Below are 258,359 nucleotides of genomic sequence, written 5' to 3' on the forward strand. Positions count from 1 at the left end.
GCGCCTTGCGAAATAACAACATCCACTATCATGGAGCGTTTCGTCCTATTCAATTCATTGCCCGTTGTATCAGCGCTGTTTTCCTGAGGATACACCACCGAGCGTAACACTGCGTTATATTGGTTTTCTGCCTCATCCTGCTCAGGTTGCGCTTCTTTATCTTGCGCAAGACTCCCCACCGACCTTCTCCGTGACCCCTACACCACGCCGCGCGCGCAAGCGTAAGGCGTCACTAAAGGTTGGCACCACCGTGAGAGGATGGGCCGCTCCGCGAAAGAAGCGGCGCGCGAGAATAAAAGCAGAAAAAGAAGCAAAGCGGGTGCGCTAGCTCCTGTAAAGCTGGCTCGGCCGCAATGTGACTCGCCGCGTGGCGGAGCAGCCTCTGCAGGCACGGGAACGGAGGCGGTGTGGTGGGGAGAGGAGGACGATGGGAGAACGGCGCATCGACCGGCGGCGCAGCGAGGCCTAGCTAGCCGAGCGCAGCAGCAGCAGCAGCACGAAGGAGGCGCCCGCCATGGCGCGTCGACGCCCGCCTCGCCGAAGAAGAAGGACGCTAGCAGACCGGCCATCCTCCCGACACCACCACTGAGTGCGCCCGCACAAGGTATGTGTCCCCTACTCTTGCTGAAGGACTCTACCGGATGGCCTCGGGTTGGGGTGGTGGCCGTTGCGGACCGACAGGGATCCCGGGGAGGCCGCCTATTTGGGCCGCTACTACGGCACATAGCTTTGACCCTCGCGCTACGGGTGGCACTGCACTCGTATTGTCCTGCCGTCTCTTCCAAACATGTGGGGACGCACAGTTTACACGATATTTGGGTCACTCCTAAGCTGCTGCTTTACGAAGTCGGCAACTCTCTCTCACTGGAGCCACTTGCAGTGTCTCCATCTTTGCTCTGTTGCCTCTCTACGCTAGACGCGCTGGCTCCCCCCGTGTCTTTGTTTTGGGGCGGTCCTTCGCGCGCGCGCTCGTTGCAGCAAAGCGCGGCTTATGGCTAATTGTCCGTGCGACGCCAAGTGTCGCTCTGGGGACAGCAGATGAAGGGTGTGACTGTTTAGTCACTGGCTCTTTGAAGGCACTTGTTCCACCAGGAAATTCATTCCATCTGAGCGTTGTGTGTGTTAGGTGCGAGCATTCTGAATACCAATGAGGAAACATGCACGAAGTGTCCAGCGCGCCAATGTCTTTTTTTTTACTTTTATTATTATTGTGTTGCCACTACATCGAAACACGACTTATTCATTACAACTTAGAGCCGTAGCTTCCATCGACAGAAACCTTGGGCGTTTTAATTAATTTTGAGTGGTGCTATTATCTTTATTACTATAGTCCAAAAAATGAAAAAGGATTTCTTTCAATAAGAAGGAGAGGTCGGTGCGTCATCTCCTTAGTGACGACTCGCTTTTATGCATATTTAGTACACAGCACACTTAATAAATAATGACAGCTACAGCGTCTGAGCGGAACGACCGGAAAGGTCCGCCATGGAAGAGCAACTTAAGCTGTATAATCGCTTGTTGTCTTTTATCATTTCGTAGGGTCTAGAGATCTCCATTCCTTATTTTGTTGCTTTTTTCAATGAACTGAAAATTAAAGTGCCTCAACCTCATTATTCCAGTACACACTCTCTTCGAAACAAAGCAGATGTGGTTCCCTCATCTAAGGTTGCCATGCGTTTTTTTTTTTTTTCATTCTGTAAAGTAGGGACAAACAATTAAGAGTTATTAAAATGATTGCGCGTGGTCATAAGCCGAGTACTATTATCGCCTCTCTTTGCTTTAAAAAAATCCACGGGAAATAAAAGAAATTAGGACTGTATCTATAAATTCAAGCACCAATTCAAATAACTATACCATTACGTAATCCATACTCATAATAGATAGCTTAGGTTCCGATAATAACTAATAGTGATCACGCAATTCTAAAACCACATGTATGATTAAATAAGCAGCTTATTTTATCGAAATACTCTAAAGGCCCAAGCGAGCATTACAGGAGGGAGAGGGGGGCAACAGTAAAAACAATGCAACAAAATTTGCGATAAGTACATAAGTCGTTAGCCAGGAACACAATGCTGAAAAGCTGGTGCTTCAAACAAAATATAAAGGCAGATGGTACCAAATATTCAAGTTTTTCGGAGAGGAGCGTTTCAGCGAACGCGGATACAAAAAAAGAAATGCAAGAATAAAGATTACAGCTCGAAGTGACTTTTTAGACCGGTTACAAACGTTTCGTATTCATTGCGAAGTCGAATAAGGTATAACTGCAACCCTGCATAAATGTATAACTGTATAACTGCACTAGGTTAAACTCGAGCCTACCATTCAAATAATCATAAATACAAATTTCACCTTGGCAGAGCTCCATCTATTGCCTGGCACCCAAGAGTTCCTATTAACCTACTGAGACATTCATTGCCTTAATTTTGTAAATTTTGTGAGCGAATCAGTATATACAAGTGCTTGCTGCCGTCATGTAAATCCAACTTCACTAACAGTTTTAAGCGATCTTTCTGACGAAATAATGATTCGCAAAATATCGAGCACGAACGCACGAACTGCAGATAAACAGGCCGGTTAGGGAGAAGGAGAGGGGATGGGTGGAGGTGAAGAAAGGAGGACGAGAGTAAACAGATCTGCATTCCGATTGGCTACCTGCTGCGGATGGAAATAAATGACACGGAGGTGGAAAGGAAGGAAACGAAATGTAGACCCTGTATTTTGACGTTACCGAAAGTTTGCTACAAAAGGGACCTCTTAAGCACGTTTGCACGAAGCAAAAAATGGCAAGCACCCATTTGTAGTGACCGAGAAAACCAAAAAGCAGAATAAGATAACTAACAAGTAACCAATTCCCACGACCCATCTGCTTCCATTGTTCATAGCAGTATTCCGACAAAAGGCAAGCTTAGCTTTGTGTGTGTAGTAGAAGTAATCAAGAGTTTGCGTGCTTGCAACAGATGAGACCATGAGCTTAAGCCTGGATGAAAACTGAGACTAAAACACAGACAGTTTTTGAAATGCAGGCGCACCACACGTTTTGGGTAGAAATCAAGAAGTAATGAAGATTTTTCAATGCGTTTTCTTTGAACAGTCGACCATGCCATGTAACTGCTTGCACGAAAACAGTCCGAGTACTGCTGATAAAGAGAGCTAAGTCACGTCAGTCACCTCGCAGTTATGGCACAAACTACTGTGCAACGCATGTGCATACAATTGCACCACCGGCCCCGGTCCGAATAAGTCACGGGGGCATTGGAAATTGTTGCCGCAGTTCCCAAATTCCCCAACCTGTGCGATCGCCAGAGATGGCGTGACTCGCCCACCATCGCGTGCTTGCGCTCATTACCAGCGCGGTTCTTTACCGCCTCGTGCCCTTGCTCTCTTTTCTATGGCACGAGGTAGAAAGCAGTACGCAGCCCCCAGGCAGCACCCCCCCCCCCCCTACTTTTCTCTTATCCCGCTCTATATCACGCTCAAAACATCACATCGAGCAGAGCATCGCTCGAGCTATTTTCTCACGGAGTTCATTCACAACCGCCCGCTTTGAGATATGTTTATTGCAAAGAAAATGTTAAGATTTTGACGCAAGTGCGGTGTGGAAACGTAGTGGAGCTCTCTTTGTCGGAGTCACCGGCACCTTCCTTCTTACAATCGCAAGAGTGATATTTCAATTTCAGAGCCACTCCTTAGTACGAGATTGAAAATGTGACGCTCGAGAGTGCGACAACCTAAAATGTATGTGCTTGCACCTGCACAAGCCATGCTTACAAGAATTATTCATTGCGAAGAAAAACTTTCAAAACGTCAGTCGTCTTTAAGGAGGTTAGCTGTAATAAAAGGGTAGGGCAAGTTAGTTTAATACCAAGCGGCGGCACTTCCTTCTTCAAAAAGATTATTCACATGAGTGCTCACTTCTTTTTTTTTTTTTTTTTTTTAGGGGGGGGGGGGGGGGGGATTTTGACAAGATAGTGCTAAGCACTTGCCTTTTTTCTGATTGAGATTCCCGTAAGAAAGAGCGAACGTTCGTTTAGCACGGATAATAGTCAAGTGGAGATTTGCTTACAACCTTTAGACTGATACAGAGCTGCTGCAGATAGTAACGTTATAGCAGTCGGAAAATTGTACAATATTTGGACTGATGCGGATTTACAACGAAAGATGCTTATAGCTTTTCGAGCCGGGTGCAACCTTTTACTGATTACGGGTTAGGATTAGGGATTAGGGGTAGTCCCTGCCGTCAACCATGGCAAGATTTAACAACATGCACTAAACGTCATGTTGAGCATCAGTGAGGACATTTATGATCAACGCTGCTGTAAAATTGAGAATGGCAGTGCGGATCGACGAAGCAACCACTTTTAAGACAAACCCAGTAATTTTGGACAAATTTTAAGAAGGAGTTTTTGAACGAATATTTTCACGCACTGTATAACTGCACCATAACAATCAATACATGCACAGATCCTCCTTCAGCAGGCTTGTAGTTTCTTGGTTCTTTTTTTTTTTTTTTTTTGGTTCCAAAATGTACTCCATTTGTTTTTTTTCTAAGGCAATCTTAATTACTCGTGAGATCGGGACAACCTTCAGAGAAAAAAAATTGCTCCTCTTTGGACTTACATCATTCCCATCAACATAGCAGATCAGTTATCGTACAATATCTCAAAACTTTCTCACGCTTAAAGGACGTCCAGGATGGCCGGACTGGAATACTGCATGCCTTCCTATGTGACTTTCTCAAAAGAGCTCCCGTTCTCTTCGTCCCTTGCCCAGGCTCACAATGGCCACGCCCACACTGGTCACTGGACCGTAGCGGGCACATTTCTAAAGGCGCTCGCTACAATGGTAAACAACCTGTGCGACTGACAAAAGAAGTAAGCAAGAATATGTAATTAAACCGTACATTCCGAAGCAACATTATCAGCGAGCTCAGTATTCTAGAACAGTAAACAGGAACACAGAACGCTAGCTACAGCACGGCGGCAATCAGGAGAGCTGGACTTGTGTTTACATCGGCAAAATATGCCGGTTGAACCGAGTGTAAAGGATAAAGAGAATACGAAAAGGAGAATGAAGATAATGAATAATAAAGAGCAATAAACAGAAGAAGAAAGGTAAAGGACAGCTCGACAACTTGACGAGGAGCTGTTATGTATACCAGCTGATTTTGTGTAGATTGATAAAACTAAATCAGGTAAAATATGACGTCTGCACTTCAAAGATGCAGCTGGTTTACCTCGCGAGTTCAATCGTTTTTCTGCTAGCTTCTTAATCAAAACATCCGAGACCTCCAATACTCTGTAGAAAAAAAAAGAAAAAGAAATGTCGCCCATCCGTCGCATTCATAAATGAGTGCCCTTCTCACCAATCCGCGGACAGAAGAGGTCGTGGCCTGGTTCAACTGCGCTTGCTTGTCACTGCAGGGGAGAAACGCAAACTTTTTTTTTTTTTAATGAAAGCATAGGGAGCGTGTCAAACGCATAAAAACGACGAAACCAACAAGAGTCCTCCCTACTAGTAGAACCACTGATACACAGGGCTGTAACAGGGCCACATGCGCAACAGGATAACACACACGCCAAGACGACTATGTAAATGCAGCGAACAATGCAGAAGCGATTCTAGAAGCAAATATCTTTCATTTAGTGAATATATCCTGGCATGCTCGTGACAGGGGAACAGTCAAGCTGTCCAGCGCGTTCTCATAAACGGCTCAATTCCGATCCCTAACAAGATCATTTTGCAACATTGGAAGGCCCGGTGGCATCTGCCACAGCGGCATATGTTGATCCCTTGATTTTCTGATAAAACGACCCCCCCCCCCCTTCTACAAACAGAGTAAGGCAGGTATATTGCACATTCTTAAAGGTTTTAGGATGGTAACTTACCCGACAGAACGATGACAGCAAATGAAAAAAATAGACAGCAAATATCTGAGCAGTTTTTTTTTTTTTTTTAGTGAATCTTGTCATTTGAATCAAAAACTAATGAAAAAAAATGAGACCATCATATGCCCTATGCGAAAGCAACCACTTGTAGTAAGTCGCCCTATGATGCAAAAAGTCCACCCCCCCCCCCCCCCCCCCCCCAAAGAAAAAAAAGTGCATAGGAGAACTTTTTTCTTGCATAATCCCATCTATATTGAATTCGAGCTAGAAAAATATCGACCAATTTTTACCCCCTGAATTGTGAAAAAAATAAAACCTGGCATTGAAGGTTTAAGAGTTGTATATGAGAGTCATTACCAGCTACAATATGTGGAAAACCCAGCATTTTATAACTTAAGTGAGACCAAAAGTACTGAGCTCAACACGCTCCGTATCATCACGCTCCAACTGCTCAAGATCGCGCACAACGATTTCTGCTGCAGAAGCTTGGTCGATGCACGCATCTCCTCCTTAGTCGATATATATAAAAAGCTTCAACGATTTCTTGCACGAGTTCACATTTGTCGTGATATAGCAAAGTACGTTATAAGAAAAGGAAAAAAAAAAAAGAAAAGATAGTGCATGTTTTGCAATGTGCAGCTATTTGTGAAACAAAGGAGCTTTTCAGCGACGTTTAATGCACCCTTAGGCGTTCGTTGACTCACTCCTCGTTTGTGAAGCTGTGGGTAAGTGAGGCTTCAGCGGCGTTGACTATGCGCGAGGCTGGGCTGTTGGAGCAAGTAGCACGGATTTAACAGAATCAGCGTGCTTTTTCCCAGTAAGACTTGTAGCGTATTTAAGTGCTGTCTTTCAAGCGCGTGACAGTCCCCGCAGCGACAGTATATAAATGGGAAGTTTACAATAAATCACTAGCTTTAAGTTCAGTGCACATTTATCGCCTTCTTTGTTTAATCAATCGGTGAGGCAATCAATCAACTAATTTATTTATTTATCAACCAATATTATTTGTTATTATGTACCTATTGGAGAAATGCTTTGTTGTTATTCATCAAAAACCCGCCTCCACCTCCCTCCCTCCATTAAAAGAAAATGCATGGTCTCTTAAGATATCTCTAAGGGGTGAATAGGGAAAGCCTAGTATCAATAGCAGCAGTCATTAGCAGTCGTTTTAATTATTACTACTTATTACTAAACATATTTAGTCCTTTATAATCAATTGTAGTCGTTACAAGTCGTTAGAAATAATAGTCATTAACAAGTCATTAGTACTCATTTAGTCATTACTGCTAATTACTAAGCATCTTTAGTCATTTCTAATCAACTGTAATCATTACAAGTTGTCGTTAGACAAATAGGTCATTACAAGCCATTAGTAGTCATTTAGTCACTACTACTCATTCCTAAGAATATTAGTAACTTCTAATCAACTGTAGTCGCTATAAGTCATCATTAGACATATTGGTCATTACAAGTTATTAGCAGTCATTACAAGTCAAGAGTAGTCATTACAAATCATTAGTAGATTATATTAGTTGCTACTACTCATTACTGAGCATTTTAAGTCATTTCTAATCAAATGCAGTCGTTACAAGTCATTTATGCACAGTGGTCATAACAAGTCATTAGCAGTCATTAAAAATCATTAGTAGGTCATTTTAGTCATGACTACTCATCACTAAGCATTTTTCGTCATTTCAAATCAATTGTAGTCGTTACAAGTCGTCATTAAACATATGGGTCATTCCAAGTCATTAGTGGTCATTATTAGTCACCATAACCTCTACCAATCTCTATTATAACCTGTAATTATCATTAACTTTTTATGTCTTTAATCTGTCTTCATACGGCGGACATTTCCTGATGAGGCGTACGGCGGTCACGAGTCGACCCACGACCGGCGGACACTTTCTGCCGACCTATGAAATTGAACCTAGAAAGGTTTTCGCCTTAAAAAAAGAAAAATGGTGCGGGGACCGGGTAAATAAAACAGTGGCTTTATTATGCCTGCACACGCAATAGAAGAAGCATTCGAGTTTTCCGCCAGACTACAATACGACAATAACCTGCTGTAATCAAGAGCAGAAAAAAACATAAATAAGTAAGATAGATTAGTTCACTGACTGAAAAACTTATTGCTGTTGTGTGCTTGCAAAAAAAAAAAAAGTAGCGTTTCCTTTCCATATTATGTTTTAACTGCAAGATAAAGGGAAAACGTTGCAAGAACGCTTAACCAACTCTGACTGAATGGCTGCCGTCCGCGGCTCCCCTTGCGGAAACAAGCATGCACTTTGCCACTTGTTTAATCAATAACGCTTTAAGAATACATCTGTTATCTCACACGTACTGTGCATCATACATTCTAATTGCCGCCACATGATATGAAGTATCATGCGACATAGATCCGCTAAACCAAGCCATACGAACGTGCCTGCGTGACTTAGGGGTGTCTGACTCGGAATCAAGGCGACCCAGTGGGTACTATTCCTCTCGCCTTCCAGCCTCAAAAGGGAAACCCAAATTGGCAGCTCTGAAAAAGGCGGCCATGGGCCATGTCATGGGATCTCGCGCTGTCACGTAACCCGACGACCAATCAGTGCCGGGCAATGTCAGCTGCCAGCTACCAACTGCCAGCTACCAACTGCCAGAGCCATGTTAGTCATTTTTCGCTCACAACGCCAACGCCGGATTTTCTGAACAAATGAGCTTCCTTCACGCGATAGCGTTAAGAGCCCCGTGTCGTAGGAAAGCCGGTGTCGTCGTTGCAGTTGTAACTCGAAAATCAGAAGAAAGTAAAGAAACAATAAAGGTTTTGCGGAAACCCGCTAAGTCGAACACGGTTCCTTCGCAGTGCGACGCGAGCACGCAACCACTCCGCCACAGAGCCGCACTGCTTCTCTCCGAATAAATGTGGGCCTAATGTATGCATTGCTTTATGACTTTCAACTAATGCTTAGGTGCGTCATTAGAAAGAAACTAATTTCTGAAGTAATAGTTGAGCGAGTAGCAAAGAACATTTCCGGTTTGCTTATCTGCGATGCGGCGCTCACTGAAAAATTCCTTGGATCGTACGTCGCTGCCGCAACAGATGGCGCTCATCGCCCGATTCAAAGCCTTATACATCCATCCATCGTATTCAAAGCATTTGCGTCTAAACGCTATTGCGTTTAACCCTTAAAGGCGAAGCTTAAGCGTCCTCCAATTTTGTTTTTTATTTATTGCTTGGCTTTGGCACGAATCACATCAGCACAATAATCAGTATAAAACTGAGGACACAAGGTGCAATGAATACGCAGTGTACACATTGCGGCGACGGAATCAACCGGCCTAGTCCTGGCTTCGTCTTACTAAAATTCGTTGCCATTATTGCCAGTATAGAACCTGCTGGTTGGTTGGTTTGGTTTGTGGGGTTTAACGTCCCAATGCGACTCGAGCTATGAGAGACGCCAGGAGTACAAGAAACTCGAGTTTTTAGCACGCTCTTGACTTGTTGGAGTGTCAAAACACGGAATCATGCGGCTACAAGCCCAGAAAACGAGTAAACCCAACTAAGCACTACGACACATCGCCGACAAAACATAAACGGTACGCAGACACAAATTTACCTAAGGACGAAATTATTTGATTTGCATTGGCTGCGAGGGAAAATTGTACAGCTTTCTCAAATAAGCTCTGTCCCAGTCCAAAGCTCGGACATAGACCTATTGGTTCATCGAAGTTTTGATTGCATTGGATGAGCTAAAAGTAAGCGGATGCCCGGGCAAGGTCGAATTATTGAGCTATTATTGATCAACAAAATTTCCTTATCTGCGTTTTTATATTTTTCCTCTTGCTGTCTCTCTTCAGCGTACAATATTTAAAGGAAAACAATTCTGACCACGTTGCATTTCAATCGCACCCTACATTAACAGCGCTGGCAAAGTGAATAAATTGAAACAGAAAACAAACTGAATTAGTACTGATAAGAACCATATCTCAAGTCTTTAAGTAATATGAATATAAATGCACACGTTTGTAGAAAATAATCGTTACTTAATAGAGCTGTGCCGCTTTTGATGACCACCACGCGCTCGAAACAAGATGACCTTCGCTGGACGCAGAGACCTGACTCAAAGACGATAACGACCAACCGACTCGGTAGCGACTGTTCCCAGCCAACAGTGTATGAGGCGGCGCATCTTGAGGCATTTCTGCCAGGGCTGCTAAGATGCTGCTCAAAATGGAGGAATGAAACAATCCAGACGAAGCGAACACCATGCAGTTACGATCACGTTTACGTTTAGAAACGGCGTAGCGTATGCTGCAGTGGATTTGCGGTTTCTGGGGCGTTCATTTTATCGGGCGCGAGTTTATTTGAAGGTCACTAAAGTAGGTTTGCAAAGTCCTCCTCCATCTATGCGAGGAGGACTCTTATTGCTGTTACGACTGCAAAAGCGATTCCTGATTGTCCAACCTCTTGCCGCTGTAGCAACTTTGGCTGTCACCATTGGTCATCACAAAATTAGAATCAGTCAATCGCGAGCAGCGCTTAAGTACAAACGTCTTTATACCCATGGCATCTGATTCATAATCATCATCGTCACTACCATCGTTAGGAGCCCAACTACGTCCATCCCCATCATACTAAGCCTCTAGATAACTAGGCTCAATAAAGAAAAAACTTCCCGTCTGCCAACTTCATACCTATCATTTTGCTTTTTATAATTCGCTGCGTTGAATTCAACTTCAATTATTTTCGTTAGGCTCCACACGTTTTGCCCCACATGTGAGTTCCGATGAGGTGCAGTTGTAATTCACATATTTTTTTTTTTCTCGCGGGATGTTGATAGACTACCACTCATCACCTGAGAATACCTGTCAAATGCAGTCCATGCGATTCTTTTCCTCCTATTAATTTTACTCTCGCTGTCCTGATCCGCAGCCACTGATCCGCTGCCCTTGTAGACGTACTCCCTCAATGATTTCAGACTTTCGCTGCCTATTGTAAACTGTTGTTCCTTTCTGAAAGTGTTGGACATTATACTAGCTCTCTGCGTATTAATTTTAGCTCCATGCCTCTTCTTTACCTGTCTACGTCATTGATCACGGTTCGCGATTCGTCCCCCAATTACTTAGCAATGCAATGCCATATCAGCGCCAATATCGAAGCAGGTTCTCGCACAGCTGTCGCGCACTCAGTGTTCGATCACGTTCCACGTAGCACTGGCGATAATAAAGGCCCTTCTATGTCCGCTGCTATGGGAGACGTTGGCGCTGGCGAGTGAGGTCTCTCAACTAAGTTTGCACGTATCATAACTATTTCCTAAAATAAACGTTTGGACAGCCGCTGCCATAGCTTAAAAGAGCACCGTACGGTTAATACAGAGGTCTTGGATTCCGATCCCAGTAGCGGCTGTGGTTGTTTTCTTTTCTAATATTTAAATCAGTTATATTTCAACATAGAATTATTGCTCTAGTAATTTGCTACTGATCAACATCAGAAAGAGAGAAGCATTCCTCCTGCCTGCATGCCTTGGTTTCGTGACTGCCGGGTCCCTTAATGCACATATACTAAGTTGTAACTCGTGTCCTTATTTCTTCCCGCATGGGACTTCTGAATTATCGCATAAATAAGCGATCGATAAGAAAGATTGTGCTTCTCTGCCTGACAGTATTTCTTATTATTATAGTGTCTATGCAACCCCTATCTTTTTTCAGTACTTTTACTAATTTCTTCTTTTCAGCCAGGCTCCGTAATACCTACACAACTGCTAAAGCTTTGACTGAATCAGATGTGACACATAATTTTCGTAATATATGAAGACTGTGTATTACTGGCGCTTTTCATGAAATCGGCACTACACTGCGGCGGCGTCATGCGCGATCTAGCCAAAGAAAGTTCGACGCGCAAAACCCGATTTTTGCTCCGTTGCGTTCTTGGTTCGCCGGCACACCAAGACAGTGTTGTCATATTTTATTTCTGTATACATATATCTTAGTAGCCCTGTTGAGTATAGGCGAGATATAAGTCACCACGCGACTTTGCTTGTGCCAGCAAGAAAGCTCACGGGAACAGGAAATGTGCCGGATATATATAGCGGAACACCTATAACGTGGAAACTGTTTTACCGTTCTATCCAGAGGTTTTATTTTTATGCAGATGATTTGTGTAGACCAATGTAAACACGAGGAGCAATTTGTAAGCAGCTACCGCTGAACGTCACACGAGTGACAAAAACGCGATGTGTTTTATGCATGAATGACCCACAATGAGAGACAATACCCACTACGGCTAGCGAGTTTGGTGACCTGTTATCCAGGGAAAGAAGAGGGATGAGGGAAATAGAAATATTTTCTCGAATTACTTCTCGCTGCAGTGCTTTTTTCGCTTCGTTATTTCCCCATACCTCCGATCTGAATGGAAACATGCACTCAGATAGCTAGTAGGTAAGAACCAAGTAGGACCGGACAAAATATTTGATCAAGGTAGCTTTATACAGATTATGTGCCTTCCAGCCACTTCCTTACGAACAGCAAGGCTCGGTTGCTCTGAAAAATGGAGCGCGAGGAAGGTGGTGTTAATTGTTCCCGCTTTAAACCTAGAAGAAAGCAATCATTGTTCTTATATTATTTCTTTATTTAAATTCTGCGAACTGTACTGTTAATGCTATTCCTAGAAGTTTATAGTCACGCACTGCCCGATTTCTTGCAGCCATATTACCTAGATTTCATAGCACTGAAGCACAATGCACTGCTTCTTAATTTACTGTCGATTTTGCGTTCACGGACGCCTTCGACTATCTGATCATCATGACTTGATGTAGGCGCGTAGGCGCATGCCTGTGCCATTTTCATATTTATATCTTGTTAAACTTGATTACGGTAACCATCACTCTCTCATTAATGCTACAGAATTCCTCTTGTTGTCAGCGGTATTTTTACTGATCAGTAATCTCGCAACAAATCTACTGCAACCAAAATAACTCTCCCATTGTCCTCCAACTAACCAGACCCTGAGCAAGCTGCGGCCCCCTTATATCCGCAAACCTCCTAACCTCACCTGCCTAAATGAACCTCTCTCGCCTCCTACTAATTTTGCTTACTCTTGGAACTAACTCTAGCACAGTACACTTCCGGTGCAATATACTACGCTATACGTAGCATAGATCTAAGAAAGAAATAAGGCCAGCCATTTCTGTATCCCGACCCTCACGTCCACTGCACAGCCCGGTACCCGCATAGATCCGCCGACGCAGCGTCTTAACTAGATGTGCCCGGTCAGAGCTTCGATCGACCGAGGCTCCAAGAAAACGCGGAGTTTGGATGAATGCAAGGGCACGACCGCCGGCGGTATCGATCCACGCACTTTCGCGCTGCAGCCCGGAAAGCTCTGGCTCTTCTTCTTGGCCTACAGGTGACGCTATCCAGGCATCGGGCACGCCTAGATGTTGCAGAGCGTGATATCGGGACGCGTCTGGATGCTGCGATGCGGCGCCTCACGCACCTTGCTCGTAAGGGATGGTGTAGCACTCGAGAGGAATTCGCCTCTATTCTGCGTCAAATCCTAGAGCATTGCTGCAGCTTCTTGCGATTGGATATGGCTGCCCTCTCAGCGTTCGATAAAGCGCTCAGAGCCGCACACTCGCCTGTGTGCGCCGGTTCACACTATATTGCTGTCTCTATATTTATCTTCTTCTCTCCTTCAAGCTGGTGACTGTGAAGTGTCTCTGTAGACACAGTTGATAGCCTTTTTTGTTGCCTTTTTGTAGTCGGTTGAGCTGGTATGCTTCTCGTCATACCAATAATCGTAAGGCGAACATTGAGTCATAGATATATGATTTGGAAAGGGCGAATCAAGTCTGCTTGACTTTGAAGTAGACGCCAGACATTATTCAGTCGGGACTGAAAGCTTCTTCCGTGAAAAACTATCGAGCTGAGCTGTCGTAGACGAATGTGTAAAAGAAGTATGCAGCAGTGTTCATTGTGATGCGTAGGCAGAGCGGAATGCAACGAGAACACGCATGTGAAGTACTGTCTACTTCGCAATCAATTTGTGAGTATGGTTTGGTTTCGTTTATGAGGTTTAACGTCCCAAAGCGACTCAGGCTATGAGAGACGCCGTAGTGGAGGGCCCCAGAAATTTCGACCACTTGGGGTTCTTTATAATGTGCACTGACATCGTACAGCACACGGGCGCCTTGCTTTTCGCATCCATGGAAAAGCGGCCGCCGCGGCCGGTATTCATCACGTATCTTTGGTCACAGTAGTCACCACGGCGGGGCCAATTTGTGAGTATGCACTTACGTGCATCCGTGGACCCTTTGCGTGGAAACATGAATCAGGCTAGCTGTACACTGCAGATGGAAGCGCGCAAATGAAATACTTCGTTTTGTTCAGAGGCGCTGTTCTCGTCTCATTCTGGCCTGACTGTTGCAGTGACTAGATCATCTAATCATCCGCTGTCCCGCGTAATAAAAAACCAGGTTTCTTTTAATCTGTCATGCGTGTCGCAATACTATAGCTCGCGAGTTGAAAAAAATTCGCAGATAACTGCATTATGCCGGCGTGAGCAGCTGCATGGCCATGCATTGTACGAAGTGTGGTTTAGATTCATACTTTTTTTTTTATTAAATACATCTGTTCTGCACCTGTGCTGTGTGTCTACCACTTGACGACTAGACGATTATTGCTTTTGCCTTTTGTAGCCATCAACAAAGACTTCCGGGAAGCAACAAAAAAAAAAAAAAAAGAAGCGTATTGAAACAATAACAACACTCTAATTCGGTGAGCTGTGAAACGAGTAATCTGATAAACTGGTCACCGCTACGGCCCAGATAACCACGTTATCGCATCCCCGTGGTGGCCTGACAGCCACTTCCAATTGACGAAATCTATCCGCAATTTCAGGCTCCTTGCAGACAATGGGCTACTGCAGTTGCGGGTCTATGGCCACAATTCTGGCGCCCATTTATGAAGCCTCTGAAGGGAATGCCAGAGAGTTCAATTCTTTAGACTTCAGGTCGTAAACTCCATTTATGACCTGCTGCTGACGGCGGAATTGATAGAGATGCCCACAACTACTGAGAAAACATAGGAGTTCTCATGTGTGTGTCGACGGCAGATAACTTTAAGGCGCAAAGCCCTAATAAATTACGACAGTACAATATTTCACACGTTGCAGAAACAAAAAATCGACTGCAATTACAGTTATCTCATCAGAAATGTAACTAATATGAGCGGCCATTAGAGTCCGCCAAGAGAAACTGAGCAATTGAAGAGATGTAATTGATTCCAACCATGTTATTTCCTTCCATGTTCATTAGCCCGGAGCAAAATTACACAGACAAAAACGAGATCCTACGACCTTGGCAATTCGACCTGTTTTATAAGTTTTTCTTTCTTTGTTATTTTTTTCCTTTTCCTTGTGAACACATAAGTAGCGATACTGAAGAGTATCTCAGTATATGAGCCGAAGGGAAGTGCGGCCTTCTAATCTTGCGCACCGCTTCAAAGTTACGCTTGACGAAAAAAAAGAAAACAGTTCGACTGCCGCAGGCGTATACGATTAAGGGCGTTAGTTAGAGTTTTAGGTAGTTTAATCCTAGGTCATCGATCGCTTGACTTTGGGGAATCATGACGTCACACACGGTGTACCAGGTGATGGACTCCATTGTATGGGTGGTCACGTGGTAGCTAAGAAATTATTTGCAATGATGTAGCTATGACCACGTGACTTGGCCGCCATCTTGAATCTGAGAGCGATGGAGAAACGGACGAGAAACCCGCAAATGTAAGTAGTAAGACCTAACGCTCTTAAAAAAAAGCTCAACGAAGACAACAGTTCGTTACGCCGTCGTGATAGAGTGCGAAATACAAAGAGTAGAGATCAGATTAGTGCAGGTTGCTCGGGCTTGTATGTGCATTAGTAAAAAAAATAAAAAAAAATGTAACATTTAAGTTTTTCGACAGTAGCTTCTTTAACCCACTAAAATTTGAGCATGAGCCCAATGGGAGGAGAAAGTCACAGTTTTTACAGAACATACATCTGAATTTATTACCGTACTAAATCACAGTTTGTTTCCCCAAAAAAATTTAGTGACGAACTAGTTTTTGCATGCGTGGAGGTATCGGCGATAACCAGTATTGTCGTTCCTAATTTGGCAATAATAAAAAAGTGACTTGTTCCACACTAATTTACCCCCATCAGTACTTCGCATGCTAGCCTTCTGTGCCGATCGCTGCTTGACAAAGCCGAGGCATAAAGTGCAGAAAGCTGTCAATGACCGTCTAGTCCTTGTTTTCACACTTTAACAGCAGCTGATCAGAATTTTCCTCGGCTCTGACCGCTTTTTTGTCCTTCAAACGACGAGCGAAGTCTATGCGGAAATATTTTATTTGAATAAATTCAGCAGACTGGCTTGACCTTCTCATAAGGTCAACTCTCCTCTTCTTTCAATTTCTAACAACTTAAAAGAGTTCGTCGTGTCGCCGTTCTATTTATACTCATATTTAAAACCTATGGGTCAACTCTCCTATTCTTTCAATTTCTAACAACTTAAAAGAGTTTGTCGTGTCGCCGTTCTGTTTATATTCATATTTAAGACCTAGGTTCTACTATCCGTATATGTAACCGAAAATTCCTTACAATTTTCTGATAAATCTCCTTGCTGACTGCAGTTAGCGTTCTGGCACGGTGATGCTGATGACTGCATGCTGAGACGAGGGGGATAGGAGTGTTATGAGGGTGTTTTCTAGGTGAAATGAAAAAAAAATGGAGAGTTAGGATGGTATATGGGAAAGCGGGAGGAGCTCACACGGCACTAGATAAAAATGAGACAAGATCGAGGGCGCGTTGCAGATTTGCCTCCATCTTCCCTGACGCCCCGTGGATGTCGTCAGCGTAGTATAATATGTAAATGAGGAGGCCTGCTTGAATGTGTTGACAGGTCGAGCCATGCTAGCGTTGAAAAAGGTGCGAAGCAGTACGGCCTTGTAGGATGTGCCGCGGGTCAGTAGAATGGGTGGGGTGACTGTGTCGTTCAGACAGAACCAAAGGCTGGGCTCCCTTCAGAGAATTTAATAAGTGAGTGTAGGTGTTTTGCCTAAAATATGTGATATGTGTGGCACCGGTAATGTGGTTCAGGGAATTGTTGCCAAAGGCGTTGCGCACGTTCACTGTGTTAAGGGTGTGCACTGGCGAGGACAGCGGGTTTATGATTGTATATTGGACAAGGAGAAAGGTCCCGGGGCGAGGCATACCTGCGTAAACCACTTAGAGTGGGTGAAAGACAATGATGACATTGCCTTGCTAAGTAATTCAGGAGATACATTGCAAAGAATTATTGATGACCTAGGCAGGAAAAGCCGAAAAGTAGGCTTAAAAATCAATATGAAGAAGACTAGGATAATGTTCAACAGCCTACGGAAAGAAAAGCAGTTTGCAGTAGGTAGCGAGGCGCTGGAAATGGTAGGCGAATATGTCTACTTAGGACAGGTAGTAACCGAAGATCCGGATTATGAAAGAGAAATAACTAGGAGAATGAGATTGGGATGAAACTCATTTGGCAAATACTTGCATATTATGGCTAGCAATAAAAAGCTGCGCTAACGAGACAAGGACTAAACAAAGGCTGAAAGCACAGAAACGCAGCTGACTGGCAGCTTACCGGTATCACTCAAGACGAAACTATACAACAGTTGCATCTTACCTGTACTCACATATGGGGCTGAAACGTGGAGGCTAACCAAGAGAGTTCTACTTAAGTTCAGTAAAACTCAGAGGGCTATGGAGCGCAAAATGGTAGGGGTAACATTAGGAGATAGGAAGCGTGCAGAGTGGGTTAGAGAAATAACTCGAGTTAATGACGCAGGAGTCAAGTGGATGCAGCTAGCACAGGGCCGGGATATTTGGATAAATAGGGGAGAGACCTTCGCTCTGCACTGGGTATAGTCAGGCTGATGACGACGACGATGATGATGATGATGATGAAAACCAATGGTTACAACCTTAGGTAACCCTACAAATGATTAATTATCCTTTCTTACACCGTCTTCCCCATGAACAAGGTGAAGGATATAGGGCGTATGTTTTGAAAGGCAGGGGGTTTTTCAGGTTTACAAATCGTCATCGGTGCTAAGAAGCCCTTAGGACACTCCGAAAGGACGGTACTGACTTGCCAGTGGTGATGGATGTCGAAAAAGGCTTTTTCTTTTTTTTTTTTTTTTTCCCCTGTTAAGGGAGAGTCCAGAAAAGTGGATATGTGATGACATCTTCCTGCCCCGCCGGGGTGGTGCAGTGGTAAGACGCCCGACTACTGTGCCGGAGTTCCCGGGATCGAATCCCGGCCTCGGCGGCTGCGTTTCGATGGAGGCGAAACGAAGTGGCGTCCGTGTGCTGTGCGATGTCAGCGCACGTTAAAGATCCCCAGGTGGTCGAAATTACTCCGTAGCCCTCCACTACGGCCCCCCTTTCTCTCTATCCACTTTCACTCCCACCTTCATCCCTTCCCTTACGGCGCGGTTCAGGTGTCCACAGAGCAAGTGTGACAGATACTGCGCCTTTCCCTTCCTATGAACCAACCAACCAACCAACCAACCAACCATCTTCCCCGGGAGCAGATTTGCTGGAGTTTTTTATCGACAGCCAAGTCGAGCTCGGCTAGGTTGAAGGATAATCGAGGAAAGTACTGGGTTACTGTAATAAGGAGGACGGAAAAAGGGGAGGGATGTGCCGGTCCTGCAAGGTCTGCGACAGCTGCGCTGGGAGAAGGCTTGGGACTGATGCGGGAGCGGAGAAGCATCCAAAAGAATTTTTGATCAAAAGTATCGTTGGCCTGATCACACACCCGGCTAAACTAGTTATAGGACCAAGCAGCGGGCCACGGCGATTACCCGGGGTGTGGCGAGCTGCTTGCACAGTTACGCTTGTTGATTTATCCCCTGGAAGAATTTTTTGCGGCACTTAAGAGGATGAGATGCCTCTCGAAGACGTTAGCCTGGGTTGTGATGGCTTCAATTTGCGTGGCCTCTTTCTATGCGGTAAGAAGGGAATTGGTTCAGTTTAATTAATAGGATGTGGGTACGGGATTCAGGAATTTGGGAGAATTTTTTTTTTTCATATTTGATGCGTTTGACGGTGTGCGGGAAGATTGGTTGTGAGAGGCTGTGAGGTGAGGAGAATACTGCGGTGGTCTCTGAAGGGTCAGGGGCTATAGTATTGGTGTGTCTCACGTGGCATGGGTGCGGCCGAACAGGAGAGTGGGGTCGAGGATTGTTGCCTGCCGTTGCTTGCTCGAGTGAGAGTGCCAGAGGTGTTCAAGGTGGTGAAGTGGTGGCATCTGGTGTAGGTTTGAAGTGTCCGTTCTGGTCTCAGCGTCGCCGAAAGAACACGAGGGACATTAAGTGCCTTCATATTATAAAGGGCCTCAAAGTCTGAGGCGAGCTCGACAGCATACTGAAATATGGATTTGAAAACGATTTGCTCGGCTGATGGTAGTAAAAATTTAGGACAACCACAGTTTTCGAAAGCGGGAAGGGTGATAGGTGAAATAAAGATGTGGTTGCAGGCAAGAAGGGAAAGGGGTTTGCAGTGTAGGTCCCGTCATATGATACCGAAGAAAAGAGGGATAACGGTTGGAGTCGTCTTGTACAAAGGAGGTGACGGCTAAGCTAGAGATGCAGAGGCCGGGGAGGACACGGATAAAGACCGGGTAGTCGTTTGCGGTACTGGTCTTTTTTATTTTTTTAGTTTGAAAGTGGGATGCTCACCGCTGCAGATAAAGCACCAAGACCCTCAAAATCTCACGTTTGTAAGATTTTGCGAGCGAAAAATGATGCGGTGTAAGCAAGCCCAGAATAAGGCAACTGGGATATTATAAACGCTTTTATGCACAGATTGATTGGAATTGTCTAAACGTCCGATGCGCGGAAATTGTTTTTTTTTTTTAATTTTCTTGCGGTCACAGAGAGCTGATCAATATATCTTTAAAAACCAATAGGCTACGTTTTTGAAATACTTGTGGAGTAACTGTGAAATAACTGTGAAATAATTGTCAATATACTGTTTGTGAACACATTGATAGAAATGGTTTAAGCTTCCGATGCATTGAGAAACTGTGTTTCTGAAGTATTGCCTGCTCTTACAAAGAGTAATTAATACTTTCCATTGAACACCAATACAGTGCGTTTTTAAATCATTCGGGGGCAACCTTGGTATATCTTAAGATACCTTTGTGACCACATTGAAAGATGTTGCCTAAGCTTTCGATGCGCTCCAAAATTTTGCTTCTGGAGCTTGTATCATGCTCAGACACAAAAGTATTAAACCTCCATAGAAAACCAATGGGATACGTTCTTTTTTTTTTAATTAATATTAAGTAGCTATAGAAGCCTGCGAAGAGAAGATCTCTGAATTTATTAATTTTTGTCATGGTGTTAACTAATATTCGAAAATATTACTTTCAGAAACTCTTCCCCAGAAAATGTCCAAAATTTCTGGGCACGGAAGTTTTGATCTGAAGTGTTATATACATAAGATGTCTTCTAAAGTTTTTCTGCTTTGGCAGTGAGGCAGGGCGCTAACTTAGCGATCCCGATTATAATTTAGGTGAGGTCGTTGTCTTCCACCTAGATGTCAGACGTGTAAAAACGTTAGTGATGGCAAGGCTAGGAGGCTAGGAGACATGACGTAGTCGTCGGCATCGCTAACGCTGCGCGGTGTCACCGTATCAGATCGAGGCCACAGAAATTCGTGGAGCCACCCCAGCGGCCGGGAAAACGGGGCTCACTCTACTGGCGTGTGGAATCACAGGATGCCTGATTACGGGGTAGTGCATTCGAAGGATCGCGTTGAAGTTACGTCCGGCTGCTGGCATGGTGGATACTCTGAATGAAAGTAAGGAAAAATCTGTGTAAAAAGATGTACAAAACAGTTGGTTGCATCTTGATTGATTAAAGGACGGACTCATTGAAAAATTTAGTAATTTGTCAGTTCATCGAGCGCTTGGTGATTATTTATTTACTACTGCTTCCCCGATTGATCGACTGCATAGTTGATTTAGGGTCTTGATTGATTAAGTCATTCATTTCGCCCCCACCCTGTGCCTTAGGGCGCCTCCGTGTCCGCAGGCGCTGATGGACTCCCTGCACCGGCGGCCGTACGCGGCTCCCGAGCCGACTTGGCCCGAGAGCCCTCCGGAGCCGGCGCCGGCGGTGCCGCCGCGCAACGCATATGCCGAGCCGCCGAGTTACAGCGAGACTACGGGGCCCATGGTGCCCCCAGCCGCAAGCCGCGTCAACCCGCAGCTCATCATCGAGGCGCCGCCCGCGGCCACCACATCTTCGCTTGCGGCCGCGCTCACCCAGAGGCTGAGGCCCCGCAGCGGCTGGCAATGGGCCTGCCTGGCGCTGGCAGCCCTCGCCGCGACGCTGGCCGCCGCACTCGCCTACGTGGCGGCCGCGGGGCCCGCCGCAAAGCCATGTGTGCTGCTTGACGTGGCGGCCGAGAGCCTGTCGGCCTCGGCACCGCCGCCGCCTCCCCCGCACCACAGGCACAGCGGCGGTAACCAGCAGCCGCAGCAACCGCACCGTAGCCAAAATCACCAGAACCAGCAGCACCAGCAACAGCAAAACCCGCCGCAGCATCATCAGCCCGTTCGCGAGCCGTGTCGTCCACCCGCGCATGCGGACGCGTACGCCGAAGTGGAGCTGGGCGCCCGGCTCACCCACCACCTGGAGCCTCACGGCGCGTGGAACGTTCGCTTCGAGCAGCCCGAGGCAGCCTTCGTACGCTTCAACGTTACCGCGCCACAGGGAGCGCGGCTCGCCCTCCTGGCCAGGCGCAATGAGCCGCCTTCGCTGACCGCTCGCGACGTGGCCGAGGTGGTGGCCACCGCCGGGGGACATCGGTCGGCAGTCGTGAGTTGTGCGCCATCCTCCACGCGTTTCTGTCGCGCGGCGAGGCTCTGGGTCAGCCTTGCTCCAGCAGCCCGCTGATAGATCTTATCTGCGACTGATGGGCAGTGGCCAGTTTTGGCCGAGCAAATGCACGACTTAAGGCTGCATTAATGAACTGAAGAGCAAAATAGGACCGTGCAGAGATGACATCTGACGGAAAAAGAGGTTTTACTACAGACAAGAAAAGTACAAATGTCACACTTATATTACTAGGATTACTGCTACTCCGCAGTGGGGAAAGGCGAATAGTGAAGAATGTGCATTTCATCAGCAAGGAATGGCGCGAATAAATGGGCCAATGACAACGAACAAGCGCATGCTTATTGTTTCCTCGTTTTTCTGTATTTTTATATCTTTCGTGTCATTCCTTTTTCCCAAAGTTCATGCACCAACCCGCCAAAATGGCCACACTACCTACGAAAATATGCAATTGCAATGCATGCCAGCTACAAACAATAAAATGGGTTCAACAAGGGGCCTGCTGAGAGCTGAAATTAACGTACCCCACTCTTACAAAGTTAAAAGAAACAAGAACAATTCATCAAGCAAAAGCAAACGTAAATCAGAAAATAGACAATGCTGCCCTATGGAACATAATGCAAGAAAGTGGCGTTTCTTTCGAAATGGTACCAACCTAACACTGATAGTATATTGACCAAATGAAGTGCCCACTAATATCAGTTCATGATTAAATCTAAACGAGCATATTTCTGGCTCCTTCAAATGCGAAAACACCTCCAGGAGATTTTTCAGTTAGCAGGTCAGTTTTCAGTTAGCAACCTGCGAACTGAGGCGTCCCCCCTTTACCCTTGTTCAGTGCTCCTTCATACCGTGTAAACCGTGTCCATCTTCATCTCGTTCTACATGGATCCAAGAGATTTTGTACGATTAAAAGCTTCTCTGCCTCACAGCTAAAAATGCCATTACTACATGCATCGAGGTAAGTGAAACTCAAAATGATGGCAGGTTATGCGGATTTGCTGAACTCAGTAGAACCTAACCGCAATGAAAGAAACGTGCTGGTTTGTGAAGCGATCATTATGCGGATCAACACAGTGTGTCCCCAAAAATTTGTGTCTAGAGATTAAAATTACTGACATTCATTCGCTCAATGAAATTGTCAGTGGCAGCCTAGCGCAATTAAACAGGAGCAATGTTTATCGAATGTTGAGTGATTCATTCGAATCATGTAAGTCTTAAACTGCTGAAAATACGCGACTTGTCATTTTCAGTCAGTTTCGAAAGCAGTGCTTATCCGCGAAGGCTGTTGACGCAGTGCACGCGGGTTTGCGTAGCCATCGTCACTGTATCAACACGCACATGCGGCCATAATCGGGTTCTTCGCTCCGGTTACATGCCGTCCCTCAGAGAGAGAGAACTGGGAGATAACCTTCAGACTGGAGCCTTCCTTCCAGATGTTAAGATATTAATGGTTCCTTTGAAAACTGTAGACCTTTCTGCGCCCAGCTTGCGTGGTTTTAAAAGTTCAATCATATTTTTGAACAAGTCTTTAATGCAGGTGTCGAGTCCTTTTTCTAATGCTTTGGGTGCCCACAAGCAGCATTACAGCCAGGGTTGTAGAAGACCATTGCACGTTTAATCATAATGCGACAGTTCAAACACGCGCCATGTGTTGGTGACAAGTAGTGTTACATGCGTAAAGGCACTAAGGCACTAGAGCATGTTTGGCAACATCGTGCTTGCTAGGAAAAAAAAAATGGATTTTACGGTTGCGCATGCACAGGCCTGTAGGTTATATGCTGCGGTTTAAACCTCAATAAACTAGTTGTGAGTAGCGGCCGTGTTAACCTTCTTCTTTCTCTTTGTCCTGTCCTTTGAACTAAATGGGATTAACGTTATGTCACCTCCTTTGTGGTGAGTTCCGTGTCTCCCTCTTATGTGCTTTCTTGCGATGGTTCATGTCGCGCAACAGTATTACAATGTCACACTCCTGTGATATCGTAAATGCCTTCACGAAGCCAGCTTGGGCCGTTGTGGCATCATTTAACATGAATGATCTGTCTGAAAGGTAAAAAAAGATGCACATAAGGAATATGGCATGGTTAAATTACTCTTTTATATTTTGTATTCTCCAATGGAGAAACTTCTTGGCAGGCCCGCATTTGTACTGGAAAGAGAAATAATTTATTATTATTATTATTATTATTATTATTATTATTATTATTATTATTATTATTATTATTATTATTATTATTATTATTATTATTATTATTATTATTATTATTAGAAATCTCTCGCGGGGCTAGTTGCTAAAGGACTCATATGACCGAATATTTGTGCATCAATGGCTCGTTTGTCATCTGCCTCCTAGGCTCATTAGGTGCCGGAGTGTTACGAGCGCAGCCCGCGAGAGCTAGGGCCGCTGTCGGCGTTCAGAATGCATGTGGAACTACGTTGCGGAGCAGCATTAAGCACGTCTTTCGTTCTAAATTTCAACCCTTAACCCCCCCCCCCCCCACTAAAAAAAAGGGGGGGGGGGGAAGAAAAAAAACGTCATCGGTCTGACTTTCACCCACCGCAGGGCAAAGTTCTCCCTATACCGGGTGGAAGCCGGCCACTACTTTTTTTTATAGGTTTTTTGAAACAAGATGGCTTCAGCGGCGCAATAATTCCAGTGTTGGCAGGCATCAGACAATAGGGAAGTAATATTAACTAGCAGGCTTGTTCACCAATTTTTGATAATGAACTTTACAACTCATTACATTTAGGCGCCTAGTTCTAATTAGAGATTTCTAGCGCGCCATTAGCAATAACCATGCCCGTTTTTAGAACATCGAAAACGCCACTACCCTCGGAGCTGTGCTTCTCAACAAATTTTGGCTGCTTCGCACCAGAACGGCGCTTTCGAAAAACCCGCGCTCAGATGACCGCCGGCAGCGCCGTCGATATATGGCGCAAGGCCACATCACCTCTGTCCTGTCTGCGCTGCGATCCTCGCCGCTGCTTGCTGCTCCAGCTTACGCGGAACAAAGAAGGTCACGTGTACTTGTGCCAGTTATTGATGGCCCCATGGGCGGTGCTTTGAGCGCGAGTTTTTCGAAACCACGCGTATTTTGGTTCGATACAGCCAAAATTTGTTCAGCCACAGCGCCGACAGTAATGGCGTTTCCGGAATTGAACTGATATGGCTATTACTAATGGCGGGGTGCATAAAACTACATGCCTTACATTGTGTAATTTCTCGCTATAAGTGATCCATCGACAGGGTGTGACGTCGCTGATGCAGGCTTTTTTTCTCGAACGAGGCTCTCACGCTATTGCATAAAATAGGATATGGTGTTGCCTCAGATACCGGCGTCGGTATGACGTCTAGCCAGTGTTCACATGATGAGTGCTTTTGTCTCCATTTATTGGACCGCGGCCGCGCACCTTCCTTCGCAGCTGGAAGAAGTGGACCTAATTCACTTTCTGGAGCCCGGCACGTGGTTCCTGTCGGTGATCAACGACGACCCTCTGCCGGTGTCGCTGGCGCTGCAGCCGGCCGTGGCGCGGGACGTGCCCACCAGCTGCCCGAGCCAGTGTCACGGCCACGGCAGCTGCCGGCTGGGCCAGTGCCACTGCTTCCCCGGTTACATCGGGCTGGACTGCGCCGACAGCGTCTGCCCCGTGCTGTGCAGCGGACATGGGCGACTGGTGCAGGGCCGCTGCCGCTGCGAGCCCGGCTGGAAGGGCGCCGAGTGCGCCGTGCGTGACGACCTCTGCGAGTTGCCCGACTGCTCAGGCCACGGCCGATGCGTCCGCGGCCGTTGCGTCTGCGAGCCGGGCTTCGGAGGCGAGCATTGCGAGCGTCCCGACTGCCCGGATCCCGAGTGCGGCTCCCGTGGCGCCTGCGTGCAGGGACGCTGTTGGTGCCGGCCTGGGTGGCGCGGTGCGAACTGCAGCGACGCCGATGAGCGGCTCAGCCGCTGCCTGCCGGACTGCTCGGCGCACGGCGTGTACGACTTGGAGCGGGAGACGTGCGTCTGCTTCGAGCAGTGGACCGGCGATGACTGCAGCCGAGGTGCGCATCGCTGTCGTCGTGGGCGCGCGCACGGGCGGGACAACAAATGCTGCTTGAAGAAATCGTAGTCGCAGTAAATTTGCACTCTGAATATGCCTGAGCGGCACCCCCGGGGAAGCGATGAAAAAGATATTGAGAGTAGGTAGAAAGAAAAATAGGCGTCGTAGTGGAGGGCCCCACAGTAGTTTCGACTCCCTGGAGCCCTCTAACGTTCTATAGAACCCGGTGCTACCGCTGACTACGGATCGAGGCCATAAGTGTAGAATGTAAAGAATACAAATATTGAGGATCGGCACTCCAAGATCCTAGAGAGCTTAGCGGTATCACCAAAAGTAATACGCATATTAGTTTTACTTTGCCAACACTCATACATACATTTGGAGTGCCTTTAGGAGTAACCTGAATAAATAAATAAACAAATAAATAAATAAAATTGGGTAATTGATGACTGCAAAGTAAGAACAACGAAAAATATAGATGTAGCATTATGAGACTGGAAGGGAGGATTATGGGGAGTATGGGAGCTTACCCGAATTAATAACAGTTTAGCTGAAATCAAGAAAAAGAAGAAATGGGTATCGGTGGAGCATGCATTGTGAAGGCAAGATAACCGGCGGCGACAGAAAGTTTGGTGATTGGATGAGATTATGAAGTTCACGAGGAAAAGATGGTGGCTGTAACCACGTGGCTAATCGAATAGATATGAGAGAGGCCTCTGTCTCGTATCGGGCGTGTATAGTAACGCTGATGATGACGGTTTTTTGCGGGTACCATGCACTCTGAACAAGAATTACCCTATAAGTAAAAACAGAGAACATGCACTCCCTGATAGGAGTGGGGTATACCCCTCAAGTCCTGAGGCATATTTTAATCACTAAATATAACGTTCTAATAGTAATGATGTACGTAATGTTACACTGTTTGCAACAGAAGCACATTACCGCCTCGAATCATATTCACTTCGTGTGATTAGCAATGGAAGTAGACTATTAACTGGGGCACGTGAGGTTTAATGTTAGCAACTAAAGTTCATTTAAACCTCATCTAAAACTAGGAACTTCTAGAGTTTCCACATGCTTGGAAGTCAGAATCTGATATCGCTGCCGATCACAGGTATTGTGTAACTTTAGTGGGAAAAAACTACCGCAGAGCATTGTCAGCATTCAGCCAACTAAATCCCGGCTTAAAGATCTAACCCCTAAACCATTTTCCTTGCATAAATGTTTTATACTACTACTACTAATGCTACATGCGCTACTTTTTTGTAATAGGGAATAAGCTAGAGAGCATGTTACTCTCTTTTTACTCCTGTATAGATTTACTGGGATGCAGGGTTGCCACAGCTGACGCAGCACTTGTCTATTTGAAAGTCAGTGGCAAAGTGCTGCAGTGGCCGCAGCTGTGGTGGTGATGATGACGACAACGATGACATCGCACACCGAATGGTGATGTCGACATTTCGCCTCCACCGACTGCAAGTCCCGGCGTCAACACTCGCTCATGTGCCCACTTGTCTAAGAGTCAAACGCTGATTCCTCTGAGCACCGCGGTACGTGGTTGCTAGGTTGGGAGGCCGAATGAGGAGCTAGTGTGCGATAGAGGGCGTTTAGTCTGCCTATAATGAGAGCCCTTATTTTGTTAATCATGACAACACTGCCTCTACTACCGTCCGCCACAAGCACTGATGGAGGGTGAGAAAAACATTAGAGGGCTCTTAATTACATTGCGTATTGATGATGTGATAGCAACAATGTCTGAAGTCTATTCGGTTTGCTTCTGCACCCACATTGCTGCTGGCGGCATACGCCTGTGCAGCCACCGATGTAGCGACATTCCGCCGTAGCCGCCCTCTCCACCTGCCGGATTTTCCCCTCACTAGACACATATGTGGACGCTTGTGGCGTTGATTCCGGCTCCATTCGTGCAACAGCTAACTACTAACAGTATATGGCAGGTGGCGGTTCTTCTGGGAAGCCAACACTGGGTCGGCTGATGACGTCACCATTCTGTCATAACGTCGTAACCTATCTCAGCCAGCCAGAATTAAGTGACGGCTGAAACAATAAAGTGGTGTGATCTGCATATATGACAAGCTTCGTTTCGTTGTCTACAAGTGTCATGTCATTCATGTTTGTGCTGAAAAGAAAAAAGCTTCATTGCGGAACGCCTGACAAAAAAGTTTTGAGTGATACCGAGAATCATATCATTCAATGTACTGTTGCAAGCAGCACCTAAGGTATATGAAAGCGTGAAGAATTCCGCACGAAAACCATATACTTATAAATTTTTCGCTACTAACGTACGACTTGATCTATACGTGGGAGAACGGAAAACAGCGGAGTAGAGAGGAAAGACTTTCGCCAGTAATAAAAAGCCTCGAGCTCATCTACGGCGAACGCAGCCCATTAAAAAGAGATAGATATAAATGTGCGAATTTTTGAGCATGTCTACTTTTGCTTATGGCATCATTTATGTTGGGAAGGAGAACGGGGAAGATAGGGACTGGGAATGGAAGAGAAGGCCCATTTAGATATGGAATCCTGCAGTAGCGCCTCATGGACGTAACTCCGTGCACGCGCAGCCAAGTGCGAGCTCGACTGTGGGCCCCGGGGTCGCTGCGAGGAGGGCCGCTGCACTTGCGAGCCGGGCTGGACGGGTGGCCGGTGCGAGCTGCGCGAGTGTGACCAGCGCTGCCTGCAGCATGGCCAGTGCAACAACGGCACCTGCGTCTGCATCCAGGGATGGATGGGCCAGCACTGCACGCTAGGTACTGCGTTGTTCTAACTGTAGTGTGGGCTGCGGCGCTGAGGTCTGCCGCTCCCTCGCAGACGGCTGCCCCGAAGGGTGCCACAGCCACGGCCAGTGCGTGCGGGAGGGCGCCGAGCGCTGGCACTGCGCATGCCTGGCTGGTTGGGCGGGCCGCGATTGCAGCGTGCCCCAGGAAACGCAGTGTAGCGACAAGGCTGACAATGACAAGGACGGCCTGGTCGACTGCGCGGACAGCGAGTGCTGTTACCGGCCCGAGTGCGCAGAGAGCCTGCTCTGCCTGTCATCGCCGGAGCCGCAGGACATCCTGCTGCGCAAACAGCCGCCCGCAGTGACGGCCTCCTTCTACCAGCGCATGAAGTTCCTCATCGAGGAGGACAGCGTGCAGAGCTACTCGCACCGAGACGAGTACTCCGAGAGGTCAGTGCGCGGCGCCCGTCTGTCTGTCTCGTCCCTGTGGTGGTCACACGGAGTCTCTATGTCTGTCCTGTGTGTGTGTGCGGCGGCGCGCCGCCAGCGTGCCGCGCCCTGACTGTTGGCTTGTCCCCTCCCCCCTCGCAGCCAGTTCTGGAGCGCCTTCGCCAAGAGGTGAGTGCGCGCCCGCGGGGCTGCCGTCTGGCTGGTGTCCTGTCCTGTCTCTGTCTCGCTCCGTGTTGACCCCATAGGCCCCCAGGTCGCCTGCCGCTGGGGGCGCGTGTGTCTATTGTCCTCCCGTCCCTAAATACCCTGTCCCGGCATCAGCCAGGGCCCGCGGGCGTCTCACACTGGCGCGCCCTTTCCAGCCGAGTGTCAGTGATTCGCGGAAGAGTCACCGGCAAGGAAGGCAACGGCATCGTCGGCATCCGAGTCAGCGTCGCCACGGACCCGCAGTTCGGCTTCACATTGACCCGCAACGACGGCTGGTGAGCAGCGACGCGCGCGACGTGGCCCGCGCACCGATGACGCCGCGCCCTCCGACCGCGCAGGTTCGACATCCTGGTCAACGGAGGAGGCGCGGTAACGCTCCAGTTTCAGCGCAACCCGTTCCACCCTATCAAGCGCACAGTACTTGTGCCCTGGAACAGCATCGTGGTCATGGGCCATGTGGAGATGGCTGTGCTGGGGGGCGAACCGGCCGACGAGGGCGGTCGGCGGTTGCAGCAGGCCGCCTGCGAGGCCCACTCGTACCAGCGCATGCGGCCTGTCCTCTACCAGAGCGCGCGGCCGTCCGGAGGCTGCGGTGGCTCCGCTGTACTGGCGGAGAGCCGCGAGCTGCAGGAGACGCTTCAGGTGCCGGGATCGGGACTCCAACTCGTGTACCGGAGTGGCCAGGTGCAGGGGTACCTGGCGACACTGCATCTACGCTTGACGCCGTCCACCATTCCACCGGAACTTCGCCTGGTGCACCTGCGCATCGTGGTCGAGGGAATCCTGTTCGAGAGGACCTTCGAGGCGGATCCAGACATCGAGTACTCATTCGCATGGAACAAGCGAAACGTCTACAAGCAGAAGGTGTACGGGCTGGCACGCGTACTTGTCTCACTGGGCTACGAGTACAGCTCTTGTGAGCAGCCCATCTGGACAACGCAGTCGACCACGTTGCCGGGCCACGACATGGATGTGTCTGAACTTGGAGGCTGGAACCTCGACGTTCACCATCGCTACAATTTCCAGCAAGGCGTGCTGCAGAAGGGTGATGGGTCAGCATTGTACCTGGCACAGGCGCCGCGCGTCATGGCCCTGTTGGCCGGCACGGGCGAGCCACGACCGGTACTCTGCAGTGCAGCCGAGTGCAACGGAGGCCCCGCGCGCCTCCAACGGCTGCTGGCACCCTCGGCTCTGGCTGCGGGGCCCGACGGAAGCGTCTACTTGGCCGACCTGAACCTGGTACGTCGTGTGACTCCTGAAGGCCAGCTGTACACCGTGCTGCGGCTGCGTGGCGCTGGCGACGCGTCGTGCCAGCTCACGCTCAGCCCCACCGACGGCCACCTGTACGTGTCCGATCCTGAACGACACCAAGTGCTACGAGTCCACTCGCTTGACAAGGTCGATGACCCGGACTCCAACTTTGATGTGGTCGTGGGAAGTGGGGAGCGCTGCTTACCCCGTGACAATTGCGGAGACGGCAGGCCTGCCCTAGAAGCCAAGCTCGCCTATCCGAAAGGTATGTAAGTGCATGCAGGTTTGATCCCTCGGGAAGTTAATCATTCCATTTTGTGCACATAGGACTGGCCGTGGCAGTGGACAACAGCTTGTACGTGGCCGACGGCAGCAGCATCCGCGTCGTTGACAGCCGTGGCATTATCGACACTCTGCTTGGCGATCCACGAGGCCGAAGGCGCTGGCGACCTTTCCCTTGCGCCGGTGCGTTGCCTGTTTCAGAAGCCAAACTGCGCTGGCCCACCGAGTTGGCCATCAACCCTCTCGACAACTCTCTGCACTTCATTGACGACCACATGGTACTTCGGCTGACAGTCGACCAGCGTCTATTGGTGGTCGCGGGCCAACCCGTCTACTGTCCCACTGGCGAACAAGACCAAGGCAGCCAGCTAGGGGCATTAGTGAGCTTTGCTTTCGGTCCCACTGGTGAGCTGTATGTGGCAGAAGTGGACGAGGCCGACCGGCAGACCGTGCGTGTCCTCTCTCCCGATGGCACACTCACTCTCTTCGCCGGCTGCCAGCAACGAGAGGGCTGCCGCGCGCCAGGCAACGCCACACTGGCCGTGGAGAGCGATCTGCGCGCCGTAGCTGCGCTGGCAGTCACCAGCGACGGCGTGGTGCACGTCGCCGACCTCGGTCGCCGGCAGGTGTTCTCGGCGCTGCCCTACCTTCCGGAACCTGACGAACAGCAGGAGTACCAGATTGCCCAGCCTGACAGCCACGAGTTGTTCGTGTTCAACAAATACGGCCAGCACGTGGTTACTCGCAGCCTTCTCACAGGGAAGGCCAAGTACACTTTCCTGTACAACGTGAATACCAGCTTCGGCAAGCTGAGCGCCGTCACGGACACGTCCGGAAACAAGGTGCGTAGAGCTTGCTTGCGTATATAAGCGCACATTTGAACGCTGCTAAGTGAACACTGCTTCGTATTGCAGGTGGCGTTCCTGCGTGACTCGGCCAACAGCCTGCACACAATCGAAACAGCCCGGGGCCACAAATGTCGTGTGCACGTGGCACAGGACAAGCTCCTCGAGTCGTTCGTTGACCCCGATGGCCTGCAGACACATTTCCTGTACGGTTCCGGTGGCCTGCTGGCCAGTCGATACGACGCCACCGGTGCCACCTTCCACTATGCCTATGACGAGGCCGGCCGGTTAAGCCAGCTGGTGACGCCCAGTGGATTGGTGCGCCGATTGCTGTTCACACTGGCACCGTCCGGCGCAGCCTCGGTGAGCGTCGAGGACTTGCTCGAGGTAACCACCGTGCGGCCAGGCAGCGTGGTGTGCAGCCGTGGAAGCCTGGCTACGGAGACGACGACGGTGCGGCCCTATGGCGGCCTGCTCCTCTCCACCCCATGGAAGACGGTCGCGCTTGTTTGGGAGGCCGGACCTCATCGCGTCCTCGAGCACATGCTGCCTGTGCAAGCCGGTATGTTCCCGGTGCCTCTGCGCCAGACACTGCTTTGGGATGGCAAACCAAGCGACCGCCGCCTGGAGTGGCGCTATGAGCTCAAGCTGGCCAAAGGTGCCATCTCAGCAGTGGAGCGTGCGCTGCTGGTCAACGGCAGTCAGTACCTGACGGCCGAGTACGATTGGGTGGCCGCGCGAGAGATCATCTACAACGGATCACGACGCCCGCTGCTCGTCGTACAGTACGACAGCTTCGCTCGTCCAGTACAGTGGCTCCCCACTGGCGGTGCCCGGCTGCCGTTGAACGCCGCTTACGACAGGTTGGGCCGACCTAGCGGCTGGCAGCGCGGACCGCTCTCGCAAACACTTGCTTACGATCGGCTCGGCCGCATGGTCGAGGTGCGTGCAGCCGACAACAGTGCACTGCGCTATGCCTACGAGTCCGGCGCCAGCCAGCCCAGCCGTGTGCTGCTGCCTAGCGGCCGCGCGTTCGCATTTGGTTACGACGAGCATGGCGGCCTGGAGCACGTCCGAACACCACGCGACGGTGCGCGCCATGCCTTCCTGCTGCTAGCATCGATCGGCTTCTATCGGCTCAGCTACACGGCACCGGGAGGCGCAGGGGCCTACGTGCTGCACCTCGACGACAGGGGTCTGCCCCTGCTGCGAATATTCCCGGGAGACAGGGGCCGCGTACTGTACCGCTACAACGCACTCGCACAGCCTACCGAAGTCGTCTTTGGGGGCGGCAAGGTACAACGCAACTACTCATCGTCAGGCCTGGTGCGTGCCGAAAGCTGGAGTGAAGAAGACGTGCAAGTGCGCCACGAGTACTTTTACGATGGGCCTCTGCTGAGCCAGTGCGTGGCACGCTTCTACAGCCAGTTCCAGCTGACCACGGCGCACTTCCAGTACCGCTACGACGCGCGGCTACGGCTGCGCGCGCTGGGAGTGCGTGTCGGGACGCTCCAGTTCCCCGAGACCGAGCTTCAGTTCTCAGAGGGCGGCCGCCTGGTGCAGCTGGACGCATTTCGGCTCACGCGCGACGGTCCGGCCGGTAATGAAACGCTTTCGGATGGCACCGCCGCATTCGGCCGCCAGTTGGATCCTCTTGGCCGACTCCAACAGTCCACGCTGCGCGTCGGCGACAAGGAGCTTTTCCGCATGGAGCTGCAGTACGACTCGCGCGGCGGTGTGGCCCAGACGAGGACGCTGATGCGGCTCGCCGGGGGCGTCCAGCTTCGCACTCACAACTTCTCGTACGACGCCGACGGCCAGCTGACCGAGATGCTGGGCAAGGACCACTGGCGTTTCAGCTACGACGCCGGGGGGAACATCGTCACCATGCAGTACATGGGTAACAAGATAGAGATTCTGCATGACGCAGGTGACCATGTGCTGCGGTTTGGTGAAACGCCGTTTGTAGTCGACGGCCGCGGATTCGTGGTGCAGCGTGGTGAAGAACGCTTCGCGTACAACACTCGCGGCCAACTGGTGCGCGCCCAGCGGGCCCGGCGCGGCCGCTACGAAGTACGTTACTTCTATGACGCGCGTGGTCGCCTTGCCATGCGTAAGGACCATCTGGGCAACCTGACGCAATTTTTCTACGCCGACCCGGCTCGGCCGACGCTCGTCACGCACGTGTACAACAACGCGGACGGGCGCGGCATGACGCTGCTGTACGACGAGCGCGGCTTCCTGGTGCAGCTGCGCGTCAATAGAGACTCATTCTACGTGGCCTGCGACCAGGCGGGTAGCCCGACGCTCGTCTTCGACCGCCATGGGGACGCTCTCAAGGAGGTGTACCGAGGTCCTTACGGACACATCATTTACGACTCTGCGCCCCTTCTTTACGTGCCAGTGGACTTTCGTGGCGGCATCCTGGACCCGCTCACGGGACTGGTGCACTTCGGCGAGCGTATCTACGATTCACTCATGGGTCGTTGGATGACGCCACAGTGGGAGCGCGCGCTGCGCCTGCATGACGTGCGAGACCTGCATCTCTACCAATTCAACCGCAACGACCCAGTTAACCTTCATCCCGACCGGCCAGCCGGAGACGCCGCCCAGGGTAAGTTGTGCATGCGCGTGACCGCAAGGTGTAACATTCTACATTATTTACAGTTCTACATTATTTACAGTTCTACATTATTTTAACAGTTCTTCACAGTTCTACATTATTTCTGAGTATCCCCTTTAGCCATTGGCTAACGACACATCACACCCCGCGTTCGCTCTTCGCTATTCGCTGAAGGCCACGGTGCAGCATCGTTTCATGCAATGGCGGATAATTCAAAAGTGAAATCATTTGGGGAAATGATAATAGATGGAACAAGCTGGTTCCGAAAGATTTGCGTTATGTTGCGTATTTCGCTTTCTATGAATGAGCTATAGCGAAGAAGGTATTGGTTTGGTTGTTTGGGTGGCAAGACATTGATTATAAATAAACTACAGGGAACACATTCCCCTTTTGGGGCTGCCCACATACGCTAACATAAGACCGAATAACTCTGCTGTAACCTTAATCGCATTTTATGAGGAAGAAATCGAATGCATGCGTACACAAGACCCGTAACGTGTTTAGCCGAAATCGATACTGTGTACCAGTGATTGCCTCTGATAGCGTCAAGATAGGGAGTGACACAGTACCGAAACAGTTCCAAACATCACCAGAAGGACCTTCGGTGTCTGGGAGCATGTGGTATCGTCCGCTCAGTAGCTCTTTTAATTGATTAATATCTGATGGTGAAGGTTTATGCATGAAGCGCATACCGTGCGGTAACCGACATATACCAGCAAGGAAGAGTTTAAGCTAGTGATTTATACATTATATTTGTGTACTCTTGCGATTCGAATTCTATTCCCCAATTCGGCCAGTTGCCTCCTAGCCACCAATGGTGGCTAGCCACAGCCCTAGCCACCATTCGTAACCAGCTCGAGTGTATCTAGGAACCCAAGAACGTCAAAAGCCTTCTGCAGTAATTAAGTGATCATCCACGAAACTCATCCATTAGCGTTATCTTGAAGGACATGATGAAAAGTTCTGAGATAGTACGTGGTCATCGTGTAGAGGCGACAACTTGCTCGGGTATTCGCATAACGGTGGTATACCAGGTCTGGTCACAAAATTTCCGCTACGGTAATGAATATACAGGGCATAGACAAGCGGGGCGAATGTCACAATATTTAAAGTGGGACGCTTCATGTGGGTGCCACATAGGAGCGGTTATTCCGCGTTCACATCTGAGCGTCGTACGACACCAGTCGTCTTGCTCGTGAGTTTATTCTTTACTCGTACTTCGAGAAAACAGAGTAAAAGGTGCGTGAACTTCCGCCATTTCTTCTTTCTTTGTTTGTAAATTTTCGTTTCAAATAATGAAGAAATTAAAATTCAGGTCTTTTTGAAAAACGTTTCGCTTGCCGTGATTTTTTTTTGGGGGGGGGGCGGGTGCAGCCGTGCATTTCGCCGCAGAACATGACGTGACATCGCTAGCATGCTTTGGACGTTCGCAGAGCTTCCCGACTGGGTGGAAAGCCAGGGCCTGGGGCTTTCCGGCCTGGGCCTGTCCGGCTGGCCGCCGTGGGACGAGCAGCAGCGCCACCAGTACCACGACACCGAGACATCGGCGCTGCCGTGGCGGCTGCCGGCCGTGTCCGGTGAAGCTTGCGCAGCCCGGCGGCGGCTGCGCGGCTTTGCGCAACTCTCCAGCGTCGAGCCTTCGGCACTAGGAAGGCGCAGACCCCAGGAGGGGCTGCTTCCACGCCGCCTGAGCCGCGCCGCGGCGCCGTTCGGTCGCGGCCTCAGTGTGTCTCGTGTCGAGGGGCGCGCAGTGGTGCGCTCGGCAGAGCGCGCCGACCCAATCCGGCGCGACGTGTTCACATCGGTGTTCAACAACTCGCACCTGGTAGACCTGCACCCGGTGCTGCAGGGCCGCGACGCCTTCTACTTCGTCAAGGACAGTGCGTGGCGCTTCCACGAGGACGTGACGCAGCTGCAGAGGCTGGGCGCCGCCGTCAACACTACTGTTCACCAGGGCGACGTGTCCGACGTGCGGCTGCACACGCCGCACGCCGTGCTCAACCTGCGCTACGGGGCTCCGCCCGACCGCGAGCGCCAGCGCATCCTGTGGCACGCCAAGAAGCACGCGCTCAGCCAGCGCTGGGCGCACGAACGACAGCTGCTGCTCGCCGACCCGCACGGCGCTGCCGCCTGGAGCGACCAGGACAAGGAGCACATTTTGCGGGCCGGGTCGGCGCCCGGCTACCGCGCCGACTACTTCCATCCCGTGGACGCGTACCCGGAACTGGCCGACGACCCGTCCAACCTGGTGTTTCGCAAACTGAGCTGATACGCCGCCGTGCGCACAGCAGATCACCACTACTCGCAACGAAGGCCGCCGCGTGTGGTACGACAGTGCGCGGGACGCGGAATCAGTGTTGTTGTAATAAAGACAAATGCTTGCCTCTCCGTGCCTGGCGCCGACCCGCGAGCCGCTGTTTTCCCAGAGCTTGAATGCGTTGATGAAGCGAAGAAGCCGCGCGCCAGACTGTGTCCCGCGGACGATGCGTGTCGCCGCCTTACGAGCTATACCGCGGGGCACCGCTCCTCATCGTGCTTGTGTACATCCCGCGCGTCGCAATAATGCCCGTTTCTTAACTCAGAGCTATAGGGAGGGAGAGGGGACCGGGAATAAAAGTTGTAATCCGCACGACGTCCTCAGCCTTTGCTACATCTGGTGCACGACGCTGTTAACGCCACGCTGTCTTCCCTGCACTTCCGATGGGAAAATGATCAACGCTGATATTTCACTCGGCGTTCTCAAAATCTTCCGCAGCAGTCACGGTGGCCTCTTTCTCGTCTCTACTAGAAGTCCCAGCTAAAACGAACAGAAATTAAAAACAAACGCAAAGTTTCCTTGTGAACTGAAGGAAGTAAATCAGTTTAAGAATTGTGTAAAGTATCGATTAGTGTTTTTTTTTTTTTTTTTTTTAACTGTTCGCCCACTTGAATAATACGTATCGAACATCACGATACCGGTCCGACTAAGATGCTCCTGACGACGTAGCTTTAGCGTAGCACTTGTTATTCAGCAAAAATGAACGCCCGCAGAGTTAAAAAATTACAGCGCAACAGGAATTTCTGTGAGATTACTTCAGATGAGGTATAAAATGAATAAATCAAGCTGTTTTTTCAGTGTCCCTTTACTTCATTCATTTGTTCTTTCCTGTCTCCGGAAGCCACGCCTTCGTACAAAATGCATGAAAGGTACCTGCCGTGCTATGGTCTTTTTAATGTATACCCCCCGCCAGGGGTGGCTCAAATGGCAGCCACTCTCCTGTTTCGCAGTTATCCACTCTTCTCTTCCAGCTTCATGATAACCACTTCTTGGAATATTTCCCATGCTAGCCACCCTCAGGCGAAACCGAGCTATGACGCCCTATGAAGGCCGCTCAAATTCTTTTGTGCATAACTTGGGAATGGGGTTGAAGATGTTCGGGGCCATACTTTTGAAACAAGATATGGCACATTGGCCAGGGAGAAAAAGAAGAGAGGACGTAATAAGAATGAACGGCTTGAAAATGGGAGAATTAGAATGAAAGGTGCCTCGATGCGCGCGCGTGCCTCTATGTTAGAAGCGGTTTAATTGTGGTTGAACCGAGTTAAGCGAGCGATAACTCAGTTTTGCATGGTGTTGCGAGGTAGTTTGTTTTCGGATTCTACTAGTACGTACGTTGTAGTGTTAAGTTCAATTTTAATCACAATTAAGGAATTAACAGTGATTAATGAAAGCCTAGTATAATGCTATCGCACTCGATATAAGATAACCAGCGATTTATTACCTGATATTGTCGCGTAAAGTTCAAATTCTAATCACCATTATTAATCAATGGTAATTAAGAGCTACAGTGAGTCCAGTGTTATTATGCTCGACATTACCTATCCAACGATATTTGGCTCAATGCTGTAGTGTAAGGTACAATTTTTAATCACATTTAACTATAGTAGGGCAGAACCGGTAACCAGAAAGGCTTCAGCAGTGGTCTACTTTTTTTCACGGAGAAATTGCGTATGGTGGTTACTGCAGACGAATTGTATCCGACTATAATTAATGGTGATTGCATAAAACCTACAATTAAACCAGTGCATTTATACTCTACATAAGACAGATATATATGGCGATGTTTAGCGTAAAGTTGAATTTTTATCACAATTAACCGATTAACTGTGATTAGTTACGAAACGTAATAATAAAACTCAATTAAACATGACATTATAGCTACCCAACGATATAACACTTGTGTTTCTATGGCTTGACTCGAAGGTATGACACTGAGACTGAGCTGAAGGTCAAACGACGCAGTCCGCCGGTACTCGACTTTTGCACTGAGTAGAGCTTTCGCTCTAAAACCAATCAAGCTAAATATTTTGGTGACGCGTAACAGGCAGCAGGGTCAATCGCAGCTCGCGTTTGGGACGTTCTCGAAACGGTGTGACGCGAAATGCTAATATAAGAGCAAATTTTCAGGCTAGAAGAGCTTCCTTACATAAAAGAGTAGGCATCAGTGAGAAGCATAGGAGTGCGACAGAACTAAAAAATTAGTTGTGGTTTAGCTCTGGTTAACTTTAGTTGAATTGCGAAAGCAACGGCCGAGGCTTCTTTTGTCTGCTACATTATTCCCCTATCACGCCCTATCAGTGTAAAGAGCTACATTATTGGGGACACTTAAGCTCATCCTTTAAGGGTATGATGAGAGAGCGTAAGCTACCAGCCCACATATAAAGTCACTCTTCAACCAAGCCGCATGGACGTGTCTGCGTTTAGTAATGGTAACGAGAATGCAAACAGTGGCAAGCTGATTCTGGTATCATCCTTCCATATGGAAGGAGCGACTAGAGTTGGCAGCACCTGCGAGTGGCTTAGGGTTAACGTAAATTCAAATGTCATGGCAGGCTGATTTTTCTATGAGGAGACCGTAACTACGCCTCTTCACGGCGTAGCTGCGGCCACCCGAGGTCTCGCTTATTTGGCTGTCGTAGTATTGCTTTCACAGCAAAAAATAAAACCATGGGGCACCCGGCTCCTTCAATGGCTCCCGTCTGCGGCTTCCCATGCAGTTCGTTGTTCGCTAATTACTAGCATACAGTTATAAGCTAGAATATGATGAAGCTACCGGTTGTAAGCGACCATCCGACATAGGTACAAAGTCCCGCTTTAACCAAGCCGCATGAACGTCTCTGCATGCGTGGCCTAAGAGCAGCGTGCCGGACTTGGAACCCTAAAAAGTTGAATCTACAATTCCACTCTTCCACCTCAAATGAGCAACCCATGTTGGCAGCTCCCTCCAACTTTGTGACAGCATAGTCCGTGGAGACATGCTGTAGTGGATTTAAAAGAAAAATTACAGGGTTTCAACGAAGGTTAAACTGAGTTAGACGTGCGAATGCACGGTTTAATTCGGTTAGGGTCCCTAGAAATATTGCTAGTCTGTCGTCCGCAGGCCGCGGCGGGGGCTGCCGCTGAATGATCGCCGCGGTGGCGCTGCGGTGAACCGGAGTGCGCCACTGCTGACGGAGCAGACGACGCGCGCGCCCGTGCGCATCGAAATGCATTCGCTGCATGCTCATTGTCAGGTGCCTTGTATGTACATGCGATGCCGCTCTTAAGTCTTTGATTTCAGTTTAGTCGTAATATTGAATTCGCAGCCGAGTTGTTGGCATAACTACGGATGCGACTTTTTTTTTTTCGTGAGCGAAGTTTTGCGCGCATGCCCCTGAGCCGATGTAGAAACGAAGCTGCTTTTTATACCCTATTATCCTGCTGAAGCTACCGACGTGCCGTATTGTAATGAAGACTTCTGAGGATTTTGTGCAAACAATTGCGCTTGCATGGAGAACTATACTAGACGCACATTCTAGGCTCCAAGGACCATGTGTGCGAGCAACAGAGCGCTGTCGCGGGCGTTTTCATTCACGCTATAGTTTCATCTTAACTTCTTCGGACGTTTAGCTAAGTTATAACACGTATGTAGAACTAGAAACTTTCGGATGCATGCACAATTAAAGCACGCAAGATGGGAACCCGAGCCCTTCAAATCGCACCGCGCTTCAGGCAAACTGCTGATAGGCATTCTTTGGTACTTAGGAAGCCTAGTAGCCACTCATCAGAATATGCCATCAGTGTAGTTGACTTCCGTTTTGCAACCTCTAAAACATATTTTAACAGCCAGCTGTTAGTTGAGAGGAAGGGCACTAACACTTCTTTCAAACTCTGTCCTTGAAGGTGTTCATTTTCATTTTTCATTTCACCGAGAGCTTTTACCAGCTTTGCCACCTTGTCCTTCGTACGACAAACTGCTTGAGACATAGAAGTCTGTTTCTTAATTTTTTCTTCTTCTTGACAGGGTGTTCTGAGTTAACTTTCGCAAGTATTTGCAGGCTATATGCATGTTGCATCAGAAATAATGGTACAGTTCGTCGCAAATTAAGCAACGCCCATTGTAGGTGGGAAAGGTCTTGGTAATAGGCTTCAATCCGCTGCCAGGACACAAGCTGAATTTCGCAATGTCCTGAATAAGATTAATTACCTCTTCTGTCGACTTTACAACTATCTCCTTGACTTTGTTTCCTCGAATGCACACAGCAGCATTCATGGCAGCTTCACCACTGCGATGGAACAGAACTCGCCGATGGCAATTGCCTCCGGAGATTCGTCCTCGCTTGAGTGGCACTATGCGAATGTTCACTGTTCAACATCAGAAAGATCGACATTTGTCCCCAGTGGCGGTGGCATGCAGCTTTCTGCATTCCTGGAGCAGGCTCACGTCACACGATCCACCACCGCTGTATTCTTCAACTGGCTCCACTGATGCTTCAGGATCAGTGCACTTTTTTTCTTTCTCTGCAGGTCTACCTGCTGACTGTTTTTGCTCGTACAAGTTGCGCTCCTTTCTCTTGAGAGGCAGGGGTTTCAACAAGTATTTTGGAGTGTCAGGAAACAGCGTTGAGATAGCATCCTTCGTGAGTTGCGTAACATCCCGTGGAATCTCAATTATCTTTACCTGTCTTAAAACTTCGCTCAATAAAGCAGGGTTTAAAAGTGTCGCTCACAAACGTCGACACTAGCTTATTCGTGTTACAACAAGGGCAACCCCGATCCGGATCACCCGATATTTATATATACCGATATTTATATCAACGTCCAGGATTTCCTGTCTGCAACTCACAAAATAATGAGGAAGATATTCACCACTTGTGGGTTTGCCCGCCCCTGAAGCCGACAATATCGGCACCTGACGGCAGTGGGCCTTTCACCGAGCAACCCATCTTCGTACATTGCTTGCACGCAAGGGCCGTATCATCGTTCTCTCTTGAATTTTATTAGAACACAGCCAGCCTATTTTCTTTCATTTATTACGCCTTTTAATTTTCGTTTTGCATATTCCTTTATGCCCTAGCTGAGACAATAAACAATGTTATTGCCTTTGCCGCCGCGCTTGATGTTGCGCTCCCACTCTTGCCTCTTCCCTGCGTCTTTCGGTGTCCTGAAGAGAGAACATTTCACCTTGAACGAGCGCTACCCGGTCTTGCACCCGGGCAAGAAACACGTGCTATCACGCTTACCCCGTTTTCTAAACATGACGCGATCACATATCCATAAAAAAGGCACACTTGCACACATGCTAGCTAATTTGCGCGCATTCCGGCTCGCGAGCGAAAAAAGTGCACGTGGTGCACGAGCCTTGTCACGGCACCAACGGATCAGCGCGGCGCAGATTCGCAGTACGGCACAACCGCCACAGCACCACGTACACAACGCGACCACGCTCCGAATGCGTACAGCGCCCCCTGCGCTTTCATCCGGGAAGCGGCCAACCGGTTCCATAGGGAACCCCGCTCGGACGGCAGACTAGCAAATACTTCTAGGGACTCTAATTCGGTTTAGCTGTTGTGTATGTTTTTTTTTTTCTTTAAGTTTCGATTTAGCTACGCTCTAGGATATACACACATTAAGCAACGTGTTCACATTTACGGCGTCTTCTCTGCCATTCTAACGCAGCCCGCCGGACACGGCGCGCTTCTCGGGCAGAGACAGTAAAAGGACCTGGCTCACTCACCATCCTGGCGTGGTCTGACGTGCCGCAGTAGCGCGGTGCGCCTATGCAGGCAACAATGGCGCGCAGCAAGATATGCCAGTCGCATCGCGTTGGGAAAGAGTCATTGTCGGTGCTACACGAGCGAGGCGATGCTGTTGTCCGGCTAATCCGATAATGTCCGCTGTCCCGAGGCTTGACGGAGGGGACTTTTGTGAGCGTCCATTGACCCACCTATTAAAGACATTGGGTGTGCGGCCCCATCCCCATCTCCCTTTGTGCAGCCTCTTTTGGGCTCGCGATGCATCTTTCAGATGGCGCTTGACTATGGAGGAGCTGTTGCTGTTTAGTTCGGCAAAATCATAATCAGTCAAGCCACGCACATCCTGACGTCCCGGGTAGGCCTCTTCCATTTGCCCTAAAATTTAGAGGTCACTGCAGAAACCGCACTGGGAAAGAATGCGAAAGCATTAGCGCTACCGCGACATTTTTGTAATTTTTACAGTACTTTTTAGTGCTTTTATTTTTATTTTCCTTTTTATTGTTCTATTTTAAACTTTTTATTTTATTCATTTATCCCACTAATTATCATGGATGATTATTTTACTAGTGTTTCATATTAATTTTTATCATTTTTACATACTCTATGCTTTCATTAGAAATTGGTTACTGGGAAGTAAGGGCGCAGTACCTGTGGCGCACATCCTGTGTATGTGTTCCACATGCCTTACACGTGCGTTCGGTCATGTTCAAGTCACATTGAGTGCTGAATGTGCTCAAGTCACGAAAATCTGGAATCTGTAAATAAAGATTCAATTTCGCTAGAAAAGTAATGAACCATATTGCAGGCGAGCATGAAAACTGAACAACAGACACCACAGCGCTTGTGGTATCTGCTCAGCGCTCATAAACTAACAATCCAGCCAATCTTTTTCGAAGTGAGACGTAAGCATTCTAAAACATTGAATGCGCATACTATCCTCATAATCTGAGTCTCTTTGGGACGTTAAACCCTACAAACCAAAACAAACAAAACCAGTCCTCCTCCTTCCTCGTATCGTAGCCACAACGAAGGATTGTCCATGGTTCAGTGAAGACAGCTATAATAATCCCGGATTAGTTTACTAAATAAATGATGGACTAAAACAAGTCTAAGGTTCAAGATCGTAGGTGGCGGCGGTAACAACATTTATAGCCACATAGTTGAGGCTGGGGCGAGTTCAGGATGGCCTCCAGTCGGGGGCGACCTCTTGAGCACGCGTGATGATAGTCAGTTGTGTTGTTCTTCTTGCCAACAACATATCCCATTCCTCCGCCGAGGGAGCTGGAAAGAGTGTCTTTGAAGAGGGATAGAGCATTAACGTAGGGTCTTGGTTGGCGTGCGTCCCGTCACCGCAATGTCGGCATGCAGGGTTGTATATTCACTGTTTGTAATTAAACAATCGGTAGGGGGCTAAGAATGGCCTTTGTATGCGTCTGGGTGTCGTGGCCTGCTCCCGGTCCTGGTCGGGGTGAGGGGCGGGGTACCTGTATCTTAGCATCTTAGCTCGCAATAAAAGTTTATAATCTCCGCGTATGAGCGCGACGCCTCGGCGGGCGTGTTCGTTCCTTATAGAAGTGCTCAAGAAGGGCGGGATCAGTTGCTTCCCCAGGCGAAAATTTTGCAAGTGGGACCATTAAATGAGAGTTAGTAGTCAGGGACCACTTGCAAGTGGTACCACTTGGCAAGTGATACCATTTGGTAAGAGGGACTATCTCTCAGTTGAAAAAAAGCAAACTAGAATTAAGGCATAATTGCTTATGCTTTTATGGAGGTCAAGACAAGCACAGAATAAGCATTATACAACACACAAGACACGATTAGTACCATCAATATATGTATGCATCCACTGAGGACACTTGCTCCCGTTTATATATCCTCTTCGTGACACTCCCATACTGGCACCCGTGCAGCTTGCCTATAGACCGTTTACAGCGAGTAGTTCCACTCTTCCCTAACAGGTGGCGCCACTAGGACGGCCGTCATTGCTGGCCTTCGGAACGCATCGGCGCGCAGTGCTAAATGCTGCTGTGTATCTTGTGTAAGAATACCAGCTGACTTTTAAACAGCACTGCTTTGATGCAGGTGTCATCTGTATTATCGAAGTATTCTGCGAGGAAGTAGAGCTAATGACCCTGTTGTTTATTGGCGGAAGAACAGACGATACTTTCTACATAAGGTGCACATCATGGCCTAGGCAACCGTTTTTCTGGGAGATGTATCTCGAGTTCATGTTCCTTTCTAGGACAAGAAAGCGCCTGTGAATTGAAGAGAATGGCTATATCTCACGCCCCAGCTCGTTTTAGCACCGGCAGTAGCCATGGCAATGCGAGAACGACTCTGAAGTTTTCTCAGGAATTGGATATTGAGTCTTTGCACTGCTGCCGAGTTTTTTTCGCAGGGCGTTAAGAGGTACCTTGACGTTGCTATTGATGTCTATGCAGTTATACGAATTGATTGCGCAGAGAAGGAAAGTTAGTGTGGGCATGTAAGTGAATCTGCTTACTTTAATTAGGTACTATTCCCTAGGATATGGGATCGAATCTCGGCCTCGGCGACTGCTTTTCGCTGGAGCCAAAAACCCAGGCGCCCGTGTTTTGTGCGATATCAGTGCACATTAAAGAACCTCAAGGGGATGGGAATTTCCGCAGTCCTCCACTCATAGCCTGAGTCGCTTTGGGACGTAACACCGCACAAACAAAACCAAACTTTAATTAGACAAGTACTGCTGAAATACATGTAATAACTGCTGCTTTTATGAAACTAATGCACGGGCCAATGATGAAATTTACCATGATAAGATTTTTTTATATCCCCGCTTGCTTGGGCTGCGTACTGTGCGTTCTGAATTCCGGATGCAGTTTCCAGTCACCTTCGCCCGAGCGCAGGTTGAACGCCGCTGAGCGCCTGATGCGGCCTTCAAGCAGCGTAATAGTCTTTTGAAGCCAGGACGTTTACAGGAGATAAAATTATATCTTATCAATTGTCGGGAATTACACGCGCGTCCATATTGAGCAGTAAGTATTGTGCACAATGTTAAATGAACATTCATAATGCGTCTCAGCCAGCATAATCTGAGCATGCGTCGCCCTTTGCGCAAGAAAATTAAAAAAAAAAAATAAGTTTGAGGGAATAATCAGTTTGTAATCTATTCAGTTTTAGAGAAAGTCAAGTTTTCCAACAAAGATCACTAGAGAGGGAATTGATAAAAAAAAGCAAAACAAAAAACCGAGTCGACGGCTGATGGGTTTGTCGAAACATTCTAGCCAATGCAGACATTTAGGACGCAATAAATGAACTACGTTGGTTAAATGAAACATTTTTTTAGCACCTACACATACTATAGGCATTCACATGAAGTTTATTGCCTGTCTACAAGCTCGTTGTCCCCAGCGATAGCTGGTACGCCGCACCACCTGAACTTGCAGAGAGCCGGCTCCGTGAACTGCGCATGCGCGCCCAGGACCAAAGTGGAAAGGAGGATATGTTGCTCTTCTGGACGGATGTGACGTCAAATAGCTTTTAGTGCTTGTTTTTTTCTAGAAGTAAGCCTCAAACCCAGATGCTCACTGAGTCGCCCAAAGTATGGCCCAAAGAAGGAAGACTGGCGCGCTTTTCAGACAACGAGCATTTGCGCTTTGCGAGCCCTAGGCACCCTAGGTTGTCTTTCATGCGTCGGTGTGCTGCAGTTGGCGGGCCATCATCCCGGTAAATGCAAACTCGGTGATATGCGAATTCAGTTCGTGAATTCGTTAAATTCAGTTCGTTAAATTCAAGGGCGCAGCCTTCGGTGCAGTCCTATTTGCAGCCTTCTGACTGCGGTGAGTCGTACATACATGCCCGCGAACTCTAAGTAAAGCATTTGTAGTCTTTCTGCCATCGCCTTCCTTGCAGCTTCTTTAACGAGTTTTTGCACGGCAGCGCAAGCATGCGTTAGCCTCAGTTATTGACGCGGCGTAATCGCGCGACGGTCTCCGGGCGAAGGCGTGAGGAGACTGCGTAATGGCGTCCACGATCTCGTTTCATTGCGCTTGGAACAGCTTCCATACCTGCTGCTGTGCACCGATCAGTCGCCGGTTGCTGTTGTCTTCCGGATGCACTGGAGTATTGGGACATATGAGGCGACTAAAAGATAACGTAAAACTGTTTCTGAGTTCGCTTATATTTGTTTGGGCAGTATAAGGCATTTTTGCGTGCGCCAGCGTGAACGCGCTGGTTTATAATCAGGAGGTTTTATTGCCTTCCTCGCAGCTTCAACCGATGGAGCGGCTCAGCCCATAGAAAATGTCGGGCTTCTTTCGGAAAACTGTTGGAAGGTAAGTGGCAGTCATCTGTACAGACCATACGTGGTAGTGCTGCAATACATGAGTATATCTGCGGACTGATAAAGGGGGGTTGCTGGCCAGCTGAGAGATGGTTTAAACGTGAGTTGGCCCTGTGCGGAATGAGCCTCGAAGTGCAACAAGCCTACTGCACAGCATGAAATGGCTACAAAAGTATGGTTATATACATGACCGAATTCCTGTGCTTATTTGCTCAGACCTTCCACTGTCAAGTACTCACTTATTTCGGTGTATGCAGCAATGAGGGTGACCTCAATACTCCTCAGCTAGCATAGGTTCATGCCTGTGACAATATCTCTCTTTTTACTGCCGAAATAACTGCATTGGTGGAACTCACTGAGCTTGTTTATATAGATTTAACACTTTGGATGCATGTTGCTACCGCAGAGTTCCCTAATATATATATATCTTTTGCCTGCTCCAACATAAATAGTTGGCAGTGCTTGGCTTCAAGCTGCTGCCAAGGCCATTGACAGCTTATTTGAAAACAGAGCAATGATTAATCTGAGCTAGCATGTTTTGTGGGAGAGTGAGGCACCATTGCGAGTACCTCGTAATCCTGTCAAAGAGCTTGGCAGTTGCTGCTATAAGCACTCTCCATTGCAGTTCCATGCAAGCCGCAGCATATTGGGCACTTACTGCACAAGTGATTTAACTTAGATTCTCTTTGTTGCTATTTCAGTGTTTTGTAAGTGTTCTAAATATTTGTATTTGTGCTAGCATTGACAGCCAGTCTCATTACTACCTTTTTCCTTCTGCAGCAGGCACTCTCACTTGCTTTACTCGAACCAAATTCTATTGTGAGTGAGTTTGCTGAATTTATGCAAACTAAATGTAATTGCAGTATTACTCTCATTTATTTACATTTGCAGAGGCAACGAATTCTTGGTGCCGACGAACGAGTTCCCTCCGCCAGTTCGATTACACCGCCACCTCAGTAGTGCAGTGAGCTGCGACTGGCGTGACAAAATGGATACTCTCACTGCTTCCACAGGTTTAGAGCGTGCTCCCAGTTAAGTTTAAAACACCTTGCTTGCAATGTATTTAATCTTGTGTAATATTGTCATCCTTGAATTTGCTGATATGCTATTATTTGAAAATCATTCTGGGTGGTTTGGAACACATGATTTGCAGTGGGGGGAGGTGGGAAGCACAAATGTGTGACTGCAATTTTTTGCCAGTCTAGCTTCTAGCCTTGTGAATTAAAGTAACAGATTAATACCTGAACAGGCCTGACATTTATTGGAGAGATGTCATATAGAAGAAAACTTGATCCCTTGTGGAGGTAACACAGCTGTGGTTCTCCGAGAAAAAGTTATCCGTGTGTGATGGTGTCTAAAACATGGCATTGTCTTAGGTAACTTGGCATGGAATCAGCCACTTGTACTCTCTTGACAGCATCTATTGTACTATGTGCTAGGTGACATGCCTTCAGGGATGAGGGTAGATGGAGAATACCTCAGTAATCTGCAATTTGCTGATGACATTGCCCTGAAGCAGTCACAGCAGCAGCTGAAGCAGTCAGGATGACGGGCAGTAATGTGAGCAGGTTGTACGTCATGCTGGTCATGGAGGAAGTAAAAAAGCCTTAGAAGCAATGCAAAGGGGGAAATCGGCTGGTATGGATAGGCAACTGCAGATCTTTGAAGAGTGGTAGGGAGATTGTGCTAGAAAAACTGCTTGCTTTGTGTGTGTAGTGCCTCACGACCTCAAGTGTATTGAAATCTTGGAAGGATCCTAACAGTACCATAACCTATAAGAAAGGGGCTGTCAAGCACTTGCAAACTTAAACTGATCGGGTTATTGTCCATTGCCTACAAGATAATAGAATTGGGAAAATCTTGGACTTTCTATCAGCTGAAGGAGCAGCTGGCTTTCGTAAGGGCTGCCATGTTTTTTAATGTGTCTGCCCTGCCGCTGTTGTGTGCTGGATTGTAGCCTACATCCACATCGGATAGGAGGCTGTGCAAACAAACTGCTCTTTACAGAAGGGACATAATTTGAACTGCCCATATCATACAATGCAGCAGCAGTAGTGAAAAGTGCTCCACAAGAAGTGACTTATTTTAGAATAGTTGCTTTATTGCGGTAGCGTAAAAGGCGTCACCCTTGAGAAAAATCACAACCATGCCTTTGGCAGGTGACATGGCCATGCACTGATTGGTTGTCTGGTTCTGCGATGTCATGAGGCCACATGATATGGCCGAACTGGCTGGAGCTCATATTGTGGAAAAGCGAAAAAGAGACAAAGGATCGAGAAAAGAGAGGACGACGCTATCTGGAGCTGCTAACTCAGGCAGCTCCTTTGAGGTGAGAGGTTGAGGTGGAATAGAACCATCCGAGACCCTTGGATCTAGTATCAGACATGCTACTCCATGTTCATACAGCTTTGTTAAAACAGAGCTTTATACCCATGTTGGGTGGTCTTAGGCACAATGTGGTAGATTATGGTTGTATGCTAATGATTGTGTGTGAGATAATACCGGCACAAATTAAGGGATTAGGGCTTATACCTTTCAGGACTGCTTTAAGCCAATCGTTCATATATGAATGATCGTTCTCACACACTGGCAGACGTAAATTTATGTATTTGGAACATGTAGCCCCATTTAGGCAGATAGTATGACAAAAGTAATTATAGTAATTAGTTCACAGGAATGGAAAAGGCACAGAATCTGTCACTTGTTTCTGTGGGCACCTGAACTGTGCCGTAAGGGAAGGGAGGAGGAAGTCAAAGTGGAAAGACAGAAATGGGTGCCGTAGTGGAGGTCTATGGAGTAATTTTGACCACCTAGGGATCTTTAACGCACGCTGACATCACAAAGCACACGGGTGCCACTTCGTTTGCATCGAAAGCAGCCGCCAGCGATCGGGTTTGGACATGGGTACTCCGGCACAGTAATCTAGCATCTTAACCACTGCACTACCGCAGTGGGGCTATTGTGACAACCATAGTTTCTGTTTGTGTGCAGCTTGTTTATTTTTTTATTTATTTATTTTTTTTGTTCTTTCTGGCACAGTGTGACATTTAAAAAATTATTTGAAATAAAGAGGTCTTCGGCGCCATTCACACGATTCTGCTGCTTCTACTATAGTTTTCTTTTTATGAGAGCAGTAGCGAAGTCTCTTGAAGACAATTTTACTAGCTCTCAGTTCAGCTCAGATGATGAATCAGTCAAATGTCAGCCTCGGACTTCAGCTAGTGGCCAAGAAAAGCTTAGTTTCAATCTCTGATCACACTTGGTCAGTTACACATGCTCATTTTGTGTTCCCACTGTTCTGTTTCCATTCGCTGGGTTTCAGCAGTAATGAAAGCTTGGTACTACTTGATATGGCTTCTCCAGAACTTCAAGTGTGGAACTTCTTCAAGAAAATTCAGTGGAGTTTGAACACCAAGCTTCTATTGCAGATTTTCAAATTTAATGGCAAACTCTCCCACCTTCTGGAAAACATGTCACCAAATAATTCAGTCATAAATCCTGAAAGGTTTGGAAATGCCAATACTATAAACTGTAAAATGAGTAGAACAAGGCCGAGCATAAAAATGGGTGTTTTCAGCAACTTAGCTATATTTCTGAGAGAACAGCACACCTTCAAAATGAACTTCAGAACCTAAACTAGTAATAAAAGAGGCAGTGTAGCATATTTTTGGTATTCTGAATTATTTTTCTTGCTGTCTTATTTTGATATTCATGCCCCCTTTTCTTTCACTTTTTGGATTTTTTCTGCAAATTTCGGAGAAAAAGTTTTTTATGCTATGTATAAAGCCAAAACAAAAACATGGGCATTTATTTAATTGAGCATCTAAATACCTGCATTTTAGTATTATCTAATAGCAAGATTGTGTAAATATTTCATTTAATAAAATTACATGGTGCTGAAGGAGTTGAGGCAAAAAAAAAGCTTTATTTGCAAGCTGTAGTTTAAGAAATGACCATTTTTCTGCCTTTTGTATATCCTCAAGATTTTATTACAATTTCTTGATTTTATATTCATGTTTGACAATACTTTGTGAATATTTTACCCAGTGCTGAGAATTTATCTTATGTATTATGCTTATATTCATAATATTCACGTGTCTAGAGGGCATTTAAATAGCTGTATTTTAATTGGCTCATGTGCGTCATGTACAGAAAGTGTGATCAGAAATTGTCATCAAGAAACGTCCTTCATACTGGAACTTGCGTGTGAAGAGCTCTGGCAGGTGCGTGCTCTGTTGCCGCGTTGCAGAGAGGAGGAAAGGAAGCATCCTGGCTGTGCAAACCGCTGCAGAGAGGTGACAAAGAGGGTAATGGCAACCCCATGCATACGCGGGCCACTTATGCGCTTATTCACAGGACCTCGGAGGATGGGCGTGTGGTATTCGGTCTGTCATTTGACGTGCGTAACTATAAGGCTGCATTCCCTGCACCATACTTATTAGTCACATATTCTAATTCTGGTGCCGGGTTGTGTTCGCCTTAGCGATCTTAGAGCTCTTAAGCACTTCCTACATTTTTTTTTTTTTTGTAGGTTGCAGCAAAGTTCTTTAAAGACTTCATTTATAAAATAGCAAGGTGCATGTATGCGATCAAGGATCTTTGAGGGAAGCTGCAGATGGGAGCTGTTGACGCTACCATGCTATACTCTTAAAGACAGATCTCAAGTGTCTCCTAAATTTTTATAACAAAACGAACATCCGCACAGTGTTTGCTGGAGATGCTTACAACCCTGCTGTCCTGTCCGAAGACAGGGGTACATGCATTACTGCCCGCCATATGCAAGGCCAGCCACAATTAAACATTCGTTACCAGAGTAACATGATTGCCTGGCTTTTTTGTGTGTTCACTTCCTTAGCATACTGTAGCATAGTCATAGTAGTGTGCACCTTTCCAATAAGTGGTCACGGGGTGTCACCATATTACCTGCTGGACTGCTTTGTGCATTTGGTGCTAGCACAGTGGAAGCAGAGCCGGTTTGCAGCAGTCCAGAGAGGACGAGCGAACAATATGGTGGCACCGAGTAACTTATTGGAAAGGTGTATATAGATTGCTTGTTCCTGCAAGATGCGAGTTAAACTGCTCTCATACGAACAGTTTCGATCCTCATTGAACTGGATCTACATTCAACTCATTGTAGATCGAGGTTGTCACACGGCAACTGTCAAGTGCAGTTGAGCTCGAGCCTGCTTGACTCAAGGTTGCTTCCTCAATCGCTCTCGAGATTTCAAGCACACTCAAAAGCGGTCATTGACACCCTCGTCATCAACGAGCTCTAAAACTTGAAAAACGAATAAATGCAATAGAACTGCACATAATAACACATAAATGTATTAAAAGGCATGATAGAACATTCGTAGAACGGCTAATTTTATAATATTGACACCGTAGTCTACTGCCAGTGGAAGCTAAGGTGGCGTTCACTTCGACTGCGTCAGTGTGGAAACTGTGGAGTGGAAGAGAAACTGCACTGTAGCACTTGACCGCTGGGAAGATAGGTTAGATGACCTGAGGCGCCAAAAGCGGAATGCTGCTGTGTACACTGAAATCGTGCAATCATTACCCCAATCTTAAATTTCCTTTTGAGACTCATTGCGACTGACAGCAGACGACGGACCACGTAGGAAATTTCTCAATGCTGACTGAAAACGCTCGTGTAGCACCGGATGCTTCAATCCTTCTTGAAAGCCTGAATGCAGATTGAGTTCAATGAGGATCGGAAGTGTTTGTGTGACAGAGGGATTAGTGTAGCGCTGCTAAAGCTTTGTGTTAGCTGGTGTGCACAAGTTGGGTGGCCAAGCTGTGTTAAATGGTCTTACAATGCATATTTAGAAAACAAAACAGGGCACCCCAAACGGTTTATTCAACTTCTCAGATTATTTGGCATTACACACATTGTCTTGAAAGCAGTCCACAATATGGCCAGCACAACTTATGTCCTTGCTTATTTCAGATTGTTCATTTAAGAGAGCTAACATATTCAAGGGCTACTGACCAGGCTGACATTTTAACCAAGCCCGATAAGGCGTTGGACATGGTCTCTGCGAAATACTGCAGCGATGCATACACTGGAAAGCAACAAAATGCAAACCAAAGCTCTCATGGTCCTTTTAAAACAGCCAAACCTTCTCATCCTTTGCGCTGGCCATCGAACTTTGTCGATGAGGTACCCACAGATACTGCATCCATTGGTTTCTCTCTGACTGATGGGCGAGGGGTGTCACTTGGTCTGCTGATGTCACGCACTTTTTTGTCTTGCATTTCGTTTTCACTCATGCATACACTCACACAAGAAAGAAGGCTTTTAGTTTCTTGCCCTTGTCTATGCATGCTTCAGCGTGTTCTGTGACTGTGCTATTCATACACCAACGGCTGGACTCAAGTGGCAGCGGCGCGCACTTTCATACAGCCTGCGCTTTCGCCGCAGATATAATGGCAGCTCTTCTAAGCAAGCAGTGCTCTCTTCCCCGTGAAGTTAGTGCAGGATTTACCCAACCCTGGCCACTCGCTTCTGTGGCGGCGCCCGGTGCGCACCTGCGTTCGCGCCTTCAAGCGTTCAAGTGTTCAGTTTGCGGAGTGAGCGAAATACTTAGAGAAATTATGTAGTCTCAATTTTGTGTGCGCAAAAGCGGTGCAGTGTAGGCTCAGGCAACAGTATTATTTTGATCGTAGTAATACTTACTTTGTCTTATTTCTTACAGTGCGCAACATGTGCTAATTACCGTCTGAATACAACAGTGATTTGGGTTATCAGTCTGCAGTAAGGCAAGTAGCAGCATACTATTGTAAGGTCAGTCCCATTATGCTGCACAAAAGCTGATTTTTTTCTTCCTGCTGTAACTTTGTTTCCTTCATGATATGAGGGGAACTGTCAAAAATGCATTGACATGGCTACAGAAGCACAGAATTTATCACATGAACATTTTCGGCCTCTCGGGCCTGTTCTGCCAGGCCTGTTACAATTAGTGGCCGAGCAAGGAGGAGTACCTGTTTTGCCTACATGCATTATTTCAAATGATATGCCAGTGTGACGGCATATTTTCGCTTTTGGGCACATTTCTGTCTGCTTCTGCACATGTACCAAAATTTCGGGCACCTTCACGTGTCTGCAAGTCAGGCTGGTCGTTGACCTGTTTTAAGTTGTTAGTGCAAATTAAAAAAAAAGGTAACCTGCTCTTATTGCACTTTTTGTGCACTTTGAACAGCGCATTCACTGTAACTGCTTTTCCTGTTCTGAGGCGTGCGCAGCATCACCTCGAAATAACAGGAGACATTCATCACCATCCTCATATAAGGATAGGATAGTAGGAAAGCCTTCCGACCCTTGTCTTTGCCTGCCACCTATGTTGCTAAACTCTGCGGCTAGTTTGTAACGAAGCTAACTTCATGACAATAGTTGAGCTTCTCGGCCGCAGTGTGCTTTTGGTATTTCCTTCGGTCCGGACCCATACGTATGTTTTCTGCCACGCATTTGAACTTTATTTCCTCTGAACGACGTGCCCACGCCTGCAAGTTTGAAAAACTTGCAGTGTTTCCTTTCATCAATTTCCGAGTGATGGAGAACTCTGTTCCAATAATTTAGCTATATTTTATGCGAGTTTTTCCCTGGTTTTGGCTCTTCGGCAAGATGCTGATACACAGCCAGAGCCTGTAAGGATGGCTCACGGCCGGCACACCTATCATATATAACTCTCAGTACAGCGGCAAAAATCACTGCAGGTCGCTCTGAACGCTCAAGTTCATGACATCTCGTTGGCAAGAATCACAACCGGGTGAAAGTGCAGGCTTGGCCAGCCTCCGCTTTTTTTTTTTTTTTCCAGCTTGTTGCACACCAAATGACGGCATCACTGAGTAGACGCGTCAATGCCACACAGTGCCACGATTTCGCAGCTGTAGCAGACAGGAAGCACCCTCCATGCATAGGTCATAAAGAGCGCACCGTCGCCACTCGAATCCAGCCATGGTACACCGTGCATAACCATGTATACAGAAAACACAGAACATCCATACATGCACGGGCTTGGTTTCCTAAGAAAGGCCAGAGGCCTCGCACCTATGCTTCGGCCACCCATTGAGCTCAGCCTCTCCCTCTCCTCCTCCTTATTGGCATTGTAGCTGGATGAGCCAAAGCTCACTTCTCAACCTTCAAACAAAGGTCACTGGTGGTGCTTGGGTAGCAGAAAGCAAGAAAAAAAAAAAGCTGAGGCGGTAGCGTTTTGATGGAAGGCAGAAAGCAAGGCACCCATGTTTGTGCAATGTCAGTGCACCTTAAAGAAAGAACTCCAGGTGGTCGGAATTATCGGGGCCCTTCACTATGGCGTCTCTCATACCTGAGTCTCTTTTGGACGTTAAACCTCACAAACCAACCAGCAAGAAAAAAAAGAATGCCTGTAAAAGTCGGGGCCATAATGACTGCATTTGATGCATTCTTGTAGCTGTTTTTACCCAGCACAGGGCAGCGTTTTCATTTTGTTGACCGAACCAACATGGCGGGCATAGTTTCTCAAAGCACTAAGAGATGGCGCTCCACATTTCGCGTATTTAGGGAGCCTACATGTACCAGCCCTACGCGTATTGTCTCTTGTGGAGGCTAGTCAACCAGGGAGGAGGGAGAGACTCTTTGGTGATGGAAGGGAAGGAGAGAAACATACTGGTTTTGATGGTTGTAGCTCTGTTATTAACGAGTCTGCTGCAAAAGTATTTTTGGCTACCGCGCATTCTGAAGGCGCTGCCTCATAGACAGCAGGTTTGAACACATTTTCGAATTTAGGGTGGTTCATAAACAAGTTCAGTTTATGGAATCGCACCTGAAAACTAAAGGAATGATTGGAGCAGGAGAAATGATAGCACCTTAAAATAGAAACAAAAGGTGGATGGTTTAAGATGCTTTGCAGCTGTTTTCCACTTGCCCAAAGGCAGTGCAGAGTTTTGGCCGGTGTGCAATGAGCAGTTGGGCGCATGGTTTTACTGATGGCATGGCAGCTACGTGCTGGTTGGTGACATTTTATACACAAGGTCTTGTAGACTAGTGTGTCTAGTTGGAAAAAAAGAGGATTGTAGCAAATGAGCATTATGCTGAAATAATTTTGTGAGTAGCTTCACAGAGCAGCCTTTTTTAAAAAATGGCTGCTTTCCATGAAAACATGGCATTAGATTTTTGCTTTTCTAGATGGGGTTTTAAATTTTGTTTTGATGGTTTCTTGCAATCTTTTGCTTGTTCTTCACGACAAATGTATTTACTTCATAGCTTGCAATAAAATGCTTTCATTGCAAATAAGCATTCCTTGTGTGTCGTGCTCTTTGGTCTCATTATTTTGAACTGTAATAGCCATGACAATCGGAAAACATTTGGGTGAACAGCATTGCATCATGTCTACATTATATTCCTGTAGAAAAAGAGAACGGGCATTGCAGTTGATGTCGATGAGACTGAAATCGACATTTGTTTCAGCTAAACTGTTTCCTCGATTTCGAATCTGGTTTGGGCTATTGCATGTCTAAGGCCCCAGCCAAATATTGCCCACTGCCTCAATAACAGCACATGCTCAAGGACCTAAAGAAACTACAAGATGAAAGTTTATTTTTCAACCCTTTGTGATGAGAGCAACTTTACAACAGGTAGAGGTATTGACATAGCACACAGGGATCGGGAATGCCAAAACCTAATGCGGTCTATGAAAGACGGCAAGCATGGGAAAGAGCTAATTAATTTTGACTGCTTGGTGTCCTTTTTATATGCACTGACATTGTGTAGCCCACAGGTGTCTTTACATCTTGCCTCTGCCAAAATGTAGCCATGTATTTAATCTTAAAACCTTAGGATTAGCAGTCGAATGCATAGCCACAAAGTCACTGCTGCACATAGGTAAGAAGGTTTCGGACGTAGGAAAGGAGTAATGTTTTTAAGCCAGGTTGAATCTGAACCATGAGAAACATTTCCCCAAGAGCAAAAAGAGGTGAATGTAAATTTGGAAGGTGATGTATATATAATGTAATAAAAGGCAGCTTGCTATCATGTGATCATTTGAAAGGCTGAAAAGTGGATATTAAAGCATTAGTTTAAAATACCTAAGCAAAGGACAGTGCAGCAGGTTATAGAAAGTAAAATAATTTGGAAAACCTTCACAAACACAGATGTGGATTAAAGTACAGTTTCAAGGTAATCATAACAAGGAAGTAGTAATCAGCTATTATTGAAATGAGCAGGCCCTATTTGCCCTGGGCAGGTGGTGTCCTTGGTCCAAAAAGGTGAGGGCATAAGCAGGTCCTCATCTGATGGTTTGTGTGGGTGGTACTTCTATGCTGCCGCAACACCATACCATATGACGCAGAGTGCTGGGCATCTTGCAGTAGAGTACCTGCAGTTGAGATTGCAGCACATGGTGCACATCTTTGAGTATGAAGATGCAGAAAACTGAAAAGAAGCGTTAGAGAGGGACATGTGATCCAGGAAATAGGGCTTTTCAGCTAATCGATTAGGTTTCGAGGGAGTGAAACAAGTAAGGGATACCAGACACTGGGATGAAGAGATAATGTCGGCAAATGAGCCAAGGTTAGCGGCTGCAGCTAACGCATGAAGCAGCGATGATTGCAGACCATTAATTCCCTTCAGCATACCTAATGCAGGCAGCGATGATGAATCAAAACTCTGTTGCCAATTTATGAAATAACTATAGATATGTAACTGCACTGTGGGAAGCCCACTTAGCCTCTTGATTTTTCTTCCAAATTTTTGTTATGAATGGACAGAGTGAAAATGCGCAAAGGAAATAAATGCCAGACTAGGAATAAGTGCAGTCCTTCATTGAATGGCTCTAGTGTCGCATTGCTGAACTGTGGTTTAAAAGTTACTTGTGGCGAGATAAATGAGTCGTACAGCCTCTGGGAGGCTTGCAGAGAGAGCTGAACTGAGAAGAGAGAACTCGAGAGAACAGCAGAGACTTGTGCGAGCACCGTACAACCAGCCGGTTCAAATGGCGCGCCCTTGCAACGGTTGAGTGACAGCGCTGCAGGTGGCGAAAACGTCCAATACCAACAAAAATTAATTCAGTAAAAGGAAACCTTTAGATAATTAAAATTGGCACTTGTAGTTTATGCGTCACCACCTCCTTTGTTTAACTGAAACTGTATAGTTTCATTTGCAACAATCTTAGATACGATGGTGCGTGCCCCATTATCATCATCATCGCCCCCTCCGCTAAATTATTTTGAGTTGCGGCGCGTTACATGAAACGTTTTAAAAAAATGTTTGACGCGTTATTGACTCTAGTTATTCTCCTTCCAGTGCTTTGCGGACCCTGTGTTGCGCTTTATCTATTTGTTGTTAATGCTAACGAACCATAAAATGGCTGTGTTCTGTGTTTATACAGCACAGGCGACGCACTTCGCAGGGTGAGCATCACTTTGGTAAGTCGAATAGAAAGCCAGCTGATTGCTCTTTGGAAGGAAATGAGTTACATAATATATTGATTTGTGGAACATTAACGTACTCGAGTGCCATGTTGGTAAGCATGGTGCCTGCGCTAGAACCGCGATTCTTCCGCGAATCGCTGTTAAATTAGCTGGGAACGATTTGTTTCGGGACGTTTAACTGTGAACATTGCAGCAAGGTTACTTTCTTGCTGCACTTGAGGTTGTCTGAGAGAAGTTCTGAGCTTGCCTGCGCAGAACTAAATAAAGCGCTCCGCTGAAAGTGTTTAGGCATTGTGACTACAGAGACATCGAAGGCTTACGTTTGTGTCAGAAGTGCTTTGAATTAATTTTTAGTGTGAATGTGGGGCATGTAGCTTTCCCTAGCAGTCGTAAGATCACCGAGGCCAACGTCAGTTTTGCACTTGCATCGGACGCGCCTTTTCAGCACATGCTTCATGTATGCGCCTGTTGTTGCTTTTATGTATGATGACTGTAAATGCAGCGGTGGCGTAGCGGTAGAACATCCGCCTCGCATGCAAGAGGACCGGGGTTCAAATCCCGGTGCCGCGCAATTCTCCACCGGATGACAAAAAAAAAAAATCCGCGTGTCGATGGAATTGCATATACAGGTTTGGGGTGCGACCTGATGCCGGTGAACACCTCCGGCAACGCACTCCCTCACCAGAACAGGAGTTGGCCACCCTGGTGCAGTAATTGGCCACAACCTCCTATGATAAGCTTACAGTGTTCTAGAACACTGTAGATAAGCTCCATAAAACCCCGGCCCTCAGTCACCAGCGGCTGCGGAACAACTGACCACTGCGGCGGTCAGACCTGTGACGCAGCAGGGGGTGCTAAGAAAGACTGGCTCCGCTGGACAGGCCGCCATTGGAAACTGACCCTGCAACGTTTCATGCTAGAACCCTAGCTAGTGAAGCTAGTTTAGCAGTGCTGTTAGAGGAACTAGAGGGCATGAAATGGGATGTCATAGGGCTTAGTGAGGTTAGGAGGCCGAATGAGGCATATACTGTACTGAAGGATGGGCATGTACTGTGTTATCGAGGTTTACCAGAGAGGCGACAACTAGGAGTAGGTTTCCTTGTCAATAAGTATATAGCGGGTAATATAGATGAATTCTATAGTATTAATGAGAGGGTTGCAGGCATCGTAATTAGGCTTAATAAGCGGTATAAATTGAAGGTTGTACAGGCCTATGCACCTACATGTAGTTATGATGACCAGGCAGTGGAAAGCTTCTATGAAGATGTAGAATCGGCAATGCGAAAAGTAAAGACGCAGTATACTGTACTAATGGGCGACTTCAATGCCAAAGTAGGGAAAAAACAGGCAGGAGGCAAGGCAGTAGGTGACTATGGCATTGGTTCTAGGAATAGCAGGGGGGAGTTACTAGTTGAGTTTGCAGAGCGCAATAACTTACGAATCATGAATACCTTCTTCAGCAAACGGAAGAACCGAAAATGGACATGGAAAAGTCCTAACGGAGAGACTAAAAATGAAATCGACTTCATAATGTGTTCAACCCCCGCCATTGTGCAGGATGTAGAGGTAATCGGGAAAGTTCGATGTAGTGACCACAGGATGGTGAGGTCCCGAATTAGTCTAAATCTGAAGAAGGAACGCAATAGATTAGTAAGAAAGAAACCCATCAACGAATTAGCGGTGAGGGGGAGGGCAGAAGAGTTCAGGATCTCGCTACAGAATAGGTATTCAGCTCTAACTGAAGATGGCGACATTACCCTAGAGGCAAGGAACAATAATTTCAGAGATATCATTACTGAGTGCGCGGTAGAAGTAGGCGGTAGGATAGTTAGAGAGGATACCGGTAAGCTGTCTAAGGAGACGAAAGATTTGATTAAGAAACGGCAGAGTATGAAAGCTTCCAATCCAACAGACCAGATCGAATTGGCCGACATATCAAAGCTAATCAATAAGCGCAAGGTGGCCGATATAAGGAAGTATAACATGGAGAAAATTGAGCATGCTGTAAAGAACGGGGGAAGCCTCAAAGCGGTAAAGAAGAAATTGGGCATAGGCAAAAACCAGATGTATGCGATAAGGGACAAGGCGGGCAACGTCATCACTAATATGGACAAGATAGTCAAAGTAGCCGAGGAGTTCTATACAGATCTCTACAGTAGCCAAAGTAGTCAGGACCGTAATGAGATTGGCGGTAGGGAAAAACAGTCAGACGTTCCACCAGTGATGAAGGACGAGGTCAAGAAAGCACTAGAAACTATGAAAAGGGGGAAATCAGCTGGAGAGGATCAGATAACTACAGATTTGCTGAAGGACGAGGGGGATATAGTGCTAGAAAAACTGGCCACCCTGTATACGCAGTGCCTGGTGTCATCGACGGTACCGGAAGCATGGAAGAATGCAAACATTATCCTCATTCACAAGAAAGGGGACTCTAAGGACCTTAAAAATTACAGACCAATCAGCTTACTATCTGTTACGTATAAGGTATTTACTAAGGTAATCGCTAATAGAATCAGGACAACCTTAGACTGCAATCAAGCAAAGGATCAAGCAGGGTTTCGGAAACGGTACTCTACTATCGATCATATCCATACCATCAATCAGGTGATAGAAAAATGCTCGGAATATAACCAGCCCTTATACATAGCATTCATTGATTACGAAAAAGCATTTGACTCAGTTGAAACCTCGGCGGTGATGCAGGCATTGCGAAATCAGGGGGTAGACGAGCCGTACGTGAAAGTGCTGGAAGATATATATAGTGGCTGCACAGCAACCATAGTTCTGCATAAAGAAAGTAACAAAATTCCCATAAAGAAAGGTGTTAGGCAAGGAGACACAATCTCCCCAGTACTATTCACAGCTTGTTTAGAGGAAGTATTCAGAGACTTGGAATGGGAGCAGTTAGGGATAAGGGTAGATGGAGAATACCTCAGTAATCTGCGATTTGCTGATGACATTGCCTTGCTAAGCAACTCGGGAGATGAACTGCAAATAATGATTGATGACCTAGACAGGAAAAGTAGAAAGGTAGGCTTGAAAAAGGTAGGCTTCAACAGCCTCGGGAAGGAACAGGAGTTTACATTAGGTAGCGAAATACTGGAAGTAGTAGGCGAATATATCTACTTAGGACAGGTAGTAACCGCAGATCCGGACCATGAAAAGGAAATAACAAGAAGAATAAGATTGGGATGGAGCGCATTTGGCAAGCACTCGCAGATTATGACTAGCAGCTTACCGGTATCGCTCAAGAGGAAAGTATACAACAGTTGCATCTTGCCTGTACTCACCTATGGGGCTGAAACGTGGAGGCTAACCAAGAGAGTTCTGCTTAAGTTGAGGACAACCCAGAGGGCTATGGAACGAAAAATGGTAGGGGTAACATTAAGAGATAGAAAGCGTGCAGAGTGGGTCAGAGAAATAACTCAAGTTATTGACATTCTAGTGGAAATTAAGAAGAAGAAATGGACATGGGCAGGACATGTAGTGCGAAGAGAGGATAACCGATGGTCGCTGAGGGTAACAAACTGGATTCCAAGGGAAGGAAAGCGTAGCAGGGGGCGGCAGAAAGTTAGGTGGGCGGATGAGATTAAGAAGTTCGCAGGGGTCAAGTGGATGCAGCTAGCACGGAACCGGGTTAAGTGGAGAGATATGGGAGAGGCCTTCGCCCTGCAGTGGGTATAATCAGGCTGATGATGATGATGATGACTGTGGTAATAGTTTGCAGACTAGCTAAATATAGAACTGTGTCTCAAGTGTGTTGACCGCTTCTTAATAGTGTGTAATGTTGATTTACTGGAAATTAAGCCTCGCTTTTTTTTTTTTTTTGCAAATGATAAGGGCCTAACACGCTGTCCGTCAGTCCCGAGACGAGTGGTACGCTGTACAGCAAAGTAAATGTACTGCATTACCGAACGGGGTCACGTACTCGTTAGCTATGATTTTTATTTTTATAACTGTAGTGCACAACGTAGATGTAATGTGCGATCGCTTGGTTCTTTCCTAGTGTATTCTTGTAAAACAAACTGGTCAGAACAGCATAGAGATGTGGCTTTAGGGAATGCATCGAAACAGGCTTACCAAATGGCTTGCCTCTGTTCTCATTCTTGCTCAGATCCAAAGGCAGTACATTTCATTTATCAACTTAATTTTTTTGTAATTTCAGTGTTTGACTTTACAGTAGTTGTCTGCATGTTAGGTAATCTTCCCAAGTATAGATGACTTGCAGCACTGTCACATTCTTGGTGGACCAGAGCCATGAACGAACCCTGTTTGCCTGCCTAGCCTGCTACTAGCTACCTGCCCCATGGAAGATACATATACCTGATTTACTATCATGGAGTATGTGCGACAGCCACCTGATAGCTCGCAGCTGCAGCCATGTTTTTATGTTCTACACCTGTGCACTGCAGTGTAACGCTCTATCACGCATTTTAAAAAGGACAGTATTTAATGACTACATTTTCATCTACAATAATCTGTCACGGTTCCATCCACCAAGGCTGCACGACATTCATAGGTGCCCTAGTGAGGCTCAGAGGAGTTTTGAAAATTCTTGTGCAGTATTGTTGAATTATTACTTACAAAATATTGTCCAGTGAACCAGTTTTAACTGTGAATGTATTTATTTTTTCTAAATTACTACCCACGCAATGTTGTTATTACGGCATTGTGAATGCACAAGATTGTTAGTCTGCTAGAGTTTCCAGTTTGTACAACCCATAGCCATTTAAACAAGAATTGCAATGGTGGCGCTGAAGGGCAGCACTTATCTGCGAGATGGCTGATGCATTGTGAGGGCACCAGACATTCCCCTCATCATCTGCGGCGACTGTCATCGATACTACGAAATCACAGTGGTTGCCAGTGTTCACGTGCGAACTGCTCGGGGTCGCAGTCAACAATTTCAAGCCACTACAAAAAGTGTTAATTGCATTGATTACATCTTTGCATGACAGCCGATGTATCCAGCATGAACTATGTCTTACTACAGGTACCATATGCCATTACTTGCTGTACTGTACAACAGCACAGAGCACATGTGTGATTAGTGGGGTAAATAAAATAAATAAATACTGTCTCCACTGGGAATCAAACCTCCATCCCTTGTATTCCTCACATACTGTACTTTGTTTATGGCAATAGAACATGAGTCAGCACAGATGCATTCTTGCAGTGGAATTATCTAGGCATAGCACTGCTAATTTTTGTTCTAATGTGGCACCTTTTATGGAGTTCACCAATTTTTTTTTTTTTTTTTTGCATCGTTCATATAATAAACACATAAAAACCCTGCAGCACTATGAAAATTTGCCCGGAGCATTCAACTCGTGCTACAGTATGTGCAGTAAAGCTACCTTTGTCTTTGCGTGCAAAATGAAATTTTTTACGAAAGATTTACATTTTGCATGTTGATTTGATCAGAATATATTGGTTTTGAACATGATTGGAAGAGGCTTTTCAATACCCGAGCTGTTTCATGTGCATGGTTGTTAACTACCATGCTGAACTTTGTAGTCAAGTACAATATGTGCATAGTGCCTATATGCATACAATATATGCATAGAGGCAGGTAGAGTGATTGTTTAGGTGTACTGTAATTATCAGACTGTGCTAGTATCGTTACAGCTATGATATAAAAATTAGCATCAGGTTTGTAGAACTTGTATTGTGAACAGTGGTTATATGGTGTCTGTGTATTTTATTTTAGCATAGCAGTGATATTGGTGCAAGTTCTGTCAAGTTTGGTTTTGTTTTGATTTTAACTTTGCTTATTGCCACTTATGGACAGCCTTATCACACAGTGCTATTCAGGTTCTACTAGTGTCGAAGATCATTGATTTCACTTTCTTTAATAGACACTGAGGGTTCACTGACACATACGCCACCAAATTTTTTTGTTTCAACTGCTTCAATTGTTTTCCTTCCCAGTGGTGTTGTACATTTTCACAAAAATTTGCTTTCAAAGTGAAGTTGTCGACTTTCTTCCAAGTTGTGTGATATGCTGTGAAAAATGGCATGCGTGTCATGAAACTTGTTCCAGATTTTTTGATCGCATTCTGCATGTACGAGTTTTTTCAACCTTCTATGAATGCTTTGTCTCAAAAATATTAAGTATTCAGGCTAACGTAGGATTAGGTTGCATTCTGGGTTCTGTTGTGCCGGGTAGCAGCTCAGCAGTCAGATTCTTTTACTGGACTTGCCTGAGAGTACGAGTTGTGTGAAGCCTGCACACAGACCCATATCATGCCATTTGACGCAATTTTTACGCTCGACCGCCGTCAGTTTAGAAAAGGACTGTATTGGGTTACTACGACAAACATTACCCCAGCTTGTTTTAGGCGGAAAAAAAAAAGTTTGTGCCATGGTCGCCATCTTGCATGTTCTCATACACTTTAATTTCAAATTTGTAAAATTTGCTGTTCTCATCGTAGTTGTTCCAACAATATCCCAAGTTTTTCAGAAGTAAAGGAACCCAAGAAAATTGTTTTGGAGATTAGAGAATATAAGCCATGCCAGAATAAAATTCTCAAGTTTAGAAAATTTGCTTTTTGCAGCATTTACAGCTGTAAAATACAGAGTGAGGTGGTTCTAGTAAATATATGACGTGTATTAAGAAAAAAGTACCACTCGGTGGCATTTATTTTGGGAAGTTAAATCACAGCACTCAGTTCCTTGCTCGCATACAGCCGCCCAAATCTTCAACTAGACTGCACAATGCCCACTTTCAACAGTGATGCTGTTTAAGCTGGAGGTTGTTTCATCTATTGTGCGCAGCTTAATGTGTTCGCAGTAATGTCACCATGACCAGATGTGACATCATCATGACGTCACATCCAGTCATGTCTAATAACCAGAACTGAGGTCACCACATGACATCATGTCCGGTCATGACCGATGACTTCACCGTGCGATTCACGCATATATGAAGCTAACCTTGCCAGGCATCCAATCCAGGCATCCGTGCTGTGCCTTTCATTTGTCGCTTCCTCAAACGCCGTACCACACAGGAATCAGCAGTGTTTTAAATTGGTTTACAGGAAAGAAAAGGCATAATATCTGTTGCACTTGTCCGCTGACAACAGATAGCCACGATGAGTCTCGAAGTATAATCACGGATAACTTGAGGCAAACAGAAACAGCATCATTGTGTCATCAGTCTTGTACATGACTGCAATCTGCCTTAATTTTTTTCTGTACCCCTGTGCCTTGGCAGGGATCGAACTTGCAGAGAGGTAAAAATAAGGCAAGGCCTTATTTTAGCTTGTATCCTAAGGTCAACATGAATTCCTAGAGGATCACAACTTGTTGAGAAGTGAGGACTGCAGCTTGCCTTTACTACTTTGCACAGATTTACAGTTTCAGAAGTGGTACGAATTATCTTCTACTTGGCTGAAAAGCGGAGCACGCAGCCTGGTTATTTTTGGCAATGGTGGTACTTCCATTATCTTATACATAATCTTTAGCATAGAGTCATGAACTACCACATTATGTGAAAGACTGCCTGACACAAATATAAAGCCTCCCTTAACCTAGCCGTATGAAGTGCCTTTGTGGTCTACGGGTAGCATGTCTGACTTGAAATGCAAGAGTCCTGGAGGGTTCGATTCATTTCACCTACCCATCTGATTCGAGAAGCTTGAGTTGGCAGCTCCTGCCAAATCTGCCATATCATATGATCAAGTGACTTTGCACAACCCTGCCACCAATCAATTCCCGGCTATCACCCACAATTTTTCTTTCACAACCCTGATACCAAATTTTATGGTGAATGGCAGCCTTTAACGCTGTCATATCAACATGTAACCAAAATTTGGTTTCCTTCAAGTGGTGGCTTTAGACAGCTTGTGTTGTTCGTTCCTTTGAGACCTTGATTGGCAGGTGGCAAAGTAGAGACAAGAGGGATGATGAAGAGAAGGTAGGAGGCAGAGGGTGGAGAACGGGTACAATGTGTCGCACTGTGATTTGTAGATTAGGTGGCACAACCCGCATGCATGGTCGTAACCCATCAGCTGCATTGAGAACAGCAATGCTAACTCCTAGCTCTTACTCCCTGCACAGATCGTATTCATTGTCTATACTTTTTCTTGGACAAGTTCTTCTGAATATCTCGTAGGATGTCACTGCTAAGATTTTTGCACGGCCCCTGAAGGCTAGGTATTGCTGCAAAGCACCTTCTCCAGAAAACGGAAACATAGAATGACCAGCTTGTTCAGTTTGTTTCTGCAATGGGCTCAAAACTGGACTCCATTCCACTCGTGAAATATGGAGGAGCCTCTATGACCGGTTATCATTGTACAGTAGAACCCTGCTATAGTAAAGTGAAACTGAAGTCCCATCATAGTAGTGCTTTTGGTAAAACTAGGTTATACTAAACAACGTCTGGCCGTGGCGTCGACTTCTCACGAAATGGCATTGCTGCACACGCATTACATGGAATCGCGACGAAATTTTTTCTTAAAAAAAAATAAGTAGTGCTTTTTTTTTTTTTTATGGTTTTACCGCTAGCCTCATCAGCACTGAGAAGAAGCCAACTTTAAGGCCTTGGAGCCGTGAGGGAAAGCATGCAGCGCGTAGCGGGAAAAATGTAAAGCTGACCAAACACAAAAAGAAGACGGCCGGTCACTTAAAAATAGAGTAAAAGTGCAGCAAGAAAAAGGGAAGCAAAGAAACGGCCGAACATTCACACAACACTGTTCAGCACGAAGGAGTAGTGGCAAGAATTGGAGGCGTGGCTTGTGAGGTTTTGCAGTGCTGGACTGTCGCGCATTTTTCATCTATTGCCTCTTAAAAGATGGAAACAGCGGAAGATGATGCTGCGCTCACGCAATGCTTTGGTTCTCAGCTGGAATCAAGCTCGGCTGTATTTGTATCCATGTTGCATTCATGCTAAACAGGTACTTCTACAAGCTGTAAAAGAAAAAAGAAATGAAAAAGGAAATGATAAGAGAGAGATGGAAGGCATTTTAGAGCGTTCTTTTCATAAAGCAACAAGATGTGCTTAGTAAGCAGACTTTAATTACGAGATAGTATATTCAGGACCGTGTCATCACTAACAACTGATATAGTAAGATTTTGGCCGGTCCCGGTGACTTTACTGTAATGGGGTTCTACTGTACTTATCAGTTCGCAAAGAGCACTTCCTGGCAGAAGGGCAGCTCAACACTGTTAATGTGGAAAAGCACTCACCACTCTGCTTGTGCTCAAACTGAAACCCACATCTGAATTTGATTATGCTTCCTGCAGGAACGACCTTTAGTCTGCATCTCAAGTGAGCATGCGAGGTATCTTGATGCTTATTTTTATTTTTTGTAACCGCAACCTTGAGCAGACTAATTCACCAAAGCTGGCAGCGCTGGTTATGTATACGTTTGCCGCTGGCTCAAGCCTGCACTGCAGTGAAGTGCAGGCACAGAGCAACGCTAGAGAAGAGCACGGGCGTTCAAATTGCGAAACTTTTCTGCCCCAGTCAAAAAGAATTCCATTTAAGCTTCCGGGAAAAAAAAAAAATGCTAGAGTGGCCCTGCGCAATATAATACCAGCTAGTACCACATCACTACTCTCTACAGCGACTTTCTGTTAGCTAGTGCCAAGTTACTGTATATCTGGCAGAACCACATGGAATGGTTTGTGGGGTTTAATGTCCCAAAGCGACTCGGGCTATGAGAGACGCTGTAGTGGAGGAATCCGGAAATTTCGACCGCCTGGGGTTCTTTAACGTACACTGACATTCCACAGCACACGGTCGCCTTGCCTTTCGCCTCCATTCGAAAAGCGGTCGCCGAGGCCAGGATTCGATCCCGCATCCTTAGGAAGCGCCCTAACCACTGCGCCATCCCGGCGGGGTAACACATGAATGTGTCATGACAAACACAAAATAACATAAAAGGAACAGCCAAGGTCGCAATGAGCGACTGCAGGTGACAAATGCATCGGTCCCTGGTACTCGTGCTTTTTTAACATCACACTATGCAGCACTGAACTGAATGCTCATACGAGCAAAAAGTAAAAACTCTAGGGGCACTTTGGACCACTAAAGAGCAATGAGGTGAAAGCCTTTATTGCACGGTGGTCTGATGCCCTCCACTATGGCACCTCCTTCCTCGTTTTCCTTATGGCTCGATTCAGGTGTTCGCGGAGAAGTGTGAGATACGCCTTTTCTTTCCTGTAAACCAATTTGAAATGCTGCTGATGCTTGCTGTACTGCGTCTGCTTTTGTATGCTGTGTCATGTGGCGTTAGAGCAAACGCCAAATGAAAGGCGCTGCACTGACGACTGGATCAGGTTAACTTTCACATGTGCTCGAGTCGCCTGGTAACGTCATGACATCATAGTAATCTCTGTCATTATCATCACTGTCATTATCAATCAGTATCTATCACTAAGTTCTTCACTGACAGATTTAAAGGTAAACAGCACAACCATGCAACTGCTCGCAAGATTCCAATGACAGCTCTCGCATGTTGGAATGGGGACGGAGGAAAGCAGTGGCAAGTATGTATTTCCTGGGGCGGCTGTGCTGGGCAGATATCGTGCTAGAAAAACTGGCTACCCTGTATACGCAGTGCCTGGTGTCATCGATAGTACCGGAACTATGGAAGAACGTAAACATTATCCTCATTCATAAGAAAGGGGATGCTAAGAACCTTAAAAATTAGACCAATCAGCTTACTGTCTGTTACGTATAAGGTGTTTACTAAGGTAATCGCTAATAGAATCAGGGCAACCTTAGACTGCAATCAAGCAAAGGATCAAGCAGGGCTTCAGAAACGGTACTCTACTATCGATCATATCCATACCATCAATCAGGTGATAGAAAAATGCTCGGAATATAACCAGCCCTTATACATAGCATTCATTGATTACGAAAAAGCATTTGACTCAGTTGAAACCTCGGCAGTGATGCAGGCATTGCGAAATCAGGGGGTAGACGAGCCGTACGTTGAAGTGCTGGAAGATATATATCCTGGCTGCACAGCAACCATAGTTCTGCATAAAATAAGTAACAAAATTCCGATAAAGAAAGGTGTTAGGCAAGGAGACACAATCTCCCCAGTACTATTCACAGCTTGCTTAGAGGAAGTATTCAGAGACTTGGAATGGGAGCAGTGAGGGATAAGGGTAAATGGAGAATACCTCAGTAATCTGCGATTTGCTGATGACATTGCCTTGCTAAGCAACTCGGGGGATGAACTGCAAATAATGATTGATGACCTAGACAGGAAAAGTAGAAAGGTAGGCTTGAAAATCAATATGCAGAAGACTAAGGTAATGTTCAACAGCCTCAGAAAGGAACAGCAGTCTACATTAGGTAGCGAAGTACTGGAAGTAGTAGGCGAATATGTCTACTTTGGACAGGCAGTACCCGCAGATCCGGACCATGAAAAGGAAATAAGAACAGGATTGGGATGGAGCGCATTTCGCAAGCACTCGTAGATTATGACTAGCAGCTTATCGTTATCGCTCAAGAGGAAAGTATACAACAGTTGCATCTTACCTGTAGTCACCTATGGGGCTGAAACGTGGAGGCTAACCAAGAGAGTTCTACTTAAGTTGAGGACAACCCAGAGGGCTATGGAACGAAAAATGGTAGAGGTAACATTAAGAGAGAGGAAGCGTGCACAGTGGGTCAGAGAAATAACTCAAGTTACCGACATTCTAGTAGAAATTAAGAAGAAATGGACATGGGCCGGACATGTAGTGCGAAGAGAGGATAACCGATGGTCGCTGAGGGTAACAAACTGGATTCCAAGGGAAGGAAAGCATAGCAGGGGGCGGCAGAAAGTTAGATGGGCGGATTAAGAAGTTCGCAGGGGTGAAGCGGATGCAACCTAGCACAGAACCGGGTTAAGTGGAGAAATATGGGAGAGTGCAATGGGTATAGTCAGGCTGATGATGATGAATCCCACAGACTTTCGGTAGAAGCAATGTTAGGTAACACAAGGGCCGCCTTATACGCCAGCCTAATCATAGCGTCCACCTTGTTTTCCTCCGTCACGTCCATATTCATACAAGGCGTCGCATAAACTGTTCTACTGATCACGAATGCCTGTACCAAATGACTTGACTCCTTTTCCTGCAATCCTCTCTTTAGATTGGCGATTCTTTCAGTGAGCCTCATGGCGGCGTTTACCGTATTCTTTAGCTTTCCTAAGGCCTCCTTATTTTTCCTGTTAGTCTGCAAGTACATGTCCTGTTGTAGCGTATCCTCCTCCTCCAATTGTCTGTCTCTACCCCTGGTGACACAGAGTAACATCGCACCAAGTGGTGACACACAAGCGATCTGTATCTGAAGAATGGTGGCAGCTTAGATGAAGAAATGTTCATGTCAGGCCGCACAACAAAAAACACTGAAATTGTGTGATTCAGGAACTTCAGCTACAGATTTTTTTTATCGCACTAGCAGCAAAGAAGCCAGAAGAGTCTGTCAGAAGAAGCTCCGATTTCAGCTTTTAGCGATTCAGGTACTACAACCACCTGTAATGCCAACTAGTGGCCAAAGGTGCACACAGTTTCCGTACCCACTTGCTTTTGAGTATGTACACATGATCGCTGCATGTCCTCAGTTTTATCTCTGTTTAGGAGGGTTTCCACAATCGTTAGCAACGATCTGCTGACACTGGCACACAAGCGTGTAGTTTTCACGTAGATAGGAACCTAGTGTATACTTGAGTGAAGGCTCTCCAGGTTATACAAACTATTTGTAAAAATAAAAATAAATATGATTGTACAGGGATTTTGGGGAAACCAACAGGTTGCTTGTTTTGACGGATGTTTGGAAGAAATGACTAAGTGAAATGCTCAAGTTCATAGGCCTCTTGTTTGTCCAACACGGGCATTGTGAAACTTCACTGGCTGAAGCTGCACTGGAATGAGGACATCTACAGTGGTTTGCCTCCACCAGGAACAATGCTGTGAATCTGCTTCATAGCAGTGCTGGTGCTCCTCAAAGTGGCAGTCCTGTACAATGTAGACCAGCTGCCACAAGTAATGCACCGGTACATCAATCAAGTGCAAAGCCCTCACAGCCACATTAGGCAGTATTTGCATGTAGCTTCCCGAGAAGAGTTCAATAAACAGATATTTAACCTTTGTGGCACACCAGCTCAAATTTTGTCACCCTCTGCAAAATGTGCCAACCGTAAACCACAAAAAGTTGACAAATGCACGAAATGAGTTGTGCTATGAGCAAAAGAAGACCGGGCTTAAAAATAATGTTTCTAGCAATTTGGCAAAGTTACGAGAATGGCAAGCCTTCACAATGAACCACATAACACATTGGTTCCTGGTATTTGGCTTCACTGCATTTTATTGGTGTAGTCTGGAGAATAGGAATTTCCAACTCGCAACAACCACCCCATCTTGATACATCAAGGCAACTGCTGCAGACAGATCCGAAGGCATGTCGCCTAGCACACATTACAATAGATGCTGTCAAGAGAATGCAAGAAGTGGCCGATTCCATGCCAAGTTACTTAAGACAATGCCGTGTTTCGGACACCATCACATACAGAGAACTTTTGCTCAGATAACCACAGCTGTGTTACCCCCGCAAGGGTCAAGTGTTGTTGTATATGACAAACTCTTTAAACCATGCCTGGCCTGTTCACATATCAATCTGTTGCTTTAATTCTAAAGGCTGAAAACTAGAGAGGCAAAAAATTGCAGTCACACATTTGTGCTTCTCGACCTCCCGCCACTGCAAATCATGCGTCCAAAATCACTCTGAATGCTTTCCAAATAATAACATATCAGCAAATGCAAGGGTGACAATATTCCACAACAAGATTAAATACATTGCAAGCAAGATATTTTAAACTTAACTAGGAGCACGCTCTAAACCAGTAGAAGGAGTGAGAGTGTCCATTTGGTCACACCAGTCACAGCTCACTGCACTACTGAGGTAGCGGCGGAATCCAACTGGTGGAGGAAACTCGTACGTCGGCCCCGAGTATTCCTTGCCTCTGTAAATGTAAATAAATGAGAGTAATACAGCAATTACATTTAGTTTGCATAAATTCAGCAAACTCACTCACAGTAGAATTTGATTTGAGTAAAGCAAGTGAGAGTGCCTGCTGCAGAAGGAAAAAGGCAGTAACGAGACTAGCAGTCAATGCTAGCACAAATACAAATATTTAGCACACTTGCAAAACACTGAAATAGCAACAAAGAGACTAAGGTAAATCATGTGTGCAGTAAGTGCGGAATATGCTGCGGCTTGCATGGAATTGTAATCAAGAGTGCTTATAGCAGCAACAGCCAAGCTCTTTGACAGGATTACGAGGTACAGTCTTTGTCAAAAGTGTAGAGCCCAGGGGTTCTGCTTCTGGGCCAGTTCCTGCGGCTTGTAATGAATTGCCGGTATTCCAACTTTGTTGATGGCAAGAAGATTTTTTGTCCTACCCCCTTCAGTGGGAAAGGCCTCAACCAATTCTACATCAGTGCCACTATTCAGCTCAGAAGCGGACCCCCCTGGGCTCTACACTTTTGACAAAGGCTGTACATGCAACGGTGCCTCACTCCACTCAACAAAACGTACCACCTCAGGTTAATTATTGCTTTGTTTTCAAATAAGCTGTCCATGGCCTTGACAGCAGCTTGAAGCCAAGCACTGCCCACTATTTATGGAGGCATTGTTTCTGCTATCATTCCCAGTTTTCTCAAAGTGATGACGTTGTTGGAGCAAGCAAAAGATATATATTAGGGAACTCTGCGGTAGCGACATGCATCTGAAGTGTTAAATCTATATAAATAAGCTCAGCGGGTTCTACCAATGCAGTTATTTTCGTAGTAAAAGGGCAGATACTCTCATGGGCAAGAACCTATGATAGCCGAAGAGTCACCCTCATTGCTGCATGCACCGATGTGAGTACTCGACAGTGGAACGTGTGAGCATACAAGCACAATAAATTCGTGCGGGTATACGCCCGTATCTTGTAGCAATTTTATGCTGAGCAGTAGGCTCGTTTCACTCCGGGGCTCATTTCGCACTGGGCCAGTTTACATTTATGCTATCTCTCAGCTAGCCAGCAACTTCCCTTCTTTAGCACTTCGTCGACACTGTAAAGAAGCTGACCTCTTGCACTGCAGCACCACGTATGGGCCGCATAGATAAATACCTTACGACAGTTTTTTGACGGAAGCACGACCGTTTCTATGGGCCCAGCCACTCTATCTGCTGAAGCTGCGAGGAAGGCAATAAAACCTCCTGATCATAAACCAGCGCGTTCACGCTGGCGCACCACACCAAAATGCCTGCTACTGCCCAAACAAACTAGACCACAAACGAAGAATCTTAAAAAAAAAAAAAAAAAAAAAAAAAAAAAAGCAAATTACAAACTTTCGTGACTCTCGACTTACAAATAGTTTCACATCATCTGTAAGTCGCCGCGTACGTCCCAATGCCCCAGTGCACCCCGAAGACAACAGCAACCGGCGACTGATCGGTGCACAGCAGCAGGTATGCAACGGTTGTTTGAAGCGCGAAGAAACGGGATCGACGCCATTATGCAGTCTCCACATGCCTTCGCCCGGAGACTGTCGCGTGATTACGCCGCGTCAGTAATTGTGACTACCGCATAGCTGCACTGCCGTGTAAAAACTCGTTAAAAAAGCTGCAAGACGGTAGCAGAACGCCGACAAATTCTTTACCTAGAGCTCGCGGGCATGTACGAAACACCATCATTCGCGTACGACTCACCGTAGTCGGAGGCTGCAGACAGGCCAGGGACAGGACCGAAGGCTACGCTGTTGAATTTAGGGCAACAATCCACAAACTGAATCAGATTTTCACCGAATTTGCATCTATCGGGATGATGCCCCGCAAACTAAAACAAGCCGACGGATGAAAAGCGACCTAGGGCTCGCAAGGCGCGAGCACCCGTTGCCCGAAAAGCGCGCCAGCTTTTGCTCGGGTGCGGTCGTTCGAAACAGGGTAATTGGCATCTGGGTTTGAGGCTTATTTCCAGAAAAAAGCAAATACTAAAAGTTGTTTGACGTCACATCCGTCGAGAGAATCAACGCGTCCTCCTTTCCACTTTGGTTTTGTGCGCGCATGCGCAGTTCACGGAGCCGGCTCTCTGCAAGTTCAGGGGCAGTATTACAGACGGCTCACACTCACAATCACACTCACACTCACAATCTTCCTATTGGCCAGCGGCAAAACGGTGGGAGTGGCCGTCCTTTACATCATCGACGTCTGCTGTTTACGTCATGAACACACTTGAAGTGGTGACGTCGACTACGGGCCAATTGTGAGCGGGGGATGTGAGCGACGCGAGCCGCTCACAACTCGTTTGTGAGCGCGCTCACAAAGGAAAAATGGCGGCGGTCTATGCGGCGGCCGGCGTTCTCGTGAGGCGGTAGCGGCGGCGCCCCGACGCGATCATCGGCAAAGGACGGTGTACGAAGACTGTTTGACGTGCCGGGCGAGATGTTTCGACGCATGTTGCTACTCGAGAAGGATATAGGACAGTGACTGTGCGACGCGACGAACTGAGATAGGTGTGTGCGGCCGAGTGCGCTGTCTGTGTGGCGGCAGATAATGTGTGCACTGCGCTTTTTCCGAGCTCCTAGTGGCTTCCAAACCGCTACTGGCAACGAGGCGAACATCGGCCTCGCGCAGCCGACACTTCGAAAGCGTTTGCGGCATGCAGCAAGGCGGCGGCGAAGAAAGGCTTCCTTCGTCACGGCAGCATACCGGGCGTCGTCGGGTTTGTCGACGGCCCATCGGGCGTCTACTAGTAGCCTTGTGATGTCCCTGTTTTCAGATATGAGATGCCGACATGATTTGGGCCATGAACCTCCCTACGTGGTATCTTGGCATGATGCTTTCTTCTGGCGGCCTTCTCGGCTGCACACAGGCATGACACAGGCCGAGGAAGGCCTTCTGCGAGGCGTCGAATTCACGACAGTGAGCCGTGCTGCTCTTTGCAAGATAAGTTACGGTAGGCTCCACATGCCTCACATGTATTGCCGTTCTTGGGCTTTTATAAAAGCTGAAACGTAAGACACGTCGTACATTTTTGAAATGCCTACGTAAGAAACGAATATGGGAATGCGTGTGTTTGACGCCTGTATTGAGTAGGAATGGGGCACCATTTATACCGATATGAAGTGCAAGGCTGTCCTTACAGCAATGTTGCTGAAACTTTCAATCATTACCCCGCCGGGGTGGCGCAGTGGTTACGGCGCTCGACTACTGTTCCCAAGGACGCGGGATCGAATCCCGGCCTCGGCGGCAGCTTTTCGATGGAGGCGAAAAGCAAGGCGCCCGTGTGCTGTGCGATATCAGTGCACGTTAAAGAACCCCAGGTGGTCGAAATTTCCGGAGTCCTCCACTACGGCGTCTCTCATAGCCTGAGTTGCTTTGGGACGTTAAACCCCACAAACCAAACCAAACCAAACCACTTTCAATCATTCATTGTCTGCACTCCCGTGAATGTCATCGTCAGCAAGACCTGGCAATGAGCTACTTGATGCGACTCTTCCATTGTGTCAGCAAGGCTGTTAAAGTTTATGAGGCTGTTGAGGTCGACAACGACGAAGAATGTGCTTAACAGCGTGCCATTTTCGGTTATGCTGGTGAAAGGGGCACCTGTTGGAGACATGGCTGCCAGTGTCATGGCATCCCGGTCCGGACTCTCCATAACGGCTATAGAACAAGGCATACACCTCCACAAGGTTAATGGTGGATAACTGCGCAGGCGTGCTGAAGAGCCGCTTCCAGTGCTTGCAAAAATACTAGACGCTCCTCTACCAGCCAGAGCGTGTAACATGTGCCGTGTTGCATAACTTCTTTGGATGTCTTCCTGCCTGCAGACGAGGAGGGTGCTGCTGGCTTGGACAAGAAAGGGTCACATCTGTGTACCGGCTACTTGGAAGTGGGATCACTATTGCCATGCATACCTCTAGGGAAAAGCCATACAGAATCATGTTAGCCTGTTCCACAGAACCTGCCACCAGAGCTGGCTGGCACAGCTGCCCATGGTGCGGCAACAGCTGCGGCGTCAATGCCAGCACAACAATCGGCTATGATATACCACACGTAGCTGACCAACTCATCGCAGGCAGCCAAGTGCAGCGCCTTCTCGTTTCATGTCTGTGCCAGAAACCTTTGTGATAATGATGAATCTTCTCGAACCTCATCTGTCAAGTCAAATTTGTCTTCGTACCCCCCCCCCCCCGCCCATTCACTGTTGCTTGCAACCGTGCATGTTGGTGTTTGTGTGTGTGCCTGTGTTTGAGTACATAATTAAAGTGTTTCACAACGAGGCAGCAATTGTGATGCCTATCGGAATGGGAAAGTCTCACAGAAGTTTTTTAGAAGCACGTGTATCAACCGTGCCCCTTTATTTTCCTGCAGCGTTTCACACGCTTGAATATGCAGCAGCGAAACCAACTGCCTGCAATAGCACAGGCAGTTATTTGCACGTGCTGCACGATTGTGCTACACAGAGAAGACATACACGAATAATTTTTTAGAGCCTGTAAGCTGGCACTGTACTCATCGCAGGTCTGACACACTTCAGAAACAAGAAATGAAAGTACTGTGCATAAAACTGCGACTCAAAGGCATGACACAAAATAATAGTTGCTTAATGATTACAGGCTTGCATAGTAGTTGTCATAGGTTTGGCACATTTCAGAAGCAGGAAACAAAGTATGGCTCTTAACAGTGCAGAAACATGACACAAGTAGTGCTATGTACAATGTTTGCATAAGGTAGTCTCCATTAGTGAACCTTCCAGGACTACAGGCCTGCATATACTGTTAGGACGCATAGAAAGCATTTGCTTAATGCTAAACAGTGTAAAGCTGACAAATTGAATGCATAATATTGCGAGTTTTAGTGCTCACAGTGATTGTAGCGTACGCAGAAAAACATCACATATGCATCAAGCAAATGGTGTGTGGGCAGAAGGTATCGCTAAAAAACAAAGCAACTCACTCATGAGAACAAAGAAAAAAAATACAGAGCACACTACAATGAAAGCTACATCGAAAGCCCTGTCACGGTGGCACTGCAGTGAATGAAGGCTTCGGGTTCAGTCACGGCAGGGGTGGAAGCATTCCCATGATCATGTTCTTTCCTAAACTATCCAGCTACATACAAACAGATGATAATGCAAGGACAGAGCTTCATTTTGGCCTACACTACATGCTTCACAGTCGTCTTGCATTTCCTAAAGAGAAACAAATAGAACCACGGAGCCTGCATGTTGCACTTTAAGCACTTTTCTCATCGATACTAGTAGGCGCCGACCGAAAACAACCTTCGCAAGTTGTCTTTGTCCATTTCCGTGTCAAGCGCTCCATGAAATTTTATCGCTGCAGGCCCTGGACTTCGACTGCATTCTATTAGATTTTCAGCATGCTCACGGCACTTGCACGGTACTTCGATTACCGACGACACTAAAAAAAGCAGCACCTTCTCGGGGAATCAGCTGTTTGCTTGCAGGCCGCCATGTGCACGCCATGACGCCGCCGGCGCACCCTCGCGGCAACAAAAGTTACCTAATAGCAAGTATAACTACACAACTAAGAACGCTTCAACTTGAGCTCAATGTTAATCAATACTAAAAATAGTATCTTGCCAAAATAAACCTTTGTTTGTTTTATTTATTGCGTATTAGTTGCGTCGTGTTAGAAAAAGTTAGGAGACGGTCCCTGCTCAGTTTTGTGCCACACTGTGGCATCAACGTTTGCCGAGGATTCGGGACTACTAGGGCGGAGCCACGCTAAAAGTCACTGGTAATTGGACGATTTCGCATACTCGTCACGATTGACGTCTCAAGGCTGCGTCACAGCTTCGTAATTTTGACGTCACGCTCACAAACTTGTGAGCGGAGTCCGTAATTCGGCCCCAGGTCGCCGCACCGTGCAGCCGAGTACCAGCGTGCCGGAAGCCGTCAAACCAGTTTCCAGAAGGCCGGCGATGGCGGAAGGGTCACATGATCAAATATGGCAACGCCCATGCGCTCGCGCTGTAAAGGGTCTATATCGAAGAAAGCAAAGTTATTTTACGCATTTTTGTCAGCAGTGATAACAGATGTAGGCCCATATTCCGAGTTTGTGTCGTTATCGAAAGGGTTGCTATCTCCCCGGACTTGAGTCATCTGATTGGTGGAAACTCCAGAACTGGATGCCACTATCGAAAAAAAAAAAAAAAAAAAAAAAAACAGCGCGAACAAACGGGGACGAAAGGAACAAACCACAGGTACAAGCGCTGACTCTCAACTAAAGTTTAATCACAGGAAACACTTTTATATAACTGAAGATAAAGCGCACGGGAAGACATACACAAGAGAAGAAGACACAGGACACGCGCTGTCTTCTTCTCTTGTGTATGTCTTCCCGTGCGCTTTATCTTCAGTCAAATTACAATGCACCATCTAGCCCAACTTCAAGTTTTGTTAAACTTTTATATAAGGAAACAGAAACAATAAAACACCAAAAACCAGAACGCACGTGTTACTATGTGATATCCAGATATGCAACCTCACAGTCACGCAGGAGCAGGGATGGTTTGCTGACACACAATCTTTCTTTCTTAGCCATATTATACGCCTCGATGATTTCCCTGGTCAACTGGTCAAGATGTTTGTACAAAATGTCAGTAACCCCAAGTAACAGTATTTATTGATGTGTAATTTTTAGCAGCTCAATACCGTTCTCATGTGTTTCATTCTTTCCAAAATTTCCAATTATACATGAAAAATGCTTGAAAAAGAAAAAGCCTTTTCTTCAAGGCAATAAAAATTTCCTAAAATTTTGCATCTCTACGTAACATTTTTTGACAGGCCTGTACATATGTCTAGATTGCAAGGGAGAAAGATGATATGGTATATGTTTGGAATTGACATATAGACTTGAAGTGATCTACTAGATCACTACTAAAAAATATGGTGAAAAGTAGGGCACCCATGTGCTGTGCGATGTTAGCGCACGTTAAAGAACCCCAGGTGGTCGATATCTCCGGAGCCTTCCACTATGGCATCTCTTATAGCTGGCGTTGCTCTGGGACGTTAGACATAAACCAAACTACTGAAAGAAAATTTTTTATGTTCCAAAAGTGCGGCTCGCAGTCATAAAAAGCAGAGTGCTAATACGACAAGAATTTGACATTACGCAACACAACTTGCCTGCTTTACACACAACAACAGTCTGAAACATGCAATGCAGTTGGCACATATACTTTCTGGCTACACCTTACAATTAATATAACTGGCAAACACGTTGAGTGACTACAATGCTTTTAGTGCGAAAGCACTCATACAGCCGTCCTACCCCCAAGGAAAAAAAAAGTCTTGTACGTGCCCCAGCCTAGTTGCCGTAGCAACTGTTTTTCTGGCATGCATGGCTAGCCCCCAGGGGGGAAAAAAAGGAGAGCAGTGAATTCCAGCACAGAAATTCCTCACGAGAAGCGATCGAGTATACATCATAGCTATCACCACACTCGATTACCTTACGTGCCTTATGTGGCAAACTGTAGCACGCTCTCGTGCCGTGCCTTGGACACAGTCCTCTCCGCCAACTTCTATCTGTGCTCAAAAGCTTTCGCATTTTCTACTCTGCCTATCCACCTCCTCCAAGACATTCTGTCCACCTGAAAAGTGCACATCGCTAAATGAAATGCACGTAAGGATCAAGTGCCACTGCCAAAGTTAAATAACTTATTGTTATGAGCTCACAAATTTTGAAGCGAAAGCTTCACTACGCCCTGTAAAACCAAGGTAGCCGTGTGTGGCATAAGGTCACGCTGCGCATCCATGAAGCCATAGCTGTTCAGTTGGCGCACACATTCGCAACGCGCCTCACAGCTCTGCATCGCCGCTGCGCTTGATGCCATCACTTATCTATGCGTCTCGCCACTGCGCATGTCATCGGTTGTGATGGTGGGGGATATAACAGCGGCGCATGCGCTCTTTGGCCAGACACACAATAGACGGTGATGCGACGAGCGAGTGCATACACTCGGTACGTCATCAGTTCAGGCTACGAGAAACCTGGCACATGAATATGCCAGCCAATGGTCCAAGAGGGTGGCCGAAATCCCAGAACAATAGCAGGAACATCTGACCAAACGGCCATATGTTTGACATTGGGTGTAACCATGTGCAATGATGCTTTTGCATACACATTAGGTTTAACCAAAGCCAAACCACCAGCAATTTTTCTCTTCTCCTCATGAGACTTAAATGTCAAAGAAAAGATTGACATAATTAGAAGGTCCTCGCAGTCGCTTCGAGGTCTCCTGGCACAGTGTTTGAAAACACAGATATTGGTACACTTGTCATCACAAACTGGTGTTTTAACTCAGCCAAACAAACGTAATTCGGTGGTGCAAGGGAAGTTTATCAAACTCATGATTGAAGGGTCAGAGGTTAAGTCCCACTATTTCACCACTCATTTTTTAAGCATGAAATGCCTTTACCACTTCATGTAGGTATTGGAGCGGATACGGAGCAGAAATATAATCATTCTGTAGCTGCAAGCGAGTATTTTGGGGCAATTTCGAGTACAAACGTGGAGTAAAGCTTGATTAACGTGAACTCTTAATATCTTGAAATATCATTGAGGTCGACGTCCATACACCATTTAATTATTTATATAGGCTCAATATTTGTCACTGCTTATTATGCTTTCTGTGATGATCACATATGTATATATGAAAATTAAGCCAATACAAATTCGAAAAATATGCCATGAGCCGGAAGGAGATTTGTGGGTCTCTTTTGGACAGGGCAACAGGGGGTAGTCCCATTTGAATTGTGTAATTATTGAATCTTTGTTTGACCGAATATGTAAAATTCTCCCAAAATTTCTTGCTAGAGTGGTAGAGAGGAGAGGGGGGCTACGACCTCATTTTCTGTAAATACACCTCTACTGTCAGCCAGCAATGAGTGCAGTCCACAGGTCGTGTATGCCACAAGCAAATTTCTGCGCTCTCACTCAGCAGAGCAAGCCCCTCGCAGCTGCTGTTTTGAAGCAACTATGTGCCAATGGCATGCCACAGTGATGGCAAAATGCAATTAGGTGCTTCAGAAAAATTCTAGAGGGCATTTCGGACCACTGAAGTGCGATGAGGTAAAAGCCATTATAGCACTGTGGACTGCAGCCCTCCATTATGGCATCTTTTATCTCCCTCTTCTTTCACTCCCACCTTCCTCCTTTCCTGTGCTTTCCTGTGACAGATACTGTGCTTTTTCTATCCAGTAAATCAATTTCAAACGCCACTGATGCCTGCTGTACTAACGCTTCCTAGACATCTGGGTCTGCTTCTGTTTGCTGTGTGGTGCAGCGTTTGAGGAAGCGGCAAATCAAAGGTGCCGCACGGACGCCTGGATCAGACGCCTGGCGGGGTGAATCGCCTGGTGACGTCATGACCTGTCGTGATGGTACATCGAGAGCCTCTTGTCGAAAACAACCAGCATTTCATCGTATGCATCAAAGTTCACCGGCATTATATAATTTGTTTACAGGAAAGGAAAGGTGCAGCATCTGTCATTCACGGAATTCCGCTATCACCCTCACGGTAGACAAAGGGAATTATAATGAACATTTCACAGGCGTGGCACAGTTGGTAAAGCGCTCGGCTGGGGATCCAAGGGATGGAGGTTCGATTCCTGGAGGAGACAAGGTTCATTAATTTATTTTTAACTCTCGCTTTCGAAAGCGTGACACCTCTGCTGACAACCTTCTGTCAACTACAGTTAAGCATTAAAGGCTTTCGCCTTAAAACCCCTCCCGCACAGTCTCTTGACCTGACGCACCAGCGTGATCACCTACATGTTCCTCGTGATGCCTTTGAAGTGCTGTTTCTAATGCGCTGATCTCGACAATAGAGACTGATTAGGCCCTGCGTATCGGTTCCCTCGCACTGCAAACTGTCAGATGGGCCCATATGCTGTTGCAAATCGAAGGAACGAAAACAAAACTACGCTGAGAGTTGCACCATGCAGGTCACTCTGTGCAAGACAGTTTAAAGCGTTGGTTCTGAACCTTTTGTTTGTGTGCAGTCTGCTTTTCCCCCTGAAATTGTGCCTAGGCTAAGAGCACTCACATGCTCCATTTTCACCCGTGCCACTATCCTCCTAAGATCAGTTTCCGTACACCTTGCACGCTAGCATTTGGGCTTGATGACATCCATGGTACTTGCTCGCCTTCTCCACTTGAGCATTAGTTGCCACTCGCACGACGCAATCGCAAGTGATTCTGCCCACAAGTGCAGCTAAGGCACACTGGCTCTCATGAAAGCATTGTGCAAGAAAAAAAAACCCCTCTCAAGACCAGAAGGGAGATATTCTGTCACTACAAAATCTGCCTCTTGGTGCAGCATCGTGCAATTTTGATATGTTTCTCGTTTGGATCAAAATGCCGCATCTGGCACAGGTGATACATCCTTTTAATGTTTTTTCCTCTGTGCTTCAAATGCACATCATTTTCAAATGCATACATTTTCTTCATCATTCTTCCCCCGGACTGCCAACGACTGGAACGGCCTTCCCCGAGAACTTGCTGCTATCACATGTCCATCTTTATTGCTTGAACGAATCACACGTGTACTTGCGCAGTGAAAAGCTTGTATTTGTATAACTTACTTACACATATATGTTACCTATTCTGTTTTTCATTTCTGTGCGCCCCACCCCTTATGTAATACCCTCTAATGAGGGTCTTTAAGGTATTAAAGTGAAGTGAAGTGAAGTGAAGAAAACTTAGCAGCAAGCCCATTACACATCAGTTAAGGTTCTCATAATTACAGCGTTAACATGTTACAATACTCATGTTTGAAAACATTGGCTTCCTTCAGAAACGTACACACACGAGAAAAATACATGAGCATTTGTTCACCTAAAGGCAATGCTGGATGACATGGCATATGTTCTTTGTAAAATAGAGCAAAATATTTTTTCCCACGTTCCTAGAGTGCAAGCATGAGGTAATCAATCACCCAGGTTTAACACAGTTTTATGGGTTTTTTTGTTAGAAGGAAGCTGGTGGGTGGTGTGCGTGAGTTCCATGCGCAGACTATAAAATTACTTCGATAAAACGTTCCTGATGGCAGCATGATTTCCATTCTTCTAAAATGGGTTTTAGAGAATGAAGTTTTGTAGTTTGTTTCTTTTTCCCAAGCAGCTCAGGGGGTCAGGGGGCCCCGAATACCCTTGCGTCAATGTTTTGTCCTCCTCCTCCTCCTACCACTTGCCTCTCAGTTCACAGTGCATTAACCTAAGGCAATCTCTATGTGGAATGTTTGTTTTATTTCCATCGTTCTGGATTGTGTAGCGCATGCATCTGCCCACTCATTACAGTTGATCCCGAAGTGACTGGGGACTCAGCAAACGCTTACGGTATGTCTTTGTGTCATGATGTTTGTTATATTGTGTACGACACTTCCTACTAAAGGGCGATACAGGTCTTTCCAAGTTGTACACGCCACAACAACGAAACTTTCGCAGACATTTTTATTTACAGCAATCTAATCCAATCAGGAGTTTCACTTTCATGCACACAGAAAAGCATCTGCTTTTCACAGTGGAACTGTTAAGTCTCAAACTCTGTTTCACAGGTTAAAGCAAAAAGCAAAAGTAGCAATGTTGACTCTTGCATGGCTCAACAAGAAATGGTAGCAGTTATTGAGAGCAAGTGCCAGGGACTTTATGAATTGCTTAAAAAATTAAAAAAAAAAAGAAAAAACGAAAACAGCCAGAGAAAAGTTCTCTGCGCCAAACACAAAAGTCACTCTGTCATGGGCATGCTCAGAGGAGAGCCCAGCAATTGACAGCAGAAGTCTTGAAAGTGAAACCCGTCTGGAACTACGTTAAAGACATTGCTGGCTGAAACAACTTGCTTTAAACGTCTGGGCTGCAAGTAACCTTGCGCAAAGTTCTGCATGTTTCTTCCTCTGCAGACAGAACTGTACCATGTAACATATGTACAAGCATTGCGAGTGTGAACCTCAGTCGCCTACTCTGCTTTTGGCTCATAAAAATAGTCTTCACAAACGCTGCTGCAGCAAACAAAACAGTAGCACTATGCTTCCCGTGCTCCGCACCCAGACTGGATGGAAGAATGGCAGGGTTTACATGTGCAACATTTTTGTACAGCTCTGTCGTGAAACGTCCACAGTGCTAGTCTTGTTCAACTTAGCACGAGAAAAACGATGCTTGGAAGAAAAAAACAAGCAAAACAAAACAAAAACGATTCTCACCGAGGGGAGATCCACTGCTGGCAGTAGCTCTTAACGTGACAACAGCTTGCAAAAAGGATAAACAAAAGAATGATTCGGCACATTCTGGAAGCTCTGCGTGCTAGGCAGACGTCTCTCTTCATAGCAGTGTATCGCTCACAAAACTTTGCGCATCCTGAGCACATTTGTTATTTCAACGGAACATCAACGTAACGGTGCATTAAAAAGACAGTCTAAACTGCGTCCGTCACAGCCGACGAGTAAATAAGAAACGGGGCAGTAATGCTCGAAACGGAGAACTCTTCTGTGCCTAGAATACCTTCAGAAGAAGGCCTCGAGAAGGTAAAAAAATAAAGGAAATTGCACGAGACACCGAAAACACAAAAGCCAGCACAGAGACTTGTGTAAAAAAAAAGCAGTATAAAATAACCAGTATACGATAAAACAGAACTAAATACATACAAGGCACTTTCCGTGCAAACTGCCAGAACAAAGGAGAGGTATTTGATGGTGCACGATGGGGAATTCCCGCTCCCCAACACAAGGATGAGACCACACCTACCAGTACCGTGCTCGGTTGGCTAGCCGTTATAAAAAAATTAAAAAAAAAGCAGTAAAATTATGTTTTTATACAGAAAGTGACTATGAAAGATCCACATTTGGTTGGTTAGCTATTACAATAGAAGGCTCTTTTATCGAGGGGTAAAAATGATCTATTAAAAATGGTCACACAGCTATTAATTTTTTTTTTTAACACAAGTGGCTCCATTGGCGCTGCAGGTATCAACTGCACAAACTCTTAGAGCTATAGAGCAACCGGTTAACTAAACAACATCTTTTCTGTAATGGGCCTTTGCCTTCCCAGTGAAACCTTTATAAGGCTTGATGGGCAAAACCAGTATTGTAAACAACCAAGCTGACAGAAGCCCCTTTGAAATGAAAATGGCCTCGCATAACGCACAGTGTCGTGTCTCAAAACCCTGCGCTTACTATATGCACGGCATCAAAAAAATAGTCACAGCAGTGCAAAACGTTAAATTAAGGAAATAATACAGACCACCTAGCTCTGAAGTCTTACACGAATGCAACTTGCCATAGTGGGCGACATTATTAACGTTATGTACAGATAGGAAAAAGAAAACCGTTCAGTGTAACATACCCAGAACAACTACCTAGAGAAGAAGAGAGAAAGGGAAGATGGAGTTAAATAAATGCCACTAGCATGCTACCCTTCCAAGCACTGGCCGCACCAGTGGAAAAAGAAGTAGCAATTACGGAAGGCATTGCAATCTACCGGGTGCAGACACGTGACAAACGCACGTGTCACATAAAAATTGCCTCCTGAGGTCGCGGCTACACTGGGAAGAAGAGGACAACATTCGCGAATGTTCGCTCCAGGTTAAGTGCAGATATATATGTATGTACTGCCAAAGCGATCACACACACATGCACGCACGTGCGCGACACCACCACATCTCTGTACAATTACTGGCAGTCCATCTTCCAGTGGTGCCGGCCAGCAACAAAAACATGGCGCACCACCACAGGTGCCACATTTTTCTGGAAGGTCGAAAGGAACGACAAGATGAGGGGCTTGCGAGAGAGAGTGTGGACACGCAACAACACGCATAATCACGCACACAAGCACACACTAGCTATGTCCATGCGGAGCCAGCCACTTGCTTGCATGTGGCATGCCGACATACTGGGAGAAGTGGGAAGGACCAGAGGAGGGGGAATACCACGCATGGCGAACGGTTGCATGCTCGAAAGCCAACAACTTCGAGTTCAATCTCAGTGCAGAAGCGTGGCAGTGGCCGCAGAAGTAGCGGTTGCAGACAGAGTGACAAGCCATCACTTTGCGCACACACCGCCACCCACTGGTGATGCCGGCCACTCCATCTCCTCCTCCTTTCCTGTCCTGGCCAGCAGAGAAGCGACAATGTCTAGGGGGCGATGACTTCCACATAGTTGGCGGGGTAGAGACCAACCCGGCCGTCCTTGCGGCCTTTGCACCAGCCCTGTTCATCCTCGTCCTCTAGCTTCTCAAACTGGTCCCCTGTACGACAAGAAAGAAAAACAGCGCCAGTTTGAATAGCTAGCAGCTTTTGCTATAGCATCGGTGAAAAGAGCTAAGCTAAATATTTGCTAGTGTGGCATCGATTACACTTTGTGATCAGCATAAAATGCAGGAGCAGCAGCTTCATGGGTGAAAAAGCGGATATAGCAAATGAGCTCAACATCGTCATAAACTACTGGGCCAAACATGGCCAAACAAATCCAAGTAGTATCGTTTCTAGTTTAATTATGCCCTGAGACAAAGCTGAAAAATGGAGACAGAGAAATCGCCCTTAGCGAGGCATTAAAATGAGAAAAATGGGTACTATAGCCAACCATCTCTAAGGTAGCAAACATTTCACTAGCCAATAAAGGAGCTTGGGTAAATAAAAGTTCAATGTAAAGTAACTCCAGAGGGCCACCTGCCTTTTCTAATAAGACTGGATGAGGTATTCAATCATTTGCAAGAAAGAATAAAGTCTAGTCTTGCACCCTCTGTTGTGCAGTTTGCCACTATGAAAAATGATTCTATCACATACTGTAATGCCATTTTCAAGCATTTAGTACTATGATCTGAATGACTGATGGATGGTCTGCCAAGTTTAGGGATGGACAAGTGAAATAGTTGCAAATATATATTTGCGACAGCTCAGCCAGCCACTAGCTAGAGGTTAGTGAGGATGCATATGCGTTGAAATTTACGAAACCCAACCGGCAACAAAACTATGAATGCAGATACAGTGCACTCGTGAGAGTTGGTGAGGATCGAAGTGCACAAGGCATTAAAATGGCAATATTGGCCTTGAAGTAGTTTCCAGATGGTCACATTACTAAAGGGAGCATCACTTTCTGTTGACATCTTAACATATCTCGAAACTTTGGCCAAAAGTGGTGCGACTTTTCAATACATTCGAGGCCACAAAAGGTTCCTGTGCAAAGCACAACAGGTATAATAACCACAGCTTGACATCTACCTTGCTTGAACGAGAGCTCGTCCGCTTCGGCACCATCGTAGTCGTACAGTGCCCTTACAGGCACGCCAGGTTCGCCATTGTCGACAAGCGCATCATTCGACTCTTCGTCCCAGTCCTCGTGGTCCTCCTCAAATGGGTTCGATTCGCCGGCACGCCCATTCCTGCAGGCCCCAGACAACCAAAAGGCTTGGCTCAACACTGCTTACCCCTGTTGGCACAATTTATTTAACTTATTAACTATTCATTAAACATTTACTTGCTTTGCACATGGGAAAAGTCGTATTGTAGTGACCGCTGCGTTACATCCAGCAATGACCTCCCCATAGTACTACGTGATACAGAGCTGCAACTAATGTTTAGCAGCCTTCGCATGCAAGGCTAACGAACAGCCAGGTGCTGCTACATACCAAGAGGCAAAAAGCCTATCATATTGAAAATGAAAAATTCTGACGCAGCACACTATGCCTGCTAGATTAAATTAAAGGCGTGAAGGCCTATTTTTATTCTACAGAAATTCAGACTAACAGCAACTACTACAAAACTCATGAACAAAGAAGAGCATAAAAAGTTTGGACTGAATTAAGTTCAAGCACAGGTGCTCGCTTTACATTTATAATACGTGAGAAAGTTTGCAGTGCTTGTAACGAAATTGAGTAACGCTGCAAGAATGAAAAAAAGAAAAGAAAAAAAAAACTTAACACAAAACTAAGCAAGAAAGCTTTTGCCAAGCTGGCTAATAAGCTAATTCAGTAGGTAAAATGAAGAAAACAGAGCTAAGAGCAGTTGAACTAAGTTCGCAAACAAGCGAAGCACACTGCGCTCTTGGAAGTCTACTACGACACAGAAGTCTAACTATATACAAAACTCCACCATGCCACTACATGCTAGAGTAACTACAGAAGCTACATACAGTACACATGAAGTTTGTGCATGCACGGAACTAACCTGAACAAGACTGGGTACCGGGAAAGCCTCTAGTCTACAGCGGTTAAATACTAGTATGAAAATTTTCTACCTCAACAAAAGCCTGAACGCGACATCTTGCAACTAATACTACATATATTGCTTGCCAATTTTTTCGCTTGATGAAGACAAATTTTTGCAGTGACTAGTTATGACAGGTCACCGCTGCACAAATTTGGAAAAACTGGCATGTTCAGCAAATACTGTGGGTTTCATCAAAGTAAGATACACTACCGCCTCCTGTGTATGCTATATCATTACACAAAGTTAATTGTTACAGCAGTTTACAACCAAAAGCCTAAGCTCGCAAGGCACCTTGTTTACAATATCATGTATCCCAGGGAAGCTCACCATTAAATTTTAAACGCGCACTTTTCAAGGCAAAAAGGTGGCTTCTTTCTACCAGAGTAACACCTGTGTTGTTGGTCATCAAAAACAGATGAACCACGTTAACTAGTTTTATGCTAAACTATCTTAATAAGTAATTTCTTTAACTATTACGGAGAGGAACCAGGAATTTGCAGCTGACCGTTAGTGGCAGCCATGTCTGTTTCCCAATTTTGATCACCCTTTGGCTGTGTGGCTTAAATTTTTGCCATTTCTCGTAAAATTTCAAAACCGTGCTCTAGCTGTGTGAACGGCAACATTCATTAGAAATTGCGCCACTAGGCTTCATACACGTGACGTAAGCTCTGCGCCACAACTACCCCAACCCGTGCTGTGCTGCTCATTGCACCCTGCTCCTGCCCAGGCGGGGACGAGAAGATCATGTTGGGTGTGACACAGAGTGACGTTTGTGTACATAATTCTGCAGGATGTGGCTCAAAATCTGATAAGTGCACAGTGTGACTGCATTTTCCAAATACTTAATTTGATATGGCTACCACTATAGTACTGCTACAGATCTCTGACATCCAGTGCCTATCTGCAATAGTTAACTAGAAGTTAACATTACTAGTCCATATAACTTGCCCGTTTTCCAGCGTTCACCTACACTGCTATTAGCACTTCGACAAAAAAAAAGGCCCTGATTTTACCCGAAGAAGCAGATTTTAAAATACCAATGGCATGCTTCCCTGGAACACCAGGTGCACCAAGACTAACTACCTGCACAAATTCTAGAGGCATAGGACAACCTTAAAGTAGCAAAAGTTAAATGTTAATTTCACTCCCTGTGATAATAATCATCATCAGCCAGACTATACCCATTGCAGGGCGAAGGCCTCTCCCATATTCCTCCAATTAACCAGGTCCTGTGCTAGCTGCATTCACTTGACCCCTGCAAACTTCTTAACCTCATCCGCCCGCCTAACTTTCTGTTGCCCCCTGCTGCGCATTCCTTCCCTTGGCATGACACATCCCACACCGCCATTTACACCCTGACCACTGTGTAAAAATATTTAGGTGATGACACTGACTGCCCGCTACTGCGGAAAGTGTGCCCAGATTGTGTTCGCCCTCTAGTACATGTGCTGAACACAGCGAAGCGGGGTGGGCACTGTGTCACTGTCCATTTGCTCGCGGAGCTGCACACGTGACATGGCCAGTTTTCAGTGCCGTGTTGGGCTGTGTTTGTAGGTGTTTTGCGCCAGCGCATCACAAGGTGTGTACGTTAGGTTCCGAGTTTCTACGTTATGGCAGGCACCGTGCAGGAACAAAGTCTGCTACAACTAGTTTTTGCATCGCGGTTTGGGACCAGTCACAGTGATCGTTGTGCAAGCTCATGTGGTGCTGTGGGCCGATGCGACGGGCAGCCTACATATTTGGTGGCTGTGCTGTTTTGGCTGTTGCTGTTGCACACCTTACCAGAGCTGTCCGGATCAAGTGTCACATCTTAAAGCTCCGCTGGATGCTGCTCGCCTAGAATTGTGGCGCAGGGCAATCCCCAAAGCATATACGATATTGCAAACGACTGATCAGGTCTGCGCGAAGCACCTTCCCGAGCATATGATATCAATCGTTCTACGCCGAATTCAATGGCAATGTACTTTTAAAAACACCCAAGAAGAAACCGCGCTGCTGGCGGCGAATGCTGTGACCAGTATTTTTCCCATGTGCCCGAAATATCTGCGTAAACTGACAAGTTCAAGAAAGCCTCCGAGAAATGGCAGTCTGCAGACTGGTGCGTCAAGAGGCTGGGCAAGCGGCCTGCACCCGGCACTGTCATACTGCCCTAGGGGTAGTACCTGTAATAAATATGACTACTGCTAAAAAATAGAAATACATTAGAAATGCAGGGGAATCAGGCAATGATTTGAGTCATAGTGCACTCCATTAGCGACTAAAGCGTCTCGAATTCAAGCCTTGTTTCTTTTCGGTTTTATCACTCACGCGTATCGCAGCGGAGGGGTAACGCCACACAGGACAACAGTGCAGGTTCTATTTCTGGCTAGGGAGACAGTTTTTCTGATACAGGTGAAATGCAGAAATGGCCTTGAAGTTTCTCTGAACATAAGACCTTAGGTGGCCGAAGTTAACCACATTCTCTATATGGCGGACATCTCACAGGCTCGGCGCTTTACACTGCTCAAGCAATATTTGAATGCACACTTAGGCTATTTGACCCAGTTGTGGGAACATGCGCGGTGAGGCCCAGTTTTTATATTGAAGAGGTAGTATAGTCAACTTACACCCTAGCGGTAGTGCGGATGAATGGAAAAAAAAATGTTAACAATGAGTGCATTTCGACAACGAGTTCGGATAGATCACGGGGTCGCGTCCCCGCTGCTGTTGCTGGGACTGCATGAATGGGTGCAAGTAAAGCACGAAAGCAGTTTCGATCCTTCTGAGCCCTTGTCGCGCTGGGGCACCAAACGACCCCGGTACATTTGCATTATGACTGCAGCAGCTCAGCGACTGGTATAGACCCTGTGGCATGGCGCCACCTATCCAGGTTCAAGAGAGGCGCATGGAGCAGAGAACAAGATCTGGTTGTGCCGCCAGGCGCAGTGTCAGCACCTAAATATATTCTTACATCGTGACCCTGACATATATCAAATTACATAAGGCTGCATCGTTCATGTTATTTTTGGTTGCAATGGTCCACACAGGCACGTCTTGCTGGAGCAGTGGTAGAGGGCGAAGAAGCAGCAGGAGCAAACCATAGGTGGAGAGAACAAGAGGCTAAAGCTGTGAGAAAAAGGGCCAAAAACAAGCTTTCTTTGCACAGCATTTGCGGCGGCCACTACATAATGCCACTTTACATGTGACTTGGATGGTCGATCTCATCGTCGTCGTCCTCTTCAAAGGGGTTGTAAGGCTTTTTCTCCCTGCACCAATGGCAAGATGCGTCACCGAAGCAGCCCCCCAGGAACAGATGAACAACCCCTCATTGGAGTGAGGCAACTTGTACAACGGACAATTCGATTCTGAACGGTTCAAGAGGGCTCAACTATTGGCACCTTTGAGGTCAGGACACCTATGGAAACTGCGTTTAGGAAAAGTTCCTACAAATGTTTTTAAGACGATTGCAGGCATGGTCTTCTAGGTGAAGCATTTAAGGTCAAAGAAGAACAAATCCATTTTTCAGGCAAGTACACGCGAGTAGAACACTGAATTTTGTTGCAGCTCCCTGCTAATAAAAGAAAAATAACAGTCTCTACGTTATGGAATGCATTTTAAATGAAATTGCAAACCCAGCAGACTGTCATAATTTAAACACTTCACGCAACTTTTATTCTGACCACACAAACCTGCAGGTAAAAAAGAAAAAAAGGAATGACATCTCAGCTTATATGGCTAAAGCGAAATTTTCAAGCTGTTACCCTGCCAAGGGTGAACGTTGACCTCAACTACCTTAAACGAACTCGCCGGAGCCTACACAACACTGCCTTTATGGTTTCTGCGCTTCAGACATGCAACGGGGGCAGCCCTTACGTGTTTGTGGTGCCTGTTGGTGTAGAGTTGTTAGTTGTAGCCGCTGTGGAATGGTTGGTGCCCGTGGTCTCCTTAGGTCCCTTGTTGGTGCCCTGGTTCTTGGGTGCACTGGGCACCACGCCGTCTGTGCGTGTGCTCACACTTGTCAGCGTGATGCCGCCAGCGTCGAGACCTTTTTTCTCCTTGCGATGAATGTGCTGCACTTCGGGCGTGTACTCCTGGAAGCCACATGCAACCCATCAGGCAAAGTGCCAAGCGCCGCAACTACGCAGTCATACTCAAGACCCAAATATCCCTCGGCAGCCTTTGGCAAAGCCGTCGGTGGACGGCGTAGTAATGCGAGAATTTTACAAATGACTCAGTGACTTGAAATTTTTCTGAAACGAATAGCAATGAATGTAAAGTGTGGAGATAAAAAGTGCACTTTTAATTGGTCAACCATGCTTTGCAAATACAGTATACATGATTTATGCAACCAAAAGCATAGATGGCCGACAAGCAAGGTTATAAGTTTACAAATTGCATTTACTAGCAATTGACTTATTACAATAACACAATGCATTTAGCAAGAATTTGAACATTATTACTCGACGTCCAGTCCCACAATGGGGGTGGCCCAGTAATATGACTCGGAAAGGACGAGAAAGATTGCATATAACAGCACTTATCGCAAGCACAGGATACATGCTAACATGCTAAGATTTGAAAAGAGTAATAGTAGCAGCATTACCATAGATCATTCATTAATGAAAGAACAATGAAAAGTAGGACATGCGTGAAATCTGTTACATTCAAATCCAGAATCAAATGAGGCATTGTCTGAAAGTAGAGAAAAGTTAAACAACAGACAGAAACAGGATGTTATGCGTAGCATGGAGGACTAGTGAAAATGCTCTTGCACGCCACTATGAGTATGATCCTAACCCAATAGCTGAGAAGGATAAACAAATAAGGGCTACCTCATTCACACATGGAACCCCAATTTAAAAGCACAAGCAAATAAAGAACAATACGGTAGCAAGCAGCTGCAGAAGTGATGGCGATAACTCTCAGGAACAGCCCCCTGATGCAGGGAGACTGAGTGCAGTCCAAAAACACCCAACTGCTTAACGCTGCACAGATTTTTTTTGAGACCAATGAAAATGCCTCATTTGAAGTGCCAGATAATGAGAGGGTAATGAGAGTTTTTTTTTTTTATAAAAAGCTGCATTTTACAAAAAATTTTAAGTACATGCAAAAAATTGTGATTCTGAACATTATCAAATATATTTGATATTTGGTTCATATTCAAGTAGAGAATTTTGAGAATTTTGCCAACTCTGATCGTGGCAAAACCACAATATCTAACAAAATGTAGTTGAAACTGCCAAACAGGTCACTAATTGTTGCAACGAGGGTCAAATGCTTATTGCATATCATTCTGTGTAGTTCATATATACAATATTCGAATCCAGCAAAACATAACTGGCCAACAGAAATACGTATGGGGAGACCGTACAGCGATAGTACAGCTGCAAAGGTAGTCTGAGTAGTGAATGCCAGGAAAAAAAAAGGACAATGAAATAAACTCATGAATAATGAATAAGGTGCAGATGACCAATAACTGAATGCTGCACTTGCAGAAACCAGTGTAGTAGCTAAAATACAAATCATTAATCCTGCTTCACACCTATGAAGTAAAAATATGGGTTGGCTCAATCAAATAGGACAACTGTGTATATTATGAAACTACACAAAATAAGAGGCAGAAACATGCATGTGACAAGAGCTTATTCTTCAAATCTTCAAGCCACTTAATTTGATCCTAACGACCTGCTGACATTGGCCAAGACGGCTTTGAAGCAGAAAAACAGTAGTGAATGGTTCTGAAGAACTTCCTTGCCAATTGTACAGTAGGTAATGGCTGCTAGATACTTCGGCTTGCTTCACCTCTCCAATAAGCATACAGGGTTAAAAATCAAATAACATGCCAATTTATGCTGATCACACACAGAGAAACTAATTTGATTCCGAGTAGTGCTGAATCCTTTAAGGAGTGTTGTGCACAATAGTGTATAATGCTGATTACAGGATTTTTTTTTTTTTTTTTTTTCATTTTCAGAACTGCACAAAACTAAAGACAAGGAGCCGAAAATCGCTGCACGATTCTGTTCCCAATGCACTGATATTGCTGTTCTGAAGCACTGCTAATGCTTTCCTTTGTTTACAGCCTTTAATGTAAAGCAATTCCGGTTGCCGTGGTTAGTCAACTGCAAAGACCAAGCACCAAAGCACAGAGGCACAGTGTGGCATGCACGCGCACAGGGGCAGAAAGGCCTCATCCAAGGAATGGCGAGAGCGCAGACAACTGCCGCGGAGAGAGGTAGAAGGAAGGACAGACAGAAGAACAGCTGAAAGAGAAGAAAAATTGAGGTCGCAAAGGCACTTGGAATTTTCTTTACAGGCAGCTCCTCGCCGATCTTGTGCTGGTTGACGAGGGTGATGCCACTCTCGGGGATCGCGGCCTTCTTGCTGCTCTTGCCTACGATGTCCCGGAATTCCTCCGAGTATTCCTACGCAGGGAGGTGCCATGACCCAGGGGAAAGCAGAAAGCCAAAGAGTGCACAACAAGCGACAACAAGCGCACTGGTACATCTCTTCTTGTTCAGGTGAACACGAGTAGCTCAATGCACACGCACACAGATGACGAGGTGAATGAGCGTGGGCGCAAACAGTAAAAGTGCACCAGCATTTCGTGCCTTTAGACAAGGAATGCAAAAGCACCAGAAAAGCCCCTCTACTGCACTGCTGAGGCTAGGAACAACCGTGAAATGTTTACAGCGGGCACTAAACAATTCCGAGAGCACTGCAGAATCTGCAATGGAGAAATGTGAAAGCCTGAGCGTTGCTGCTGCACACGGTACATTATGTGCCCCTCGTCGAACACAACCAGTGCATCATTGAACGCATCAAAGTTCACCGGCATTCTAAAATTGGTTTAAGGGAAAGGAAAGGCGCAGTAGCTGTCACTCTCTGAACCCTGCTACTATCATCCTCACGGTAGGCAAGAATTATGATGTGTGTTTCACAATCCCGGGAGTGGCGCAGTTGGTTAAAGCAATCAGCTGGGGATCCGAGGAATGGAGCTTGGATTCCCGGTCGAGATTCTTTATCATTCTGATCACATCATGATGACTGACAAGTGAAATCCCGCGAAATCTCCCGAGGTGGGACACTTCTCGTGGACGCTCGCTGCTAATGCAGGCACGTACACGGGAGGGTGTTCCACACACCGTGAATCCATCTCGCAATGTCCCCAAGCATCGCTCTCTTCAGATCGTGTGAGGGCTTGCTCACAGAGCCAGTCGCTGTACGCTGCGCGTATGAGATCCTTTATGGGCTTATTTAAGCCATGATACCGTGATTTAAGGGCTTTCACCTTAAAATAACTCAAGCTATGCAAAGATACTAAGCCGCATTACACTTGATGCAACTGTTCTGAAGAGCAATCACTTGAGGTTATGTTCCCCCTGTTCAGCTAAGCAAGGTCTTCAGGCAGTGCTCCGCAGGTCATAAGACTGGACTGGACTACTTGCAGCGATCTTGAAGACTGACAGAAGAAGTTTACTGTGCGGCCCATGGCGAAGCCTAGTCGGACTTCCTTGCCGAGACAAGTGAATCACTGCCTCTGAGCATTTAACGCTTGAAAAGCTACTTTACCGTTCGTGCTGAATTTTACCTGAGAATATTAGCAAATGGTAGCTAGCCAGTGAGTGACAGTTCAAGAAATAAGCAAAGGATAAGCTTCCTAAACGATTGCTGGATACAAAAGTATGCTGGTAGTCTTCGCACATTCATACGCGGCTACGATGACAACCACACTACCAATGCAGTCCATTCGGAAAGCTAAACAGGCTCCAGGATCCCTTGCCCATATCTCTTTGCTCACAACTTAAAACTGCTCAAAGGGAAGGTGAAAGTATCGTACAGATTCATGTCTAGAAACCAAAAATGCGAAGCATAAATCCTGGCACAAAGGGAACCCCCTGTTTCCCAAGTGACACAATGTAGCATTGCTCACATGTGTGAGCGCCATCTGTTTGGCTTTTTCCGAGTGTTCAATTCAATTAATTCATTCTGGCCAAAGACTAAAGCTAGTCCAGACTAAAGTTGGGCTTGCCCTGTGGTCGCAGAGTTTCCTTAGCATAGGTGCGTACAAAAAGAGTAGCAGCGCTCACATCTGTCGCAACGTTCATGGACACATGTCATGTGCCATCTACTGTGCTGCATAACAATGCTAGACAGTTTTGCATGAAGCACTGACTAACAGTACCCTGCCAAGAACTCCGTCCTCGTCCACATTACATGTGTACAGGATTCAATCAGAGAGCAACTTAATGTTTTACAATTCTACAAAAACAGTGGAGACTGCTGATCGACAAAACATGCTTTGTCAGCAGCAAAACTCTTCTGTACCCCCCCCCCCCCCCCCCTCTTTTATTTAAAAAGAAAAGAACTGTGGACACTAACTCTCTTTAGATAAGGAACTATGCCAGCATTAGATGCATACATAAATCTAAACACAGATATCTGGAGCAAAAAATGCAGCTTGACCAAAGCAAGGCTAGCAAATTGACTCTTCACACACTGCTATCCACAGCAAGTTGCATAGATGCAGCCTAAGCGACACTTCATGCAAAACATTGATGAAGCTCATCAGTTTTAAAATAAAAGCACATAGCAGGAAAATAATTTCGGAAAAAATTTGATGCAGTGAAAGTTTCACAATGATAAGCAAGTGAAAGCAAGCGGAAAACAAAGCATTCAACAAGCTAATGCTCCAATGGAAAAGAAAATAGTTTCCAAGCATGCCTACAAAGCAATTCTGAACCTTGATGCACCGCAGCTCACAAGAGAACAACCTACAGAGTCAAAGAGAGAGAAAACAAGAGTTCACCTCAAACTGCGGCCAGTTCATTGCCATCCCAACACCGTGGTTATTAGACCACCACTTGAGATCTTTTGATGCATCAGCGTTCTGTATTGTATGCCGATATTCTTCATAAATTTGGGGAAGCCTGCATACCAAAAAAAAAAGGAAGAGGCAAAAACAGTGTAATTTCAGACTTAATATATATATGTTTCCATAATGAATAACATGTTGCTCACCTGTCGCAAAAATGAACAGAACTGCCTCCAGACTTGTCATGTGAAATTTAGCAATACCGTGCACTCTCATTACTATTTCAAACGTGCCAAATTATTCAAACTAATGCTTTGGTTCTGTCATACCACGCCTATTAAGATGGCCCCCCTTAATTCTGAACCTCGAATGGTTCGATCAAATTGCTGATACCTGAAAAGTTTGAATAATAATATATTCACAGATGATCAACCCGAAACCGAGAGTGAAGCGGAAACTGAAGTGCCAGTGCACCTAATTCACATTTCACCTAATCACGCTAAATCTGCAGTCATTTTAATGAGCTGAGCATGATCTACTAGCACTTGCTAGACTCCACTGCTCTTTCTCTCAGACTGAGTCTTCCGCGGCCAAGGCAACAAACACACTGAATCAGGATATGCAGTTTACACTGGCCTCGTTCCACTCACTCCACAAAAGCCTCGCAACACTGATATGAACACGTCACGTCACTTCAAGTGCTGCTCACTCTGGATCCACGGAGATGTTGAGGCAACCGTGGATGGCGAACAGCATCTCCTTGAAGAACTGCAGACGCCGCTGCTCAAACTCCTGGCACTTTTCAAACACCACGGTCATGTCCTCCATGTATTTGGCATTGTAGTCATTGATTTCCTGCAAGGCCGCTTCGTAGCGCTCCCTCGTGCGCTGCACTTCCTCTTTGCACTTGGCCACCCGGTCTTGAAGCTTTTTGACCTGCAGCATGAAGCGGTGCTATTGTGCCCTCACACAGAAGCGTAAGAATGTGTAGAAAGCTACTGACCATTCCTCTCCATGGCATCAAAAAGAAAATTTCAAATATGTGAAACTCATAACAGTTTTCTTAGTTTTATTTCTTTCCCACACTAGAAAAATCCGTGCCGAGGTCAAAGACTTGTGCGAGCCATAGCGACTTCAACTGCAGAACCTTACTGGAGCAGACAACAATGAGGTCGAAATGAGATACAGTATATATAGCAAAAATTATGCTGTGACTCTCATGGCAGCATGGCGAATCTACCAAAGCCATTTTCTGAAGGCAATCTGGAGCTATTCTGCACCAATCTCGAGATTACTAAGCAATATTTTCCATATGTTCAGTCACGTTCACTACAGCATGACGACTACTGTGCATATAGGCATATATCACGCTTGCCCTACCCTTGTGTATAGAGTGTAAATTTTAATCCGGTTATAAGAGACACAGATGTAACAAACAGTGGACAATATGAGACATTTTTCACTCATTTGGTACATCTGGTAACGAAGGACAAGCAATTGTTGAAATTCATCTCAAGAATCTCACATATAAAAGATTTTCTAACCTAATCTGCGGTGGTTTCTTCCAATATCGTTCATGAACAAGAAAGGAAACAAGGTGTGATCACTTTAGTGATATTTGTTACATCCGAAACTAACACAGAATGAGCCAACCATATGCAAAACATCGATGAGGGCAGATTTGAAAGTGCTGATTTTAGGCATTACAATGTGACAAGATGTGCCAACTCTAGCTGAACATAAATTCATGCCTCTTACACCCTTGAATATGACATTTCAAAAATAGATTTTTAAGGGTATCAAGTTTGGTTTGGTTAAAGGTTTAATGCCCCAAAACGGCTCAGGCTATGAGAAACACTGTAGGGGAGGGCTCCGGAAATTTCGACCACCTGAAGTTCTTTAACATGCACTGACATAGCATAGCATGCGGGTATCTTGCTTTTCGCCTCCACCGACAAGTGGCCACCGCAGCCGGGATTCAATTTCGCGTCCTTGGGTACAGCAGTTGAGTACCCTAACCACTGCGCCACTGCGGCGGGACTTAAGGGTATCAAGGGATGCTATGAACCCTATAAGCTTGAGCAACAACCTACAGGCATCTGTGGTGAACGCTTCAGTACTTGTCTGCTGTAACGAGGTTTAACTGCATGTGCATGTGCATAGCTTCAAAGGTACCACCCACACGCAGTGAGTAACAGTGACAAGAAGACACCTGTGTATGATGTGAATATGCATATGACACTCTCTGTACATAGCTTCTTATAGTTTTCCTCCCATCCTTTCTCATTCTTCCTCTTTTTCCCAGTCCCACTTATTTCTGCCAGTCGCACAATAGCAACTTAAAGCAGGTACTTAAAGGGACAGAACACTGAAATTTAGGTCTCAAATTTTTTTCAGCACAATGGAAAGATTGATGTCTAAAATGTTCGATTCCATAACGGCTTTGTTAGAAACGCTGCAGAAAATGTTTACAGAAAATTTTTAGATCAGTGCGTGCACCCATTTTTATGTAGTCCAAAGCTGGAAACCATGAGCAGCAACCGCAATGAAGACTGGTGGTTGACAAAAAAGACGTACCGAAAACGAATATAACTTTCACTTGCCAGACAGTAATCAGACATTTTTTGCACAAAGTAACGTCCTTTTCAGTTTCACACTCAATGCTGTTACGGCACAATAATGCACGCCCCGTCGACGAAGGTGTTAGAGTGCACTATCATTGCTTCATTCACAGAATTGCAAACACTCTGGCGCCATCTAGTGGTAAAACCTAAAAGCATAGCTCTCGCGGTTCGAAAGGATGGGTAGTTTTATTTAAGGACGCACTGGAGAGAGCGCAAAATATAATAAATTATGACAAGCACTCCTAGAAGAAAAAAGATCAGTGTGCAGTTATGAAAATCATCTATATTTTGCTGACATATAGTTCCGTGGGGTACTACACTGAAAGTAATAGGGTTTCTCAATTAGATAGCGCCTCAGTTGTTTAATGAGATTTTCAATGGCAAATTTAAATTTTAAAGCCTCTTTTCTTTGGTATTGTAGTGCTCGATCTGTACTATATGAGGCAATCATAATCTCATGACATATTTTGGCCAGTGTTCTGCCCCTTTAAAGTAAAGCCATTTGCTGTGGATGACATTCTCCATTGCAACACAACTATACTATTCGTACACTTGTGCTCATCAAGCTCGCAATGAGAAGTACATTAAAATGGCCAATTAATGCACATCTTCGCTGATGCACGACGATTGCACACCTATGCAGCATGTGTCTCATTGCTTTTTATCGCATCTCTCACTTTTTGTTGACTCTCTCCTTTGACTTTGTGCCCCGAATTCTCAAGCACTTTTGTGTGCATTTTTCTTGTATTCTTGACTGCTGTGCTGGAATGAATGCTATTTTAGAAGAAGTACAGCCTTCCAAAGTCATGCTTTTGAAGCTCGTTCCCGCCTGCATGTTGAACAGTACCAGAACGGGCGAGGCCCTGTCCAGCTGCGTATATGGCTTTTCCCCGCCATCCCTATTTAAAAAAAAAAAAAAAAAAAAAAAAAAAAGTGTTGCTGAAACTTAGAGGAGCAGTAGTGCCAGCAGGTGCAGTGTCCCCAGAGGTGTGCAAGAGGTGGTGGAGGTACCTGCTGGCTCACCTGGTCGGGCGAGAGAGAGCTGTCGGCGCTGGCATTGCGCTCCTGGTTGGTGGCGGAGCGCTCCCCTTTGCAGGCAGTGTGATAGTCGCTGCGCGCCTTGTTCACCCGGTCCAGCAACTTTGCCCAGGGCTTCTGGGCCTTTTTGAAGGCCTCGTCCAGCTCCCTTCGCTCTCGCAGTTGCATCATGGACCGGTGGAAGTTCTCTTTCTGCCAGCTCTTGACCTGCGAGAGGAGGCGCAGTCCTCGTTTCTACACCTGGCTACTACGCCAGCTATTGTGACAGATATTGTGACAAAAAAAAAAAAAAAAAGAAAGAAATTGCCACTACAGATGTAACCATAACATAACCAGCTGCTACCGCTGTTTCTGGGATAACTTGCACATACTATACTTACCATTTCCGCTGCCTGTTTGCAGTAACTGGCACAGCTCTAAACCTTTTGGTGGTTTTAAATGCACGGTGAGTGGGTGTGTTAAATAGTAACAGCAGCAAATTTAGTGGTGCTAAGGCAACAGCACAATTTAGCCATTTTAAAGGTAAGGTACACAACGGCCAAGCATTAGCACTGGGTTGAAGTCAAAACGGAAAAAATTAATTTGAGAGAATGTGTTGACATGCATGCAAGCGAGCATGCATAAAAGCATGGACATAAGAGAAATGAAACTATGCACAGTGATATAAAAGCATAAAAAAAAAAAATGCAGGACAAAGAAGGGACCGTGTCACCTATGTCCAATCGAGTTTTCTTACACTTTCTTCTCAATCCCAATGCAGATGCTAGCGTGCGTTGAGTACATTCAGAAGCCAAAAGAAGTCCTCCGCAATGCTAAGTGCAAGAAATTCTCCCTGGCTCAAAAATTATAATAGTAGTCTGCTTGAACAGGTCAAGCTACCAGTGTGCAAAAGGCTCCAAGAACAAGTGCACCTCAACTAACACTTCTGACATGCTCCCATGCGCATGCATGCATGCGCACACACACGCGCGCACACACACACGCACACACGCGCGCACACACACACACGCACACACGCACACACGCACACACACACACACACACACACACACACACACACACACACACACACACACACACACACACACACACACACACACACACACACTTATTTATATGTCTTCAGATATTCAGCCCCCAGTTGTAGTACAAGTCTAAAGTGACAATGTGTGCATGTTTTACAACCGGCCGAGAATCGTTGGGCACAGGTAGACTGCAAAAGCAGGAAGCGAAGGTCACACCGAGCAGAGAGATTTTTTGATGGGAAAAGCAAGAATGATTAGAGAACACCAATTATAAGCACCTCTAACCAAATGACTCAATCTTATACACTACTCCTCATGGCCAGACTCGACCTTGAGAAAACTTTGTTTGGTAAACAGCACAGTCACACCCAGGACAAATGACACGTGCTGCCATTACAGAAAGTTCACTCAGCTTGCTGGCAAACCTGCTGCTTTATATATGTAAAAAAAGAACCAGCTGAATGTTTTGTTCTCATACACTGCAGGTGACAGATGAGAGGAAGCAACAGACCTGTGGGACGACTTCATTGAGCAGCCGGTCACGGACGCGCAGGTGCATCTCGGAGGTGCGGTCAGCCTCAAGCAGGGCACCCTTCCAGGCGGCCTCGGTGGTGCCATACTCGGGGCCCTTGTCAATCTGCTCAGCCCACTTGCGGGACCAGGCGCGCAGGCCTTTGGCATATGCCTTTTCCACTTCCGATCGTTCCTGCACCAGCTGGATCAGCTCACTGCACAGCCGGTGGCCATCTTCGGTGCGCTTGCTGGTGCGCTTGTAGTTGCCGGGCTCCCAGAAGCTGTCACTGCCTGCCACCAGCAGCGCCTCATCACTGTGCTGAGACATGCTGACCACCGTCCCCTGCATGCACACATGTTGGCGCACCACTTATGTGAATGATGAGAATGAGTGTCTGGTCCGTCTATTTGACACCTTTTCCACCGTTCCAAGTGGCGTGCTTAGCTGCCTCCCCAATGGCATCAAATTTCCAGAAGGCAGCACAAAGAACGAGACAAGAAAAGTTTTAATGTACAGCCGCTACATTATTGTCAGTACTTGCATGCTTTACGAGTGTTCCCTCTGTGTCTGTTCTTTAAGCCAACTTCTGGAATTTCCTTAGGTCCAACCAACAAGTCCATAACAAAATTTTTATAAGGTAGGCCAGACAACAAAACAAAACGAAGGCTGCACTTAACACTCGGTCCTGCGCACCAGCAGGGCTATGAATGCAAATTGTACAAAAGAATTAAAAGTGTGGTCAGAGAGAGAAGTTGCCTCTCTGCAGCCAGAACCACATGCATACAAACAGGGGGCAATTGTTCAATGAAGTGAGCAAACCAGAGTGGCTTAAGTAACTAGACTACAGAAAACCGGAACTTCAAGGAAGACCAGTTTTCAGAATCTATAAAAATGGAAATTTCAAGTCGAATTACTATCAAAAATGCTAATCACTGCAAACCTGTGCAGTTGCAGTTACCTAGTAGAACGTCCCTAAGTGACTTAGGCTGTGAGAAACACTTTAGCGGAGGGCTCTGGAGGTTTCAACCACCTGGAGACTTTACGTTTGACTATCAAAGAAGTGGCTGTGTTTGCCTCAGCTCAATTTGACTACTTCAGATTAGGACTGGATTACGAGGTTTAAAGTCCTTAAGTGACTTAGGCTGTGAGAAACACTGGGGCTCCGGAAGTTTCAACCATCTGGAGTTCCTTCATGTGCATTGGCATCACATAGCACACGGGCACCTTGCTTTTCGCCTGCACCAAAAAGCAGATGCGTCTGGGATTTAATACCGCGTCCTTGGGTTCAGCATTCGATCGCTCCAACCACTGCACCACTGCGGCAAGGCAATCTGACTACCTTATCAGCTTATCTACAAGCATCTAAAAATTTTGGCATTGGGTCGCGAACTACCATCACCGAGTGGATGTATGCCAACTGAGAAAACATTTGAACGTGCACTCCCTCATGCACGCAGGCATGTGCACAGAACCAAACACCGAATTCTCAAAATAGCGTTTCTATATGAAGTGAATTCTCAATAGACTTCTAAGTAATATTTTATTAGCATAAATTTTCAGTTTACACACTTGATTGTAACAGAACACAACCACACTTTCAAAATGACAGCAAGACAAAATAGCCTCAATAAAAACTCCATGATCGCAAAAGACGCAGGTGAAAAAGCTTAGAATGAAACTGTAATTCATTGTAAATATGTGATGAGGTCCTGTTCAAACAGCTTGAAAGTGAACAGAGGGACCAGAATTCACGAAAAGCTTTGTACAAACAATGTTTAAAAAAAATTGCTTCAGGTTTTTATTACACAAATTTTCCTTCTAGTCTGTATTTTTTATTAAGCCGAATAAACAAATTTTCTCAGTCAGAAGATCTCTCACACAAAGGCAGTCATTGCTTCACAAGCACAAAACAGGATACGCTTGTGAATGATGTTCTCACCAGTTCTTAGGCTTCACGACAATGACCCAGTAGAAGCACTGCCAACATCTGCTTTGTAAGCCGCCTAACGAAGAGTCAGCTCTGAAAAGGAAAAGAATGATGTGAAGAGCACAGTGTCAAAAAAATGACACTTGAAAATAAAACTCTGAAACAAACAAACAAACAAACATGAAGGCCAATTGAGTAAGTCAAGAAGTTCAAACACACATCTATATTATAGTACCAGACACTTTTTGTTCAGTTTTATTTTAAAACTAATTAATGAGTGCAGAAAGGTACAATATATCTACTTGCAGGGCTACAGGGCAAAACATTCTCATGCTATTACCAGTACACAAACTATATCATGGACATAGAACGGGGTACATGTATGGAAATACTGATTATATAAATTTCCTCTTCAACGGCACCGAACTGCCCCATACACCACTGCAGTAGCATGGGCACCCAAAAGAATGCTCAAAAAAGGCTAGTTGCGCTAATATCCACTAGTGTTAACTTACAGAGATACCACCATGAGAATGGAGGAAGACAAAATCGACCAAAACAGCACAGGTTTGCAACTTTGAAGGCATGCAAGGAATAACGAAGTGCAAGCAAATGAAAATGGGGCTTTGAAGTAGTTAGGTACGCAAAATCATGTTTGCAATAAAAGCTGAAGGGACTCACAACGTAACGATGCATCCATTGGCCGCCCCCTTCTGCACATAGGAAAGCTTACCATTTCAGATAAAGACATCGACACCGTGCCCCGTGACACACCTTACCTCGGAGGTTGCTTATCAGACAAAGCGCAATGCCAAGAATTCTCGAGATAAAGACCACAATGGCTTATCAGAAGCCTAGACCTGCATTTCTTTTCTATCTGATGTGCCACAAAAGAAGACGGATATCCTGCCAAGCTACAGTGTCAACTGACGGCATTGGTAAAGCTCCAAGCACACATATCAGGCAGCATAGTGAAGTGGGTGCATTATGGGCAGACTTGTAGCCAAGAAAAATAAAAATACTCCATTTGTAATGGGGCCATAAATTGTCAAAAGCTTACAAGCTTGTAACGTAACAAGGGCTTGGCAGACCATCCACAGAACTTTGCTTTCTAAGCAACAAGAAATGATGAATCATTCACCAGGGGTTTCAAGCAGCTGAATGCTGCTTTAGTTACACCTTATTAGTAAAATCAAACACGCTAGCCATCGATTCCAGATACTCCTACTGTTATGCTTTTCTATGCTTCGCAAGACCTGAAAGTGCCTCAACGGACACCAGGTATGGAAATTGATTTCGGAAAAATCATGTAATCAGACAAGCTGCATCTCTTCCAGTTCAATGAATAAGATGGACTTCGCTGCAGAGCAAACACATCGAGTAACTCCCTGTTGAGGATCTTTTCCTTTGGAAGGACTTAACAATTCCTTCCAGTACACTTCTGCTTCATTACAGCGGCTCAGAGGTGAGGGTGCTTGACTGGTCCCAAGTATGTGGGTTCGATCCTGGCCGCGGTGGCTGCCTTTCGACTGAGGCAGGATGCAAGGTGCATGTGTACTGTGCGGTGCCAGCGCACATGAAAGAAACCCAGGGGGTCGAAATTACCCATGGCCCTCAACTAGCACACTCCTCACAGTCCGAGTCGCTCTGGGATGTGAAGTTCTATAAGCCGAACCAATCCATTACATTGATACAAGGACATTATGCAACATTTTTTTCAAGGCTACCAGGTTCAAGCACAGCTGATGCCTGAATGAATGCCTTCATGAGCTTCCAGTGAGATCAACCAGTGAGCTATGGAATTGTTTGTGGGGTTTAACGTCCCAAAGCAACTCAGACTATGAGAGACGCCATAGTGGAGGAGTCCGGAAATTTCGAACACCTGGGGTTCTTTAACGTGCACTGACACCGCACAGCACATGGGCGTCTTGCTTTTCACCTCCATTAAAAAGCTGCCGCCGAGGCCAGGATTCGATACCGCAACCCTGGGAACAGTAGTCGAGCGCCGTAACCACTGTGCCACCCCGGCGGGGCGAGCTTTGGAATTGGAGGGGTTGCTCTGCGATTTGGTATTTATGTTCTCATACAGGATATGACAGGCATTTAAACTAGGCCCATTATGCCAGTAACTACACAAACTAGCCTGTATTTTGATGACATTTTTTTCCATAAGGAACTGAGAGACAAGTGAACAGCGGGCTAGATAACCTGTTCATGTGGCTTGGTGTAAGATAATTAGCACTAAACACACCAAAACAAAATATAATTTGGTCCGACCAAACAACCACTGTGTTACTTTCTTTTATATTCTCTTCGGTGATGAACAAATTGAATGCACATGTAAGATAAGCTCTTTGGTGTAGTTTTTCAAGAATGCCCAACTGGTCTGTATGACAGCATAGCAAACTGACAAGCCTATCAAAAGAAGTATTTCAGTCACCTACAAATTAAAGGCTCTGGGGTAAGTTACTCCTGTGTCTAAAAGAACTAAGTTTAACAGCAAGAGATGTGACTAACATGTTAATGGCGCCAATTTTAACTTTGGAATGAAAGAAAACAGAACGCACCGACAGACAGTTCTGTGTGCCTCCTTTTTTATCCCTAAGTTCAAGCTATATCCCACCAATGAAGCACCAACTAGACCGGAGGAATACCGCTCTGTTACATGTCATTCCACTGCTGTTGAGTGATGGGGGTCGACACTATGTCAAGCATTTTTATTGTCTTTTCTACCTCTTAGGCAACAGAAGTCTTCGCTGAATACAGCACTAGTTTTGTTTCTGTAAATAGAAGAAGAAAAAAATACTGCAAAGAGTAGTTATCTAGCAAATATAAACACATAAGAAGTACATCGATATCACAACATGGCCTTGGAACAATGCTACTCAATGCCGAAGCGAGTCGGTGCTCATTTTAGGCACAAAAAGAAAAAAAAAACGCCAGAAAGAGGACGGGAAGGGAGAAGGGGACAAAAAACGGTCGCGAGTGGGAGCCGAAAATATGCCAGCTCCACGATCGCCAGGCGAACGCGAACGCCGGCTGGAATCGTGTGCAACGATCGGGACCAGGCCATCTATCCTCGAAAGCGGGCAGTATGTGAGATATTGGGGGGGGGGCACGTGTGGTGGAGAAGGAACGCGTGCGCCTCCGACAGGCTGGCTCAAGCACTTGGGCGCGCCGTGCACTCATCACGCCATCGGCAGGCGTCTGTATCGAGCAGCCGCGCTCCTCGCCGCTACAGACGCCCATCACAGACAACCAGGGCCCCGGTGAGAGCGCGGCACCTACATCCACGTGCTAGGATGGGTGGCGTGGATTGCGCTCCGCAGAAAGGTGCAGGTGGAGGGGGAGGCTGAGAAGCTTCCTGCGCGGCGTGTCGTGCCGAGCAACGAGCGAAAGTGTCGTGCGCGACTCGATCAAGAATAGGCTCGCCGGGCAAGCGAAAAGCCTTTCCCGCCCCCCTCCGGCGACAGAGCCCATCAGCGGCGACCGTGCACCACCTCCCATACCCTTCGTTCATCCGCTCACTTTCCGTACCTCCGGGAAAACAAAGGCGGCGCAAGAACGCTTGAGCTAGCCACGAGCCGATGGAGTGCAGCAGCCAGCGAAGCGCTGTCGGCGCAGCGGCATCTCTGGGACCAGCCCCACAATACGGCGCTCCCTGCGGGCGGCAGAAGCGCGCCTGTGCAACCTGCCACTCGACGTGCACGGCCAAACGCGCAGGACGATGCAGGGACCTGTCGGGCCCAGCCGTTCGCCGCTTGCGTAAATAGGCAGCGACGGCGAGCAGCATGCGAGAGCAACATGACAGGAGCCACGTTTTTCATTACGCGTGCCATAAACGGAAAGTGAAACGACATGTTCAGCATGGACCACGGTGTAAGAGTGGCATGGACCTCTACAGTGCCGACAACGGGCAACGTCTTTAGACCGTGCGCGAGGAGGTCGGGAAGGTCAACCGATAACGGCGTCGAAGAGCAAAAAGCGCTTTACTCACACAGGATAGCCGCCGAAGAGTGGTTGCCATGAGTGTCCTAGAGCATGACAGCAGGCCAGAGACGAAAGGCAGGTACACTGAAATAAGTCAAAGGTACAGGAGAGAGAGAGAGAAAAAGTTAACAATTGCCACGGGTGAAACAAATGACAACGCTATGCGCAGCAGGTGAGTGCGAATGCGTAAAGGGGCATTTACACAAGAGCGCTCAATCCTCACAGATTCCCGCTACCCTTGCGGAAGCTGGTATCTACCCTCTGGATCTTCTCCTCGCCCAGAGGGGACTGACCCACATTGATCGTCTCAGCCATGCTCCAGATGGTGCCTCACTCCTAGCACGGCTGCACAGCAAATCCCATTCTCGTATGGGTAAGCTGTATACAGTGTACAGAGAAATCATCGGTCCTGTCCCAGGTTTCTCAGTCCTACCCCCTCCACCCAATCGACCCCCAATTCCTGTCTTTTTGGATACGGATGGTCACACCAAACGTCACACCCCTGTAGCTGCCTTCCAGCAGACAACTGCAGCCCTCCTTGAGGAGTGTAGAGAATCTACACTCCTCTTTACGGATGGCTCGGTTCGACCCGCTACCTTCCAAGCAGCTGCTGCTATGACAGCACCGCAGCTAGACCAGTCTAGGTCCTGCCGCCTGTCATTCCCTGCCAGTTCAACAGCTGCTGAGCTGGCCGGTCTACACCTAGCCGCACAGTTCATCGCTTCCAGTGTCCCTCCTGGACCTGTGAATGTTCTGTGCGACTCCAGATCTGCTCTGCAGCTCCTGACTATCTACCACGGCACCAACCTCTCGGTGAACATTCTCCGAGCCCGTCTCCTAGCCCTTCAGGACTCGGGGTATCAACTGGCCCTACATTGGGTTCCAGGACATACTGGAGTCCAGGGCAATGAAGAGGCGGATGCCTTGGCCAAAGCGGCGCATGACAACGGCGCCCCAGTCACTGAGGCTGTCACACCTTTTGACTTTTCAAGACCCCTCTTGAGAAGGTCGATAAGGTCTTTCCATCCTGACCGTCGTATTGCCGCTGGTGAACATCTCCAACGGCTCTCTGACAAACTTTCACGGAAGGACAAATCCCTCCTCCTACGACTTCGAATAGGCTGCACGTGGACTCCGTCCCGCATGTATGCCTGTGGCCGAGCTCCCAGCCCAGCCTGTCCCTCTTGCGGCAATACTGGCACACTGGGACACTTGCTCCTCGTGTGTCCAGCCTCCGCTGGCCATCGCCAGAAACTTCTGAATGGCTATCGGAATCTTGGTCTCCCTGCTGATACCGAAGGGCAATTGCTCTTCCCATCTCGGAACCAACTTTCTGCTCACCGGCTCCTCCTGATTTATCTGGAGGAGTCTGGCCTCAGCTCTGTTCTGTAGGCCTGCATGGGCCCATAGTGCTTCGTGCGGAAATGGCGGCGACATAGGCGGCGTCAACAACCTTCCCCTCCCCAACCTTCCCCTAAACCCAACTTCCCCTTCCCCCTGGTCACCAAGAGTGATGCCACAAAGATGGCCAACATAAGACGTGACCAGTACCCCCTCCCCAAAAATAAACCATAGTCACCACCACCACCACAAGAGCGTGACGTCAAAGACACGGCGGCACGCAGCAACAACACTGCGGTGACTCGAGAGCGATTCTGCCCTACAAATACGACGCCCGGGGTGTGGGAAAAAAACAAACGCGCGATAAGGGCACGCCCGCGCGCATGAAGGCGAATAGCGATCGCGCCAGGGATTCCGAAACGCGTTTTTTATCTTCGCCAGAGTTGAGGCGCGCCAAAGATGGGCGCGCTTCCAAAAGGTGTCGAGCAGCGTCTCCGTGCGGGCGCTTCGCAAATACGCCGGACAAGAGAAGCGCCGGCGCGAAGACTGAGCGCTTTTGTTTTTTACTATTATCCGCAGGAGCCGAGCTGAATGGGTTTCAGTAGCAGCTTAATTAACGGTGCCATCCCCTTCCCCTCCCTTTTTTTTCACAGCCCTCTCGAGCCCTTCTAGTGGGCAATTAGGCCATTGTCGCGGCGCTGTCCCCTTTTAAAGGATATTTAATCTCGCGCCGTCGCGACAGAGGAGCCTTCGTAATAAAAACAAGGAAAGAAACAGACAGAACAGCCCGTCTATGAGAGAGAGAGAAAGAGGGCACGGGGAACGATGACACCGGGCTAATGGATGCGGGCACGCACAAGAGGGCGTTTCCTTCTTGCATACTTTTCGTAGGTAGCGACATCGAGGCTGTTGCGTCTCGGCGAGCGGCGGCAGCCGGAGCTAGCGCGGTAAGGAAAAATAACGTCGGCTACATATAATTCCTCAGAAGCATACACCCCAGGGCAAGCGCTAAACTGACCCCTTCGTTTGGGATCGCAGACATAAAAAAAGAAACGCACAGACGGCACACGGCTATGGGCACATGATTGTCCGCAGCTACTGCACCACCAAATTTGCCAGCAAAGATAATTTACCCACGAACACGCCACATCACCACCAGGAAGACAGTTCGTGGAAAGGAATTAGGCGAATTATTTAGAGAGATTTAGCTTACCGCGATCCGCTACCGTGATCCGCCACCGCGCGTTCCACTGCGCATGCCCAGATCCCTTTGACGCCGATAGATGGCGCCACATACTTGACATCGCTAAAGGATATCGCCACATAGACCTGCGGCGTCGGGACCAATCAGCTTGTGCGCCCCGCCCACGCACGGTAGAGGGTAACGGTGGCGGATCGCGGATTACGGTAAGCTAAATCTCTCTATTAAACGAGGTAGGCGGTAACCGTCGCGCTCCTACCAGCCATGGGGGAGGGGTGAAACGAGGCAGACATGCGCATTGGCCGAAATGCGCCCGCCGCGCGGCAGGGATTGGACCCTGCCACCGACATGACAACGGTGGACCACAAATGAGCGGTGTAGACACCTCGGAGACACTGCGACTCGTTGAGGCACGTGAACGCTACCTGAGCTGATCTGATCGCGATTCAGGAGTGCGGCAAAGTGAAGCCTCTCGGGGCTTTACGGCAAAGCAGAGCCAAGCGACGGATATACCTGGAGCCCGCTTTGTCACAAGTATTAGCAACTTAGCACGCGCACGTATATTTATTGCACGGGAAACAGCCAAACAACTCCTGCTGACTACAGAGGGGGAGGAGTGGCGACTCGATGTAGACGCGCTACCGCTACGTTGAGCAAATTGTTTACGTGAGCACGTCTTGAGGTGGTGCGCTGAACCAACCGACTGTTCCAGGATTATCTCGTGACACACACACTACGCGCTAGGACACAAGACGCATCAAATCAGCAGTCCTGGTACGTGAACGCAGCCCCGAAAGGAGTCATAGCCACCGCTGCAGCTCCCGGCTACGAAAAAGCATAACTGCAGTATGTGCATGGCCCCGCCGGGGTGGTGCAGTGGTAAGACGCCCGACTACTGTGCCGGAGTTCCCGGGTTCGAACCCGACCGCGGCGGCAGCGTTTCGATGGAGGCGAAACGAAGAGGCGTCGTGTGCTGTGCGATGTCAGCGCACGTTAAAGATCCCCAGGTGGTCGAAATTACTCCGTAGCCCTCCACTACGGCTCCTCTTTCTCTCTTTCCACTTTCATTCCCACCTTCCTCCCTTCCCTTACGGCGTGGTTCGGGTGTCCACAGAGCAAGTGTGACAGTTACTGCGCCTTTCCCTTCCTGTGAACCAATTTATTTAGTATGTGCATGCTAATTTGACCGGACTGCACCAAGGATGTTGGCTTCATTCGCGCCTCGCGGCTTTTCCGCACACCGCTTGGCAGCCGCAGCCTCATGTGGCCACAGACACGCAAGTGCGTGCACACATCCGCGAAGCGACACAATCCGCTCCTCCAGACGGCCTCCCGAACAACGGCGGCGCCCAGCAGAACGGCGTGTGTCGTCCGCTAAATGGACAGATTCGGTACGCGACGGCGGCTGTCGTCAAGCAGGACGCGATTTGATGGCCCGACGGCGCCTGACGCTTCCCTCCTTCCTCCCCTGCCGCACCCTCGCGTACCCCGCGATCAAAAAGCGGCGATGCTCATCGCGCGGCCCCATCTCACCGGGCGAACGTCAACAACAAAGCAGCAGTCGAGCACGTCACTTGGCCTCCACTTCCGAGCTGGGCCTACCGTACGAGACTCGTTTTAGAAGGTTTCCATATAGGCTCTGTAGTAGCACTGCTAGCCGCATTCTGAGCAAACCTCAATCTACGTGTGAAGCCTCCGGGCTCCTGCCATTCCACCTCGCTCTTCCGCGGGATGCTTGCATGTTTTCGTGCCTTTTTCGGAGCGATCTCCCTGATCCCCGAACAGACCAATTCGGGAGGCACAGTATACCCTCTCCGAAGAGGAGAAAGCAGCGGGCACTGCTTTGTCCTCCTAGCCGCCTCATCTGTGGTCCTAGGGTGCCTCGATTCTTTCGCCACTGCGGTCGACTCACCGACACCGCTGACGGCTGGTTTCCTAGAACTGCTGCCCAGGAATTTTCGAGGTAGGCGTACACAAGCGGTTAATATCCCTTACAAAAATGGATATTGAATTTCTGTTACCCGCGTAATGTGTTTTTGATGAGTCATCAACCACTCAAAGGAGATTCAAGATTAGATGTGTTTTAACATCATATCCGCAGCAGACTTTCCTTTGAGATCACACATGAAGTTTTGTGTTTGGAAAACGCAACAGTATTTTTGGGTAGGATCTAATGTGGAAATACATTGACTTTATCAAATGAGGAAATGTATACATCACTAAGTGAATATATATTATTTCTTTGTAAACTGCACACTTACAGAGCCCTATGTTTTCATTTCTGATTAGCATATGTAGGATGTTGCCTAAGAAACAATTTTTATGTGTTTTAACATGAGATCCGCAACAGACTTTCATTTGAGATTACGCAAGAAGTTTTGTACTTGGAAAACAAAACAGTATTTTTGTATAGGAGCTAATGTGGAAATACATTGACTTTCTCAAATGAGGGAAATTATACATCACTAAGCGAATGTATATTCTTTACTATGTTTTCATTTCTGTTTAGCATGCACTGTAAAAACAAAAACAACTTTTTGGACATTTGTTTCATTCAAAACACGCTTACACCCTGCGTCTTGGGTGTTTGTGCCATTGCAAATCACTTCTTGCCAAGCGAATGGGTGCTGTGGTTGGACAATATGATTGAGGGTGTTACGGGCAAGGATATTGTGTACGCGAACCGACGCACTGCCACACCGCCTCCAAGCTAACGGACGCAAGGCCGCTCCATTTCCAATGCCTCCTTGCACCTGCGAGCAGGCCGTTTTGGAGAGACCAGCAGGGGTACCCCGGCCTGCGCCGACGACGACGCGCGGACGTAACCCGAGCCGTGCGTTGACTCGGAACTGGACCGTCCTGGGAGCATGTGCGCGACCAGGGCACGAGAAGCAATGCCTTCTTTATAATGCCTGATATTTTGCGTGTTTCTTAAGCTTTAGAGCTCCTTCTTGCTCTGCGTATAGATTAGCCGAGCCCTCAGTCATCGCAACGCTTCCCGAAATGTTTAGATACAAATAAGATTTAGTTACGAGTAAAATAGTGTTGGCGCTGCTGCGCTTGCCGGTATTGAAGCTTGCTCGCACTTTTTTTCCTTAAAGGTTCGTGCTACAGCTCCGTGTTCAGCGAAAATTACGCCCAAGGTAGCAACCACCGAAGAGACAGCGCTGATAAATTTGCCAGCGATGCCAAACTCGACATGTTAAAATGACTGCAGTGGACAAAATAGTGCGCATAGGTATCTAGAACATTAGATGCAAGTTATAATGGTCAAGAAGTTGTAATTGTTAGAGCAGCCGCAATGGCCTGTACACTTCGAAACATGCTTCGAAACATTGTCCCAATCTTATGAATGCAGTCCAGACATAAAAAGCAAATACGTTACCGACGTTACCAGTTCCCCGAGTGGCCAGCGTAGAAAGCTACGGAGTAAGAGGTACCGAGTTCGAATCGCGCCAGAAATGCAGTTTTTTTTTGCTTGGTTTTAATTTTTTTTATATTTTTTAGCTTTTTTTAATGTAGTTGAGGTGCTTCGCTACGTTTTAGCTTTTGCTTTTTATCCAAAAGTGCTCATTGGTCAACACTCATGAATAACACACAAGAAATGCACACATTAGGTACCAACCAGAAACACGGTGGCCAACTTTCTTGTGAAACTCATCAAAAATGCATCAAGAAAATGTATAGAAATGTTTATGTGCATGATGAGGAATGTAATTACCATTTAATCAGAAACTCATTAAGCTTTTTTGTAAGGGATCTCAACACGGGAAACAGCCAAGCAACTCCTGCTGACTACAGAGGGGGAGAAGTGGCGCGGCTCGACGTAGACTTGCTACCGCTGCGACGTGCTGTATATAGCGTTGCAGTCGTTCTCCCAACAACAGGTCACCGCCAGATCAGGCGACTATCGTGCATTAGAATACTAAGACCACGGGACTGCGGTGTTTCACTGCTAATGCTGTCCGCCTCTTTGATGCCACCTCCCTACTGTTTGAACCGTTAATAGTATACAGCTGAGGCAAACGTATCACGGAGCACGCTTCGGCGTTTGTGACGAAGCATTCCGCAGGGAAGACGTGATGCCTCCTTGTCCATGTTCTAGTGCACCAGCGGCGTCCGTTAACACGTACATCTGCAAAGCACTTTCTAACTTCGTTAGTTAAGGCGCGACACGAGCTAAATCACCGAAACCTGCTTGGTAACCTTACGGCCGCGACGTGGATCAGCGAAAGCAAGCAGAAGCGCATTTGCTTGACATTATTTCCCGCTTTTCGGTTACAGTGGCATTGCTCGCGTAGCAGAGCCGTAGTCCAGAAACGAAGCGGTGCCCAAGTCTCAACGGAAGTTTTCGTGGGCTGGGGCGCGGGACGTTGACCGCCTACATTCTCTTGTCGCCCACGCTCGAACCACACACCCTACCACCGGAAAGAACGAAGTAAATGAAGAGAACAGAGGCGGCGCTACGCTGTGTAGCAAAGCTCTACGTCAACATCATGTGACCAAAGGCACGAGATCTCCCACCCCTTCCCCCAGCAAACAAACAAAAACCCGAGTCTGCACACTCTCACAGGCGAGAGGAAGGAATGACATTCGGCGGCGATTGCTCCCTTCTCTCGGGGAACGGGAGCGATGCCGAGGCGGTAGAGCGACGCCGCACGCTTCCGGCGACGACCGGTCGCCTCGAGCGTTACGCCGAGTTAGCGGGTAATCAAGGCGGCCCAGCTTCGGATGTCGCCGCTGCTGGCTGTTGCGCCGGGGAGTCGGGCCGGATAACAAACTGCACTCTCGCAGCGTCGTGGGTTTCGCGTGGTCTTTCACGCCAACTTCTTACAGGCTTGTAACACTACAGAGCTTGAGGACGTGCACACGATGGCTATCGCTGCAGTAAGCTCTACGTACACCCTCTTCAATCGACGTGGCTTCGTTTAACCGATAACATGCGTTGACGGCCAGAGATGGCCACAAAATTGCCCACTAAAGTAACGATCTATAGGAAACACGATGGAGCCCTACTCGCCAGGTCAGACGACCCGCTAACCTTTTCGCGCAAACTTCCAGCTGTGCGTCGGTGACAGCGAGGTCACTCCAGATACTCGTGAGACCCGAGGCACAAAGCTCGAGACAAAGTAAGCGTGCCCAAAATACACAGAACAAAAGGGGGCGACAAACTACTAGAGGCAATCGGCCCATTCAGCGCAGCAGCTGGACATGCACACAGGGAAAGCGTGTCGTATACAGAGTCGGTCATTACACGGTACGTATATTACGTCCAGCGGCGCAGCGGGGCTTCCCCGGACGACCGCTCGAGCAGGGGTCAAGGTACCCCTCCTCCAGGGGGTGATACACGAAAAGCGCGGCGGCCACGAAGATGAAGCGGAGTTGGGTCGTCGCTACCACCGCCGCCGCCACGCGCGCCCAAATGGAGACGCGCAGGGCCAAGTCGCTAGTCACGAACTACGCTCAGCGGCGCGACTCCGTCCCCGCCAGGAACACCATGCACCACTCAATAGGCCGCTGCTGACTGCACTGGCGGAGAACGCCGCTGCGGCTGCCTAGCCTGCACTACGATGAGACAACGCTTGCAAGCTGCGGCAATACGCAGCACGTCACAAAGTGTGCAGAATTTGGCCCTCTCTCTCTCTCCACACATTCACGGCCGCCGCGTAATAATAATTCAACTTCGAAGCGCGCACGCTATCTGGACACAATACGAGTTGCCTTCTCTACCGCGATCACATCAGTACTGCGTCGGGTTCGCGCGTCTGCATGTACTCAGCAAGCCTATACACAGCAATCCATTAAAGACCTTAGACGGCGAGATACGACGGCACTGCAAATTACGTGCACTTGGCTACGGGGTCACGATGCAACGAATGTGTACACAAAGCAAGGAACCGCGAGGCGGCTCTTCCAGCGATTTGTACTCAAAACAGCCTCCTTTCCTTCACCTGGCTTCGGCAATCAAATGCGGTTGCCACAGGGCTCAATAATGGGCTCAGCAAGACCGCCATAACGAAAGCTTGAAAAAAAAAAAAAAAAGAGAGAGAGAGAGAGGGGGGGGGGGGGGGGACGCCCAGCGAATTTCAGCACTCACCATAGCCCAGAGCTGAATTCGATACAAGTGCTGCGGTAAGGCTTACAGAAAAAAAAGCTCGCACCGCATACCGACAGAACAGGACCTCGGCGGGAGATCGGCAAGACCTCGAAAGAGAACGTCACTTCTAAGTCTATGAAGTATGCGAAAGGCACGAAATCGGCACAGTTAGTAGGCAGGCAACGAAGGCTCAAACAGCAGTAACGTAGTAGTTATAGGCGGCGCTATTCAATGCAGGAAAGGACGATGTGCTGGCACCTCTAGTGCATATGTGCATCGCATTTGCCAGCTTCCAGCCATGCATACGCCCCGCAAGACCTCCCTCACGCGGTCAATTATTACTTAGAGCACCTCCTAAAGCAATGTGCGCGCTAGAATTTAGGAACTTAACGGGTTTAGTACGAGTTAGAACTAATTGCATCGTAATCTATAACTAGAGGTTTTAATTTTTTGAATATTCGGCGAACTTTTTTTTTTCGGCCAATAGTTTTGACGAATGCGTTACACTAGCGTTTTTTTCGGTAATTAAATGAGATATTTGTGGTCAAACGCAACTTTGATTATGCGTAAGGAAAATAAAAACCGCAGCAGGCACAGGACGGAGGGAGGAGACAACACAGGGCCTTCCTCCGCCTTGTGCCTGCTGCTGTTTTTATTTTCCTCTTGTCTCGCCAACTGGCCTACACATCCGCCCTCTTAAGTTAGATTACATACCTCGGCGTTTTTACATGTTACATAAGCCTGCAACTGCTGCTGAAATGCACACATGCTTTCGGCAGTATTGTGCACGTGAATCACGCGGCACGTGCAATAAACACAACCGCGTCGGTGTACTGGTCCGGTCACCATGAACAGTGTAGACTGCGGTCGTGCTTAGGGGTGGCATGCGTACGCCTCGCCACGCTCGCACGCTCACAGACCCGGCAATTTCCCCACCAAGTAAAAAAGGGGGGAAGGGGGGGGGGGGGGGGGGTGTACGGAAGGAGTGATTGAGGGGAGGGGGGAAGGGGAACCATCAAGTCGTTCTACGACGCCTTTGCATGCCCTTTCCTCGCTCCACATGCTCAGCCAACGGTAATCACGCATGGCACACAGTTGTTGGTGGTCAAAGTAGGGAGGTTGGCGCGCTGTCCCAAGTGAGACGTGTCGTGGGTGTCTGCAAAAGCGCTTTCTGTCTCTCGTCTCGATTTTGCTCAGTCCAGTTCACTTCCCCCAAAAGTTAACGCACCCGCGACCGGCGACCTTGGCGAACAAACAAACAAAAGAAAAAAAAAAAAGAAAGGAGAAGAGAGAAAGAGAAAGTTGCAAAGCGAGCGCGTTTTAAGAACCGAACACCACCGCCAACGGCCTGCATTGACTCCACTAAGTGCACGCTGTCGAACTGCAACGGTGGGCAGTGCCGCGGCGCGCCTGCTGGTTCGATTCGCATTCCCTGCAAGCGCGCTAGCAACAGAGGAGAAAGAACAGCTTGTGCCGTTGGAATTGACAGCCGCGAAATGCTGCCCCAGAAACCTAAACCATTACGCTGCTCACCTATACATCGCCACCCAGGCTTTTTCTTTTTTTTTTTTTATATACTGAAAGTCACTGCAGTGGGCGCGAGAAAGATACGGTGTACCGTTACTTCGACTTTAGGACATACAAAATTGAAAAACTGTCACCATAACCTCGCGAAACTGACAACAAGCACAGTGAATCGACAATATGAAAACTGAGGATAAGAACATTAACCGACTACCATACATGGTAAAATTACTTTTGAAAAGGAACTAAATTACATTACTAATTACTTTGCTGAAAATTGTAGAAAAGTAATTAAATTACAGTAATTTAAATACTGTAATTCAATTACTGCCATGTCTGCCGACTACTGTATACTATAGAGCCCCGTTACAGTCCCTGCCTGATTACAAAACAGCACTTGCGTGAGCTCAGCATGCGGGCTAACGCAGGTGCCCTATATGAAGATCCTATTGAGAGAGACACCGCCACCTAAGGTTCCCGAATTGATGCTCACCATAGTGTGTATAGGAATAGTTTAGAAATATACTTGGATTCAATTAGTGAGCACGACGGATTCAAGTGCGCTCTATATACCATAATGAACGCCGGAATCCAGTATGCGCGTTCCTTTCACCTGCCATGCGTCCGCCGGTACGAGTCTGATAAAACGAATCAATAGCCCACGGGCTCGGCTCGCGCTGAACTTTAACCGAGGCCACCGCCGGCCAAACGCGCCAGGTTGATCGAGCAGTAGCCCGGCTTATAATAATCCTGCGCAACTCGAGCGCAACGACTCCAGACCGACGACCTGACGCATGCAGATTCGACTCGCCGTAAATTGCACCCGCTCTCTCTGTGCTCGCGCGCAAACGGAGTCGCGAGAGCACCGCTATCCAGCTGACGCTCGCGGCATGACGTGCTAAAAGCGAGCCGTACTGAAGAAAGAAAAGAAAGCGTTTCGGCCACCGCAATGTGGGTAGCCGCGCAATACTTCGTCGGCGCCAATGCATACTCCCGCTATCCCGACTCCAAGCACGAGCGCGTGGCCTCAGATGGATGTTTGTTGGCACAACAAGACACACATATCTGCACAGCTGCCACCCAAGGTCGGTCACGTCAAGAAAAACAGTTGAGACAAACTTTTTTTCTTTTCTTTTTCGGAAGAACGAGTGAAACAAGGAACTGCTCTTCACGTAACGCGGCATCAGCCAACCGGCAAAGACGGATGTATAGTTCATTATCATATTTTTTTTTTTTCGGCGGCAGGGAGCTCTAATGACCCGAAATCAGTCAGCGTAAGTGAGATCAGAGGCAAAGGGCAGCGCGCAATCGCTACACTCCCAATAAAGTCGAGGGGCGCAGAGGGGAGAGGCCAGTGGCTCCATTTTTTAAAAGGCCTGTTCAGCATGCGAACGGCGTACGCCACAGTCGCGAGCCAGAAGGCGCAACCTTGGTGGAAGGCAGTCGCTCACAGCTGAGAGGAGGGAGAAAGGGAGCAACGGCGTGCCGACCGCATTTTCTCGGCCACCGCCCGGAGCCATTGTCCGGCCACGTTCGGCGCAGTAACTCTTGCCTTCGTACTTTGTTATTTTTGAGTCATAAAAAAGAATAAAAAAAGCAGTACTGAAGCAACGCACCCAACGCGTCTCGGCACAAGTCAGTCCCGTTGCAGATGCGAGAGAAATCGAGCGGCTTCTGCGGGAAGTGTATACGCGAGTCAAGAATACAGCCGCGCGATATACATCAAGAGAAGCCCCGCTACTACAGAGCTCGCCTACTGCGCCGCGCCTCGAATCCAACGCGAAAGCGCGCGGCATTGCGGAACCCCTTTTGAGTTGGAGGTCACCCCTGCGGGGTTTATACATGGATATTGCTTTTTCTTTTTTTCAATATAGTGGGAAATTCGCTCGACGCCGCCGAATCACCCGATATACGCGTTTCTCTGCCCAGAACAAAAGTCGCCGCATCCGACGGAGCCGTTAGGGAACTTGCAGCGCACGCGTGCACGTGTGCAGTCATCGGAGAAAGCCGAAACAAGATATGATACGAGGAAAAGAGTCGTAGTGTGGCCGTTCACTTACTGGTACAGCACAACGCAACTAAAAAAAAAAAAATGCTTCCGAAGAAACCGGCTTGGCTTTAGTACCATAACGGTGTTCTTACGGAGACATGGCGTTGACACTTCTCCCACATCGTTAATTCTAACTCACGCTTAACTCAAACACCAGGATTTGTTTTCGCTAGATTCGCTGCACTGCTGGCTACAACTTAATAAATAAATAAATAAATAAATAAATAAATAAATAAATAAATAAATAAATAAATAAATAAATAAAGGAGTAAATAAAAAGAAAAAAAGAAAGAAGTAGAGAGAAGGAAAGAGAGAAACGAACTCCGATCTCTGCAATGTCAGTTAAATTACGTTAAATGAACTCCGATTACTAGTACAGGGTGAGAGGAACGCTGATCAATTTACTCGGGCCTGGCACACTAGGCAACCGACAGTGCGTGTCACTGTGTGCATAATAAGCCAGTACTGCCGAACAGATGCCCCGCGTGTCACCATACCGGTGCATACCTTCCGGGAAGAAGCAAGACGAGCGAACAGTCCTGACGCATACGCGGGCCGAGAGCAGTGTCCCGTAGGCTTCAATGGACGCCCCGAGTGCGCAGAACACGCAGGTTTGCGCTCGCCTGCGCGCCGGGAGAGGGGAAAAAAAATAATAAAGGAAAGGCACGGCGCGCCGGGCGGCTGCTGATGCCGCTGCTTTCTCTATTCCACGTCGCTGCGCGTTGCAGCTATCCTGGAGGGGCAGGCGACCGGGCGATGGACGCGAAGGTTGACATGTGACGTGTGTGTACGACTGCGCATCACCTCTATGCGCGGCGGCCCTGCTTTCTTTTTTTTTTTCATTAAAATTCCGCGCGAATCTCTATCCTCTGAGACATCAAGCAGGCCTGGCAGCCTATACACGGGGAAACCAAGTGCGCAGTAGTACTACGTGCTGCGACGATGACTGCGTACTCTCTATGGAAGGAAGGGAAAGAAGACAAAAAAAGACGCCGAATGATGAGCATATAACACAAATCAAAGGTTTACACATAAGGGTGCGTTCACAGATGAATCTTACAAATTCCAAGAATATAACTCACATCATATGTCTTAGTTCTTCGTATGCATCGAGCCAATATGCGCTTCATACGTTAAATTCCCCTCATTATTAAAAATAAAAAATAATTGTATTTTAGCTGTCCTACATATAAATCCTCTGAACTTCTTTCGCAATTCTACTTTACGAAAACAAAGAACAGCCAGTGTGTAGTTGAGCTCCAAAACGCTTCGGATCTTTTCAGTCACCAGGCTCGCTAATCTACAATGTGTTGGCATTGTGGCTGATGTCTGCGAAAAAAAAAAATACTATGAATGTTGTTAATTCTTTTGCAGTGCAGAGTTCACGAGTGCTTCGAGAGCGACCGCGTCCCTTTCGTCCCGGTGCTTAACTTCGCAGTGGATCTCTATTCCCACGTAGCCGGGACATACAAGGAAACCTGAGTACTGCATGTTGAACGTGCGTGGATAAAGCACGAACATACAAACTATGCAAGACTGAACAGGCCGATGCATGTCTCAAATGGTTAAGTAGGGCATATCCTCAAGGGCGCTACATAAGTCACCTTCTAGCTGGCATTGAACTCTATAAGTCACTGAACTCCGCCTATTTCAATGTTCAAGAACGAAGTGAATGAGCCCGTCGATGATGTTTCTGCGTCGGTTGCCGTAGATACGGGTGCATTTTTTTTAGCAACAAATCTGATTTAAACGCTTGCTGAAAGACAAAGTTACGTCTCAATATGATCCAATCTCCATCGAACTGTGGAGTGACAGGCGAATCGCTGCCATCGTTACGAGTAATGTAGTGTGGAAGTCTAATTTGGTGAAGCCGTTTTCCAAGAGGAATCCATCGTCACTGCCTGCTGCATATACTTATACCGTAATTCCGGGGCATGACTTTATGAAGCTGTGTGCATAGCGCTACAGTTAAAAGTCGAAGTGGAAGCTGCTTCAGTCCACTCCGAGAAATCGACCTTTGTGACGACTGCTGTTGTGGAAAGCTCGTGCGACGAGGAAACCACGTTGCGCGTGCCACTATCGAGACAGTCGCGTCATCGTGGTGCGTCCCGATCTCAAGTGCCTCGCGACTGACATGAGACCTGGCCGACTCTGTTGGATCTCCGCCGTGTATTGAGCTAAAAAGCCAGCTGACAGATGACACTATATAGTGGCGACCTCGATCGGAAATACTGCGCCTTACAAAAACCGGCGAACGATGATTTTCAGGCACGTCAGCGTGCGATGATGTAAATAACGCTCCGGATACATGTTCCGAAGCGATAATACAGTTCTCTTCGCAAGGGAGAACTGCCACAGTGATATAGCTAAGAATCGCATGTATACACAACATGCACATACAAAATAAACACCCAAAATATACAACGATATAGGGAAATTTCATGTAGGGCAGAAAGTTACTCGACTATTGCGAGCGCGGCGTCATAAAGGCCACAATGAAGATTTGGCGCACAGTTCGCTTCGTGTGCATCCGCTTGTACAGGGCTGACAGAAAGTCCGCAGGGTACATTTTCTCCTATATTGAGCCCTTTACAGACAGTGGGGGCGTTTACCCCACATTGTTCGAACCTCGACATCTCTAGAAAACGAGAGAAGTCTCATCCTACGCATTAGGAACTCTGATAGTGGCCGACTACATTTGAACGACCCAGTACGTGCGCGCTTGGGTAAATTCCCCACTAGGAGCTGCATTCGAGCATCAAGCGTGCTATTTTGACGTCATCTGGCTCCTCGCAGGCTCTCAGTAGTTAAGGGCTCGGCTACAGACTGAACCGACAGACCCGGGCTCGAGCCCGACCACGCGGCCGCGGCCGCGTTTCGCGAAAGGCGCCCGTGTACACAGCGACGTCGACGAACTTTAAAAAGACCCAGGTGGCCCAAATTACCCGGCGCCCTCTACGAGGCTGTTCGTGGGTCCTGACGCAACATACAGGCACCAGAAATATCAAGCAGCTGCAGGCTGTTCTCGATAATGGAGATCTTTAATTCAAGCTGTTCCATTACGGACGACCAACACATCCACAAGGCACTTCATTAGGGACGCAAAATCGAATTAATGCGCGACTATGCAGGCGCCCTTCCCGAAGACAAATCCAAAAACTCGCAACTGCAGCAGCGCACGCTGAGGGCCTGTGACCAACCATATACGCGGTCCGATATCACAGGGATGGGTGCCAATGACGGATCGATTAATGAGTCCGAAGCAATGGTTCCGCTCTACACGCCCATCGCAGCACGCGAGATAATAAGCGCGCGCGGCTCCAGCAGCGCTGTTTCCCGCGTGGTGCGGCGGCAGAAGCCGTTCGTTCGGGGGGCACATCCTTTTCCTCGGCGAACTTCGTGAGCGTCGAACGGACTGGGTTGATCACCCCGGCGGCGCAGAGCCACAGCTACACCGCAGAGTGCGGCAGCGGCGTGGAGGAAGAGGTGGAGAAATTAAGGCGACCGGAACAGGCAGTGGCGGCGGCCTCCCTTCGCGCGCATATCCATAATTGTGCCTCACGCGCACTTAGATATGCGCTTCACGCTCACCCACCCTCCCCCTCCGGGCGGCAGTAGCAGGCGCGAGCGAGACAGATACACGCACCACAGACACCGCGGGCACAGTCATTTACATCGCCGATGGGTATCTACGGGACGAGCAAGCTCGCTACACTACGCATATGGCACACACACACACCCACCTTGTTTCGAGGGAGGAATTCAAGTGCGTCGGCAACCTATAAACGGGCGCAGTTCACTCCACGTTTCTAGTCCCACTACAGACGGCAGCGCGGTGCCCGGCTCAAGACGTCTCGGACGAGGCTGCGGCCGCAAGGCCCCACGTTAAAGCATTGAGAGAACCGCACGCTCACCGTGGAGGCGTGCCGCCGAAGTATAGATGCAAAGACGGTGAGGAATTCTCGTTGGGACAAAAGGGGGGATGCGTGTCCTGTTGTCTCGATCGTCCTATACACGCAGATGCTGTGTCAAGTTCACAATGCGGATATTTCATACAGCATAGGTACAGGGCTAGAGCTGCTCCTTCCGCTGTGACGAAAAGCGGTAAGGACGTTGACCACGGCGGTGCACTAACCGCGACCCTCGCGAGATGTATGTATACGGTGCACAAAACAAAGGCGCGAAGAACGCACCCGCGATAAACGAGGAACGTTGAGCGAACAAAGAGGGGTACGCATTGTCGACGCGTCTGTTACAGTGAGGCGTGCTCGACGTCACGTATCCGAAAAATATTTCTAAACATGTGTTAAGACGGATTTTATGCGTGGTCGACTCGCGGAAGAATTATTCGCAAGAAAGGCGACGTTTCTGGACAGCCTGATCTCGCCGTTTCAATAATTAAAAAAAAAAGCTGATTTTGTTCACTGAAACCTAGGTTGAGAGCAGCACAATCGTGGCGCATGAATGCGGCAGTCATGTGATTTTTTTTTTGTATTTCGCGGGCTTTCTTTAGAGCTAGGAAAAACGATACACATGAGGCTTTCTCTATCGGAAATGAATGGAAAAGGGGTTCTGGAAGAGGCTCTCCAACTCTTCAAACCCATTTATTGCCTAAGGGTAATAGTTAGTAAATAGAAAAATATCTTAATAGCTAATTAGGTAATTGCAAAACAAAAGATAACCTGTGGTGCGCCAGATGGCTGGCAGCTGTATCCCTGGCCCATCTCAAATCATCATCATCATCATCAGCCTGATTATACCCACTGCAGGGTGAAGGCCTCTCCCATATTTCTCCACTTAACCCGGTTCTGTGCTAGCTGCATCCACTTGACCCCTGCGAACTTCTTAATCTCATCCGCCCACCCAACTTTCTGCCGCCCCCTGCTATGCTTTCCTTCCCTTGGAATCCAGTTTGTTACCCTCTATTAAACGTATCAAATGTTTCATTCTTAACCCTTGGGTAAAGTTAGCTTGAACACCCTGTATGATGTTTGAACCCACTCCGCGGTCAATGCTACTTTCGGCTGCGCAGCTCTCCGTGCGCATGCGTACACGCGTGTTTGCCTCGGTACCGTGGAAACGAGGGACTCTCAGACGCGCGTATCACTCGTACGTCGCACGAAGAGAATTTCCTCATCGATGAGCGCCCAGAGATCTTGGGCTTGATAGTCGAGTTGGAGTGGGTATAGATTTCCTCTTGTTTGGGGTTACAGGGCTGTAATCGATTGCGACGCCTCTCAACGCTGCGTGCGCAGGCGTAAGCGCGAGTCTGTTACGGTGACGTGAAAACGGGTGACCATTCGCAAACCATTACAACCCTATAAGAGATTTACGCAACTATAAAAGAATTTAGCCATGCCAATTCCACTATCAAGGGTAAGATCTCCGGACGCCCGTCTGATGAGGAAATTCTGTTCGTGAGATAAGCGAGAGATAGGCGCGTCTGTATAAGTACCCCTCGAGGCGAAACGGGCGGTCGTGTGGCTGGCCAACACCACCTAGACGACCAGCACGCACGTGCACGCGTGCTTTCCCACGCACCAGAATTTCGCCACGACGGCCTAGTATAGATTGCGGGAACGAAGACACACGAGTCTTCATGCACAAAGAGCGCCCAATGCCGCAAAACAAGGCAGGCACCAGCTCAGCAACCACATAGTTGCCCGCCGTTCCACAAGCGACTATACATATAGACAGTGTGCTCCAGCAATCTAAAAGCACGGAACGAGTAAATTCACACTCCAGCATCATCCCTTGTCTGCACGCCAAACGCAATGGGGATACCCCTCAGACGCATCCAAAGGTACCCTCATATCTACCGCCTGATTATAACATCGTCCTGATCACAAACCCCACTTTACCCACTCGCATCGGCACAAGTGTCATCCGTGATCTGATCTCACATGGACCACACCGAACTTAACTTTTAAATCTCATATGGTGCTACAAGACAGCCTTGGGAGTGACCACTTCCTAGTCTCCACTACTACTGCTTACGACTCCCAAGATTTTCAGCCCTCGCTCACACTTTCTAACTGACTGGGTTAATAAATTGCGCTCATACTTGGCAGCTGTCTCTATCGAAGTCCGTACGGTCACCTACTGGACAGACCGCCTGGTGGAGGAATACAGCAAACGCATTAAAAATATCCCTACTGCACCGAAAGTTAATCCGCACCTGGCTCATATATGGAAGGGTCGACAGGGACTTCTCAAACGCTGGCGTCACCAGCGACACAATCGTAAATTGAGACTCCGCATAGCCGATCTCACTCGTGAGGCAGAAGAGTATACGCGAACGCCTTAGCCCGCGCAAACTGGGCAACCTTTCGTTACGGTATACATTAAGCACTAAACGCACGTGAGCCCCTCTACGCGCTCTCTTAGATCCAACAACCACTAAATCACAGGCACAAGTAAACACACAACGTCCTATACAACGAGAACTCCAAAAAGGCACCGACGTGATGGCCAACTACGGGACACCTATGCCCACATCCCTTCAGTCAGCAGATCCACCAAGTCCACCTACGCCTAGCTCTGAACTTGATGCCGACATCACCTAATGTGAAGTTCGCCGAGCACTCTTTAGTATTCGCCGCTCTACGGCGCCAGGACCGGACGGCATAACGTACAAGGAACTACTCAATCTGGACGAAGTCTCTCTCCATGCAACTCACGGAACTCTAACAACCACTGGCACGCTGGGACGCTCCCATCAGCCTGGACCCACGCCAGCATGCGATTTATACCCAAACCTCCGCCCTACGTCTTCCGCGGACGGTTAGCACAGAACGTCTGTTGGCCACTGGTACTCACAATACCGTGAACGAATTAAAAGGTCCAACGCACCAACCAATTAGCCCTCCTGAGTCGCACGGAAACAGGACAACGCCTACTGCGACAACTCAGTCTCAATCCACCCATCCCCACCCCAGCAAGTCCTACACCTTTCATGATCTCTCCGCGCACGCAGGATCACATATACCAGAAGCCCCTACGGCGCAATTATGAGCACTAGCCTTTATCTGCAGGGTAGGCGCAAGGTTCGAGCCAGCTATCACACCAAAAGATACAGCAACCGTTCCGATATTCTTTATGTCGACGCGGCAAAGAATTCTAAAGTAGGATTTTTCACGGCAGTCGCAGCCTATACTAAGATGGCAGAGTGGGGGCCGCCGCCACTATCTCAACTAATTCGCCTGCAGAGGCGGAAGGGGCCGCCATCGCACTTGCGCGCTGGCCCACTCCACCATTGATAAAGAGATTACCAATATTTGCACCAATTCTCAGGCTGCATATACCGCCACTACCTAAAAGGCGTGGCGACACCGGCCACCCATCATACTCTTGCCACAGCCACCTCTCGCGACCGAACGGTTAATCGACGTGGATCCATGTCTCGATCCCCGGAGTAATGAGCGCGTTCATGCGCTGGCCCGAGAACTCTCTTCCCGGGCCCCGAATGATCAGGCACCCAACCCCGCGCAAGAGGTCATATCGGTCCTTTCTATACCATATCATCAAATCACCACATTCCACAAACAGCCGCATGACACTGCCACCACCTCATAGCACCTTGCCCTCATAGCACCTTGACGACAGTTGCCGACGGGATGCTTCAGGGAACCTATCATGCTTTCACCCCGGCTTGCCCCCTCACTGTGACACCTGTAGCGTGCCCAAATCCACACTTTTCCACTACCTATGGGAATGTCTTTCCCCCCAGACAGTATATAACCCCCCTTCCCACTCATTCTTCATGGGAGGCTGCCTTGCGGACAGCTCAGCCCGCCGGCTGGAAATGGCTAGTGGATCGGGCTCTATGTGAAGCACGAGCCCGTGGACTCCTGGACTAATGGGAGACCACCCTGGAAGACATTTTGTTTTGTATTTAATAAAGTTGATTCCATCCATCCATCCTTTGTCAGGTATTAATATGAGCAGAATTCAGGGGCAGAAAAATAAGGAAAAGAAGAAAAATTGTCGGAAGGAGAATGAACCTTTGCCGGCGAGGCTACTGATTTATAGCAGGCTGAATTTATAAACGGCAGTATAATTGCTCAGTTTCAACTCTTAAAATTTTATTATTATAATTTATGTTTTGTTATGGTGTCGTTCCTAATTGCCGTTTTAATGGTCGTGTGCCCTTGGATCTGCCGGATGCGAACCCCCGAAGGTATTTTAGTCTGCTGTGGAACTCCGCACATATTTGTGACCGTTCCACAGTGTTTTCCTCCACGACAAGCAAGTAATAATTTCTAGGTGAAAACCTTTCCCTGCAATTTGAAATCGAATCAGACGGCAAAATCGCAAAGGTTCTAATGTTTCTTCATTGTTACATGTTACAAAACAAAACAGATCTACCACTTGCGTATAAGGATAGAAAGGAAACTGTAACACAATAAATTTTCTTTTTTTTTACGTTAACATCTCACGTTCGAATTATCACAAGACGCAGATAGAATAAAATATTGCCATAAGCAGAGACATTTCGTTACGAAGAGGTGAAGCGTGCTTGCTACTTTCCATAGTCGTGACGAGGGTAGTGCAACATGGAGCAAACGCCGCGAAAAATTATTGGGAAGATTGCCCTCCATTCTACTTATCATAATTAATGATGAATTTGCATGCCCCAGAACATTCCTTTTATCATTCATGTAAATTAACGAAATTCGCACATTACACATTGAGATTCGGAGAGAAGCTCGACTGCTGGTTCCCTTGTCCCCACAGCCTCTTGTCGTAGTGAATGCATTCTAAGTTTACAGTGCTTTTCGTTTCTTTTGCGTGGCTAATGTAACGCACATGATCTTAGATGCCTTTGTAAGTTCGATAACTGCGCGCCCACACATCATCGACATATTTATATTTTTTTCGCTATACCTGCCATAACCACACCTAACAGCGTACTGTTACTATACTGTGTTGCGACTATGTAATGCAAACTGGACGCTGAACGCAACAATGCGAGACCTCGAAGAAGGGCGGACCTCAGCTGGAAAGGGGTGGCAACTTCTATTACAAATTACAGCAAGTCGTCGATCACGGCCATGGCCAACGTTACTAGACTGTGCGACTGCAGCGCCACGAACTCGAGGGCGAGTGGCGGTTCCGCGCGGCGCCGCGGAGTTTGACAACTGAAGCTAGTCTAGTAACGTTGGCCATGGCTGCGCGTTTCATTTAAAAAAAAAAAAAAAAAAAATGCGCCCTTTTCTCCTCTCAGAGTTTGAACGCAGGGGGGGAAGGGGGGGCTCGGTAAAAGGCGAAGAACATTGCGTGTCTTTTTAACACTGCCTTTTTTTGCCAATTTCGGGCGGCTCACCGACGCCGTTTGGAGGCGTGAACACTTATCACATGTTACGGGAGTTGTTTCGTTTTTATTCGACTGCAGAACTCTTCCTTGCTCAAGAGAGGAAGGTCAGCGGGTGGTGAGCAGGGTGGTGCCGACGAACGTTGATTGATGTTTGGTGTTCCCCACCCCCCACCTGGTGTTTGGTGTTCCGATAGAGGAAACGCTCAAAATTCTGGCCAGGAACCCAGCCGCCAGTATAATCAGGCATATCATCCTTCATTAACGTTCGCTCTAAAAATCTATATAGATGAGTCCGCTGGGAGTTCGAATAAAGTGTCCCAGATAGGCAGAAAACAACTCCGATGGTTAGAATGACGTCAACGACTGCTCCCCGTTATAGAAGTGCTCGCTCACACGATCAGTATACAGTTCCCAATCGTTTCATCATGGGTATGAACGTCCGCAAAAAATTAAAATGAAAAAAAAAAGAGCAAAAGCGGTTTAATTACGATAACGGGTTACCCTAGAAATCACCGGAAACTTCCGCTCTTTGCTATATCACTGTTCTGCAAACTGGGCTAAAAGTCCGTCGCTAATCCTAATCGCGACCTCAGAAAGCGGTTCAACATTTTCATTTGGCCCCACCGATTTTTCCCATGAAAAAAAAAAAAAAGATTGACATTCGTGGTAGATTATCATACAAACGTCATACATGTACACTGACAGAACTTAGCTGCCACCACCACTTTGACTAATAAATTTGGCAATTCGGTGACACTGTCCACTCCTGAACACGGGGCAGGGAGGCAGCCAAGATACCGCGTCTAAAACTTAACTTGCGATGTCAAATGGCGCGCATCAAACATCCAGACAAGCAAAGCGAAAAGAGAAAATGAAGAGGCCCGGAAGAAATTACGACACGGCAAAACGGTCCGCAGTTGAGAGATGCAGCTAGTTCCCAGTTTGTCCCCGCCAAATGCACGCGCGCCGTCGTTCAGCAGCAGCAACAGCGCATCAGTAAAACCCATAACACACGCGGCTCGTTAAACGCGTTTCCGGTGGCAACAGCCTTCATATATATATATCGCTCCCGTGTTGACAGAGCAAAGACGGGCGAGAAAGAAGGGAGGCTGCCGCCGCAGCAGCGCCCGGTAGCAGCGGGGTCCGCGCGCCCAGGTTCCACAAACAAGAGCCACTCACCGCAAAACGCCACACCGGGGCCACCCACTTGAGGTGGGCCTCCGCCACGTGCGAGCCGTACGGGGTGAGGAAGAAGCGGAGGAGGAAGAGCCGAGCATCCGATAAATAAAAGCGGAGGCCAACAACGTACACGGTGGTTTCTTCCGGAGCGCAGCGCAGCGAGCAGCCAGCGTCGTCGCTCAGCACCGGCGCTGTGGAGAGGAAAGGCTCGGACGGCGTCGGCGACGTCGCGCCGCGGCGCGTGAACCGGTGAAGCCGACGGTCGGAGAGCCCCCACCCGCACCCTCAGTCCGCGCGCGTTTTGAATTTCCAATCAACGCGCGGCAGCACATAGTGCGCGACGGCGCTTTTGCTGCTTTCGTTTAATTTTCTTTCTAGGCGGTGGGAGAGAAATTCGAAATGAAAAAAAGAAAGAAAGAAAAAAAAAAAAAAAGGACCGGAGAATTCCTGTCAGCACCCCGGGGAAATAACCCGGCGCTGGGACCAAAGCCAAACGGCAGGATGCGACCGAGGTAAGCAAATGCACGCCTTTAAGTGGAAAGCTTGAGAAGAGAAGATGTGCGCGCAATCAGTACGTGTGGGAACTATCGGGGACATAAAAGTCTGGATTACGCAAATTGCAACCAAAGCGCATAACTTCCGTATCGGCCTGCAGTCTCAGGCCATGCTTGTCGACGTGAAAGTTGGACTTTGGTTATTTCATTCGTGCTAGAGAAATGTGGTAATTCGTTTACATTACGCTTCTGGTTCAAAATCGCCATACATGCGATCCAGAAACTTGTCCTCAATAAGAGAACATACAGCTGGTCAAAAAAATAAAAAACAAAGTGGCTTAGCCAGCCAGCTCACGGTGTCGAAGAAAAGGAAGTCAATAAAAAGACATTCTGGGCCCTCAGTAACCCGGCGTAACTTCCTTTTTCTAGCGTTACAGGGCCACAGTTCGGCAGAAAACGTGTCGGCTTGTCAGAAAAATCAGGATCGGTCGAGAGGGCGTGACGTAATCCGTGCAATAAAGGCATTATGAGCGATTAAATCAGATATATTGGCTAATTGCAATTAAAGGTCGGTACATGTTTTATGAAAGTATGGCATACAATTATGCTTAGAAGAAAATTTGTTCGCGACACTATACATTACTAATGCACCTTCGTTCGACTTTGTTAAAAAACGGCCTTGAGTAAGACAGCGTCACATCACGTGGTCTACTACGCATGTGGCTTGGTAGTTAAGAGTGGTAATTAGCATGTTTCCTTATGTGCGTCCTCAAGTAGCTCGATGTCTGTCAAACGAGCTCTTGCGACACTCAAAGCGTCTCGCAAGCCAATTGCTTCCAGTAAAGTTTTCTACTTCCCTTTATTTCCATGCAGAGATGCATTAACTGTCATCGCTGCAGCCCTGGGTCTTTAAGCATGAAGTGCTTTTAGCTCCCTGTGCCAGCGCTCCGTCGGTGACCTCAGCACCAGACTGCAAGGAGCACGAGAAAGCGAACCTAAACGAACTTTTGTGGGTCACCATGGTGACCACATGCTGCGCAGGAGCAGCGCATGCAATGTCCCGCAGTGGGCGAAGACCATGCGCGATGCGGAGCCATAGATGTATTTACAGGACGCCCGCGCCGGCCACAGGTCCCGTGGCGCCATCCATCGACACAACGAGCTTCAATTTGGTGACCCTGCGATCGCTCGACCGTGTGCTGGGCCGGTAATATACCCATTTCATGCTCACATCTGCTCTCGATTACAGGAAATTATTTTTATTTTCTCTCTCTTCCCTCGACAGTATTGCCTTTCAAACTTGTACCTGCATTTCTAATTGACGGCGCACGTACTTTCGCCATACAGAACACGGTGACGAGAAATTTAATTCCGTCCTACTGATAATGGTCACAAATAAGCTCACCCCAGCAATAATATATCGCACCCCAACTTAAGGAGCTTTGAAGCCCCACTGTATACGTCCCCTTTCATCCGGCCTGCACGCAAGCGCCCGACGCACGTAAAAAACAAACGCACGCAAGCCATATACGCGCGCGCACATGTATAGGGCAGTGCTACTAACACTGCCGACAAGGTACGAAAGCAACAGCGTGCCGCACAGCAGCGTGGCGCAAACGGAGGACTCTTTACGGGCGCCGTTACCCGTTCGATCAATCCGTGCCGCGTGCGGCCCAACGACACGGCCATCCGTCTTAACCGCCGACGCGCAATTACCGCGTACGCGAGAGTGGCCGGGTGATAAAACGCGTAGCGGCCGCACCCTCGAACAACGTACACGCCAGAAAAAAAAAAAAAAAAAAAAAAATAAAATAAAATAAAATAAACAGTTCCGTCGAGTTATGACCGAGTCTGTAGCGGATGACCGTATCGCGCGCTGGTCCGATATTAACGACTGGTTTCGCAGCGCCTCGGGTTACGAACAGCGCAGAGGAGTGGCTACAGTGTAATCGAAACACCGCTGCTGTGTGGATGCCAGTACGTACGCCAAACGGCCGTGAGTATACTTAGCCCAGAAGACGATCCCATCACATGTATGGAACACACCAGCTTCGGAGGACGTACAGGTGGTCTCCGCGCCTCCGTCTTGAGTTACACGGACGAGACCTAGCTCTCGCTGTTCCCAACCCGCAAGAGGCGCATTTATGATTAATTTCGAGAAGAAAAAAAAAAAGAAAAAAAAAAGAAACCATTGAAAGTGTTTGGCGATACCAAGCACAGTGACAGAGAGAGAGAGAGAATACAGTTTAAATGCGCTGTCACTGAGTGCACGACGTTGTATCCCGCGCAACCTTACTATACAATTTAGCAGTGTGCAATGCTAGGTATTTTTTTTCCTCATAAAATTCAACGCGTCTTTATTATTGCTGCTCTGTCGCTCAAGCATCATTCGCGCGCTCCTTTGGCAGGCTTAATTTAGATTTCTTTTTCAAACTGGAGAATTACTTATTAATCCTCCGCCTATCTTCCTTCAGTTTTTTTTTTTCTTTTTCTTTTCAAGGTGAGTTGGCGCAGCAACCAAGACCGAAACGGCCTGCACGCGCAAAGGACGAAGACCACAGCGCTGCGATCGTGGCCTTCGCTGCAGCGAATTACCCCGATTCGGAAGCGCGCATCGAAGGCGCAAAGCGATGGTAAACTTTCGGGCCGCTGCATATCTATAGCCGCAGAGATACGACAGAAGCTACACATGAGCGGTGGACACTGCGATGACGGCCGACATGAAAAGAAGCCAGTTGCTTCCTTTCTCCTTCACCACAACCGTAAATATTCGCACGACCCCGAAAGAGGTCTACACGCAACGTCCGAGGCAAGTGGCGACCACATAGTAGATACGAGAAAACGTAACGTGCCACCAAGGTCGGCGTCGCACCGCAGACGACGGGCAGGACGAGCAGCCAAGCGAGAAGGGGCCACCGCGCGCCAGACGAGGAAGTCTTCGTGGAGGAAGAGAGCGAAGAAAAAACGAGAGAGGAAGAGGGAGGGGAGATGCAGCAACCGCCGGAGTGCACGCGGACCATATGCGCCAAGTGCATCTGAAACGGCAACGGAAATCCGCGAAAAAAAAAAAAAAAAGCGCCGGTGGAAACGAACTTAGCGCTCACGTGTCCAGCATATACGCTTTGTGTGTTGTTGTGGCTGTAGGAAGAATGAAAAGAAAATGCACGGGCCTGCTACTGGCTCTGTAGCTGAGCCACCTCCGCTGCCTCGTGCGGACAGAAGAGAAAATAGAAAAGGAAGAGGGGAGACGCACGCGCCGCAACAACAGCCGTCGTCCACCACCAAAGCAGTGGCGGGTGCAATGACGGCCTACAACAGATAAAAATCGGTGGCTGTCTAGCCCCCGCCGCAAGCGGCGTTGACCTACCGTCCCAGCCCCGCAGGGCTAAGAACAGCCACCGTTCACCCACCCTCTCTATCCCTTGCTCGCCACGGGTTAACGTAGGCCCCGCTATAACGCGATGGTAACCCCGTTACTCCGTTGCCGTCATTTTTACACTTGCTCTAGGTGTTCAATAGAGAATAATAATAATAATAATAATAATAATAATAATAATAATAATAATAATAATAATAATAATAATAATAATAATAATAATAATAATAATCGGTTAACAAGAAAGGAAAGGCGCAGTATCTGTCACACTTGCTCTGTGGACACCTAACCGCGCCATAGAGGAAGGGAGGAAGGTGGGAGTGAAAGAGAAGAGAAAGGGGAGCCGTAGTGGAGGGTTCCGGAGTAATTTCGACCACCTGGGGATCTTAAACGTGCACCGACATCGCACAGCACACGGACGCCTCCTCGTTTCGCCTCCATAGAAACGAACCCGGGAACTTGCGATACTGGATGAAGCTCGAGCAGACCAGCTCGTGTATCGAGGGTTCGACACACATACATTAAGCCGAGAGGAATGTTTGTCTGCAACCTCAGTCCAACGCCGCGTCACTTGATCCGTGTATACGCATGCGTATAACTACTAAACGCCAAGAGCTGTGTGTATACTGTAGCAAAGCCTGCCGAGAGCAGGGCTCGCTCGCAATTTCCGTTTTATTGCGACGCATAACTTTCTCTCCTCGCGCAGCAAATACAATACACCTCTCCTCTTCGGCTGTCGACGCGTCGAAAGCGATAAAGGCCGGCGCCAGCTGCGGTCGCTAGATTCGCGGCGCTTTAGTGCCGAAAAAATAAAAGTAAATAACGCGGGAAAAGTTTGCAACGCAGGCAACATCGAGTTTAGAGAGCAGCCGATGGAAAAAAAAAAAGAGCAAGTACAACGTTCGAACGCACGACACGGCGGTCGATCTCGCCGCACGCACCAGATGGGCCACCTCTCCACCCTCGTCGTCTACTATACCGAGGCCAGGGAAACGGGTCGAAGCCACAGTTTGCGCGTCGCAGCGCCCTGAGCGGAGCTTTGATCGGCGACCTCCAATGCCACAGGTGCGCTGCAGTGCGGACGGCGACCGCACGCACTAGCTGTAAGGTGCAGCACCGCGGAAGCACCGCACCAGCCAATCAGCACAGCAAGCGTAACTAACGCTTGGTTTGGGTCAGTCGGTTCGAGTTACTGCAAGCACAAAACGACAAAGATGACGAGCATACGGCCAACTTCCTATGCTCTCTTTTCGCCGAAAGGCGGCGTCTGTCTAGTCTAATTCTGCGCCGTCCTCGTTTTTCTCGCGCTCTGCTACAGCCTGCAAGCACAGCAAAATTGACAACGTCGGCCCGGTTCCACGCCCCAGAGCCTGACTGTGCCCCCCCTCCCAAAAGAAAAAAAAAAGTAAAGAAGTCGCCAAGTGGCTTCTCAGGTATGGCGAGCTACTAATGCATTTCCTTGCTTCTAGAACTCCCAAAGGCATGCCAAAAGGGACCAGGTCTTTCGGCACAAACGGACGGACGTCAGAGCGGAAAACGGAGCTTTCCAGCGTGCTGCATCGTTTAGTCAGGCGAGCAGCAGAACCGGGCAAGCGACCACTGAAGGCGCGCGGTGATTGGGTTCGCTCCTGACAATCCACCCGGCGGTTTGGGAGCTTGGCCAGTTGATGAGCACCGAGACTACTCCTTTCAACACCACCGCCACCACCTCCGCTACACAAAAATGGAAGAGGGGAGGACGCGACAGAAAGCAAGAGGAGGAGGCGGCGATTAAAGGGGGCAGAAAAGCGAAAGCAGAAAAAGCGGGCCACTCGAGAGAGAGACATTACGCAGGGGGTCAGAAAAGTGCGCGCAAAAAAGGGGAGGGGGGATGTGGAGAAGACGTGAACGGGCGCTGTGGCAGCTCGACTCGTAAGCACGCCATCCGTTCTGGTGGCACGAACAACCGCGGCAAGACAAACAGCGCGCAGCTCGGAAGCGTCGCGGTATGGATGCCGCAAGCGACGTGCCTTCTTCCCCCTCTATATATCCGCACCATTTTTTTTTTTTATCGGGTACAGACGTGACCCGCGTATCGAGCTCGTCCCGTGAGGATGATGTCGCTGCGACGAAGTCGCGAATGAGAATCATAGGGGTCGGCGGCGACGGCAATCGCTCCCGGGATGGCGATGCTTGAGGGTGTGTGTTCGGCCGTTCGGCAGAGAAAAAAAAAAATGAATAAAGCCGCAGACAGCAATCAGCACGCTTGGCTGCTTATACACTGCACAACGCACGATGTCGCAAAGAGGTCGCCACGTACAATATGGACGCCCCCGACGAAAGCGGCGAAACGTTCGCGCTGCCGAGCGTGCGCCCGAGGGTGTGTGGAGATCGGCAGAGAAAGCAGCATCACCCAGAAAATACGCAATGTTCAGCGAAATTAGGGAGTTTTAGAATAGGGGAACCCAAGGCTTGGGGCCCCCAAGAAAATAGCGTGCCGTGGCGCAACGTTCGAGCCGACCGGCGAGTTTTAGAATAGGGTTTTACCGACGCAGCGGAGCGGGGCTTGCGTTTGTCGATTGCAGCGCCCAGACGGTAAACCGCGAAAAAGCATATATAAATATAGAAAAGCCAACAATGCTACTTTATTAAAAAGAAACTGCTGTCACTGTACAAAGCTATCTTAAAAACACCAGTTATATAAACTTTTTTCTTCAGACATGACGAAATCGGCCATCTTTACCAATCCAGGCTGAGCCGGGAAACCTCATTTGAACCTTCCGCGCTTTCCGACGCCTGGTCCCCATGGCAACCAAACGAGGCGAATTCGCTAAGCCTAGCGGCTCGGTAAATCCGGAAGCAATCAGAAACAATGGGGTGTTTTATCGCTTAAATGTGGTGGTGCGGGAATCATGAGACACAGCACAAGCTTCGTTGGCATTTCGTTTCCCCTGAACGCGTGACATCATGGAGCGGTAACGACGAATGTGCGCCGAGGCGAGCGCCCGCCGCTTGGCCGGACGCCGCCATTTTCCCCGACCCTATGCGGCGATAGGGTCCACGCTATTTCGCCGAAATAGGGCGACCGTCGTCCGCTCACCCAAAAACCCAAGGCCCGCTTGGGTTCTGCGCATGCGCACTCGCGCCCCGCTATTACCCTATCCCCCTAACCGATAGGGTTCCCCTATTCTAAAACTCCCTATTATTGCAGCTCAATGTGGCATGGGACGCTCCGAAGATACTGTTGTTGTGGCTGTAGGAAGAAGGAAAAGAAAATGCAAGGGCCTGCTACTGGCTCTGTAGCTGAGCCACCTCCGCTACCTCGTGCGGACAGTATAGAGAAAATAGAGAAGAAAGAAAAAGAAGAGGGAGAGAAAGACGCGCGCCGCAACAGCCGTCACCCACTACCTAAACGGTGGCGGGTGAATATTTTAGGCTAAACCCCGCCGCAAGCGGTGTTGACCTATCAGTCGCAGCCCCGTAGGGCCAGGAACAGCCACCCTTCACCACCTCCACCCCTCCCCGAAGACACTGACCGGCCGTGAAATAAGGCAGTATTCCAGCTTCGAGCGTTTGCTAAAAAAAAAAAAAAAAAAAAAAAAAAAAAAAAAAAAAAAAAAAAAAAAAAAGAAACGTAACAGATATTTATGCCATATAGGTAACACGAAATCTCCGTAGCATGCGGTAACGTCTAGTGCAGCATAACTGAAATTCTCGTTTCAAAGGAACGCCCCACGAGGACACCCTATTAAAAGCACATGTAGGCCAATGTCGGAATACAATTTAATAAAGTTTTGAAGTACCAACCATTGTGAAACGGTTATACATTACGGGCCTACCACGACGCGTTTACAAGGATAAGCAAAGGCTTCGCTTTACGCGCCGAGCCGACAATGTGCGTCCCGAGACTGCCCATTAATTGAAAGGCATCTTAATTTCTTCCATTCCCAATTCGCCCAACAAGTAACTTTTTGATCGGCTTATTTTGGTCCACGTAGCTGCTGTTGCTCAGCAACCGCGGAGTCACTGCGCCGGATACAGTGTATGCAGAGGAAACGCATCACGCTCCCATCCCGACAAAACTTGTTCCTGAAAGCAGGCCTATACATTAACAAGTGGCGCTCCAAACGAGCAGAAAAAAAGAAAAAAAGAAAAAGAAGAGCACTGCAGAATCCGCATTGGAGTAATGCGAAAGCAAGGATGCTGCTGTTGGTTGCTTGTGGTTGGTTCTAGTTGCTTAATTCCATTGTTTACCCATTTTAGTCATTGGTATTTTCAAATTGCGCGCCAATTCTTTCCTATGCCCTTTTTCGGCTCTGCTTCCAGTTGCGTGCGTCACATCTTTACGTCACATTAATTCACTTCTTGCTTATCCGTTTTAGTCTTTGGTACTTTCAAATTGCGCGCCAATCCCTTGCTATGCTCTTTTTCGGCTCTACTTCCGGTTGCGTGACGTCACATCCTTGACGTCACCCCAATTGACTCTGACTTCATTGTATTGTAGTCTATTGTAGTCTTTGGTACTTTCAAATTGCGGGCCAATACCTTCCTATGCCCTTTTTTGACTGGGCTTAAGGTTGCCTGACGTCAGCTGAATTGACTGACAACTATTTCAGTATTTGATACATTCAAATGTAGCGCCAAGCCATTGGCTCACGGTAGATGAGCAGAATTATGAAGAACGTTTCACGATTTGGGGCGTTGCACAGTGGTAATGCGCCCGGCTCATGATCCAAGGTATGGAAGTTCAATTCCTGGTGGATTTCTTTTTTTTTTTTTTTTAATGAGGGGTCGTACACTTCTTAAGTGTTGCTAGGCAACGCTGGCAGATCTTGGCGAGAGGGCTGCGCAGCTGGCCTTGGCTGTGACGTCACGCGCATGCGCAGAACTAGGCTATGTGGAGCCACGCGAAGCTGCAGTCTGACACGGGTAGTAAAGCTTTCGCTTCAAACACGACACACAAAAGGCGCGCAGTAATGAAGGACGGTGTTTCGTAACGACAGTGCGTGAGTCAACGAACTTAAGTGCGAAGTAACAGTCGTTTAATTGACGCGATTCTGTAACTGTACCACCATCGCATCTGCCTAATAATAACCACTACGCGGCATGACCAAGAACACCAGCTGTGGCCGCTCTTTTGCATCCGCCAAGGCACGTATAAACCGCCGAGAAGAGCTCGCCTCGCACACAGCTGCTGCCGCCCGCTCGCATTCCTGGGACGCCGAATTAAACAGCCGGAAAAGCACTGCGAGGTCTACATTTGTTGTTCGCGGCGAGCTTTAGACGCATACCGCGCTGATGCGTTATTCTTCGGCCGAAACGTATACGCCTGCCAGGGTCGTCTCCTTGCAGCACGGCGCAGTCAACGCGCAGTTTCGACGCAAATTTCCCGTTGTTACACACGCACGGAGACAGAGAGAGAGAGAAGGAAGAAAATGTATTTTGAAAAACAGTAGATGTGCTGCGGCGTCTACGCGGCGGTCCGATGGACAACTGGAAAATGGACACAGCTGTCGCTGAAGTTTATTTTGTGCAGAACGCCACGACATGCGGAGGTCACGAGATCGGAACCCACTCGCGAAGTGCATGGTTGTCTTTTCTTTTGCCTTCTATGTAACATCCTCCCAATGCGCGCCTTACCACGTACTACCATAAAAATAAACGACTCCTTAACGCTTCCTTTAGTTCTATTTCGCTTCTTTCCTAAGCACAGGCGAAAGAAGCACGAGCATTTGTCATTTCTTGATAAGAACACGAACAGTTACGTTTGCGGCATCAATAAGAAAAAACAAAACAAAAAGACTGGCAACCTTAGCTCGTGTTCGGCGAGCGCAGACGCACATACGCAGTCGGTCAGGCTTTCAGAACACAGGAGATATGCTACTAAGGCCTGCAGTTGACCTCCTTTAGCATTCGTGGAAATCCTTCCCGTTGGAGAGTGGAGAACAAAAACTGTTGTCACCTTTTGAAGGTCCGAGAGAAATTGGGAGGGCATAATGACGTGCCTCGGTGGCGTGCCTCAAAAGCGAACCTCTTGGGTTCTAACCTGCCATGCACCCTCGTCGAATGGCATTCAAGAGAACGCGAAAAGGAGCAGAAGTCTTGAGCACAACTCGCGTTTAAATACTGATAGAATTTCGAAGAGAATAGCGGCAAAACACCAAGTCTACTGCACCCTCAGTCCTAAGTCGCTAGAGTAACGTAGAGACAAAACCACCGGCTGCGGTGACTGCCGAAGTTCACGATCGGGTGGGTGAAGCTCTCCAGCCCTGTTAAAACGGCGCACATACAACACGAAGGCGCAGAAAAGAACAACACGAACAGCAGCGCTCCGTGTTGATCTCTTCTGTGCCTTCGTGTTTGTGCGCCGTTTTAACATGGATCTACCGACTGGCCCAGCTTTCTATTTTACCGAACTATCTCGAGCCCTGCAGGGTATCGAGTTGAGCGTCGCAAAACGCACGTACTTACAACAGCCCTCGCTGCAAGAAAGGTCATTCATACTACGGCGCGAAGTATACTCGCCCGATGCGAGCCGAGGAGCCGGGAAACGCGGGCACGCCGGCGATTTGCATTTCAACGAGGCTCAGCGGCGTGGCGTCAATCATCGTCAAGCCTCCGAAGACGCGGCGAGACCAACCCTCGCAATCCATAAGCCAGAACGATGGAGGAGGCGTTTAAATAAATAAATAAAAAAAGGTGGCCGGCACGCGCGCTACTGTGTTACGGGCCGAGCAAAGAGCCCGATGAAGACGACGACGAATGCGGCCAATTCCGTTGAGAATTGGGCAACGGTATATCGCAAGAGCTGCCGCGCGCTGCGAGGCGAAATCGCGCAATCTCTATCCGCCATCAAATTCCGCATTCCACAATTCTCAGCCACACACACGCGCGCGCACATCAAGAGAGGAAGAGATTTAGAGAGACAGAGAGGGAGAGAGAATGCGCGCCGGCAGCGTACGGGGCGAGGGAGGAATCGAACCAGTGGGAGAGAGAATGTATATATGCCGGTCGTTCAGGCGAAATAAGCCCACTGTCTCCCAGGGGAAGAAAAAGGGGGGAACGGGAGAGGGGGTTGGTGGGGGGTGGAACGCCTCGCCTGGTCGATCATCCGTAAAAATAGCCTCCGCCGCCGCGTTATCAGATTGCGTTTACGGCCTTTTTGTATATATTTTTATCAATATATTCTCGGCGACGAGGGCGGTCCTCTCTTGCCCATCGTCGGCAGGACGGCCCGCATAACAAAAGGCAAGAGCCCGAGGAACGCCGACTCGGGCCGCCGCCGGCGTTCGCCTAAGTACCTTCTGTTCAGCCCGCAGTATTGGGTGCAGCAGCATCGGCAGCATCCAACAAACGCAATCAGGGAACGCGAAAGAGGAATGTATCACTCCGCATTGTGCCGAACAAAGCAGGGGGGGCAATCCTCACTATACGCGTGCCTCGGGTACGTACAGGAACAAAAGAACGCGTTCGAAACGACGTTTGCCGACTATCTCGTTACGCGATCGCGCGCATGCGCACTTTACCCTTCCCCGCTGGCATCGTGAAGCCACCGCGGCATGCACGGCTACGCGCTTTCCAGGGGCGACATTGGGCATCTCGGTCACTGCACACAACTGTGGGCGCAGCTCAACGAGGCCAGCCACCGAGCAAGGAGCAGAGTGCGATCGCCCCAAGGGCCGCGGTAGTCCGAGCGGAATAATCGCACGGGCACGCGGAGAGAGAGAATGCACGCGATTCTCGAATTTGCGCAGAGATATTGGTTCCCCTTTCCGAAGCCGACGCAAATAAGAGGCTCTTCGAAAATGAGCAGCAATATGAAAGGGTGGAAAGGGGTGGGGGGTCTGTGATTGCTTCGCGCAGAAAGAACTGACGCGGTGATTCATTTGTGGGGTTATTAGGCAACGGTTTCACTAACATAGACACCACAAACGGGAGCTGGAGGAAGGCTCATCCGCCAAAATTCTACAAAGGAGAGATAAATCCTGCCGATGCACGCGAAGGTGATGAATGACGGGAATGCGGAACAATAAAACCGCGAGTGATGAACTAGCTATATGCGCTGTACACAAGCACGCCACGATGAGCGTCCCGAGAACGTTCCTCCGTAGAGGCCATACAAGTCCAATTTAGAGGAAATACATAATACACGCATGAACAGCCATGTCACAGCATGATGCTGAGAACCGTGCAGGTAAAATCCACTCAAGCAGGTCGAAGATCAGCGGTGATTCCTTTCTGGCTCTCGCAACGTGCAAGAATTAATGACCTGCAAAGCAAAGAGGGCGAGGTAAAATAAATTAGAGCGAACTCAGGTTCCCTAAATGATTAAAAAGAAAAAAGCTACGTTCAGACGAGGACAGGAAAACAACACGGCGGTTGTGCATCCGCCTAATCGCAGCAGCAGTTCCTTCCGGGGAGGAGGAGGAGGGGGGGGGGGCCTCTTCCTATCCTCCAACGACGGTGAAGCACGCGTCCAAGTTTAAAGATCGCACGCACGCCGGTTTACAAGAACGCACGCTCAAGGACGTCTCAAGGTTGGCTTTGTTTTTTGTTTTTTACTTGCAGCGCTTTTTCTTTGTTTACTTGGCGCCAAGTATAGCTATAAAATAAACGAACAATACACGCAGCATGTGGTCCCTTGTCCGATAAGGATCGCAAGGACATCGCGGAAAACTGCGCACGCCTAGCGTTTGCACGAAATGCTGTGGCGTTTTTCGCAGCGGTTGCTCACTGTGAGATAAGGGTTCGAACTGCACTATATAGTTCGAACGATTCTTGGCAGCCGTCCGAATGGAAAGACTGCCTGTATGTAGTTGGTGCGCAAGCCGCGAGAAGTAGTCACTAGCTTAATACTCGACGGGAACCACATAAGTGTGCTCAGCCCTCGCAACCAACTATATTAGGATTGGACACACCATCAAAATCATGGTCGGTAACGAATGGCTCCGCGGTTCTTCCAGTACCGTTGACAGGTCGCATTTCAGTAAACGAAATCACGCAGCGTTTAATCCTTGGCTACGATGGCTACCATACCTTAGCTATACCAGGCGAGCCAGATGCAATACCAAGCTCAGTTTCGTTCAACGGTTAGCTCTTTTAGGTAACCACAAAAGCTTTTAACAAGGGCTAATCTTTGCCGTAAGAATTTTCGATATCCCGGAGCATCGGCATTTTCCGGCAACGAACATTTGTGGAAACTTTCGCCGAATTGCAACCCACTATATTTGGTAACCCGAGGCACGACACTGTGTCCGCGACGAGTCACGAAACTAGTAAGCAGTAGTATCAGCAGCAGAATGGTTCATTACAGCCTCGATGGCGACTGGCCACAAAACTCTCTAAAGAGCTGAAGGCGCCAATCGGAAAATAAAGAAACCAAACAAAACAAATCTACTCTATAGTCAAGGTCGTTCGAATACCGCGTTGCGCGCCCAGCCCGCGGCGGCAATTCGATTTCTTCGAGAAGAGCCGTTTTCCATTGACGTGTATACGCCACTCGGAGGGAAGAAAAAAAAAAAGAAAAACGAAACTCCGCGCGCCGCCACTTCAGCCACGCACCTCCCAGTCGACGGCGACAAGAACGCTGGTCACGCCGGACGAACTGAGACAAACAAGGGCCGAAAACATGCAGTAGGCTCTATACGCCTATTTCACGAACGCCGAGAATTGTTTACGATCCAGCGGCCAGCGACACATTCGACAGCCACGGGGGCGCAGCAGCCCACACACCCCGGTGTTCGCGCTCGAACCGTAAAACGCTGCGTGCGGACAAGTTATTTCTCTCCGCAATAATCCCGATTCTTTCCTCTCGTACAACTGGCGAACGACCTCCACCGGTACGGGAGAAGAGCGAGAGGACGGAAGAGAGAGCAACGTAGAAGTCAGCGAGATTGTGCCCAAAGCAGGAATGGCAGAGCGGAGAGAAGAAAAAAAAAAAAAAATCTAGAGCACACTCACTCGCATACTCCGCGACAGGAGGGAGAGAAACCGCACGCATACTTTCACGCGGTTCGCGCGGCGGCAAACGTCGTCGTTTCCCCTTGACAAGCCGCGAGCGGGCACGCGCGCTTATGGCAGCAGAGCACGACCTTCGTACGGCGCTCGCCCCCCCTGCGCAGCTTTGCGAGCGGGTTATCGAACGGGTTGTCGCCGCTGGCGCACCATGAATGTAGTATCGGGGACAAAAGCCTGTGGAGCACGCAAAGCGCAACCAAATCGCACCAGTTTCGTACAGACCAGTAGTTTCGGATCACATTTGTTCTACGTGAAAGTTCGAGGTTTAGTTCTTTCACGTGTGCTAGAGGTAAATAAGGTGATAATTCGTCTACATCGTGCTTCTACTCCGAAATCACCAGACGTACGGCACAGAGACTTTTGTCCCCGCGATAGTACAAGTGCGAGCAATGTTAAAGAGAACGCTCATCTTCCACCCAGGAACCAACTATTTTTTTATAACTGGGTATCACGTCTATAGTAAACGGCGCGTGACATGTAAGTGATAGTTGGTAAAACGTCCCCAGGTCACATGATGCGCTTTCTTGCGACGGAGCAATCTAAACGCTTAAAGAAAAAAAAAATTGGGAGACGCATCTTTTGCTTGTTCCCGGCCACCTGATTATGCGATTCGCTCAGACAACGACTTGCTTTGGTCTGCCTATTCGTTCCTTTAAATTACCAATAGCATTTGACTTGCTTTCGACATCAGCGCGGTTTTGCGGGTAATTATAGACTAAATTACAATTAGAGTCGCTGCCTTTGAGACACACCATTAAGTAAAGAAAAAAAAAAAAAACCGTCTCCTCCTAACGCGCCTTAACAAGAGTCTTCGTAGCCTATGTGTTGCGAGTTTGTCTGGTACCAAAGGACACGCGTTCGACCACAATATTCACACTGTAATAACTAATACTTTTAGCTGTTCTTGTCTGTCACAGTAGCCTCTTACCATTTTGGCCTTCATTTAGACCTTCCCGCGATTTGTCCAGAATATAGATATTTTCACTTTTTTTTTTCTTTTTTTTCTTTAAATTCCTCGGATTATTCCGCCATGAACGACGCAAAAAAGGCGACGCCAACGACGCCAGGTTTTTGTTTTTTGCGACACGAGGCTTTTCTGATATAGCACAGAATCTCTCAACAGTGAGAAGCGATCATCTTCGACACTTAAGGAACTCCCTGCAGCTGACACTCCCTCCACCCTCTCTCCAGTCCGTTCCACTCGCTGTGTATTCAGAACGGGACAGTTCATTTGACCGTGCCTTTCCTTTCGTCATATTACGTCCGCCATCCTTCCGCTTCTGCATCAAATGTGAAAGGAATCAGAGGGATCGACGGCTGCACAGTAATGAGATGCTCCCCTCCGCCGCGGCGCGACCACATGTGCTGTACAGTTACAACTACTGTAATTCCAACAGCCGCCGCGCGGGTCCGATCCTGCGTTCCCACCCACAGCGACGGTTGGTTTCTGGGGCTGATGGCAGCTCCGCAGTTTACGGCTAGCTTCGCACGCACTGTTGCTTACGAAGAGAAGAAGGCGGGCGCCGAATGGGAACCGATCTGAAAGGACAGCGAGTACGCATCGCATTTCCGCTCACATTCCCGCCACAACAAGTTTTGTATATACATCACAAAAGTAAAACCCGCGTCAAGTAACACAGAAGTAGCGGTGCTACATTCGCAAAACACGAAGCCTAGTGGAAATAAAAATACAGACGAACCGTCAACACGTCGTGGGGAAGCGCCGGCACATCTGCTTCTAATTTGCAAGTTCAGAGTAAGAGGAGCTGAGAGGCAGAGTCGTGGGAGCCAGTACAGGAGGCCGATAGGCGAGTAGGTACTGTAATTTCACCAGCATAAGGTGCGCCCGAACAGGGACGGCTCATTGCATCGACACACACAAAAAAAAAAAAAAAGAAAAAAAAAAGCACTAATCGTGAAATGTACAGCAACGAAACCAATTTTGTGCCTATCAGATGCCAGTGCCCCCCCCCCCACCTCCCACCCCCCTTTTTAAAATTCTCTTTAGCCGTTCTCGCAAGCACTCACTTTTCGACATACACGTACCTTACGGCTCAGTACCTGTACCAACTGCCACTGATTTGCGGCAGGAGGTGGGCAGTACTGTGAGAGCCTGCAGAGTTTACCGCGGCGAAAAATCCCTGCACACCTATGCAGTAAACACACACACACTATAATATAATATATATATATATATATATATATATATTCCCTTTTCCTTGTTTCGACCCCGCTAATTTACATATACAGGTCTACACGTCACATATTCGGATGCATACGCTTTGCACATGAAAACTTCCTGAAATGTGAATTCGGCTAAAAGACAAACCACATCTGACAGCAGCAGACCATGAGTCTATGACATGGGAGGGAAGGGTTCTACAGCAAGCTCTTGACGGCTCAAACAATGAAAGAAAAAAAAAAAGAGGGGGAGTACTGATAGACACCTACAATCTTTCGTTCAGTTTTGACGCTGAAGTGAAGGAGAACAGAATGCGAATCACATAGAAAAGCAAAGTATAAACCTTCGCTGCCTCGAAGAGCAGGAAAAACTGCTGCTTCGGTTTACTTTTCCTCCTGAACGGCGGGGTGTGGGAAAAGACACGCCGCAATGAACTCTCAAGGGAGCCACTGCTGACATCCATACACGTATATCGCGATAAAGTAGCGAACATTAATGAACCACAGATTTCAAGCCAGCGCATCAAAGACGCGACAATAATGGCGCGATTTATCGATGCCTTCGAATCTGCTCGGGAGAAAAGGCCGTCCTCCCGACGCATGTGTACACAAACAACGCCTTTCTACGAGCTCACAGTGCCACGCTCGCTCCGACAGGAAAAAAAATGAAAAAAAGAAAAAAAAAAGAAAAAAAAAAGTAGAAACGAGAAATGGAAAACCTAGAGCCCGAGCGTTCTATATTAGCCCGGCAGCAGGGCAACAGAACGGCCCAAACAACTAGCGCAGCTGCTCATTATCCCAAAGTAGGGGCCAGAATAGAAAGGTGAGAAACGGCACGAGAAGATAGCTTCTCCTCCGGACCAACGGCGACGACGCAGCGTGTTGTACGCCACAACGCTGACGCTCCCGCTATGAATAGGCGAGCCAGCGAGTACGTGGGCGACAACGACAAAATATACCTGCGGGGGCCACAAACGAGCCGGGCGCTGTGGAAAACAGCGTTATCGTCGCGCAAGCTCGGCAGGGGTCCGACAAGGGACGCGCGCGCAAAGCAAGCAGGCGCGCGGTGGCGGTCGCAGTAGCGGCAGCAGAAGCAGCGGGGGAGCACTGGAGTGGTTGCAAACGGCATGCCAGGCGCCTGCGTGTGACGCGCATCGCGTGTACACCTCCGCGAGCCGAAAGGGGGAAAGGGGGACGTCGCACGGTCATTGTCTCGTCGCGAACAATGCCGAGCCAAAGCCGAGGCACGTGCTACAGAAAGCCGCCCACGGGCGAAGCCTTCGTGCTTCGGTACTTCGGCGAGGCAAAGGCATTGTGGTCGCCCGCCGAAGTTTATCAGCCGATATATATACGTACGGCGTATTATACATATTCGGTGGCGACACCGGCGATAAGCATGCAGAGAGGGCGCCGGCTGCTCGCGCAAAGTGGAGTGGCGTAAATGGCCTGTAACTAATATATTACACACTACTAGCCCGCACGGCATCGCACGGAAGGCATCGACCTAACCACAATGCGCTCATTCGGGCGAATTTGCGCGATATCGAACGATCCCCGATGGTCGGAAGCCATCGAGCGACTACAGGACATCGGGTTCAGCACTTGTTTTCAGAAAACGAACATGCGCTATAATGAGGCTCTATAGGCGATATAGGGGGCGAGTTAACCATTAATGTGACTGCGAGGCTAGTGTAACAACCCCGTCGCTTTACGAAGACTGTCCTCGATACTGCAGGGATTCATCGCTTTTTAACAATGGTGTTCGAATATTCTAAAATTACCGAATAATACCCCGAAAACTTTCGAATTCACCGCAGTTTCACCGCACTCTGCGCTTCACCGCAATGGTTGACCGCGTGGACTGTGCAGTGAAGCAACCGCAGAACCCGAGGAGTCTGTGATGAACGACCTTTCATCCCTCTTGAGAAGAGAACAGTCCCTACAGTGCACGCAAAGCGAAGCACGTGACGAAACCAGGAAAAAAAAAAAGGTCGTTCTAACTACGGTTTCATCTCTAAATGCAGGCAAACGTCGTGCAGTTATTAAAACAATGTAAATAATTACTCAGATGTAAACGGCTTCCAGGAGTTTTTTTCAGACCCATTCGATATTTCGAGCTTTCAGTTAATTCAGTTAAAAAAAAATAAATAAACGAGCTGAGTTGTACCTCTGGTTTCCAGGGTCGCGCGGGCCAACTCTTCTGGTGGCTAGCTGCACCACCTAAAAAAAGTGAAACAAACAAAAGAAGTTGAACTAGACGATCTAAGAACACTAATTGCATGGCTTTCGATTCCCACCGCACGACTAAGCAATCACATTCGATCGCCGGCTTTAACTTGCACAGCGCTCAAGGATTGGTTCACTGGTCGCGCGCCGCAGCCTCCTCGAAACCCCGAAGCCTCCCTTCAAGGACGCGGCCTCTACGCATACACTGCAACGCGCGGACATCAGAGTACGGACCGTAAATTACGGGATTACGAACAATTCTTCCGCATAAAACTAGGGGATGGTATGCGGAGCGCAAGGTCTCGCCTGAGAGCTTTTATTTCGGCCCAGAGCGCCTCACTCGAGTGGTATACACCGAATTAGCCACCGGTCATTAAACAAACACTAACCCCACGAAAAGCAGCACCGAGAATTAGCAAATCAAAAACAGATTAAGCGAACCAGCCCCGCAAGGAAGGAAACGATATAAAATGTGCAAGCAGCCTCCATACGAAGCACACTGATCACGACGCATACGCGACCTTGCATTTTGCGCAGATGACCCTGACAAGGACATCACGTGGCAGCCCAGGCGTTCCACGCTGCAGCTGTGCGGCCTGCAGAGAAGCCGGACAGTTGTGCGAACACTGCTACGGATACCACTTCGCTGCACACGCACGAAGGCCCACGACAGGTACAATAAAGATTGAACGCTTGCAAAGAGGAAAATGCGACAACAAGCGCAGCAGGACAATAGGAACCAGCGCGAAAAACAAGACGAGTGACAGTGAAATGTAATGGCGTTCACTAACGGTCTTTGGGGCATATGGACGACTCTCACGCTTATTGGTACAGAATAAAAGTCAGCGCCGCGAAACAATGCTACGGATATCGCGCCTAGCCGAAATTCGCAGTTATATTGTTAGTTCTTTAGAGTTGCGTAAGCCGATGCTCGTCCAGTCTTCTGGCGCTCGTTTCGTCAGATCCCGCCTCAATAGAGAGATTTAGCTTACACCGTGATCCACGATCCGCCCCCGTGACCCTCTACCGCGCGTGGGCGGGGCGCACAAGCTGATTGGTCCCGACGCGGCAGGTCTATGTGCCGACATCGAGTATGTGGCGCCATCTATCGGCGTCAAAGAGGTCTGGGCATGCGCAGTGAAACGCGCGGTGGCGGATCACGGTAGCGGATCGCGGTAAGCTAAATGGTAAGCTAAAGCTCTCTAATAGAGAGATTTAACTTACCGTGATCCGCGATCCGCCATCGTGGCTCTCTACCGCGCGTGGGCGGGGTGGTCAAGCTGATTGGTCCCGACGCGGCAGGTCTGTGTGCCGACATCCAGTATGTGGCGCCATCTGTCGGTGGCAAGGGGGGTCTGGGCATGCGCAGTGGAACGCGCGGTGGCGGATCCCAGTAGCGGATCGCGGATCACGGTAAGCTAAAACTAATGTTTCGTGTGACGGTTCGCGGCACGGAACCAGATACCACAAAGATGGCCGCAGAGGCCGGACATCCACGGAGAGCGTCAAGAAGGCAGTCACATTGGCTACGGCATAGTTAGTAGTATGCATCGCTAAGTTGTGTGTGTTGCGTTATATTTTATGGCGCACAGGCAACTAAGGCCATCATGGGTCAATGTTGTGTGTGTTGCGTTGTATTTTATGGCGCATAGGCAACTAAGGCCATCATGCGCCAATGTTGTGTGTGTTGCGTTGTATTTTAAGGCGCATAGGCAACTAAGGCCATCATGCACCAAACTCAGGATAAAGCAGTTCCTGTTAAAAATAAGTTTGTTTATTAGCTTTACTCCTTTTAAAAAATCGAAGACAAGAAATTTTGACAATGGCATTCCCCCCTAGCAAGAGGCTTGGATGAAATGGAATGTGTTCACTTTAGAAACACATACAATGTTTCCTCCTTATTTCCTCCAGTTTCATGCAGGATATTAAAATGTGGTTTACTGTCAACTGTTCATTACATGCCTCACATGTTTTTCTTTACCGCGAGGAGTATGAAGTTGTGTGCGAGATTTGCATGTCCAATGCGGAGAGCAAAAAAAAAAAGAAAGAAAGAGGGGGGGGGGGGCAGCGGTAACCGCAGTACTCGTTTTACCCATATTAAATGCAGAGCGAAAGCTATAAAACCCGAGACCACAAATGGAATAAAAAAAAAAGAAAGAAAAAGATACAAAGCACTGGGGATCATCGCAAGGCCGAAAAGGAAATAAACCAAAGCTTGAAACCCCTTCCGTAATCATCGTACCGTATAGAGGACGCTACCAATTAGCGCACGCAATATTGAATGACAGGGACTTGTCGAAAAGGAAACAGCAATAAAAAAAGATTGCGGAGTAAGACAAGTTCACGACCGGCCTTACACAACGCCCATAAGATTAAAAGGACGAGCAAGCTAGGTCATCAGGAGAGAGGGAAAAAAGGCGGGCTCATGAAAGCTCGCCACGTTCCACACAAAAAGACATTGGAAGCAGACGTGGACATTTTAGTTAACGCGACGTTCCCACACCGCCGCGCAGCTGCTGCCTGCATGGCGCTGCGGTCTCAAATCCCCTCAGCGCAAGCCATACAGGAGCAGGCAGACAAGGAGGGTGGAGAGACCCGAGCCAAAAAAATGATTATCCCATTGCGCGCCGCGTCAACGCTCCCCGTAAATGCCCGCCGCACAAAGTAGCGAAATCCCCGAGCGCCGCCGCAGGTTCAACAAAGGAGGTCGCCGTTTTCCCTTCCTCGCCTCGGAGCAGCGGCAGAAGAAGCCAAAGGCTGCTGCTTCGAGCAGAACCAGGCGGCCCCTTTCGCCGTTATATACGCTGCCGCCGCCTGGATTCATGTGTACAAATGGCGAGCGCAATTACGGTCCCCGACGGTTGAAGGATTCGCGGTGCCCGCAAACCCTCGCGAGTGCGGCGTATACGCGAGCAAAGTGGGCACAAAGCGAAAGGACAGGATGACGAGGAGGCCCGCGGCAGAGGAACACGAGCCCGGACTCGGATCTCTCGGAGAAAACGGTCGGTGCGATCGGCTTCGCGGAAGACAATCTGGAGAATTATTTCTGGATGGCACAAAGTCGCCTAACGTTTGCGTGCACAGTGCACAGTGTACACACACACACACACACACACACACACACACACACACACACACACACACACACACACACACACACACACACACACACACACACACACACACACACACACACACACACACACACACACACACACACACACACACACACACACACACACACACACACACACACACACACACACACACACAAGGCGCCTGACTACTGTCCGGAATACCCGGGTTCGAACCCGACCTCGGCGGCTGCGTTTCGATGGAGGCGAAACGAAGAAGGTTCCGTGTGCTGTGCGATGTCAGCGCACGTTAAAGATCCCCAGGTGGTTGAAATTTCCGGAGTCCTCCATTACGGCGTCTCTCATAGCCTCAGTCGCTTTGGGACGTTAAACCCCACAAACCAAACCAAACACAAACACACACACACGCACGAAAGAAAGAAAGAAAAAAGAAAGAAAGAAATCGGCTTCCCCAACCGAGGGTCTCGATCACTCAACCATCGCGATGGGTGCTTCCGCTCAGGGGGTTAAACCTGAGCTGTTTTTCAAAATCGTGACATCCATGCGCGGGCGTGTTTGACGACGAGTGTGATCCCCTATCGCTCTGCTTCTCCCCACCGCAAAAAACACAAACCACGATGCGAACTGCTTCGTCGAACCATATTTAGGTGTTTCGTCGAGCTTCTTCCCCCCCCCCCCCTCCCCCCGTGGCAGTGATGCACCAGCCCATTTCTTTCCTTCGGCACGCGAAATCGAGGCGAACACCAGGCGCGCAGCCAAGAAACGCGGGGCTCAGGAACCAGAAACCGCGACGAGCGTCGGCGAAGCCCGGAGTCGACGAGCGGGCACGCTCGCTGGACGTCAATCCAGTTTTGCCTGGCAGCTAATCCGCGAGCACACGTAACCGGACGCGAAAAAACTATGAAAAGAACGCGTACAAGAGCGCACTACGTCACAAAAACCACACGAGAAAAAAAATTATAAGAACACGGGTCCACAGCGTCCACAGCGCCCACCGGGATAATCGAGGAGAGACTGTCAGCGCCGACTTTCGCCGAGCAGCTTAAATCAACCCAGCAGGTGTTGCTTACGCTCCACTAGGTCACTGATTACACGCCCTGTGGACGACGCGCAATAAAGAATGTAAGAGTAAAACAAGCAGAATCGGAATAATGGCATGCAAGAGAGAAGGGGGAGGGACTCACTAAAGTCCAAACGAGCGCCCAGAGCGGATTTTCAAACGGCTCGCACATCGTAAACACCACCGAGAAGGCTGCGCTCGATTGGCGAAGCGGCCCCTCCCCTCCTCCTCCTCCTTGCCCAGACGTGCGTGGATGAAGCCGTCGCCGTAATCAACGCACGGAGACACGATATATATGTGTGTGCGCCGATCTATGTCGCCAATTACCCCAAGGTGATCGGGTTCTCGCCCTCAGCGACTGCAAATCAGGAGGCTTACTGCCTCTTTCTTCTTACATACTCTGTTTTCGACGCGTACGCAGAAAAGGGTCGAAGGGGCCTGGACTAAATATGTATGCGTTTTCCTATTCGAAACCAGCAAGAGTTCCGAAGAGTGAATGTTCTATATATCGCGCGCGCGTGCACGTCGTGCGTGTGTTTCACAGCCTGACTGCTCCGTGCGCGATTCTCGCGCAATCAATTGAACCGTACATATCACGTATGCCGTAAAAAGCAGTCGTGGCACCGAAAGGCAGTCACAAAGGCGCAACACAGCTATAAAGAAAAAAAAGATACGTAGTAACGTGCAGAATAAACTATCACGCTAACGAAGCAAAAGAAGCGGAACGCTGAAGGGTCATGCATATATTGCAAGCTGCAGGACGAAGCACAGCCTAATCACGCGTGAAAGACGAAACACGTGCGCCTTTAAACCAGCCTCGTCTTGAGCTCACCTCTGTGTTGTGTTCTTTGGTTGGTTTTAAGATGAATCAATACCAACACGACCAGTCGTCAACCGTGTTCAACATCCCTTTAGAAAAATGAGCGCCGCCAATTGTCAAGTATACGAGAACAACCGACGCGTACAAATTCCTTCCGGTGCGTTCGCACGCGCTGTCGTAAGAATTCGTCATCTCAATAGTGTAAACACAAAGAAAACAGAGTGCTGATCCCGAGTCCATCGTTTACAGTAGCATCGGCGAATGAAATGTGCACCCGCAACATTACCACTCTAAGCGGTACTATTTACGAATTATTATTATTATTATTATTATTATTATTATTATTATTATTATTATTATTATTATTATTATTATTATTATTCCCGCTTTTTCTGTTCATACCGGTCACAAGCTGCGCGGCCTCCGAGTGCTATACGAGATCCTGGCGGCGATACTGCCTTAACTCCACCTCGGAGCAAATTACTGCGTCGAGGTGCTGCCAAGTTCCCACAAGGCCTGCTACATACCTCGTCTGATTATTGCCAAGTCTCAAACGCGCACGAGAACTTCATCAAAGCTAAATTGAAGCGACACACGCGCCGCCGCCTACTTAGCAGGCGCGACCCTCAAAGGGCAAGGCCGTGGCCAGAATGCAACAAGACAACTCAAGAAACCGCATTCCACGACTCCGCAGAGCGTACATACATTCAAGGCACCCTTGCTTTGAAGCAGGCAAAAGTGATGCACTGGAGAGGAAATAAAGGCGCGTATGTCTTTCGCAGAGGGAAGGGAGGATAAGAAACGCGTAATTCAGCAGAGAGAATCCGATTGCCGTTTAAAAAGGAGGCGACACGACGGTCAAATTATGCTTGCAGGGTGGAGGCAGCGCACATCCAATGGGTAACAAGATGCGCACGCGGGGCCATGCAGCGCGCGCTTCCGCGTCGCACAAGTTGCCCAGGCGATTACGCGAGCACCTATAATATACGTACGGGAAAAAGGCATGCAGAGCACGTGGTTACACAACCCGTCAAGGCCACGTCGGGCGGGCTCTGTCTGCATCGTTAGGGTAATGGAATGAACCCAGCGCTTTTTAGATACCTCCTATTCATGCTCAATAGGGATACGAGGCTTCAAGCTACTCCAAGGTTTCTTTTCAGAACAGCAGTGATTGTATAGCAGTTGCGACTATAGGTTCGCTGCAGTTCTAAAGAGGAAAAGATGAAGGGTTTGCGCGGAATTTTAAAGCCCCGACCGAATAATCTCGAGTATTTCGAGCGACGTTCCTTTCAGAAGCTTCAACGACACGATTCCTCATTTTTATTAAACAAATGAAGTAAGGCATATAACACCGTGGCACAGATCTCAAAGGAGCACAGCCATCCAATGGCTTCTGTTAGTCGCGGTTAATCCCCTAGCGTGAACAGGCAAGTGAACGGCGGGTGCAACCGTGAAATGGGATCAACCCCGACGACTCAGACTGGCCGCCGGACAAAAAAGCACCGTTCCGAGAAACATTTAAAGGGTTGTTTTCAAACCCGCGAGCATCTTACCGGGGCTGAAAACAATCCTTTAAATACCCATTATTCACAACACTTCATCGGTGCAGTGGCAGGTGGGCACCACTGTAAAGCTGCAGATCTGGAAGACCAGACTTGACTGAGGACTAAGGCAGAGCCAGTCTTCGCTGATGCCCCGGAGTGAGGGTCCCAACCACAAAGAAACTCAGCAAGGCCAATCTTGAGTTGTTATTCAAACAATCATGGAAACAAGAGAACCTGCATACAACCGCCTTCAAGAGCGCACAAGGAGCGAGACGCCAGACTACCTTTTCTCTCAAAATCACACACAAGCACTATTCTCAACTATAGCGCGGATGCCTTAACAGCCCAACTCCGCGATCTCTACATTCCTCCTCCCCTACCCAGCCTTTATACTCCGTACACTGGTGCTTCCAATGTTGAACTCGATCAGCCGTTTACCCTCTGGGATCTCGACTGGTCGCTAGAACAGCTAAAGCGGAAGTCAGTCCCAGGTGAAGACCAGATTACATACTCACTCATTCGAAATCTCTCTGACAAGGACAAAGAACATTTTCTGAGCATTATAAACTTACATTGGGAAGAAAGCACACTCCCAGCATCTTGGAAACAATCACTTATAACCTTACTTCCAAAGCCAGGCAAAAAACCTGCGCTTCAAAACCTCCGCCCAGTTTCTTTAACATCACGCCTGGGAAAAACCATGGAGCGGATGGTGCTCAATCGGTTCGAGACTCATCTTGAATCCATAGATTTCTTTCCCCCTCAACAAATTGGCTTCCGAAAAGGTGTGTCTACTCAGGACCTATTTTTTCTCCTCATGCACGAATTTGACCCTCCGCCCACTTCCCAGATCCAAGCCATAGTGGCCCTTGATGTGCGAAAAGCTTTTGATAACCTTGCCCACGATCCTCTATTAAACATCCTTGCCTCTACTGGCTGTGGTCCAAAGATGTATGACTACCTCACAGCATTTCTCCGCGACCGTACGGCCAAGTTCCGTCTCCCCGATTCGATATCTGATCCTTTCCCCCTCACACGTGGTACTCCTCAGGGCGCTATTCTGTCACCCACTCTTTTTAACCTTGCAATGGCTCCCCTATCTCGTACTTTAGCGTCTATCCCAAACCTAAAACACACATTCTATGCAGACGACCTTACTCTTTGGTGCACTTCTGGGTCTCCTGGAGCAGTAGAGGAGACCCTACAGCAAGGTATCGATGCAGTCGTTAGTTACCTTGATAAAGTAGGGCTATCTCCCGCACCTGAAAAATCCGAATTGCTGCTGATTGCAAAAACTCGCTATCAACGCCAACATAACCAGCTGATAAATCTCACAATTCCAGGTCACCCCATCCCTCGTGTATCATCCTGCCGGATCCTCGGACTTCATATCCATGAGTCAACCAATCAGGCCAATGTATCTACAACCGTTAAAGTTTGCAATCAGCTTACGCATCTAGTTCGCCGCATAGTCAATAAGCACGCCGGGCTACGAGAGGGTCAAGTCAGGCAGCTTGTCCACGCATTAGCACTTAGCAAAATTTTATATACGATTCCTTACCTTACACTAACTTGTCGCCAAAGACACCAGATTGAGGTTGCGCTTCACATATTGTACAAGGCCGCCCTTAACGTCCCTGTACATGCGTCCACGGAGCGCCTATAGACCTTTTCACGACCCTTGGAGAAACCGGTTTGACTGAGCTGAGAACCAGGTATGGAGGGAGAATCCGCAGCTTGTTCCTGTGTTATGAGCACAGCCCAGTCTCCAATATGGCAGCGCCCTTTGGCCACTTTTGAAAAGGTCCTGTTCTTGCCCCTGGGAGACCTCATACAACAACATCGCGACCGGCAAATGGCACGTCTTTCTAGCACCAAACAAGGACATTGGATACTACAGCAGGTTGCACTCAAACCTATAGACCTCCCTATAATTACCCTTCCTTCTTCACTCCCGGATAACCTCAGAATAATCCCCATTCCAAAAAACGTTGCACCCGACACTAACACAGGCAGACGTTCCGCTCGCGTTTCCAACCATGTTCACCCGACAGATTCCACTATCATCTACACAGATGCATCACGAACTAACGTCGGAGCGGCTGCTTACTCAATTCAGAGCTGTAGCGATGTAGTGACGCATACCCTCGGTCCTTACATAGATCCTCCTCCTCCTACAGCGACTCTCGAGACCCTACCAATAGTTACCAGTATTCAAGACCTCGCACAAGCACCCCCTAACCCTTCAGGATATACCATATACACTGATTCAATACAAGCTATACGCGCCATTCACACGGGTCGCATTCCTGAAGAACTACACGATGATCTACAGAGAGCTATTACCAAACTACGTCCCCACACTGTAACACTGAGGTGGATTCCTGGTCACGCTGGAATCCCAGGCAATGAGGTATATGCATCGCCTCGCCCGCGAACTTCAACACCGGGCGCCTGGGATTCCCTGGCCTTATCCACCAACGTGGGACACTACTCTTCACTACAAAAAAGAAATCAATGTTCACTACGACAACATTAGAGAAACACTCCGTACACTTCCTCTTCCTGATAAATCTCACTACCACGCAAATCCGCATTCTTAGACGCATGCAACTAAATACACTGCTTACTCCTGCCCGATCTTTTCTATACATAATCATACATTCCCCTGCATGCCCAAATTGCCCAGAAAACTATGCAAACTTGGAGCATTGCATCTTTTCATGCCCTGTCGCCCTCCAATCTCCTCACTTTCCACACCCTCCTCCCCCAACGTGGCGGGCTTGGTTAGCCTCTGACCAGCTGCAAGATCAGTTGGCCTTGGTGACCCTAGCCCAGGACATTCTTAACGCTTAATGCAATGCGTTAAATAAAGTTGTTTCCTCCTCCTCCTCTCTACTTATGAAGAAGCGAGTGCGGTATACACCAATGTACCTTTTCACAAGCTGTCTGCGAGCCATCGTTTTATATGCTTCAACTCGTTCAACAATAGGTATCCATCTTTACTACATATCACTTCAGGCAGCTTCTAGACAGCTGAACGCAGAGCGAGGGAGGAGGAAGGAGTAGAGGTCCTCCGACAGGAACGCGCTCGCTCGACTCTCACCGCTGGCGCGCGCGACCTCTTTCCGTGTCACGTGAAAAGAACGCGTACAGTTGCCGCAATATGACACGACCGATAATTCAGAGTCCCTTTCGAAAGCATGGAAAAGTGGTCTGCCAAGCTCATGCGCAGAATCCCAAACGACTCGGGTATCCCGACAAGTGCGCTGCCGGCTGCTTACATCAGTACGCACGACCCGAGCTAAATAAATGTGAACAAGGCGTAATGTTGATCACAACAACAACGCGCAGCGCACGCCACGCGGCTTGGATTCATGGACGCGGCAGATGAAACGGACAATTATCTTATGCTGGCAAGCGTCCAGCGCGACGACGCGCACGTTCTGCGACCGACCCCGTCGCTCTTTCTCAAAACGACGCGCGCGCGCGAGCCGAGCGGAATTGCGCGCGTTCCAAGCTGCGTTATTTTCCTACTGCTCAAACGGTTCGCTTGTATCCTCGTGGTGACGTCTCTGAACGAATGGAGGAAAGGAAAAATTCGCTTTTAATCCGAAAGCATTATACGGTCAACAAAACTCGGTGTCGTCCAGAGACCCGGTGACGTAACAGCCACACGACGTCGCGCGGGTATTTCAAGCACCCTTCGAGGCTCACTCTGAACGCGATGTCTCGTGTGGAATGTGGGTAATGAAGAAATAAAATGCAATGCGAATTAAAGGCCGCCGCATGTCACAGCTGATGTTGATCTAACTACTTAGCTTCAAGAAAAATTTTGGTTTAAGGTGGGATTGAACCCCTTCAGTTGCGAGCCATACGCATACCAAGTCATGTTAAACACGTTTGTGCGGCTAGGGGATAAGCAAGGTTTATGTGCACGTGGCGTAATCGATTAACCTCGCAACAGAGCTCACGACGAGACATAATGCTTTCGCATTCACAGCACGTACGCAGTTTAGGTGTCCTCGGTATTTCTTTTTCTTATCTTTCGAAAGTTCTCAATTGGCTCTCAAGTGTCAGCGCATGGGAATTTTCTCGTTTTGCACCCATCGAAACGTGGCTGCCGAGACTGTGACAGAATCGGTAAAAGCAAGCTGAACATCCGGGTGCAGCGGAAACTCAGATCCATGGCGGCTAAAGAGGCGCCGAAAAATCCCTTCTAATTGATCATGATGATTTCGGACACGTATTTTGTAGACTATGCTACACACAGCGCAACTGCCAGCTGAGGGCCCCTATGTGTCAGCAAGCCACGATCCGTACGGTGTATACTATATAGCACGCACTCGATACAAAACCGCGTCGGGCGCGCAGCACAACCGAGGAAAACCATTCGCGCCGTTCAGACAGCCTGCCGCTAGGGCTCCGCAGAATCTCCCCTCCCCCTTTTTTTTTCTTTGTTTTTCAAGGCTGCCAAAGTACATTCTAGTACACTGTAGTCAAGGACACTGATGCCTTGCACAGAGTTGCTAACACGGAAAGCTGTCAGACGGCAAGATGCGCCGTTCAAAACGCCAACGATGCCAGTGTCCGCAGTGACGTTCTTCGTTGCCCCGTTATTGCAGCGTTGTTAGGGGATTTCCAGAAGTTCGTCGCCTTCTTCCCATAGCTGACCCCGTTCTTCGCAGATTTTTCTTGATTAATGTTTCCAGCCCTTGCTCCTCTCGGAAGCCTGCGTTCACGAAGCGCAATCGAGACGGTAGTAAATATGTGCTCCCACAATAGCGTCGGTCTCTCTCGCGCACGCACACACGCCCACGCAGATACGTCAGGCAAAAACAAAAGGCCAAATTCAATTCGCTTACTGGCCAGAGCGCCATAAATCTCTACCGAGGCACGCACCCGACGCTGCGAACGTGCGCTATCGGTCCGCCGGCTGCTATCACCGTCGATGTGGCGTATAAATCGCCCCCAAGCTTGTGCTTCTCTCTTCGCGGCCACCAAGCTGCAGAAAGTAGCAGAAAAGCGAACTGCAAGCCACTGTAGCGGAAAGATGAAAAGGGAGGGGTGCTCTTTGGCCGAATGACGTCCTACGGACGTCGTTACAACGTCGTCCCGGGAGAACGGCGGCGGCAGCGCCCCGGAAGAGACAGCGCCCGTCAATCGAGGTCAGCCGTCCGCGCGTCACGTGAGCGAGTCCACAGGACCGACTGCCGTCCCTCCTTTTTTGCTTTCTGCAGGCCTTTTCTTTCTCACGTCGGGCCCCTCTCTCCCCGTCTTTCACCCGGAAGCGGCGGCGAGGAAGAGCCATCGACTGTGGCCCCCCGAGTGCCGCTGCCGCTCCCAATGCCTCTTCCTCGTCTCTCGTTCCGAGAGCTGTCAATCGCAGGTTGGGTGGCTGCCCGCAAGCCGCCGCCGTGACCGAGAACGCGCGCCGTCCCTCAAAAGAGAAAGCCTGTTGCTGTCGACGATGGCCACGACCTTCTCCCCGTAGGTTGGTGGGGGGGGGGGGGGGGGGGGGGGGGTTCACTCATATGGAGGAAGACACCGAAGCTCCCAACCAACGGAAGTGTACCACTCAAATCGCAGCGCGCACGAGACAACGGCAAAAAGGTCCATCTACTTAAAGCGCTACGCGTTCACCGACCCGGAATGACGGCCCGGAATCCGAGGCGAGATAGCTAGGTGGATGTTGAGTATAGGCTACACTCGATAATTAGAGTTAGAAGATCAATTAGGAAAGTTACTCATTGGCACGACGCATTGTATATGTTGGATAAGCGGCGCAGTTGTGCGATTTGAGATGTTTTTTCAAGGCCGCTGGAGACCAGAAAGCACCAACTATTTGCCGCCCGCTAGCCAAGCACTGCTCTTTATCATCACTCCCTTATAGCAGTCGGTTAAGCAGGTTTATCAACTTCATGCAGGGCACTGACAAAAAAAAAAATAAGAGTGGGAGGGGGGGGGGGGGGGGGACGTCACGAAAACGCAATAATTCAGATGCTACAACCACTGAGCGGCAGTTCCATTGCTGCCATGCAAGACGAGGTTCATGTACCAGTCTCTAGCCCAATCCATCGCGACTACCAAATGATAACATGTCAGCCTCAGCAAACTTTCACTTGCGCTTGCTTTACCTACTACTTCAATGAACTTCAGCTATTCTTTAACGGAGATGTCGGTTATTCTACAAGCACAGCTCCAACTACTGCCATTTGCATGTTAGTCATGCTGACAGCCAGAAAAATGATTTTTGATTACACGCTGCCACATTAAATCACCCCCTCCTCATAAAACAAGTCATTAATTTGTTCTTTGAAAGCAATAATTGCAAAACAAAAGCCATACGTGCGTTCTAAGACAAGCTCTACCCACATTTAAGAAAACAAACAAACAAACAAACAAACAAAAAAAGCTCAGAAAGCGCAACACCCTATACATGCTGCCCGCAGGCCAAGATAACACGATCTGAAGTATGGGACTATTCTCTTTTAGCTGAGCTACGAAGAGGGGAAGTTGGACGAGCCCCGAGAAGTGATGTGGCACGCAGCAAAGTTATCAGTTAGCGATGCACTCCAGTGAGCGGCCACAGAGATAAGGAGGACACGAGCGGACCTTCGTAGCATTGAGCCTGAATGCGGTACGATAGCGACATTGAGACTTGCTTGCTTGTTAAAAAAAAAAAAGGAAACAACGAAGCTACACCCCCCCCCCTACCCTCCCCCCTCGAGAAAAAAAAAAGACAAGCATAAAGGTTTCCGAAACGTGGAAGAGTCCTGGTTTCATTCCGCCGCTTATCTCGTTGCGTCGACCAATAAGATAGCAGTCCCTGAAGCGACGTGCACGTAGCAGCCCAAGTTCGCGTTAGGAACGACATCACTACTGAGGCCCTTAAACAAAATAGGCCAAGCTATACAAACAGCGCTCGATCCGTCCTATTATGCTGCTATGTTACGAATATATCGGGTGTCCAAGCTAACTTTATCGAAGGGTTAAAAAATATCTGAGGTAGGCCACTTGTATACAGATGCCAGCCATCTGAGGCACCACAGGCATTTTTATTTTGCAATTAACTAATTATTAAGTAACAATTTACTATTACATTTAGGCAAAACCTTTACTTGCAAAGTTGAACAGCATCTTCTGAAACACTCATTGCATTTATTTCGAAAAAAGGAAGCCTCGCGTGTGTATCTCTTTTCTAAGGTCTAAAGAAATTTAAGCCCTTGAAATACAAAAAAAAAAAAATATCGCATCAGTGGCGCGATTGTGGTGCTCTCAATCTGGGTTTAGGCAAATGAAGTCAGCTGAGGCCTTGGCTCCACAGGGGCCGTTGCAGCGGCAGGCCTATAATTGAGATGGCTCCGCGCCCGCTGCAACCATCGCCAACATAGCGCCTACCGCTAGACTGGTAGGTTTTTCGAAAAAATGTGCCCTGGCAATAGACCATCACATTTTCGAAATGATAAAAACTCACAAACAGCTAGTGACAAATCTCTTATTGCAACGGCATAGCCATAACAAAAGTTAATTATCAGAAAAGAGTTGACCAGCTGACTAGCTAAAGATAACCCGTTTTCTGATATCCATCAATATAGGTACATTATGCCGAAAAAGCGGCCTCTAGAGCACGTTAACCCCCCCCCCCCCCCCCCCACACACACACACACACTTTTTTCTTTTTGCTTACAAAACACAGGACGGACTTTATGAAGCACCGCGTGTAGATATATATTATAATACAATAGCGAGCTGTGGAGGTGTCGTCACCGGCCATACACAAACAATACTCCCTCATATTCTGCGTACCCGACCTGAGACAGCTACAGCTTGATAGCACAGGCTATCCTTTCCCTGGGCTTGCAAATTCCACCCTGAGATCGCTCAGCACGTCCGTGTAGTGTCGGAAGAGAAGAGAGTTATTCAGGCGCCCCTGGACGACCACGCTTTTAAAACAAACTCCTCCTTTCTGGATGTACGTCCCATCCTGAAATATTTAAATATAGCGGGTTCTGCGCGCGACCGCAGTCACGCACACGGACAAGCCGTTTCGGTGGCATCACACATTTGTGAGAGTGGGTGTCCTGACGCCTGGCTGTACACAACAAGAAAAAGAAGTTAACTCCGGACAAGGGTGCCAAGATCCAACATATATTAAACGCCGACTTTAACGAAAAAAAAAAAAAATTCGCAAAGGCCTACCCCCGGTAGGCGAAAATTGAGAAGAAAAAGGCGCAGCGAAGGGTCTTTTGCGAACAGCTTCCGTAGGCTGGCACTACTCGTAGAGAACACGCAGAACGGTAGACGTAAATAGTCGGACGTACCGTACACATCGCTCCCGGCGCTGCGTGCGCTGCAAATGGCACAAGCGTAAACAACGTTGTACCGTTCCTCAAATGCACGTGTACATTTATGCGCATGCGCACACTGATGAATGAGATCTATAAATAAAAATTCAAAGCACATCAGCGCCCGGCTGAAACTTATTTGACTGGGACATAATTAACTGCTTGTAAAATGGAAGTGCAATGGGAGAGTCTTTATGCGAAAAAGAGACACTAATATGCAAATTGTAGAGACGTAAAAGCTGACAAAAGCTCGATAACTCTCGAGCCAGAGTGCTGTCACTATGACGAAAACCGACGAAAATTTGCAATTCATATAGTACGGCTTAAGGCCATGAATATCGGCAAACTATCCTCAAAACAATGGCGAGTTGTCGATTACGGTTTGGCTTGTGGCCGAGTGAGCGCGAGATGGGAGTAAAAACCATAACAGCCTCCCGCGCACGCGCTACTCGCCGAGTCCAGCATCCGCGCTGCTTTCCACCAAGAGCAAGAGCCATGCGCTTCAACCGCGGGGCCTGAACAAGGACGGTAGAGAGCAAGAGAAGCATAGTGGGTGGCTTGCTGGGAAGGAAGAAGCGTAACTCGAGGAAAGGTCACCTGCAAAACTGCCGTGCGGCCGCGTTAAGTGCACTTCCGCGCAACCTCAGCCGGTGATGCATGTCTACAAGGGAGAGTCGAGGGCACTTTTCTCCCGCGCTACGCGAGAGTGCGTCCTTTCATGCCAGAGGGCGAGTTGAAGCTTCGTTTTTATTTTCCCCTCACCCACGCGGCGTTAGTTCGATAAAAAAACCTTTCAGCGGCCAATATGAAATAAACATCGTTCGAAGGTACGTACATATAAAGGGCTAAGAAAAGGGCAAAGTTTATACTTGAACAGTAAGGCACGGGAACAAACAAACAAACAAACAAAAAAAGCATTGAAGGGGATAGCAAGAGAAAAGGGGGGGGGGGGGTATCATTTGCTTTTTCTTGAGGGTATACGTCCCGCATACCTTTCAGTATTTTTATAATGTGTCAACGAACCGAGTAGAGACGGCAAAAAAGAAAAAAAAACGTGAAGAAACGGATGCAGCAAAGTTCTCTGAAAAACTGACCACGGTACAATGTAATGAGGTTTGTTTTTACTTCAGCGACCGTTCGTTTTGAACAGAACACGGAACGGCGAAAGCATTTGAGCCACTTTCTGTAACTAAGTTGGAGCTCTTTGACGCCCTCCGAATTTCACGTTTCTGAACCCTTGGCATGCTGGGAGCGCGCGGTGGGTTTCCGCGAAAGCCAAAACGGTGATCCGCCCCGCGTCCACTATATAGAAACGCGCAGTTTTGCCAGGGCAAAAAGTCTGTCCCATCCCGAAGCCGGTGGGGAGGGGAGGGGAGGGGAAGGGCAGCATATTAAATCACTGAAAAGTGAACTTGGATGCTGCCGAGATTATCAGGCTTTATTCGCTTGCTTAGGTCGATTAGTATATCTCTAATGCGAGAAAAGCGAGAATTCTGCGCCAAACAACACCACCGATATTAGACAAAACAGTACGCTATACTGGAACAAAACGCCTCTGTTCAAATTTGTCCACGTGAGCAACCGAATGACCTGAAGATTGTAGAAGAAAAAAAAAAAAACGCGGCTGAGATTAGTTTACCAGCCAGTAGTTAAGCCCAACCTAACTATGGTTCCCAAGGCATACGCCAATTTCGGCATTTCTCCACTTCGTCTTGCGCCAATCTTTCTTTTCCGGCCTTCCGAGTGGGCCATCCTTTCTTCAAGTTCGCAAGCGAGAGGTGTCGTTTCCGAGCTCGGCAGTGCAGTCGCATATACATCTGCACCGCTTCCAGCCATCAGCAGGGAGGGATTTTCCCTGCCCACTTCGAACAGAGCGGCCTGAGAACTTTGAAAGCGCGGGCGGCAGGCCATCAGAGCGAGCGAAGTGGAGGGGGCGGGCGCGCACGGCGCCAAATCGTTGCTCGATTCACACGCGCAAAACAGGGAAAAGACAGGCGACGACACCACCCACAACACCGACAAAGACGGCACGGCGCAGAAACGCGAGTACGCCATTGTCGCTTAAGCACGCGACAATGCGGGCGCTCACTGACGCGCACCGGTTGCGCGCGCTCACACTTGGGAGTTTTAGAATAGGGGGACCCAAGGCTTGGGGCCCCCAAGGAAATAGCGCGCGGCAGCGCAACGTGCTAGCCGAGCGGCGAGTTTTAGAATAGGGGTTTTCCCGACGCAGCGGAGCCGGGCTTGCGTTCGTCGATTGCAGCGCCACGACGGTAGCCAAGGAAAAGCATTTTAATATATAAAAGCAAACAACGTTATATTATTCATCAAAAAGTACTATTATTGTGCAAAAACTATCTTAAGACTACCGGTTATATAAACCGTGTTCATCAGACAAGACGAAATCGGCCAATTGTCAATCGAGACCGAGACCGGGAAACCTCATTTGAACCTTCCGCGCTTTCCGCCGTCTGGTCCCCATGGCAACCAAAGGAGGCAAACTCGCTAAGCCTAACGGCTCGGTAAATCCGGAAGCAATCTGAAAATATAGTGCGTTTTATCGCTAAAATTTGGTTGTGCGGGCATCATGAGACATAGCATAAGCTTCGTTGGCCTTTCGTTTTCCATGAACGCGTGACACCATGGAGCGGTGACGACGAATGTGTGCCGAGGCGAGCGGCCGCCGCTTGGCCGAGCGCCGCCATGTTGCCGTAACCCAAGCGACCCAACGGCGGCTTGGGGCGAACGCTATTTTGGAAAAATAGGGGCCGCCCCAAGCGTTAACCCAAGACCCCAAGCGCGCCTTACGTTCTGCGCATGCGCATTTCGACGCCCCAAGCTCCTTGGGGGCCCCAAAGCTTGGGGCCCCCTATTCTAAAACTCTATTGATGCACGCGTCGTTTCTGGGCGTGGTGACGCTCACCTACCATGCTTAACTCGCGTCGTTCGCTCTAAGTGGAGGGGAGGAGGGGGGGGGGGGGTGACGACGTGAACAGCGGGCTCGTTAGCACAGCCGGCGGCGGAAGAGTGCGGCGTCAACCGGCGATCATCAGGAGCGGGGAAGTAAAAAAAAAAAAAAAGAAAATGCCGTCGCGCGCGCAACGCATTTATGTTTATGTATGTATGTACAGGGTCGTGTGGGGATAAAGACAACGACACAGTGATGTCAGAAAATGACTGCTCCCCCATTTCCCCACACAACTGGCGGCTACACCAGGGCGCTGTTACCTCTGACAGACATGCCGGACATATCGGTTCATACTTTACTAGCAGCGTAGATTTTGTACGGTCTACAGAACCGCCATTAATGCCGGCGTGCATAGGCCGACGAAATGTCGTGCGCTCCGAATGCCATCCTTTCGCGTAACAGTAAAAACATGTCCTCATGACGCGCCTAGTCGCGCAACCAAAAGCGAGTGCAAAATTTTGCCGGCGAAACACCTCCACCGTGCACGGGGCCGTTAACGGAGCATGTTTCAAAGTCTGTGCAACCTGCCTCGGCTCATGACCTGCTGTACTAGTTTCATTTATAGGCTATGAATCTTACTGCACTATTTCTTACACTTCGCATGTCCAACTCTCAAGTTAAATCTACACACAGGGGAAGAAACATGAAACTTGCATACTTTCTCATTCAGGCTTCCTTGAAGAGGGACACCGATGGCAACAGTACAGAGATTTTCCGAAAAATATCAGACAGTACGGCTGTCCCTGAATATAATGATATTCGATCCCCAGCAAAGGTATTAGCGTCAGACGTCCATCCAACGTGAAACCTCGTGATCAGCTACAGAGCACCTCAACGGCGATATGTGCCAGCGTGCGGCACATGGTTAAACATTCGTACAGAAGACCCCTGTCGCTCAACGCTGTGGGACTACTATTTTTCGCCGCATGACAGCCGCAAACCTGGCAAGAGTGCAAGTGGCCGCGAGCTGACCGACCACCCGTCTAGTTGCGTTTCCCCGAAAATAAACCTGGAGGCGCGCGCGCGCCCTTCATGACCAGCCAGTCGAAAACTGTCCTTAGGTATAGGACATCTAGGGCTCGGCAAGCGGAACCTCGCAACGCCCACCATTGCTGAAACCGCAGCCACGAAGTAGGAGGATTAGAAAATAAACGTCAACCGAGACGCGACTTCAATTGAGTCAATGCTTTTATTAAAAGCTGTATAAAAGAGATGGGGGGGGGGGGGGGGGGGTAACATGATCACCTGGTTTCTGAACTGCCAGTAAAATAAAAGAAATACTAGTCCCTATTTACTCACCGCAACGTTTTCCGCTCAGGCGGCTGGCTATAGCAGTAAAGCCAGGCCGCATATGCGGCAGCGCTGCTACGGTTTTCTGGTATTACAAGGGCTGCTGCCCTTTTATTACCCGGGAAAAAAATAAAAACGGAGTGTAAGCGCGAAGAGCTCAACTGTACGAAATGAGTGGACAGTCGTACGCAGCGAGTTGGTCGGAAAACCACTAACAAAATGCAACATTATGTGCTACCAAGGAAGGATGCTATGGCGCACTGTACACGCCCATTTACTTTCGGACATTTCCTCCGACCTCAAATATTATACCACACGAGCAATGCCAGGAGGCAAATATTTCCTTCCTCCCACACGCCGCTACCGATAACTTTCACTCAGTCACGGTCCTGTATTCAGACGCGAGGGATTCTCGTCCGCGTAGTAGCTGCTGGAAGACGTCTAATAGGACTTCAGGGGCAAGTTATACCCCAGTCACACGGGCAAGTTTAGTGACACTTTCACGAAGTGCACTTACATAGGAAGAGTGACACTTTCGGTGCTCGCTGTCACACGGCAAAATCAAGTGTCATTTTGAAATGACGGCAGTGCCGATGCGGATGCTGCAGCCCTATGTGGAAATTAGTTTTCACAAAATACCTTAAAATTCAATTTTATTGCAGGCACAATTACCTTAAGCTAATATTCAGTTTATTTGTGCATTTCAGTACATGGTTTTCACAAAACAAAAAAAGGCATCGCGATGTCGCACGCGCTTTTCGCTAACATGCATGGTTACTGCTGTTTTACAAGCAAAACCGACCTCGTTTATTATGTATAGTTGCGCTACTAACTGCGGTTATCGCGAACGTAGCTTTGCGACTTTGATTTGCATCGTTAACCGGTAGCGCCTATGGAACGGAGTCACCGGTGTTCGAGCGCGAAAAGTGCACGAGTTGTATGATTCAGAGTAGCGTGCATTTTTCACACGAAATCATCTCCGACGGCGCTTCTATGCAGCCTGAAATGTCCAGCTGCGCAACACCCACGCACGGCAGCATCGTCTCGTCTTCACAGCGTTTGCTTGGCGTGTAGTTGTAACACAGCGTCGGAAAATGTATGTACAGTTTCCGCAGCATCACGAAAGTAGGCGAGAAGTTCGCAGCGTTCACAGCACCGGATGCTACTAGCTTTCCGCAGTATGCCGCCCGTGAGCGCCCGTGAACGGCAGAGCGCGCGGGGCAGGTAGCGCTTGGCCGTGCGCTCCTCCGTGGTCGTCGCTAGGCCTATAGTTTGTTTCGCATCGAAGTATCAGTGGGCGGCGTTTTCGTATGGCCAGCTTAATCGGATATATAGCTCACTTGTGGCACTGCCTTGAGAGAAATGAGAATAATGAGAGAAACGTGCAATTCAAATCGACGACTCCTTAGGAGCGTAGCTAGCGTATACGTGTACTACAAGGGTGAGCTGCGCCGCGCCGCCGGCGACGATGGCTCTGAGGTAGTGAGCAGAAGTTTGCTTGTATCGCAGCTATTACTCCTGCTAGCGACTCGGTACGCGTCAACGATCCCCAACAAGGATTAATTTCTGACATTGCTTTACTCCAGGGATTATTATATACGGGAAAACACTTTTCTGACGCCGGTGACAGCGGGGCCGGATGCGCCGTAAAGGTGCTAGCTTGGAGCTGGCGGCACTGGCGGCTTGCGGGAGCAAACGCGGTGCTGTCTTCGGCCGGCGCTTGAGCGAAATGCTGCCGTGTCAAGTGACGACGTTCTAGAGATTGGGTTACAAATAACTCCAACTTCGTTGATGAGGTGCAGCAGCAGACGAACGCCTTCGTCTTAGCGCAAGCACTTAGAGCGAGGGTAGCTGTTCAGGTGTACGCATTGTTTTTAGTTGGTGACAGCTTAAATCCCTTGCCTATTAATAGAAACACTCATAAAATTACTATAAACATTTCAAAACATTGTAATTATCAAAAAATGCATAAGTAATATGAAGTGTCCTGCTGTCGAGACTACACACTCGCCTGCCGGACAAAGTGTAGTGAGTTCCCGAAACTCACTTTGCGCTGAGTGTGTTCGGCAGCGAGTGTCATTAAAGTTCATCGTGTGACACGATGCGAATGACACTAAAGGCGAGTGCACTCGCTGAAAGTGACACTAAACTTGCTCGTCTGACCGGGGTATTAGCCGGGTTCTGCACGCGAAGGTTATGAAAATGAATGACCGTATACATGGGCACATTTAAAGGTTCGCAATTAAAACCTCACAAAAAAAAAAAAGGGGGGGGGGGGGGGGGCAGAAGCTGTGCCGCTAACATTTTCACTTGGTACAACACGGGTGCAAAAATATTTTTTCTTCGCCCCCGCGTTCCCGGAAACTTCCGATAAACGCTCGCTTCGCAGATAACTCGACACACACTCCGAGCAAACCGCACGAACTCCAATTCGCTTCCTCGATGCGAAAACTGCCCGCTTCGGACAGTTTCAACCGGTCAGTCAGAAAAGGAACGCCGAAACGCCAAAAAGCTCGAGCGAGAAAAAGAAAGGCCCGCGCGCACTGCGGCAGGATGACGACTACGGCGGCAAGGGGGGGGACAGCGCACCGTCCCGGGCTGCACGCAATCAACGCGCTCCGATCAAACGAACGAACGAACGACGTGCGGGCGCGGCGGAAGACACGTGGCGTGCGCCGCATTCCGATGTCGTCGTCCCCCTTCCCCACAATACTACAGCGGTATGGCGCCATGTGGGTCAAGCAACTACTACGGCGCCGGGTCGTCGCTGCGGGGCCGACGCGCGCTCGGGCCCGTCGCAGAGACAGCAGCAACAAGGTGACACGAACACACCTCTACGCGGCGGCGCGAGGCCGCGCGCCAATGCAATCAATGCCGAGCCCGCTGCGCAAAGACCGAAGGTAATCGCGGCCCCGGCCGATAATTTTCTCGCCCAGGTAATGCGCGCAGAGTGTGCGTGCGCCGGACGACACCTGGGAGGCGGCGCCGGCAGTAATGTAGACGACACTTGGCGAAAGCATGGACACGAACGAGACTCCGATTACGGGATTGCGAACGCTAGGTGCGCGTGAGTGCGCCGTTCGAAGGCTCAATTAGCGCGCTAATTAACCCTTGAAATGCCCCTAAATTGGACCATTCGAAACACAAGTTTTCCTTTCACAACACAGCTCTGCTTCCAACATTTTTTTTACACGATACTAACCGACGTTGGCAGAAAACTTCGAAATTGAAAATTTTGTCAGCCGATTTAAAGTATTCAAGTTTACTTTCGAAAAGTAGCATGCTTTGGATTCCTGCAGCGCCGCAAAGCCTCGATCACTATGCCGTTTCGTATCGGAGCTAAATGTATCGGAACCGTATCGGAGCCGTATACCGTAGCAGTGGCCAAATCGGAGCTAAATGTCAGCACAGAGTCGGCTAATACTTCGAACAACAGATCGAAGCTCGTTTTGGCTATCAGCTGGGAGAGTTTTCTGCGAATCTGTGGATCACTGTCACTTGACGTGCCTGCCACTTGGCGTTGTGCGCACCAGTTTCAGTATTACGACTAATGCCGAGTTATCAACCGTGATGTCATGATTCGTATATTAACTGCGCCTACTATAGTTCAGTCGCGGACGTTTCCGGCGCTCGACCGGCGCAGCAGCGAATTTTGCGAATTCGTGAAAGTATTTTCGGCACGAGCTGTGGCTTAGTGTATAAACATCCGAGCGCGTTTTCCCTGCATGTGTGGCGGCAGCTCGCGACCAGATGCCGATAAAACCGTATGTAGGTCGCACACGCACGCTCGCCCGTCAGCACGGGGCCGACAAGCTGCGTCCCGAGTTATGACTCACACGCCACCAACTCCACCTGAACGAGCAATGCGGTTATAAAGTTCAAGCGGATTCACGCTATAACGCGCAGCCTAACGCGCGTTTGACACTTAAAACCCAGCACGATGAACCGGGCATGCGCGTAGCCTAAATTCAGGGGCGTCTGAGCTCAGGGCTCCCTCGAGCAGCCTGGAGCCGTCTATCATTTTGCGGACGTCGGCACTGTTTCGTTTTACCAGTCTTTACAAGAGTCGTATTGAAGGACTATGGTTTTACTAATAGTAAGATAACACAAGGTCTTTCTTTGAACAAGTCGAACGAACCTGCGTCGGTGGCCTAGAAGCAGCGTGCACCCGACTCTCATATGAAGGTCACGCATGCTCAATTCTGATCTAATCTCCCAAACATTCATTTGAGTAATTTACATATTTGCACGGCACAATGACGTTTTAGTCATGTCCCTACATAATCACAATTTCAATTCCGCATGACGACACGACCCTGTAGACTTATAAAGATCTTTTCTGACACAGCGACAACGCAGACAAGTGCAAGACTGGTTACCCGCTGGACATGACCTCGCGTTGTTGTGGCTGTAGGAAGAAGGAAAATAAAATGCACGGGCCTGCTACTGGCTCTGTAGCTGAGCCACCTCCGCTGCCTCGTGCAGACAGAAGAGAAAATAGAGAAGAAAGAAAAGAAAGAGGGAAAGAAAGACGCGCGCCGCAATAACAGCCGTCGTCCACCACCGAAACGGTGGCGGGTGCAATGACGGCCTACAACAGATAAAAATTCTGGCAGGCTAGCCCCCGCCGCAAGCGGCAGTGACCTACCTGTCCCAGCCCCATCTGGGGAGTGGAAGGGAGCAGCACGAAAACTCTAGCAAAGCTTCCCTGAGTACTGAAAGCGGCGTGACGATGCGCCAACTTCCAAACTTTGGTCCGACCCGGACAACGCCTATTTCGACTCCCATGGGTCTCACTTCTCGAAAGAGCAAGTGCGATAGGGTATAATAATGTTCGGGCAAGACTTCTGAAAGTCTGACGCAAATGACTAGCGATAAGCGAGCCACCGATTTTGCACGAAGCTCGGGGAAGACAAAAAAAATTTGAGGACACCTTTGCGACTAAAGTGATGAGAGGCGAAAGCCTGAGTGCTGCATTCCGCTACGCGACTGTTGCGCATTTAGCGACGAATGCTGCTACGAGTAAAGCGAGCGACTACTCTTTCACATTCTGCGAGTGCATTTAGTATTCAGTGAATTCCGCTTGTCAGCGCCGAGATCGCGCTTGTATCTTCGCAGTTGTTCTACGCTTACTGCTGTGTGGCTAATTTTACCGTGTGCGAGGCATTAATTAGTAATTAATCACGCAGGTGCCATTAAACAGCAATTAATTAATTAGTAATGCGAATAATTAATTAGTACTTAGTTAGGCACATGTCACAACGAGTAATTGTTAATTATTCATTAATAAGTACTTCAGTAATGTATAATTATTCATTAATCAGTTGGCATATGCCCTACAAGGCACGCATTCTCGCGTACTGTGGTGGTGCTCTGTGATTGGTCGAGATCTCCATGACGTCATTCCGTCTCTACCAATCAGAGCCGCCGCAAAAACGTGACACTTTTGCTGATGACAACGATGAGGCAATAAAGGCTTTCGCCTTAAATTGAAAGGAGCAGCCTGAGCATAGAACATGAAGCCAGTATGTAAAGCTGGATACAAAAAAGAGGGGTAAAAAAAAAAAATGCCTGCGTTCGTTCGAGGAGGGCAAACTAGTTCGTTCGCACAGCGCGGGCGATTATTAATGTAAAACGAAGATACGTCACTTCTTGAGCGAAACTGCAAAACAAGCACACGAGTACAAAGAGCCAGCGGTAGCTTTGTGGACTCATCCCCCCCCCCCCCTTTCCCTTTAGCGGCAGGGGAAATAAAAGCAGCGGATACACGCCGCATTGTCTCGGGGCACGCGCATACTTGAACGCTCATTCACACTCACTTCCACCTTTGGTGCGCTTCAATCCCCCGCCGTTGTGCACTCTTGGCGCGGTGAGAAAGGGGCGGGAGAGGGGAAGGCAGAGGTTGAAGCATGCATAAGGCACGCAGCAAGCCCTGCCGCCAATGTGACGACACACACACAGCCCAATGGCGGCGGCGGCGCGGCGCAGTCACGAGTTCGTGTGTCGACCCTGCGCGGTTTCTCCCGAGAAACAGCGCGAAAAGAAGAGACAAAAAACGCGATCCCCGCTTCAATCCAGCAGCGACGGCGGAGACCTCGCACACACCGTGCGTGCGCACGAAACAAACGAAGAAACGGCGAGCAGACGCAACAACACCGTGGATTTTTCGCAACTAGTGCCGCACTGCAGTGTTGTTGCCGGGGCGGACGGCTCGGATGTGCAGGCTAGCAGCCCCTACCATCCGGCCAGCACGCATCGGCACGACGAGAGCAACGGGATCGGGTTCTCATTCGAACGAGAAGGGAAACGGGAGGGAGGGAAGGCTGCATCTCGGAGAGAAGAGGAAAGGCTAGTAGTGCTTATACGTCTTCCAGCGCAATCGCCCCAGCACGTTTCCGATAATATCGACATTCTAATTAACAGACAGGACATTATTAAGAGAAAGGCAAGACAGCAATAAGCAATTCAATATATATATAAATGTCCATTAAGGAGTGATCAGCATACGCCGAAAATTCGTCCCGGTCCGCGGACCGAAGCAGGGGCTACCGCCGGGCCTGCATGTCCGATGCCGTAGCTCTGTGCCAGTTAAGCTATAGCCAGATAGGCTTGATAGGCTTGCAGATGGAACAGAGAAAACGAACAGATCGAAAACTCGAATCGAGAAAGGTGTTTGTCGAATGCATCTATGGGAAACACGGGTGGCGAAGATTTCGTAAAAGCATAAAAAAAAAAAAAAAAAAAGTAAAGTTCAAGAAGAGCCCCACCTACAAATGTAAATAATGCCCATTATGTGACGTGCCAGACGGCTTACAACGTACGGTGCGGGGATGCAAGGGACCACGCGGCATCATAATCACCAGAGACCTAACGGAAGAGCAGTGGGAGACCTAGCTGTCAAGTCCCAGCCTGGATGACCAGCGTGGTCTCGTCGACCGGACTATAGGTGTTGACTCGGGTCCACGGCTTCCTGGACTGAGGAAGCTGCCCAACCACCTAGGGCGTATATTTCAAGCCTGCTCTCAATAAAAGTATCTCTCTCTCAAGATGAGCAGTTTGGTTTGGTTTGTGGGGTTTAACATCCCAAAGCGACTCAGGCTATGAGAGACGCTGTAGTGGAGGGCTACGGAAATTTCGACCACCTGGCGTTCCTTATCGTGCATTGACCTCGCACAGCACACGGGCTCCTAGCTTTTCACCTCCATCGAAAAGCGGCCGCGCCGAGGCCGGGATTCGATCCCGCATCCTTGTACACAAGTAGTCGAGCGCCGTAACCACTGCGCCTCCCTGGCGGGTCCAAGATGATTATTAATCGAGCTACAAATTACAAACGCGGACTCGAGCTCAGAAGCGCGAATGTCGACGCAGTAACGAAGCGGGCGCAATCTCTTTCACCTCTCGCCGTCATCAACTGCCAACGCGGCCAATTTCCCATGCACGTAAGCGTGCACGAGAAGTGACACGTTCTGCGCAGTATACGGCTCGCACAGCGCAGCCGGAAGCCTGGACAAGCGCGTGGCGTCAGGTTTGTGCACCTTCCGTTCGCACGCACGTCTGACTCGGAAAAGCGGAAATATTCGTCACCGCCGCACAGTCATGTGCACCGTGCAGATAAGGCGCGGGCTTCCGTTTTACCCATGTGCAAGCAGGCCAATTACCATTGGCGCAGGCAACTGCATCAGTAACGCATGTAATGTTGGCATTCACGCGCACGAAGTGTAACGCGCAGTGCGGGTTGCACACACTAACGATCGCATAACGAGAGAACACAGGTGGGAATTAAGTCGGAGGTGCCTTACTTGCGAAAAATTTTGGTGTCGCTTAACTTTAATAGTGCGATATATAGCGTTGGTATGGTTATATGCGGTATGATGAGGTCACACAAAGACCAGGTCTATTAGCGCACCCGGTTAGCCAGCCAAACAAGGGGTAGCGCTTAGGGTTACGACTTTACCATTTTTCTTTTCAGATCTTTGTTTTCTTCAGAGGCACTACCCATAATGACACTTGAATGATGCCACGATCCCGACAACCGTTCAGGAACTATATGTAGTAACGCCATCATTTGTAATTTTGTGATCGTTGCGGGGCGTTTCAATAACCGGCGTTCTATGTCACGTGACGTCACCGTCGACCAATACGAAATTTCGCTCGAACACGGGATTTTCGGTGAACGTGTGCCCCTAACGCTGCCGCGTTAAAATAAGCACGTGGACACTTTTTGGTTAAGGTGGAGCGAGCCACCTGCTGTGAAAGCAGGTGGCTCGCGCGGAGCCATGCGTAGACTACATGCACTCCTCCGCAAACAGCCTGCAGCTCTACGCAACGTAAAAGTGACCTGGGTGAATCAGCTTGACGCACGCAAGACGACGGTGCTCCGACCCTCCTGCGCCGCGGTCGGCGACAGGAGCGTCTGTAGCCTTCGAGTCATCAGGTCTTAGGACTCCCGGAAGGTCACGGCGACATGATATATGCAGGGATGAGCCGAACACACAATTATAGAGACGCACGAGAGGAGAAAAGAACGACGCGAACGCAAGGCCAACAGCGTTCGCCTGTAAAAAGCGGCCGAACAAGCGCCAAATACATTCATTTCCAGCGCCGTACAATCCTGGGTGTGTACGATAGAAGTAGGTTGCTCGAGGTACTCTAGGCAAATAGCCCGAAATCTGAGGCAAACGATCAAAACCAGCGCTCTCTACTCGCCGTGTACACGAATCAGCATACAATAGGCGATGTGGCGTCAATCATATTCCGCAACTATACACTGAACGGAAGAGACCATGCGACAACTATGCGCGCGCTCATGCATCTTTCCAGACTCCGTCCGAAAACACTCCCGACTTTGTGGGCGTGCTCACGTGCGTGGAGCAAATCTTTGCGACGCGAGCCATCCGACCAAGGCACGGACACGCACACGTACGCACACCTCTAGATGCGACAACACGCATACGTCAACCTGTACGTATACACCTTCAAGGCAACAATCCCAAGAAGGCCGGTCTATGCGGCAACCACACCAAAGAAAAAGAAAGAAAGAAAGAAAGAAAGAAAGAAAGAAAGAAAGAAAGAAAGAAAGAAAGAAAGAAAGAAAGAAAGAAAGAAAGAAAGAGCGGAAAGCAAGCAGGCGGATCTTCCTCGTCGCAGACGCAGAGAAGTTGAAGGAAAAGACGGAGAACAGCGCGTCATCGGCGTCGTAGACATATACCGTATAACTGCGATTTTAGGGCACACCTTCCGCGTAAAATAACGCGGACCTTACAGATAGTGCTCATAGCTAAATTCAAGCAGCCATCGGCGCACGTAGCTAAGTGATAGTTCATCTTGCTCGTTTTATGACGCCTCTGTGAAAAAGCTCTATGAAGCAGTGATCCCTTGGCACGGGATCGTTTTTACTCGCTTAATCTGGTCAGCACGGTGCGAGGCGTCAAACACTAAATAATCACAACCGGCCGACGCCACTGGCTACAGACGGCCTCATTTGAAGAACATCTGCTTTTTTTTTTTTTTTTTTTTCACTGTATCCGACTCCAGTAGCTGAACCTTGTAACACTAGTGCCAAAGCATTCTGGGGATAGCCAAGAAAGGCACATAAAGAGAGAGCAGGCCAGTATTCAGAGTATTCGCAACAGCGTCCAGACATTTGAAAAGAATGTTGAAACTTGCCGTTTTATATTTTAAATCAACATTTCTAAGAATGAAGAAAAGCATACTTTTCGCAGCATTGCTTCCAATGGGCGAAAAAATGCCTTCGTCCACTATTACGCTCGAGCGGCTAAGGAAATGCACGACCTCCATGAATGAACATGAAGCAACTTGACCATGCAGATATCTCTCCGGGGACACTCGGCCAGTTTCGTTATCTCTATGATTACAAATAATATTCGGCAAAACACTCGAAGGTTGCACACTCCCTAAAGGTGAAAAAGAGAAAAGCTTATGCAGAACCAGTTTTTATCTGCGTTTATTCCTTTGTAACTACGTATAGACCAACCTCATTGTATTGTAAAGAGTTTGTACACATTCTATAGGAATATAATTATCTACTTAGAAGGCAGCAGCATCGTCTGAGCGAAGGCCTGCCCTGCGCCACTGGGTTGGACTATCTCGCGAGCTTGCAGATAGCGCTGAAAAAAAAGTCTGCATACCGATGAAACTTTTCTCGGCTATCACAAATAGTCTGATGCCGTCTTACAGAAATTACTGAAGCGCACTGAAGCATCAAATCAGAACTCTCAACTTAGAAAATACTCACGAAGGTAAATGACCACAGGAACCAAATGGAGTGCGTAGCAATCTGAGGTAAAAAAAAAAAAAAAAAGGCTGAAGTGATCACACCGGGTCTGGCGAAAGAAGCATGACTGGGGCCGCAGTTATTTATAATTGATATAAAGGATACCTCTTCAAACATTTCCTCACAGATGAGACATTTCGTCGCAAATCACCTCGCAATCAATATGATGCAGATTCTCTCCACAAGTACTTTAGCCGAACAGTACAGCCTCTTCGTGCCAAACGTGGTAGCTCTGAATACCTGTAAATTTACTAATGTCACTAATAAATCCACCTACAAACTAGTCAATGCCATTCTTACTGAGAACTATAAATGCAGTTAAATATTTAGACGTTCTGCTAACTGCCGCTCCATCCTTTCCAAGCCTTATCGATATGACAATCTGGGAGTATGCTTAAATGATGGGGTTAACCCTTCGATTCTTTAAATTCTTGGAATTGTATCGGAATTTTCCAGACTGCAGTTAGTTGATTACCTCCCTTTACACACCTTCTAAACATTCCCACCCATTTGAGCACGCAAACCACGCCCTTTCCCGCTCTTCACGCGCAAGCATTTCAAATTTTCCGCCACCGGAGGTTAGGCCCACGTCACTGAAAGTCGACTGCCACGTGACCCCCATTTGGACGTCGAAATTACCCCTCCCGGCTATTTCGACGACTGACTGACTTAATTGGCTCATTATTTAATTAACCCACATCTGCCATTTTGTCACTTGCGAACCTTTCCTTGACGCTCTATTCGATGGCAGCATTCTTTTTCCGGTATACCAACTAGTCTCTTACAGCTCCGAACAGGTCACACCGACGCCAAACCCGCCTACATAGACAATGCTTACGAGGTTACTGGTTGCAGGTGTAAACGTTAAGCAAGATGCAACTATAATGCTAATCAGTGATTTGCAATTGCACTTTTCTATCAATCCAAGCACGGTAGACTGATTGCAGTGTTCCTACTCTTTCGTATGTTATCCTTCAGTTTCAGCGGCCTTGACACCCACCCCCGTTCTCTCTTTAAGTGATTTTATTTAACTGCCCGCACTCCTCCGCTGCAATGCTTCGGAGATGTAGGGTGTATACGAATAAATAATAAATAAATCTCCCATTCTTCTGTCTCTCCAAGCGCAAAAGGGCAGGACAGTGAAGAACTCATGATATGCCTATAGGAAGCCAGCAGTAAGCAAAATCAAGGAAATTCCTTTGTCTTTCATCAATTAGAATTTAGTAGTGCAATTATTTTATGGTGGAAACATGATTAAAAACTAGAAAATTAATCAACCCCATGCCGACGGTCGGAACCGAACGTATGACTTGTGAACTTCACATGCTTATGTAACCTACTGCATGTCTGCCGCTGTGGACGGCAATGGCAGCGGCAAAAGCTGTCACAGCCGACATAAATGCATCCGGAAAGTGAAAGACCGGAGAGCCCGCTTCCCTAGTTCAGGAGCTCCGTACGAGGAATTCGGAGGTCGTTGGTTCGGATCCAAACTAACGGCATGTGGTTGAATTTTTTTTTTCGTTCTAAAAATTATCTTTCATCCATAAAATCATTGCGGTCTTAATTTCTCGTTGATCAACATAAAAAAATAAATAAAAGCGAAAACAGTGCCAACTTAATTTCCCTTGTTTCAGTGACCAGCGGTTTCTTGTAAGTGTATCCTTTTATTCGAATTTCTCGTCAGTGAATTTTATTTCAACCGATAGCCTTTCGTGGAAATGCGGGAAATGCCGGGGAGTGCCTACTGTCCTTTCGTGACATCCTTAACTACTACCGCGAAAATAGAACTTATGCACACCCTGCCCTGACTAACAATAACACAAGCTGCCCATTGGCGCAAGCTACAAACGCGCACAGCCACATACCCCATCCTTCTCCACGCCCGCTTTCCTGACCAGTTTTCTCCTTCCTGCAAGTTCTGTGGCAAACCTGGCGACTTTCTACACACATTACTCACCTGTCCCTCGTTCACACATCCTCATTCACCAGAGGCGGCCCTAGATTACTTGGAGAACCTACTCACCAGTACCTCCGACCAGGACTAGTGCAAGATTATTGCTAGCGCTCTCGCTAGGATAGCCCTTGTAAGAGGGCCCTCCGTACATGGAGGGGACTCAATTGCCATGCAGGGGGCTGCGCCCCCACCATCTGTAATATTGGCCATAAATGTTTCTACCACCCCCACCGGGCGACGATACCGGGAATTACCGCGAGAAATGCGGCCTTTGCGGGAAAGGCGGGTCCCTAAAAGTGCGCTTTTGCGGTACACGTGCCGCAGAGAAGACGAAGAATCTCGGTTGCACAAGACGAGCTCGGCGCTTGTGTACGCGTCTGGCAGCCAGCCGCCCCTTTCGCGAACGATGCAGGGGACGTACTACACGCGTCGTCGGGGCGCGTGGGAGCGCGCGCGGCGTCTTTCTCATCGCGCTCGCCACGCGCAGCCGTAACTGCGCTGCAAAAGCGTGCAGCTTGGAGGCGGGAAAAGCCAGATCGAGCTGCCCTCGCAGCAGCCCGAAAAGATCCGGAGAAGTCTTTCAGTGCCGTGTAACTCAGCCAAAACCTACGTACCACATAACGCCACAAACACGTACCAAATCAAGCTGGCATTGCTGGCCGGGCGCAAGGACCGTTGACTCCAGCGCCCAGGCTATCGTATACAAGATTGGACGTCTGCATGATGACACCCTATATCAAGAGACTTTGGCAACCCCCTCTTCCCCCCCCCCCCCCCCTCTCTCTCTCTCTCTCTCTCTCTCTCTCTCTCTCTCTCTCTCTCTCAAGTCCTAGATTAACGAACGAGCAGGGATTTCTGTAGTTTCCATTACGCTGCACGCTTTTACCGGCCCAGAAACGGGAATATCGGGGAACTCGCAGAACAACGGCGCAGAAGGGGGGCGAGAACATCGCAGGCAAGCAGAAAAAGTCAGCACGAAACAAATTTGGATGCGCGGCGGTGGACGAGGTGGAGGGAAACCTGTAGGAGGCCGGGAGCATGCACACGTAGAAACATTCCTCTTTCCTTTTCTCCCTCCTCAACACACGACGCCACAGCGCGCGGGTCATCAGCGACGAGTACGGAGGGGGCGCCCTTCGCGCATCGTCGGCACGCAGGGGCCAGGTATGCGCATCCGCGGATAGCCAAGAAGAGGGGAAGAGGATGACCCAAGGCAGCACAGCGGTTCCGCACGAAGGCGCAGCAGAGGCGGCGTCGTCAACGCTGCCAGTTCCGGACTTTCGCGCCGGCGCGGACGGCTGACCTTGCCCGCTCTCCGAGGGAACCCGTCGCTCTTCTAGCCAACCACGAACGGCGATCCAGAAGAAAGACTCTCCGACCAGAAACATCGAGGCAGATGAAAAATACAGCTGCGAAACACTGAAACAAACGCTCCCACCCAGACAACGGGACATGCATTGCAGCAGTCTTCGTAAAGCACGAGTCAACCTGCATACGTCTTCTACACGCGAAAGATGAACGGAAAGAATGTTAGCCCCTTCCGACCGTCACTGGATACACTTACGAAGTTCTGCCAAGCACGCGGTGTCACGATCACTCAGCAAACAGACGTGAGATTAGCAAACCTTAACATTATATATACAGTCACTTTCCAGCGGTAATCACGGAACCATTTCCAGTTTTGACGTTTTTTTTTTTTTTTAAAGTTCAAATAGACAGGAGGGAAAATTTGATCAGCACAAAACAGAAGGGCTGGGGGGTGACAATTTTCAATGTTGATAACCAAGTGGCGACAACCAACTTTCACTGTTCGACGAGCACGTGCAACGGAGCGCACCTCATCCATTACGAAACCTTACCGTGCAGTGCGCTGACGCCGGGTAACCGCTTCCATCGTAAGAAGCGACGAGCGGACGCCAGCGGCCAAAAATGGACAGCTGCACAGCCCAGAGGCAACACTGGACGAGTGCGGAATTAGTTGCTGACAAAACGGCAGCTCCCATGTCGCCGAATGACGACCGCAAAGTCACTCACGCACAAAAATTGGCGGAAAACAGTGCGCGCTCCCTTTCTCCACTGACTAACACTTACCGCGGCCCCCTAAAAGCATTCGTGAACGGCATGAGCAGGCCTGATCGAAACACGCATACAGACTAACATGGCCAAATTTTATGTTCTCCAGAGCAACTGTTGCTGAATGTATCCAAGACGTCATGCATAACGACCGGTTGGCTACACCGAACACGTGATGGGAGGGTGGGGGATAGACAGGACGCAAGAGAAGGCAGCCAAAAAGCTTACTCGACTGTGTCAATCGGTAGCCAGTGGAGAAAGAAAAACAGCACGTGCACAGCGCGTCCACGGGAGACCATGGCCGCTCGTCCTCTGCTTTACAACCGGACAGTAGCGCTTCGGTAGCGTCCTTTCCTTGGCAAAGGGTGAAATGAAACTGGAGCTTTCCCAAAACAGCGCCAGAGTCAGGACAGGAAGGCTACACCTAAACGAACCGACTCGCGTCCTTACAGTCACGGCGCTGCAAGGGGCTTTAGCAGCACGCCGCCGGTCCCACGCGGTACGGAAGCAAGAAAAACTGCTACCCCCGGGGGAGCTCATAAGAGCCCAGCGGGGAAGCCGCGCTTATTTGCTCCCAGAGCAGCAGCAGCAGCAGCAGCATCTGCAGAACCGCGGGCACACCACACCGCCCGCGTGGCCACTTAAGGGAGCGCTAGAACCACGACCCAGCCGCTGTGTTTTGCTCGGTGGTGGAAAGAGGGAAGGAGGAAGAGGGGGCAGGAGACGACAAAGCCGGGCCGAATCGAATGACCGCGATTGGATCAGGCATAGCGCATCGACCCACCTACGAGTGGCAACGCGATCTTTCGTTTCCTCTTCTACAGCGAACGGGGACGTACTGCCTTTCCAAGGGCTCGTTGCCCTGCGCTGGCATATTTGACCCAAAGACTCGCGAGTTTTTGAAACGAGCATTCACGCCTACTACTGGCGAAAGCCATGGCTACGCTTGTGTACTGCGTGCGCTTCGGCATTCAGATCGGTTAATCGTGACGTGGTGACTTCAACGCAATGCTTTCAGGGACGAGACAAAATCCGGAAAGCGAGGTGCTGCGTAAATTACTCATACTATTAGAAACATGATTAGGAGAATCCCCCCTCCATACCAATTCTCCACGAACATACTGCTGCCCAGGCGACAAAACACAGGCGACTCGCGTGTCGCCGAGTGCAGAGCAAAGTGCAACAGAAAAGAGGTGGAAAAAAAAAAAAAAACAGCGAACAGCACACCCCCGCGTACGCACGCACACAGGCACACAAATCCACGGTGAACACCACGTCAAGAGCACCCCGCACGGGAGGATGGAAAGTGGACAGCGGATGTTGGAGACGAGCAATGGCGGAAGGAGCGCCGCATGAGCAGCAGCACTAGCACCGTCCGTCCAATAAGCACGGTGGGAGAACGGGAGCTTGGTCAGCTCGTTTGCCAAGACTCTCGAGTGCCGAAAAAAAAAAAAAAAGCGAAGGCGTGAACCTTTTTTTTTTTTTATGACGAGTCCGAGTGTGCGCGCGGACGCTGCGAGAGCAAGCAAACGAAAGCAGAGAGCATAAAAACAAAATAAAGAAAGCACGCAACTAAGGACGTCTCGGTTTCGGCAAACAAGGCAGTGGTCGACTGACCTGCGCTCTCGCGCGCTAGGCTGGGAGCGAAATGTGGAATAAGCAGTGCAAGGGATGAGGGAGGGGGAGTCGTCGTTTCACTCTGTTGTGTGGCCGATTCAGCGGGTTGTTTTCGCCAGCTGAACGCAAGCACCCCCAGTCTGACTCCATCAGGGCAGCGACCACAACAAAGGGTTATACAAAGGGTGTGTACGGAGCGCCACCCGCCCCACACTCGGAGAGGATAGAGAATGGCGAGGACGAGCGAACACTGAATACCAAGTGGACAGACACCTCGAACGCAAGCCAAAGCCGAGGAGGAGGAGACGAAAAACCGTTCTGTACAGAATGCCGGGAGACGAGTAAAAGATTACCGAGACACAAGACCGCCGCCACGACAGGCAGCCAGCCCCCTCCCTATTCTTCCTTCTCCTAGACAGCCTCGTTAATTTGCCCCCTTCAGTGTTGCTGTGCGATTCGCGGAATACCGGAAACGACGAAAGGAGCCGCACTGGTAAAAGGAACTAACCAAATTATTTTGGAAACACTCGCCCGTCTTTCGAGCTTATTTAGGGGCACGGCTGTTCACTGGCTGAAACAACGCAACAAGGCTTTTCCGGGCCAACGTATTTAGACTGGACGAAGCGGCCCTCCGAGTTCCCTCCCTCCCTCGTTTCTTGGCACTGGATGCGTCCAAACACGGAATTGGATCAATAACCAACAAAAAATAGTAAAGGAGAGGAGCAGGAGAGCGTCGTTTGCCCCCCTTCCGGGAGGCAGAGGAAACAACTGCGGAAGCAGTAGCTGGAAAAGAACAAGTGGTCAGCGTCCCACGCGGTTGGCACGGTTTGCTTCCTCTTCACTCACGCTAGCAGAACCACTCGAGGCAGCGACGCGTGCGCACACACACTCGACTTGGGAAGAGAGCAGCTCGGCGTCGACGATGAGGCGCGACCTGTACCGTTTTTGCCCAAATATAGCACAGTCATCCCTAAAATGTGAGGGTCGCTTTTGCGGGCGCACAACATGTACGCAAAGCGGCGGCGTATGTATGCGATATGTCTATCTGGTCGGTTATTCGCAGCGCAACAAGGTTTTCACAATGAAAAGGCACATTCGTTATATACGAGTAAACACGGCACATTTGCCGCGCGCGGTGCGAAACCTGGGTCAATCCGGCAGCACCTGCTTGCCAAGAAAAAAAAAAAGAAGAAAAGAGCAGAAGCCTGACCCCCGCAAGTCGCAACCCAGCTTGCATGTACCGTTCTCCTTGACTGCGCGTGAGACATCCTGTCGTTCCCGCCTTAAGCAAACTAGGTATGCCGGAGAGCGGCAGACACCGCCATCCCATAGTCAAGCCCTCTACCAAAAGAATTTTGTCCTTCAGGTGACCTAGAGCTGGCGGGCATATCCGGCCCAACGTTACTAGACTAGGTTCGGAAGCCTAGTCTAGTAATGTTGTCCCGGCCTGCGTCACGAATGACCTGTCAGAGGAGTGGCGAATCGCGCGGTTTCGCTTGGTAAGAAAACATTCCGCTAGTAGCGGCGCGGTACAGCGCGGTTTAAAGGTGGTTAAAGAAAACGTGGGATCGAGACATTTCGCAAAGCACTGCCGTCGATAACTAGCGAGAATGCAAGGCACCATGCGGATATGCTCGGGAAGAGCAGCCAGCCGTGCTTACTACGCATGTACCTTGTGCGATCCTTTGCCACCCGCTTTCTTGGTAGTGCTTTGTAAAGACCGGCGGCCACGCGGTCTCATGCTCCCTTTAACACTGGACCGTACTGTACAGTGGTCCGTGGATCAGGTCTCGTGTGGCGACAATTTCCCGCGTTTTTTTCTCCCCCAGTTCACGTGAGGTGGAATGCGATAAACTACCAAAAAGATATGGGGCACATGCTTACAACGAAGTAACACAGGTCACGGGCTGCCATGACGAGATTGTACCAAACTGCGGGTAGATTTTTGCGCAAATAGCCATGCCTCGTTAATGTGGACAGCGTGGATCCCAGCGAAAACTCCGCAGAAAGCGAATCGTCCATAATAAAGAACCACAAAGAAGCATTAAAAACGCTACCAGTAAAGTCTGACATCTTTCTTTTTTTTTCATACTGGTGGCCTATGAGGTTGAAATTCGACTACTTTTATCTACAAGCTCATTACCCCGGACGCTATTACGATTGAAAATACGTGGTGCAACTTAACGCGTCTAAACTTCTACAACTGCTCAGATCCATGACATCAGCCCTCAGTCGGCTGAAGAGCGAATAATTTAGTTTTCTATACTCTGCACAAGCTGCAGAAAGAGAATCATGCCAACTCTGGGATCAATTATTTCTTAAAGCGCTGGAAAAAAAAAATAAAAAGTGCACGACACGGCACATGTAGAGCAATCAATCAGATGGGATATAAAGCCTTGTAAACTGCAAAGAGTCACCAGCGTACGTGCCGTTTCCAGTGTTTCGCGCGCGTTTAATGCGCTCAGTTTCGGTTCGGTGAGGGAAAAAGCAATGAATTTCCTCCCGCGTTTCATGAAACCAGTTCTTCGTTTGAAAACTGATATGACATTGTCTTTTCGACAACATCGAACTCCGCATATGTCATAACCACCCCAAAGGGCATTTGGAGAGCGTTAATCAGTTAGCTTAAAATAGTTTTACAGTAAATTACGTCAACCGCGGCTCAAGAGTAACGTTTTCCAACCTGAACTTCCCTTTTTTTGTAACTGTTTAAAGCACTCGCTGAAACGCCCACTGTTGAATCGGTCCCGGGAACGCGGCCATGCAAATACAGCCCTTGGGTAAAAGTAACTAGCCTGCGTGATACGCTTCTCACTCGCATAGTAGAGTTCCTAGGGTTTCCCCGAAAGTCCAGAAAGTGTCGAAGGGTAAGGACAAGAGCACTTCTCACATTACAGAGATTTAAAATTTTGCACGAGCCATATATGACGAGAAGCAAGCCTTGCGCCTGGTTACTTTTTGGCAAAGACGGCAGCTTGCGCAGTGCAAAGCCTGTCGTTAAACATTAGGAATCAGGAAAGCGATACAGTACTGGTACTTTTTTTTTCTTTCTCGTGATGACGTACAGTGGCTCCCTGCGGCTGGAGGTATACCTCCATCGTGGTATCACACGTAACGTATCGAAGAACAAAATAATGAATCAACTGATTTGTTTTTCTTTTTTTTTATTTATTGATACTGCAAGCCCTATGCAGGACCTCTAGAAGAGGGGTAGGTGGATCAGTACACTAAAATATCGGCACTGAAAATAAAAGCATACAGTCAAGCCAAATACAAAGATATAACGAAGCTAAATACTGAAAGCTAAACAAGCCCAGCTAATGCCAAAACTACATCATTAATACCTTAAAAAAAAAAAAAAAAAGCTCCGACGGAATGATCGAGTATTTAGTATATTTTAAGAAGTTAACTTTCAATAATTGATTTTACGTTTAGAGTAATAAAAGCTATCTAAGGCACGCCGTACAGCGGATGGCTCAAGGTGAATTCCGTACAGATGCGAGGTCGAAGCTGTGACCTTCGGGCGCGCTCCTATTTACGCACGTAAAGGACAAACTTGACCATCGCGCCATAAAAGAAAACAACGGAGGCGAGAAGAAGAGATGTCTAGTATATATGCTAGCCGAGCAGGGATCAGAACATGCCCACAGCTTCCAATTAGCGAGCTTCAACTCAATCCCAAAGTGGATGAGAGAGACAGCGTGTACGCGCGCTTCGCCGAACAATAGGCAGATGGACGCTACGTCGCATGACACAAATGCTGAAAAAAAAAAAAAAGAACTGCGATCTAACGGCGCACTGAATGCAATGGAATTGGCCTAACAAGCTGCCGCCTGGGCAGCGTCGACCTTGGCACATCGGACGCAAGGGCAGCAGAGGAAGGGAAGAGAGGGGAGGCGGTCGGCTGATGATGGCCGACCTCCCAGCGCCGCGCACGGAATGCCAAAAGCAACTCTCGAGAACACCGTTCTCAACGATATGGTGTATGTGTGTAAGTGATGAGAGGGAGGGGCTGAGTGGCATAAAAGTAAGGGCACCACACACACACAAAGAAGGAAAGGGGGGGGGGGGGTACCGCCTCCACCCAGCAGTGAAAGAAATGATGAGTCTCCCCAGAAGAAAGAAGTGCGGGCGGTGTCCGTACGTGTCTCGAATGGACATTCCGCGTTTGATTCATTGCGCACCTGAGCCGGCGACTTTTTTTTTTTCTCTCTCTCATTCCCGTTGCCTCATCAACTTCTCGCCGAAACCGTAAACAGCCAGCGCAGCGAAGTGTACGGCAAAGAAGCTGTGTCTTTTTTTTTTTTTTTCGTTCTTTTCGTTCAACGTCACCTTCGCGCAACGTCTTCGTTTCCCCTCAGAAGAATGCGCTTCGCGGGGACCGACTCCCTTTCCAGCTCGCTTCTGCTGAGCGGTTCGTTTTCCTCCTGGCAGTAAGCATCGGGCTTGCGCAATGCGAAATGCTCTTCAACGCGGTACGGGTTTGCCCGATAAGGGGCCGGACGGACACCCTTCGGGCAACGAGACGAGGAGACTGATTGCTACTTCGCCCGAACGTAATAGGTATACGTCTATCTCGGTCCTGCATCCAGAACGCAGTCACACGCTAGTTTTCTTTTTACAGCGAATAGGCGAGTTGCACTTCTGAGTTCTCGGCAGCACATTTTACTACTTCCGTCTAATCTAGCCGCAAGGGAGCGGGGTCTGAGGGAGGAGCCATCTATCGGACTGCAGCGAATGAAGGGAACAGCAGCAACAAAATTAGTTACAAATAAGAGAAAAGTAGCCATGCGGAGTGTATATATGGGCTTTCTCAAAGGCCAAGTCGTGTGGATCGGTGAGTGCACCCTCGGCAAAGTTTGGCAAAAAGAAAAAAAAAGTAAGCGTTGCACCACACCACGACACGCTGGCTACGACAAAATCTCCAGGAAGATACTTACATATACGAAACTAAGATTCGCGAGAAACTTGAGCCCTCATGGAGTTAATATATACAACCAAGACTAGAGCGAAAACGACGGCGGCACTCATGTAAACCCTCTCCACTCGTTTGCTAATCGTGTTCGCAGCCATGATGATACTTGACGCATACGCCGACAGTTGCATACAGCCATCAGACGATGGTACAGCAGACGAAACGATAAGAAACTATCGCAAGTATGCTTTTATCAGCCTTTATATCACTTCAATTTTACAACTGTAAGAAAATAAAATGTGGAAACATTTACTTCAACGCTTTATAGCTCTACTTTTTAGAGTCTCCTGTGCGAGCATAAAGTAAAAATTGATAGCAGTACCATCATGGCGCTACACGAGTGTAGCACAACCTCCTCGCCGCGTTTTACCCCCCGAGAGCCCTGTCCCGCTGTCGCTTGGCAGATCCGAAATTGCGAGGCGCACTCGACCGCTCATTCTTCTTCACCGGACGTCGATGCGGGCTCGTTACTACATCAGTGAAGAAGAAAAAAAAAAAAAAGAAAAAAAGAAAACACGTCGGTACGAAAGCCTCCCCCAAGCAGTTACTTGAATCGGCGCTTCGCTTACAATGCGAATTTACCCATTCGAACACCGAGCGCCTCGCTACTATCGCAAAACATCGCCGTCTAAAAATCGTGGCAGGCCATATTTCAAACAACCCTCTCAGGACGACCCACCAACATAATATGAAAACAAAAAAGAAAAAGAAGGCAGTATGGAGTGATCGATACCCCTCGTTACAAGGCCGCGCTCGTCTCTCAACAACCGATCGAACAGCACTTTAGAGAGAGGAAAGCAAAGGCAAAACAAGGAAGAGCGCGATGTCGGACCGATGATGTCACGAGCGTGCGGGAAGTGGCGGAGGGCGTCGTCAGACCGACAGTGCATATTATACCATAAAACTCGCGCAAGAGCGGCCTGCAACAGCTGACTCCTTCGTGCAAAATGATGTCACTTTAAAAAAAAAAAAACGTTAAAGCGATTTTTACGAAGAACCTTGCGAAGTCTTCTCCTTCGCAGCAGTGAGAGAGAGGGAGGAGAGGCAGAAGCACTCCCGCAGCAGAAACGCCGCATGCCAACCGGTCCCGATCGAGTAATTGGATTAACAGGAGGAGCGCGGCTTCGACGGACCGACTGCACCGCCCGAGGCGGCAAACCCCTCCCACCGCGAGTGAGGCGCTGTAGACGCGTCGGAACTCACGAGCGTCGACAAACACAGCGAGGAAACAAAAAAGAAAGCACCAAAGGAGGCCACGTCTCAGGAGGAAAGGACCTGTCGCCATCTTGAAAGCAAACGGGCACTTTCCTCCTCAAGCCTTTTATACGACAAAGCCAGAAACTGTCCCGCAGCAGTGGCCCGGAACGTGGTGGTGGTGGTGTGTGTGTGTGTGTGTGTGTGTGTGTGGGGGGGGGGGGGGGGGGGCACTGAATTGGCATCAAATGTTCTCAAACAAACAAGCATCGCGCGATACACATGGTCAGGAAAGATACATTTGCTCATCCTTTTTGCTTCGCCACTTTCTCCGCACGCACCTTCAAGTTAAGCTCAGTTGCCCGTCAAAAGAAGATCGGCAAGACGGAACGGCGACGGAAGGGCCTGCGCACCGTCACAGTTCTCGCCAAACGTATTGGTTGACATTTCTGGCGAATGATTGCTCCGTGAACACACGTGCACGACAAGAAGCATGCCCCCATTTTTCGCTATATATGGACACGCGTAACGAGCCAAAAACGGCCTCAATGCGAAATGAGCAGCCAAGAAGGTAACACACGCGGCGACTGGATGACGGAGGTATAATCTTCTAGAGCACTATATAACGGAGCGGGGAGTAGCGCGACGAGTCTATCGAACCATTCCGCGACGAGTGCCATGCCCTGTCGAACCTCAATCGGTGCGATCAGTCTTGGCGACATCAGATCGAATAGCGATATTAAAATTACATTTCTTTCCCCAAGTGCTACTTGGCTTCCGAAAAGCACCGCACTCTGTCGTCGCACGAGGGAAAGAAAGGGCGGCCTCGACAACCTTCAAGTAGAAAGAAAGCGAGAGCAGAACAAAAAAAAAAAAATAATAAATAAAAAGAAGCACGGGCGACCAGTCCGCAATATAGATGAATAAATTCATAACTAAACATCTCAGCATACGCAGTTAACGGCTCGCGCTACGTAAGCAGCTCCTAATAAAGCGGGTGACACACACAACAAAAGGGGGCGCCGCATAGCTGATACAGGAAAGCAATCCGTATTCCCGTCGATCGCCGTTCCAAAAGTTCGCACTTTCCGATGCAGCAGTGCCCTGTGTTGGTGCAACTCGGCGTGAAGCGTGTACCAACACAGTGACGTCACGCGCACTCTAATAAAAGGATGTTGTTGAACCTGGACAAACAGCTGTCACCGAAGATCACGTTACAAATCTTCGTTTTTTTTGTTTTTTTTTTTTTTTTTTTTTTTTTGTTCACGTAGACGGGACCATGCTTGGAGATACGCGAGGCGGAATCCTGTGCTACGATACCGGGATGTCGAAGTAGCGTTCGCTTCACGATGAAAGGATCCGCTTTCGGTACCATTTCATCTTTTTAAACGCATGACGATATATAAGACGGATGAATAAAACTGACCCCGACTGGTCCGCTGTTCGGCTGGCGCAGGTAAACGCAGGGGAGAATAACGTAAGCCACGACGAAGTTCGATCTCTGGCGCGCGCGCTGTACTCGCTTGTCTCGACAAACTCCACTTCCCAAACAAGCGGAAAGAAGCACACGCGCATACGTGCCCCGCTACGTATACGAAGCGGCATAAAAAAAAAAAAAAAAAAAAAAAAAAAAAAAAGAGAGAAGAAGAAGAAGAAACGCCCATGCAAGCTGGCCTCATTTTCGACGGCGTCGTGCGCTAATTCTGCACACAATTAGCCGCGGCGCTTCTGCATACCGTCGCACACGAACAGCGAGATTACATTACAGCAGCTCGCGCACTGCTTCCCGCCACTTGGTCATTGGCGATTCATCAGCCTGGGAGTAAAATGCCTCAACGATAAGACGCGAGCTTGCACTTCCAATCATCGTAATGAGGGCTTGTCAACAGTTACGACTCGCGCTCTCTGTGCCGAAAAACTTTCAGTTCTACGTGCAGTCATCACACCAACGGAGGCCCCAACAACAGGTCAGCTCGCTTCAGAAGCCCACAACCCCACCATTTCTACCTTTACCAGACGACAGCCACGCGACCGGACTTTTCGGGGTCAGCGGCGAGGTACCCGCAGTGCGGCCGACATGTCATCTGCAGCAATACCTACTAAACAACCCTGCAGAAGAACCGACGCGTACGCGCCCGGCTACGCGGTACGAACGAAAGGGAACGCGCGCTCTCGTCGCCCGGTCCCGGTTTCGAGACGGCTTAAGTGTAACCCCCCCCCCCCCCCCCCCCCCCTCCCTTCTTCCTGTCTCACTGCTTCGAACACGAATGGCCACCGTGCACGAAAGTGGGCCGTCACTTGAGTCGATAAAGGAAATGACTGAAAACAGCCTTTTTCTTTTTTTTTTTTTTTTTTTGCCTATTTGCGGGTCGAGCTCCTTGGGTCCGAGCACGGCAGGTCACAGACGTAGTGACTGCCGTGAAAAATGAGAGGAAGCTGCGCCAGAAGCAGACAAGAACGGCGCGCGAAAACGGGACGAGCGGTTAGGTCTTTCAAAATGACACGCTTCGGTTTTCGGACCGAAAAGCGTGCTTGCTTTCCATACCCCGTCAAACATGTCTGCAAGCATTTCTCCGATCGCGTGCACTCCCAAACTTCATTCGCGTGCACTCCGAGCACCATTAGCTCAAATAGCGACTCCCGGAACGTTTTTACAGTCCGTCAACCGGTCGCGCTAGAAGGGACCAAACTCGTACCAAAACCCGTAACCACTAACGTCCATTCAAAACGGCGATATTGAAAGTGAACCAGTAAGAGCCTATAAGCATCCAGTACTAGTTACCGAAATATTTTTACAGTACACCAAGTACAAGTTGACATGATGTGGCTGAATAAATTAGTTTTTTTTTTTCTTTTTTGCTTACAAAAGACGCGTCATATCAGCAGCAGTTGTAATATTACAACTTGTTTGTAACACGCTCTATTGGTCCTACACACTAGTTATAATACAATATTACAACTACAACAATATTACAGTAATATTACAACTTGTTTGTAACACGCTCTATTGGTCCTACACACTAGTTATCCTGCACATACAACTATTGGAGCGTGCAAGACCGCTGTTGGAGTGTGCAAGACCGCTACTGTAGTGTGCAGGACCACACTATCGGTCTTCCGCAAGTTATGCCTATTAGTCACACGGATACCTGCGAAAACCTTTTCGCGTGTGAAGCACAGATGCTTTAGCGTTTTACTTAAAGGGACGGAACACTGGCCAAAATATGATTATGGTGGAGATGAAAATATGTTGCCTCATATGGTACAGATCGAGCACTACAATATCAAAGAAAAGAGGCTTTACAATTTAATTTGCCATTGAAAATCGCATAAAAACAACCGAGGCGCTATCTAGCGGGGAAACCCTAGTACTTTCAGTGTAGCCCCCCACGTGACTATACATGTCAGCAAAATATCGCTAATTTTCGTAACTGCACATTGTTCTTTTTTTCTTCTAGGACTGCTTGCCATAATTTATTATATTTTGCGCTCTCTCCAGTGCGTCCTTAAATAAAAACCACCCCTGCTTTCGCACCGCGAGAGGTATGCTTTCAGGTTTTGTCACTAGATGGTGCCAAAGTGTTTACAATTTCGTGAATGAAGCAATGACAGTGCCCACTAAAACTTTCGTCGACGAGGGCATGCGTTATCGTGTCGTAACAGCATTGAGTGTGAAACTGAAAAGGACTTTATTCTACGCAAAGAATGTCTGATTACTGTCTGGCGAGTAAAAGTTGTACTTGTTTTCGGTACGTCTTTTTTGTCGACCACCAGTCGTCATCGCGGTCGCTGCTCATGGTTTCCAGCATCGGACTACATAAAAACGGGCACGCATTGATTGAAAAATTCCAAGTAAACATTTTCTACATAAAACCTTTATGGAATCGATCATTTTAGACATCAATCTTTCCACTGCGGCGAAAAAAATCGAGACCTAAATTCGAGTGTTCTGTTCCTTTAAGATTTCTGCAACGCTTGATAACCTACTTATTCACCACACATTGAGGAATAGCAGACTAGAATACCCACCCCCGGATAAACACCGAGTCAATAAAACCCAGCAAGTGACGTGGAGGCCGCGCCAATCGGATTATTCTCTAACCCTTTCAAGGCGAAAGCCTTTAATGGCTCATGCTGTCGTGGACAGAGTGTCCAGCTTTTGTGGCGGCTCTGATTGGCTGAGGCGGGATAACGCATTAGAGGTCTCGACCAATCAGAGTACCACCACAATATGCGCGACTGCGTGCCTTATATGGTCATATGTCAATCAATGATCAATTACGAATTAATGTTTAATTTGCTAATTGATGAATAATTAAACAATTGACAAATAATTAACTAGTGTTTACTTAATTGCTAATTAGTGCCAGTTGCGCAGCAGAATACGGCACTCAGGCTTTCGCCTTTCAATACTTTAGTCGCTAAAGTCTCTCGTAATTTTTGAAACTATTCCTGGTTAACCCAGGGCTGTACACCCCCGAATGCAGGCTTTGCGAAGCCAAAAAGGCCGACTTAGCGCATATCCTACAGAGGTGCCCTGAGCTCCAACCCAAAGCCGAATGGCTATTATCTACCCACTAAAATGGGGGCTGAGGTGACCAGCTTCGAACCTGTGGTACAACTGCGAACAGTGAGCTGGGCTTTGGAAGTCGCCGAAAGACACGGTCTGACGGCCACATCACGAAGCCAACGAAAAGAAGCCCATTGATCGTCTTTTTTTTTTTTTTTTTTTTTATGGAAATAAAGTTTTCACCACCACCACTGCAAACGCTTGCGTACTACGTTTTTCCATGTTTTGCTACCCGGAGCTGTCTCCATCATCTGAAGCCCTCGAGGCAGGAGGGAGGTTATTATACCAGGAATTGACCTCAGCAGCATGCGCTCGGTAATGCTCGTACCATGGAAGTTGCCGCCCGCAACACAAACAACGGCTTGCAATCGGATCGAGCGCCCCCTATAGTGCTTACTAACAAATTAACCCGCTTCACGTATAGGCCCTTATGACACCACGCATAATGACGTCACACTTTACAGCACATCACCCAGATGACGCCACGAGAGCCGTGCTCTAACAACCTGAATGGACTTACACGCCCCGCTCTATCGTCACGCTAGTGCGTTACGAGACTTTCGCTACCAGTTTATCATTTGGTCTTGTCTTCGGTACAGTAAATAGTTACCGGGCAGGCCCGCTGGAGCATGGTGTCAAGATCGAGGAGCAGACGACAAAAGCGTTGCATGTTCGAAGCTTCGTGCGCCCGACCGTCGGCGAGGGCGAACCGCTTCCGTAAGGGCTTGGCTTTCGCTCCTACACGCAATGTTCCGTCCCAAAGAGCCCTGACGAACCCAAACAAAAACATCCCTGGGTTGAGTGACCTTCCAGGATACTCCGAAGCCCGCCTATTTTTAAGACTGCACAGGGCTGGCCGCGGGTTTTCCACTACGTCGGGTACAATGCACTGAACGCGTTGCAGGTGCCAACAACCAGTTTTCAAGCGAACTGTCAGCTGGTCCGCTTATTAACATTTTAAAAGCTTTACTTTTCAATTCGAATATAGTACAAATACAGACCGTCAGCACTTAGACCATACAATGAATGCAAGGCCGAAAAGTTTCAGCAAAGTCGCTTGACACCTAGTACGTCTTCAATGCCTTACGTTTCCCGCCATCACTGCACCCGATAAGATGTTCCTTTTTCAGGAACGAGAACTTTCCAACTTAAAGCGAAATTCTTCGACGAGTCAAGCCAACGATGGACGCCTTTTCCTGCCGTCTTTAGTCCGTCTTATTGGTTGCTTAAATATTCACCAACTAGCCCAAATTGCGTCTTAATTCAGTACTGAAAGCCCATAACGGCCAGTATGACAAAAAAAAAAAAAGAAAAAGAAAAATCGTAGTAAGGCGCGACTTTTCGTCTCTCTGCAGACAAGGAGCTTAGGCCGATTCGGGGACTAAAGGCTCACACTTTCAGCAGTACATTTTCATTAAAGTACAAAAAAAAAAGGGAGGGGGGGGGAGGAGGGGGCAATAAGATGGTACACGGCAGCGCGCAACGCTTGTATGCTCTATTTCAGGGCTGTTTATAACATCGCCTTTTGCCATACGGGCTGAGGCGAATTGGCCACCGGTTTCCCCGTTAATAAAGATACCTTTGCGCAAGCGAATGTCGACACTCCCGCAAAAAACGGTGCGGCAGTCGACAGCTAGTAGGCACAGCAACTGGACGCTTCGAAAGGGAAAGTTCGTCGGTTATCCTCTTTCCCGTGAGGAAAGTCTCACGCCAGTTGCTGCATAGGTACAATTACTTCGACATAATGAGCACTAGGAACATTAGTTGTGGAAGTAGACGAATATGATGCACAGTTTAGATTAGTGCGCAGTGCAAGCAGATGACAGCATTGGCTGCCAGGGATGCGTTGACAGTCTCTTGATAAGCAACACAAACCTACTACACAACACGACGGGTGTACTACGTAACCATCAGTTTCAAATGCGAAAACGCAAAATGCTCTTTATTCGGCCAAGATATCCAGCGACTTCAAAGGTCTGCTATCTGGCCACGCTTTCGCTTTCCTGCAGTGTTGCGTAAAAGAAAACGTGACAAGGAACTGGCCTGACACTAGGCAACGGCACGTTCCAGGAACGAACTAGCCCATGTGTCCTAAACGGCGCTAGTTAAGCTAACCGTCCTGACCTTGAACCACCTAAGGAGACATGCCTGTTGCTGCAAAGCGCCAACATTTTTTTTTGTTTGTTTTTCTACTTTCCGTCTCCGCAAGAGCTGGGCGCGAACTCTGCGCGGCGAAGTTCCGCATGGGTACAGGGCTCTCCCTCCGCTCGACGTTGGCTGCGGCATAAGAGTTACGCTGCTCTTCACCCGTAGCTGCGTTAAGGGAAAGGGACGCCGACAATTCGAGGCAAGTGCATTAAGCAGCGCGTCAAGTCTGCTTTCCGCATGGGTGCTTCGGCTGGCTGGTTCTCTCGCTGACGCTTGACACCAAAGCATTCAGCAGCATGTAGCATGCAACTTTTCACGAGAAAGCCTCCATAAGGTGGCACTCGGCCTGCATGGGCCAACTATTCTGTGTTTTCTCCCTTCAGCACAGGAGCCGCAGCCATTGGCGTAGTAATGCGGAAAGTAAAAACATCGCGCTGACCGCCCCACCCCCTCTTTCTGCTGCTTCCTAAGCAGTGGTGAAAACATAGCCACAAAACGCCCTAAAACTGGGCAGTACAGAGACGCGTTCACAAAATGTGCGCCTCGAACTACGCTTCGCTATCTTCTCCCGAGAAGCGCGGACAAATGCAGCGGTGCTGCTGGCAAACCGACAGATCGACAAGGTCCCTTCTGACCGGGGACGCACACACTCACTATCGGGGAAAGAAGCAGCCTGGGAGAATGCCCACCCTTGCCCTCATCGTCATGGAGAGAAACACACGCTTTTTACTTCGCCGTTCATTCTGGAACAGGATTGCAATTAAATGCTTGATGCTCACCTTCAGTTCCGGCGGCTGTTTTCGAGAAATCCAGTAGCGGGAAGGCCTTCGCCACTCACGAAACGCAGCGCGCACACAATATGGATAAGGCGATAGCCATTAATGAGTACGCGCTGCCCCGCACTGAAGACAAAAATATGTGAACTTGAAACATTTTATAGAAAAATTTTACATCGTTGAAAATAAGTAAAATAATTGTTGCTTATTTTATCAAAAAGTAAATTTTTATTATAACATAAATAAAGATTTATATTTACCGGAAGTATTTTTCTGCGCACTTGACAGCATCCGGTCAAGATGGCGACCTGGAACATTTGTCGACGAGTGCAGCTGATGCACGAAACTAGAAAAACATTTTAAACACCTTTGCCGTTTCAAGTCGTGCCCCTCAAGTGCAATGAAACCAGCATTATTTTTGTTCTGACGAAGAGTTCCGTGAGATTCAACTCAGAATGTGGCGAACACGCCAGCGACCTTGCCTAGCAGCGACACGTAAATGCGTCGTGTTGGATTTTTTCTACATCTTGGCAGATGGCTATTTTAAGCTTTCGCTAACGTAGCCTCCTGCCTCAAGATGTTCTCCCGGCTTGCCACTGCGTTTTCAAATGCGGTGGACGCTTTGGCCCCACCGCTGCCTTTGCATGAGGAGTTTATTTGGCACTGGACGGCAGTCATGAAGTTCTACACCGATCGCAACTCCAACAGCAAAAAACCCATCGAGCTCACTGGTCTGGCCGGGCGTCTCGAAGAGATGTCCAAAATATTAGAACAAGAGGAAGCTGAGCTTGGGAGCGACAACATGGGACCCTGCATGGAGTATTTCCTGCAGCACAAGATGCTGGAGCAGATGAGCGCCTTGGCTCGAGCGGACACTCCCCCCGGAATCAAAAAGTGCGTGCTTGTGTTCACAACTAGGCTGCTGTCCGACAGCAAGCAAGTGTTGCTGCCTCAAATGGGGATCTACAACGCCGTCCAGAAGCTCATTGGCCTTTGCGGCGAAGTCTTGGCTGCGCCGACAGAACGGGAGGAGGTACGTAGTTTGTGGGCGGCAAGTTCCTCGCGTGGTTAATGCTTCTGAAACACTTACCGTTGCATTGTCACACATAAAATTGCGTTGCCACTTTCATAAGCTTTGTATTTCCTCGTTCATTGCATACATTCGTGCACAAAAAAAAAGGGGGGGGGGGGGGGAGGGGGGGCTACATTGGAGCGTAACGATGTTTAGAATGTCGTTGCAGAAAATCTACATTATTTCGAGATTCTTGTTCATAAATAATACCACACACATACAAAAAAAGATCTAGGTAGACTTATTACGTTGCACTTTTTGTTTCCAGGCTGGTTTTCTTAACGTCATCTGTCAAAAAATCCGAGCCGACCCGAGCATCCTCACGTGCTTCCTACCTACGGCGCTTGAAGATAGCCACCGCTCCATTAGAAACGGGAAGCAACCAGACGGCAGTGCCTGTGGTGACGTGCCCGCCATGTCATTTCCCCTACTTCGTGCCTCCCTTACCCTGATGGAAAGTGCGGACTCTGACGTCTCTACGCTTGCAGCTGAGTGCCTTATTCTGTGCATGTCTAACCTGAGTGACGAAGTCGCTCGCTACGTGATCGCCAAGTCTACCATGTGTGTCAGTGTGGTTCGTCACCTAGTCAAGCTTTACCGTGCCATTCCTCACACATTGAAAGCTACAGACATTGATGAGGCGGTCACTTCTTGGAGTGCTGACACTGTTGCATCGTCTAGCTCATCTGATCACCAGGTTCTTGCACCAGGAAAGCGGAAGCTTCTTTGCTTCTTCAAATGGCTGGGTTTCACAGACACCTTGGTTGAACTTTCAAATCCCCTCATAGGTGCTGAGCTAGGAAAGACCTTCTTAGAAGAGTTCCTGCACGGTCCGCTTCACGAAGACTTCACTAAAGCAGAGTCTGAAGAAAGCTTCCTTTTTATTACTTCACTAGTCACCACTTGTTTGCGTAACCTTACATCAAAAGACCTAGTTGTCACTGTGGGAAGTTTTTTGATAGGCGACCAAAAACGGCCTGTGGCTTCTCCGAAAGACATGCTTTTAGAGCGTGGCCGCGACCCCAACGCTTCTTCCCAACTTGTGCTCACCACTCTTCAGGTCTTTGAAGAGCTCTTGCAGAGGCCTTCAAAAGAGATCTTGGACAGCCTGCTGCTAAACTACCTTGTTAGCCGCGGCTACCAGAGTGACGACGCTACTGAAGCTTTTGATTTCAGCGATGATGATCTGGAGGGACCGTGCAATCGAGCAGGTAAAGCAAACATGAGCGATTTTGAGATCTCTCCTGGATCGTCACCGGTCAGTCGCACGTTTGCTCCTGCACAGATTCATCGAATTCTTAACTGCTTCCTCATGCTCCTGCCTGATGAGATAAAGTCCTGTGAGGAGATGGATTCTGGCTATGATGTATATATCTCCGACGCACACCGACAGTTCCAGGACATGCTGAGGGTTACCGATGGTTGGGAGTGGCCTAATGAGCCCGTGAGAGAGGAGCAGGCAGGTGCTGAAGATGACCAAAGCTCAGACTCTCAGCCAGAGGCTGACAGTGTGCAACGTGGCTTCCACGAGGGCCCGTTCTTGTCCATGCTTCTTGACAGGATTGAAAACATGCACAGGCAGCCTTATGATGTGAACCTGCTGGTGACCTCTCTCATCTCAAAGCTCGCGCTGTTTGCCCATCCAAACCTGCACGAATACCTGCTGAACCCATTGCTGCCTTTGGCCCCTGGAGCAAGGTCATTGTTCAGCGCACTCCTCAAGGTCGTGGAGGAGATTCAGGTGGCTGTCCATGGAATGGAAAACTTAAAACGGAAGCTCATGTTGACCCGCAATGCGCTTCTCAATGACAGTGGCGACGACAGTGCACTGGGAGCAGAGTCCGGTGTTTTGGAGGCCATCATTGTCCTTGAGGAGTTCTGCAAGGAGCTGGCAGCTGTGGCATTTGTAAAGTATCACGCTGCTGCTTGACACTTAGTCCGGTGTGGAACAAAATGCTTGGAAAAAATGAAAAATTCAAGGAAGATTGATTGATCAGCAGTTTAAAAATGGCTTAACCTCAGGTTGATTACTTGGGGTTATGCTGGTTTTTAGCCATTGCTCTGGCTGCCAAAGATAATTTCCAAGTATGTATAAGCATTTAGCATGTCTGAAGAATGAAAGAAAAAGCTGACGTGTGTTCATGAGTTTCCACAGCTGTCAGTGGTTTTTAAGGCCTTGCGAACTGCAGTGCAAGATTGTCTTTTATTTCCTGGTTGCAAATGCAGAGGCCACTTCTCGCTGCGCTTCACAGTGGATTTTTGCACCCTGCAAGCACCGGCGGAAATGACACTTTAGCACCTGCTTATATGCATTGTGCTAATTTGAAAGCATGGTGAAAATACACAAATGGGACATTAGCAAAGTTGCTTGTGCCGCAGAAGTTGTTACACAGCATGTGTTGTGCTGTCTGTCATACTGATTATATTGTTGTGTACACCTCTTCAAAAGGCAGGGCAGTTTGTTTTAGTATGCGGGGGGAAACAAAAAAAAGTGCACAGGGTTTTTACTGACATTGCCGTATTTGTGTATGCCGTGCGACAGAACATGTCTACTGCTGCAAACACTTGAAAAGACGAAGAAAAGAAAATGTGTGTTTAGCTGTGGAGATCTCAAGTGCTGGTGAAGTATTTTCGTATAGCGGTGAGAAAGGAATAAACATTTTATTTCACACTCATGTGCAAGCAACTGATTGAAAACATTTCTTCTACTTTGTGTTGATTTTCTTAAGACAGCTTCTCTAAGCAAGGTTGTACTGATCTTTTAGGGCACATTCACAGCTGTGAGTTACAGAAGTTGTGCAATTGATTTTAGTCTAGTCGATTCGCTGTGGTCTCGTAGCCCTAGGAGAGCTCAGCAGAAATGACTTGTAGGTAGGAACTGCGCCTTTACACTAACCAGAGTCGACACTGAGCTATGAGGCACAGAATTCTAGTGGAGAGCTTCCTGTTGATATCACACGCCTATAGATATTTTTCTTTCATAGAAATTTTAGTAAATGGATATATTTGCATTTTGTTTTTTTGTGAATGCAGCACCATGGCCAGGATTTAGACTGTGAATTTGTGCAGCACTACAAAACAAATGATGACCTGGTGATTTTAGTCTCAACGCTGGCTGTTATAAGCCATTTGTTGAATACTGTAAGCTTGTATTAGTTCACTCCGGTATCAAACTCTTGCATTTGAATGCATCTGAAAGAGAAATTTCAAGTTCTCTTTCTGCAGACGGGGCACTCCCGGTAAGGTGTCGCAACTGAATATGCAAAACAGATTTGGGTGAGAACCTCACAAGTCTTCCTTGCATATGCCTCTGAATGCATTATAGCACGCTATCAACATTTAAAGGCTTCACATACCGTGCCAGGCCAGATGGGCTATGTTCATAGACCACATTTTGTGTTTGTCCAAAGCCTTTTGTAACATCTTTCAAAAAAGCCGACTTTGGTTCCAGCTGAAATCAAAACAAAATCTTTCACTTGCCTTTACACCTTCTTGAACATGCAAAAAACCTTTGAAGTATTTAGTAACTGTACTCTATCTTGAACAGCAGTTTTTAATCCACGTAAACCTAGTATCTGGTCCATAAATCAGCTGCTTGAAAAGAAACCATGCTCTGTTTGTATGAGAATCTAACAAAAGTGAGAAAGGTCTCCAAGCTTGAAGCATTGAAACTGGGGGTAATTTAAAAATGTTTCTGCATAGAGTATGAATTTTTTTGTAGTCTACTAGAGCAAGGGTCTAAAACGCATTGCTGTTCAGGCCACATTGAAAAGTTTTTGTCCTTTGCACACCAGGGACTGGAGAAAACACCAAAAACAATAAAAAAGATATTTAAATAAAATAAATAAAAGTAAAACAATGTCTCCTTCTCAAGATATACTGTCACATTCTTCATGGTAAAGAAAAGCGATGCAAGGAGGAGGGTTGTAGGGCACCTCTTGAAGGCAGCTAGCTCGGGACAAGGTCTTGATTTTAGATAGAAAATGAGTGGTGGTAAAGCCGACCCGTGAGGCTGATGTGTTTTCAGAACAAAGATTGACATTGTTTGAGCCAGCGGGTCACACCGCACAACTCTCCGGACAGCATGCTTGAAACCCCTGCACTAAAGTATGCAAAAAAAGGTTCTATGTATTTCATTTATATTTCGAGTGTGAAAGCTAAGCCATGCTGTTGAGGTTCTCTAAATCTTACTCTGGAAAAGCATGTCACTAGTGCTTAGCAAAGAGATGGCTTGGTATATGGAACATCCCAAAGTGACCCAGTCTATAAGGGATGCATGGTGGAGGGCTCTGGATAATTTCAACCGTTCGTTCTAACTTAAATTGCACAGTACATGGGCACCTTATGTTTCTGCCATCATCGAAATGCAGCCGCTTTAGAAAAGTATGAAGACTGGTCACCCCACTCAGTAGTTGAGCGCTCTAATCACTGAGCCACCGCAGCAGGGATCATGGCAAGACAAATAGAGGACATACCTTTGGTTTGGTTTGTTGGTTGGTTTGTAGGGTTTAACGTGCCAAAGCGACTCAGGCTATGGGAGATGCCATAGTGGAGGGTTTCGGAAATTTCGACCACCTGTGGTTCTTTAACGTGCACCGACATCGCATAGCACATGTGCGTGTTGTTCCATCGAAAAGCGGCCACCGAGGCCAGGATTCGATTCCGCATCCTTGGGCACAGCAGTCTAGCACCTTAACCACTGCATCACCACGGCGGGGAGATACCATGTATCAGTGGTTGATCAGAGTAGTGACTACAAATCTTTATTATCTCATAAATTTCAGGACTGGCTAACCCAAACTAAGCAACGAATGTGCCGGTACCACTTGAAGCAGTTTTTGAAGAATTGATGTGCATCACTTTAATGTAGCGATCTTGTGTCATGCTGCACAAAGCTGGCTAAAGTGCTAACGCAACAGTCTTCTACTGTAAGAGTGGTACTGTAAATGCATAGGGTCAATGAAGCTTATTAAGATGAAAACCTTTCTAGGCTCATGGGCTGCGGAAATGTTTGCACAAACGGAGATGAGAAAAAAAAACCTGTCTCCACTGTAAATCGAACAACTATATCCTTCCGATCCCGAGATGAACGTACAAACCACTCAGAAATGCTGAGCTCATAAGAAAACGACTGCAATTCTTGTCTAATGCGAGGATAATAGTAGCGATGTCAACGATGATGCAATCAATGATAATCATAATGATGGTAGTAGCAATGACAATGACCATGCATTTGGTTAATGATAGTAACGACAGTGATGATGATGATGACAGTATGGATTACAATGACTTGCGAAAACAGTCCTGTCAAGTGGCTTTTGCCATTTCCGCTCTTACGCAGACTTAGGCCCAGTCCTATAATTTTTTTGCACTGTGTTTGCGGGAAAGTAGTAAACAAATGTTTCTGAATAATAATAATAATTGGTTAACAGGAAAGGAAAGGCACAGTGTCTCATACTTGCTCTGTGGACACCTGAACCGCACCTTAAGGGAAGGGAGAAGGGTGGGAGCGAAAGTGGAAAGGGAGAAAGAGGAGCTACGGAGCAGTTTCAGCCACCTGAGGATCTGAAATCGCACAGCACATGGACGCCTCTCTCTTTTACCTCCATCGGAACGCAGCCGCCACCGGTCTAGATCGAAATGTTTCTGAACTATTCAGTTCTTCACAGAACAAAGCAGCTTAACGTCATGTCAGTGGATGGAATCAGGAAATTTTTTCAGATAGGGTAGCTACAGCTGGCGCAAGTACGGCCATGGAGGTCTATGGCAGAGGCCTTAGGTTGGCAGTGGACGTTATTGGGACATATGAAGATGACGGTTATAAATCTAAGAATTCGAGAAGACCCCTAGTTTTAGCGCTATGAACATGCAGTACAATTTCTTTTTTCAGGAAGTAATTGCATTTGAGAAGCTACCGCACATAATGAAAGTGGGTTTTTACCACCTTTGTAACCATCATCCTCATCATACGTGCTGATAACATCCACTGCCTAGCAAAGGCCTCTCTCGGAGATTGCCAAAAAGCAAGTGAAATGCCGTGCTAAACAGCTCATCAATATGCCACATTGATTTATAAGCACATATTTGCATAAATTTGCAGGCTATAGTACAAATCCAGAGGGCCAAACAAATGCAAGGACTACTTCTCAGATCCATTGTCGGACTTTCACTTGCTATTTCTGCTGTACAAAGTCTATAATACTTGTTTAATGCACTCAAGTGGTGCTTAGTAGAGTAAGTGAAATTATAAGGCACCTACTGACTTTTACTAGTTTAATACTTGCGCTCCTGTGCAGCAGTAAATCCATGCAAACCACAGACAGAACCGCACTGCCTCTCACAAAACAGCAGCGTCAAGATTTGACTTGGTTTCCTTTGCAACGCACCACATCAGCACTCTAGACAAGTGTGATTAACTATGTACATGTATCTATAAAATTACTCAACAAATTACTCATTACTCAACGAATGCAAAGTCCAGAGAAATAAGTTATCAAAGTGTCAACCTGAGGAAAAATAGTGCCAAAGTGCATACTATGAATATACAATACTTTACTGCAGTTCCTTACCACCACTTCTAAATTCCTCACACATATCGAATGATGCATGAGTGCTGCATTATAAATTCTAGTATTAACGTAAGTGTTAGTAAATCAGGATAAAATAGACAGATTGATAATGAATGGTGGCTCTAGTTTAAATAATTTATTTCAACAATGACTGTATGTACAGCTGAAGGATGAGGATGGTTTCATCGAGCTGAACCTCGCCAAGCTCTATCTTGGAGGTTACATGCTTGACGTAGGCCAGCTGTTTCCTTTCGGGAGGCGTGATCATCTCTTTCACCTGTGAGAAAAGCAAAGAAACCCCTGCACTCGGCATGCAAACCATTTTGACACAACAAAACGTCGCAGGTTAAATGTGCCGTTTCATCATCATCATCATCATCATCCTGATTATACCCACTGCAGGGCGAAGGCCTCTCCCATATTTCTCCACTTAACCCGGTTCTGTGCTAGCTGCGTCCACTTGACCCCTGCGAACTTCTTAATCTCATCCGCCCACCTAACTTTCTGCCGCCCCCTGCTACGCTTTCCTTCCCTTGGAATCCAGTTTGTTACCCTCAGCGACCATCGGTTATCCTCTCTTCGCACTACATGTCCTGCCCATGTCCATTTCTTCTTAATTTCCACTAGAATGTCGGTAACTTGAGTTATTTCTCTGACCCACTCTGCATGCTTTCTATCTCTTAATGTTACCCCTACCATTTTTCGTTCCATAGTCCTCTGGGTTGTCCTCAACTTAAGTAGAACTCTCTTGGTTAGCCTCCACGTTTCAGCCCCATAGGTAAGTACAGGCAAGATGCAACTGTTGTATACTTTTCTCTTGAGCGATACCGGTAAGCTGCTAGTCACAGTCTGCGAGTGGTTGCCAAATGCGCTCCATCCCAATCTTATTCTTCTTGTTATTTCCTTTTCATGGTCCGGATCTGCGGTTACTACCTGTCCTAAGTAGACATATTCGCATACTACTTCCAGTATTTCGTTACCTAATGTAAACTGCTGTTCCTTCCCGAGGAACAGCAGTTTACATTAGGTAGCGAATGTGCCGTTTAAGTGAACATAAATGCAAATTCTGAAAATTTCATTTCTTCCGTGGCATAAAATGACTTCCGCCAAAATGAACCCTTCCTTATTTGTTTCACTGCAAAATCTTGCTTTTTTTTAACGAGAAAGCAGATGTAATTAAAATATCCAACCTGCTTTATTTGCATGGTTGAAGCCATAACGTCAAACAAGAAGCAACACCCACCAACAAGAAATGGAAATCTGACAAGGGCTACAACATAACCGAAGGCTCTGGTGCTGCGACTAGAGCAATGGTTCATAGTAGTATTACTTTGTCGTCCAAGTAGGATTGCAAAAAGCTGTAGTATTATAGTTAGTTGAAAATCACTTCTTTGGCTTTGAATTCCATGACTCCCAGAATACTTATTACAAAAAGTCTGGTCTGATGCTGCAATTTCAAGCCATTGTGACAGTTTGTACAAGGGTAATCCCAAACGTAAGGTTGTCAAAGTGCTGGGGCTAAAAGAAAACTGCCAGTGTGACTGCTGGCCACACTGCTCTCTTCGTTGCTTCTTCTCCTCCCACATAAGCTATTGGTTGTACGCTGGGCTGTTCAGTCTAGGTATCGAAGTCATTAGTAATGGAACTTCCACTGGTCACTACCATCAGATGCGCAGTTATTCCAATTTTTAAAAACTAGACAAACACCAACTGATGGAAGCTCATGCATAGACGTCAAAAACATTCGCAAATTGTGTACAGCAGACATTCATGATGATTAAAGAGATGGGAGACCTTCAATTGCACATACGACAGTCGCGAAAGTTGAAGAAATGATCTAGATTTTGTTGTTACCCGAGATGAAACTTCTACTTTTCACCTGAGACAAAACAGGAATTACTTGAGTGGCAAAGTTCCTATTCACCTAAGCCACATAAAATTCAGGCTAGCACAGTCCGCTGGAAAAGTCGTGGCAACTAAGGTTTGAGACCGAAACGGTGAAATGTTGGTCAACTTGATGCCTCCTGGGACCAGGATTGTGCGAGACACTGAACAAACTCAGAGGAGAGGAATGTTGAGCAAGGATGGCAGATTTCTCCACGGAAACACGCGCTCGCACTGGCCGTCAAACCATCGCTCTCCTGCAAATAGTCCATGCCTGGCATCCACTGACTACCACTTGTTTCCAAGGCTAAAAGAACATTTGACAGGAAGCTCTCCAGCAATGATGAAGTGAAAGCTGAGGTTCAACGTTTCTTCAACTACATGACGGCGCTGGCATGACAAGGGAATACAAAAGCTGCCCTAGAGTCTGCAAAATCGCACTGACCAAAATGGTGATTAGTACATGGAAAAAGAGAAGGATGCTCAACCCATGAATTGATGCATCCCCGGATCAAAAGCTGGAATAAAAATATATGTTGCTTCCCTGTTTTAAAAAAAAAAAATTATATTTAAAAGAAGAAGAAAAGGCCATATTTTTGGGATACCTTTGTGCAAAATTTTGTACATTCTTATAAAACAATTACCACTGGCATTTTCCATTGCAAATCAAATCAATTTTGTTTTTCTTCAGGCTTACATAAACTAGTTAAATAGAAAAACTGAAATTTCTGAAGGGAAATAGTGGGGGGCACCCAAAAGGCTTAAGCAGAACCTGCATGGTAAGAAGAAAACTTGATGACAACAAAATGAAAACTGCAACACCTTCCATCCTTGCATATGCCTAAGAGATGGAAATAAAAAGCTCCATTAATGGCAAATAAGTGCTGGACCATCATCACAATAATCCTGAATTGATCATAGAAATGACATTCATGGCATGGTGATACTTGAAGGTATGTTCAGCTGAGAGAACCAACAAAACCATTGCATTAATGACTATGAGTAGGGTTGTGCAAATAGATATAGAAATTTTCTAACATGGACTGAATATACAAATATGAAAAAAAAAAAGAAAGAAAAGATGCCTTCGAACATCAAAGAGCTGTACAGTTAAAAAACAAAACAAGAACGAGAAATAAAAAATTACCACACTGTTTATTTCAGAATTCATACTGTTATTTGCAATTAAAATTAATCTTTTAATGCTCAGAAATGTACACCCTACTAGAAAATAATTGGTTCACAGGAAAAAAAAGGCGCAGTATCTGTCACACTTGTTATGGGGACACCTGAACCCCGCCCTAAGGGAAGGGAGGAAAGTAGGAGTGACGGTGGAAAGAGATGAAGGGCTTCGGAGTAATTTCGACCACCTGGGAATCTTTAATGTGCAATGACATCGCACAGTACACGGACACCTCTTCATTTCACCTCTACTGAAACGCAGCCGCCGGAGGTTGGGATCGAATTGGGAACTCTGGGTTCAATCCCGGCCACTAGAAAACACAGCTTGATATTTATATCGGATTCCATATATCAGTAACCGATTTGCTGTACAGGAAAGAACTGGACGAAACTGGGCAGAGCTGTCATACAGGTGCTTAATGTAGTAAACTCATTTTTTTGGCCTCCAGGAGGGAAGAAAAATGTTCAGATTAACCGAAAGCTCGAATTATCGAATGGGCCTGAAAAAACTGCCGAAAACCATTTGTATCGCAGTAGGTAATTCATATCTGATGAACACCTGTACGATGGTTGCCCGCATTTGAAGTAAAACCCAGGTGAGAGTGATGTTTTTTTTTTCCTTGTTTTGTCGAGTGCTTCGCTTTGCGTGCACTATGGGGAGGCCTTCTTTTCGAACGGGAAGGTCCCCCCTTCGCTAAACGTCCCCGTCGCGTTTTCAGGATGCTTCACTGCCCAGTCAGAGAGGTCAAAAATTAGGGTGAAGTGCGCAGTGCGGCAGAACTACAGTGAATTCAAAAATTTTCGGTGCATTCGGTAATTTTCGAATATCCTTTTTCGAATAAAAAATGAGTAACAAACATATTCGATTCATATATGGAATTTCGAAGATTTTCACATTTCTAGCTGCTAGCAGACTGAGGGGTTTTCTTGCTCAGTTTAGGCCACACCACACTACAATAGGTATTAGAAATTTGTCTTTGACAGGATGAATTACTATTTCTCCTTCTGTTCTTATGTCCCCAATCACAGCTGTATGCCACAGACTCAATTTCTAAAGTAAGAGAGCCTCAACAACTAACAAAAAGTGTTCATGAACTGTATGCACATGTGCTGGCTGACGAACCCACTGTCCAACATGCATACAAAAGAAAGATATAGAGAGCATGCAAACACGTGGCCTCTTTTCAGAAATGTTCAAATTCAATCATTCCTTCTCTTGCAGTCGTATTATGACTCTCTAATAACAAATACCAAACCCTCATCATGAGCTGGTGTGGATGAAATTAATTCCGAATTGGTAAACAACACTAAAAACATTATCGTTGAATACTTTTCGTGGCTGTTCTCACAGATGCTGCGGGAAGTGCACCAAATGAGTGGAAGGTGGCAAAGGTCGTTTTAGCACACAAATCAGGTGACGGAAAATCTTCCTTAATTACCTCCCCACTTCTCTTCATTAAAGGTACTATTTACTCCCATATCGTGACCTTTTATTGTATACTAACAGTATTTTTTTTTTTTACCCTTCACAACCTGACTTTTATACCAGTTTTTCTCAAAAGCCCAAATTGCATTTTTCATTCCAAACTGCCCGCTGACCATGCACAGTAATATAGTATGTCTTTATAAAGACATCTTTAAACTGTTATAGTCTAAAGAGCATCTGGCTGTGGCAACATACTTTCAGTGAATATAGTGACATCATAACATCATTAGGAGGTGCACAGTCTGGGATCACAGGGCTAACACCCAGAGGCAAACGGATGATGAGGGTGAACGGCACTCAATAAGATGGCTTAATCATCAAGTCTGACTCCAAAGCACTTTCCACACGCCACCGCCGCCAGCGCCATGGCAGGCATCAAATTGAGGAATGCACGGGAACGCACGCATTTTTGCAAAATTTTGTACTACGAATTTCGGCCATATCAAGCTATTTTAATCACATTTTAAGTGCGCGCTTTAGAAATGCTTGACTGTAGAACACAGAAAAGAAAGAATGGCAACACAGTGAAACAGCCTACTGGTTTGGTTTGGTTTATGGGGTTTAACGTCCCAAAGCGACTCAGGCTATGAGAGACGCTTTCAATCACCTAGGGTTCTTTAACGTGCACTGACATCGCACAGCACATGGGTGCCTTGCTTCTCGCATCCATTGAAAAGCGCCCGCCATGGCCGGGATTCGATCCCACATCCTTGGGCACAGTAGTCGAGCACCTTAAAGGAGTATTGACACCAATTTTTGAAGCATCAAAAGGAATACGATTGCTTTTCTGGTTATAAAAAGATGCTCCCCAAGCAATTCCTACCTCGCACGTTGCCGCGAAGATATTTTAATTTGATTTTTAAAAACAAGCCAGGCAAGTACTCCGTTTTTCAAAACCCATCAACAGCGACATTTCTGTGATGAAAACGTGTACATAAGTAAACAACACGAAGTCATTAAACAACTGTGACGTGAAGTCGGCATAGCAAACAGCAGTGACGACACACAATAGCTCACCGTGTCTGCACCTCTGGGCATGGCCGGACTCGAACAGCGGCAGCGCCGCCGCTGGTTACAGCCGTGTCCTGAGAAAGTTCTACGCTTCTGCTCGTTTTACTCGATGGCTTCTTTGTTGGTGTATGTTACAATTACTTCACCTGGCGTTGGATCCTGCTGTTGGCGTGTTCCTCAAGCGCGAAGCTTGGGTATACTTTGCACGCGCTCATGCAGACACACCGATCAGACTCCGAAAGGGGGAGGCAGAACTTACTCTTTTCATTTTACGCCGGGCTAGTACAACTTGAACCCAGTGCCTGCTATACTCGGCCCCAACAGCATGCCTGCACAAGTGCAGGGCTTTCGGCAATGGTGCCTCGATGGCGCACCAGGAACGAACTGCGCCGCCCCTCGCCGCCCCCCGCTTACCCTAGACATTCACATTGAAGCTGCAGCGGACGGCGCTTTGTGAAGCGCTAACGCTGTTATAACGTCGGACTTTCGCGCTGCTTTACTGGGAAGCCCATCTCATAATATATTTTCTTGCTTTGCACAATGCCTTAGACGTCAGTAGCGTCGCACTGGGCAGCAGCTGTAGGAAAAAAAAAGTTCGCTTGTATTGCTGTAATTACTTCTACCAGGACCTCAGTATTGGCCAAACAATCCCCGCAATTTAATCGTGATTGATAGTCCTTTGTACAAATAGTTATATAATCAAATAAACAGCGATCCGCGATAGCTAGATTACCGATAGCGGAGACTATGAGGCCGCTATGACTTAGGAGCTGATCATAGAGAAACATACTATGTGTGAGCCGATTGCGGCGGCTACATGTTTGGACGGTGGCACGCAGAGCTGCCGCGTCGGGACCAATCAGCGCGTGAGCGCGGAAGCCATTGGGAGAGCTTATGGGTTACGGTGGCTGATCGCGTCATTTTATAATTCTATACTAAGACATTCTTTTAGAATGCCAGCTTGGCTCACAGTGCTAGCTAACTAGACTGAGAAAGCAGCATCTTCACGGTAATCAGTTCCTTTGTTCAACATGTCCTAGCAGTTGACATTTCCTGCGCGTCAACCCACCAAGCTTTTGTGGCTGCTGCTGATTCCTGCTTCATCACTTGAGTCGCAGGCGAGCAGGTCAGAATCAAAGTGTCAGTAACATCCAGCTATTGGGCGAAACAACGTCGCAGTATTAATTACGCTACGCTGAAGCGCTGCTCGGCGACATTTTCTTGCACATTCGACCGCAAGCAGACGAAAAACGCGACCCAAATGCGTCATCAGATTCTGTGTTTACTTGATCGCCAACCTTGCCAGTAGGGGGTGCTTGTGTGGCGTTCTCGCATCTTTAACGTCATATCGAAACAGAAACTGGCCCCGATAAATGCAATGATAATAAATTAATTGAGCTGTGCAGGGGCTTTTTGGGTCACAGTCGCCCTGTTTTGGACCCCTGTGGATCGATTAAAGCAAAAATACCGGAATAGAAAATGTAAGTGTCTATACTTGTTTAAACACTGCACCACAATGGCTGGTGAAACAGTCTACTGAAAGCTATTACAGCCTGTTTGGCCCCAAAACAAAACGGCTAAAGGATAAGCGGCAGTTGAGAGATTTTTGTACTTAGGTGCTTGGGAAACGCAGTATGGGAACATATGGCACTCGTAATTGGGAGCATTCATCCGCAACATGACATAAAATTTTCTCACGAATACCTCTTCAATCTGGTTGGGCTCGGCGTTGTTCTGCTGCATGGAGAGCACGATGAGGTCCACCCGCTGCTTCTTGTCGACGAGTCTCTTGTGCTCCTGCGTGATGTGATCTCTCCGCTGCACCAGGTTGGTCAGGGCCTGGTAGCACCACTCCAACACCCGACGAGAGAGCTGCACAGAGAAACGCACAGCGCATATGCGTCAACTTGCCTACTTTATAGTGTGGGAAAGCGAACATTACCAAGCATATACTGGTACTCAGCTTAGGCCGCAGCGTTTACAGATTGAAAATCAATATTGAAGAAGTCTGCTGTGTTGTCATTATTTGGCTTCTTTCGGTCCTCAAATACCCAGTTGTATGAGCTTACCAAATATCCTGAGTTTTCGTTTTTACACGTGCCTACATTAGAGAAACTGCGAAACTGAGGTGAACTCCTGTTATTTTAATTTTGTCAGCACAGCTGAGTAGCTGGGTCTGTTGCAATTACAGTAGAGCCTTTCTATAGTTAAGTGACTCAAACCAGCAATAATCTTTACTATATCGGGGCCTTCACAATATCATTCGTTGGTGATGACATGGCCCTGAAGGTGCTCTCCGGTAATTAAACCGCTACTTACGAAACACGTCTTGTCGGATCATGAAAGAAATCTTCAGAAATACCTATCATCCTTCCCTTGTAGTCTCTTTACACAACCTTTCTTTTTTTTTTTGCAGATATCAGGTTTTCAATTTCGTTCGCACCTCATGAAACTAGCGCTTCATCATTAATGCAACGTGGCAACGAACACAAGAGTCTGATTTCATGTGAAAACACAATCTTTTCATGAACACTGCATTAACAGAAGCAACAATTGAGAAATGCGGTCCTAGGTTGTGAACATAATAATAATAATAATTGGTTCACAGGAAGAGAAAGGCACAATATCTGTTATATTTGTTTCTGTGGACACTGGAACTCAGCTGTAAGGAAAGCAAGGAGGGTGGGAGTAAAAGTGGACAGAGAGAAAGAGGAACCATAGTGGAGGGCTGCGGAGTAATTTCGACCACCTGGGGATCTTTAACGTGCACTGACATCGCACAGCACACGGAGGCCTCTTCGTTTTGCCTCCATCGAAACACAGCCGCCGCGGTCGGGATTGAACCCGGATACTCTGGCACAGTAGACGGGCGTCTTACCACTGTATCACCACGGCGGGGTAAATGTGCACATGTCGAGATGTCACTTCGTGGGAAGGACACTGCCACTGCCAGACATACTTTACTATACCCAGGTTTTATTAATGTCTTTACTATACACATAAAAAAAAAGATGTTCACTCGTCTGTGGAAGACAAACTGGGACTGCAGTTTCACTTTACAATATCTCAGTTTACTGCAGCGGGATTCTACTGTACCACCTTATTTGTTTCGATGAAAAAAGCTGAATATAGGTGAGCAACTTGCAACTGGATGAAAAACATCTATATTTTGAACAACGACAGCTGAACGCATAATGTCAAAGGTAACAAGAGGCTTGCCTCGCCTGGGATGGCTGCAACGAACGTGAAACTATACTTCTCTTGTTGCCTTCAAGGAATTTCCATGTTGCATTCTATTTTTTACATATATGACTACTGAAAATGAAGTGGCTCAAAGACAATGGATCATAATCCACAGCACCCTGGAACTTCAGCTCCAGCAGGAAAAGGTAACACATTAAGACGGAAAGAAAAAGGCGGAATGAAGTGTTATTTCACTCAACTTTGAATGCGTGCATTGCCATACCTGGGGTATGTCAACGTAGAACAAGTATATCATCCTGGAAGGGGCATAATCTGGTGTTCGTGGAAGTTCCTGCATAGAAAAAATGTACAGGACACTGGCTGCAGGCAAAAACCCAGCAAGGGCGCGAAATCGCCGCAGGGCGCGAAATGGCCGCACGTCTGAAGAATATCATTAAACCCTTGTTCCACAAAAGTGCACAGAATTTGACGTGCTGAGCTATGAATTTCAAAAACATGAACCTTGCATGCTGCACACAACTCAAAACGAAGCCTCATCCATTTTCCACCAATAACTTCCGCTAAAATGCTCACCGAAGATGGTGCATGCCATATCAAGCGCGTCAGAGAGCAGTCACGCCAGCTTAATTAAAAAACCATTGGGTGCGCTATGGCTTCAAAGATCACACTGTTAAACTGGCTGTGATTATTAAATTGAGGACTATAGAATGAAAAATGGTTAGGGGTAACGTTAAGAGATAGGAAGAGTGCAGAGTGGGTCAGAGAAATAACTCAAGTTACTGACATTCTTAGTGGAAATCAAGAGTAAGAAATGGGCACGGACAGGACATGTAGTGCGAAGAGAGGATAACGGATGGTCGCTTAGGGTAACAAAGTGGACTCCAAGGGAAGGATAGCATAGCAGGGGGCGGCAGAAAGTTAGGTGGGCGGATGAGGTTAAGAAGTTTTAAGGGGTCAAGTGGATGCAACTAGCACAAGACTTGGTTAACTGGAGGTATATGAGAAAGGCCTTCACCTTGCAGTGGGCATACTCAGGCAGATGATGATGATTATTATTATTTTCCATCTGCTGAGTGGTGGTTTATCTTTCTAGGCATAGCAATTCTGAACACCTGTTCGCCCTGACCAGCTAGCGTCACCAAGGAACAGTCTCTGACCAATTCCTTAGCATGTGTGATGCTGAAAGAAAGCTTAAGCCTGAAAATGTGGCCGAATACTTGTGACTCAAAATGACAAAACTCTGTCAAACAATATAAAAGCTCGTTAATTCAAATTCCACGGGGCCGCCAGGCCAGTTCGAATTAACCAAAATTCGAACTAATGAAAGTGAGCAAAAATGAAGGCGTTTGATGCCCGGAGGGCACGAAAAACATTTATTTAGCAAAAAAGTCTGTTATCATCTTCTGCTTCTTCTCTCTGAGGGCTACCGTACTCACTCGGTCTTCTAGCATGCGAATGCGACGCAGGGAGTCTTCTTCCCCCTCTTCAAAGCTGAAGAAAAGGCGCGCGACATTCAGCGCTCCCATAACTTCTGCCGCGGATGGACGCACAAGCTCTTGCTCCTCGTCGTCGTCCTCGTCTTCTGCCTCTTCTGGGACAGACTGCTCCCCAACAATTTCAGCGACAATGTCCTCATCACTTAGGGCACCGCACACTGCTGCATCGCTGTCTACTCCAACGTAATCATCAAAACTGACGTCCTGCAGCACAGCACGCACAGCCGCAGGCAGAGGCTCCGGACTCCCATCGTCGCCACTTTCTTTCATACTTCCGGCAGCAAAGCCACAGTGGTGGAAGCAGTTTGCAATTGTGGACGGCGTGACCTGCTCCCATGCACGCACCAACATGTGCATTGCTGTGAGCAATGTGATGGTGCTGGTCTTCTGGTTTCCAGTGCACAAAGTCATGCGCTCGATCATGTGGCGCCTATAGAAACATTTGATGTTTCTGATCACCCCCTGATCCATCGGCTGCAAGGCCGCAGTCGTGTTGGCGGGCAAAAAGACGAGCCTTGTGGCTTTCAGCTCGGCGTCGACTTTGTGTGCCGAGCAGTTATCCACAATGAGGAGAACTTGATGCTTCCCTAGCTCCATCCTCCGATCGAATTTCAAGAGCCATTTTTTAAACAATTCGCCCGTCATCCACGCCTTGCTGTTGGCGGAGTATTCCGTCGGCAGCGTCCTAATGTTCTTGAAACATCTAGGCTTATGTGCCTTGCCGACAACAAAAAGAGGGACCTTCTCCGTCCCGGTCATATTAGCGGCGACCAGAACAGTAATCCGCTCTTTGCTTCGCTTGCCGCCAGCGCAGCTGTCCCCTTTAAATGTTACTGTTCTGTCGGGCTGGAGCTTATAAAACAAAGCCGTCTCATCAGCATTGAATATATCATGTGCCGAGTAGCTTTCTAAGTACTGCTGCAGAGCACCGCTTCGCCACGTGGCACAAGTTTCTGCATCCACTTCTTTGGCTTCTCCAGACAACACCCGGAAGACAAGATTATGTCTGTCTCTAAAGCGGTGAAACCATCCTTCGGAGGTGACAAAATCTTCCACATTCAAGCGCAGGGCGAAATCGGCCGCCTTCGCCATGATAATTGGGCCGCTCAGTGGAATGTCAGCGCTTCTCATTTCTTTCACCCACGTGATCACAGCGGTCTCAATTTCCGGATACTTGGCTAACCGAAGCCTTTTTCTGTTGCTGGCGAAATCTTCGGCTTCATAGGCATCCTCGATGGCCTTCCTATTTCGGACGTACGTCGACAACGTGCTTGGTGGAATCCCGTGCTTTTTCGCGATTTCCACTTTGCTGGCCTTCCGTTCATCCACCTCGCGTAAAATAGCCACTTTCTCCTTCACCGTCTTGGCACAGTATTTCCCACGCGAACACATCTCGCGGACACAAGCTCACAACAAGCGGCGTGCAAAACGAGGGCTCACGAAATGCAACACGAAACCGTGGTCGATAACACTAAAACGTCGTTCCTCGAAGGAGTCGCGGCAGGAAAGACTGTTTAGTACTTGTTCCAGCACCCTAGCGGCGCCCCGATTGGTTGTGCCATCTATCGTTCTGCCGTGAAAGCTTCCAACGATGGTTTTTAACAGCGCCGCTTGGCGGCGCGCAGTTCGAATTATGGGTGGCGGTGCCAATTTTTGAGTGAATTAACGAGCTGTTATGCGCATAGACTTCTATGCACTGCGGACCGGACCACGATGACTATTTCGAATTATCCAAAATTTTGAATTAACGAGTTGTGAATTAACGAGCTTTCACTACATGGATCTTCTTGAATCAATTAAAGAATGTTCCAGGAACACTTTTGTCTGCTGCCTTCAGCAGCAAACTTGATACGGCGAAAGGAATTGAAACCTTGCTAATTCAAAGTTGCTGGGACTGTGAAAAATGCTCGAATTAAGCAAAATAAATAGTCTCAGGCAAATATCCAGAAGCAAGAACATGCTACCTATAGTGAATGTACTTTGTAATTATGGTATATTGCAGCGTAACTGTACACCCTAAATTGCAGCCTATGCTGGTAAAAAGAAAGAACTACAAATATTTTTTTTTCATCTGGACCGGCATCGCAGCACGAAACTCAAAGCAATAAATGCATAATAATGCGTTCACAAGGGCAGCAGTCTCAAGCCAACGAAAATCAAAAGCAAAAAACACCGCTCCATCTCATCCCCTAAAAATGGCGTGTAGAGAGTGGCGAGCAAAATGGCTCCCCGAAATTATGCAGCAATACAATCCAGAGGACATATACAATGTAGATTAGACAGTACTGTTTTTCAAGTTGCTTCCTTCTAAATCCCATGCGTTTCAAGGAGAGAAGTGCACTGGGCGGAAGCTTAGTAAGGACAGGCTGATCGTCCTCATCGGCGCTAACATGACCAGAAGTGACCAATTAAAGCCGCTAGTGATCGGCGAATTTAAGAATCCGCGGAGCTTCAAGAACGTCGCAACCTTGCCCGCTTATTATCAAGCAAACAGCAAGGCGTGGATGACGCAGGTCATTTTTAGTGAATGGATTCATTGCGAGGATGCCCGTCTCATGCAACAGAAGAAGAAAGTTTTGTTTCTCGTTGACAATTGCCCTGGACATGAAACTGTGCTGGACCTCAAGTCCATACAGTTGGAAAAGTTTGAAGAAAAAAGTATTTGCTTGCTTTTGAGAATAAACTTCGTGCTCTTTGTGTGCCGCTCTTTATTCCCTAAATACTGCTTCTGCAGAGACTGCCGACTGCGCGCACTTTTGCCATGTCAGGACCAAGCTGCGCATATGCACTGATGGCGAGCAGGAGCAGTCCGCCTATTCAAAATCTATTCTCTCTCTAAACGAAACTCCTGATAAACGGAACATATTTACGGGTCCCTTGAGATTCCGTTTAACAAGAGTTCACTGTAGTATCCAAAGACACAGTTAGGGACTGGAGGAGCTTCGATGACAACGCATCCACTACACACTTCCTTGACCAAGGTCAGACTGGAGAAGAGCTATGAGTGCATGAAATGCTGACGCTACTTTGTTTATGCCTCATCGAAGCACGGAGAGCAAGTTACTTTGAAAGAGACAACCACAACAGCGCTGAAGTGAAGTATGCCTTCTCCTCTGCAAGGTGGTCCGCAAGCTTTACCACAGACTGGCTTCCATGCTGGAAGCACTGTACTGGGGCTAGGGCGTTTTGCATATCAAGCACTGGCATCACTAGGCAGCGTCACCTTACAGCTCTTGAGGGGCAGCTGCTTCAACAGTTTGTGGCAAAAAAATCAGGATAGGGCATTCCTGCGCAGCATCCCACATGCTGGTGGAGGCTGCCACTTTGAATCATCTAGCCAAGTTTACATTGTCAATTACAGGAGGGGCTCCAGAAATTTTTCAAATGATCTGAGACCAAGAATTAAGCAAATTTTGAGTGATACAGGTTTCACTGTACTGTTAATATTATTTCAAGATTTCACAGTTTATGACTGCGCTAATGAAGAGCAAGAAATTTAAAGCCAGCCATTTTGTGTACAGATTTTAAAGATTTGTTCTCGACCATAGATGCTCTGCTGCAACTGTTTCTTAACTACGGTTGGTTATTTGACGCATCTACTGGTGCAACTTCCCAAGTCAAAGAGTAAGCCCAAAACATTAATTCAGTGCCCCTAGAGTACACCACACACAAGATTACTGTGAGAAAATGGTGTGTTGTAAACCGTGTACAAATGAAGCAGCTGACAGCTCCTGCATACCTGAGCCATGATGAACTTTTCTTCGAACATTTTGTACGTCCACTCCTTGGCATCCCGAGCTGGAATCATAGCAAGCTCTTCAATCTGTTTCTGTTCAGTGTACTTTTTCACAAGCAGCAACCTGGTCAGCAGAGAATGCCAACAAAGCACAATTATATACTTCATCAACTGTGCCACAGCGTCCGCTTGCCTAACGCTACAAGTCTGAAAATGCTACCTCACTCAAAGCTCTCTATGAGTGTTTGAATCACTTGTTGATGTCGAACAAGTTGCTCAGTTGTTGTGACAGTATTGCGCATAAGGAACCCTTACTAAAAAAAAACCACCCCCAGTCTTACAAGCATCATAACAAAGTGTCTTTTCCTCACTAAATCCTAAACTGCACAAAGCGAAACCAACAAACTCAAAAACTTCATTAATCATTTCAATACAGAACGTAATAATATGTATTCTACAACTACAATCACCCGCCCACTGGTCAGTAGCTCCATTTACAGAGATGAAAGGCGAATGACTAAATTCTGAACGTCTTCGTGCAGCGCAAATGCACAAACTGAACTGTGAACCACAACAGATGAAAACCATTGCATCTGACAATGAAATTATCTTTAATACTGGAACGCCCAAAGGCACGCCATGTTTCATTAGGTGGCTGGCCAGTGTTGGCAGACATACATTTTTGAATTCAAAGTGATGCACATTTTGCAGAATGTGTGCCGAAATTGCAGGCTATGTAATCCAAAGAACTTCTCTGTACATCTCAGTTTTGCACAACTGAGAGCTAGCACGGTACAGTAATAAAAATCTAGTTCAAGGCAGAGCTTTTTGGTTATGGCAAATGGGAAACTTCGCTTCGAAAAGTGACCAGCTTCAGCATGCACTTTTCGGGTACTGATGACGTGCCTTCTGAAAATCGCTTCATTTATTTTTTTCCTTTTCCCTCTTAGTTACCTCTACAACTCTTATGCCTAAGAATTTCTACTAATGCACCTCTTCGGCTAATTTTATTTGTGAGGTGGTTGTGCGTTTCTTAATAATGTGAAAATTTAACTCTTGGAGACTGTTTGCTTTAATGACTGCAGACACTGCCACTATTCGTATACAACCGAATTTTAACAAATCAAAAATACCATTTTTTGAGACATGGGCCCTATGGGAAGTTTCGCAACTAGTAATATTAAAGAGCGCTGGTTTAAAAAAGCAGTGCACTAAGGCCCTCTTGTGGGGCACTAATGCACCTTGTTCGACTCTCTTCTTTGGCTTCTTTTTTGACTGTGGTAACAGTGGCAGCCAATATGCTACACTGTTCTTGTGCCTACAGTAATCTTTGCATCAACAAACTAATCTAGCATTATTAACTGAATAATTTGTCAAATCATGCTGCTCTGATTGTAAGTACTATGGCATACACGGCTGCGAGAACACTGCTCTTGAAGGCATATGCTGCTCCATTGACTTTATAGCTATTGGGATGCCAGTGCGGGAGCATGCAGTTAGAAGCAGCAGAAGGTAATACCAGCATAGCCGATCAAGAACAAATCCCTCTTTCTGGTAGCGCGTAAATGGGTCACAGAAGAAGCCTGAACATCATGGTACGCACCTAAAACTTTTCAGCTGAAATTAGCTCAAGTTTTTCACCAGTCTGGCTTGGTTTTGCTTATGGGGTTTAACACCCCAAAGCGACTCGGACTATGGGGAAACTGTAGTACAAGGTACATGCACTGACATTGCACATTACGCGGTCAGTCTTGCGTTCTGGCACCATTGAGATGCGGACAGCTAGACGACTGAACCTGGGTCCCCAGCTAGGTAGTTGAGCGTCATATCCACTGAGCCACCATGGTGGAAGGTTGCTCTTGCTTGTAATTTACTTCAAACTCCGCAGCTCCTATGCCTCATATTTGAAATGTAGAAAACTCGTGCTTCATTCCCAAGCCTTGGCATTAGCTGCTGGCAATAACCTTAGGTTCCTTTTGATTTTTATTGCGATAGCAATACTACGCCAGATTTCGGCCAGTCGCGTAGTCCCGGGAAAGCCACTTTTGACCTTGAACAGCCGCGAAGAAGACGAAGACAGACTAAGAAGAAGATGAAGACTAAGATGAAGAAGAAGACGAAGACTAATACGAAGAAGAAGACAAAGAACGCTCGGTCGCTCGCAGCTAATGCTTTCGCTCCACATTCGATTCAGCAGCATTGAAGCCTTTTCATTTATATGTGGGCTGGCAGCTTACGCTCTCGCATCATACTCTTAAAGGATGAGCTTAAGTGTACTCAATAATGTAGCACCTTACACTGATAGGGCGTGATAGGGGAATAATGTAGCAGGCAAAAGAAGCTTCCGCCATTGCTATCACAATTCAACTAGGGTTAATCAAGTTCGGCCACAACAAATTTTTTTTTAATAATTCAGAACGCCTGGTCGCCCGCAGCTAATGCTTTCGCACCACATTCGGTTCAGCAGCATTGAGCCCTTCTCATTTATATGTGGGCTGGTAGCTTACGCTCTCGCGTCATACTCTCAAAGGATGAGTTTAGGTGTCCCCAATAATGTAGCACCTTACACTGATAGGGCGTGATAGGGGAATAATGTAGCAGTCAAAAGAAGCTTCCGCCGTTGCTATCACAATTCAACTAGGGTTAACCAAGTAAGCCACAACTAACTTTTTTTAATAATTCAGAACGGTTTATTTAACTGCCACAGGTGAGGTATCCAGCACTCGAACCCATCAGCTACCACTTTTAACGTGACAGTGTTAAAGGCCCTGTTCTCCAGAAAAATCTTTCATCAGCATTGTGAGCGAAAAACCACGAACAGGCTGCTGGCAGGTGGTACTTGGCAGGTGGCATGGGCGCCGACTAGCTAGGTGGTATGTGTGACATCCCGAGATTACATAGCATGGCCAAGATGACAGGAACAGCCATCTCGGTCAGCTCCATTAGAGACGGGAGGGTGACATGGAAAATGAACCCTCCGGAAACCTTGGATTCCGAGTCAAACGAGCTACCACCTTATGACACAAAGGCACATCGTACGACTTAAATCTATAAAATGTGGTCTTTGATATCATGTAGTAGCTTATGCTAATGAGTATGTGTGACATAACAGAAACACAAATTAAAGAATTATTAATTAGGCAAGTTGGAAAAGTGCACATACACAAACGAGTATCCGCTATGAGAGCCGTAGGCAGGAGGCATTAATTCTGTCATGTCATACCTTAAGGGAAAATTTTTTAGGAACATGAGGCCAATGCAGGGCCAATGCAGAGGAAAGTTTCACAGCACACATGATCCCTAGACTCCGAGAATAAAGTTGTATGCACCTAAATATGCGGCAGCTCTTGGCTCCAAAGCGGTCCTGTACAATGGATGTAAGAACAGCCTCAGCAAGGAGTCGCACCGCACGTTCCAAGTTGACACTGAACATGCCACCCCGCTCATCTGTTCGCCGCACCAGGAGCAAAGCGTCGTCAGCAATGAGGCTCAGGTACGAATCTAGCTCCTGCAAGAAAGCAGCAAGCATGAAAACAAGAATCTTAAAACCACATCTTTCCTGAAGCACTACATTTCAATGAATTCTAGCAAATTCGGCAGAGAGAACAGATGGTGACAAAAATTAGTTTACTATTGAGAATGAGTGAAACTGCTGTAAAGACGAATCAAGTGGTAATATGCAGAAAGCAATTCACATAGTAAAAGCTAGTTAATTCGAACTTCACGGGACCGGGAAAAATGTTCGAATTATCCGATGTTCGAATTATCGAATGGCCTCGAAAAAACTGGCCAAAACCGTCTGTACTACGGTAAATGTACCGTATTTAGTCGCGTAACGAACTCGCTCGAATAATGAACCCACCCAGCCCCGATTTGTGCCTACGAATCTGAAAGAAAAAAAAATAATAATAAAGGCGCCAGTCGTTAGCGCGTCCCTCTGTTTCGCGCCTTCACGGTCCACAACGCATTTCTTGGCAGTGCGCCAAGATGCTGCGCGGCGATAACGGCGTTTTTATCTTTTGACTTTAGCTCCCGCAGGGAGGGAAGCGAACTTGGCAAAGTGCCAGCGCTTATCCGGTTGTGCAAGCCTCCTTTTCAGTACGTTCGCTTTATCATGCTATGAGCGACTTGGGCGGGCGCCCCGTCTACTGCCACTCTAATCATCGGAGCGAACGGTGCTAAAAGCTGGCGTCATGATCGCGGCTGACTCGCGTGCTTCCGTTGACGACTGATGGGTGGAAGGATGGATGGCTATCGCAAAAAAAAAAAAAAAGAAAAAGAAAAAAAAAAAGTTTAACCCATAGTGCCCGTCCGAGATCATAGCCTTTTATGGGCATTGGCTGGGACCGCGCCGACAGTACTTATCCCTATTTCCAAATTAACAGGGTTGGAATTAACGAGTATTTAGTTGCGAGCTACGGAGGTTGCGCAGAAGCGAGAGCAGGCAGCTGCCGCCGCGCGGCCATGCACTGACCTTGCCGCGGCCGCGTCCCCTCCCTTCAACGCCGCCGGCCGCCACGCCGGTCATGGCGCCATTTAAGTTTTACCCACTCTTCCATGGTTTTACTTGGTTCCTTATTCTGTCCCCGTTTTGGACGTGCGCAGCCTCTAATTATGCCTGCGGATCACGGAGGTGTTTCTTTACCCCCCCCCCCCCCCTTTTTTTTTTTTTTTTTGCCGCGTGATGTGCGCCAAGCCGCCCGGACGCGCGTTCGAATTAACGGGCTTTTTTATACACAGATCTCTATGGAGCTTGGCCGGACCAAGTAGTGTAGTTCGAATTATCCGAAAATTCGAATTACCGAGGTTCGAATTAACGAGCTTTCACTATCTTCTTCAGCATGCAGGTGGTCAAAGGTACAAGCTAGTTCTTAACAAAAACAGACCCAAGAGCCATACCGCTGCAAAAAATGCAAAAGAAACAAAGTACCTCCCAGAATTCTTACATGCAACTGGTGCAAAGTGACAATAACTAGACAGAGCCATTAAGTGATAGTTAACAGTGATAACTAAACAGCATCAGGCAAGCCCGTCTGGATTACATGCACACAATGGGTGCCGAAGTGCCCCCACTTTACTTACAACTCGGCTATGAAAAATTCTGATTGGTCGAGAGGTTGATGGTAACACAATGTCAGGTGCCAAGTACTGATTTGTTGGCAGGCCGTGTGATGTCCCGAGAACACATGACCTCTCTCGGCCAATTTGGATTTTCATGACTGAAGAAGGTTGCTACCCTCAGTTTCAACGCTATCTCATTAAAAGAGAGCTAATGGTACGAGGTCTTCAGCCTAACAGCCAAAGTCAGCATGACTGTTTCATCATGGTTGACAGCAGCTGTTTTGTGTATATCATCTAATGCAGCTTTTATTGCACACACATGCACATTTTTCTCTGGTCACAGCAGCCGGATCGCTCTTCACGAACACCACAGCATTCCCCTTCCTTTGTTCCACATTTGTTGAATACAGTTGAATCCCGCTATAACGAAATTCACGGTGCACGAAAAAAAATTCGTTCTCGCGGAACTTCGTTATCGCAAAAATTTGACGTGAAACGCAGAAAGAATTGCCCAAGCAGCAGCAAAGGCGTTTAATGCCAAAAATCTGTAAGCTTGGTTTGCTTACGCTTCACGGCGAGCAACGCCGTCACGCGATTTTCGCACTCGGTCAGCAAACCCATTGCAACATCGTCGTCTCGGACAGCAACGAAATTCCTGATGACATCAAAAGCGTCCATCACCTGTACGGCGGTTGCCGCAGCCGGCGCTTCCTGTACGTCGTCGTCTTCTTCATCGGAAGAGTCCTTATCATTCCGGGCAGCTTTTATGATCTGCTCATCACTCACATCTTCGTGAACAACAACACAAGCGTCAGCGCCGATGTATTCGTCGAGCTCGAGATTAGGCGGCACGGTTCCTATTTCTCCCAGCGTTTTCCAGGCGGCCGCGATCCCCGGAGCCGGTGACGCCTCTTCGTCGTCGTCTGTAACGCCTGGTGTTAGGCCAGCAGAGTGTACGGGTCGACCTTCGGCAAATCCGGCGTGCCTGAAACAGTTCACAATTACTGAGCGCCCCAGTGTGCTCCAGGCAGCAGACATAATCTGCAGTGACACGTACAAGTCCACCTTCGTGTCTCGGCCGGTTTCAGTGTTAAAAAGCAGCCGCTGAATTAACCTCCCGCGATAAGCGCGCTTCAGGCTAAGAATCACGCCCTGATCGAGAGGCTGTAAGACAGACGTGCAATTGGGAGGGAAAAACCTCAGCTCCGTGTTAGTGAGCTTGACTTCGTCGGAGTGATGCGCTGAACAATTGTCCAAAAGCAAGCAAACTTTTCGGCCCTGCCGCTTCATGTCGCGGTCGAATGCCATCATCCACTCGGTGAAAATAGCGCGGGTCATCCATGACTTGTTGTTCGCCTTGTACTGCACAGGTAGGCTACGAGTTCCCTTAAAACAGCGCGGCTTGGCACTTTTGCCTATGACTAACGGCGGACGCTTGTCCGAGCCATCCATGTTTGTGCAAAGCAGCACTGTGATGCGTTTTTTGCTGTGTTTGCCGCCGTGACAGCGCTGCCCCTTGAAGTCGAGCGTCCTAGCCGGCAACATCTCGTAGAATAGCCCGGTCTCGTCGGCGTTGTAAATGTCTGCAGGCGCGAAGTTGCTTAAAATTCCGGCCATGTTACTAGCCTTCCAAGCAGCTGCTCCGTCCACGTCTGCTGACATTGACTCGCCGCACAACACTTTTCCAACGATGTTATGGCGGGCCTTGAAACGGTTTAGCCAGCCAATGCTGGCTTTAAAATCATCAATGCCAAGTAGGCATGCATAGTTCAAGGCTTTCTGCTGGACGATGCTTCCGGACAGGGGGACGTTGCTGGCTCGTGCTTCCACAAACCACGCATGCACTGCTTTGTCCAACTCTTCATGGAGGGGCCGCGTCACCTTTTTGTGCTTCGAGGATGTGCCTGAAGCAAGTGCCATTCTCACGCTGTCCTTATTGCCTAGAATCGTTGACAGCGAACTTGCAGGAATTCCGAAGTCTTCAGCAATTGCCGCTTTCTTCCTTCCGCTTTCTGCTTGGGCGATTATTTGAGCTTTTTGCTCAAGGGAAAGAGTTTTGCGTTTTTTCACTTGCGTTGCCATCGTGTCCTGCGGATGAAAACTCGTCGTTGTCGAAGAGAAAGGCAGTGAGTGAACAACGCGACCACGACACAAAGCCAAAATGGCGGAACTGCAATCACGTGATTTCATGCTTAATGTGGCTTTGGATTTGACTTGGACTTCTCGCCAATAAAACTAGTTTCGGTTTCGATTTTGAACGCGAAAATTTCGTTGAAGCGGAAACGCTCTGCAAAAATGGTTCGTTGTGCAGAGAAATTTAGGCCATTAATTCTTATAGGATACTCGCGGGGAATAAAAAATTATTCGTTGTCGCGGAAATTTCGTTGTGGCGGTATTCGTTGTGGCGGGATTCAACTGTACATCTTCTTTTCGACTGTGCATTCGTCCTTCTTGTCACCACTAAAAATATACGCCAGCCTCCACGACTTCAGAGCTTGTTCGATGATGCCCATTTGCAAACTTAAGTCATGATTGGTAGGAATAGAAACCTCCAGGTGCAACCGTATTCGCATAACATTTACAACCAGCCTGGCCAGAGCTCCATCAATTCTGAAAGTAGCTGTCTCTGCTCAAGGAAGAAATATGACCTGATTGCAAAAGGGCAAACTGGGCGGTCAAAACTCAAATTTCCTGAGCATGACTTCCAAGTTTAGCTGTATGGCTTTGAATAGTGAATTTCCGTTTGAAACATAACATATTTAAGCCATTTCAGCTCATACAAAAGAAAAATTGTGCTTTACAAAGACAGACTGCACACCAACATATAATGAAAAACTTGGCAAAAATGATGCAAGGACAAATGTCAGGCCTAGACATTGCTGTATAAATCTTCGATATTTCATCAAATCTTTTTCATAGCAAGGTTGCCATAACTTCTGGAGAACTTTTTCGCTGCCAACTCGAAACTCCAAAAACAAACACTTCATATTTTGCTACTCATACATATATGACATGCTGAGACATGCTACTCATACGTATATGAAACAAAGACAGAAAGAAGACAACAGATAGCATGGATTAAAATGATGCAGCAGCTAGCAGCTAAAATGCTACCAGACGGTAACTCTCAAACAGTACCCTCTGGATGTAAGTTAGAGACATAATGCTATCACACACTTTTATGCATTCCAAACTTGGACAACAAACTGGGCCATTTTTTTCAGATGGTACGGCAACACATATGATGTTTAACGTCCCACAGCAACACAGCCAAGAGGGACGCCATAGTGGAAGGCTCCTGTTTTTTAACCAGTTGTAGTATCTTTAACGTGCACTACAATCGCACACACAGGCCCTTTGTGTTTTGCCCCCGCCACAAAAGCGGGGATCAAACCCGCATCCTTGGGCTTAGCATCCTAACCACAGAGCCATAGTTCTGGGCTTCATCCAGCAATATTTGAAAGCTTTGCTGCAGCTGACTTTTTATCACCACAGTAGTGTTCTTTGCATGTTACTCTTGAAGGTGCAAAGGCTACCATATATCCCAACCACACAAAGCAACAAGCTATTACCAATAAAGGTTCTACCGAGAACCATATTATCCAGAAGCCCAGGTTTAAATCAGTGGATTAAAAAATACTTAAACAAGAGGCGAATCAAGATTTTTTTGGTTGGCTTGACTTTACCTCAAATACAAATTGATCTCAGCCTGAACTGTCACATGCTGACTCCATTCGATGAAACAAGAGGAGCGGCAAAAGCGCAAGAGTCACCTGCGAGGAGATGTTGATCTCTTTCTTGAGGGCCTGGTGAATCTCGCTGCGACTCACAGGCACGCTGAACACGTCCTTTGGGTGAGACCGGGTCTCAGACAGGCGCAGCATGGTTCGCACCACTTCGCCAGCCTTGCTGCCCATGCGCTTGGATACCGCCTGCACCACCAACTGGTCCCTGCAATGATGTCACCATTGTCACCCAGAGGACTCGATAAGTTCATTGTCTTTCAAGTGCTAGGCACCCACAGGTAATACTATGTACAAACCCATAGAAACAGAATATCAAATAGCCAAATGCATTACATATATGCATCCCGGGATGATCACTGACATTGCTGACACTCCAAGCTGCCAGGGAAAACTTCATGAGCTCGGACAACCAGCCTAAAAAAACGCTTGCACATCACATAATGGACGTGTACAGTAAAGCACACTTCTAAAGCAAACTTGAAGGCATCAGAATATTAGTTCGCATTATCAGAAGTTTACTTTAATAAAAGTACACGCCAAAAAGATATGCTAGAATTCTAGATGCATCCACATATGCGTTAAACAAAAACAACGATTAAAATGGCCTCTCAGAGAGAAGATACACAAGCCAAACATAGTGGTCCATGAAATGAGCTTAAGACTGAGCACAAAACAAGCCCTTATTATCCAACTTGAAAATAACAGTGTTTTTTTTTTTTTAATCATCCTTTTCTCATTGAATCCCATAACGACTGCATTCTGTGAGGTTATTACTTTTTTATTTTTGCTTTCCATCTTGCTTTAAGTGAAATTAATAGGTGCTCAGACAGGTAGCTGTTAGTACTTTATCTGACTCTTCTGCAGCACTCCAGTTACCTGCATCACAAACAGACCCACCATGCGCCGTTCCGCACATTGCAGCCAACGTGTTCCAGGTCATTTTTGTGCTGCGGCAAGATGCCTTGTGACAATGCTGTGCCAGCTGAAAATGCGGCCCTGGAGCTTGTAAGCTACAAGTCAACGAGTGGGTTCACTTGCGTATATTTGTACCCTTCAGTCGATGGAAGGCAACATGTGGCACATGATACGTGATGCCAAGATCTGAGGTCTCCGCACTGGCAAGGAAGCTTCTACTCAACGACGCACGCTCCTGCAAGGCAGCTTTTTCACCAACGATGGCCTTGCAGCAGGGCACCCACCTCGCATTCGGCTGGTACCAGGTTCGATGCCTGGTGCCGCCGGATACCAACCGGCTTTCGATGGATGCAAGATTTCCCGCGGCCTGGTGCCTGGCTCTTCTGCAGTGCATTGCTTGGAAAAGGGGTCACGGACCAAAATTCTGCGCCAATGGGTCAGTGATTCGTTCCACCATTGGATAATTATAAGTCCGCTTTGTGCAGCACAAGCCCACATATGGTCCTTCTTTTTTTACGAGCTTGCCGGCTGCTGCTGTGACAGCGTAATCAAGGTTCAGTGAGAGTTTTGACTTCAGAACTGGAGGTGACAATGTATGCATTTCGTGAAAGTGGGGGGGGGGGGGGGGGGGGGGGCGTGTCGTCGCAGAGACTCCGTGGTGCTGGGAGGAAAGGAGAGTCAACCTCCACCTTCTTCACAGAGGTGTGGAAGGGCTTGCTTTTCCTCACTGCAGAGGAGATGCCGTTGCATTAGGGTGCACACGAGCCCTGTGAGCGCAAATTGAAGGCATCAGTACTTTGCTCGCATTCAAACTGCAACTGGCCGAAGGGTAACCACCTTTAAGCAGGATGCGAGGTCATTCAAAGCTGGGCTTTGGCCTAGGAGAGCCGGACGCCAGACTGGGAGACGCTTGTGGCCATTTTTACGGATGGGTGTCCGGCAGTGGGTTTTCAACAAACCACCTGCCGCACCTGGGACGGGCACCCTAACCACTAAGTCACGGCTGTGGGAGAGAAAGGGAGGAGGGGGCCTTTTTTGCCCATAAGCATTTTATATACTACTTTTTATTTCCACATAGACACACGGATTCCCTGTGAGTGCTGTTGTGCAGGGTAGCCATGGTTTGAGGGTTGTCGCAAATTTTCGTTTTAGCTGAAGCTCGATTGGAGTCTTTGCTCTTATTCAGCCACAACTGCAAGTTTTAGCACGCAACACCAAGGAGAAAATTTGATGAAATGAAAGTGAATCTGACAGCTGAATTCAATATGTGCTCATCCCCGAAGCTCTCAATGTTGCCAAGCCATTGTTGGTTGCTCACTAAGCCCCCACACACTGAACCAATGTTGCATACTTAGAGCTACTCAACCTCAAGATATTCAGCAAGTAAGGGTGTGAAAATATTAAAATTTTCAAATAAAAATCAAATATGAAAATGGTAAAAAAGAATGCCTTTGCATATTGCATATCTGGTCAGTGAAAAAAAAAAAAAAAAAAAAGAAAAGAAAGAAAAAAAAAGAAAAATCAGATAGCAAACATTGTTTACCTTGTTTATTTCAAAATTCATGTGGTATTTGCAAATAAATTTAAACTAAAATTGCAGAGGAGTACAAAACCTTACTGAAAAATCTAGCATAAGTTTATAGAGGATCCTGAATACCAGTTTTTGATCAGGAAAGACCTGCATGAAACAGGCTGGAGCTGTCACATAGCTGCTGAATACAGTAAACTGTCTTTAAATGCATCTTTCAAAGGACCAGAAAAATTGTGGAAATTAACCAAAAGCTCAAATTATTGAACGGGCCTGAAAAAACAGCTCAAAACAGTTTGCGTCGCAGTAATTTCACCTGATGCACACCTGTATGATGTACGTCTGCATTTGAGATGAAAGCAAGATAAGAACATTTTTTCCTGTTTCGTCAGGTGCTTCATCTTTCGCACACTGCTGGCAAGGACCTCTTCACAAAAGGTAAGGTATCCCTTCACAAAATGGCCCCGTCGCGATTTGAGAATGCTTCACTGCACAACCCACACGCACAGTCAAGCACTGCAGTGAAACGTGCAATGCATTGAAACTGTGGTGAATTCGAAAATTTTTGCTGTATTCGCTAATTTTCGAATACTCAAAAATTTCGAATATGTTTCTCGAATACAAATCAACTAACAAACACTGTTGATTCATATTCGAAATTTCGGGTATTTGCACACACCTATCACCAAGTAAAGCCACGTCATTGGGTCTCACCTGAGGTGCTGGTGAAAGCGGTCGAAATTGACACGCCAGTACTCCTTTTCATCCGGCTGCTTTTCCCCGTCAAGGTTCTCGGTCTTGATTTTTTTTGCTGGAGGCTCCAAGGATGCTTCGCCGTAATTCTGCTTCATCAAGTACAATTTCACCTGCAAAATGAAGAATGAAGGCTCAGCTTTGGAGTCAGCATTGTGAAGCCAAAACAGAAATGAAGCATTGGGGCTGGCCCCCTATCAATGTATAAAAACTGCACACTGGTGGTGTTCGAAAATGTGCTTAACTGGTACAACAATAAATGACAAATGTTGAGTGCTTCACCTAAAATATCAAGATGATACCTGAATACAATCTCGTTTGCAGCTCAACAAAGTCATAACTGTGTTATGTTACAGTGAAAATTGAAGAAATGCCCAAGCGTCAGAAAACGAAAACATTTTACAAGACTGCTCCGCCGCGGCGGTGCAGTAGTTAAGATGCCCGACTACCGTGCCGGAGTACCCAGGTTCGAACCCAACTGCCGGTGGGTGCGTTTCGATTGATGCGAAGCAGAGAGGTGTCTGTGTGCTGTGTGATATAAGCGGATCGCTAGGTGGTTGAAATTACTATCTATTTCTCTCTTTCCATTTTCACGCCCACTTCTCTCCCTTCCCTTCAGGTGCGGTTCAGGTGTCCACAGAAAAAGCGTGACAGACACTGTGCCTTTCCTTTCCTGTAAACCAACTTATTTTAGGAGAGAGTGGTTAGCAATGAAAGTTTCGCATTACTATCAAGAGATCCCCTGTCCGACGAGTTAAGCAGAAAATGGAGTTAAGCTTAGTGGCTCAGCGCATCAAGTCAGAGAGATGACAGAAAGCCTTGCTCTGATGGCTTGCTGGGCAGCATTACACAATTGATGTTCGGTCAACATCGGCAGTCCTGTTCAAAGAAGACTTTCCGGGAACCTGCTGACCTGAGGACTGTAGCTGAGGTCCTGGATCCTGCTGCAGGCTGGTGCTGAGTGACGGTGAAAACATGTGGACCATTGTGCTCACAGCCGTGTTTGGAAGAAAAGAATAAAGCAGCACCAACGAAGATGGGACAAGACAGAGACAAACACATGCGCTGAGAAGCAACTAAATGTTTAAAAGTGTTTGGAAGGCGTGGCTGCTCTGGAGAAAGGAGGCTGATTGTCTAGTTGGTCTTCAACCACTGTGTTTCAAAGCTAGCCACAAAGAAAATAAATAAAAATAGAGCTGCTTCTTTCTCTTGCTGCTACCTGTGGCTGGCCTGCATTCTTCTACCTCTCTTGGGCATCAAAAAGAGGCACAAATCTCCTTGTACCTGGTGCTTGCAACTTCCCCTTCTCACATGGTAGCACTCCTCTCCTCTCATTCTTGCTCACATGTAACTTGCAAGCTGACGCCCTACTTTTTCACTCTGAAGTGAAAAGTAGTTGCCACTCAAAGCACAGCATGGCAAAACAAGTGGCTCGGGCCACAGGCTGGCTGATGTCCATCCTTTCAGTGCGACATGATGTCGCCCCCTCCAGCCCACAAAGCAGGTGGGCTGCACAGCCTCCAACATGCAGTCATCAAGTTGTCAAGGGACGCACGGAAAGAGGGCGGGGGTTGCTTTAAACTGTCCTCCTCGGTCCCCCGTGTTGAAGAGAGGAGAACCTGCATCTGCCTTACATACTGGCACACTGCTACTCTCACCCAAAAGCAGCTTCACGGATTCCATTTGAGGAACACTGCACTAACTCATGAGCAGGGTAGCACGTCATCTGCCATTTCTCAGCAGACGTACCGGGTGAGACAAAATACCAGAACACACGTTATAAGTGCTATATATTATCCCGTAGATCGTAGCTACAAATCTGTTTCAGTTGCTGGTGAACATGAAAAACCCAAGGCTAGCCCAGAAAGTAAAGAAGCATGCTGTCATCATCTCCTTCAAAGAACTGGGGGCTGTCAATAATGAGATGGCCACCATTTCCCGTAATAAACGACACTGTTGACTCACTGACATTATTAGGGGGTCAAAACATAAACTATAACTCCAATTTTAATTGATTTGGTTCGCTTTGTAAGTTTCACGTTCCAAAGCGCTCAGGCTATGAGGGACACCGTATTGGAGGGCTCCGGAAATTTCGACCACTTGGGGTTTTTTAACGCGCACTGAGATCGCATTGTTTTTCGTCGCCATCAAAAAGCTGCCGCGGCCACCGGAATTCAAATTATGTTTACAAATATGCCGGGTAGTGTAGTGGTAAGACGCCCGACTACTGTGCCAGAGTTCCTGGGTTCGAACCCGATCACGGCGGCTGCGTTTCGATGGAGGCAAAACGAAGTGGAGTCCGTGCGCTGTGGGATGTCAGCACACGTTAAAGATCCCCAGGTGGTCAAAATTACTCTGCAGCCTTCCACTACTGCTCCTCTTTCTCTCTTTCCACTTTCACTCCCACCTTCCTCCCTCCCTTCCCTTACGGCGCGGTTCAGGTGCCCACAAAGCAAGTGTGACAGATACTGCACCTTTCCCTTCCTGTGAACTAATTGTTAATACGATTATTACTCAAATGTTGACTCTAAGGCTACATTTTCCTATGAATAAAGCTATGTTCATTATGTACAAACGAAATTCTTACAAAGTGCCAAAATTTGTGCAACAGTAATCCAATTGCCAAACTAATACTTGATATGCTCCACAGCTACATGATAAGCAAACTTATCAATCTTATTTGCAACCAACAAACCTTATTATTTAACTGTGGTACCTAAATCATTCCCATAAAGCTTTCTTTTATCAATCTGTAATCATTCTACTATTTACTACCATTCCAGAAGAAACAAAAAACAAAAAGTTATATGAGCCCACCTGCGGAATCTTATGCACGTCCTCTTCACGCAAAACAAGCGTGGGAATTTTTGTACCCTCAACATTAGGGTCGGGATACGGCACCCTAACCAAAAAGTTGGTCTGGACAAGGTCGACAAACTTCTGCTTCACTTCTTCTGCAGTACTGTTTCCTGGAACAACATGAAATCCAAGTTAAACAAAGCATTCCAAAATTGCTGGGCAAGAAATCCAACCTACAAAGTTCAACCACACTACATAAACAGCATCAAAATCGGTAGGCCCACGAGAACAAATGGCTGCTGACACAGGACAGAAACTATGACAAAACACAACAGCGCATTTTGCATATCACTTCTGGCAGTTTTTGTTGTATGAGCAACCTTAAAACTAAGAAATGCGTTACTCACGAATACTTGCCTGTCCTCGTCCGACAAATACACATTACCCCTCATGATTTTAAGCATATATATATTTCTTTTTTTTTTTTTTGCTGACGAGAGAGAGAGAGAAAAATAATAGGAAGGAATAGCACAGACAATGGATGAAGGCAGACTGTAATCTTCCCTTTGTTCCTGCCATGCTCCTCCAACTAGCTCACAGTAGAACCCTCGTGAAAAAACAAAACTGATGTCACGCACAATACGGCATGTAAATTCACCACTGCAACAAGCACAGCAATGCAGAAAACAAGCCACTCGAATGCATGGACCGTTATAATTGAGGGTATATTGTGGGCTGCTTTAGGATGGACCAGTCCCGTTTGAACCTATGCATTTCTTCAACTTTTTTATTTGAAAAAGTGAAGTTCAGCATGGTTTCTAAGTAAAATTCTAGCTGGACGGGGGTGGTGGAAGTACTGCCCCTTCTCCCTTTATAAATCTATCCTAATTATAATTTCTTTTAAGTCATGTATGCTTTGGATGTTACCATATCACATGGAACTGCAATTATGCTCTGATGGGCCCTTGCCAAGAAGCCATTCTTTTTTAATGCAATAGCGTTAAAGGCCCCATTCTGCAGATTTTTATTTATTTATTTCCAAATACTGCAGGCAGCAGCGCTGCCCAAGCAGGAGAGGGATTACAAGTTTTGCAATAACAGTTCAGCAAGCATATTTTTATTACAGCAATCAGCAATAAATGGAGGCAAACGGTTCCACTGATGTGTTGTTAGGGGAAGTATGAATTCTGGTAAAGGCAGATAATCTGGCGTTGTCAGCATTGTGAGCAAAACATCATGGAAGTGGCTCTGGCAGATAGTAGTTGGCAGGTGAAAACGCCAAGCATGAACGAGACCACACGATACTGCAAAATTTGGAAGAGCTGCCAACTCTGGTTACTCATTTGAAGTAGGAGGGTGGAATAGGAGTCAACCTTCTGGGACTCTTGGATGTCATGTCAAGTCAAGCACGCTACGCCTCCACGCAGGCATGTTCCCATTGTAGCGGGATGTGCTCCTGTAAGCATGAACGCCAAATGCGATGCACCGCTGCTCAGCAGGCCAAAGACTGCCAGGCTTTATTGAACCCAAATATATAGCCGGGGAAGCAGTGCTGCCACCTAGCGGAACTCGCACACACTACATCCCCCTCTGTTTAAGAAGGAACAGTCTGCACAACACAGCCTCTCACAAGTCCAGTCTTTTCAGCACTCACACACACTACACCCATGGCTTGGTTAAAGCGAGGCTTTATACCTATTTCAAGGGATTGCTTACGACTGGTAGTTAGATAATGTGGTATCTTAGGAGTGTATGACAATAATAAGTGAGATATTAGAGGCATAAATTAAGGGATTACAAATTAAATGCGTAGAGACTGCATGCACATGAAAAACGAATTGCAAGTTGAGCCGCAGCCTTATGCTATCACGGCATACCTTTAATGGCAGAGCTCAAGTGTCATATATATTTTTTTTTTCGTCATGTGCCAACAACGACATGCTCTGCAACGATCATGTTAACAAACCAAAATTTTAATACAAAAGCTTTATGTCTCCCATAGCAACAAAACCCAGTGCGATCTGGCATGCAGAAGGTATGAAAAATTAGGAACAGGTAAAAATATTTGGTTCATTGTGTGTAACGAGCCAAAGTGACAGCCTATAAGAGACATCCTAGTGGAGGACTCCAGAAATTACAACCACCGAGGACTCTTTGCAAAGTACATGAGTGCCTTGTCCACAGGCCATGAAGGCTCTTCCTTATAAACCAGCGCGAAGACACGGGACGAAGAAGGAAAAGACACACATGGCATAACCAACCCCAAACTGCCGTTCTAAACTACATGAAGGCTCGTTGGTCTAGACCGATTAAAAGTGGACCAAGATAATGGGCGTTGTGATTAGTGGTAGTGACGTCAGGCGGTAGTGGCATTATGATCATGGTATTTTGCAAGGGCCAGAACAGAGTTTTGAAGCGACACTAGTAAATATATTTAACAGGCGACGCAGTATGATGCATCATGGGCCATAAACGTTTTCGCATTAACAACAGGTGTAAGCAGTCTAAAGAGCCCTTCCCAACTTTCGTGATATGAACTTCTGTTCTGCTTTATCGCAGCCACGGCAATACCTTGTAGTCTATCCAGCACCTTCTGAATGACAGCAGACATACATAGCCTTCCGTTCAGCAAAACCTCTTCGATGATGAATTCACCTGCATCGCCGTATCTAGAAAAAAATGCAAAAACCACAACAGCCATTTGAGTTCAAAATTTTGCGCGCAAATAAAGACAGTTCGATGACATGGCCATTACTTACAGCAATTTGGCACAGTAAATATATCGTGGATATCGCAGCATGCACAGAACGCGGTCGGCGTGTATGGAGTACTTGGCGAACCCTCTTGGATGAGCATGAAACTCCACAAAGTTTTGATGAATCAATACCAGCAACGACTTCTTGATCTAAGCGAAAAATGAAAGAAATCAAACACGACTGTGAACTAAAAACATGCGATCGCATGCAGCGCTGAATACCTTGGAAAGCGGCAGGTTGGTTGCCCTCGCTATTTCTGCCAGGGTTCTCGACGTAACTTTAAGCAGACATTCACCGACTGACTGCACAACGGCTCCGAAGTGTTCTTTCAGGATTAAGGAACAAGCTCTAATTTTTAAGTGCGACATTTTCCTTAGCTTTCATTTGTAGTACACTGTACTTCGTAGCTGCTGGCCCGTCGGAGGTAGTTAAAAAAGCCGTAAAGCCGGCAGTTCCGCCAGTGCGGGAACCGCAGACCGCAAGAAGCCGTACTATGGTGGCTAGAAAGGTTAGGTGACGCGAGCGGGCCGCGAGCGCCGCTCCTACATTTCATGCCTCTCGTAGGTGGCGCTGCTCTCAGCACTTCGATGCGTGCTCGGCTCGCGCTGGGGCACGGCCGGTCTCGAGGGAGAGCGCGCGCTCTTCCTCGAGACCGGCCGTGGCTGGGGTAAACTTTGCTGCGGTTGCAGCGCAGTCATACCAACAAAATGTTAAAATTATTGTTACCACTTGAAATATTTTAAACAGGTAAGCAAAATAGGCAAGTCAGGAGTGACGTCGACTGCTAATATGCTCTTTGGCACCGTGAAAGCGGGCGATGCAGCTGTGCCGGTTGTTTTGCTTGTCGCGCTAGTAAATGCTGCTTAAATGACGAAGTTTTGGTCTGAAGATGCATTACATACCATTTCCCGATGTGCACAATGGTCGAAGTTATAAAGCTAACTGTTTTGGTTTGGTATGAGTTTTAAAAAAGCCAAAGCGACTCGGGCTGCGGGGCGTTGCAGTCGAAGATTACAGAGAATGCAGATGACATGCGATTATTTAACGTGCGGTTACGTCGCACAGTACGCAGGCATCAGGCTAATTTGTATTCTTTGTTTTCTGCGAATTTCCGGTGCGTCTAAAGTGGTAAAGTGCAATTTTTAACCAGATGATAGCCAGAACGTGCAACACGCGATGTGAAACGGTATTTAAGTACAGAAGGAACAAATTGCAGTTTTATTCACAAAAAACTCTCATGGATAGGCAAAGTTTTGTTTATTGCACTTAAGGGCAAGAATGCTGGAAAGAAAAGTGAAATATCACAATGTTGATGTTGCTGTTGAAGGCCTCAAATATACATGTAATACAGGTAGAATAAACACAATTTCCAAACATAACTACTCACAACCAAATAGCAAATAAACAACCCACCTCAGTTTCAAAAGTTTCATTCTCCCTTGCCTTTCTTTTGACAATGAATTATGCGTCTTCAGGTGTAGTCTGCTAAGAACATAGAACTTAATCACTTTGTTTGTCACAAATTTAATATATCCGTGACAACCAACCAGCTGCAGTTTGGTCATTTGGAGAATGGATACCAAGTCAATAAGGCTGTCTCTTCGGATTTCACGCGCACTAAAACAGCGAGTAAAGGTGTTTTCATGGGATGTCACAGGGGCGTTTAGATTGGTTGATGGAAACACAAGACCGCCTCTGTCAACAGTGCATTAACTAGAATAGCAGCATGGGCATATGTTGGTTATGCATCTTGAGGTAACAGCGCGGAACGTGGACGGGAGCACAAGATTAGAAGACGACACAACGAGCGATGACTTTCAACTGGTAATTACGTCACGCTGCATCTGGAGCAGTTCCGTTCTTGAGACTGAGGAGTTGTCTGCATCAGTCTTCACATTTTGTGCCAGCGATGCATTTCTTCGCCACATCCAGCGATATAAAATATCAGCCTTGAATCACTGGCCTGAGTGATGACAGATGTGTGTTCGATCCTTTGAGAACTTCATTTGCCTCACTCAGGTCTCCCACATAAGAAGCTGGTCATGGATGATGCTGTCACTATATTTTTTTAGCAATTTACTGGCCTTTTGCCTGACAATGATGCTTTCATAATTTTTTTTAGTAATTGATTGGCATTTTGACTGACAACCGTACTTTCATTAATTTGTTTTAGCAATTGACTGGCCTTTTGCCTGACAACAATGCTTTCATTATTTTTTAGCAATTGACTGGCCTTTGCCCGACAACGATGCTTTCATTAATTTTTTTAACAATTGACTGGCCTTTTGCCTGACAACAATGCTTTCATTAATTTTTTTTAGCAATTCACTGGCCTTTTGCCTGACAACGATGCTCTCATTATTTTTTTAAACAATTGACTGGCCTTTTGCCTGACAACAATGCTTTCATTATTTTTTTTTAGCAATTCACTGGCCTTTTGCCTGACAACGATGCTCTCATTAATTTTTTTTTAACAATTGACTGGCCTTTTGCCTGACAACAATGCTTTCATTAATTTTTTTTTAGCAATTCACTGGCCTTTTGCCTGACAACGATGCTCTCATTATTTTTTTTAGCAATTGACTGGCCGTTTGCCTGACAACGATGCTCTCGCTAAATTTTTTTAGCAATTGACTGGCCATTTGCCTGACAACAATGCTTTCATTAATTTTTTTTAGCAATTGACTGGCCTTTTGCCTGACAACGATGCTTTCATTAATTTTTTTGTTTAGCAATTGAAGGTAATTTTGCCTGACAACGATTCTTTCATTTTTTTTTTTTTAACGGGGGGTTTCTAAACGCAAGAGAAACAAAAAGGTACGCACATGTACTACATACTCGCACTAGCACCTCGGCAAGAAAAACTACATAGGCGCCAAGCAAAACAGCATAACCTGAGCTAGGGCAAAGCCGATTGAAAAATAGCACCCCAGCTTAAGCAGCATCTACAGGCAAACAAGAACGAACGCGCCGGCGTGCGCCGGAGAGAATGCATCGAAGAGCTGACAGCAGCGCCACAGCGGCGACCAGTGGCGGCGGCATGAACCGAAGGCGCGTTTTCTCCAAGCGGCGGAATGCGCGGTCGCGCCACCTCTCGCTTCTAGCCACCATAGCCGTACTGTTTCGCCTGTGGTCCAAAATCCGTAGTTTCGCACTAACTTTTTTCACCCTTTCTCACATACTTTGCAAAATAATTAAGTCTATACAAAACACAAAGCGACAAAATAAGAGCCTTGTCACCACACAAATGTTATGTTTTGCCAAAGATGCTTTGCAACGTAAAGTTAATGGTTTTCAATCGAGAGTACGAAAGCTGGCGTGGATGGACTCCGCATGTCTCCGCATACCGCGAGATTTGAGCATGATTAGAGTCATTTGACTAGCTTATGTGGACTGTCGCACGTTTGGTGGTACTATGGTCCGTTATTTACTCGTACTAAAGTGTAAGGAAGATGGTACAGTTTGCTTGTTACAAAAGCTTTACTGCAGCGCCTGTATTTTATTATGTCTCCATGAGACGGGCTCAATGGCTAAGCAAGTACCTTTGGACGTACTTGCATCTAAATCTTTTTTATCGTCCCAACGTGCAAAAAGTAAGCGAACACAATGCCACTGAGTGCACTGAACAGAACCACGTTGATAGCAACGCACAGATGCATCAGCATCGAGCCATCCGATTTGGACCTCTCCTTTACGGGAGATATCAGGGGCCGGCCGGTAGACGCTTCGCTCGACTGGAAGTTCGAGGACTCCAGAGTTTCTACATAAGGCAGCTCCATGCTAACCATCAGGTCTGGGTGCTGTATTCCTTTGGACGAACGCGACTTTCTCTTAGGCGTCGTCTGCGCTGACACCACCTTCTGCATGCGCCTTTTGTTTTCCTTTATGGCCGCGGGGAACTTGTTGAGGTACATAGTTAGACTCTCTCTCCCCATTGATGACGAATGCGAACGGCCATAGTTCGCCCGCAAGAGCCTAGATGCGGGCGCCACTCCAACGGCGTGATCCATGTGTGCCTGTGCACCCTTAGCCACAGGCATGGACAGAGACGTGACCGGCATTTTGGTCATCGATGCAACCGCATCGTGTTGGATGAGCGCGATGCTGTGCGGAATATACTTGGGTATGATAACTTCTCTATGGCTGGATGATTCAGGCGGTAGCGAATGGGAAGTCGAATTAACTTTAGAAGGAAAACGGCCCATACTGATGCGCTTGCTTTGCTCGCTGTTCCGGCTGTGTCGTTGGAGTAGAGGGGGCTGCATGCAATACTGGGCACTCCGCTCGCTGTAAAACTCTTGATCTTGGTTCCTGCTAGAGTTGCTCTTGTCGTTGATAATCTCCGGCATTGCATATTCAGCTCCCACCTCTTCGCAAAACGATTCGTGCAAACTTGAACTCAACATCCGCTCCCGAGCCTCAGCAACCATAGCTTGTGTTCGCGAAGAAACAGTCTTAGCAGACGAGCGTTGTGGCGTCCTTAGTATAGATGGCGGTGTTCTTGGCGTAGGCGGTGGGGTGGGACATGTCGGTGGGGTTGTGTCCGCTAAAATTGGAGGCGTTTTGGACAGAGTTGCCGGCGTCCTTGAGCGAGACCTTGGAGCAGAGTAGGTCTTTGCGGATGACACACGCGATCTGGAGCGCGATTGTAAGTTCAGGGGTCCCTTGGTGGATGCGATAGATGGTGGTGTCTTAGACTTAGAGCGGAGCTCTGGAAACGTCCTCGTATTTGGAGGCAGAGTTTTCAAGGACGACCGATGTTCCCGGGACTTCTTTGAAGCTGACGGCGAGTTCTTCGAGATCGCCGAGGCGATTACCTCTGGCGTCTTCATCGCCATGGTGGTCACGCTGGTCGATGGCGTCGGCAAAGGAGATGGCGTACCATAGCAGGAGACGGCTGATTTTCCATTGTTTGAAAATCGCGTGGATTTGGATACAGTCTCACCGTAACCTGATGCACTTCGCGACACTTCGCTGTCATCCTCCGAGGATTCAGTCGACGAACTGGCTGTCGACGATGAATCTGATGACGATTCTGAGGCGTGCGAACTCTGGGAAGGGCTCAGTTCCATTGGTGGGGGCAGCGAGTCCTCTTGTATCATCATAGCGGGACACGATAGCTGAGCCGCTTCCGTATTCGGCACTGGCACTGCGGGCTTCAGTTCTTCCATGCTGGCCACTGGAAGAGAGTGTGCCGTCGCATCTTGCCGTGATGCCCAGTTCCGGTCACCGCACTCGTCGGAACGAAACATTTTCTTCGTCCTGAACACGTTGGAGACTATAGGGCTGCTGATTTCTTTCGGGTCCGATCTCGCCACAACTGACGATTTAGAGAGTGAGTTTTTAGCCCATCTCTTTGATATTGTGGATTTTTTCTTTTGCGCCGCTGCCACTTCTGGCGGCTCCTCCATTGCAGCAAACACTTGCGGCATTTGCATGGGCAGTGGTGGCGGCAGCTGCAGCGGAGGCTCGAACGCGGCTATCCTGTTTTCGCTAACGGCCAGTCTCGCATTCAACGGTGGGACTTCGGGTATCTGGGCCAAGTGCGAAATGTAGCGAGGCTGCTGATGGTGTTGCAACATCTGCTCGGACACCGCAGCATAGTCGATGACCATGTTAGCGCTTTCGCTCAGGTTCATGTACCGGTCCAGGTTCGTCGACTTGCGCCGGAGCCCACCGTGAGACCCGGGCGCGACTCCAGGACGCGCATTAGACGGCCGTATGGTGGCATATCGGTCGAGCTCGTCTTCCGAGAACAACGACACTTGCGTCTGGCCACTCGAGCGGCGCCTCTGGGTGGAAGGACTGGCCGCGTACCAAGGCTGAAGTGGGGAGCCGGTACCTTTGTCAGCAGCCATGCCATAGTACTGCGCATCGTAGTATGTTGGGTCTTGCGGGTTGCCGTAGTCCATGGCTAGCCGAGGGACGTGGTCGGCATAACCCCCACTCGGCCGCCGCCCGGCACGCGACAAGCTTACGAGCCCTTTCTTTCTTCTCTTTTCTTGAGCATGTCAGTGGTAACTGCTGTTGTCGTTGCTGTTGTTCTCGCCCTTGAAACACAGTTTATTCTTTACGATACCCTCGGGGCCCGTAAAGGCGCTGATGCGAAGACAGATAAAACAGAAAATATGCAACGTTTACAGAGGCGTTTACTTAATAGCAAAAATAAAATAAATTCTGGAAGTAGTAACACAGTAATACGTAATACGTAAATATTTTTATACAGTATTACCGCTATTGTTGATGGAAAACAATTTTATCGGGAAGGCGGTTCCACTCAATCGATGTTCGAGGCAAGAAATACAACAATAAATCATCTGTTTGGTTTGGTTCGGTTTGTGAGCCTTAACGTGCACACCCCAAAGAGACTCAGGCCATGAGAGACGCCGTGGTGGAAGGCTCCGGAAATTTCGACCCCCTGCCTGGGGTTCTTTACCGTGCATTGACATCACACAGCACACGGCCGCCTAGCTTTTCGCCTCCATCGAAAGGCGGCCGCAGAGGCTAGGATTCGATCCCGTATCCTTGGGCACAGTTGTCGAGTGCCCTAACCACTGCACCACCACGGCGGGGATAATCACGTGTGAATTACGCCTATCGATGCTAATTTCATGCTGATGATTGATTGATGCGATGCGAAACGTAATGGGGTTGAAGAAAGAACTTGTTTCACATGGTAAAATGGTGACTGAGCATAACTGAACGATATATTTTGACGTATGCTAAGGGCTGAAGCTGAAGGTCAGATTTCATTGCCGTAGTACTTTCTGCTCGGTTATAATTTTTAAAAAATTTAACCAAACTATTCTGAACACGCTTTATGCCAGCCGTTTTTCTTTACCTGGATCCCATGCGCATGAGGCATACGTTGACTTTCGATGTATCAACGTTTTAAACAGTTATTACTTCAAGGAGCGTAAACAAGCGCGCGGTGTAAACAACCAAGAATGCAGATAGCTTTGCTAATGACATATTCGATGTGCGTTGTCCCAATGAGGTTAAGTAAATATATGTCTCAGTATACTCCTTATACGGGGAGGAAGGATATATAGGTGGTGGTGAAAACTTTTATTGTCCGGAAGAGGCGACACCGGAGCTCCAGCTCCGCTCGCAGGCGTCCAGGGAGCCCGATGTCACCCCAAGAGGCAGGGGCTAGTAGACAAAGCGGTTCGCCGCTTCGGTTGCCAGACGGACAATGTTGGCCTGTGTCGCCGGGTCTTCGCTATGAAGCGCGGTCTCCCATGCTTCTGCGTCCTTGAATAAATTGTATCCCGGGGAGTGGCTGCACTCCCAGAGGATATGTTTTAAAGTTCCTCTATCGCTACAGAATCTGCAGAATTGCTCCTCCGGATTTCCAGTTTGCGTGAGGTATCTCCATCTGGGAGACATGTGGTTCTTGGCTTGCAGGCGGCGCCAGGTGACTGCCTCTGTGGATGTGAGGGACCTATCTGGGGGTGGATATTTCCGCCGTCCTAACTTGTAGTGCTCAATGACTTATATAATTGCGGGGTGTTAGCAACTCTGCACGCATGAATTGACACTTACTCTACTGTTGAGTCCCTTAATCACAGTTCAGAGTAGTTATAAGTAATAACCGCAGTGCGATTGGTCAGAAGAAGGTCAACATCATTTGAGTTGTTATTTTCATGGAAATGAAGAAATAAGCTACAAACAGGCGATTATGACACGGTATTTGAGAGGGGAGGTCACTAACATAAATTAAAAAAGTAAACTTTAGTAGAGGTTCCTGTGATACTTAAATACTAGAGTAAACGTGAGAGAGCTGAGGGTTATGACCGTTAATTGCGACAAATTGCGGATGATTAGTAAAAAGTGTACAATTCATTTTAGAATGATTCTGTCAACGTTAGGGGGACTAATATTATGAAGCAGGGAAATGTACAGCAAACCTTACCGAAAGCTTTGAAAAATCTAAATATATATGCACTGCAATCAACGAACGATGCATCGGTCCAGTATGCGGCGGGGTTTGTGCAGCGGAAGCTGCAGGCTATGTTTCGCATTGTAGTACGACTATGGAATGCATGCTGTGTCAGTGTGCAGAACAAGATAGATTCTAGAAATTCTAGAAATAAAAGCGGTATATGAGAGTGCAAATGGGCAGTTCTGTTTAAGAAGCGGACCAGTTATTGTGCACTGACTCAAAACAGCATATAGGCAATGCGGATCAGGCCTCGCTTTGAATCAAACGACAAATCATTAACAAAAAAAAAAAAGAATTAAAATCATGCCGTTCTGGTCACTTCACGGTTCAGAGAGCGTGCCATCCTATCTTCGACCCTCATTCAGGCATCGAAGCCGTATCACCACGTTTTCTCTTCCAGTTGTTCTATACGTGTTTCAACGTGCATTTATGATGCTTCAGCTATGAAAATCAGCCCCGCCACGGTGGCTCAGCGGTTAGTCTGCGCGATTACTGAACCCAAGGACGCGGGATTGAATCCCGGCCGCGGCAGGCGCTTTTCGATTGAGGCGAAAAGCAATTAAGCCTCCCGGGAGCTGTACAATGTCAGTGCACGTTAGAGAACCCCAGGTGGTTGAAATTTCCGGGGGCCTCCACTACGGCGCCTCTCATAGCCTGAGTCGCTTTGGCAAGCCTCACAAACCAAACCAGTTATGAAACTCATTCTCTCATGAGAGGTGCGCAAACATGTGGTGCGCTGCCCTCAGGCTTCCGGGCCTTACCGAGAAAAAACGCCATCACATGAGCCAAAGTTTTTGCACCACGGCATAAATGTTCGCTTGCTTGTTGACTAAAACTCCACAAATGGCGTTCGGAGATTTACACACATCTGTGTGTATTAGGAAAGGTTTGGAAGTGACCCCCCCCCCACCCCCCTCCCTAGAAAAAAGACATGGTCGGTTCAAGGAAAACCAGTTTTTGAAGAAACCATACTATTTTCTTAAATAAGTTTCAGTTGGTTCAACCGCTCACTTGCGCAAGCCTTCGGTTCTAAAAACCATTTGTTTTATCAAGATCTAACAAAAATGGTCGTTTTGCGTGGATTAGAGACACTGTAAAGCCCTGTAACGAGTTGCAAAGGTCAGAGTACACCGGGGCCATATCTTTATTGTCTGACCTTTACATTGGATAGCATTTTATAGACGGCCCGAACATACCGCGCTACTGAAAACTTATAACCAATAGAAATAATGCGGACAACAATGTGACTTCTGCAAATTTCATCTCACGAAACAGTTTGGACCTTCGTCGACTCTCCATCTCCGAATAATGCGCAGTTCTCTACGAAGGCGACAATAAAGCACAGTCCCCTGACCGTCACAAGCCTAATTGAGTGCTGACTAGACAAACCACTAGCTGAGTACGCAGTAACAAGGGTTTAAACCGTTGTCGACATCAAGGCTCTGTTGCACGTTTACGGCTTTGTGCTTAAAATGTTCCCGCGATACTAAATAACGTGGCAATACATGCCACCAGGGGGCACTAAATACCCTCCTGCCATCCCCAGCGTGCCTTCACTTGATACACAGTCGTTTATACGGTTTGAAGCTGCGTGTTCGAGGACCATTTGCAGCTTTCTACGAGGTGTGCGAAAGCAGAGCTAAAGCGCCGTTAGTACCGGGCACGACACTCAGGACCAGGCTGTTCTCTTTTGTGCCCTGATGAGGAAGAGGAGAATGTTCGATAAGTAGGCTAAAGGAGCCAGCGCCGCCTCAGTCGAATCGACGCGTCTCCCGCTAGCATAACGCCTCATTTGAGTGTCTGGTCTTAACACTGCTTCTTTCCTGTCCTGCAGGGAATGGGAGGTCGTCTCATCGAAAGTGCTGTGCACTGAGACGTCAGTAAGAAGCTCTCTATACGCGCACGGGTGATGCTGCTGACCTCTTTTACGCGTGTTTTGGTTGACCGCCTTTAAACCCACCTTCATTTTCACCCTCTGCTTTTAGCAACCTCACAAGTGGAGTGAAACTGTTTACCAAGACACAATGTCAACGATGGAGGTCAATGCGGGGGAGGAGAAGGGATAGGACGGGGATGTAAACACAGAAGTAAAACAAAATTAAAAGCAAGACCAGTTAGACCTGGTACCCGTTGATGAGATCTAAAAATTGACCTGTTTTTGCGGTTCAAAGCAATGTGTGACTCCTGCTGTTGTTGCTGTTGCGACTGAAGTCAGGAGGAAAAAAAATGCGCGGGCCTTCTACTGGCTCTGTAGCTGAACCACCTCCGCTGCCTCGCGCGGACAGAAGAAAAAATAGAGAAGAAAGAAAAAAAGAAGAGGCTTCGGACCACCATGCAATAGCGGCTCTTAACATCTCATCTAATATCTGCTTGTTTGCCGACGAATGCGTAATTTATAGAGTAATCAATAACCCGAATGACACTGCATGCCTACAAACTGATTTAAACAAAATATATGACTGGTGTCAATCATGGAAGGTGGAATTAAACACATCTAAATGCAAATGCATGCGTGTCACTCGTAACCAACAAACAGATCCAGACTACTTTCTTAATAGTACTCGTTTCGAATCGGTATCATTCTTCAAATACCTTCGCATTAACATATCTTATCATCTTTCTTGGAATTTTGACATCAAAGCACATCACTTCGAAGGCTAACCGCATGCTTGGGTATGTCCGCAGAAATTTCTCTTCATCGTCACCTCCATTGAAAATGTTATCGTACACCACACTTATCCGTCTTCAACTAGAGTATGCATCCTCCATCTGGGGCCCCGGTAATATCACATTAATAAATGAACTAGAGGCTGTGCGGAATCGAAGCACCCGTTACATAGCTGGAAATTATCATCGGGCAGCAAGTGTTACGCGTATGAAATCTAACTTCAAGCCTCAGTCACTATCTACTCGCCGTAAATTTTCACGCATTTGTCTTTTCCACAAGCTATATTACTACAACGCGCAGTTCAAGGCTACCTGTATAAAGGAGCCATCTTTCATCTCGCCTCGCGCCGACCATATTCAATAAGTTGCTGTTCCCTACTGTAGTACAATGACCTGCTCTAATTCTTTTCTTCCTAAAACATGCAATGACTAGAACCATCTTCCACAGGCAGTTACTTGCATCATCGACCCTGCTCGTTTCGGAGCCGCATTAACCGCACTGTTGGAATCTGATTAATCCCTAATTGTTTCCGAATTTATTTTTGGTGTTTTTGTTTGGTTGCTTCGTTTTTTAACTCATGTATACTATATTCTTTGTTGAATTTCGTTTTGAGCTATTTTCAATAGTATCTTTTTGTGTCACGCTTCCTCTCGTACTGGATGCTGTTTTGTTTCACTGCTCCCACCTCCTCTGTATATTCGAAAGCCCTGAGGGTACAATAAATGAAATGAAATGAAATGAAATAAGCGAGGCGAAGATGGGCTACCAAGTCGGCTCTTCAGCGTAGCGTGACTCGTAGCCACGCTGGGCGTTTCGCGCTTCTCCCACTATAAGTGCGCTGTGGTCTAACAGGTGGTACGTGTCGTCTTCCTTTGGAGACACTTCGCCTCTCTTCTCACTGCTGCCTGAGAAGCATGCTGTCTGAGAAGCAGAGGGAGAAGACGGCTCGACAGTGTGAAGCCAAGAAGTGACAGCGAGCTACGGAGACAGAGGAACAACGTGAAGAGCGTCGAGCCAGACGTCGTGCTCAAGATGCGGCTCGGCGAACGCGTGCTTCTTCTCAAGCCATCGAAGCAGTTGCTTTCGAAATCTCCTAGACTTAACTGCAGCTAAGCCATTGTGAATTTTTCTTTCTTCTCTACTTTCTTCTGTCCGCACGAGGCAGCGGAGGTGGCTCAGCTACAGAGCCAGTAGCAGGCCCGTGCATTTTCTTTTCCTTCTTCCTACTGCCACAACAACAACAACAGCAACAACAACAACCATAAAGATCCCCAGGGGGTCGAAATTACTTCGTAGTCCTCCACTGCGGCTCCTCTTTCTCTCTTTGCACTTTAACTCCCATCTTTCCTCCCTTCTCTTACGCGTCCGCGGTTCATACGTCCAAAGAAAGAAACTAGCGTGGGGTGGAGGTGGTGAAGGGTGGCTGTTCCTGGCCCTACGGGGCTGGGACGGTAGGTCAACGCCGCTTGCGGCGGGGGCTAGCCAGCCACCGAATTTTTATCTGTTGTAGGCCGTCATTTCACCTGCCATCGCTTCGGTGGTGGACGACGGCTGTTGCGGCGCACGTCTTTCTCTCCCTCTTCTTTTTCTTTCTTCACTATTTTCTCTTTTGTCCGCATGAGACAGCGGAGGTGGCTCAGCTACGGAGCCAGTAGCAGGCCCGTGCATTTTCTTTTCCTTCTTCCTACAGCTACAACAACAACAAAGAAACTAGCGTGAATAAAAAAAATAGTAATGGTCTTTTCCCATCCTGTGAATATATTATTATTATTAAGCTCAACATGAAGCTCAACAACGTCATCTTCTACCTGAGTGACGTTGCTAATCTCTGGTATCGAAATCATGAGACAGATATGCCAACTTAGGCCAACTTCAAGGCAAAATTCACGGACGTTTTCGGTCGACCCAAAGTGCGAAAACTACGAGCTGAAGAAGCCTTGCGGGTACGAGTTCAGCATGAAGGGGAAACATTCACGAGCTACATTGAAGACGTCGTGGATTTATGTAAGCGTGTCGACCCGTCTATGGATGAGGCTGTCAAGATAAAGTACACAATGAAGGGCATTGATGTAGATGCATTTCACATGCTGTGGGCAAAGAGCCCAACCACAGTGGCCTCAGTATACAACCTTTGCCAGAGTTTCGATGAAATCCTCAAGCAACGCCTCTGCACTCGTCGCTCTCCCGCACCTGCTGCGTCCATCTCTGGCCTGGCTGTGAGCAGTGACCTTTTGGCTCACATCAAAGATTTTGTTCGAGATGAGGTCTCCCGACAACTTGGGTTTTTGTCTGGCGCACGCCCGTCGTTTACAGCCCAGCTACTTACTCCTGCGATCCGACACACCATCACGCAGGAGGTTGCCGATGCACTTCCTAGTTTTGGCCAGCCAGCGCCTGTCACACCTCATGTCGACCCTGTTCCAATGCAGCCCACACCTCTTGCTGCACCATTGAGTTACAACGCCCCTGTGGTCGTGCCGCCTCTACCTGTACCAGTACAAATGTCTCCCGCATATGCAGAAGTTACCGCCCGCCCTCCGCCGCCACAGTCTTTTGCGTACGTGCCGACTATGGCGCCAGCGACTGTCGCTCCAGGGTACCTATCAACGACGCCTCCCTACAATCCTTGGCGCACGAATGACAACCGGCCTATCTGCTATGCCTGCGGTATTCCAGGCCACGTCGCCCGCCTGTGCCGTCGTACTCTGCGTTCTGCCCCTGCACGCACTATGGCTGACAGCAATTATCAGTACGACACTTTGCGCCCACCTTCGGAGACATCTCCAGGGCAGCCGCACAGCTCATCGGGCCGCCAGAACATTCCATTGCAACGCTCGCCGTCTCCTCGCCGTCGGTCCTTGTCGCCAATGCGGCGTCACAGCGTGACACAAGACTCGGAAAACTAGCAGCTGCAGTTCCTGGGGCACGAACTGCGCACATTTCGCCTACCACAAGTCCTCGTCTGTCTCCGCCGAACGTTCTCGAAGTTTTCGTCGGCGGTATTCATGCCCTTGCGCTCGTCGATACCGGGGCCACTCTGTCAGTCATTAGCGAAAGTTTTTGCCGCTCGCTTCATAAAGTCACTGGACTTTCTCTTCGCACCGCCAGCGCCGATTCCGTTCATCCGTCTGCTGCTTGCACAGCGCGTGTAGTTATCGCGGACGTCTTATACGTCGTCGAGTTTTTAGTGCTTGCGTCATGGTTGCATGACTTAATTCTTGATTGGGATTTCCTTTCCCGCCACAATGCTGTTATTGACTGCGCCCGCGCCCACGTCGCCTTCTCTGCGCTCTGTGAAGCGGTTCTTGACCATTCGCCGTCTTTTCCTTGCGCCAAACTTGTTGTCGCCGACGACACCGACATTCTGCCCAACTGTGCTGTGATTGTTCCCGTGTGTGTACCCTTTTCTTTCGATGTGACTGTTCTCTTTGCGCCTTCTCCCATGTTCACCTCTCGCCGTCACCTCCTTCTTCCCTTTGCTATTATTGATATTAACTGCGGTGCCGCTGACATAGTTGTTGCGAATGCCTCCACCGCTGTGGTCCCGCTACTTCGTGGAGAATGCCTTGGTCATATTGAAGTTGCTGACCTCATCTCGCCGTTTGAGGTTGATGGGTATCTATACCACAGAGTGCCCACGTAGCCTCCCTAACGCCGATTACTGAGTCTTCCGATATACCATGGAGGAAGGAAAGCTTAGGAGAGGCCCTGACGTCATTTTTTTGAAGCCGGCGCGGCCGCGCCGCGACCGGACTACACCGGACGCTGCAACGTCTCTCCTCCTCCTTTACCCTTTCTCCGCGACGCTCACGTACCTAGGGCCCTTAGCAACGCTGTTGCTAGTGGCCCGAGTTTTCATAGCAACGCGTCGCCGTTGCTAATGGCCCGACTTGGCTAACCCTAAATGTTGACGTCACTTCCGCCACACTTTCTCCAATGCATTGGGAATGGCAAGGGCCTCTCCTAAGTTGTTTCCTTCCTCCATGCGATATACCAAGTTGGGACCTTTTTCAATCGTCTGTGGCCAATGACCTCGACCCGACTCACCGAGAACAACTGTTTGCTCTCCTCAACCAGTTCCGTTCTTCGTTTGACGCTCAGACGACTTTCTTGGGCCGTGCGACCGAGGTTGCTCACCACATCGACACCGGCAGTCATGCCCCTCTTCGCCAGCGCCCTTATACCGTGTTTCGCCTACGGAGCGCCGTGTTATTACTGACCAAGTCGACGACATGCTACCCAACGTGGTGTAATTCAGCCTTCATCTATAGTTCGTGGTCGTCTCCCGTGGTACTTGTGAAAAAGAAGGATGGCTTCATAAGATTTTGCGTTGACTACCGCCGTCTTAACAAAATTACTCGTAAAGACGTATACCCACCACCCCGCACCTCCACCAAATGAAGAGGGGTTTATTGGGGGTTATTCGGAGTACTGGAGACGGCGACCGGTGAGACAAGACGATCGTAGAGCGAGGCACAATATCATCCGAACAAGACGGTCCGAGCTCTCAGTGGGCGCGCCAGCTGATTGGCGTCTTCATCGTCGTTAGCTTCGGCGCTGTATCATCTTCTTCCTTACATTATTATTATTATTATTATAAAATGCTTCTGCGAAACCTCGCTGCTGTGCTGTAACGCTGTCGCCGGTAGGATAGGTAACACAGAGCCATTGAGGGACGCTTTTTCCAAGCTATCCGCAAATTCATTTAAAGTCTCGTTGCTGTGACCTGGTACGCATACCATGTGCACAAGTCTCAAATGTCGAGGGATAAGTGAGATTAAGGTTTTTACGATTGCAGAATCCGCTGACCAAGACAGGGACGTGCCCAAGGATAAAGAGTAGGTCCACTGCAGAGAAAAAGGAGTCTAGTTTTCTTAGAGCAAGTACCAACGCCGAAGACGCGCAGAAAAATGCCTATCTAGCTGCGGATGATATATACCCACACCTGCCTTTTCATTACAATGAGATGCATTGGCTGCTTTTGTTAAACTAAGCTGGAAGGCTTCTTAAGTGATCTTCTAATAATCCGTTAAAAATAAAGAATTATAAATATTTAGCATTATTAGGCAAAATGTTGTTAAAGACATTTTCAACTGAAGAGCCGCTGGTTTGCATGGGAATAATTCTAGGAAGACTGACATTTAAAAGACCTAGCAAATTTTGGACCAGAATTACCTGCGGGATGTGAAATTTAGGCCAATGGACACCGAAAAAGAAGGTCGGTTGGCAGCAAAAAACAGACATAGTTCTGTGAATATCTGATTCACAAATCCTTAGGTACGTCTGAACAGTTGGAAATTGCAATCTAGATAACAAAGCCGGAATTCTAGCTTCAAGGTAAAGCACGTTGTTGGCCACAAATTTTGGAAACCCAAGAAACAAACGAAGTGCTTTCCGCTCCAAGAGAACAAGCGGGCGAATTTTGTTAGCTGGCTAACCAGAAAATATTCTGACTTGAACTTTAAAATTGGATGGACATACATAACATAAACTATTAAAAACGCATCTCGCCGCATTCCAGACTGGGGGCGACTTATTCGAGGCAACATGCTTATGGCACGAACCCCTTTCGTGGCGACATGGTTAATGTGCGACTGCCATGTAAGAACATCATCATTAATGACACCTAGATAATTTGAAGAGCTAACCTGAGAAAATATTTGATGCTGATACATTATAGTCAAACTCATGGGATTTTTCATCTTGAAAACAAAGATGGCGCTCTTGTTCACATTTATAGTGAGTCGCAAGCCACACAAATTCTTGTTCACAAGTTCAGTTCCGTTTGGGATTGGATATCTGATGCAGCCGCAAGAAATGTAATGTCATCTGCATATATGTAGGCCCGGACTTCATGATTTGTTGGAATTGAGCTGAGTAGTACGCTGAACAGCGCAGGTGGGAGGTCTGCCCCTTGAGAAACTCCCCTAGATTGCTTGAACCTGCCAGAATTGACGCCATTTACCGCACAGAAAAACTCGGTTTTGAAGGGAAGCAGATATCCACGCTACTAAAAATTGTGGAAACTGAAGAATATGCAAATTTTGTAATAAAACACTGTATTTTACACTACCATAAGCTTTGGCTCTATCTAATGTTACCAAGGCAGCGTGCATTTGTTGGCGCCGGGCAAGGAGAGCTCGACTCTCGATGTGACCTTGCGCATTCCAGATGGAACACTTTGAGCGGAAACCAATTCGGAAAGGGGTGAGGATATTTCCTTGGGTCACGAATTCCGTTATATGTATAAGCATGACCCTTTCAAATAACCTTAGAATGTTTGATGTTAATAAAAATGGTCTAATATTATACATAAAATAGGCAACGCCTTTGTTTTTAAGTAAAGGAATCATTTTGGCAAGTTTACATTCTGGAGGTATCCAAGCATATTTGAGGGAATAATTTAACAGCTGCGATAACGGGTCAGGAGGCTCCTCAAAGGTGATCTTTATAATTTCCAAAATTTCGCTATCAAGGCCAGGAGCAGCTGCTGGCAATATCATCACCATAGGAGAAACTTCAGAAAGGGGTAACTTGAGGGTCATTCTTTGGATCCATTGGCACTACAGATATTGAGCGTGAAGGAAGTACTGATGAGAAGCGCTTCTCCAGTCCTTTGGTAATTGTCTCACTCTTGTATGTTGCTTCATGAGAAGTCAAAACAAGAGAAGGTAGATTTTATGAAGCTGGCATCTTTTCACGCGACCGTAAAACCCCAAAAAAGAGCACTTCGGTTTCGAGGTTTAGAAAGGAAGTCGAAATGTTTAGCGTCATACTCGTCATTCGCTTTTACAATTGAACAGGACCGAAATGCAAGCCGGGTACACGCCGCTCGACTTTATTTTCTTCTACAAATTCCATAGCAGTCACCACAGCGGCGGCATGGAGCTTTGACTGAGCTGCACCGCGTTGAGACGTCGGTGGGTGCTACAATATAGCTTATACAGCCAGCTTATTCGGCCAAAAAGCCTTTAGGCGTAGTTGTAGGCACTGCTTGTCGGAAGTAATGGGGGCCTGTATAAAAAACAAAAAACATATGATAGTAATGTGTGGTTGTAGTGATTGATGATTGATCGTTGCGTAATAAGCGATGGCGTGTTTATGAAATCGTTGTAATTAATTAATGAATTAAGAAAATGAAAGATAAAAATTTGGTGAAAGGGTTTCAAAGAAGTCAAAATGCTCATAATGAAAAGTCAGTGCTTGCTGGTGCTAATTAAAAAAAATTAGTGGGTGTAATTTATAAATTAAAAAAGGAAATAATAGAAAAAATAAGAAAAATGCATTTCAAGGCTGTCGGAATGCTCAGAATAAAAAACTGATGGTTCTTGTGCTAATGAAGGAAATGTAGAGTGTGGAAGTGATTAATTACTTGAAATAAATGAAGAAAATAAAAAATTAGAAAAAGGGGTCTCAAAAATTTCGAAATGCTCAGAATGAGAAGTCAGTCTTGATGGTGCTAAATAAGAAAGTTTAGAGCTTTAATTGAGCGATAATTTAATTGAAGAATTAACTATTAAATGATTGAAACAGGGTTTATCAGTTTAACAAATTGGAAAAACGGGTTTCGGAGGTGTCAAATGCTCAAAGTAAAAACCAATGCTCGATGATGGTAATTAGAAAAATTTATAGTGTGTAATTGATCAATTAGTTAACTGAAATATTTAAAGAGATAAATTGGAAAAAGGGGATCAAAAGTGTCAAAATGATAAGAATGGAAATGAAATGTTTGCTGATGTTAATTATAGGTGCATAAAAATAATGAAAAAATGAAAAGTGGGAAAATTTCGCACCTTCTAACCAGCTCATCATCTGCTTTTCCTCCATTACATCAGCCCAGTACTGCACGCATCGCTGCTTTGCTTAGAACCTACGGCCATGCTGAGAAAGGCTTTCAGCAGTTTCAGCGCACTGAAATGTTAGCTGCATGGCTTAGTTGTCGAGAGTCAACCACAACATCGTAAAAACAGCTGTAGATACTGCTGTGAGCTCTAGGACAAATTTTATTGCCAGTGACACTGAGCCTACAAAACTAAACTGTGCGATCACAACAAAGTCAGGCAACATTAAATTAGTGGTTACAGTAAGTTTACCATTGCCGATAAGTAATATGTCGTCCCGAATGAACTGGTTCGAACAAACAAATGTGTTTTTTTTTTCAAAGCACCGTTTTTTTTTTTTTTTTTTGCCCATACCATACTCAGGGGTGCGTCTTATGCTGGGAAAATGAGAAAAATCTCTGTGTGTTGCTTTTCAAACGAAGCATGTAAAACGGAACGGATCAAAGCTATTCTACTTTCCTGTTTTGTTTTCCTTACCTTCACGGGCCGGAACGGCAACGAGCAAAAATGGGAGCACAGAGCACGAGTATCAGATACAATACATTATGCACACTATTGCGTCAATGCTGATTCGTGGGTTTCTCATGGAGGCCGTTTGATCTTGATGAGACTAGTTGCTTGGCGTTTGGTCGCAAGGAATGAACTAGAATTGCGAATAGCTCCTCCACCTTCTGTAAAGCGTGCTTTGCGTACTGCAGGTTTGTATTGAGACAAAGCCTACCCTGCACCCTTCGCACTCTTCAGAAATCATCGGTCCTGTCCCAGGTTTCTCAGTCCTACCCCCTCCACCCAATCGACCCCCAATTCCTGTCTTTTTGGATACGGATGGTCACAACAAACGTCACACCCCTGTAGCTGCCTTCCAGCAGACAACTGCAGCCCTCCTTGAGGAGTGTAGAGAATCTACACTCCTCTTTACGGATGGCTCGGTTCGACCCGCTACCTTCCAAGCAGCTGCTGCTATGACAGCACCGCAGCTAGACCAGTCTAGGTCCTGCCGCCTGTCATTCCCTGCCAGTTCAACAGCTGCTGAGCTGGCCGGTCTACACCTAGCCGCACAGTTCATCGCTTCCAGTGTCCCTCCTGGACCTGTGAATGTTCTGTGCGACTCCAGATCTGCTCTGCAGCTCCTGACTATCTACCACGGCACCAACCTCTCGGTGAACATTCTCCGAGCCCGTTTCCTAGCACTTCAGGACTCGGGGTATCAACTGGCCCTACATTGGGTTCCAGGACATACTGGAGTCCAGGGCAATGAAGAGGCGGATGCCTTGGCCAAAGCGGCGCATGACAACGGCGCCCCAGTCACTGAGGCTGTCACACCTTTTGACTTTTCAAGACCCCTCTTGAGAAGGTCGATAAGGTCTTTCCATCCTGACCGTCGTATTGCCGCTGGTGAACATCTCCAACGGCTCTCTGACAAACTTTCACGGAAGGACAAATCCCTCCTCCTACGACTTCGAATAGGCTGCACGTGGACTCCGTCCCGCATGTATGCCTGTGGCCGAGCTCCCAGCCCAGCCTGTCCCTCTTGCGGCAATACTGGCACACTGGGACACTTGCTCCTCGTGTGTCCAGCCTCCGCTGGCCATCGCCAGAAACTTCTGAATGGCTATCGGAATCTTGGTCTCCCTGCTGATACCGAAGGGCAATTGCTCTTCCCATCTCGGAACCAACTTTCTGCTCACCGGCTCCTCCTGATTTATCTGGAGGAGTCTGGCCTCAGCTCTGTTCTGTAGGCCTGCATGGGCCCATAGTGCTTCGTGCGGAAATGGCGGCGACATAGGCGGCGTCAGCAACCTTCCCCTCCCCAACCTTCCCCTATACCCAACTTCCCCTTCCCCCTGGTCACCAAGAGTGATGCCACAAAGATGGCCAACATAAGACGTGACCAGTACCCCCTCCCCAAAAAAATAAACCATAGTCACCACCACCACCACCCCACCTTTTCTTCCGTTTTTATGAAATTTTCTTTAAGGTTTCCAGACCTTAACCTTTGTCGCCATAACCACTGCATCGTCGCAGTGGTTCAGTAGTTGTGGCGTTCGACAGATGTCCCCGAGAATGTGGGATCTGTCGCTCGCGTGCTGTGCGATGTCGGTGCATGGCAAAAAAAAAAAAAATCCCAGGCGGTCAAAATTTCTGGAGTCTTTTGGAAATTTCGCATGCTTTGCAAATAAAATCAGTGACATTGAAGATGAAGCCCCATGGTAATGACTGAACAAGACCAGGTGACCGAAGACTCTGCGATTGTCAATTTGCTTTTCGGCTTCACAGAAGACTAGCCTGAAGAGTTTTGAGTCATTTTCACTTCAGATATGTCTTTTCGTATTCTTGCACCCATACATCTTTTCACCTTGTGTATTAGTTTAAATAGGGGCAATATATATTTCTAATAGAGTGTGCAGATGTAAAGCGATAACAATTAGGTTGCATTCTTTTGGAGCACTGCCTTCTCATAGCATTTAAAACTTTCCTGTAGGCTCAGTTTTTTTTTTTCTGGTAAGTTATGAATGAAAAGCATGTACTACATAATGAATGCACGGGCGCCGCTCTGAGATTATTTCCCATGCAACTTTGCTCGATTTTTGTCATCTGCTCGCCTGATTGATTTCATAGACTGCGTGGTTACGGGGCAATCGAAATAGAAAAAAATGCGGGTTAAGAATGAGATTAAATTAGAATGATAATAATCCCCTGAGATGCAGGGTGAGGTATAGAAGTGAAGCATATTGGAGGCATAAAGGTTCACAAAAACTCCACATGGGAGCTGCCTGTATTTTGCAGCCGTGCTGCAGTCTGAATCCTGATTACACAACAGCCTCACTGCCTGTCATACGTTAGATAGCGCTCGAGC

At 47.6% G+C, this 258,359-nt stretch overlaps 4 protein-coding genes and 2 long non-coding RNA genes across 17 annotated transcripts; 3 read left to right on the forward strand and 3 right to left on the reverse strand.

The window, feature by feature from the left end:
- The first annotated feature begins 20,996 nt into the window (after nt 1–20,996).
- On the forward strand, nt 20,997–37,348 carry LOC146191297 (teneurin-m-like). Its single transcript, XM_084599907.1, has 10 exons — nt 20,997–21,779; nt 25,221–25,839; nt 28,421–28,606; nt 28,668–29,025; nt 29,167–29,193; nt 29,388–29,507; nt 29,571–30,748; nt 30,811–31,607; nt 31,680–34,224; nt 35,667–37,348. The coding sequence occupies exons 1-10, from the start codon at nt 20,997–20,999 to the stop codon at nt 36,500–36,502; spliced, it is 7,449 nt and encodes a 2,482-aa protein (XP_084456033.1). The 3' UTR covers nt 36,503–37,348.
- An 8,358-nt stretch (nt 37,349–45,706) lies between these two features.
- Nucleotides 45,707–51,115, forward strand: LOC146191298 (uncharacterized). Of its 2 annotated transcripts, none has more exons than XR_014706634.1 (3): nt 45,707–45,993; nt 46,537–46,601; nt 47,501–51,115. It is a non-coding gene; the product is annotated as an uncharacterized LOC146191298 (long non-coding RNA). The 2 variants fall into 2 exon arrangements; XR_014706633.1 differs by lacking the exon at nt 45,707–45,993 and adding an exon at nt 46,056–46,106.
- Nucleotides 51,116–71,623: 20,508 nt separating this feature from the next.
- On the reverse strand, nt 71,624–73,932 carry LOC146191299 (uncharacterized). The gene is made up of 2 exons (XR_014706635.1): nt 73,719–73,932; nt 71,624–71,982 (listed from the first exon to the last, which is right to left on the reverse strand). It is a non-coding gene; the product is annotated as an uncharacterized LOC146191299 (long non-coding RNA).
- A 9,541-nt stretch (nt 73,933–83,473) lies between these two features.
- Synd (protein kinase C and casein kinase substrate in neurons protein Synd) lies at nt 83,474–197,972 on the reverse strand. 10 transcript variants are annotated; one of them, XM_084601797.1, is made up of 12 exons: nt 197,854–197,971; nt 149,066–149,118; nt 108,151–108,227; nt 102,224–102,568; nt 100,661–100,894; nt 97,735–97,961; nt 97,020–97,140; nt 94,525–94,635; nt 92,084–92,301; nt 91,411–91,476; nt 87,245–87,405; nt 83,474–86,271 (listed from the first exon to the last, which is right to left on the reverse strand). In XM_084601797.1, the coding sequence occupies exons 3-12, from the start codon at nt 108,178–108,180 to the stop codon at nt 86,159–86,161; spliced, it is 1,626 nt and encodes a 541-aa protein (XP_084457923.1). In that variant the 5' UTR covers nt 108,181–108,227; nt 149,066–149,118; nt 197,854–197,971; the 3' UTR covers nt 83,474–86,158. The 10 variants fall into 10 exon arrangements, with proteins under 10 accessions (XP_084457923.1, XP_084457927.1, XP_084457930.1 ...); XM_084601801.1 differs by lacking the exon at nt 149,066–149,118 and adding an exon at nt 178,505–178,546 and having other exon boundaries at nt 197,854–197,960; XM_084601804.1 differs by lacking the exon at nt 149,066–149,118 and adding an exon at nt 104,166–104,246 and having other exon boundaries at nt 197,854–197,950.
- Nucleotides 197,973–198,136: 164 nt separating this feature from the next.
- On the forward strand, nt 198,137–201,597 carry LOC146191301 (FHF complex subunit HOOK interacting protein 2A-like). Its single transcript, XM_084601807.1, has 2 exons — nt 198,137–198,883; nt 199,191–201,597. The coding sequence occupies exons 1-2, from the start codon at nt 198,428–198,430 to the stop codon at nt 200,850–200,852; spliced, it is 2,118 nt and encodes a 705-aa protein (XP_084457933.1). The 5' UTR covers nt 198,137–198,427; the 3' UTR covers nt 200,853–201,597.
- Nucleotides 201,598–205,612: 4,015 nt separating this feature from the next.
- Nucleotides 205,613–237,537, reverse strand: Polr3C (RNA polymerase III subunit C). 2 transcript variants are annotated; one of them, XM_084601808.1, is made up of 11 exons: nt 237,270–237,537; nt 237,052–237,197; nt 236,864–236,961; nt 234,311–234,462; nt 231,455–231,606; nt 228,325–228,502; nt 222,820–222,998; nt 219,494–219,614; nt 214,521–214,589; nt 212,759–212,926; nt 205,613–205,768 (listed from the first exon to the last, which is right to left on the reverse strand). In XM_084601808.1, the coding sequence occupies exons 1-11, from the start codon at nt 237,414–237,416 to the stop codon at nt 205,628–205,630; spliced, it is 1,551 nt and encodes a 516-aa protein (XP_084457934.1). In that variant the 5' UTR covers nt 237,417–237,537; the 3' UTR covers nt 205,613–205,627. The 2 variants fall into 2 exon arrangements, with proteins under 2 accessions (XP_084457934.1, XP_084457935.1); XM_084601809.1 differs by lacking the exon at nt 214,521–214,589.
- Between the last annotated feature and the right edge of the window lie 20,822 nt (nt 237,538–258,359).

Source organism: Amblyomma maculatum, chromosome 4 (genome assembly GCF_055883805.1).
Source record: "Amblyomma maculatum isolate TAMU_Amacu chromosome 4, ASM5588380v1, whole genome shotgun sequence".
Taxonomy (NCBI): Eukaryota; Metazoa; Arthropoda; class Arachnida; order Ixodida; family Ixodidae; genus Amblyomma; species Amblyomma maculatum.

Coding starts and splice junctions, on each gene's coding strand:
- LOC146191297 (XM_084599907.1), top strand. CDS start 20,997: ATGGACTCCCTGCACCGGCGGCCGTACGCGGCTCCCGAGCCGACTTGG. Junction 28,607..28,667: donor GGGCCAGCACTGCACGCTAG/GTACTGCGTTGT, acceptor GCTCCCTCGCAG/ACGGCTGCCCCGAAGGGTGC. Junction 29,026..29,166: donor CGAGACGAGTACTCCGAGAG/GTCAGTGCGCGG, acceptor CCCCCCTCGCAG/CCAGTTCTGGAGCGCCTTCG.
- Synd (XM_084601798.1), bottom strand. CDS start 108,180: ATGGCAACCACTCTTCGGCGGCTATCCTGT. Junction 97,141..97,734: donor AACATCTCCGTGGATCCAGA/GTGAGCAGCACT, acceptor TTTGGTATGCAG/GCTTCCCCAAATTTATGAAG. Junction 94,636..97,019: donor TGAACTGGCCGCAGTTTGAG/GTGAACTCTTGT, acceptor CTCCCTGCGTAG/GAATACTCGGAGGAATTCCG.
- LOC146191301 (XM_084601807.1), top strand. CDS start 198,428: ATGTTCTCCCGGCTTGCCACTGCGTTTTCAAATGCGGTGGACGCTTTG. Junction 198,884..199,190: donor CGCCGACAGAACGGGAGGAG/GTACGTAGTTTG, acceptor TTTTGTTTCCAG/GCTGGTTTTCTTAACGTCAT.
- Polr3C (XM_084601808.1), bottom strand. CDS start 237,416: ATGTCGCACTTAAAAATTAGAGCTTGTTCCTTAATCCTGAAAGAACAC. Junction 219,615..222,819: donor AAGAGCTGCCGCATATTTAG/GTGCATACAACT, acceptor TCTGCTGACCAG/GTTGCTGCTTGTGAAAAAGT. Junction 205,769..212,758: donor AGCCCAACCAGATTGAAGAG/GTATTCGTGAGA, acceptor CTTTTCTCACAG/GTGAAAGAGATGATCACGCC.